The sequence below is a fragment of the Leucoraja erinacea genome, chromosome 2 (assembly GCF_028641065.1).
Source record: "Leucoraja erinacea ecotype New England chromosome 2, Leri_hhj_1, whole genome shotgun sequence".
In the NCBI taxonomy this organism is placed as follows: domain Eukaryota; kingdom Metazoa; phylum Chordata; class Chondrichthyes; order Rajiformes; family Rajidae; genus Leucoraja; species Leucoraja erinaceus.
The window spans coordinates 112,830,177-113,118,534 of NC_073378.1; the positions used below are offsets into that span (position 1 = coordinate 112,830,177).

The 288,358-nt window shown below is 44.9% G+C and overlaps 2 protein-coding genes and 1 long non-coding RNA gene across 6 annotated transcripts; 1 reads left to right on the top strand and 2 right to left on the bottom strand.

Moving 5' to 3' along the window:
- Positions 1 to 81,224: 81,224 nt before the first annotated feature.
- LOC129714320 (uncharacterized) lies at positions 81,225 to 84,888 on the bottom strand. Its single transcript, XR_008726334.1, has 2 exons — positions 82,327 to 84,888; positions 81,225 to 82,296 (listed from the first exon to the last, which is right to left on the bottom strand). It is a non-coding gene; the product is annotated as an uncharacterized LOC129714320 (long non-coding RNA).
- A 32-nt stretch (positions 84,889 to 84,920) lies between these two features.
- xylb (xylulokinase homolog (H. influenzae)) lies at positions 84,921 to 224,624 on the bottom strand. Of its 4 annotated transcripts, XM_055663846.1 has the most exons (18): positions 224,241 to 224,624; positions 222,116 to 222,185; positions 217,513 to 217,593; positions 217,328 to 217,414; positions 214,997 to 215,125; positions 213,342 to 213,407; positions 201,583 to 201,655; positions 199,936 to 200,054; positions 197,337 to 197,418; positions 194,745 to 194,785; positions 190,341 to 190,456; positions 189,490 to 189,605; positions 187,642 to 187,715; positions 179,258 to 179,354; positions 114,136 to 114,194; positions 108,769 to 108,856; positions 106,490 to 106,584; positions 84,921 to 85,278 (listed from the first exon to the last, which is right to left on the bottom strand). In XM_055663846.1, the coding sequence occupies exons 1-18, from the start codon at positions 224,321 to 224,323 to the stop codon at positions 85,216 to 85,218; spliced, it is 1,539 nt and encodes a 512-aa protein (XP_055519821.1). In that variant the 5' UTR covers positions 224,324 to 224,624; the 3' UTR covers positions 84,921 to 85,215. The 4 variants fall into 4 exon arrangements, with proteins under 4 accessions (XP_055519821.1, XP_055519830.1, XP_055519831.1 ...); XM_055663855.1 differs by lacking the exons at positions 84,921 to 85,278; positions 106,490 to 106,584; positions 108,769 to 108,856; positions 114,136 to 114,194 and adding an exon at positions 130,796 to 130,839; XM_055663856.1 differs by lacking the exons at positions 84,921 to 85,278; positions 106,490 to 106,584; positions 108,769 to 108,856; positions 114,136 to 114,194 and adding an exon at positions 139,498 to 141,906 and having other exon boundaries at positions 224,241 to 224,623.
- Positions 224,625 to 249,225: 24,601 nt separating this feature from the next.
- Positions 249,226 to 268,322, top strand: LOC129714327 (uncharacterized). Its single transcript, XM_055663870.1, has 2 exons — positions 249,226 to 249,565; positions 267,353 to 268,322. Exons 1-2 carry the CDS (start codon positions 249,328 to 249,330, stop codon positions 267,949 to 267,951), a joined length of 837 nt encoding a protein of 278 aa, XP_055519845.1. The 5' UTR covers positions 249,226 to 249,327; the 3' UTR covers positions 267,952 to 268,322.
- The last annotated feature ends 20,036 nt before the right edge of the window (positions 268,323 to 288,358 follow it).

Consider the following 288,358-nt stretch of genomic DNA (forward strand, 5'->3'; position numbering starts at 1 on the left):
TAGCCACTTTTTCTTCCATTACCAAATAATTCAAAGTAGGCCCCAATGAGTTGATATTAGGTAAACTTTAGCACTCCATCAAATGACCAATTGTGCTCATCTTTGTACAATCCAATATGATATGGAAATTCATGCAAGCCATAGACTTTGATCATTTTATTCATTCTCTGGTAGGGCTGGTGTTTTTAATCTGTCCCTAATTGCCCCTGGACTGAATAGTTTGTGGGGCTATTTCAGATGGCACAGAAGTGTCATCGTGCTATTGAGGGTGTGAGGAGGCACACACAGACTAGGTGCAGTGACGATTTGGGTCGGGACCCTTTAGTTTAGCACCGAGGAACAGTGAAAAACGTTTTTGTAGAGAAACGTACACATGATTACAATCAAAGTGTCTACAATGTACAGATACAGGATAAAGGAAACAACATTGAGTGCAAGATAAAGTCAAATAAAATATAGTTCAAATGTCTGGAGTAAGGTAGATGGGAGGTTGGGACTGCACTCTAGCTGGTGAGATGACAGTTCAGTTGCCCGATAACTGCTACTGAACCGTCCTCTCACCAGTCAGAGTGCTAGAGTCTGAAGAAATATCCCGTCCTAAAACGTCACCTATCCAGGGATGCTGTCTGACCCACTGAGTTATTCCAGCACTTTGTGTTCAGATGAATATCTTGGTCAGCATGGATGAGTCGGGCCGAAGGGCTTGTTTCCATGCTGTACAACTCTATGCCTTTCTGTGGTCTGAAATGATACAACATGCAGTGAGGTTGGATCCATTTACTGTGTGCATGCTCTCTCCATATCAGATTGCTTCAGTGAATCTTGAGTTACGACGTATTTACACCTGTGCCACGGTCAGCTGGCCTGTCATGTCATGCACAGCAAGATCCCATTAACTGTTGGAACAGTGGCGCAGTGGTAGAGCTGCTGCTGCCTTGCACTGGCAGAGAACTGGGTTCGTTCTTGACCTCGGAGATTGCACATTCTCCCTGCAACTGTGTGGATTTCCTCCAGGAGCTCCGGTTTCCCACAACTTCCCAAAGACGTGCAGGTTTGTACTTTTGTTTAGGTTAGAGACACAGTGGAAACAGCCCCTTCGGCCCACCGAGTCCGTGCCGACCAGCGATCCATTACACTATCCAACACACTAGGGACAATTTACAATCACTATCAGAGCCAATTAACCTACAAACCTGTACGACTTTGGAGTGTGGGAGGAAACCGGAGCACCCGGAGAAAAACCTACGCGGTCATAGAGAGAACGTACAAACTCCATACAGATAACATCGGTAGTCAGGATCCAACTACGCTGGCTCTGGCGCTGTAAAAAACAGCAACTCTACCGCTGCGCCACTGTGCCGTCCCTTGGAAAGAGATGGGTTATGTACAGGCAGATAAGTGATGGTCTGGCCATCATGTTCAGCACTGACATTGTGGGCTATACTGTCCTGTCCTGTCCTGTACTGTACTGTACTGTACTGTACTGTACTGACACTGTACTGACATTCCTGTGCTGTACTGCTCGCTGTTCTATGGAATAGCACATTGAGCTTGTACTATTGGTCCTGGGAGCTCTCTACAACCCACACGCCACTGAATGAATACGCAGTTCTCCAAGCACAGTTGCTATTCTTCCAGAAGGCAATGTATAGTTTTCTATTGTTGAAAAGGTATCTTGAAGAATCTGCATAATATTTTAATACCTTAGGTAAGTGCACCACAATTTGGTTTTGTTTATTGTGACATGTACCGAGGTACAGTGAAAAGCTTTTAGTTACGCGCTAACCAGTAAGTGGAAAGACTATACACGATTACAATCGAGCATTCCAAAATGTACAAAGATAGGATAAAGGGAATAATGTTTACCGCAAGATAAAATCCAGTAAAGATAATCCAATTAAAGATAATCCGAGGGTCTCCAATGAGGTAGATGGCAGGTCAGGGCCATTCTCCAGTTGGTGACAGGATGGTTCAGTTGTCCTTGATTATGCTGGTGGCCTTACTGAGGCAGCGGCGTGAAGTGTAGATGGAGTCAATGGAAGGGAGGTTCGTTTGTGTGATGGTCTGGGCTGCGTCAACAATTCCCTGCATTTTCTTGTGGTCTTGGATTGAGCTGTTCCCAAACCATGCTGTGATGTATCCAGATAAAATGCTTTCTACAGGAGGTGAGCTGCATTAAGGGTTACTGTCACACCTCGGCCTGAATCGTGAAGTCCAAGTACAGTAGCTCCACTATGAATTGCAGTAATGATGCAAGTTCTAGTAATCCATTGAGAAGCTCCAAAATAAGCCCAGTCTATCTGGAGAAGTCTGAAGAAGGATCCTGACCATAACATCGCAAATCTATGTCCTTCAGAGAGTCTGAGCTCCAGCACATCTCAATCCCTCACCCTTTAAAAACCACTCTTTCTATTTTTTCCACCAAACTGGATGACGACACGTTATATTCCATTGCCCATGAGATCACAATCGTTCTTCAATGATGAGGCTATAGATAGGATAAACAGCCAGAAGCTTTTTCCCAGGATGGATAAATCTAATATTAGAGGGCATAGCGTTAAATTGAGAGGGGCAACGTTTAATGGCGATATGTGGGGCAAGGTTTTTACACAGAGGGTGAACATGCTGCATGGGGGGGGGGGGGGGCTTCAAGCAGATACAATAGTGGCATTTGCAAGACTTTAGGGCATATGCATGGATATGCAGGGAATGAAGGGGTATGGATCATGTGCAGGCAGATAAGAGATGGTTTTGGCATTATGTTCATCATCGACATTGTGGTCTGAAGGGCATGTTCCTGTACTGTACTGATCCACTAGTTGGAAGCTCTACACTTGATTCAAAGGAATCACTTCAGGTTGAATATCAAAAATGCCTGACCTGCATTGATTTTCCAGCATTTTCTGTTCTTGCTTCATTACTTCAAGATGTCAAGTTTTGATAATTAATGGTTAAGAAGCATCTAGATAGTCACAGAATTATACATCAAGGAAACTTCCTGACTACCGGTGCTGTCTGTACGGAGTTTGTACGTTCTCCCTCTGACAGCGTGGGTTTTCTCCGTATGCTCCGGTTTGCTCCCACATTCCAAATACGCACAGGTTTTAGGTTTTTAAGCAAATTGGCTTTGGTAAAGATTGCAAATTGTCCCTAGTATGTAGGATGGTGCTAGTGTACGTGGTGATCGCTGGTTAGCATGGATTCAGTCGACCGAAGGGCCTGTTTATGCGCTGTACCTGCAATCGAACTAAACGAGTGTGAACAGGCGATTAATGGTCGAGACTCGATAGGCCAAAGGGCCTGTTTCCATGCTGTACCTGCAATCGATACAATTATATAAACTAGGACTGTGAAGGGAATGGGGTTTGAAGGCAAGCTGTCAGTATCTTGTTCATAGTACTCAGAAACTACTTTGAAACACAGTGGGGAGCAGTGATAGGGTTAGATCTTAAACCAGCGAGTAGAGTGATTTAACAGGAATATTAATGATGTAGTAAATTTATCTTCTAATGGAGCTTTGATAGCAGCAGACTACATGAAGAGGGACTAATTAAGATTTTCTAATGTAGCTGGCACGGAATCATTCCTTCTCACAGTCATGGATGATCTGACGGAAGTTTCTTATTAGTTAACACCTCACAAAATGGTGTAGTAAGATTTCTCCGTAGGTTCCAAATGAAGTCCAGGCCAGTGATGGCAGTAAGACACCGCCTTTCTTTTTGTTTAGAGATACAGCATGGACACAATCCCTTCAAGTCCACTGAAGCCCACAGAGTCCACATCGTCCATCTATAGTTCAATGGTTCTTTGTTATCACGTGTACCAAGGTACAGTGAGATTCCTTTTTTTACATACAGATCAGTGGGATTATTGGCGTACATGAATACGGTTAATTACAGAATGCCCCCACACACACACACGCTGCCCCCTCACACGCACACCGCCACACACACACACACACACACACACACACACACACACACACACACACACACACACACCCCCACACACACACACACACACACACACACACACACACACACACACACCCACACACACACACACACACACACACACACACACACACACACACACACACACACACACACACACACACACACCCACACACACATACACACACACACACACACACACACACACACTACACACACACACACACACACACACACACACACACACACATACACACACACACCCACACACACACACACACACACACCGCCCCCTCATCGCACACGCGCGCGCGCACACACTTACTTCCTGATTCTTATACTCAATACCCTTACCATTGTATTTCCCATATAACAAAACACTTTGCAGCCAGTGAATTATTTTTGTAATGTGTTGAGGAATATTAAAAGGCACTATGCAAGTGATTTAAAAAAAAAGTCAAACAGCAGTCAGGTATTGATTAGTTATATTAGAACCCTGAAAAGGGCGCAGAGAAGATTTGTGAGACAGTTGCCAGGACTCAAGGGCCTGAACTATAGGGAGAGGTTGAACAGGCTGGGACTCTATTCCTTGGAGTGCAGGAGGATGAGAGGTGATTTTATAGAGGTGTACAGGATCATGAGAGGAATAGATCGGGTAAACGCACAGTCTCTTGCCCAGAGTAGGGCAATCAAGAACCAGAGGACATAGGTATAAGGTGAAGGGAAAAAGATTTAATAGGAAACGAAGGGGTAACTTTTTCCACACAAAGGGTGGTGGGTGTATGGATTGAGCTGCTGGAGGAGGTAGTTGAGGCAGGTACTATCGCAATGTTTAAGAAACATTTAGACAGGTACATGGATTGGATAAGTGTAGAGGGATATGGGCCAAACACAGGCAGGTGGGCTTAGTGTAGATGGGACATGTTGGTCGGTTTGGGCAAGTTGGGCTGAAGTTCCTGTTTCCATGCTGTATGACTTAACCCCCCCCTCGCCCCACCCCTCCCCTTCTCCTTTAAGACCATGGCTGGCCTTCATTCTTGACTAGTAGAAATGTTAGGGGTTATGGGGATAAGGCAGGAAAATGGGGTCATGAGGGAGAGATAGATCAGCCATGATTGAATGATGAAGCAGACCTGATGGGCCAAATGGCCTAATTCTGCTTCTATCGTTCATGACTTTCATTCTGTTACTAGTAAGTAAATAATCCCTCTGTGTATTCATAAGATAAGACATAGGAGCAGAATTGAGCCCTAATTCTGCCCCTGTGCCTTATGATCTTATGATGTATGCACATGGATAATTTGTTTACTACCATTCGGCCCATCGAGGCTGCTCCAACATTCAATCACGGCTGATCATTGTGTACCTCTCAACCTCATTTTCCTGTTTTCTCCCAGTAACGTTTGACATCTTTCCTAATCAAGAACCTATCAATCTTCGCTTTAAAAACACCTAATGACTTGGTCTCCACCGCCATCTGTGGCAGTGAATTCCACAGATTCACCACCCCCTGGCTAAAGGCATTCCCCCTCATCTCCATTCTAATATCCCATAAAGTTTGACAAGTTGTGCTCAATATTGGTTAGACTGCATTTAGTGGAGTATGTGTAGTTCTGGTCCCTAAAACTAAAACTAAGCTAAACTAAAAGGTGGCATTAAATGCAGTGGCGCTGTTGTTGCTGGTGATACACCAATGCAGGTTGTGCCACTGTTGTGCAGCACTCTGCCCAGCTGCAGTCGAGCACACTCTCACAGCAGAGCTCTGGCACTCCTGATTTATGTCACGCCTGATGACAGACTATTAATGCCTTTTAATTTTGCTTTATTACCCCAGGCGACGGCAGCTTTGATGGAGGTACGTCTTGTAACTGGTACTTAAGAGCTCTAAAAGTTAATGTTGTGTTTGTTCTTTACAGCATGAGGAATTAAATACCATCATAAAAACGGAGGGGCTGAACCATGCCGGAGTGATTCAGTCCTGGTTTTGAGGTGGTGCTCAGTAGTAAAACCTCTCCCTACAGGGACTGGAACTTTATTCCCCAGAGCACAGGAGAATGAGGGGTGAGCTTATAGAGGGTGTACAAAATCGTGAGAGGAATAGATCGGGTAGATGCAGGGAGTCTCTTGTCCAGAGTAAGGGCATTGAGAACCAGAGGACATAGGTTTATGGTGAAGGGGGAAAGATTTTATAGGAACCTGAGGCAGTGTGCAAAATTAGAGCACGTGGTATTGGGGGTAGGGTATTGACATGGATAGAGAATTGGTTGGTAGACAGGAAGCAAAGAGGAGGAATTAACGGGTCCTTTTTAGAATGGCAAACAATGACTAGTGGGGTGCCACAGGGCTCAGTGCTGGAACCCCATATATGATTGAGACAAAGGAATTAAATGTAACCTCCAAGTTGGCCAAGTTGACACAAAGCTGGGTGGCAGTGTGAGCTGCGAGGAGGATGCTATGAGGCTGCAGGGTGACTTGGATAGAGTGGATAAGTGGGCAGATGCATGGCAGATGCAGTATAATGTAGATAAATGTGAGGCTATCTGCTTTGGTGGCAAGAACAAGAAGGCAAATTATTATCTAAATGGTGTCAGATTAGGAAAAGGGGAGGTGCAATGAGACCTGGGTGTCCTTGTACATCTCCCACTGAAAGTAGTCACCTAATGTGAGGAAGGACATTCTTGCTATTGAGGGAGTGCAGCGTTGGTTCACCAGGTTAATTCCCAGGATGGCGGGACTGACATATGATGAAAGAATGGGTCGACTGGGCTTGTATTCACTAGAATTTAGGATGAGAGGGGATCTTATAGAAACATATAAAATTCTTAAGGGATTGGACAGGCTAGATGCAGGAAAAATGTTCCCAATGTTGGGGGAGTCCAGAATTAGGGGTCACAGTTTAAAGAATAAGGGGTAGTCCATATAGGATTATGATGAGGAAAAACCTTTTCACCCAGAGAGTTGTGAATTTGTGGATTTCTCTGCCACAGAAGGCAATGGAGACCAATTAACTGGATGTATTCAAGAGAGAGTGTTATATAGCTCTTAGGGCTAACGGAATCAAGCGATATGGGAAGAAAGCAGGACCAGGGTACTGATTTTGGATGATCAGCCATGATCATATTGAATGGCACGAAGAGCCGAATAGCCTGCTCCTACACCTATTTTCTATGTTTATATGAGGAATAACATTTTTACATAAAGGGTGGTGGGTGTATGGAACGAGTTGCAGAAGAAGGGTCTCGACCCGAAACTTTGCCATTTCCTTCTCTCCATAGATGCTGCCTCACCCGCTGAGTTACTCCAGCATTTTGGGTCTAGCTGGCAGAAGAGGTAGTTGAGGCAGGTATTATCGCAATGTTTAAGAAACATTTAGACAGGTACATGGACAGGGTAGGTTTAGTGGGATTATGGGCCAAAAGTAGGCAAGTGGAACTAGTGTCGATGGGACATATTGGTCGGTGTGGGCAAGTTGGGCCTGAGGGCTTGTTTCCAGCCTCATCTCCAATTCTGAAGCTACGTCATTTTATTCGGAGGCTGTGCCCTCTGGTCCTTGACTTTCCCACTACTGCAAACATCCTCTCCACATCTACTCTCTCTAGGTCTTTTATTAACCGGTCGGTTTCAATGAGATCATCCCCCTCATCCTTCTAACCTTAAGGATCACCAAGGATCACCACTCCCTGGCAGTGTGTTCCAGGCACCCACCACACTGGTGGTAAAAATACACCTCCTTTAAACTTTGCCCCATCCCACCTTAAAGCTATGCACGCTAGTCTTTGATATTCCCACCCTTGGAAAACGATTGGGAAATAAACCGGGAGAAGAAAAGTGTCTGGAGTCCCAATGCAGATCAGGGCTACCTGCTTGTTCCAGTCTGTCCGGGTTGAGTCCTGCAGACTGAAGCACTTGGGCTACTCAGTGGGAAATGGCAGCATTATTCTTCAGGCAACCTCGCCCCCCCTTCTCCAACACACAACATCCAGCTGGAGCAGGAGAAAGAAACAAGAGATGTGACAGTAAACCCCGACAATGAAGCAGAATAACAGTTTGATTTCATTGCACAGCCTGTGGCTGCAATAAATTGTTCATTTGTTTTATGGTTTAAAATGCAGAGAGTGATCATTACCATCTCTTCTCCGGCTTCTTTGTAAACTATATTTTTAAGCAAAACTCTGAGCCTAGACCTGGCTATTTGGTAAATTGCTGGTATGTAAGCAAGGGTGTTGTACATTCTCTAACTTATTAGCTGCCTGATATATTTTGAAATTCATTTTTCACATTTTCTGTTGACATCCCAGAGTGAGGGGAGGAGGTGGGGAAAGGGAGAACTGTGGAAATGAGTGTGAGCAAGATGAGGTATCTGCATTCATGTTGAGTCAGAGTCAGAGCGCATCCACTTGTGCGTGCGTGTGTGTGTCTGAGTGTGTGTGTGCGTGTGTGCCTGAGTGTGTGTGTATTTGTCCGAGTGTGTGTGCGTGTGTCTGAGTGTGTGTGCGTGCATGTCTGAGTGTGTGTGCGTGCGTGTGTGGTTGTCTGAGTATGTGTGCTTGCGCGTTTGTCCTTGTGTGTGTGCGTGCGTGTGTATGTCTGATTGTGAGTGCGTGCGTGTGCGTGTACGATTGCATGTGTGTGAGTGTGTGTGTCTGAGTGTGTGTGCGTGCGTGTGTATGCCTGAGTGTGTGTGCGTGCGTGTGTATGTCTGAGTGTGTGTGCTTGCGTGTGTGTCTGAGTGTGTGCTTGCGCGTGTATGTCTGAGTGTGTGTGCGTGCGTGTGTATGTCTGAGTGTGTGTGCTTGCGCGTGTGTGTGTGTGTGCTTGCGCGTGTCTGACTGTGTGCCTGAATGTATCTGTCCGAGTGTGTGTGTGTGTATTTGTCCGTGTGTGTGTGTGTGCGTATGTGTCCGAGTGTGTGTGTGTGTGTGTGTGTGTGTGCGCGTGTGTGTGTGTGTGTCTGTGTGTGTGTGTGTGTGTGTGTGTGTCTGTGTGTGTGTGTGTGTGTGTGTGTGTGTGCCTGAGTGTATCTGTCCGAGTGTGTGTGTCTGAGTGTGTATTTGTCCGAGTGTGTGTGTGGTTGGGTGTGCGTGTGTGTACGTGTCTGAGTGTGTGGATGTATGTGTCCGGGTGTGTATGTGTGTATTTGTGTGTGTGTAAGAGTGTGTGTGAGACCACACTCACCATCGACCACCACAGGGCGGCACAGTGTTGCAGCTGGTAGAGCCACTGCCTCTCTGTGCCGTGGTTCGATCCCAACCTCGGGTGCTGTCTGTATGGAGTTTGCACGTTCTTCTTGTGACCGCGTGGGTTTTCTCCGGATGCTCCGGTTTCCTCCACTTCCCAAAGACGTGCGGGTTTGCAGGTTAATCGGCCTCTGCAAACAACCCTAGAGTGTAAGAGGTGGATGAGAAAGTGGGATAACATGGATCTAGTGTGGATGGGGATGACTGGTCAGCCTAGACTCGGTGGGCCAAAGGGCCTGCTTCCACGCTGTATCTCTAAACTAAAACATTAACCCAGTTTACAGACTCATCATCTACAGTTTCAATCACAGCTTACAGCTTGGTCATTAGTGATTAAATATAAAGGTTTTGTGGTGTGACTCAGTATCTTAATGCTGTCGAAACAATACAAAAGCATTGCGTTGAAAAAAGATCGATTTGGTAAGTGCTTTAACTATGCCAGAACTCACACCAGCTATTAATAGAACCTTGCTTTTGGAGTTAGCGGTAGTTTCCTGGAACTAACTATGAGCGTGAGAACTCAGAATCTATTGAAAGGTGTTGAATACCTTCTAGTTTTAACTTTCCTTTAAAGACATCTGGTGCATGAACACAGTGGCTTGATTGTCATATTTCACCCTGCCGGCAAAAGCACAATCCGCTCATGATTCACCCTCGCACATCGCACACAGTGAAAGACTCCAGGACCTTGAGTTGATCAATATCCCCACCCGTCGGCTTGACATCGGGCAGCACCGTGGTGCAGCAGTAGAGTTGCTGCCTCACAGTGCCAGAGACCCGGGTTCCATCCTATGGGCACTGTCTGTACGGATTTTCGTACCTTCTCCCTGTGACCGCGTGTGTTTTCTCCGGGTGCTCCGGTTTCCTCCCACATTCCAAAGACGGGCGGGCTTGCAGGTTTATTGGCTTGTGTAAATTGTTCCTGGTGTATAGGATACAACTAGTGTACGGGTGATTGCTGGTCGGCGAGGTGGGCCAAATTACCTGTTTCCACGCTGCATCTCTAAACTCAACAAAAACTAAACTAAAGATAGACACAAAAAGCTGGAGTAACTCAACGGGCAGGCAGCATCTCTGGAGAGAAGGAATGGGTGACGCTTTGGGTCGAGACCCTTAAGTAGGGTCTCTAGAAACACCTTTTGTTGCGTGCCAACCAGGGTCGTTTTCTCCAGAGATGCTTCCTGCCCCGCTGAGTTACTCCAGCTTTTTGTGTCTATCTTCGGTTTAAACCAGCATCTGCAGTTCCTTCCTACATAAAACTAAAGTAAATTGACCCTAGTGTGCAGGATGGAACCAATGCATGGGCAATTGCAAGTTTGCATGGACTGGGTGGGCCAAAGAGCCTGTTTTCATGCTGTATCTCTCAAAAGGCTCAGACGCCTTTGATTATTGTAACAAACACTCCTACTTCAGGTTTAGGTACGTGTGTGTAACGAGGTAAACAGGTAAAAAGCTTTGCTTGCATGCTATCCAAACAGATCAGATAATACTCTACACCAGTACAATCAAGTCAAACTCAAATACAATAGGTAGAGCAAAGGGGGAAGATACAGAGTACAGAATGTAGTTCTCAGAATTGTCACGCACTAGTTCCATAGACAAAGTCCAATGTCTGCATTGAGGTAGAGGTGAATCAGACAGTAACCTAGCTTATGGAAGGACCGTTCAGAATCCTGATAACAGAGGGGAAGAAGCTGTTCCCGAGTCTTCCGTACCTTGTGTCCAATTGGACGGGGACAGGACACGGCCTGCAAGAGCGGTGGAGGATGCTTACACCTTCGCTTGGACAGGCTGACCCTGCAACGCTGCCAGGCGACTCCCGTATAACTGAACCATCTAACCAACAACAAGAGCAGTCTTGAGCTACTACCTGTCTCATTGGAGACTCTCGGACAATCTTTAATCAAAATTTACTGGACTTTATCTTGCATTAAACGTTATTCCGTTTATCATGTATCTGTACACTGCGGACATGTCTATTTTAATCATGTATTGCCTTTCCGCTGACTGGTCGAAGGCTTTTCACTGTACCCGTGAGAATAAATTAAACTAAAATATTGTGAAGAAAGGAACTTCAGATGTTGTTATATACCGAAGATAGCCATGGTCTGAAATAGGACTCCGACCCAAAACGTCACTCACTCTTTTTCTCCAGAGATGCTGCCTGACCCACTGAGTTTCTCCAGCACTTTGTGTCCTCTTTCATGCCAATGAGTGATGGATCAGAACTCTGCAGCAGACCACAATATGGTTTTCTTCTGTTCATTCGAGGTTCAGTCTGGGTTCTCCGTGCGCTGGCCCAGCGTGCAATTGCCCATCGGCAGTTGTCCGTGTGAAGTGGGTACACCCACAATGCTGTCGGGTCCAGAGAACATGGAGGGTTTAGAGTTTAGAGACACAGCGTGTAAACAGGCTTTTACCGACCACCGTGTTGCCCAGCGATCACCCCGTGCACTAATCTATGTTATTTCAGTTTTGCATCCTACCTGCCCACTAGGGACAATTTACTAAACCCAATTAACCTACAAACCCGGAGCACCCGGAGAAAACCCAACGGTCACGGGAAGAACGTGCAAACTCAGCACAGGCAGCATCCAGAGTCAGGATCGAACCAGGGTCTCTGGCACTGTAAGGCTCCAACTCTACACGCTGGACCACTGAGCCGCCGAGTTAGGGTCACTGAGCATAGATAGACGTTCAGCCAAGAAATTTTCATTGAAGATTAAATTAGAGGGTAGCCATCTTGTCATCTATTGGGTGAAGGGATTTATTGATTTGCAAAATGTTTTCTGCACGAGAGAAGAGGTCGTGAGTCCTAGTTATCACCTCAGCAGCGACAGTTGGATGATCTACCAGGTAAAAGAATGAATGTTATAAGAGTTAGGGTCATACTGCGAGGACACAGGCACTTTGGCCTAACTTTCCCACATGTCCCATCTACATTAGGTCCACCTGCCTGCATTTGGCCCATATCCCTCCAAACCAGTCCTATCCATGTACCTGTCCAAATGTGTTTTAAACGTTGTGCCAGTATCTGCCTCAACTGCCTCCTGTTTCAGCATGCTCCAAAAACACGCCACTCTTTGAGTGAAGAAGTTAGCCCTATTATATTTGCCCTCACTTTAACCTATGCCCTCAGGTTCTGGGCAAGAGACTCGTTTACCCGATCTGTTCCCCTCAAGATTTTGTACACCTCAACAAGTTTACCCTTCATTCTCCTACGCTCCAAGGAATATAGATCCCAGCCTGCTCAACGTCTCCCTATAGCCCAGTCCTGGCAGCATCCTCGTAAATCTTCGCCGCATCCTTTCCAGCTTGACAACATCTTTATTACAAACACACGGCGCCCAGAACTGAACACAACACTCTAAATGTGGCCTCACCGTTAATTCTTTCAGAAATAAGTGTTCACTTATGTGAACACTTACGTAAAATAGCCACGGGCAGCAGGGTGGTTAGCGCGGAGTTAATCAGTAAAGCATCTGTTCTCTGAGGTGATACAGGTCCGTTGCTGTAGGAACAGGAAATGTTTAAGATTCATTGTGGAGACAGATATTCATGGTACAAAAAATATCTTCATCCTTCCCACGTGAAGCAATACAAGCTGTTCATCTGTTGGAGCAACTACTCTAAACATAAGGTTGAAGAGTTTGGAGCTCAACTTTGCATTGTGTGCGGAAGAGGTGAAGCCCATGTAAAAGAGACGTGGGCAAAAAGGAAAGCTGCAGATGCTAGAAATCTGAGGTTAACCCCCCCCCCCCCCCCCCCCCCCCCATATTTAAGACTCAGCAAGTCGGGCAGCAGCTGCGGAAATAAAAGCAAGAGTTCTAGTCTCAGGTCAATGACCTTAACATAGAACACAGAACAGTTACAGCACAGGAACAGGCCCTTCGGCCCACAATTTGCATGCTGAACATAATTCTGCTGCACATTTTGCTGAACATTTCTGCTGAACATTTTCAAACAAGGGGACATGACATGAGAATTAAGGGACTGAAGTTTCTCAGGGGTAAAACATGAGGGGGGTACTGATCTTTACTCAGAGAGTGGTAGCTGTGTGGTATGAGCTTCCAGTGAAGGTGGTGGAGGCAGGTTCGTTTTTATCATTTAAAATAAATTCTAGGGAGAAAACAATCTAAATCTATCCAACGGATACTTATAAACCCCCACAACCTTCCTGATGGGAAGGGATGGAGGGTTCCAAATGGTCTGAGCGCAGGCAGCATGGGACTAGGGGACTCTTACACTTCAGCCGGACTAGAAGGGTCGAGATGGCCTGTTTACCGTGCTGTAATGTTGTATTCAGTTTTGTTGGACTTAACCCCAAGACCAACCTGTACCTGCCTGTACGTGATCCATATCCCTTCCATTCTTTGCATATCCATATGCCTATCCTAAAGTGTTTTAGGTGGCACTGTTGTATCTGTTTCCAACATCACACCCACGTGCCATGCAATCTCCCTTAAACGTTGCCCCTCTCACCGTAAAACTATGCCTTCTGGTATCTGATATTTCCATCCTGGAAATAGGTTCTGGCTGGCTACCGTATCTATGCCTCTCATCATTTTATGAACTTCTGCATGTGCAACCACCAGTGTTAGAGAGAAAACAATCTAAATCTATCCAACGGATCTCGGCATCATTCCAGTAAAGCCCCCACAACCTTCTGTTAATATTCTTGCTGTAATGGGGCGACCAGACCTGCACGCAATACTCCAAATGTGGTCTAACATCAGTCCTTTCAAGCAGCATCATGACTTCCTGACTCTTACACTCAATGCCCCAACCAATGAAGGCCAGCATACCACAGGCTTTCTATACCACTCAATGTGTTGCCACCTTCAGGGAGTTGTGGACTTGGACCCCAAGGTCCCTCTGTACGTAAATCTCCCTTCACCGGAGCTGACCGGCTGAGAAACACTTCCAGGGAACGTTAAGAAACACTTCCAGGGACCATGATGTCTCCCGACCAAAGGGGAGTGCTACATTGTCAGAGGTGCCATCTACTGGTAGAAACACTAAGCTGAGGTCTGAAGAAGGGTCTCGTCCCGAAACGTCACCCATTCCTTCTATCCAGAGATGTTGCATGTCCCATTTAGTTTACTCCAGCATTTTGTGTCTATTTTCGATGTAAACCACCATCTGCAGTTCCTTCCTACACAAGCTGAGACCAATGCCTGTTCTCGACGTGACACAAAACTTTCCGACCTATTTTTTCTAAACAAAGACACCATTTCAGTATCTGCTTTAGCTGAGCTACAAAGCACCAGGACTCAAACCCAGCATCCAGGGCGATTAAAATATATGGTCATGGCTGTAGGTGACATTGAGATGAACAGAGCATGGGTACGACAGGCCACTCTTTGTCTCTTAATCTTTGTATTCACTGCAGTACCAAGTGACGGCACAATTGCCTCTCCTCCGGGAAGCTCGAGTGTGCTCTCCCCGGAGAAGAATTGGAAAGGACTTTGGGCACGTTCCACCAGATTCAGCTACAGCTACTTCCCATCCGTTATCAGACAACTGATAGTCGGGGAACGCCTTGTGAGCCACGGGAAGCAAAATATTGGGTTTTGCAGCACAGCTTGGGTTGAGAACCGAAGGACCACAAGAAATCATAAAGAGTTGTGGATGTAGCCCAAACCAACCTCCCTTCCATTGACTCCATCTACGCTTTACACTGCCTCGGCAAGGCCAGCAACATAATCAAGGACCAGTCTCACCCCAGTCATTCCCTCTTCTCCCCTCTCCCATAAGGCAAGAGGTACAGAAGTGTGAAACAGCATACCTTCGCTCCATAGATGCTGCCTCACCCGCTGACTTTCTCCAGCATTTTTGTCTACCACCAGATTCAGGGACTGTTTCTTCCCACCTGTTATCAGGTAACTGAACCATCCTCTCACCACATAGAGAGCAGTCCTGACGTAGCCTCAGACTATCTTTAATCAAACCTTACTGGACTTTATCTTGCATTAAACGTTATACCCCTTCTCCTGTATCTGTACACTGTGGACGGCTTGATTGTGACCATGTATAGTCTTTCCTCTGACTGGATACCACACTAAACAAAAATGATTCCACTCTACCTCGGTACACGTGACAATAAGCTAAACTAAACTGAACAGTTCTGCCCATGACCACAACAAAAGTTGCAGAGTTGTGGATGTCGCCCAGTCGCACGGACTAAACACGCTCTCCCCCATCAACTCATCTACACGCTGCATTGGGAAACCAGGCAACATAATCTGAGGACCTTTCCTACAACAACCATTCCCTCTGCACCCCTCTCGTGTCGGGTAGTAGACACTACGTGTGGAAAGCACAGATTTCAGGAATAGCTTCTCCCCCGCTGTTATCAGTCTGCTGAACGGTCCTCCCATAAACTAGGGTGTAGTCCCAATCTTCCAACCTACCCCATTTCAGACTTTGAACTTTTTCTCTGTGACTTTAATACTACAATACTGTAACACCACTCTAGTAATTTACTCTATGCACTACATGTGCAATGTGAATTGACTGCATAGCTTGCCAATGAAAGCGTTTCACTGTATCTTGGTCGGTACACGTGGCAATACTAACCCAATACCAATCCCAACAGGTAGCAGTGCAGCAAATGCAAAGACACAGCACATCGCTGCCTGATCACCGGCTGCATCAGGAAAAGGAAATCGACTGCATCTGTGCTCCAGAAACATAGAAACATAGAAAACACGTGCAGGAGTAGGTCATTTGGCCCTTCAAACCAGCACCGCCATTCAATATGTGCATGGCTGATCATCCACAATCAGTACCCCATTCCTGCTTTCTCTCCATATCCCTTGATTCCATTACCCCTAAGAGCTATATCCAACTCTCAATTGGATCCAGAGATTTATGGAAGTTATTTATCCGAGACTAGGAGATGGAGGAGGAATTTCCTCAGCCAGAGGGTGGTGAATCTGTGGAATTCATTGCCACAGACGGCTGTGGAGGAGGTAGTTGAGGCAGGTACCATCACACCATTTAGGAGACATTTTGGACAGGTACATGGATAAGATAGGTGTAGAGGGTCATGGGTCATGAGCAAGTAGGTGGGCATATTGGTTGGCATGGACAAGTTGGGCCGAAGGGCCTGTTTCCATGCTTTATGAATCTATGACTCCATCTTCTACCAGACTCTGTTATTTGATGAGTCAGCACTCCAGTAAAAATCTTCCTCTTATTGCAGGTTAACGTTGAATATTGAGTTGCAGCCTCTAGCCACTATCCAATGTAGCCACGGTTATAAACCTCATCCTCCATTACTGCTCTGGGAACCACGGGGTTAAAATGTACTGCCAATTCGGCAACAGTCTTCCTCATTATTCTATAACCCCAGCAGCCTCTTCCCGAGCACCATCAATAAAAACTCTCATCTAAAGGCAATGTCATCCCAGCTGCAATTAACACAGCTCTTCCTTCCTTTTTGCCTTTTCTTTTTCTATCTCTCTCTCCTACCATCCCCCCCTCTCTACATCCCCACATCTCTTTACCTCACCATTTCTCTCTCCACCTTCCAATATCTTCTCTTTTTGTTCTCTCTCTCTCTCCCCCTTCCTCTCCTCTTACTCTCTTCCCCCTCTCCTCCCACTTACCTCCTCTTCGCCTCTCTCTCTCTCTTTTCCCCTATTTCTCCCACTTCCTCTGTTCCTCTCTCTCTTTCACACCCCCCGTCTTCCACTCTCTTCTCTCACTCTCTCTCTCTCTCTCTCTCTCTCTCTCTCTCTCTCTCTCTCTCTCTCTCATATTTAGCATTTAATAGCCACGAATATTTCAGCCCCAGTCTCTAACTTGGCTGCAGTAATAACACTGTCAAGGATGGAAGAACATGTTCCTCCATTCTAATTAACAGCCTTATTTCTGATCTTTTATGTATTTGCAGAGAAACCCTGAACTATTGAAATTCCTCCGTGCCTTTTTACTTTCCATTTTAATTATCCTTCTCTTGGCTATCCTTCTTAACCTCGCTGCTGCCTCTTCTAAGAATCACCCTTCATGCTTCCAGGCGAGGCTGAGCCATTGTTATTGTTATTCCACGGGTGAATGCACCACACGGTTTCTCTGTGCCACACATCTGACCGTGCTCGTTTCAATGTGCCATCAGCCAATGTGCCATTCAGTGTGGCACCGGTGTCCCTGGTGCTGGCTCTCAACTTCCCTGTGGTCTCATCACCAATGAGAGACGCGAGGTGCTGGAGTACCTCAGCAGGTCAGGCAGAATCTCTGGAGAAAAGGGATGGGTGACGTTTTGGGTCAGGACCCTTCTTCGGACTGAAAGTTGGGGGGGGGGGGGGGGGGGGAAAAAGACAAGGATCAATCAGGGCTGGCACCAAATGATCTGAGGCAGGGAGGTGCCCTGGTAGACCCATTGTTGACTAGGGAAGATGTGACCTCAAGAGGGATACATTGTGGTGAACTGTGGAATTGGTTAATTGACTAAGGTGGAGGAAGGGGGCAAGGAGGGAGAGGATGGACACAAAGTGCTGGAGTAAGTCAGCGGGTCAGGCAGCAGCTCTCAGCCAGGGTGGCACGGTGGCGGAGCAGTTGCGCTGCTGCCTTACAGTTCTTGAGACACCGTTTCCATCCTGATTATGGGTGCTGTCTGTGAGGAGTTTGTATGTTCTTCCCATGACCTGGATTTTCTCCGGATGCTCCGGTTTCCTGCGACACTGCAAAGATTGTCCCTAGGGCGTGGGATCGCTGGTTGGCACGGACTCGGTGGGCTGAAGGGCTGGATCTCTGAACTAAACTATAAACTAAATCTCTGGAGAAAAAGGACGGGTGACGTTTTCGTTGCAGGACCCTTCTTTCTTCCGACTGAAGAAGGGTCTTGACCCAAAACATCACACATCCATTTTCTCCAGAGGAGCTGCCTGACCCGCTGAGTTATATGTTCTTCTAACACTTTGTTCATAAGTTGGTGAGTTCCAAGAGCAGAATTAGGCCATTCGGCTCGTCCAGTCCACTCTGCCATTCAATCATGGCTGATCCATCTTCCCCACTCAACCCCATTCATCTATCTTCTCCCGTTAACCCCTGACACCTGTACTAATCACGAATCTGTCATTAAACAGACACAAACTGCTGGAGTAACTCAGCGGGACAGGCAGCATCTCTGGAGAGAAGAAATGGGTGACGTTTCGGGTCGAGACCCTTCTTCACCGCCATTCACCGCCTTGAAAATATCTGTTGACTTGGCCTCCACAGCCGTCTGTGGCAAAGAATTCCACAGATTTACCACCCTCTAGTCAGAAGAAATTCCTCCTCCTCTCCTTTCTAAAGGTACGTCCTTTTATTCTGAGTCTATGGCCTCTTGCCTTAGTGGAAACATCCTCCCCACATCCATTCTATCCAGGCCTTTCACTATTCGGTAAATTTCAATAAGATCCCCCCCTTATCCTTCTAAAGTGAGTACTGGCCCAGTGACTTCAAATGCTCATCATATGTTAACACACTCATTCCTGGGATCATTCTCATAAACCTTGTGTCCTTCTCCTTATCCTATTTTGGAGTGGTAAGAAATAAAAGCAAGAACAAACCATTCAACATCATTGAAGATGAAGTCTAAAGAAGGGTTTCGACCCGAAACATCACCCATTCCTACTCTCCAGAGATGCTGCCGGTCCCGCTGAGTTAATCCAGCATTTTGTGTCTGTCTTCAATTTAAACCAGCATTTGCAGTTCTTTCCTACACCATTCAATATCATTACTGATCTCTTACCACATCCCTCTTAGAGTCGTAGAGTCTTAAGGGCCTGTCCCACAATCATGCGATTGCATGCGGCAAGTGCGACCTAACGTGGTCGCTTGAGCCGTACGGCCTTGCGGGGCCGGTCCCACTTCGATCGCCGGAGCCGTCTGGAGTTGTGGAGTTGGTCCCGACATCGCGCGGGGCTCCGAAAAACTGACCGTGTTCAAAAATTCCGCGCGGCAACGGCCTGCCGGCCCGCAGCCACCTCGGCGCCATGTCACTCACTCGACCTCCGCGCGGCTCCCGCTTCTGGTTTGGTCGCGCTTGCCGCATGCAGGCGCATGCTGGTGGGACCGGCCCTTTAGGTCGCGCTTGCCGCATGGAGTCGCATGCTCGTGGGACCTTTAGACTCACACAGCACGGAAACAGGCCCTTCGGCCCAACTAGTTCATGACAAGAAAGATGCCTCATCTAAGCTAGTCCCAAGGGCTATTTGTGGCACAGCTCGTAGTGCTGCTGCCTCACAGAGCCAGAGACATGGGTTCAATCTTGACCTTGGCGACTGTCTGTGTGGAATTTGCACCTTCTCCCTGTGAAGTGGTGAGTTTCCTCTGGGTGCTCTGGATTCCTCCCACATCCCAAAGACGTGCAGGCTTGTAGGGTAGTTGGCCTCCACAAAAATAAAATTGCCCAAATGTGAAGAGACATGACGAGAAAGTGAGATAAAAAAGGATACAAATGGTCAGCATGGTGGTCCAAAAGGCCAGTTTCTGTGCTGTTTGTCTAAGGCTCTAAGAGGGGATGAGGTAAGAGATCATTTCCATGTGGTATCTCTACATTAAATTTACCCATATTTCACCCATATCCCTCTAAATGTTTCCTATCGATGTACCTGTCCAAATGTTTCCTATCGATGTACCTGTCCAAATGCATTTCAAATCATGTTAAGGTACCTGCGTCAACTACATTATCTGGCAGTTCGTTCCATGTACCCACCACCCTCTGTGTGGAAGGGAGTCAGTTATGGGGAGAAGGCAGGAGAATGGGGTTGAGAAGGAAAGATAGTTCAGCCATGATTGAATGGCGGAGCAGACTTGATGGTCCGAATGGCCTAATTCTGCTCCTATGACACGAGAAGTTGCCCCACAGGTTCATAATAAATCTTCCCAGTTGCTATGGTTGGATTTGAACTTGTGTCTCTGAAACAATGGTCCCAGACTCAGGCTGTTGGTCCAGGAACTGGAACAATATGCAACCATATTCCAGTTGTAATTCAGCCCCTTGAGTGGGTGGGGAAGGGATTGCACGGTGGCAGGGGGAGAAGAGACATGAGCGTTAGGGGCGGCACAGTGGCGCAGAGGTTGAGTGGCTGCCTCATAGCGCCAGAGACCCTCATTGAAACATACAGTGAAAGGTTTGGATAGAGTGGATGTGGAGAGGATGTTTCCACCAGTGGGAGAGTCTGGGACTAGAGGTCATAGTCTCAGAATTAAAGGACGTTTTTTTCAGGAAGGAGATGAGGAAAAATTTATTTAGTCAGAGAGTGGTGAATCTGCGGAATTCTTTGCCACAGAAGGCTGTGGAGGCCAGGTCAGTGGATATTTTTAAGGCAGAGATAGATAGATTCCTGATTAGTACGGGTGTCAGAGGTTATGGGGGGAAGGCAGGAGAATGGGGTTAGGAGGGAGAGATAGATGAGCCATGATTGAATGGCGGAGTAGACTTGATAGGCCGAATGGCCTAATTCTGCTCCTATTATGACCTTATGAACCCGGGTTGAATCCTGACTACAGTTGCTGTATTTACGGAGTGTGCACATTCTCCCTGTGACCGCATGGGTTTCCTCCAGATGCTCCGGTTTCCCCCCACACTCCACAAAGACATACAGCTTTGTCGGTTAATTGGTTTAGGTAAAAATAAGAAATTGTCCTTAGTGTGTAGGATCGTGCTAGTGTACAAGGATCGCTGGTTGGCATGGACTTGGTGGGCCGAAGGGCTTGTTTCCGCGCTGCATCTTTGAACTAAACTAAACCCTCGGCTCACCTGTTCTATTTTACGCATAAGCCATTGAAAGCGCTAACCGAGGTAGAAATGAGGCATTTACTGCTGCTCCTGACACTGTGCCCTCTCTGATCAGCAGAGTTGAATGTGAGTTTGCGGACCTTTGTGCTTGGATTTTATTCGAAGGCAAAACGAACAGCAGTGCGCGGCCGCTAAACTGATGCGGGGAAATCACTGGGGTTTATTAGAAAGGAATGGAAGATAAATAGTCTGCGGTAATGGAAGTGGAAGCTGAGGAGATCGCCAGCTCGCAAATGCGAGGTCAGGGATGTCAGGAGTAACGGGTGGATTTATTGAAAGATGCAGAAGAGCAGAGGACTCTCTGGGGACTTGAGAGAGCGTTCTCCCCTCTTACGGCAGCGGCACACTGTAATAAAACATCACAATGACTCGCGTCTCATTTGGAATTCCACCCTGTCAAAATCTCACCACAAAGTACAGTGTGCTGATTCAAAGCCAGTGCATACAGCAAGGGCTGCCTCTCCTGATGTTCCCTTTGCCCCAAACGATGGAGCCCAGTGCCCATTCACTCACGGATGGACATAATAACACCCATTTCAATTTTGTTTAGAGATACAGGGGGGGCACGGTGTGCAGAATAGGATTGCTGACTTACAGCGCCAGAGACCCGGGTTCAATCCTAACTAAGGGTGCTGTCTCTAGGGAGTTTGCACATTATCCTTGTGACCGCATGGGTTTTCTCCGGGTGCTCCGGATTCCCTCCATATTCCAAAGACGTGCTGGTTTGTAGGTTAATTGGCTTCTGTAAAGTGTCCCTAGTGTGTAGAAAGTGTTAGTGTACGGGGTGGTCGCTGGTCGGCATGGACTCCGTTCCATAGACCGGGGACAGTGAAAGAGAAAGTCACATCATAATAGCTTTTAAGTCTGAAGAAGCGTCTTGACCCGAAACATCACCTATTCCTTTTCTCCAGAGATGCTGCCTGACCCGCTGAGTTACTCCATCATTTTATGCCTATCTTCGATGTAAATTAGCATCTACAGTTCCTTCCAATACATAATAGCCTTTGTCCTTTTAAAAAATATTCAAAGTGCTGCAATAACTCAGCATCTCTGGAGAACATGAAGAGGTGAATTCCTGAGTCTGAAGAAGGGTCCCGACCCAGAACGTCACTTGTACATGTTCTCCAGATATGCTGCCTGACCCACTGAGTTACTCCAGCACTTTGCGTCTTTTTTTCTGTACACCAGCATCTGCAGTTCCGTGCATCTCCTTTGTCCTTCTCAACTTGTGGCTGTGGAGAGTGTATCGAGCTGTGGAGAACTCAGTGGTCTGCCAGTGGATATGGGATGTATTTAGAGATATAAATTAAGAGGATCACACAAGACACTTAGAATGAAAAAGCATATTGTGGGGTATTAAGGTAAATTAGCTTAAGTGTGATTTATTTTTATTCCAATGGTGCATTTAGCAGGGAAGAGATTAATGGCCTAGCCCTTGTTTATACTGAGGTCTGAATAACAAATCGACTTGCAACTCTCAAGAGGTTCCAAGGCAGCTTGCAACCAATGTCGCATTTTTTGAGATGTGCTCACGGCTGCAATGCAGGGAATGAAGTAGACATTTTTTGCTCCCACAAGCAGAAAGACAATCTTGACCTGCCCAGTTAAACCCCTGTCCCACGGTACGAGTTCATTGCAAGAGTTCTCCCGAGTTTGCCCTGATTCGAACTCGGAGATTTACGGGAATGGCCACTCGTCGGTACTCGGGGCCCTCGTGGACATTTTTCATCATGTTGAAAAAGCTTCACGAGTCTTCCCGTGCTTACCTGCTGTTAGCAAGTCTTCCCGAGTACTTGCCGTTAGTGCTAAGGGACGTCCCCGAGCTCCGACGTACCCACTACGTTCATTCTCCGTGCTTACCACGAGTTTGATTTTTTTTAAACTCGGGAGAGCTCTTGGAATGAACTCGTACAGTGGGACAGGGTCTTATGTGGGCAGAACAGTGGCGCAGCTGATAGAGCCGATACATTACAGCGCCAGAGACATGGGTTCGATCCGGACCATGGATAGGTTTTGTGTGGAGTTTGCAGGTTCTCCCTGTGACCGCAGGGGGTTTCATCCAAATGCTCCGGTTTCAGATTCAGATTCAGATGCAATTTTAATTGTCATTGTCAGTGTACAGTACAGAGACAATGAAATGCATTTAGCATCTCCCTGGAAGAGCGACATAGCAAATGAGTTTCCTCACACATTCCAAAGTCGTGCCGGTTTGTAGGTTATTTGGCCTCTGTTAATTGCCCCTAGTGTGTAGGAGTGGTAGGGGCAGATACATGATAAAGGCAATAATGTTTAGTGTAAGATACAGTCCAATAAAGTTCAGTGAAAGATAGTCCAAGGCTTTCCAGTGAGGTAGATAGGAGCTTAGGACCAGTGGCGGACTGGGTCTAAAAATATTGGTTGCCACGAGACAAAGGAGGCCCACTTGATATAGGGGGCCCACTTCATCATGGGCCCACTTGCCATCGGGCAAGCTGACACCCTGGCCAGTCCGCCACTGCTCAGGACCGCTCTCTAGTTGTTGATAGGATTTGCCTGATAACAGCTGGTAAGAAATTGCCCCTGAATCTGGAGGTGTGACTATCACATATTCAGGGACAGTTTCATCCCACCTATTACCAGGCAACTGAATCAAGTAATAGGAAGAGATACATCAGCCATGATTGAATGGCGGAGTAGACTTGATGGGCCGAATGGCCTAATTATATTCCTATCACTCATGACCTTATCAGGGCTGCCAACATTGGGTGAGAGTTGGGAGTGAGAAATTGCAAGAGACCAAGCCCGAGGGAGCATAGCGACCGGGGGGGGGGGGGGGGGGGGGGGGGGGGGGGGGGGGGGGGGGGGGGGGGGGGGGGGGGGGGGGAGGGGGGGGGGGAAGGAGGTGGGGAGAGGAGGGTGTTGCCCTCCCATTGGAATTGTGCAATATGGTGCATACTGCAGCGAGTCTTTTAACTTACACTTGAATACAATATATATGCTTTAAATTGGATTGGAGCGTTTTTGAAAGGAGGGAGGCTGTGCGATCACTGACCACTGGTCTTGGGGGTACCCGGTGAGGGAGTGGCGCAACTGAGTGGGGAGAGGGTGTGGAAGAAGGGGGTCCCCCCTCCAAGGGTAGGAACATTTTGAAATTTGATGTATTAAAATCATGTTTTAGTGCACTGTAGAAGTATGATTTCAATGTTTTTTGTATTAAGTATTTTTAAGAGGTAGCTTTTTAAGGGGTAACTTTATCCACACAAAGGGTGATGGGTGTATGGAACAAGCTGCCAGAGGAGGTAGTTGAGGCAGAGACCATCCCAACATTTAAGAAAAAGTTAGACTGCTACATGGATAGGACAGGTTTGGAGGTATGGACCAAAAGCAGGTGGCGTAGCTGGGACATGTTGGCTGGTGTGGGCAAGTTGCGCCGAAGGGCCTGTTTTCACACTGTATCACTCTATGACTACATTATACCTCCATCATGCATGAATGCTTCAAAATCAAGTGATCTAGTTTTATTGCCATATACTCAAGCATAGAAACATAGAAAATAGGTGCAGGAATAGGCCACTCAGCCCTTTGAGCCAGCACAGCCATTCAATATGATCATGGCTATTCATCTAAAATCAGTACCTCTTTCCTGTTTTTTCCCCATATCCCTTGATGTTGTTAGCCCCAAGAATTAAATGTAACTCTCTCTTGAAAACGTCCAGTGAATTGGCCTGCACTGCCTTCTGTGGCAGAGAATTCCACAGATTCACAGTTGTGAAGAAAGTTTGTCCTCATCTCAGTCCCAACTGTCTCCCCCCTTTATTCTTAAACTGTGACCCCTGGTTCTGAACGCCCCCAACATCGGGAACATTTTTCCTGCAGTTACAGTAAGTTAAAATCTAGCAGTCAAGCAGGATGCTTTCTCCAACCACCCCCATTTGAAGTCCACAATCTTCCACCGTTTCTACCCAGTGCTTGGTACTTACTTCCAGCAGCCACTGGTTGTCCTCCAGGATGCACTCTCTCTCCTCTCAACCACCCTCTCTCTCTCCCCTCCATCCTCACTCTCCCCTCTCGTCCCTCTCACCCCCTCTCCTCACCCCTCTCTCCTCTCTCCTCCCTCCCCCCCCCCCTCTCTCCCTCTCTCTTTCCCCTCTCTCTCTTCCCCTCTCTCCCCTCTCCCCCCCCCTCTCTTTCTTCTCTCTCTCCATTCCCCCCCCCCCCTGCCTCTCCCTCTCTCTCTCCTCTCATTCTCCTCTCTCCCAACTGTCTCCCTGTCTCCTTCCCCCCTCTCTCTATCTCCACCTCCCTTTGAGAGTCTGCCCCTTCGGCACAGAGACACTCGCGGCAGCGGCGCTTCCGACGCCTCCGACGGCCCGGGACACTCGCACTGTCCGTAGTGCTCCTTGGCCGAAGCTGCAGCGAGCGACTCCTAGCTGCGCAAATACTCGTCAGCCCCGCAAACACTCACCAGCCCCGGCTCCCCGCATCTGTATCCGCCCGCTGCTTCCATCCCTCCCTCGGCCCCGGGCTCTCCAACACCCGCGGACCATGCAGTTTTTCCGAGTTTTGACATTTTTGTTGATCACAGAATTTCTCACCACAGAGCGTGAGAAATTTCTGATCAGCGTGAGGGCGTGAGAGTTTGCTTGAGGGCGTGATTCTCACGCTCAAAGCGTGAGAGTTGGCAGCCCTGTTCACTGTTCATACACACTAATAATAATACAAACATTTTATGCAAGTTCAAACTGCTTGGACAAAAATCACTTATTACTGCTTTATAACAGTTAAGTTACTTTAAGACCATTTCAGAAATTATGGCAGTCAACTAACAATCAACTAACAAATTAAAGCAAACTAACAAAAAACATGTTCCCTTTCCTGACTACCTCATAAGTACTTTAACGCTGTTAAATAACAGAGCATAGGGATATTGATCTCAAGATTCAAAATGTGGAAAGTGGGAGCAATTTGGCTTAAATGGTCATTTTAAGCCCATTCAGATCTGTATAGAGTCAGTTATGCAACATGTACATGGCTGGCACAATTTGTCCATGATGATCAAGTTGGCATTCTGCGTGTCTAGGGACTGGCTGCCGTTCCCAGATCAGCTCGCGTCCCAGGGACTGGCTGCAGTTCTCAGGTCGGCTCGCCTGCCTGCCCCGACCCCGCAAAAGCAAATTGAATTTTTCGGGTTACGGGCCGAAAACCCGTATATTGCATATTGGGAACAGTTTGCAAAAGATCTAAACACACTACTGAGGATTCCTCGTATTTATACTTAATTAATAATCCATGGCCATTCCGAAACACCTGTTTCACCTGGTTAGTTCCACCTCCGGCTGCTTCATGTTGTCGGCGGCTGCACATCCAACCAAGAATGAGAAGAGGCGCAACGTCACTAACAGCGGCCAACTGACGCGCTTCCCCGGACCGCACAGATCCCTGGCACGCGGCACTAAGGGACAAATTGCGCAGGGACTGAACTCAGCGTGAGAACTCGGTCGTGAGCGTGAGGACGTGAGAAATTGCTCCAGGGCGTGAGTCTCACGCCGAAAGCGTGAGAGTTGGCAGCCCTGCCTTATGAACTTCAGTTTTAAATGATCGGCCTTGTAGCTATGTTCCCTTTTTCTAAACTATCCCACTAGTGAAAGCTTCCCAACATCTACCCTGCAAATCCCCCTGTTTGTTTGAATATGATGACCCCTACATTCTTCTCAACTTCAAGGAACACAGACCCAAACTGCCCATCTTCTCATGATAGAACAACCCTCTCATCCCAGGAATTAACATGGTAAATCTTCATTGGAACTCCTTCAATTCTGCTCAATCATTTTTTTTTTAGATAAGGAGAATAAATCTGTGCACGGTACCATAACAACATTTAAAAGACACTTGGACAGGTACATGGATAGGACAGGTTTGGATGGATTTGGGCCAAACGCAGAGTGGTGGGACGAGTGTAGATGGGATCTCTTGGTGGGCATGAGGAAGTTGAGCTTGGCACAGGGCCTGTTTCTGTACGTATTATACGACACTATGACGTATTCCAGCTGCATCCAACACATTCAAAATAAACTGTGTAGGAAGGAACTGCAGATAACCAAAGAAATTGACAAAGTGCTGGAGTAACTCAGTGGGTCAGGCAGCATTTCTACAAAAATAGAATAGGTAACGTTTCGAGTTGGATGGTCTTGACCCGTAAAGTCACCTATTCACTTTCTCCAGTAAAAAGAACCTTCCTATTCTTAAACTCTGACTCTTTCACAAGGGTTAAAGGTCAACATGAGGTATGCCTTGGTTGGACTTGTGTACTATCTTTACACCAATGTTTTAAGAGCTTTGGAAATTCTCTATTTTTATTGGATGGCATGGTGAGACATCTGGTAGAGCTGCTCCCTCACTTCACTAGAGAGCCTTGTTCGTTTCTGACCTCAGGTGTTGTCTGTGTGGAGTTGGCACGTTCTACCTGCGACCAGGTTGTTTTCCTCTGGGTGTCCCGGCTCATAAGTTCTCGGAGCAGAATTAGGCCATTCGGCCCATCGAGTCTACTCCGCCATTCAATCAAGGCTGATCTATCTTCCCCTCTCAACCCCATTCTCCTGCCTTCTCCCCATGACCCCTGACACCCCGTACTAATCAAGAATGTGTCAATCGCCGCCTTTGAAATATCAATTGGCCTGGCCTCCGCAGCCGTCTGTGGCAATGAATTCCACAGATTCACCACCTTCTGACTAAAGAAATTCCACCTCATCTCCTTTCTAAAGGCACTTTCTTTTATTCTGAGGCTATGGTCCTAGATTCCCCAACTTTTGGAAACATCCTCACCACATCCACTCTGTCCAGGCCTTTCCCTATTCTGTAATTCGGTAATGAGGTTTCCTCCCACATCTCTGCGGTGTCCGGGTTTGTAGGCTAATTGGCCTCTGTAAATTTCCCCCTCGTGTGTAGGGAGTGGATGAGAAATGGAATAACACGGAACGTGTGTGAACATTCGATCAATGGTTGCAGTGGACTCAGTGGCCTATTTCCATGCTGTATCTTTCAGTCAATCAATCATTCAAGATCCTGGTGATAATTCCAATGGGAAACATCAGCATTTAGCTGCTGAAACATGAAGGATGACTTAGACCAGAGCAAACAACGTGACTTCGGCAAGTCCAAGGGCTACTGATCCAATGGGCTGAATCTGTTGTATATGGAACAAGCTGCCAGACGCAGTGATTGAGGCAGGATTAATTACGATATTTAAAAGACACCTGTACGGGTTCATGGAGAGGAAAGGTTTAGAGGGATACATGCCAATCAGTGCAAATAATATGACTTAGTCATTGAGTATTGGAGGCATAGAGTCAGAAAGCATTGAAACAGGCCCTTCAGCCCAACTTGTCCATGCCGACCAAGATTCAGTTTAGTTTATATAGTGTGGAAACAGGCCCTTCGGCTAATCGGGCCCACGATAACTAGCAATCCCTGTACACTAGCACTAACCTATACCCACCAGGGACCATTTGCTATTTTACCAAAGCCAACTAGCCTACAAACCTATACGTCTTTGGAGTGTGGGAGGAAACCAGAGCATCCGGAGAAAACCCACGCAGGTCCTAGGGAGAACGAACAAATTCCGTACAGACAGTTCCCATAGACAGGATCGAACCCGGGTCCCTGGCGATGTAAGGCAGCAACTCCAGTGCTGTGCCACCCTGCCACCTCACCTGCCCGCATTTGGCCGTATCTCTCTAAACATTTCCTATCCATGTACCTGACCAAATGTCTTTTGAATGTAATTGTTACCTACCTCAACTACCTGGTTAAGGATCTCCACTGTGCTATGCCAACATTATTCCCCTCAACCAATGAAGCTCACGACAGGTTCAGCATTGCCTTACCTTGCTGTTCAATCTTACGTTATAGACGATGGACAATAGACAATAGACAATAGGTGCTGGAGGAGGCCATTCGGCCCTTCGAGCCAGCACCATCATTCATTGTGATCATGGCTGATCATCCCCTATCAATAACCCGTGCCTGCCTTCTCCCCATATCCCTTGACTCCACTAGCCCCTAGAGCTCTATCTAGCTCTCTCCTAAATCCATCCAGTGATTTGGCCTCCACTGCCCTCTGTGGCAGGAAATTCCATAAATTCACAACTCTCTGGGTGAAAAAGTTTTTTCTCACCTCAGTCTTAAATGACCTCCCCTTTATTCCAAGACTGTGGAGCCTGGTTCTGGACTCGCCCAACATTGGGAACATTTTTCCTGCATTTAGCTTGTCCAGTCCTTTATTAATTTTATATGTTTCTATAAGATCCACCCTCATCCTTCTAAACTCCAGTGAATACAAGCCTAGTCTTTTCAATCTTTCCTCATATTACAGTCCCACCATCCCTGGGATCAATCTCGTGAACCTACGCTGCACTCCCTCAATCGCAAGGATGTCCTTCCTCAAATTAGGAGACCAAAATTGTACACAATACTCCAGATGTGGTCTCACCAGAGCCCCATACAACTGCAGATCATTTATTGTGATCATCCGCAATCAGTACCCCGTTCCTGCCTTTGCCCCATATCCCTTGACTCCACTATCTTTAAGAGCTCTATCTAGCTCTCTCTTGAAAGCATCCAGAGAATCGTCCTCCACTGCCTTCTGAGGCAGAGAATTCCACAGATTCACAACTCTCTGGGTGAAAATGTTTTCCTCATCTCCGTTCTAAATGGCCAACCCCTTATTCTTACTTATTCCTTAATCCTTATTGTGCAGTCCCGAAAGGTTACCGCACAATGACTGAAGAATTCATTGGCCTTTTTATTCATATTTATAAGATAGTGATCCCTCATTATAAGATTCCTCACTATAAAAAAACCTATCCAAGTCCTGCATACAAAACAGAGAAAATGGTTCTGATCTTCAAAGCAATTGGACACTGAAATGAAGTAGGATGAAAACGGCCGTCATGTGACATCCTTTAAACAACTAATTTCACTGATTTATTTTTCTTTTATGTTACACTATATCCCCTCATTAAAAGTTTCCAGGATTTACAATCAGCCCTGGAGAGGCTTGTTAAAGGTCACACAATATAAATGGTCTTTTTTTTTAATTTGAAAGATAATTCAGGGCACAACAAGCAATTAAACAGCGGATTCTTTCCTTGTTTTGTCTCATGACTGCTGCGAATGTTGTCTTATTTCTCTGTTCAATTTACATCCAACTTGGTGTCACTTCCCTGCTTTGGCAGTGTGCTCTCTGTGGACGGTACCTATGGAGTTAGCTTTAAACCGGGACCCAGAAGGTTAATTTGATCCATTAGTCCAAGCCACAAGAGAGAGTGCATTTGATTTAAGGTTATCAACATACAATAGAAATATTATAATCGATAGTAATTCTGAAAGAACTTATGATTGAATCTGTCCTATTGTAATGATTTTGAAAAACAGGAGGTTCAAAATATTACTGAAGAATACACCTGCAAAATGGGGAAGAAAAGCTCATCAAAATGACCTTTAAATCTTATTGCGTGTTGTCAAATCCCTATAGAATTTATTGTTTACTCCACTGGCCTCTGGGATACAAAGGTTCTTTGAGAATTGTCATATTTCAACATGGGAAGAAAGACTGTGAAATCACCTCTAATGTTTATTGTGTGCTGAGTGAAAAAACACATTTGAACGTTGTTCAGCTTCACAATAAAGCAGAGATTCGTGGAACCTTGGTATTAACAAGGCCAGGGTAGTCAAAGAGTCATAGACAGACACAAATGCTGGAGTATCTCAGTGGGACAGGCAGCGTCTCCGGAGAACTGCAATTGGTGATTTTTCAGGCCGAGACCCTTCTTCAGACCCTAGTCACAGAGTCTGTCAGCCACAGAGCTGCAGAGCACGCAAACGCACCCTTCGGCCAGACTCATCCATGTGACGCCTATCTACACTAATCCCAATTGTGTACATTACAGCCCACAGCCTTTTGTTGCAGAGATTTGCGGATGCCGCCTAGACCATCACATAAACCAACCTCCCTTCCATTGACTCCATCTCTACTTCACCCTGCCTGGACAAGGTAACCAGTATTATCAAGGACCAGCCTCACCCCGGTGACTCTCTCTTCTCCCCTCTCCCAGCAGGGCAAGAGGTACAGAAGTGTGAAAACGCACACCTCCAGATTCAGGGACAGTTTCTTCTCAGCTGTTATCAGGCAACTGAACCAACTAGAGAATGGTCCAGAGCTACTATCGACCTCTCTGGAGACCTTCAGGCTATCTTTAATCGGACTTTACTGGACTTGCACTGACGTTATTGCCTTTATCATGTATCTGTACACGGTGGACGGCTCGATTGTAATCGTGTGTAGTCTTTCCGCTGACTGGTTAGCACGCAACAAAAAGATTTTCACTGTACCTCAGTACACATGACAATGGACTAACTACTCTGACGAATCCATCCACAGATGCTGCCGGACCCACTGCTCCTCCAGCACTTAGTGTTTTGTTCAAGATTCCAGCATCTGCAGTTCCTGAATCCATTTTCGATCTCCTAGTCGATCTCCTAGTCGATCTCCTAGTCCACTCCTGATGCTTCAATCTCAGCCCCATTCATTGTAGGGTGGGGTCTACAGAATAAATTGACAGCAGTGGAACTACAATAATTCAAATGTAGGAAGAGAGAGGAAAAGATGGTATTGGATGAGTTAGTTTAGGTTTTTTTAAGTTTAGTTGAGATTATTATTGTCACGTGTGCCAAGGTACAGTGAAAAGCTTTTGATTGCGTGCTATCCAGTTAAAGAAGACTATACATGATTACAATCAAGTCCACAGTGCGCAGTACCTGAGTGTACACTATGGATGGCTCGATTGTAATCACCTATTTCACTGACTGGATAGCGCACAACAAAAGCTTTTCACAGTACCTCGATACACGTGACTATAAACTAAACTAAACTAAGTTAAACTAAATAAAGGATAAAGAGTACAACTTTACTGCAAGATAAAGTCAGATAAAGTCCGATTAAAGATAATTTGAAGGTCCCCAATGAGGTCGATGGGAGGTCAGCTTTCTAGTGGGTGAGAGGACGGTTCAGTTCCCTGATCAAAGCCGGGAAGAAACTGTCCCTGTGTCTGGAGGTGTGCGTTTTCACACTTCTGTTCCTGGTGCTTGATGAGAGAGGGGAGAAGAGGGCGAATGGCAGAGCAAGCTAGAAGGTCTATTTTTGTTATGTTCAGGCATCTCACTCAGCAAGGCTCAGGGACATCTCTTGGTGGAGAATGGGGATGGCTAATCATCATATGGCCAATGCACTCAAGTATGTTCTGAGGGAGGAGTGTACATCACCAGCATTTCCCTCAACACCCGGAAACCCATATCAAACCTGAATGTGCAGATTCATCTGCCCATTGTCCAAGATGCCAAATCAAACTTTGTGGCAAAAGGTCCAGGGACTAGGGGCTTACTGTATGCCGGGAGGCAGTGGAGGCCGACAACATTGTGGTTCCATTACCCACTTAGCAGGTTTAGCAACTAGAACATCCGGGAGGAAAGGAGAGATTACAGATAGTGGTGAACACTGCCCAGTCCATCACGGACACTCATCTCCCTATTCATCGAAAAGATCTACATGAGGCACTGCCTCAAAAAGGCAGCCAATATCATCAAAGCCCCACATCACCCAGGCCATGCTCCCATTTCACCCGGCTCTGAACCCATAAACTGGAGCTGAACAAATCTTCAGGAACAGACAAAAGTGAAAGAGAGCAGTGGGTAGGCACAGTGGCGCAGCAGTAGAGTTGCTGCCAGAGACCTGGGTTCGATCCCGATTACGGGTATGGAGTATGGAGTTAATACGTTCCCCGTGTGACCACGTGGGTTTTCTCCGGGCATGGGTGGAAATCCCGGGGGGGACCAGGGGGTCATGTCCCCCCATGTTTTGAGAGGTGGGGGACATTGACCCCATATTTTATAATCCGGATTTTTAAATTCGGTGAAAAAAACTTTTAAATCTCCATTTTCCGTGAAACAGTGGGGGTGGGACTGATGGTCCTGGGCACCGATTGGACGAGAGGGACGTTGGTCAGCAGGCGGTGGTGGGGGGGCGGGACATGATGATACAGCGTGTTGATTGAATGAGGAAGGTGTCGGACAGGGGCAGAAGTAGGGGGTGGGACAGAGGATAGAGCGCTGTGATTGGAGGAGGGAGGTGTTGGTCAGAGGCGGAAGTAGGGGGGGTGGGACAAAGGATAGAGCTCGGTGAATGGAGGAGGGAGACGTCCTGATGGAGCAAAGATCATAGAGCGGAGCTTGAATCAGCCTGTTCGCGGGGCTTTTCATCGCCCGGCGCAGTTTAAAATTGGCCGAGGGATCTTCCACCGCCCCGCGGTCAAATGGCTGCGTCGAATCGATCGAAGTTCCCGATGTTGAAACTCACACTGGGCGATGGAAGATCCCTCAAATGGGCCGATTCAAGTCCCTGCTAACAGGGCCCAGCCACAACAATCTCTCTATGCGCTCAAGCCCAAACTTTCCCACGAGACACTAACAGAATCAGTATTTCCAGCAGAACCACAACGGCGGCACCTGCAAGAAGACAGCCAAAACATACATTCTTGTACACCCGATTCACCGTCTACAAACAGCGATCCAATGACACACCCAGTATCAACAATACCAGAGTTGCTGCAAAGATAGATACCGGAGCAAGATGTAATGTTATCTCTCTATCAGACTTCCAAAGAATTCACATCAACGAAACTGTCATGAAAACAAACTCAAAGTTGCATCCATTTGGTGGGGGGGAGTTACAACCAGTTGGTACGGTCACATTTCAATGCCATCTAGCGTCTCAAGTTTACAATCTGGATATTTTCATTGTTAGAGGGGAAGTGCCCCTCCTTCTGGGCATTGATGCATGCCGCGATATGAAACTAGTCTTCTTCGGCAAAACTGTGTACCAGCTGTCGACCTCTCAAAAGTCCCACCGAACAACTACTCGATCAATACAAAGACCTTTTTGATAACCAGCTGGGCAAGCTTCCCACAGAATACAGCAATACACAAGGAAGTCATACCTGTCGTTCGTTCTCCGCATGCAATGAAGGACTACGTCAAAGCTGAACTAGACAGAATGGAAACACTGGGCGCAATAGCCCCTGTCAACGACCCCTCCTCCTGGGTCTCCACCCTGGTCGCAGCAGTCAAGAAAAACAAAGACAAAATAAGCATCAACCCGAAAGATTTAAACACTGCCATAAACGACCACACCACCTGATGCGGACGGTGGAAGAAGTCGCTGCCCACCTGGGTAAAGTCACAGTCTTCCCTGTCCTAGATGCAAAGAACTCATTTTGGCAAATACCGCTAGACCATGCATCCTCCATGTTAGCCACATTCGCGACACCATTTGGACGCTACCGATTCTTACCTATACAATTTGGCATCGATTTGGCATCAAGTTTTTCAACATACTATGGAACAACACTTTACTAGCGTCCAACTAATGGACGCTACCCATGCGACATAATCGTGGACAACATCATGGTCGCTGGGCGTAATGCACAACATGACTCAAACCTGAAGCAGGTCCTGGATCGTGCCAGGGAGGCAAATCTCAAACTCAACCCTCTCAAGTGCAGGTTTCGGGTCGACGAAGTGACTAATGTCGGCCATGTGTTCAACAACAACGGACTCAGGCCAGACCCATCTAAAACCATTGCCATCAATGAAATGTCAGCACCTACGGACGAGAAAGCTCTACAACGATTTCTAAGTATAGTAAACAACCTGGGAAAATTCATCCCAAACTTCAGCGAGCTGTCAGCCCCGCTGCGACAACTGACCCATAAGGATACCCACTGGTCCTGGCACCAGCACCAGCAGAGGGCATTTGAAACCCTTAAACAACTAATGTCTTGCGCTCCTGGTTCTAGTCGATTCCTACTCAGGATGGTTCGAAATCGACCTGCTCGGTAGCCGGACCTCAGCCATGGTCATTCAAAAACTCACTCACCACTTCTCTGTCCATGGAGCCCCCTAAAGCTACTCTCAGACAATGGACCTCAATTCTCCAGTCCGCTCTTCAGGAATTTCGCGAAACGCTGGGACTTTCACCACACCACCAGCAGTCCAGAGTACCCACAGTCCAACGGCCTGGCCAAGCACATGGTAAAAAGTGCAAAACAACTAATGGACGCTCACACAGGGCCGGCTCTGATGTTTATTTCGACTTACTCAACCTACGGAACATCGCCCGCGACCCTCTCCTGGGATCTTCGGACGAACGACTCATGTCACGGCGAACCCGCTCCACCCTGCCTATGGCCAAGCAACTGCTAGAACCACAAGTTCGAGCACCGTCGGCGATCCAATTCCAGTCCCAACACCACCGCAACATACAAAGACAATACTATGATAAAACCAGCTCTCTTGCTTCAACCGCTCAACAAGGGACAAGTTGACCGCTTACGGTCACTCCGAGGCTACGACCGGTGCTCATACCTGGTCAGTATTGACAATGGCATCTATCGGCGAACCCGCCTACACCTCCTCCCAGTTAATGAACCAGCACAACCCCCCCTAGCCCCCATCCCCCCAACCCCCCCCCCTACCCTCACCATCCCCCCTACCCCTCACCATCCCCCCTACCCCCACCATCCTACAGGACTGTTTGGAGCCTGTAGACTGGGCAATATTCAGGGACTCGGCAACGGACATGAATGAATACGCCACAGTCGTTACAGGCTTCATAAAGAAATGTGTGGAGGACTGCATCCCATCAAAAACCTTCCAAATGTTTCCCAATCAGAAGCCGTGGATGAGCTATGAGATCCGCACTCTTCTGAAGTCCGGACACCGGACATTCATGTCTGAAGATACTGAGGACTACACGAAAACCCCTAGTAAGGCCATCAAAAAGGCCAAAAGAGACTTCTGCTCCAAGCTGGAGGACGAGACAGATGTTCAGCAGCTGGGGCGGGAGTAGTGTGTGGTAGGGGGGAGGGGAGTGTGTGGTGGGGGGGGGGAGTGTGGCGGAGCGGGGAATGCAATCACCTCCTCCAAGGCGAAATCAGGCAGCACACGTCAGCGAAACATCACTCCCTGAAGAGCTCAATGCGTTTTACGCACGCTTTGATAGGGAGAATACTGATGTGCCTTCTCGAGCCCCCATTCGCTGTGATGGTATTTCGGTCACAGTCACGGAGGCCGACGTCAGAAAACCCTACAGAGGGGTGAACCCCCGAAAAGCACCTGGACCTGATGGTATACCCGGTCGTGTTCAAAAACTTAAAATTGCAAAAAATGTTGATACCCCTGACGTCGGCTATCACTTCATATGCTCATTCCATGGACAGGGTTGACATGCCAAATCACCCTGGCTCTACTGTGCAACACAGTACGTGATCAACAACCTCCGGAAGGAGGTCATAAGACCTGCCCTCAACCTCAAAAATTTGCAGGACTGTGTAGAACGCCGACCTCAGAACCACAGATCCTGCTATTAGGCAAAGAATTACCAAATCAAGCCTAAAATCTAGACAAAGAATCCAAGGCATTTGGCCTCATGAGGGCAGGACCTGGAACGAGCAAACCACGCAAACCCAGACGGCAGTACCTCTACGCATCAACCAGTAGGCGTCTACTTCATGGTACTGGTGAAAGCTCGGGGCCCGCATACCATCCCCGCAAGTCTTTCGGGACAGGGCCCAGAGCGGGCCCCATGGAAAATGCGCCACCCCCCAACAACACCACCCCGACAGACAAGGAACCAGAAACCGAAGAAATGAACACACCACCAAACAACAGTGGAGGTAGGTGGGTCTGGTTCCTACCATCACATAAAAGGTGAGGGGATTGTGCTAACAGGGGGGGAAACTACACCTGTTGTTGGAAGCATGAAGAACTATCACACTTGGTAGCTATATACCAAAAAGTATTCAAGGATAAAAATTGAATTCAAGAAAAACTTGCCACCAGTTCAGCATGCACCCCAAAGGGGTTTTACCCTCTCACTAAAAAGAAAACATGAGGGACAAGCTGAACTGGAGAAGTTACGTACAAAGGGGTCATAGAGAAGTCTAAATATGAACCTTTGGAATTCGTATTAAATTTACTAAAACCAAAAATGATGGTGAATGTCGCACCATCATTGACTTAACCACATTGAATACTTTCGTCAGGTATACACACTTTAATGGAAAACATTTGTAACTGCCAAACAATGGATTTCCTAAGGATACTTTATGGCAGGCATCGACTTAAAAGATGCATACTATTCAATACCCATTCATAAAGATCATCAGAGATACCTAAATATTTACCTGGATGGGGTAACTATGGCAGTACAAATTATTTACTAATGGGCTAATATGAGCCATAACTGTTTTTCAAGATATTGAAACCAGGCCTGACACCATTAAGGAAACATATTGTCATTGCATATCTCGTTGTCCTGACATACCTAAGGGATGGCCACCAGCCAGATCCCTTACTCTGAAAACAGCCACCCTGTATACGGCCATGCTGATGGCTTAGTCTCAGCATATGGTCCAGTCCTTTTACCTACTCAGACTGGACAATATGGTCGTAACATCAGACCAAATAACATTCACCATTCAGGAGCTGGTAAAACAGAGTAGACCAGGAACTTCAGGACTCATTATGGAATTCCGGGCGTACTCACCGGACCACCGTTATGTGTCATGACTCACCTTCTACAATATATCAACACAACCTACAATTCCCGAGGGAGACATAAAGCGACGATGGGTCGGCCACAAACAAGCCACTGGGTCAGGGTACCGAGTCAAACCATTTCTAATGGCTCAAACAGGTATTGGGAGCTGCTGGAGTGGATACCGATATTTACAAATCTCACTCCACCAGGGCAGCATCCACGTCGGCGGCTAACAGTATGGATGTGCCATTGGACCTACCCTGGTAACAGCGGGGTGGTCCATGGAAAGATCTTTTCAAACATTCTACAACAAGCCATTATAAAACCTGTTTCACTTGCAGAGAGAATTTTAGATGCTGCAAAAAATAAATAATTTAAGCCCGGGGGAGCATTAATTTCTTTGTTATTATTTTCAAATAATACCATTATTGTTTTACAAACAGATTCATGTTTGATTACGATAACATACTTCCTCCCTTGGATGACTTCAGCAGCGAGTGAAGTATGGACTGTTACACGGTTTGAAATCACAGAGCTTTAAAATCTTCATGTAGTCACTCACATGACTCTGAAGTAAAATAGTAAGATTAAACGAGAACTTACCAGTTTGAAGTTTGATCTGTATTTTATGAGGAGTTACGATGAGAGATTGCGTGCCCTCCGCTCCCACCCTCAATTATAGAGATCAACTGGGATCTTAGTTCTCCATATCTTTACTATGTTCATTTCAATTATTGTGTTTTTCTGTGATTCAACATCACTGCTTTGAAGAATGTCGCGCATGCGTGCTGGACGGGGTCTTCATGTAATCCCTCATCGTAACTCCTCATAAAATACAGATCAAACTTCAAACTGGTAAGTTCTCAGTTAATCTTACTATTACACTCAACTCAAACAAAACTTTGATTATTAATAGCCCATTGCACTTTATCTGTTTATTTATGTGTTTATATATATATTCATTGGTATATGGTATATGATCTGTTCTGTTCTGTTCTGTATTTATTTATGCCTACTATATTCTGTTGTGCTGAAGCAAAGCAAGAATTTCATTGTCCTATCTGGGACACATGACAGTAAACTTTCTTGAATCTTGAATCTTGAACATCTTCCCCCCCCCTCCCGACAGGCCCCACCTGAAGTCATCCCCCTCCCCTGGCTGCAGGATGCTCCCCTCCTGAAGCCGTCCCCTGTCCCCCCGCTACAGAATGCTCCCGCCATTGCGTTGGGGGAACAGGTGAATGGTGGAATATTGCATTGGGGGACCAGGCCTCCCGTGTGACTGGGACCCTAAGGGTCCCACTTAGTCTAGTATCCCTCTAAACCTCTCCCATCCACGTACCTATCTAAATGTTTCTTAAACGTTGCAATAGTAACTGCAAAGTACCTTAGCTGGTGCTAAGTTTCAGTTTTTAATGCTTGTGTGTCAAGGGTAGATGGGGAAGATGGGAATCTGTCAGATAGCTGGGATAGCATCTTCCCTCCTCTCATGATAACCTTCTTATTGATCTAACCACAGCATGGAGCTTCTGGCTGTCAATCCATACCTCTTTGTTGTTCTAACAACATATTTATTCCAACCTTTTGTACTGAAGTGCAACATCTCTGTCAAACCTTAAACCTCGATGATGCAGCTTGCAAAAGCTGTAACAAAGCATAATTTCTGTGCAAAGACACCGAGATTTGTTTTGATTGTTTTCTGGATATCTTTTCCTCTTGTTTTGATGGGACCTAGTGTCAAGAATCCAGAAAGTGTCATTGTCATATGTGCCGACAATGTGAACAATTGAATTCTGTCTTGCTGCAGCTTAACAGGCCCATAAATACAATAACACACAATTACACAATAACATAATAGTTCATAAGTTATAGGGGCAGAATTAGGCCATTCAGCCCATCAAGTTTAATCCGCTGTTCATTCTAGGCTGATCCATCTTTCCCTCTCAACCCCATTCTCCTGCATTCTCCCCATAATCCCTGACACCCTTATTAATCACCAATCTCGCAATCTCTGTAATGTTCAGTTTTGGTCACCCTGCCGTAGGAAAGATGTCGTTAAGCTGGAAGAAGAGCTGGAGCGGCATGGGAGGGTTGCTGCCTCATAGCACCAAAGACCCGGGTTCAATCCTGACTATGGATGCTGTCTGTATGGAGTTTGTGCATTCTCCCTGTTACTCCCAGTTACTCCCTAGGCTAATCAGTTTGATATCATTGTAAATTGTCCCTAGTGTGTGTAGGACAGTGTTAGTGTATGGGGATCGCTGGTCGGCGCGGACTCGGCAGGCCCAAGGGCCTGTTACTGAACTGTGTCTCTAAACTAAAGTAAACTAAGAAGATTTTACAAGGATGTTGCCAGAACTTGAGGACCATAGCTACATTAAAGGGTTGAGCAAGATAGAACTTCATTCTTTGGAGCACAGGAAGCTGAAGTCGTTATCTTACAGAGGTGTATAAAATCATAAGGGGAATAGATAAGGTGAATGCAATGTCTTTTACCCAGTATTAGGGGAATCAAAAGGCAGAGGACATAGATTCAACATGAACAAATGGGATTAGCTTAGTTGGGGATTTGAATTGGCATGGACGAATTGGGCTGAAGAGTCTGTTTCCGTGCTGTATGACACTATGACTCCACAATATATAACATTGAAAATACAATAAAATAATAACTGTACTACTACTGTACTACTAAAATAATAACTGTACTACTTTATGGACTGCATCTTTGGTTTCAGTAGAAACTCCTGTTCAGTAGAAACTTCAGTAGGAAGTTTCTACTGAAACCAAAGATGCAGTCCATAAAAGATCGTAGTTGTTAAGGTCCATAAGTGATAGGAACAGAATTAGGCCATTCAGCCCATCACTCATTCAATCATGGCTGATCTATCTTTCCCACTCAACCCCATTCTCCTGCCTCTCCCCATAACCCCTGACAACTGTCCTAATCAAGAATATGTCAACCGACTGTGGAGGCCAAAATATCCATTGACTTGGCCTCCACAGCTGTCTGTGGCAATAAATTCATACAAACATAGAAAATAGGTGCAGGAGGAGGCCATTTGGCCCTTCGAACCTGCACCGCCATTCATTGTGATCATGGCTGATTCCACATGTTAGTATTGCGTGGTAAATAAATAGCAGCAATTTTTGTTTGATAACCATTAGCAAGACAGCAGACCAGTAGTCCGTGGGCCAGAGGGGCCTACCATGCACTCCCCCTGTGATCCTACTTCTTAGGTGTCATTTTGTTCATTGGTATCTCTTCTGTCGGAAAATTCTGTTGGATGTTCCCAAGAAAAAAACTAATTTGGACTATGTTTTTTAACCCTTATTTCAATCTATGTCAAAATTGTGTTTTTTCACACTTTGCCCTCTTTCTTGGGGTCTGTGAATTGCAATTGAGTCAGTTTCTTAGTAAAGATACATAAATAATCCACTAAATTAGGACCATATCATCTTCAACTCTATGAAAATCACCAAGGTCTGCCAGAGGTTTCACAAATTTGTTACACTGTTGCATCAGTTTGATTGGCTTGACTTTGCTGATTCCTTTGAAGGTACTTGTTGAGTCACAGCCTGAGAACGCATGCAGTCCCAGTAATGCTGAGCAGTATTTTGAGGTGGACTGTTTTGCAAAATGGGTGACATCTATTAGCCTTTGCCTGTTGCCGCTCCCTGTGTCAAAGAACACTGTGGTGTCTTGAATGCTGTTTGCAAAGTGAAGCAATATGAAAAAGATATTGCTGTCTGGGCTTTTGTCTTGTACGTGGTCATATCCTTACTCTTTGCCATAGATGCAGTGTAGGATGGTTCGCGAGTCTGTTTCTTCTTTGTTCGACTTCAGAGATTGAATCTCAGACTATGGTGTCTCTTTCCCATTCTGAGAAGTAACAAGTGTGGCCTCTCCTTCCTTAATGAAGATCACCTTCCTTCCATGTAGTCTCTCTGCCATGTCTTGCTCACTCCACACATCAAGAAGAAGTTCAATGAGCTGTTTCTTGTTCCATCATCAAGAGCTGCTTCCGATCTCTTGGTATTTTAGTCTTTCCTCCTTTGATTATTCTCTTCTCCGCACACCCACGCCGTGTTTGTTCACTTGACTTCACTGAATCTGGTTTGTACATATCGGTACTGAAGACTACATCATTGGATGACAATGCATTGAAGATTTTGATGCCAATCTCATTGAAATTTGCAGGAATCTCGTTGAGATAGTAGAATGCAACATTGCCATCTTCCACTATCAATGTCTTGTTACTGGCAGGAGGTTGCGAGTTGTCTACATACTTCAACAGGTAGTGTAGGCCCTTGGATTTATCAGTCTTTGCAAATAAGTTGTCTGATGTACCAATGGAGTAGGGTACAGCGGTCAGATTGAGTTGACTGCCAGAACTTTGTGCTTTGACCAACAGTTGAAAAGCAATATATCCTTGTTGCTTGTACTCTATAACCTTTCGTTCAGATTTCAGCTTCACTCTTTTCTTTGTTTCGGCCATGGTTTTGAGCCAGTTTCTTGATGGGTTCAGAGAATGCTGTCTTTTTCTCAAGTCGTTCTCTGGTGAACTTCTCTTTCTGTTCTTTCCCTGTGGTAAGTACCTTTATGACATCTTTCTCAACTTCAGCCGGAACATGTGCACCAGAAGAGAGTACTTACAACCCAGTCTTGTCATCTATGTCAAAAGGATTCAGGAAGCTCCTTACAGCATCAACGGCTTTCTTTACACATGCCTCACTTTTCCTTGTCGCAGTTGGATGTTGATCTCTGTGTTTGCTTCCGCGATTGGTACCAGAAGTCATGTCTGCGAGGCTGAGAGTTGCAGAGAGAATGTGTGCCCTTTCTGTTGACGTTCGAACCCATCTCTGATAAGCACTGTGATTCTCCAAGATGCCAGAGAGCCCAACACCACTACCACCACCACCTGGAGGTTTGCCGTGCTTCACGATCGTCTCCTCAATCGGTTTGTCAACAGCACATCGGTTTCCTGGTATGAACGACCTAGTGACACTGATGGCACCTCGTTTGAGGAAAGCCAGGGCACCGGGATGTGATTCTTTGATGTTTGCCAAGAACACAGCAAGGTGGGACAGATAGCGGGAGTATGACCACCAATGGTGAAGAAGAGATCGGGCATAAGAAACAGACAGTGCTAGTACAACGGAAAGTTGTTCTCTTTCACAGACCCAATCAATGAGAGAGCAATCCACACAGATTCCATGTACGACAACCAAAATTGTGCCGTCTTCCCGAGAGATCCTTTTCGAACATCAGCTTTGAAGCTCTCATACGACTCCATCAATGTGTTGGGATCTGCATTGGCCATGACTTCAGCAAGTGCCTGCTTTGTTGGCGATCGGATGAGTTCTTGAAAGATGCCCTTTGATTCCACTGGTATAATGGACAGCACTGCATCTTTTCCAGCCATAGACAGGAATTCATCAAGAAGGAGCCTCTCCAAGCACTCCACCATCGTCTTGTGCCAGTGCAGACATCTGTCGTAGTTCTTTCCTGTCACAACACCTTTCATAGAACAAGTAGACATAAGTCCCGATTCCATGAGGACATCCTGAAGTCAAGATCCTTCCATTTTCGTTCCAAGCATTTTTGAAGTATGCACAAATGACATGAAATATGCCAATCAACACAATGTGCTTCTTGTACTTTGCAGGATGACTCCACATGAGAGGATATGCCTTCATGCAGACACCCAAGTCAAATGTTGTAATGACATATTCTTGGCCAACCTCATGACTTGCTTCATCAGAAGCTCGTAAACACTGTATTAAACTGTAAACAACTGTATTAAATTCCGTGATGGGATGATTGATCACAGGATAGTAGTCAATGGTGGTCACATTTGATGGCACCTCACCTGTTGCTGGGACAAATCCAGCCCAATCTGGAAGCTCTTGCCCTTTCTCACTACTCGCTTTCCGGGAAAGCATCCATGCCAGATCTTTTCTTGTACACTGTTTGAATGCTTCATCCCCATCATCACGCGTCCAGTGCTGCACACGAAAATCTGGTTTTGCTTTTCAGTTGATATAGGATGATGGAAGAGGGCCACAAGAAAGAGGGCAACGTGTGAAAAAAACACAATTTTGACATAGATTGAAATAAGGGGTTAAAAAACATAGTCCAAATGAGTTTTTTTCTTGGGAACATAATTTTTCCGTCAGAAGAGATGCCAATGAACAAAATGACACCCAAGAAGTAGGATGATAGGGGGGGGGGGGTGCACGGTAGCCCCCTCTGGCCCAAGGACTACAGCATCCAATAACCATCTCTAATCGCCCTTGAGAAAGTGGTGATTCGCTGCCTTCTTGAACCACTGGTGAAGGGGATTAGGGGAGTGAGTTCTAGGATTTAGACCCTGTGAAGATGAAGGAACGGGTGACATATTTCCAAGGATGGTGAACACTGGGAGGGGAACCTATTGGTGGTGGTGTTTGAAGCCCACTTGCTGCCCTCGATCTCCTTGGAGATAGACATTGCGGGGTTGGGAGATGCTGCCATTAGAGCCAGGGTGAGTAAATCTGGCATTTATAGATGGTACACACTGCCGCCTCTGTACGGCTGTAGTAGACATAGGAGATAGACACAAAATGTTGGAAAACAGCGGCTCAGGCAATATCTCTGGAGAATACAAGTAGGTGACGTTTTGAGTCAAAACCCTTCTTCAGACTGAGAGTCAGGGGAGATGGAAACTAGTAGTATGGAAGGGTACAGAACAAATCAGAGCCGGCACCGATTGCCAAGGTAAGGTGTAGTCCACAATGGTCCATTGTTAGCTGTGGAAGACAGGGTGGGTTTTCTCCAGATGCTCCGGCTTCCTCCCACACTCCAAAGGCAGGTTTGTAGAATAATTGGCATTAGTAATAATTAGAAATTGTCCTTAGAGTGTAGGATAGTGTTAGTGTGCTGGGATCACTGGCCGGTGTAAACTCGGTGGGCCGAAGGGCCTTTTATCGCGCTGATTCTCTAAACTAAAACTAAACTAAACTCTGGAGGCATCTGAGTTCCTCTCTCACACCTGATGCCTACATTGAATGGAAAGAGCACATGTCCTGTAAAATAAGATGAATGTACAGACATTGTCCTTGGTAAGCACTCGTCTAACGGGTGCCTGGGTTACAAATTATAGTTTAATTATCAGCCAAAGTGAGGAGAAAGGAAGCGAGCAAAGGATGAACATTGAATGGTAAATTATAGAAATAATTTCAAAAGTGCATCTACTTCCAGGGTCAACACTCCTTGCAACACAACAACTAATGCATAGTTCAGTCTATTGAATTGCTCTTTTAAAAATTCAAAATACACCTCATTCAAGAAATAAATACATCCAATACATTTGTTATTAAAGTTATTAAAGTTATTAAAGTTATTAAAGATGGAATAGCAGCACATTTGGTGAAATCATTGGACAAAGTCAGCATGGATTTATGAAAGGTAAATCATGTCCGACAAATCTTATAGAATTTTCCGAGGATGTAACTAGTAGAGTGCATAAGGGAGAACCAGTGGATGTGTTATATCTGGACTTTCAGAAGGTTTTCGACAAGGTCCCACGTAAGATATTAGTATACAAACTTAAAGCACACGGTATTGGGGGTTCAGTATTGATGTGGATAGAGAACTGGCTGGCAGACAGGAAGCAAAGAGTAGGAGTAAACGGGTCCTTTTCAGAATGGCAGGCAGTGACTAGTGGGGTACCGCAAGGCTCAGTGCTGGGACCCCAGCTATTTACAATATATATTAATGATCTGGACGAGGGAATTGAATGCAACATCTCTAAGTTTGCGGATGACACGAAGCTGGGGGGCAGTGTTAGCTGTGAGGAGGATGCTAGGAGGCTGCAACGTGACTTGGATAGGTTGGGTGAGTGGGCAAATGCATGGCAGATGCAGTATAATGTGGATAAATGTGAGGTTATCCACTTTGGTGGCAAAAACAGGAAAGTAGACTATTATCTGAATGGTGGACAATTAGGAAAAGGGAGATGCAACGAGACCTGGGTGTCATGGTACACCAGTCATTAAAAGTAGGCATGCAAGTGCAGCAGGCAGTGAAGAAAGCGAATGGCATGTTAAGCATTCAGAGCAAAAGGATTTGAGTATAGGAGCAGGGAGGTTCTGCTGCAGTTGTACAGGGTCTTGGTGAGACCACACCTGTAGTATTGCGTACAGTTTTGGTCTCCTAATCTGAGGAAAGACATTCTTGCCATAGAGGGAGTACAGAGAAAGTTCACCAGACTGATTCCTGGGATGTCAGGACTTTCATATGAAGAAAGACTGGATAGACTTGGCTTGTACTCGCTAGAATTTAGAAGATTGAGGGGGGATCTTATAGAAACGTACAAAATTCTTAAGGGGTTGGACAGGCTAGATGCAGGAAGATTGTTCCCGATGTTGGGGAAGTCCAGAACAAGGGGGTCACAGTTTAAGGATAAGGGGTAAGTCTTTTAGGACCGGGATGAGAAAAACATTTTTCACACAGAGAGTGGTGAATCTCTGGAATTCTCTGCCACAGAAGGTTGGTGAGGCCAGTTCATTGGCTATATTTAAGAGGGAGTTAGATGTGGTCCTTGTGGCTAAAGGGATCAGGGGGTATGGAGAGAAGGCAGGTACAGGATACTGAGTTGGATGATCAGCCATGATCATATTGAATGGCGGTGCAGGCTCGAAGGGCCGAAGGGCCTACTCATGCACCTATTTTCTATGTTTTTATTTTTCTACATGATGCTTACAAAACTCCATCCAACATTCTCGGAAGCTATACAAACATGCAATACTTTTTACACCAAATCACAATATTATCCCCCACCCTTGCCACTCATGTGGCCCACTGGCATGGAATCTCTTCTCTTATTTTTGAGGGGCGTCTCCACCACACCCTGCCCCCCATGTCCAGCAGCGGAAAAACCCTAGACTGTGGTCCTCCCCCACAGAGCCTTGGCGTTGGCTGCACCGAGCTTCAGTGCGTCCCTCAGCACGTACTCCTGCAGTCTGCAGCGGGCCAGTCGGCAACATTCCCTGACGGACATCTCGCTCCACTGGGTGGTCAACAACGCTCGGGCAGACCAAAGAATGTCTTTCACCGAGTTGATGACCTTCCAGCAGCACGATGTCAGTCTCGGAATGTGTCCCTGGGAACAGTCCGTAAATCACAGAGTCCTCTGTGACGGAAATGTTTGGAATAAATTGTGACAAGGACCCTTGCAGACTTCTCCAGACAGTCTTTGCGAATTCACACTCTGTAAAGAGGTGGGCAACCGTCTCCTCTCCATAGCAGCCGTCCCACGGGCAGCGTGCGCTGGTAGTGAGGTTCCGACGGTGCAGGAAGGATCTGACTGGGAGGGCTCCCCTCACCGCCTGCCAAGCCAGGTCTTGGTGCTTGTTGGTGAGTTCTGGCGATGAGGCATTTTGCCAGACTAGCTAGGCAGTCTGCTCTGGGAACCAAGCCACCGGATCCATCGAGTCATTTCCCCGCAGTGCCTGCAGGACTTTCCGTGCTGGCCACTGCCCGATGGACGTGGTCAAAGGTGTTGGTCCGGAAGAACCTTACCACGAGCGACAGATGGTGCGGCAATGTCCAGCTGACTGGCACGTTGCGTGGCATCTGCGCCAGGCCCATCCTTCGCAACACCGGGGACAGGTAGAACCTCAGCAGGTAGTGACACTTGGTGCCCACGTGCCTTGGCTCTACGCTCCGCCTGATGCAGCCACACGAAGGTGGCCATCAGGATGAGGGCGACGTTGGGCACGCTTTTACCCCCGTTGTCTGCCGTGCATTGTGGCCTGTCACACCCGGTCCATCCTCGACCCCCAGATGGACTGGAAGACGGCCAGGGTGATCCCTGTGGCGTAGGAGGGAGGGACAGGCCACACTTGCACCAAGTACAGCAGCCCCAAGAGCACCTCACACCTGATGACCAAATTGTTCCCCGTTATGGAGAGTTTCCCGGTTGCCTCCACAGCTCCAGCTCCTTCCCCACCTTGTTTATCCGCTCCAGCCAATTCTTGTTACTCGCCTCAGCCCCTCCGAACCAGATCCCCCGCACCTTCAAGAAGTCAGGCTTGATGGTGAAGGGGACGGAAGATCGGTCGGGCCAGTTGCCAAAGAGCATGTTCTCGCTCTTCCTGCGGTTCACCCTGGCTCCCGTGGCCGACTCAAACTGGTCGCAGATGCTGATCAATCTGCGGACCGACCTTGGATCCGAGCAGAAGACAGCGACATCGTCCATGTACAGGGAGGTCTTGACTTGAATGCCCCCACTGCCTGGCAATGTCGCTCCTCTTATGCTCGCATCCTTCCTGATGGACTCGGCAAAAGGTTCAATACAACAGATGAACAAGGCAGGGGAGAGAGGGGAACCCTGCCTGACTCCAGACCTTACAGGGAAACTGTCTGATTCCCACCCATTGATTTGGACTGCACTACGGATATCGGTGAAGAGCAGTTGGATCCAATTTCTGATTCCCTCCCCAAAGCCCATTTTGGAGAGCACGTCCCTCATGTACGGGATCGATATCCTGTCGAAGGTTTTCTCCTGGTCCAAGCTGACTAGGCATGCATCCACCCATCTGCCCTGTACGTAGGCAATGGTATCTCTCAGCAGCGTCAGGCTGTCTATTGTCTATTTTCCTGCCAGATACAGCTCAGGTTTGGTCCGGGTAGGTCACCTGTCCTAGAACAAACTTGTCCCGGTTGGCGATGGCCTTAGACAGGATCTTGTAATCAACATTCACCAATGTGATGGTACTCCAATTCCTTATGTCATTCATCTTCCCCCTTCTGCTTGTAGATTAGGATGATGCTACCCTTCCTCATGGAGTCTGACATGCTGCCAGCTAGAAGCATGTCATTGTACACTTCCAGCAGGTCTGGGCCCACCCAGTCCCGCAGAGCCGAATACAACTCGGCCGGTAAGCCATCGCTTCCAGGAGTTTTACTCGAGTCAAAGGAGCGGATGGAGCCAGTCAGCTCCTCTAGGGTCAATGGTTGGTCCAGATTCTCCCGCTTGCTGTCCTCCAAGACCTCCGTGATAGAGGACAGGAAGTTCTGGGAGGCGGTGCTGTCTGTGGCCTTTCTGTCATACAATTCTGTATAAAAGGATTTGCAGATCCTCAGCATTTCCGTCTGCGAGGATGTTACCGAGCCGTCCTCCTCCCTAAGGCTGTTCATCACAGAGCTCCCCCTGTGAACCTTATGGAAGAGGAAGCGTGAGCACGTCTCATCCTGCTCCATGTGGTGGACCCTGGATCAGAAGATGATCTTGGAGGATTCAGAGGTAAAGAGCCGAGCTTGCCGGCCCTTCAACTGTCTAAGTTCCTCCCTCACATCCACTCCTCTCGACTGCAGAAGGAGCAGTTGCTGCAAATCTGTCTGGAGTTGACACAATTCCCTCTGACTGACTTGCTCTCTGAACCCCTTTAAATATAAAGAACCTATTAATGTTCTCCTTGGTTGCTTCCCATCGTGTGCGGACATGGCACCGACGGACGAGAGGCCGAAGCAAAGAAGTCGAAGCCAAAGAACCGAATGGAAACGAGGCCGAAACGCCAAGGAACCGAAAGAGTCTGACGACGAAACGCCAACTAACCGACAGAGTCTGACGACGAAACGCCTACTAACCGAAAGGATGGGACGCCTAAATGCAAACTAAGCTAAAAGTCAACGAACTGAAAAGCTGTGTCGGCTAAACTTCCGAATGGCCGTTCTGTCGAAATGCCACCTACCCAAAAGGCGGCGTCGCCTACAGGCCAAAGGACCGACTGCCGCTCAACAGAAAAGTCTAATAACGGACATGACGTTGCCGGGGGACGGGACTTGTAAGCGATTGGTCCAGACCCCCGCGTCCATCACATCACTGTGAAGGCATGAACATTGTCCCAAACCTCCGCTCCACCCGGCCCACAGCCCGCGGAGGGTGGCCGTGGGAGAGTGGGGGCTGTCCCGAGGAATGCACACCTTAGGCCGCTTTCAACTTGGTGCTTGGTTCAGATTGCCCAGTCACCTATAGCTTGTGTGCGAAAATGAACCCCACGCTCCCGTCGCCCCCTTCTCTCTCCCCTCTTCTCTCTCTCCCCCTCTCTCTCCCTTCTTTCTCCTACTCTCTCTCTCCTCCTCTCTCTCCCCCTCTCTATCTCCCTTCTCTCTCCTCTCTCCTCCCCCTCTCTCTCTTATCTCTCTCCTCCTCTCTCTCTCTCTTCTCTCTCTCTTCTTCTCTCTCTACATTCTCCTCTCCCCTTCTCTCTCCCCTTCTCTCTCCCTTCTCTCTCCCTTCTCTCTCTCTATCCTTCTCTCCCCCTTCTCTCTCTCCTCCATCTCCACCCACGGGAGTGCCCCAGTCACTGAACGCGATGCACCGCCATCGGACCCCAACCCCCACACCAGGGTGATTCACCCCCACCGCGGGGGCAGACGTTTTATTTATTACCGTCTCGGTGTTTGCGCAATGCACCCAAGCTCCCACGCACAAAACAGGCAGTATCTCTGGAGAGAAGGAATGGGTGACATTTAGGTAATAAATAAAACGTCTGTCCCTGCGGTGGGAGTGAATCACCCGGTGTGGGGGTTGGGGTCCGATTGTAGGTTAGTTGGACGGTATAATGTGAAATTGTCCCTAGTGGGATAGTGTTAATGTGCGGGGGTCATTGATCAGTCTAAACTCAGTGAGTCGAAGGGCCTGTTTCCACGCTGCATCTCTATATTAAATTAAACCTACCAGGGCCTGACTGAAATTACACAGGATTCTCGCCCTATGTCGGCAGGAGCTTCCAAAACATGGTTTTATTTTGTGCTATGAACTCATCTATGGTGGGAGAGCAATGCTGGCATTGTTACGATCTCACGTCAACCCTGAGAGTGTGACGGGGGTGGGGGGGGGGGGGGGGGGATGGGAGAGGGGGGCCATTTCCCTAAGACTAATGCTGGCCCTTGCGTTACTCACTGAAGCCACATGGGGACAACCGGTGCAGGCAAATCTTTCACTGAATGGCAAAAACAACAGCACACGATGATGAAAATCCACATCAGGCCAATGTGTGACTTGGAGGGGAACCTGGGAGATGCGGCAGTCCCCACGTGTCCATTGCCTTTGTTCTTCACATAGGTGGAAGTCACTGGTTGCAGAGTTTAGTTTAGTTTAGAAATACAACATGGAAACGACCCCTTTGACCCACCGAAAGACTACACCTACTACGGGAGCTTGTATATTCTCCCAATGACAATGGAGGCTTTTGTCCATACAGACAGCACCTGGAGTCGGGGTCGAACCCGGGTCTCCGGCGCTGTAAGGCAGCAACTCTACCACTGCGCCCTGAGCTTCTATTCCCCTTCTCCCACTCACAGAAAATGGCGGATCTTTGATATTCTCCATCACCGGCAGTACGGTGGCGCAGCAGTAGAGTTGCTGTTTTACAGCGCCAGAGACCCGGGTTCCATCCCAGCTACGGGTGCTGTCTATACGGAGTTTGTACGTTCTCCCCGGGACCGCCTGGGTTTTCTCCAAGATCTTTGATTTCCTCGCACAGTCCAACAACGTACAGGTTTGTAGGTTAATTGGCTTGGTATAAGTGTAAATTGTCCCTTGTGTGTCAAATAGTGTTAATGGGTGCTGTCTGTATGGGGATCGCTGGTCGGTGCGGGGATCGCTGGTCGGTGTGGACACGGTGGGCTGAAGGGCCTGTTTCCACACTGTATCTGTAAACTAAGCTAAACATCAGCTGTGGAAGATGAATCCTTGAACAGACTCGGGGGCGAGATTTTGGACAAGGGGAGGCTCAGTGGTTAGGGAATACTGGCAGGAATGTGAAGCTGAGTCCATGATCAGAACTGCCAAGATCTCAATGCAATGTTTATCGCATAATGTCAGTCCTTTATGTTCCTTACGTCTTCATAGGATTTAATGTTCTGTCTACTTTAATGTGGAATTATTGGAAGTCTTTGTTTTCAGGAATCTTCCGTGAATTCCCTAAATGCTGCAGCAGCTGTTTGGGGAAAAAAAATCCATAAGTGCTGGAATGAATGTTGTTTCTGGTGATTTACAGCGGGACCCCGGTGCCAGCTGGTGAGTGACTGTGGAACTTGTTGTTCTGTGAAGTAGTCCCACTTGAATGATAGTTTTGGATTCAGATTCACTTCACAGGCGGCAGGGTGAGGAGGTTCCCCACACCCTGAGTATCCCGGGCGGCACAGCGGAGAGACGGGGAGATCATTCAAAGCACCGCAGTACTACCGGCATGGTGCTGGGAGGGGCTAGAACATGGCACAGCGGCACAGAGGTAGAGTTGCTGCTTTACAGCACCAGAGACCCGGGTTAGATCCTGGCTACGGGTGCTGTCTGTAGGGAGTTTGTACGTTCCCCCACCTACTCCTGGGCTATCTCCGGGTGCTCCGGTTTCCTCCCACACTCCAAAGACGCACAGGTTTGTAGGTTAATAAGCTTCTGTTAATTGTAAATTATCCCAAGTGTGTAGGATGGTGTTAGTGCACGGGGTTATCGCTGATCAGCACGGACTCAGTGGGCTGAAGGGCCCGTTTCCACGTTGTATCTAAAGTCTAAAGTAAAGATATAGTGTGGAAACAGGCCCTTCGGTCCACTGAGGCCCCACAGACCAGCGATCACCCAGGGACATGCAGGTTTTTAGGTTGATTGGTTTCTGTAAATTGCCCCCTGTGAGTAGGATAGAATAATACACAGGTGATCCTTTGTCAGCTCGGTTGCCTGTGTCCTTGCAATATCTATTAAAAAAATCAGTCGGGCGTGAGGAGAATTCCTTAATGCAGCTAAGGGACACACATCCCGGGACATTCAATAGTATGTTTCATGAGAAGAGCGAACAGCACAGCACTAGCAACTGGCCCACAATGTCCGTGCCGATCATGAGGCCAAGATACACTCATCCCCTTCGCCTGTACATGATCAATGTCACTCCATTGCCTGGCACCCTAGTGCCTATGAAACACTACTATCATATCTGCTTCCACCACCGTCTTCTGCCAGTGCGTTCCAGGCACTCAACACTTTCTGTCTTATGCCCCTGTCCCACTTAGTAAACCTGAACGGAAACCTCCGTGCGGTTCCCGGAGGTTGCAGGTGTTTGCCCCACCCAAGGTTTCCGTGCGGTTTCCGGAGGTTGCAGGTGGTTGCCGGAGGTTGCAGGTACTGGAAGCAGGTAGGGAGACTGACAAAAACCTCCGGGAACCGCACGGCTTTAGCGACCTGCCCCGCCCATCTCCTTTAAAATGTGCCCCACTCACCTTAAAGTATTAAGGGCCAGTCCCACTTAGGCGATTTTTCAGGCGACTGCCGGTGACTGTCAAGTTGCCGGCAGTCGCCTGAAAAACCGGCAAATGGAACAGCGACTGTCAGAGTGGAACACACACACACATCGCTTCCTTCACCAGCCCGTTATGCAGGTGGGGGACAGGGCAAGCGGAGGGAGCACTGTCTAAAAAATTAACACAGTGCAAAGCCAATGTGATACAGACATACATCGCGATGAACAGGAAGGTTGGCGCTGTAATTAAGAAGCGAAAAAGCACAGTGTACGGTAAGTCCTTTAAAAGAGGTGGGGAGAGGGGGGAGAGAGGGGGGAGAAGGAGTGAAGACAACTTTTAAGAAGCCAGAGATACACGGCTGTGAAGCTCGGCAGACATTAACATTACTGGTCGGTTATCCTTGGTTATGAAAACTACTGCTTATATATTTTTTCCCAATGAGCCAATGAAATTCACTGGTCAGCACCGGCTACAACCTACGAGAACCTTCGACCTCCTGGCGACCCACCTACAGCACGAGAATTCTCACTACTCTCCATGGCGGCTTCATTCTCTTCGCCGCTAATTTTTCAACATGTTGAAAGATTTGCAGCGACCATAATGAGGCCGTGACTAGTTCCCAGAATGAGGGAACTCCTCACAACCATGAAGGCGACTCCCCGGCAACCACCCGCGAACATGTGGCGACCATGTGGCAACTGCATAATCTCCTGAGTCGCCTAAAAAGTTGCCTAAGTGCGCCAGGTCCATTAGGCTCTAGTCTTTGCCGTTTCTACCGTGGGAAAAAGGGTCTGACTGTCTACCCCATCTCTGCCCATTGGCCCGCAATGTCCGTGTGGAACATGATACTGTGAACGACAAATGGCAATTGTAAAACAATAAAATGAGGTTGAAAAGGTAACAGGACATCTGTTTATCTGCAATGAGGTGGGATTGAGCTATGTTTGTTGATCTGTGCCTTTTTGAGGTGCATGACATAATTGTTATAAGGCTATTCTGAAGAAGGAAAAAAACTTAAATGCCTGCAACTGTAAATAACTCATCAAAGGGAGATTTTTGTGTATAATGTAGCAGATGAATCTTTGTTTGGTGAGCAATCACCAGATAGCTTGCAGCGATCGCTGTATTTGGTGCTCTTAAAATAAAGTCTTGATTGCCTTGCCCCATCATTGTGTTGTGTTTTAAAGTTTTCGTTAACAATACCAAGACCGACTGTCTGCATGTAGAATAGAATAGTAAGATTAAACGAGAACTTACCAGTTTGAAGTTTGATCTGTATTTTATGAGAAGTTACGATGAGGGATTACGTGAAGAACCCGTTCAGCACGCATGCGCGGCATACTTCAAAGCAGCGGTGTGGAATCACAGATAGACACAGTTATTGAAGTAAACATAGTAAAGATAAGGAGACATCAATTTATGAACTTGACCCATATTATTGAGGGTGGGGGCGGAGGGCACGTAATCCCTAATCGTAAATCCTCATAAAATACAGATCAAACTTCAAACTGGTAAGTTCTCGTTTAATCTTACTATTTTACTTCGGAGTCACGTGAGTGATTCCGTGAAGATTTCAAAGCTCTGTGATTTCAAACCGTGTAACAGTTATTACTACATCACTGCCGAAGTCTTTGAGGGAGGAAGTGTGTTATCGTAATCAACCAATGAATCTGTTTGTAGAAAAACACAATGGTATTTTTTAACAATAACAACAAAAAAATTAAATTGCTCCCCTGGGCTTAAATTAAATATTTGCAGTCTGTAAAATCTTTCCTGCAAATAAAACAGGTTTTGCCAACGGCTTATTATAAAATTTCTGAACGGTCTTTCCCCCCACCATCCTGCTGTAGCCAGGATGTGGTTTATAGGCACGTCTATTCTTTTAGCCGTCGACGTGGATGCTGCCCTGGTGGAATGAACTTTGTACATGTTAGTTTTTATCCCAGCAGCTTTTAGCACCTGCTTGAGCCATCTCGAAATGGCTCGTCACCCGACCATAAGGTTTTTTATGACTGACCCACAAGGCTTTTCATCTCCCTCGAATATTTTGGTTGTGTCTATGTAGGATAATAGGGTCATGGCACATAACCGTGTTTCTGGCAGGTAAGCCCGGAATTCCACGACTGGATTAGGTGTTCCTGGTCTGCTCTGTTTGATCATTCCCTGGATAACGACAGGACTGGTCTGGAGCTGTGAGCATGGTGTCCAGTCGCAATAGGTGTAGTGACTGGACCCTCTGTGCAGCTACAAGTGCCATCAACATGAGTGTTTTGAGCATAGATGGTTTCAGGTTGAGGGATCTGGCTGGTGGGTATCCCCTGAGGTATGTCAGGACCACACTGACATCCCATATATGGGTGTACCTTGGTCTAGGGGTTAGAGTTGTAAATACCCTTCATTAGTTTGACCACCAGCTGGTGGGACCCCATGGCCTGTTGTCCTGGAGCTGGTTTTAAATAGACAGGCAGGGCACTTCTAGCTGTGTTGATGGCTCTGTAGCTGAAGTCCTTCATCGTGGTGAAGGTTCGCCAGGAATTCCAGTACGTTGGTAACTGTAGCGGTTGAGTAGGTGGTCTCTGTATTCAAGCAGTACTTCTCCCATTTTTTGATGCTGGACAAGTGCTGTTTTTTAGTGGATGTTCGGAGGGATGCTGACATGGTGTTGAAGGTTTGTTATGATAATCCCAGTCCCAGAAGTGGTTTGTGCAGAATCTGCAACCCAGGAGTTTGATTTTTTCATGGCACGGGTGGCTTGTGCCCGACACTGGGTGTTAATAACTCTGGGTCACTGGGGAATACCATCGCAGTTTCAACAACCATGTCATGGAGTATTGGGAACATGGCTGTGTAGGCCAGTCGGGTACTATCAAATTACCTGAAGCAGAGTCCATTTGTACTGTACGTAGCCCCCGACTGATGAGGCAGAAGGGAGGAAATGAATAGAAGAAAAATGTCCCCAATCCAGCACGAATGCATCTAACGCTGCTGCCTCAGGGTCTGGTTCCCAAGCGACATACATAGGTACCTGGTGATTTAGTCTAGATGAAAATAAATCGATATCTAGCGTGCCATATTGCTTGATAACTTTTGTGAAAAATATATATTTTTGGGGTTTTAACATCCATTCGATGTTGTCATTAAATTTACGTGATGTGGTGCCAGCCACTGTATTTAGCTTACCTGGTAGGTAAGTTACTGATAGCCAAATATGTCTTTGGACACACCATTGCCAAATTGTGTTGACCAACTTGTCGCATGATATCGATTTTATGCCGCCCATATGGTTAATGTAGGCCACCACCGTAGTATTATCTATTTATAACCGTACATGCAAGTGATGCATATTTATGCATATGCTTTTAAACCATAAAATGTCACCCAAACATCTCTAGATAATTAATGCCCAGTGTGTGGTAACGATGATTCTGAGTTAGTCCATCTACTACTTGTGCTGGATATAGAGTTAGGTGCTCCCCAGTCTTGAGCACTGGCATCTGTTTGGATAACTGACGTAAGGTTAGTGATGATAATAGGCTGAAACTATGTCAAACGTTTTTTGCCCACCACTGTAGTTCTGATATTACTTCAGTGGGTAACTTCATGAAACGATCATAATGACCTGTATGTCGTTTTTGGTACAAAGGTCCGAATTATATAGCTGGAAATGCTGCTACCATTATCCCAATTACTCTGTTACTTGTCGAGTAGTTGGTAGTTTGTTGACCATTAAATTGTTGTACGATTGTGTATCTTGGCAATGTTACAGTCACGTAGACTGAATTAATTGTGAAGCCCAAGTAGTCCATGATTGTGGATGGCTTCAACTTAGATTTATCTGGATATAAGATAACCCCAGGGTTTCGATAACTGTTTGGTAGCTGAACAGCTAACATAGTCAAATTCATGGTCTTGCCTACCATTTAGGATATCATCAAGATATGCCATGACAATATGTTTTTGTCTTCTGAATATTGCCAGAGCTGGTTTTAGTGTCTGGGTGACACTCTTGGGCTGATGTGAGCCCATTGGGTAACGCTTTAAACTGCTATAGCTACCCCATCCAGTTAAATTTCAGGTATCTGCGATGATCCTTGTGAATGGTACTAAATGGTAAAAATCTTTAAGATCAATGCTTGTTATGAAGTATCCTTTGGAATTTAATTGTTTGGCAGTAACAACCGGTTCTATTTTGAAATGTATATACTTAACAAACATGTTTAGTAAAGTTAAGTCAATGATGATGGGACATCCGCCATCTTTTTAGGTTTAGTGAATATATTTGATACGAATTGCAAGGGTTCAGGTTTCCCCATGATACCCTTTGTAATTATTCTCACCAGTTCAGCTTGTCCCTCTCGTTTCTTTAACGTAGAGAGGAAAAAATACCCTCTGGGGTGAATGTTGACCTGGTGGCAATTTTTCTAGTATGAATTGTATTCACTAATGCCATTGAGTATATACTGATCACTCGTGATAGACTCCCATGTGTTAGTATTACTCTATATACTGGTAGGAACCAGACCCACCTACCTCCATGGTTATGGGTATTCTTCTGTTTCCTGCCGGTCCAACGAGTGTTGCACGTCGTCTGACGTGGCGGTGACGTTGGGGGGTGGCACATTTTCCATGGGGTCCGCTCTGGGCCCTGGTCTAAATAAAACTTTCGGTGATAGATGCGGACCCCAAGCTTTCATCAGTCCGATATGATAGACGTTGACTGATGGATGCGATGGGGTGCTGCTGCGTAGGAAATTACTGTTTTTGGTTACTCGTCCCGGCCCTGCCCTCATGAGCCGAAAGTTTTGTAAAACCTCTTGCATGTCCTTCATATGCTTTGTGAGGTTTTTGCCACAGAGCAGTGGGTCTGGCTCAGTGGCTGGGGTCTTATGACTTGTTTACGAAGGTTGTGGTCATCTCCGTATTTGTCCATGGACCGAGGAAAAAACGATGTGATGGCTGTCGTCAGGCTTTTAACGCCTCCTGCACGTGGGGTTTCCACGTAGCTGTCCACCACACCTAGCAGCTCTTCCTGTTCCTGCACCCCTTGCATACTCCCGAGATCTTCAGCCATTGCCCCTGTTCTTGACCAGCCCAGTCCTGGTCACCAAAGCTATCCTCTGGAAAGGAGGAAGCAATGGACAGTGCACAAGGCACTGTGGAGGGAGTGCCTGACCCCCCTCTGCGAGAGCGCCCCTCCTGGGGTGCACCTCGCTGGAGCTCCTGCTCCAAGAGCCGCTCCATGCGACTCAGGCGGCTGTCTCTCCCCAGCCTGGGTGGAGATATGTCCCTGTCCGATAAGTCGGAGCCACCGGCCGGACGCCTCTTCCTTGGCTTGTACATCCAGCCCGCTGCTCAGGCGCTAGCGGGCTGGGCTGGGCTCGGTCACGGTGTCGGGGTAGCGGACCGCCCGGTAAGCGGTCCTACCGCCTTTTTGCTGCCTCCGCGAGATGAAACGCTCCTCCGTGGAGTCAAACGGGGGCAGGTCTGTGCAGGCGGTTGTCTTTCCTCCCGGGCGGGTGGAAAGACGTCCCGTCCGATAAGTCGGAGCCACCGGCCGGATGCCTCCGTGACGTTACTTCCAGCCCGCTGCTTAGGCGCTAGCGGGGCTGGGCTCGGCGCAGTGTCAGGATAGCGGAGCGCCGGGTAAGTGGTCCTGCCGCCTTGTTGCTGCCCCCGCGATGGAAACGCTCCTCCGTAGAATCGAGCGGGGGACAGGTCTGTTGCAGAGCCTTTCTTCTCTGCCGGACAGCAGAAGGCTCCCTGTGAAGGAAACCGACGTCAGCTTACCCGACGGTCCGTTCTTTCACCTCCATAGCGGGAGAGCCCGACTCCCGCCTGCCGTTGTTGCTCTGCTGGACGTAATGCCGCACGTGCGTGCTGAACGGGTTCTTCACGGAATCACTCACGTGACTCCGAAGTAAAATAGAATAGAATAGAATAGAATAGAATAGAATAGAATAGAATAGAATCTTTATTTGCCACGCGACCAGGGTTGGTGGTGTTTGGGTTCGGTACATGATGGTACACTGCTTTAGTCACATTAACACTAATAACACAGATCACAGTAATAAAGTGCATCCATACCACATCACAAATCACAAATCTCACCAACAATACACAGTGTAAAAGAACAGACAAAGACCATAGACAAGACACTGGATACATCAAAAGTCCTTAGTATTGTCTGTTATTGGAGGGAATTGAGTGTTCTTATTGCTGAGGGGAAGAAACTGTTTTTAAAGCGGGTGGATTTTATAGCAAGTGACCTGAGGCGCCTCCCTGAAGGGAGAGACTGGATAAGGTGGTTTGCTGGGTGGGAGGGGTCCATATCCCTCCAGTCCCTGTATATCCACATGCCTATTGAAAAATCTCTTGAATGCCACTCTCATATCTGCCTCCACCACCATCCATGGCAGTGTGTTCCAGGCCTCATCATCCTCTGTGTAAAAACTTTGTCCCACTCATCACCTTTCTGCTTCTGTGAATTGCCCCTAGTGTATGGAAAGCGAAACTGGGATAACATCAAACTAGTGTGCAGGTGTTCAATGGTTGCCTTGAACTCGATGGGCAGAATAGCTGTATTGAATTGAATTGAATTGAATTGAATAAATTTTATTAGCCAAGTATGTATACATACAAGGAATGTGCCTTGGTGCTTTGCTCGCAAGTAACAACACGATATACCGTAGACAATCAAATATAAATCATTATAATTTAAACACGTGAAGAATTAAATAAAATACCAGATAATTAAATAAAATACCTGCATCTCGTAACTAAAGATAGTAGGTATGTTACAAAACCTACCTGAATCGTCATTGGGAATCTGCCCTCAGCCATGTCCGCGATTTTGGCGCTGTTTGGAGGCGGCGGGTTTAAAACGCGATTTTTACTAGGCTGTACTAATCGCACATGTTCAGCCTAGTAAATCATTAACGAAAAATCGCTGCAAGACCCAGTCGCAAAAGGTATTATTAGTTTTATAGGCCTCGATAATATAGTTCTAATAGTTTTAAAATTACTGTCTCATTCCGCAACCTCTCGCAGCCCCAGGGTTTTATAAAGCAAACAATTAAAGGTATGTACCTTATTTTTACATTAAATGGGGCATATATATAACCCTGTATATCAAGTTATCTATAGCGAGTAGTTCATTTTGGGCTTTTTATATCCCGCAGTATTTTTCTCGGCATTTGAGGCACTAATCCAGCGCGATGTCAACGTTCTAAACCAGCGCGTTCCACATGAACCCACTAGAAAGCCGATTTAAATGGGCATTTATTTACAGCAATTGAACGCTAAATTCCTTCCATTTGGCCTATAAATTAATGTAAATTAGATATAAAAATCATGTTATATTGTGAATTATTTGTGAATAATCTTTGGACACTTAGGCTATTTAAAAATGTTAATCTTTCCTTAAGAAATGGGCTTTTGACTATCCAAGATCACAGCTTTTTTGTAATGTCCATTGAAAATCAATAGGGAACAAGATGTTAATTTCCGAGTATGAAAATGGTCATAACTTTTTTAATACTTGAGACATGAAAGTGAATTTGGTGTCAAATTAAACTTATTGTTATGCTTTATCTGATGGGATAAATTGCAGACTTGATTTTTTAAATCTCAAAATTTTGTAACATTGCTAAAGATAGAGCAAAGGGGGAAATACAGAGTGCACAATTACAAGGGTGGTGTCATGAATTGTGCAATTTAATTTCTGGTATAATTCAGACTACACCACTACACAGTGTGCCTAGGATCCTGCTGTTCAAAGCTTTTTGCCACCAAAACGGCAGGAGTGACTTCAAAACCAACATCATCCACTGAGCAAAGTAGACAAAAAATGTTGGAGAAACTCAGCGAGTGAGGCAACATCTATGGAGAAAAGGAGCAGGCGACGTTTCGGGTCGAGACCGTTCTTCAGACTGATGTCGGGGGGGGGGGGGGGGGGGTGGGGGGGGGGGCAGGAAAAAAGAAAGGAAGTGGCAGAAACAGTAGGCCACGTGGGAGAGCTGGGAAGGGGGAGGCACTGAACAATTCTCCTGAGCTGAGACACAATTGCAGACATGGAAAACATGATGGCACAGTGGTAGAGTTGCTGCCTTACAGCGCCAAAAACCTGTGTTCCATACTGACTGCGGGTGCTGTCTGTACGGAGTTTGTACATTGTCCTTGTGACCGCAAGGGTTTTCCCCGCGTGCTGCGGTTTCCTCCCACACTGCAAAGATGTGAAAGTTAATTGGCTTTGGTAAAATTGTAAATTGTCCCTAAGGTGTAGGATAGTGCTAGTATAGGGAGTGATTGTTGGTTGGCACAGTGGGTCGAAGGGCCTGTTTCTGTGCTGTATCTATAAACTTCTGTTATGAAGTACCAGCTGCACAATTAACACCCAGGCATAAAACAGTGTATCGATCCTGGGAGATCACATTAATTACTGCCTCGCTTCATCAGTCCAGCCCAACTCTCAAATGACACTCGATGCAAATAACCTTCCCAGCCACAACAGGCTTTGCTGTAATAAGTGGTTCCATTAACCTTTTTATAGAACAAGTGAGCCAATCAAATGCAATAAACAAGAAACTGCAGATGCTAGTTTACAATAATAAAGGGCACAGAACGCTGGAGTAACTCAGTGGATACATGTGAGGGAGAGTCAGTTTCAAGGAAGTGGGTAGGTGACTGTGTCACAGTCGGAAGAAGGATCCTGGCCTGAAACGTCACCTTTCCATGTTCTCCAGGGATGCTGCCTGACCCTCTGTTACTTAAGCACTTTGTCCTTAGTTCAGCCTGCCCAGTTTAGCTTAGTTAGATATGCAGCATGGAAACAGGCCCTTCGGCCCACCAAGTCCGCGCCGACCAGCGATCCCCGCACACTAGCACTATCCTACATACTGGGGAAAATTTACAATTTTTACCAAAGGCAATTAGCCTACAAACCAGTATGTCTCTGGAGTGTGGGAGGAAACCGGAGATCCTGGAGAAACGCCATGCGGTCACGGGGAGAATGTACAAACTCCATACAGACAGCACCTGTAGTTAGTATTGAACCCGGGTCTCTGCCGCTGTGAGGCAGCTACTCTACCACTACGTCACCGCGCCGCCCCTGTTTGTCTTTATATTTAAACGCAGTGAGTGTTTGGACTCAGGAATCCACCATCAGGGATAGATTGGGATGGACAAGTTGGGCCGAAGAGCCTGTTTCCCTGCCGTGTAGCACCATATGACACCATTTTCATGCACAGCTGATCATCAGAGCTTTACCATATCAATGCAAGTTAATCGCACTTGCACAACCCTCGCAATAACAGACCTGCATAATAATGGATTTTGGTTATAGCGGACCGAGGCTTCCAGTTTCGGAGTGGAGAGAGGGAGCAGCATGAGGATGGCGTGAGTACCGGGCCCATCCCTGGTGCATCGACCGCATGTGGAGCCAGGGGCTCTGTGACTCACCGGGCCTGTGAATTCCCGGGTAGACACAAAATGCTGGTGTAACTCAGCAGGTCAGGCAGCATCTCCAGCATTTTGTGTCTACCTTCGATTTAAAGCAGCATCTGCAGTTCCTTCCTGCACACTGTGAATTCCCACTTGTTTACCACCCCCCCCCCCCCCCCCCCCAATGCTGTATTTCTTTCCTCCCGGCCTTGAGTTGAACTTTATCCCCACTCACTCGGTTATAGCGGACAATCGTCAAAAGCAGACACCATCCCCCCGGTCCTTTATTGGGCAAGTTTCCTGCATTTCAAATGATTCAGGTTTTTTTTGGGCGATTTTCTTCTTGTGTGTTGCTGGGCTTCAGGAGAGGAGAAGGGTTGGGACCAGCTGTATGGCTCTTAGTTTTTTTAAAGATACGGCTCAGAAGCAGGCCCTTCGGCCCACCGAGTCTACACTATTCTACACACTAAGGACAATTTACAATTTTTTACCAAAGCCAATTAACCTACAAACCTGTACATCCTTGGAACGTGGTAGGAAACCGGAGCATCCAGGGAAAACCCACATGGTCACAGGAAAAACGTACCAGACAGCTCTGGTAGTCAGGATCGAACCCGGGTCCCTGGTGCTCTAAGGCAGCAATTTTACCCTTGCTCCACTGTGCCGCCCCTGGACATAGATTCATTGCCCCAAACGGCTTCAGTCCGTGCTGGCACCACTCTGTGATTAACACACGGAATAAATGCCAGGCTCATGGGGATAGCTGAGGCAGAGAGAAAGTGGTGACAAGTGTCATCAAACAGCATGAGTGGTTCAATCTGTGCTGCTGTACAACAAGAGTGGTTCAATCTGTGCTGCTGTACAACAAGAGAACGATTTACCCAGGAGCGTGGCACTCAGCCATATTGTATCCCATCTAAGATTAATTTTTAAAGTGTTTATCGTCTTATTTTTATAGCTCTTGTGTTTGGTGAGTGCAGGGAATATGGAATTGTAAACATATTAAAAATAATTGCAGGAGTCTTTCATCATATTAGAGTTAATGGGATGAAGCAGGGCTGATCAAGGAATCATTGAGGTGAGATTAAATTAGTTACTTAAGCGGAGTTTCTTGTTAGTTGCCGTGATTATTAACACACATAAAAATTACAAAAAACAGTCATTTGAAAATGTGCAATTGCGAATAATTTGCACTTATATACGATAAAACTCTGATAATCGGTTGTCCAGGGAAATTGAGTCATAGGATCATAGAAACATAGAAACATAGAAATTAGGTGCAGGAGTAGGCCATTCGGCCCTTCGAGCCTGCACCGCCATTCAATATGATCATGGCTGATCATCCAACTCAGTATCCCGTACCTGCCTTCTCTCCATACCCTCTGATCCCTTTAGCCACAAGGGCCACATCTAACTCCCTCTTAAATATAGCCAATGAACTGGCCTCGACTACCCTCTGCGGCAGAGAGTTCCAGAGATTCACCACTCTCTGTGTGAAAAAAAGTTCTTCTCATCTCGGTTTTAAAGGATTTCCCCCTTATCCTTAAGCTGTGACCCCTTGTCCTGGGCTTCCCCAACATCGGCAGCAATCTTCCTGCATCTAGCCTGTCCAACCCCTTAAGAATTTTGTAAGTTTCTATAAGATCCCCTCTCAATCTCCTAAATTCTAGAGAGTATAAACCAAGTCTATCCAGTCTTTCTTCATAAGACAGTCCTGACATCCCAGGAATCAGTCTGGTGAAACTTCTCGGCACTCCCTCTATGGCAATAATGTCCTTCCTCAGATTTGGAGACCAAAACTGTACGCAATATTCCAGGTGTGGTCTCACCAAGACCCTGTACAACTGCAGTAGAACCTCCCTGCTCCTATACTCAAATCCTTTTGCTATGAATGCTAACATACCATTCGCTTTCTTTACTGCCTGCTGCATCTGCATGCCTACCTTCAATGACTCGTGTACCATGACACCCAGGTCTCGCTGCATCTCCCCCTTTCCCAATCGGCCACCATTTAGATAATAGTCTGCTTTTCCCGTTTTTGCCACCAAAATGGATAACCTCACATTTATCCACATTATACTGCATCTACCAAACATTTGCCCACTCACCCAGCCTATCCAAGTCACCTTGCAGTCTCCTAGCATCCTCCTCACACCTAACACTGCCCCCCAGCTTAGTGTCATCCGCAAACTTGGAGATATTGCCTTCAATTCCCTCATCCAGATCATTAATATATATTGTAAATAGCTGGGGTCCCAGCACTGAGCTTTGCGGTACCCTACTAGTCACTGCCTGCCATTTGAAAAGGACCCGTTTACTCCTACTCTTTGCTTCCTGTTTGCCAGCCAGTTCTCTATCCACATCAATACTGAACCCCCAATGCCGTGTGCTTTAAGCTTGTATACTAATCTCTTATGTGGGACCTTGTCGAAAGCCTTCTGAAAGTCCAGATACACCACATCCACTGGTTCTCCCCTATCCACGCTACTACGTAGTTACATCCTCGAAAAATTGTATAAGATTCGTCAGACATGATTTACCTTTCATAAATCCATGCTGACTTTGTCCAATGATTTCACCACTTTCCAAATGTGCTGCTATCCCATCTTTAATAACTGACTCTAGCAGTTTCCCCACTACCGATGTTAGACTAACTGGTCTGTAATTCCCCGTTTTCTCTCTCCCTCCCTTCTTAAAAAGTGGGGTTACGTTTGCTACCCGCCAATCCTCTGGAACTACTCCAGAATCTAAAGAGTTTTGAAAGATTATTACTAATGCATCCACTATTTCTGGAGCTACTTCCTTAAGTACTCTGGGATGCAGCCTATCTGGCCCTGAGGATTTATCGGCCTTTAATCCATTCAATTGACTCGCGGTCCCCTGCTATTTCCGACAGATTATTTATGTCTTCCTTTGTGAAGACGGAACCAAAGTAGTTATTCAATTGGTCCGCCATATCGTTGTTCCCCATGGGTCATAGAGTTATACAGCATGGAAATAGGTTCCTTCGAGCCAACTCGCCAATGCTGACCAAATTGCCAAGCCAAGCTGGTCCCATACCTGCACCTGGCCCACTACAAACCTTTCCTGTCCAAGTTTTTTTTTTAAATGTTGTAATTGTACCCACATCTGCCACATCCTCCAGCAGCTCGTTCCATCTACCCACCATCCTCTGTGTGAAAAAATATCCCATGTCTCTTTTAATCTTGCCCCTCTCACCTTAAACCCGCACCCTCTAGTTTGGGACTCTGTTGCCCTGAGGAAAAAAAATGCAACTCCTCACCTTATCTACGCCCCAACCCTGATGGCCCGGCATCTGGCTCATCAACTGATGTTTGCTGCATTCCATTGACACCCACTCGGCCTGCAGTTTACGCAATCCTTTTAAACCCATTCTAAAGTCATCACGTTTGTGAGACATGACCTCCCTCATACAAAACCATGCTGACTATCCCTAATCAGCCCTTGTCCATCGAAAAAAGATTCAATGGGAATCTGAAGGGTAACTTTTTTACACAAAGTGTGGCGGGTGTGTGAATCAAGCTGCCAAAAGTAATTGTGGCAGGTACTATTGCAAAGTTTAAGAAACATTTATATTGGACTGGTACTTGGATCGGACAGATTTAGAGGGATATGGGCCACATGCAGGCAGGTGCGACTAGTGTATGTTGTTCGGTGTGGTCAAGTTGGGCCAGAGGGCCTGTTTTCACACTGTATCACTCTATGACTATGATTGGGGGAGATATTTATACATGTGAGGGAGAGTTAGTTTCAAGGAAATAAAAAGGATAAATGGGATTGCTCTGTAAACTGACATCTGTGGACTAAAAGGCTGCAAAATAATATGAGAAATAATACTTTGTTTGAAAGGACCCTCCAGTGTAACACACTCTCAGCACGGATAAACTACACTACATAAGCTGTAGTGTGTGCTAATCTTATGGAGGCACAGAGAGATGACCTTCACAATATACAATTTGATCCGTCACATTACCTCTCTTTATATTTCCCTCATTTCATTTGTCCAGTCTTTTATTCTGTACACATTTTAAGATGTCAAAATTCAGCGGGGGGGGGGGGGGGGGGGGGCTGACTTGAGCTAATGTTAGGGGGCACGGTGGCACAGCGGTAGAGTTGTTGCCTTACAGCACCAGAGACCCGGGTTCGATCCTGACTACCGGTGCTGTCTGTATGGAGTTTGTATATTCTCCCTGTGACTGTGTGGGTTTTATCTGGGAGCTCAGGTCCCTCCCGCACTCCAAAGACGTAGGTTAATTGGTCGATAAAATTGTAAATTGTCCCCAGTGTGTTGGATGGTGCTAGTTTATAGGGATCGCTGGTCGGCACAGTCTCGTTGGGCTGAAGGGCCTGTTTTCACGCTGTATCTCTAAACTAATCTAATAAACTAAACTGGGTCATTCTTTTAGTTCTTCTGAGAAACAAATAATTTTTCTGCCGCTAATTTGCACTAAACGTTGCTCCCTCTATCCTGTGTCTGTACACTGTGATGGCTCGAGATACAGTGCGGGAAAAGGTCCTTCCAAGTCCATGCCAACCAGTGATCCCGGTACACTAGCATTATCCTACACACCAGGGACTATTTACCCGGGTTTCTGGCACTGTAAGGCAGCAACTGAGTTGTGAATTTATGGAATTCCCTGCCACAGAGGAGATGGAGGTCAAGTCACTGGATGGATTTAAGAGCGAGCTAGATAGAGCTCTAGGGGCTAGTGGAGTCAAGGGATATGGGGAGAAGGCAGGCACGGGTTATTGATAGGGGACGATCAGCCATGATCACAATGAGTGGCGGTGCTGGCTCAAAGGGCTGAATGGTCTCCACCTGCACCTATTTTCTATGTTTCTATGTTACTCTACCGCTGCACCATAGTCTTTCCGCTGACTGGTTAGCACGCACAAAAAGCTTTACACTGTACCTTGGTACACGTGAAAATAAATTAAACTAAACTAGAATAATTTGGGTCCTTATGATCTTAAATTGCCAACAATGTGAGGCATATACTCTCACAAAGATAAGCCAGGAAACAAAGCACAGGCACAGAGTCAATGTCCCACCAAAATAAAACTCTTCACCCCTTGGCATCTGTTGCTGGGAATTAGGAGTCACAAAGGTAATTATTTTTAATTGCTCTTTTATTTATTTTGAATTCTGTATCCAGGCATGGGTTGCCCAGCTGTTGGCAAATCAACAAAACCATCCAACCTTTTGCAACTCAGCCAGTTTCCAAGAGAGGGCTCCTTCCATCCCCTTAGCAGTTGAACCCCCTCATCCCAATAACCTGAGTTGACTTAGTTTGGTTCAGTTTATTGCCACGTGTACCGAGGTACAGTGAAAAGCTTTTGTTGCGTGCTAACCAATCAGCGGAAAGACAACGCACGATTACAATCGACCATCCACCATGTGTAGATACATGATAAAGGGAATAACGTGAATAATGTTTAGTGCATGATAAAGCCAGTACAGACCAATCAAAGATAGTCCAGTGGTCCCCAATGAGATAGATATTAGTTCAGGACTGCTCTCTAGTTAGTAGTAGGATGGTTCAATTGGCCGGCATGAAAGGAAGCTGACTTAGTAATGTTCGCTAGGATTCTCTATGAGTTTGATGGTTCTGATAAGTATTGCACCACAGCAATAGTGTTTAAAGAACTGGACTAGTAATCCAGAGGAGACACAAGAGACTGCAGATGCAGGAATGTGGAGCGGCAAACTGCATGCTGGAGGAACTCTGCAGGTCAGGCAGAAAAAAGACAGGTGACATTTCGGTGTCGAGACCCTTCTCCAGTCTGGAGAAGGTTTCCAATTTGAGACGTCACCTATCCTTTTTCTCCAGAGATTCTGCCTGATCCGCAGAGTTACTCCAGCACTTTGTGTTTGTCATCAGTATAAAACGGCACCTGCAGTTCTTTTCTCCTACACCTGTGAAACATGTATGGGTGACGTTGCGGGTCAGGATTCCTCTTCAGCACTGTGGCCATCACACTACTCCAACACTTAGAACGATGAGTGTACGATGAGTTGATGAATGGATGGTTGATGGCATGGCCTCAGTGGGCCGAAGGGCCTGTTTCCATGTTGTATGACCCTTAAAGCTGCACGTGTTATAAAGATGGAATAACAAGTAACTGCAGATTTACTGGTTTATTCCAAAGATAGTCACAAATTACCGGAGTAACTCAGCCGGCCAGGCAGCATGGATAGGTGACGTTTCGGGTCAGAACCCTTCTTCAGCCTGATTGTAGGGTTCCGAACCGAAACATCACCTGTCCATGTTCTCCAGAGATGCTGCTTGGCCCATTGAGTTATTCCAGTACTTTGTGTCTATCTTTGTTGTAAAGGTGGGTTGGTTCTCAGGGAATGTACCCACCACTGGAGTTCAGGCCGCACTGTTCTGTAGCCCAACCCCCGAGGAAAATGGGCAGGCAATTTAGCCTCTGCTTCAATTGCCCTTTTATTGCCCTGAGCTTGCTGGAGCCTGCATGGCAATCACGGTGCTGAAATGGATATTTATCACTGACAATGGAGAGGTGGCATTTATAGCCAGCTTCACTGCAGATAAATATTAATCACAATGAACATTATTGTAAAGGTTAAGTCTAAACCCACCCATCCTATTACTGCAGATAAGCTGAAAGGTCACATACGTTTATAAGTCAGCGAGTCGCACAGTATCAGAAGTTCCCAACGGATTAAGTTATTCATAGACAAGAGTAGCTTTACATTATTTTAGCAGGTATGCAAATACTTCAAAAAGATTGACATCTGCTTGTCCTCAAGTGAATGGCAAAAAGAACCATCAACTCCTGCAGTCAAAAAATGCTTCCCGACATTTTCAAGAATGCTAAGGAATTGAAGTGCTGACGTTTCATCTGGGAATCGTCCTACCAACAACTAGAGAGCAGTCCTGAGCTATTATCTACCTCATTGGAGACCATTGGACTATCTTTGATCGGTCTTTACTGGCTTTATCTTGCACTAAACGTTATCCCCTTTATCATGTACACTGTGGACACCTCGATTGTAATCATGTATTGTCTTTCCGCTGACTAGTTAGCACGCAACAAAAGCTTTTCACTGTACCTCTACCGTGACAATAAACTAAGCTCAAACTCATTATGGACGATTTAGCGACACCCCGTGTATATGAGTCAGCTCCCACCAGAAGTCCGACGTATGTACATGGTCACTCCTACAAACATCCCTACGTTTCCATTTACCTTGATCTAATAATAATTTATTCCACATTTTCCCTGAACTCCGTCCCCTTTGTCTCATTTTCACACCTCACACTTCCTTATCTCTGTATCTCTCTCCCCTGACTCAGTCTGAAGAAGGGTCTAGATCCCACACATCACCCATTTCTTCTATCCAGACATGCTGCTTGTCCCGCTGAGTTACTCCAGCATTTTGATGAATGCTAAGGAATTGAAGTGCTGACTTTATCTTCGGTTTAAACCAGCATCTGCAGTTCCTTTCTGCAACATCCCAATGTTTCCTCTCTGACCAGTTTTTGATGCCTTGCTTTAAAATACAGTGGCGGTATGGTTACCATTTTGAATAATGTTTGTTTATTTTCCGGCATGGATAAAATCGACTTAAGGACGTTTGTTAAGACAGAACCCACTACCTGAGGACAGTTCTTATGAGCAACTCCACAGACAATCCCTGCCCTCGCACACACATTACACAAACATCTGCTGCACAGCGATTAGAAGCAGAAAAGCCAGGCGATCTTTTGTCTTTTCCTGCTTGGTTTAGTTTAGTGTACAGATTGAGCATGGAGACAGGCACTTCGACCCACACAGTCTGCACTGACCCTCGATCACCTGTTCACACTAGTTCTATGTTAATCCACTCTCAAACTAGTAATATCCACTTCAATCCACTAGTGGCGATCTTTTTACAGAGGCCAATTGACCTACAAACCCGCACGTCTTTGGGATGTGGGAGAAAATCGAAGCACCCAGAGTAAACCCACTCCACACTGACAGTACCCCAGGTCAGCATTGAACCCGGGTCTCTGGAGCTTTGAGGCAGCAGCTCCATCGGCTGTGTCACTGTGCCGACCTGAAGCTTTCTAAAGTTGCTCCGATAACTGGGATAGGTCTTTCCATCTCTAATCTCCAATTAGATTATGTTAGTTATATAATGTCATTAATAAGACGTTAAAACATCGAACAGTACAGCTCTAGAACAGGCCATTCAGCCCACTATGTGAGTGCCGAACATGTTCATACGTCATAGCAGCAGAAGTAGGCCATTCAGCCTATCGAGTCTACTCTACCATTCAATCATGGTTGATCTTTATTTCCTTCTCCCCATAACCTTTGACACCCTCACAAGTCAAGTACCTGTCAATCTGTTCAATTAAAAATACCCAATATCGGCCTACGCATCAATGAATTCCACAGATTCACCACCCTCTGAACAAAGAAATTCATCTTCATCTACTTTTATGCTATGCTCACTAGTCCTAGACTCTCCCACTAGTGGAAACATCCTCTCCATATACACTCTATCCAAGCCTTTCACTATTCAGTAAGTATCAATGAGGTCCCCCCCCCCCCCCACCCCCCCCCATCCTTCTCTCCGTGCCTAATAACACAGTGCCTCAACGCATCTTTCAGTGATGGGGTTCCTTCTGGTGGTGATTAGTTCATGTTCCTAGATATAGGAGCAGAATTAGGCTATTCGACCCATCGAGTCTGCTCCACCATTCAATCATGGCTAATCCTCTCAGACCCATTCTCCTGCCTTCTCCCCGTAAACCTTTGACGCCCCTACTAATCAAGAACCTATCAATCTCCACTTTAAAATTACACAACAACTTGGCCTCCACTGCTGTCTGTGGCAAAGAATTCCACAGATTCACCATCCTCTGGCTAACGAAAGTCTTCCTCATCTCTATTCTAAAGGTACGTCCTTTTATTCTGATGACCTCTGGTCCTAGACTCTGCCATGACTGGAAACATCCTCTCCACATCCACTCTATCTAGGCCTTTCATTAGTTAATGTTTACAGAGTACTCCTGTGTGTTACCAAAGCACAGCCAAAATATTTTACTTCACTTTAATTGATATTGTCAAGCTCAAAAGGGTACAGAGAAGATTTACAAGGATGTAGCCAGGACTAGAGGATGTGAGCTGCAGGGAGAGGTTGAGTAGGGTGGGACTCTATTCCGTGGAGCACAGGAGGATGAGGGGTGATCTTATTGAGGTGTATAAAATCATGAGAGGAATATATCAGGTAGATGCACAGAGTCTCTTGCCCAGAGTAGGTGGATCAAGGACTAGAGGACATAGGTTTATGGTGAAGGGGAAAAGAGTTAATAGGAATCTGAGAGGTAACTTTTTCACACAAAGGGTATGGAACAAGCTGCAAGAGGAGATAGTTGAGGCAGGGACTATCCCAACATTTAGACAGGTACATGGATAGGACATGTTTGGAAGGATATGGACCAAATGCGGGCAGGTGGGATTAGTGTAGCTGGGACATGTTGGCCGGTGTGGGCAAGTTGGGTCGAAGGGCCTGTTTCCACACTGTATCACTCTATGATTCTTTGACACTCACAAGGCAAATATGAGTTGCCCATCCCAGGCTGTACATCAGAAGGGATTGGTGACCATCTTCTTAAGCCACACTGTAGCCGAGTAGTGAAGATGCCTTCATTGCAAGGTCAGGCAGCATCAGTGAGTAGAAAACCAGTCAACATTACAGAACTTGAATAGTAAGAATGTGTAGGAAAGAACTGCAGATGCTGGTTTACACCGACGATAGACACAAAAAACTGGAGTAACACAGAGGGTCAAACAGCATCTATGGGGAAAAGGAATAGGTGACGTTTCGGGTCAAGACCCTTCTTCAGACTGAGAGTCAAGTCAAGTCAATTTTATTTCTATAGCACATTTAAAAACAACTCACGTTGACCAAAGTGCTTTACATTGGTGCAGGTACTAACGTGCTACAAACAGTGGTACATAGATCAACAATACATACATAAACACATACATACAGCGCTCCCTCAGAGGACCTCAAGAAAGGCTTGAGAGTAGAAATAAGTTTTAATTTAAAAACAGTTGATGGAGGGGACAGTTGTGATGGGAAGAGGGATGCTGTCCATAGTCTAGGTGCTGCAACCGCAAAAGTGCGGTCGCCCCTGAGCTTATGCCTAGACCGCGGGATGGTCGGCTGATCTGAGGGGCCTGGAGGTGGTGTGGTGGGTAAGCAGATTTTTGATGTAGGTGGGGGAGAGCCCGTTAAGGGCTTTGTAAACATAAAGAAGGAGCTTGAAATTGATTTGGAACCGCACAGGGAGCCAGTGGAGAGAGGCCAGAATCGGGGTGATGTGGTCCCTTTTTCGGGTGCCCGTCAGGAGCCTCGCTGCGGCGTTTTTGACCAGTTGCCGGCAGGACAGGCTGATGCCAGTGTAAAGGGAGTTGCAATAATCGAGACGGGAGGAGACTAATGTGTGGATGATCTTTTCGAGGTCATCAAATTGGAGGAATTGTTTTATTATTTATTTATTGTTACATTAACCCCTGTTTGTCAACCATCCCCTTCATCCCTGTACCTTGTGAAAAAAAGTTTTTTGTATGTCAATTTGAACTGGTTCATATTTGGACATTGCTTTAACTCCACATTCAAACTGTTCCACAATCCTACTCCACAGACCGAAATACAAAAAGTTTTTCTGGTCGTGCGGACTCTTTGTACCTTAAAATTAAATATTCTTCTTAAATTATAACCCCCCACTCGTTAGAGAGATCAATAGTCATACAGCTGGGGTGTAAGCTGCGCAAACAAAATATGAGATGCTGTTCCTCCAATTTACATTTGGCCTCACTCTGACAATGGAGGAGGCCCAGGACAGAAAGGTCAGTGTGGGAATGGGAAGGGGAGTTAAAGTGTGTGGCAACCGGAAGAACACGTAGGCCGAGGCGGATAGAGCGGAGGTGTGCAGCGAAACCATCACCGAGTCTGCACTTGGTCTCGCCGATATATAGGAGTACACACCTGGAACAGCGGATACAGTAAATGAGGTTGGAGGGGGTGCAAGTGAACCTTTGCCTCACCTGAAAGAACTGTCAGGGTCCCTGGACAAAGTTGAGGTTGGAGGTATAGGGACAGGTGTTGCATCTCGTGAGGTTGTCGGGGAAGCTACCTCAGGAGGGGGTGGTTTGGGTGGGAAGGGATGAGTTAACCAGGGAGTTGCAAGTGGAACTGTTTCTGCGGAAAGCAGAAAGGGGTGGGGATGGGAAGGCGTGACTCGTGGTGGATTCCGTTGGAGATGTTGGAGGATTATGTGCTGCATGTGACGGCTGATTGGGTGAACATGAGGAGCAGGGGGGGGCCTCTGTATCTGTGACAACCGGGGCAAGGAGGAGCAAGGGCGGAGCTACAGGGCACCGCGGAGACACGTGTGGGGGCCTCATCTGTGATAGAAGAGGGGAACCCCCGTTCCCTAAAGAATGAGGACATCCCGGATGGCCTGGTGTGGAACACCTCATCTTGGGATGGAGGAATTGGGAGTAGGAGATGGAATCATTGCAGGAGGCAGGGATGGAAGAAGCGTAGTCTAGATAGTTGGAGTCGATGGTTTATAATAGACGTAAAAAGTCATGTACGTTTTAAGATGCAGAGACAAGGAAATGGAGAAGAGGGGTATTTCTGCTGGCCTTCATCAGTCAAGGCATTTAGTATAGACATTATGTTGCAACATGTTGGTGAGACCGCACTTGGAATATTGTGTTTATTTTTGGTCACCTTGCCGTAGGAAAGATGCCGTTAAGCTAGAAAGAGCACAGAGAAGATTTACGAGGATGTTGCCAGGACTCAAAAGCCTGAGTAATAAAGAGAGGTTGGGAAGCTCTGACTTTACACCTTGGAGTGTCAGAAACTGAGAGGTGACCTTCTAGAAGTGTATAAAAACCTGAGGAATATAGATGAGGTCAACTCACGTGGTCCTTTTCCCAGGGGATTTGAATCAAGTACTGGAGGGCATAGGTTTAAGATGAGAGGGAAAGATTTAATAGGAAAGAAACGAGCAACTTTTTCACACAAAGGGTGGTCCATGTACAGAAGATGCTGGCCCCCAAAGAGGCCAGAGGATTTGTGACTTAGATCAGGATTGAGAGTAACAGCAATATATTTACAATTATAGTCCTGCATATTACATACAAGCACCGAATCCATTGCAATCACAGAGGATCTAATGACCAAGTCTTCAGTTCTTACAGCAGTAATCGCCAACTCATAATAATACGTCAACACTGACATTAATATGCCTTTTAAAGGACATTGTTACAGAGATATAGATGCAATAATATTCCAAGTGCCTGTGGCCAAGTGGTAAGTATTTCTGTTTCTAATGTTTAAGACATAGAACTTGGAAAAGTACAGCACAGAAACATGCCCTGTGGCATACAATGTCTATGCCAAGTAAACTAATCTCATCTGCCTGCACGTGATCCTCCATTGTGTGTATATCCATGCGCTTATCAAAAGTCTCTTAAACATCAGTATCAATCGTATCTGTCTCCACCACCACCTCTGGCTGTGCGTTCCAGGCACCCACCACCCTCTGTGTAAAAAACTCACCCTACATATCTCCTTTAAACTTCACTTCATAGGCATTCATTATTGTCCATACATCTGGCATCTGGTCTTGACCCGAAACGTCACCTCTTCCATTGCTCCAGAGATGCTGCATGACCCGCTGAGTTACTCCAGCATTTTGTGTCTCTCGTCGGTCTTACATAGTTGGATGTCAAGTTTAGTTTGACAATGCCCCAGTGAAGCAATTGTGGATATATTATGGTTAGAAGCACTGTATCACTGGCTGTAGCTGATATTGAAACAGATTCTTGTACACTAACATCTGCTGATATCAGTAGCACACACAATATAGATCCAAAACAGCTAATATTCTGTTGGGCTAGGGTGCCAGGCAACATCGAACCAAAGTGAGTACACAATGGGTATATAGAGATGTCTTGACCCACAGATCTCATAGGCTGAACACTAGATATGGATGACAATGTAGATGGCGTGATTAGTAATTAGAATGTAAATGACATAATTAGTAAGTTTACCATGATACCAACATTGATGGTATAGTGGGCAGCAAATAATGTTACAACAGGTACTAGTTCAACTGGGAAAGTAGGAAGAGAATGGCAAATGAAATGTAATCTGGACAGGTAAAAAGTCAGGTATTTTGGGAATTTAAACTGGGCAGGACGTACACAGTGAAGGGCAGGGTGCTGGGCAGTGTTACTGAGCACAGGATTGCAGTACAAGTACATAATTGCCTGATAGGTAAGATGGGAAGGAAAGCGTGTGGCATGCTTGCTATCAACGGCCAAAGCATTGCGTATAAGAGCCGAGATGTCATGTTACAGTTGAACAAAACATGAATTCGACTGCACTTGGAGTATTGTGTACATTTCTGCTGTTGTCAGCCTAAAGGAATTACATGATTAGACTGGAGAGAGTGCAGAGGAGACTCACAAAGATATTAACTTTGATTGGAGGGCTCGAGTAATTAGGAGGGATTACCATGGGTTACTATTCCTAGTGTGTTTCATGGAGCAAAGGAGGCTGAGGTGACATGATAGGCATAGATGGGCTAAATAGCCAGTGACTGTTCCCATGAGTATCTAAATCTAGAGAGCATTGATTTTAGACTAAGTAACCAATACATGGCGTGGCTATTTAGAGGGTATTGTTTTAAGATGAGAGGTTGGGAGATTTAAAGGAGATATGAGAAGTAAATTTTTCACAGAGTAGTTGGTGTCTGGAATGAACTGCCAGAGGAGGTGGTGGAGGCAGGGACAGTAACAACATTTAAGAGGCATCCATACAGGTTCTTGAATGACCAGAGCACAGAGGGATATGGTATAAAAGCAGGCATGAGAGATTTGTGTTATTTTATTAAATGACGGCACAGGGTTGCTGCCTACCTACAGGTGTTGTTGGTATAGGTTTGTATGTTCTCTCTGTGACCTTGTGGGTTTTCACCGGGTGCTCCGGTTTCCTTCCACACTCCAAAGACGTATAGGTTTGTAGGTTAATTGGCTTTGGTAAATTGTAAATTGTCCCTAATGTGTAGGACAGAGCTAGTGTATGGGGTGAACGCTGGTCGACGCTGACTCAGTGGGCCAAAGGGCCTGTTTCCGTGCTGTGTCTCTAAAGATGAAAGACATGATATTCAGCACAGACGCTGTGGGCTGAAGGGCCAGTTCCTCAGCAATACAACTCTACAAATAAATGTGATCTCCCTATTTTCATGACCCTCACTCCATGCCCTCCCTCAGCAAGGTGGCTATGTAGAAACAGGTACCTTATTTTGCAAAGTTCTGAAACTGTGTTTACTGCAAGATGCAAGGAGTAGTGCTTGGACCAGTTATTTCCAGCGTATAAAACTGAAGTGGATGAAGATAAAGTGGCTAAATTTGCACATTGTCAATACATCATTCATAAGGAGATTACAAAGGATGCAGATAGTTTGAGTATAAACATTAACTAAATGGTGAGCAATTTAAATATTGAAGAGGGATCTGTTATGGATCACAATGGTTAATATTAAGGTAGAGCAAGCAAGTAGGAAGGCCAAGAGAACGTTCTTGTTTATAATAGACAATTAAATATAAAAGCTGGGAGATTATGCTCAAGTTATGTAAGGCACTGTTGAAACGAAATCTGGAGTACCATGTAAAATGCTGCCTTACCTGAGGAAGAATATTAACAGCTCAGACACAGTTTGGAGAATGCACACTAGACTGATAACTGGAATGGGGAGTTTGCCTTATGAGGAAAGGTTAGACTGGCCAAAAGTGGAATTCAAAAGGGTAAGAGGATAAGAGATAATTGAAACATAGAAACATAGAAAATAGGTGCAAAAGGAGGCTATTTGGCCCTTCGAGCCTGCACCGCCATTCATTGCGATCATGGCTGATCATCCACAATCAGTAACCCATGCCTGCCTTCTCCCCATATCCCTTGATTCCGCTAGCCCCCTAGAGCTCTATCTAACTCACTTTTAAATTCATCCAGTGAACTGGCCTCTACTGCCTTCTGTGGCAGAGAATTCCACAAATTCTCTAGGTGAAAAAGCTTTTTCTCATCTCAATTTTAAATGGCCTACCCTTTAATCTTAGACTGTGGCCCGTAGTTCTGGACTCCCCCAACATTGGTAACATTTTTCTTGCATCTAGCTTGTTCAGTCCTTTTATAATGTTATACATTTCTATAAGATATCCTCTCATCCTTCTAAATTCCAGTGAATACGAGCCCAGTCTTTCCAATCTTTCCTCATATGACAGTCCCACCATCCTAAGGATAACCTCGCGAATCTACGCTGCAATGCCTCAATAGCAAGGATGTCCTTCCTCAAATTAGGAGACCAAAACTGCACGCAATACTCCAGATGTGGTCTCACCAGGGCCCTGTATAACTGCAGAAGGACCTATTTATTCCTATACTCAAATCCCTTCATTATGGCCAACATGCCATTAGTTTTCTTCACTGCCTGCTACACCTGCATGTTTACTTCCAGTTGGTGTACAAGGACATCCAGGTCTGGCTGCACTTCCCCATTTCCTAATCTTACACCTTTGAGCTAATAATCTGCCTCATTGTTCTTGTCGCCAAAGTGGATAACCTCACATTTATCTACATTATTCTGCATCTGCCATGCATCTGCCCACTCACTCAACCTGTCCAGGTCACCCTGCAACCTCCTAGCGTCTTCTTCGCAGTTCACACTGCCACCCAGCTTTGTGTCATCAATTTGCTAGTGTTACTTTTAATCCCATCATCTAAATCATTCATGTATATTGTAAATAGTTGCGGCCCCAGTACCAAGCCTTGCGGCACTCCACTCGCCACTGCCTGCCATTCTGACAGGGACCTGTTTATTCCTACTCTTTGTTTCTTGTCTGCCAACCAATTCTCTTTCCATGTCAGCACTCTACCCCCAATACCATGTGCCCTAATTTTGCCCACTAATCTCCTGTGTGGGACCATATCAAAGGCTTTCTGAAAGTCCAGATACACTACATCCACTGGCTTTCCTTTATTCATTTTACTTGTCACTGTAAGGTCTTGATGTGGAAAGGAAATTTGTGGGAGAATCCAAAATCAGGGATCACTGTTTAACATGTAAGATGGAGATGAGGTGAAGTTTATTCGTTCAGAGGGTCATGAGTCATTGAAATGGTCTTCCTCACAAGGCGTAGATGGGACATGTTGGTTGGTGTGGGCAACTTGGGCCGGTTTCCACGCTGTATGACTCCATGAGGTGAAGTTGTACCAGTTTGAAGGCAGAAACAGAAAGCTTTCTGATAAGCAAGGGGGTGAAAGGTTACTGCGGGTAGACTGGGAATCAGCAGTAATCTTATTAAATGGCAATAGCATGCCTGAGGGATTCAATGCCCTATTCCTGCTCATTTGTATGCTCCATGAAGCTGCAGCATTTATCCAGGGGAATTCAGTGCAATCTCTTTACAGGCACGGATATATTTTGATTGGCAAAGTAATATGTCACAGGAACTCGTTTGTACTCAATGTACCCAAACGAGAAAAAAAATCACGAAGGGAAACAGCTTGATTTATCACGGTTCTGCTAAGTCTTTGAATGTCCATTTAACATCTCCTATACTCCAGCTCTTTACACGCAGCCCTGCACATTATTCCCTCATTTAACTAAGTATCCAGCTTCTTGCTGAAAGTAACTGGTTTAAGAATTATTACTAATACATTTGGTTCATTCCAGCGTTTAGGGAGTATTCCAATGAATTGTTGAAAACAACAATCAGAGTAGAGGAATCAAGAATCAGAGGACATAGGTTTAAGTTGAGAAGGGAAAGATATAATAGGAACCTGAAGGGCAACTATTTCACACAGAGGGTGGTGAGTATATGCAATGAGCGGCCAGAGAAGGGACTTGAGGTGAGTACTATGTTTTTTAGACATTTGGACAGGTATATGGAGAGGAAAGGTTATGGGCCAAACACATGCAGGTGGGACGAATGCAGATGAGGCATGTGGGCCAGCATGGTCAATTTGGGCCGAAGGGCCTGTTTCCATGCTGTATGGCTATTACTCTATGACTATCATCCCTGTCTCAAAGAAAAATAAAGTTGTGTGCCTTAATGACCCCTGTCCAATGACTGGCATCAAGAAGTACTTTGAGAGGCTGGTCAAAGAACACATCAGCTCCAGCCTCCAAGACAGCCTTGATCCATTGCAATTCACCTACCACCACATAGCAGATGCCATAGCAGATGCCATCTCCCTGGCCCTAAAGGGATAACAAGGACACACCTACATCAGTCTCTTTGGTGACCATCTTCAACACCATAATTCCAAATAAACTCATCTTCAAATTCCTGGACTAAGTAATGTAATGCACCTGCACCTCCTTTGCAACTGGATCCTTGAGTTCCCGACCCATTGACTGCAGTCAGTGAGGATAGGCGGGAAAAGATCCTCCACGAAGATTCGCAGCACTAATGGCCCACAAGGTTGTGTTCTCAGCCTCTTACTATACTCCCTATACGTTCACGACTGTGCAGCCAAATTGTGGAAGCAGATAGGGAACCTAGTAAGGTCAAGATAAGAACCTCTCCCTTAATGTCATCAAAAAGGAGCTGAAGTCTGGTGAAGACTTTAAGACTTTTGCCTCCATCACAGTGAGGAGGTGCCTGGTGAACTCACTGTGGTGGATGTTAATTTGTGTTGATTGTATGTTTTGTTATTTATTATTATATGTATGACTGTAGGCAACAAAATATCGTTCAGACCGAAAGGTCTGAATGACAATAAAGGAATCCAAACCAATCCAATCCAATACATGCCCCAGCCCGTATCAAAAGTGCTGAAGTGCAGATGGTCGAGAGATTCAAGTTGCCAGTGTAAATTTAATTAACAATTTGGCCTGGTCCATTCGCATTGACTCCACGGCCAATAAAACATACTGATGCCTCTACCTCCTCAGAAGGCTAAGGAAATTTGGCTAGTCGCCAGTGATTCTTAACAATTTCTAGAGATGCATCATGGAAAGCATTCTATCGGGAAACGGCTCAGCTTGCTACGGTTACTGATCTGTCCAAATGACCACTAAATATAGCAGAGAGTTATGAATGTATCCAGTCCATCACGCAAATCAACCTCCCACCCTCCCCCTCGACTCCAGCTATACTTCAAGTTGCCTCAGGAAAGCAGCCAACATAATCGAGGACTCCACACATCCAGGTCATCCTCTCTTCTCCCCTCTCTGTCAGGCAAAGGATACAAGAGCTTGAATGCACGATACCACCAGATTCAAGAACAGCTTCTTCCCCGTGGTTACCAGACTCTTGAACGGACCTCTCATGTGCCAAGGATAAATTATTGATCTTCAACTTTACCATATTGTGGCCCTTACACTAGATTTTTATCTGCACTTTTCACTGTTTCTCGGCACAGCTGACAATAAAAATCAATTTATTACAGCAGTCACATCATTTCAAAAGTGTTTCATGAGCTGCATGGTGCTTTTGGAAGTGTTGAACAGGGGATATAAAGATAAGATATGAAACATAATTTTTATGAACAGGAAATTAATTGGCCAGCTAGGTTCACCCTATTTTCAATGCATGAATATTTATGCATGACTGATATCCTTCTACTCACCCTCTCACAAGAGCTTCTGTGCTTGTACAAGGAGCATGTACAATGACTGATTTCACCACTGAGGAGAAGATCGTGTCTGTAGCCACCTCTGCCCTAACAGAACTCAAATGGACAGATACCTTCCTTGATCTCAAGGGCACCGACAAAAAGGCAGGAAGAAACATTGCTGAAAAAAAAGTCACAATATCAGTGTGTTAATGATTGAGGCAATTTTATTATAATTATTATTATAAACCATGACTTCATCCAACTCAAGTGCGTGATGATTCAATGTAATGACAACATATCAGTGCGTTAAATTGTGTGGCAATTCATTGTAAAATGCATTCAGCAGATTAATATAGATGACCTTTCGCTGCTGTGATATTGATTCCCGTGGCATATTAATACACATGGCAGTTCATTGCGGAGGTGCGTTTAGAATACGCACCACAAACCTTCACAGCAGATCTGCAACAGATTCGTATTGACTTTGAGGGCATTTGGTTTGGTTTGGAGATACAGCACAGAAACAGGCCCTTCAGCCCACTGAGTGCACGCTGACCATCGATCACCCTTTCACATTACTTTTATGTTATCTAACCTTCGCATCCCCTCCCTGCACACTTGGGCACAATCTACAGAAGCCAATCAACCCACCAACCTGCACGCCTTTGGGATGTGGGAAGAAACTGGAGCCCCCGGAGGAAACCCGTGCGGTCACAGGGAGGACATGTAAACTCAACACACAGTGCCCTAAGTCAGGATCAAACACGAGTGTTTTTAATGTTTCTCTGTGTGTCTTGTGTGGGGGATAAGGGGGGGAAACCGCTTCGGTCGCCTCCTCCACGGAGAGGCGACTTTTTCCATTTCGCCTGCCCCGTGGCCTAACGTCGAGGATCAGTGCGGCCTTTCCCGGAGACACGCCCGGGGCTTCAGCTGCGGGCGCGGCGTGGACTCTCGTCGCGGAGCGGGCGAGCCCTTGCCGGTGGGGAGCGCTCCGTTCGCTGGCCCGCGGCAGACTGAAGCCACGGTCTGCAGAGCTCCAGCCGGCGCGGCATCCTGGGCCTGGGATCCCTCATTGGGGACCCGGGATGAGAAGAGCTCCGACCGCCTGCCCGCGGCCAACTTCTTCCACGGGCGCGGCGGGAACTTACCATCGGAGCGGGGTCCCTCGCCGGGGACCCCTGGAGGGGAGCTCCGACCACCGGCCCTGCAGTATACGGTGCTTCCGGCTGCAGCGCGGCGGGGACTTTAGTTCTTCGACCGCCGGCCTGCGGCCTACACCAACCTGAAGCCGCGGTCTCCGGTGGGGAGGCACCGATTCAGGACTTACCTTGTCTACTCATCTGGACGCCCGCAGCGGCGGCTGCGGAGGGATGAGGTCCCGACCACGGGGGGAAATGGAGGAGGACTGGATAAAATTTTGTGCTGTATGCTGTGGTGGATGTTAGTGTTACATTTTAATTGTGTTTTTGTGTGTTCTTTTTCATTGTACCGCTGCTTGCAGATGTATTTCACTTGCACTTTATGTGCAAGTGACGAATAAAACTGATTGATTGATTGAAGGTACACAAAAATGCTGGAGAAACTCAGCGGGTGCAGCAGCATCTATGGAGCGAAGGAAATAGGCGACGTTTCGGGCCGAAACCCTGCTTCAGACTGATCGATTGATTGATTGATTGATTGATTGAGCCTCCGGTACAGTAAGGCAGCAGCTCTGTCAGCTGTGCCACTGTGCCCACCAAAACATATAGGTGGCACAGTCTTGACAACCTTCTGTGAAGAGTTATTTTATTGAACTAGGAAGCACTGCTTCCAAATCTCGTAGTTGATGTCAATGAATGTGGCAAGTAGTAACTTGCAACGAGAACTAGAAAAGACTGGCATGGGTGTAGAAATCCAACTGGTTCATTGATTAAATGTTATCAGAGATCCTCGCTTTCTCCCTTCCATACCTCCTTCAACCCGGTTACAACTTAAAACAAACTGGTTTTCTTTCTTTCCCAGTTGTAACGAAGGTGTTTGGCCTGAAATCTTTCACTCAGATTCAACTGTTTCCAAGACCTCAATTCTTGAAATGCTCACTTTGTTTCTGGCACTCCTCCAGTGTTCAAACCTCAACATCCACCGAGGCCCCAAAATGTCTCCAGAGTTTCCTCCCGCCTGTAGCCACACACTTCCTTGCTACTGATTCAAACTGCGGCCAGCATTCCCATGGGTGCGTGCTGGGGCGGGGAAGGTGATTAATTTTACGTGGAAACGATATGAATGAACGAGGACAAGAACAATTACACAGAATTAGATAGAAAAACACAAGAGTAAAACAGGCCATATGGCCTCTAATACACTCAATGAGTCATTCCTGGCAATGAGCTATGTGTTAATTAGTTACACCATTCTCAGCTGTATGTAACAGCTGGATATTTATGCCGTTTATTATAACATTATAATTCCATTGCATTTACATTTGGCACAGGGTACTCCAGGAATTTTATCGAGATAATTTAGGGAAAATACAAAGTTGCACGAAATTTCTGAAAATTTCCTTGTAACGCTAAATAATTTCAAAAACAACTTTAATTTCAATCAAACGGCTAGAAATAAATTGGCAGATCGGTTATAGGGAGAGCAATTGTGTGGTTAACACTTGGTATCTTAGTAACCACGGAACCAGCTAGTAGCAGATCAGGAGAATGTGAAGAGACAGGTGCGATGGGCAGGGATCGGGCAAAGGGGACTGTCGCAATTGGGAAGAAAACATGGGTAGGCACTACAAGTATTATTTTGATGAGGATGCAAACACAAAGGGATCCAGGGTGTAGACTGACCAGACTTAGTAGGTGGCAGTGCACAGTTTCTGCAGTTTAGAAAATATATCTTGAACCTTGTAAATGAGGACAGTAAAAATGATCTCATTCTGATAACAGTAAGGACTGGAGCCATTCGGTTCATTGGCTAATTCCAGATACCAGGGAAACAATTTCATTAGCTTAATTCCATTTATTCCACTTTGAGCTAGGAAACAAACTGCTGGTAGAACTCAGTAGGTCAGTCAGCATCTGTGGAGGGAAATGCGTATACAATGTTGCGGGTCATCTGTCCATTCCCTCTACAGATGCTGGAAGACTACTGAGTTCTTCCGGCACTTTGGTTTAAGGTTCGAGAATCCAGGGTCTGCAGTTTCTTGCGTTTCCATTTTACAACCCCACGCTGATTCAGTTTACAGTAACCCTCCACTAAGGCGTGGTTTACTGTGCCTCGACAACCTACCATCTCGTCTGTGGGATGCAGAAGGAAACTGGGGCATTTAAAGAAAACTCAGACAGCCACAGAAAACGTGCAAACCTCCTCACAGACAGCGTCCAAGATCAGGATCAAACCCGGTCGCTAGTATCGCGAGGTAGCCACTGCAGTGCCACCCTGCCACCCCTTTAAGGTAAGGGAGTTGGGTCAATTTAAAGATATTAATAGATATCGCTCCTTGGGGTTCAAAATAGAGGGTTGTGCAAGATTCTGGCCACTGCACTACAGTCAAGTCACATATTTAAAATAATTGGCCACATATTTAATATCATTGTCCCCTTTTCTACGGAAGAGAAATTTCTTCATGCAGAGTATCTGGAAAAGCAAAGAACTGCAGACCCTGGTTAATACACAAACGGACAAAATGCTGGAGTAACTCAGCAGGACTGGCAGCATCTCCAGAGAACATGGATAGCTGATGTTTCAGGCCGACACCCTTCTTCAGACTGATTGTAGGGGCTATCTCCAGTCTTTGTTCCAACCATTTGCCTGGCAAAAATGCCCCTCTCCTGTGTTGACCTAATACCTGCCATGCTTTGCCCTGCCTGTCCCATTTTCCAGCGTTCTTCTCACCCTCCCACCCTCCCCCCCCCTTCCACCATCCTACAATCAGTCTGAAGGAGGGTCCCGACCCAAAACAACACCTATCCATGTTCTCCAGAGATGCTGCCAGATCCACCGAGTTACTCCAGCACTTTTGGTCTTTTACCGTGTCCTTATAATCATATTGGAATGTACAAAAAGGTAACTCATTATGCACGGTGAACTAAATTTCCGGGTGAAAGGGGAAAAACTAGTATTAAGTCGTACAGCTCTTTGAAACAGTTGTGCAGGCATGACGAACTGAACGAATTCCTCTCCTGCTGGAAGATTCGAAGGTGCAAACAGACCAGTTCTTCATCACTCAGGAGCTACACAACACCAACTTTTCTAGCTCCTGATATCGGGCAAGGATTGGACAATATATCTGGAACAGAGGCAATTGAAACAGTGAAATCAAAATCTGCATATGATCTCCAGATCCTTTTCACATAATTTGCTGCACATTAAGATGGGTGTTATGTTTCACACAAAATCATGATCGGAACGCAATAGAGGCAATAGGACCAGCGGGCACAGCCTCAGAAAAGACGTACCGTTAGAATGGATACGAGATGGAATTTCTTTAGCCAGAGGGTGGTGAAACTGGAAGGCATTGCCACAGACGGCGGTGGAGATCAAATCATTGGGGATTTTTAAAGCAGAGACGACATGTTCTTGCTTAGTAAGAGTGTCAAAGGTTACGGGGAGAAGGCGGGAAAAAGGGGTTGAGAGGGAAGATAGATCAGCATGATAGAATGGAGGAGTGGACTTTATGGGCCGAATGGCCTAATTCTGCTCCTATGTCTTATGTACTCTTACAAACAGGAATCTGTAGGCGCAACTGCAATGTCTGAAGAAGGGTCCTGATCCGAAATGTCGCCTATCCATTTTCTCCAGAGATGCTTTGTGTCTTTTTCTGCATGAATCTGTTTCATTTGCCCATCACGTTCAATCTCATTACCCTTAAACTGGTCCTTAAACTGTTCAATCAAGTTACTGACATGAGAGGCATGGAGAAACTGCAGATGCTGGAATCTGGAGCAAACACAAAATGTCTTCTGACCATTGACTATCCGTCCCTCCATAGATGCTGCCTGACCTGCTGAGTTTCTCCAGCACTTTCTGTTTAGCTCACGCTTCCAGCATCTGCAGGCTCTTGTGCCTCCATTTGACTGCTCCAATGAAAAATGACCTCAGTGTACTGTATGCCTATTTTCAACAGGTTCTCTCTGTGTCAGGTGCTCTGTGAGATTCTTTCACAATGCCCCCCCCCCCCCCCCCACTCCCTCTGTGATTTCCGCTGTTCTGCTGTTCAACTATGTTCTGACCCAGACTCACTACTACGCCCATCTGTCTTTCCTCAGCACATCGCCGTTACTTTGTCCCATGTGGTTTCCAGCTCTGCTCCCAGACCTCCCCATTCTGCCCCGACCAGAATCTAAGGTGCCATCACTCCAACCACTGTGTCTCACAACAGTTCTCCTTCCGTGCGTCTGTAGAAGGATGCGGACACAAAGCGTCATCTGTCCATTCCTTCCTCGAATGCTGCGTAACCTGCTGGGTTCCTCCAGCACTTTGTGACATGGGTGGCATGTTTTACTTTAGACTCTAGAGATACAGCGCGGAAAAATGCCCTTCGGCCCACCAAGACCACTCCGACCAGCGATCACCCCGTACACACCACTACTATCCTACACACTAGGGCTAATTTACAATTTTTTACCGAAGCCAATTAATCTAGCAACCTGCATGTCTTTGGAGTGTGGGAGTATATCAGAGTACCCGGAGGAAACCCACGCGGTCATAGGGAGAACATAAAAACTCCACACTAATAACACCCATAGTCAGGATCCAGCCCAGGTCTCGGGCGCTGTAATGCCCCTGTCCCACTTAGGAAACCTGAACGGAAACCTCTGGAGACTTTGCGCCCCACCCAAGGTTTCCGTGCGGTTCACGGAGGTTGCAGGTGGTTGCCGGAGGTTGCAGGTAGTGGAAGCAGGTAGGGAGACTGACAAAAACCTCCGGGAACCACACGGAAACCTTGGGTGGGGCGTAAAGTCTCCAGAGGTTTCCGAAGTGGGACAGGGGCATAAGGCAGTAACTCTACCACTACGCCGTTGTGCAGCCCTTGTTTCAGTGCGTTTGTGACAGCTATTCATTGATTCATTGCAGTAACGTATTCAAGGATGTCAGAATGCATCTGCTCAGTGAACAGTCAGGAGGAGCTCCTTGTATTTTGGCAATATTGCAATAAATGCTTAGGAAGTTTAGCATGTCCCCAACAACTCTCACAAACTTCAACCGATGTGTCACAGAAAGCATTTTATTGGGCTGCATCACAGCATGGTTTGGAAACACCTCCATCCAAGAGCGCAAGAAATTGCAGAGAATTATGGACGTAGCCCAGACCATCACACAAACCCTTCCACTGACTCCATTTGCACTTCACACTGCCTCGGCAAGGCCACCAGCATAATCACCGACGAGTCTCACCCTCACTTCCTCTTCTTCCCTCTCCCATCAGGCAGGAGGTACAGAAGTGTGAACATGCACACCTCCAGATTCAGGGACAGGTTCTTCCCAACTATTATCAGGCAACTGAACCATCCTATCACTAACAAGAAAGTGGTCCTGAGCTACCATCTACCTCATTGGAGACCCTCAGACTATCTTTAATTGGACTTTATTGGACTTTATCTTGCAATATATGTTATTCCCTTTATCCTGTATCTGTTCATTGTCAACAGGCCGATTGTAATCATGTACAGTCTTTCCGCTGACTGGATAGCATGCAACAAAAAGCCTTTCACTGTACCTCAGTGCACGTGACAATAACTTAAAACTACACGCATCAGTTCTACCATCGCTTTTGTTCTGCTCCAGAGGGCCAATTAACTAATATTTAGCAGGAAGAAAGCACAGTAATCCATCATCAGAAAAGCAATTATTTTTTAACAAAACTACCATAACTGCACAAATCACATAGCTGGTCCTTTTCAAACATATATGTATATATCCGTCCAAGAAGTAAATGAACTGGTGAAGCATCACATCAAGAAGCAGCCCATAATTGCACAAAATAACGTTTCATCCATCAGCAAAAGTCACAAGCCAAATTAGCTAAAGAATGGAGTGATAATTATCAGCGTCCGAATCGCAGTGGCAGGTGTCCTCAATGCACAGCCTGTAGGAACAGGAATGATTAGACTGTGAGGATGTCACAGTGTGATGAGTGATTCATTCCCCGGCTAGTAAATCTGTAAGGTTCAAGATTAATCTCTAAAAATATATGATATATGGATTCATTTTTTCATCATGTCCAATAAGTGGAATAGGTATTAATGAAAGATTTAACAAAACCTATGGGAAAAATGAAATTGACTCTGAGCCAACTGCCTGGAAGGTAGTGCTGGCATTACAATAAACGGCAGTGTTAGCCTGCAGTCATGAGTGGAGCGGTGTGCTCTGACTTTGTGTTATCACGGTGGCAGGAAGAGGAGTTTATTGGCACTACCTGTCAATTTCATGGATTAGTTTGACTGGGGTTTTTAATGTCAACTGAATTGATCTTTAAACTTTATTTGTTCTGAGGATCTGTGCAACGCCTTGCCATATGTCTTGAGCAACAGAGAATACTCTGGTTCGATCCTGACTACGGGTATGAAGTTACGGTGTCTGTGTGGAGTTTATACGTTCTCCCTGTAACCGCGTGGGTTTTCTCCTGTTTCTCCGGTTTCCTCCCACATTCCAAAGATGTACTGGTTTGTAGGTTAATAGCATTGGGTAATATTGTAAATTATCCCTAGTGTGTAGGATAGTGCTAGTGCAGGGATGGTCATAAGGAATAGGAGTAGAATTAGGCCACTTAGCCCACTCCATCAATCAATCATGGCTGATCTATCTCTCCTAACCCCATTCTCCTGCCTTCTCCCCATAACCTCCGACACACGTCCTAATCAATAATCTATCTATCTCTGCCTTAAAAATATCCACTGACTTGGCCTCCACAGTCTTTGGAGGCAAAGAATTCCAAAGGTTCACCACCCACTGACGAAAGGTCGCTGGTCTGCGCGGACTTGGTGTGGCGTAGGACCTGTTTCCACTCTGTATCTTAAAGTCTAAAGTTCAGACCCGAAAAGGCAGACATTAAGGATCAGCTACTTTGTGTGAGGTGTGGATCATATGCGGGCACGACTGTGCCGTGGTGCCACGCTTCTTTCTGTGAAGTGCTGATCAGGTGAAGTGTTGACGGCAGGTACAATAACAACAGTAATAACACGGAAAGGACATTTGGAACACAAGGAACTGCAAAAGTGGGAATCTTGAGAAAAGGCAGAGTGCTGGAGTAGCTCGGCGGGGTCGGGCAGTGTCTGTGGAGGGAGTGGATGGGCAACGTTTCGAGTCTGAACTTCGGACTTTAGAGATACAGCACGGAAAAAGGCCCACCGAGTCCGGACCGGCCAGCGATCCCTTACACTAAGACTATCCTACACACTTGGGACAATTTACAATTTTACCAAGACTAATTAACCTACAAATCTGTATGTCTTCAGAGTATGGGAGGGAACCGGAGCACCCGGAGAAAACGCACACAGGTCACAGGGGGAACGTACAAAACTCCGTACAGACAGCACCCATTAGTCAAGATTGAACCCAGGTCTCTGATGCCGTAAGGCAGCAACTCTCCCGCTGTGCCACTGTGCTGCCCTAAAGAAGAAAGATCCTGACCTGGGGGTGTCACCTGTCCTTTCCTTTTGAGGGTGTGCCTAGGTTACTCCAGCACTTTGTGTTTTGTTTAAAAGACATTTGGACAGGTACATGGATAGGAAAGGAGAGAGATATGGGCCAGGGTTAGGCAAATGGGACTAGCTTGGATGGGGCATCTTGGTCAATGCAGAAGGGTCTGTTTCCAAGCTGTGCGACTCTATGAACTGAATATGTAATGGAAAGGAAGCTGCCATTCTTATCCATTCTGCTCTGTACTGAACTACAGACACACCCATCTGGTTGTCTCTTAACTATCACCTCAATTTGGAATGGGCAACAAATGCCAGCTTTACCAGCCATGTCCATGCCCATAATCCATGACTGCAGCACTGAATGCAACAAATATCTAACACTAGAGAGCATAGCTAGAAGGTGAAAGGGGGAAAGGTCAATGAAGGTGTGTGGGACAGGATTTTTATACAGAGAGTAATGAGGACCTGGAATGTGCTGCTAGGAGTGGTGGTGGAGGCAGATACGATAGTGACATTTAAGAGGGTTTTAGATAGGCACGTGGAAGTGCAAGGAAAAGACGGATACGGATCATGTCCAGGCAGATGGGATCTGTTTAACTTGGTATCATGTTCAGTTGTGGGCTGAAGGGCCCGTTTCTGTGCTACACTATTCTATTTTTTATGTTCTATGAAATAAAGTCTAAGCATCCACTTCATTGTCACCCCATTTCCACTGTAACTATCCAATTCTCCTATCCAACCCATATTGTGGCCGTGGTGAGCACCAGGAGACCGTTTTCTTTGACACCACCTCCCAAATCCAGAAAGGCAAGCTGAAAGGTGCATGAGAACACTATCAGGTCACTCAGTCCTACAGCGTGGAAGCAGGCCATTCAGCCCACCATGTCCACACTGAGCAGTGGCCACCCATCCGTATTGATCCCATCTTCCAGCCCTTGGCCAGGAGTCCAGCTACGCCACAGCGATTCAAACACTTGTGCAATCACTGCTTGAGTGCTGTCAGTGGCTCTGCTGCCAGCACTCTCTCACGTGTCCGCACCAAGCAATAGCCACTTTCTGGTCCCCCTCAGATTCCTTCAAAATCACTTACCGCTTACCCTAAATCTGTCCCCTATTCATGGCATTTATTCCTGGTAAACACTACCATTCATGGGGTACAACAGTACTCCCAAAATGTATCACCTCACATGAATCTGGATTAAACTGCATCTGCCATTTCTCAGCCCACTTCACAAAACACCAATATCATCCTATAGTCTGCCGACCCTCACTATTAACAACTCCGCCAATCTTCGTACCATCATATACTAAGTATGATTGTGATTAATTTATAATAGGATTGCTGCTGAACTGTATGCAGAAAGGTTTCAATGTAAAGGTCCACCACCAATTTTCCGGCAACTGCCCCCCCCCTGTAATCTGGAAAAAATCTCCCCCTGGAAGTCCCCCCAATCGTGTCTCCTAGGCCGGGTGAGGTGGCCGATTTTTACTTCATTGGGACCACTTCTTTTTGACTACATTGGGACCGGATCAGCGGGTCAAATTTGTTCCCCTGTGGCCAGGGCTCTGGAACTCCAGCCTGGCTGGAGCCAGCAGGTCTATTCCCATTGCTGACTTCCACGGTCGACTTTGCAGGCGGGTATCTCAGCCATGACCTCTGTTGGTCCGGCAAAATAGATAATCCAGAAGGGCTCCGGAAACAAGGGTGCCAAAAAATAGGTGGAGGACCTGTACTTAGGTACACATGACAATAAAATACCATTGCACCATTGAAACATTAATCATCCCTCTACGTCCACAATCAAATAATTCACATACAATACAAACAGCAAATGTCCCAGCAATAAACTCTGCGGAACAACACTAGTCACAAGCATCCAATCATAAACAGAACCTATTATCGTCACTCTCTGTCTCCAATTACTAAGCCAAGTTCTCCTGGAACTCACACCACGTCACCCTGACAAAACCTCTCCTTCATTGTCCTAAGAGCATCCTACCCAACGAGATTGCAACAACACCATCACCAAATGGACTGTACTCATCATACATGGTGGGAATTGACTGGAAAGTTTTTCACTTTATCTCGGTTCAGTGGTTTAAATAGTACTTTGTTGTCATATGTATCAAGGGAAAGTGAAATTCATTTTTATATTCAGTTCAGTGTAAGTATCACTATACATAAGCCCTTAGATGCAACTTAGATAAGTACCTGAGATACAGTACAAGTATATAGTAGTAGTATACAGGGCTCTCACTTAACTTTTTTTCTCTGATGCCAGCCGGGCAACCTAGGCAGCTTTTTAAGTTGCCAAATGACAGTTTAGGTTGTCATTTAAGACGGCTTGCATGACACGTGCGATAATGTGCTCGGACAAAGTGCGTTTACCAGTCGGAATTATACTCAATGAAGCATTCACATATTATTTCTGCTTCAAATAAAGTCACAAACTAAACATATTCACTAATCAAGACATGATATATACCACAATAACATGCAGCAAAATTATAATACAGTATCTCAACTCTTTTTACACATTGCAATGAATGCAATTTCTATTATTTCTTTCCACTTCCAAACAAACATGTGGTTATTCAGCGTATGATCAACTTGTGTCAATAAATCCTGGACCATGGCAAAATATATGCTTAATCATGCACACTACAGATTGATGCAAGCACTTTTTCTGTGAAGGACTGAAAATTATCATGACATGGTCATAGCATGGGTCGTTATTGCTATTGGCACAGAAACACTCTCGCTTCCCACATAATTTATCCACAACAAAATATACAGGTTGCAAGGAAATTTCTAAAGGCATTTAATGATAATGGCTGTTAAACCCGACTATACCCATCTGACAGGTTAAACATTACACTAACTGACAAGAGATGGCCAAAGGACATAACTGCAGCAAATGTTGTTTTGGTAATATGTTTAAAGGTGTCAAAACGCCACAAATTTCTTCTTGAATAGACATTCAGATTCGATGTATGTGTTGTGAACAGCAATGAAGATACCCAGTTTGTATGCACCAGATTAAAAAAAAATTAGTGATAAACGCTGTTGCTATCATTCCCACTTCAAAATTAACGTTAAAATTTCAACTGCAATATCTCCTGACCAAATTTGTGATGTATATGACTGACTATGGAAGTAAAACCTGGATAAATCCAACGTATACTTGTGAATGTTGCTCATTAAATAACTACAGTACTGATACTCCATATTAAGAGCATTGATTTGCCGTTAACATGAATTCTGTAATAACGTGTCAACGGTAGCAGTGACAATCGAACACTGCGGTTTTAATGTTTCGCATGTTCACAATTTCATTAATCCAGCGCAGTAGGGTCGGGGGGGGGGGGGTGAATCAGTGCGGGATGGATAGATGGGAGGGGGGGGGTGTTTGAGGAGGTAATGGGGGGGGGTCAATACAGGATGAATGGGGGGGGATCAGTGCAGGATGCATGGGGGGTTCAATACAGGATAAATGGGGAGAGCAGTGCAGGATGGATAGGAAGGGGGGTCAGTACAGGATGAATTGGAGGACCAGTGTAGGATGGATGGGGTGTGGAAGGAGAATCAATGTTGATAGGGAGATCAGTGCAGGATGAATAGATGGTGGGGGGAAGGGGGGGGGGGTAGATGGGGAGAGGAGCACAGGGGATGTCAATGAGGACTGAATAGAGGCGGGAATGGGGATCAGTGCTGGATGAAGAGGAAGTATACCAGGATAAGGGGGGTGGAGGGGGGGCGTACGAGAGAGAGAGAGAGAGAGAGAGAGAGGGTACAGAGGAGGTGAGGAGGAAGGAAGGTCAGCGCTCCTCGGACAACACCGGCATCATCGCCCCGCTGCCTTGGCCGGCCCTGTCCACCGCCAAGTGCCACCGCCGGAGTTGGGATCTCCTCGCCACCGTCTCCCTTCCTCCGCCAGCCAACATGAAGGTGCGGGGCCAAGCAGGTGCTTCAGACGGCGGAAGGGGGCCTCCCTCCTTCCTCCCGGCCTTGGCGTGCAGGAGGGTTTGTTTTGAAAGCGGTTATCTACGTTGGCGGAGTGGCAAGCAGCGGCCGCTATGAGGGCGTGCGGGGTGCCTGAGGAGGTGAAGGCGCCGTTGCCGCTGCTGTGTGGGGCCAGTCATTCGCTCTGATCCTCTGTCACCCCACACAACAGCCGTCGCCCCGGCAACCACGGCCTATGGCGAGCGCCAGCCCACAACCCTCCCCGCGCCCATGCGGAACGCCTTCCCCTCTTCACTGCAAGTTAGCAGCCCGTGTATCTGCTGTATCAAGCCGGGCAAAATGGCTCGGCTTTTTGGTTGCCCGGCGGGACTTTAGGTGGCCATTGGCAACCGGGCAACCATTAATTTCGAGCCCTGAGCAAATACTATATATACAGTATACAGTGTTGCTAGATTTGAAGTAATTTTCAAGTCCCAGTTGTTGTAGGTGCAGGGTTTAGTTTAGTTTAGTTAAGGGATACAGCGCGAAACAGGCCCTTCGGCCAACCGAGTCCACACCAACCAGCGATCCCCGCATTTTACCATTATTCTACACACTAGGGACAATTTACACTTATACCGAGCCAATTAACGTACAAACCTGTACGTCTTTGGAGTGTGGGAGGAAACCGAAGATCTCGGAGAAAACCCACGCAGTTGCAGGGAGCACGTACAGACTCCACTGCTGAAGGCCGCGTCCGGTACACCTGGTCATCCTTTTGGATCGGCGTATTCCACCATCCTGTTAATACCTAAAATTCTGATGCTTCCCATCTTGGGGGTGCACAGGAACTGGCTGACGGAAGCTCCGAGGCTCCATCCCCAATGCAGATGGCAGAGCGTAGCCCCATAATAAAACCCAAACCAATACTAAGAGGCAGCAAAATGACAGAATCTGTTTGAAAGCAGAATTTTAACCAGGAGGATTACATCCTAGTAGGAGGAAGAAACAAAAATGTTGCATCATAACGTGAAGTTCCCTCACAATATTGAAATTGCCTCTCATTACTTAGATAGTACATGGTAGTCACTGAAAGTTGGCTGGTTGCTGATCAAGAATAATCATGTAGTAATTACATTTTTAAATAATCAGCTTTGATATGAAGCCTGCAAATGTCATACTAAAGGTTCTTGTCACTTCAAATTAGTCAGCTTTGTCCTACTGTAGCTTTGGCCCACACGCGCAAGGAAAGTACTGTCACGGGATTAAGCTGTGTGCTCCATTTTATACAACTCACGCCCTCAAACAACCTCATCCACTGCGGTTAATTGCCCTAAAGCTGCCATTTAATTCTTCAACAGATGATTTCACCGTATAATGGGCAAGAAACAGGGAATGTGAGACACAGCTGCTCTCAAAAAGGTGCCACAGGATCAGCCACGTCTCTGTCACCCACCACAGCATCTGTGTCTAAAATTTAGTTTAGTTTAGAGATACTGCATGAAAATATGCAGCCCACCGAGCCCACGCTGACCATCGATCACCCGTTCAGTTTAGAGATACAGCATGGAAACAGGCCCTTCGGCCCACGCCTATCATGGGTCACCCGTTCACACTAGTTCTGTTTTATCCCACTTCTCATCCACACCCCACACACTAGAGGCAATTTTACAGAGGGCCAATTAACCTACAAACGGTCGGGCCGTGGTCGGTGTCAGGTCGTGGTGGACGGGCTGCGTCGCCGAGACAAAGGGGGACCCGGTGGGGGGAACAAAGAAGGGATGAGTACGTTTTGTAACTTTGTTGGTGTCTTTGTGATGACCCTTTTGTGTATTTTGTAAGCAAAAACAAGGATTCTCACTGCACCCAGCATAGGTACAATTGACAATAAAGTATCATCACCATCAGCATCATCATCATCATCATCAGCATGTCTTCGGGATGTGGGGGGAAACTTCCGCAGCATCTGGAGGAAACCAACACCCACGCGGTTATGGGGAGAATGTTCAAACTCCACCCAGACAGAACTGCGGTCAGGATCGAACCCAAGTCTCTAGCGCAGCGAGGCAGCAATTCTACCAACTGTGACACTGCCAGCCTGTGGCACTTTAAGTGAAGGGATGCAAGAACTATCATTTATTCCTCTGAATAGTCAAAACCGTGATAAAGAACACTAAGTGTTTCCCTGCAGCCCAGAAATTAAATGAGCTAATTAATGAGGGAAGAAAATAATTAAATACACTGTATAATACTTCATAACTTCCAAATTATGGGGCATTTATTTTTTTATAGTCAACCTCGTCTGCATTACCAGTGTTACATGCATAACCGCTGAACCATTACCTCTGTTTCATATAGAATGGTACAGCATAGGAACAGCCCTTCGGCCCACATTTTCCTGTGCCAAACATGGTGCCAGGACTGACTCTTATCTACCTGCACGTGATCCATATCTATCCATTCCCTGCATACCCATGTGCCTATCCAACAGTCTCTTAAATGCCACGATCATATTTGCCTCAACCACAACTCCCGGCAGCAAGTTTCAGGCACTCACTACCTTCTGTGTAAAATAACTTGCCCCGCACATCCTCTGTAAACATTGCTCATCTCGAGGCAGCACAGTGGTACAGCAGTAGAGTTGCTGAGTTGCTGCCTTACAGCGCCAGAGACCAGGGTCCGATCCCAACGACGGGTGCTGTCTATTCGAAGTTTGTACGTTCTTCTTGTGACTGCGTAGGTTTTCTCCAGGTGCTTCGGTTTCCCTCCACACTCCAAAGACGTGCAGGTTTGTAGGTTAATTGGCTTCAGTAAATATTGTAAATTGTTCCTAGTGTGTAGGACAGTGCTAGTATACGGGGATCGCTGGTCGCCGCGAACTCCGTGGGCCGAAGGGCCTGTTTCAGCAAACTAAACTAAACTAAACTCTCGCATTAAGGCTATGTCAAGTATTTGATATTTCCATCCTGAGAAAGAAGGTTCTGACTATCTACCATATCTAACCTCTCACAAATGTATATATTCCCATCAATCCTCTCCTCAACCCCTGACATTCCAGAGAAAACAATCCAATCTGTCCAATTTCTCTCTGTAGCTAATCCAGGCATTTTCTGGTAAACCTCCTCTGTGCCCTTTCCAAAGCCTCCACATCCTTCCTGCAATGTGGGTGACTAGAACGGCACTCAATACTTCAAATGTGGCCTAAAAACATCTTATAAAGCTGCATTGTGACTTTCAGACCGACTCAATGCCTCAGCCAATGAAGGCAAGCATACCAGATGAGACAAATGGAAAAAGGAGTTGCAGCTTAAATACTTGCTACTTGCTATATATTCAGAGGTGATAGTGATTCATTTGCAGGCTGAACATTTTCACTGTTCACATGCTGAGACTTTAAACTGGTAACTAACTGGGTGTTCCAGGCTGCCCACGACACTGATACACTGCTGCAGAGCATGGACAGCTCATGATGCTCATGTTTTATCAGGAGCACAGTGTATACACCCGTACAGATAAGGCAGAAAGTCAAATAAAAACCTTCAAATAAAACACCAGTTACTGCCTGAAAAGTTGAGAAAAAGTATTTTTTGTGGCTGATCAGATTTGTCTAAAATTGACTGAATAATTTTGTTCCCTTTACACAGAGAAAAATAGTTTTCCCATATTCCATTAAGGGTTTATGGAAACAGGTATCCCAGTTTTTTAACTATCTAATCTGTCTTTACTGGACTTTATCTTGCACTAACAGTTATAAACTTTGAACTTTATCTATAGACTGTGGACGGCTTGATTGTAATCCTGTATCATTTTTTCCCTGACTGGATAGCATGCACCAAAAAGCTTTTCACTGTACCTCAATACTCGTGACAATAATAATAAACTAAACTAAACCAACAAGGTTTTGTCACGGAAGGTCCAGTCACTAAAAAATATACAACGTGCTGCAGCAACTCAGGGGGTTAGGCAGCATCTCTGGAGAACATTTCAGGTTAGGACCCTTCTTAAGTCCGAAGTATGGCCCCCACCCTAATTGTCGCCTTATCCATGTTCTCCAGAGGTGCTGCTTGACATGCTGTGTTACTCCAGCACTTTGTGTCTTTTTTTTGTAAACCAGCATCTGTAGTTCCTTATCTACAAGAATCTACAATGAACCATTTCTACGAGGAACTGCAGATGCTGGCTTACAAACAGACACATAAAATGTTGAAGTAACTCTGCAGGTCAGGCAGCATATCTGGAGTCTGAAGAAGGGTCCAGACCCGAAATGTGACCTATCTCCGAGATGTTGCCCGAGAGGCTGAGTTTCTCCAGTAGCTTGTTTCTTTTTTCTGTAGTTCCTTGTGTCTAGGTTCAATCACTAACTGGCTAATTATCAACACGGAAAACTCTGATTTTTTTTTAAAACTTATCTGGATGCATCACAGCATGGTTTGGGAACAGCTCCATCCAAGACCGCAAGTCTGTGTTCACAATTGCAGAGAATTGTGAACGCAGCCCTGACCATGACACGAACAAACCTCCCTTCTATTGAAGGTTACACAAAAAAGCTGGAGAAACTCAGCAGCATCTATGGAGCGAAGGAAATAGGCAACGTTTCGGGCCGAAACCCTTCTTCAGACTACCTTCTATTGACTCCATTTACATCTCAAGCTGCCTCGGCAAGGCCAGCAGAATAATCAAGGGCCAGTCACACCCCGGCACTCCCCCTTCTTCCCTCTCTCATCAGGCAAAAGGTATAGAAGTGTGAAAATGCACACCTCCAGATTCAGGGACATTGAACCATCCTACCAACAACTAGAGAGCAGTCTATCTCATTGGACCCTTGAACTATCTTTGATTGGACTTTACTGGCTTTATCCTGCACTAAACATTATTCACGTTATTCCCTTTATCCTGTATCTGTAGGACAGTTCGATTGCAATCATGCATTGTCTCTCCACTAATTGGTTAGCGCGCAACAAACAATTTTCACCGTAGCCAAGTACACGTGACAATAAACTAAACTCAAAAGTCAACTCATCTCTAATGGTAAAACACCTTAAATCAGAAATGAGTTGGAATTATTCATGTTTAACACCTCAACGTGCAAACGAAGCACATTAGCAATGTTAATACATGGTAATTAACTTGCCCAAAACAGCCTTGATGCCTTGACTGCATTTACAGCATGGCAATAAGTCACTGTAAAAATGACCAATGACTAGGATATCTATCCCAGGGGCTCAATTTCTTCAGGTAAAATACATTGATTAGTGCACAGATGTAAAATCTGTTTGTGTTCTTTTAACAAAGTCATTAAGCCAATTAAAATAAACAGGGCAGCTTAAATGTTGTGTTGAAGGAACAAAGCGATTTTATGCAAACACTTTAACTGTTGCATTGCTAGAGAAAATTAAACCCTAGAGTGTTAAGTTACAGAAACCTATTTCCTAATTAATTAATTTGCATGCATTAATTAGGCATAATTGCTGTACTTCACTAATATGTCGTCTGCCGTGCGCTAGATTTACCCCTAAAGCTTTAGAAGAGAAGCGGATGGTGGATGACTTCCAGAATCAAAGCAACTGATGCAATGTCGAAATAAAATAGGGCCTTTAATGCTCAGTTCCCAGTCTGTAGTTTTTAGTTTGTTTTAGAGATACAAAATGGAAACACGCCTTTAAGCCCACCGAGTCCACGCCGACCAGCGATCCCCGCATTCTAACACTATCCTACACACACTAGCAACAATTTACATTTATACCAAGTCAACTAACCTACAAACCTGTACACCTTTGGAGTGTGGGAGGAAACCGAAGATCTTGGAGAAAACCCATGTGGTCACGGGGAGGACGTACAAACTCCGTACAGACAGCACTCGTAATCGGGATCAAACCCGGGTCTCTGGCGCTGAAAGCGCTGTAAGACAGCAACTCTACTGCAGCCCCACCCTGCCACATCTGCAGTTGCTTGTTTCAACAGTAAGCAGTGCTCTGGCCAGTAAGGAATCGGCTACATAATGGGCACAAAGTGCTGGAGTAACTCAGCAGGTCAGGCAGCATCTCTAGAAAACATAGATAGGTGACGATTCAGGTCAAGATCTTTCTTCAGACTCAGGAAACAGCTACGCTGGGTCTACGCCTTCCCGGAATGCCATAAGGTCACAATAAAGACGTCTAAAACTTCTACTCCTCCCTTCACAAGTTTTGGACCTCTTTACTGCCAGCAAGGATTGATAATGGGCCAATTGTAATTTAAAATCTGAAGATGACGGACATTTGTTAACTAAAGCCATAAATAAGGCAGATATATGGAGACACAAAGAACTGCAGATGCTGGTTTACAATAAAAGATACAATGTGCTAGAGTGATTCAATGGGTCAGGCAGCTTCTCTGGAGGACATGGATAGATGATGTTTCAGTTTGGGACCCTTCTTCAAATCCTTAATTAATTGTATAAACACAAAGTGCTGTTCAGGCAGCATCACTGGAGAAAAAAAGATAGGTGACGTTTTCAGTCGAGACCCTCCACCTGAAGAAGGGTCCTTACACAAAATATATTTTTCTCCAGAGATGCTGCCTGACCTGCTGAGTTACGCCAGCACTTTGTGTCTAACTTTGGTGTAAACCAGCATCTGCTTGTTTCTACAGTAAGCCAATTAACATCTTGGGCCGACAGGAACTTGGTTGCATCTACACCTTACTAAACTAATGGATTTAGCTCGGAGATACGATCTCAGTGAGTGGTAGACCAAGCCTAACATATTAATTGGCTTACTGTAGAAACAAAGGGACTGCAAATGTTGGTTTACAAAAAAGGAAATAAAGTGCTAGAATTATTTGACGGGTCACACAGCATCTCTGGAGAACATGGATAGGTGACGTTTCAGGTCGGCACTTTTCTTCAGACCAAAGATCCTATAGCGGAGCAAGATGGACCACTCCTGCTAAATGAAATGGGCTGACGTGTAGTACGCAACGGAACAGAACGTGGGCCTTTTTTTCATCCATTTCCGTAACCGGACCCGACCTGACCCGACTCGCAGTGTAATCAACGTTGCGGGGGGACAGTTTGTGTTAATAAATTAAAATTCTGAAAATGAGGAAAAGATATTTGCCAAATAACTTTTATTTTTACGCGGATGTTTCCGTAACCGGCTTCCGTCTCCGCATTAGTATCCTATGGGATCTTTGGTGCAGAGACGGAAGCCGGTTACGGAAATGGGGCCTATAATTACCCATGAATCTGCCCATGACCGTACTACGTTTTTTTCGTCGAGTGGACTATCTTGCTCACTATAGGATCTTTGCTTCAGACTGTGTGTGGTGGGAGGGAAGAGAGGCAGAATGGAGGGTGAGAAGTAGACCTAGGCAAGGACGGGTTTTGATAGGTAGATGGTTGGTGCAAAGGTCAGAGATTGAAACTCCTCTTCTCATTCTCTGATTCCTAAGGCAGCAATGTGTGAATATAGATTTTGTAGAAACTAGCACAGGAACTGCAGGATGTAAATAAATAGACAGAATGAAAAGATAACTACATTCTACAATGAGGAACTAAGAGGATAAACTAGACATTACTACTGGGGCTTATGCTCTTGACAAACAACAGAAAGTTGTTCAACAACAGAAAGTTCAACAACAACTCCGACCCCCGACGCATGTGGCAAGGCATCCAGGCCATCACGGACTACAGACCCTCCAACACCACCCCCACATCCAGCGACGCCTCCTTCCTTGAGGAGCTTAATCACTTCTATGGCCGCTTCGACAGGGACAATCTAGAGACAGCCATCAAGGCTGTGCTACCTGCCGATCACCAACCCCTCACACTCACCCCCTACGACGTATACGTGGCACTGAGTAGGACTAATGCACGTAAAGCTGCTGGCCCTGACGGCATCCCCGGGCGCGTGTTCAGGGCCTGTGCTGCGCAGCTGACAGACGTCTGGACTGACATCTTCAACCTGTCACTTGCCCAAGCAGTTGTCCCCACTTGCCTTAAAACCACCTCCATCGTGCCAGTGCCAAAACACTCCACTGCGGCAAGTCAACGACTTCCGCCCAGTTGCACTTACCCCCATCATCACCAAGTGCTTCGAGAGGCTGGTCCTGGCACACCTCAAAAGCTGCCTACCCTCCACACTGGATCCCTATCAGTTTGCCTACCGCAAGAACAGGAGTACGGAGGATGCCATCTCAACGGCACTTCACTCCGCCCTCTCCCACCTCGACAACAGAGACACTTACGTAAGAATGCTGTTCATCGATTACAGCTCAGCATTCAACACCATTATACCATCAAAACTGATCACCAAACTCGGTAACCTGGGCATCGACCCCTCCCTCTGCAACTGGATACTGGACTTTCTAACCAACAGACCCCAGTCTGTGAGGTTAGACAAGCACACATCTTCAACCCTCACCCTGAACACCGGCGTTCCACAGGGCTGTGTGCTGAGCCCCCTCCTCTACTCCCTCTTCTCCTATGACTGCACACCTGTACATGGTACTAACACCATCATCACGTATGCAGATGATACAACGGTGATTGGCCTCATCAGCAACAACGATGAGTTGGCCTACAGGGAGGAGGTCCAGCACTTAGCAGCATGGTGCGCTGACAACAACCTGGCCCTTAACTCCAAGAAGACCAAGGAGCTCATTGTAGACTTCAGGAAGTCCAGAGGCGGCACGCACACCCCCATCCACATTAACGGGACGGAGGTGGAACGTGTTTCTAGCTTCAGGTTCCTGGGAGTCAACATCTCCGATGACCTCTCTTGGACCCACAATACCTCAACTCTGATCAAGAAGGCTCACCAGCATCTCTTCTTCCTGAGGAGACTGAAGAAGGTCCATCTGTCTCCTCAGATCCTGGTGAACATCTACCGCTGCACCATCGAGAGCATCCTTACCAACTGCATCACAGTATGGTATGGCAACTGCTAAATGCATTTCGTTGTCTCTGTACTGTACACTGACAATGACAATTAAAATTGAATCTGAATCTGAATCTGAATCTGAAAGTTAACAGGAAGTCAAATACAAAAAGAGTGTGCAAAAATGAACTGCAAATGCTCGTTTATACGAAAGATAGACACAAGGAGCTGTTGCAACAGCAGGTCAGGCAGCTTCTCTGGAGAAAAAGGATGGGTGACGTTTTGGGTCGGAACCCTTCTTCAGAAACAACGTAGGTGGGGGAACTGGAGGTAAGAAAAGGCCAGAACAAATCAGGGCTGGCAACAGATGACCAAGGAGGGGTGGAGCCTATAATGATCCATTGTTGGCTGGGGAAGAGGTGATAATGAAGGGATACAAGGATGCCATCAGTGGTGTGAAAGAATGTGAAAATGATGGGCAGACACTATTTAAGGTGAACAAACACAACATCAAGAGATTCAGAAAGGATAGTGAACTGCAGTGGTTATTTCACAGGGTACAAAAGCTTTTCCTTGTTTCCCTGTACACATGACGATAAATGAAACTAAACTAAATTAAACTAAACTACCCACATGATGGATAGTGTGGCGCTCATCACAACATGGCCGTAAATAATTCAAACCGGTGGTGGCTACACAGCAATGAAAAGTCAAGTCATTTGCAGAAATACATTGAGATACAGGTACAATGAAAATCTTGCTTACAGCAACACCGCAGGCACATAGACTCAGACAACACACAAAACATAAATTAAATGTAAATTACACATACATTTTACAATACAGCGAAAAGAAAGATCGTGCAAAAACCAAGACAACAGGATCAAAATACACGATAAAAAAAACGTCTCTAAGGTGTAGCAAGAGGTGGTCGGTGGAGAAAGGATTAGGGTTGGATGAAAATCGTTCAAATTCGTTCAAATTCGTTCAGTGGTTAAACTGAGCGGTGTTTAAACTGTTTCAGGATGACTACGCATTATCATATGCTTTATTTAAAGTAGACATTGAAGAGGGGCGTGAAGAAGACAAACTAAATTCAGATGGAAGGAACTGCAGATGCTGGTTTACAAAAAAAAGTCACAAAGTGCTGGAGTAACTCAGCAGAACAGGCAGTATCTCTGGTGGACATGGATAGGTAAAGTTTCGGGTCGGATCCTCCTTCAGACAGGGTGTGCGATGATTCAGACAATCAGTCTAAAAAAAATGTTTCGACCAGAAACGTCACCTCTCTAAATTAAATCTATTGCTGGGATTTGGTGCTAAGGTTTTAGGAGCGGATGTGATAACTGAGATTTTCTGCACAAGAAAGGGAAAGGCTCAAGATGTGTACTTCAAGGAGCATTCAAGATCATAAAGAGCATTAAAAAAAGTCATACATCAGTGTGTTCATCACTGTCATAGATAACGAGATGAGGTTTGGCTCAGATTTAGAAAAGGTAAAAAGACATTTTGGATTTAATTACTTTAAGGAGAAATTAATGATTGTTGATGATGGATTGTCAAGGGAGACAATGGATATAAACTACATTCTTACCCCTCTGCTCTGCTTTCTGTTCAGAATGTAGTGTGCTATCCTACTGTTGCAGCTGTGGAGTTGCTGCTTTATAGTGCCAGAGACTCGGGTTCGATCCCGACTACTGGTGACTTTACGGAGTTTGCACGTTCTCGCTGTGACTGCGCGTGTTTTCTCTGGATGCTCTGGTTTCCTCCCTCATTCCAAAGACATGCAAGTTTGTAGGTTAATAGGCTTCCGTAAAATAAATTGGTCCTAGTGTGTAGGATAGAATTCGCATACGGGTGATTGCTGGTCGGCACAGACCTGGTGGACCGAAGGGTTTGTTTCCACACTGTATCTCTAAAATAAACGTCTCTAGCATCATTCTGCTGAGGATACAGAGGAGTGTGAGGTGTTGCGTTTTGGGACGTCGAACAAGGGCAGGACCTACACAGTAAATGGTAGGCCTCTGGGTAGTGTTGTGGAGTAGACGGATCTAGGAGTACAAATGCATAACAAAGGTGGTCAAAAAGGCTTTTGGCACTTTGGCCATCATCAGTCAGAGTATTGAGTATAGAAGTCGGGAGGTCATGTTGCATTTGTATAAGATGTTGGTGAGACTGCATTTAGAATATTGTGTTCAGTTCTGGGCACCATGTTATAGGAAAGATATTGTTAAGCTTGAAAGGGTTCAGAAAATAATTACGAGGATGTTGCCAAGACTAGAGGGTGTGAGCTATACGGAGAGGTTGAGTAGGTTGGGTCTCTACTCCGTGGAGTGCAGGAGGATGAGGGAAGATCTTATAGAGGTGTACAAAATCATGAGAGGAATAGATCAGGTAGAAGCACAGAGTCTCTTGCCCAGAGTAGGTGAATCAAGGACCAGAGGACATAGGTTTATGGTGAAGGGGAAAAGAGTTAATAGGAATCTGAGAGGTAACATTTTCACACAAAGGGTGGTTGGGTATATGGAACAAGCTGCCAGAGGAGGTAGTCGAGGCAGGGACTATCCCAACATTTATGAAACAGTTAGACAGGTACATGTTTGGAGGGATATGGACCAAACACAGGCAGGAGGGGCTAGTGTAGCTGGGACATGTTGGACGGTGTGGGCAAGTTGGATCGAAGGGCCCGTTTCCACACTGTATCACTCTATGATTCTGTGACACTCACAAGGCTAGCCCATCGTTTAAGAAACAGTTGAACAGGTACATGGATAGGACAAGTTTGAAGGGTTATGGACCAAGCGCAGACAAGTGGGACTAGGGTAGCTGGGACATTGTTGGGTCAAAAGCCTGTTTCCACACTATCACACTATGTATGACTCAATGACTCTATAACTATATCTAACACATTCAATTGCCCCGCATCTCCCATCTACCATCCCCTCACTTTGCCAAAGACCTTAATATCCTACGCCACAGTCAGACAAGTATTTTCCCTCTGCAAATTTCAAATATACATTCTTTATGTCAAAGCCCAAATTATTTGTGGGAGTCGACTAAGTTCTACCAGTTCCGTCGCACAAACCGTCAAGTTGTGGCAGGTGGCTGTTCTAAGTTTTGGATGGGACTTTATTCCTTGGAGCGCAGGAGGATGAGGGGTGATCTTATAGAGGTGGACAAGATCATGAGAAGAATAAGTCGGGTAAGTGAGTTTTTTGCCCAGAATAGGGGAATCAAGAACCAGGCAACATAGGATTAAGGTGAGGAGGGAAATATTTAACAGGAACCTGAAAGGCAATTTTTTTACACAAAGGGTGGTGGGTGTATGATACGAGTTGCCATACGAGAGGACGTAGTTAAAGCAGGTACTATCACAACATTTAAAAAACATTTGGACAGGTACATGGATAGGACGGGATTAGAGGGATAAGGGCCAAACACAGGCAGGTGGGACATGCAGATGGGACTCTATGACTCTTAAGTGCAGACATTTCAGTACATCTCCATATTTTGCAGCAAACATCTAATTTCAGGCTGGATATCAGACTGGAAGTTCAGCCGAGTTACATTGTAAGTAGATTTTGTAATGACAACCCAGGTAGGGAACTTTAACAGTTGTTTAGAGCATGGACAAAGTTGGAAAAACAAGGGTTCAAGGAAGTTTCAATCCCAGACTTGGATCAGATCTTCAGTCTGAGGAAGTGTCCCGACCCAAAACGTCACCTATTCCGTTTTCTCCAAAGATGCTGCCTGAGCCGCTGAGTTACTCCAGCACTTTGTGTCTATCTTCGGTATAAACCAACATCTGCAGTTCCTTCCACACACCTTGTACCCAACATTCTGCTGGAGAGCAGATACGTGAATGTACAGTGGAACTTGCTGCCAGGCCATGTAGAGTCCACCATCATTAAATATCTAATCAGGAATGGTAGTACTGCGTATGCTTGTGGGACCATGTTCAACGTCATGAGGAGAGAAGTGGTAGGGAATTATTAAAGCCAGTAAAGTAAACACATTCAGAGGATCTCTCCCTCCATCTCTTACTCTTGCTCTCACCTTTTCTGCTTCACAATTGGGTTTGACTGCCAACTTTGGTGATACAGCCATTTTCACTGAATTTGCAAATGACTGTCCCGATGCTGCTTCCAAACCTGTTGTGCAAATAAAACGTGTAAAAGTAAATATGAAATTAAAAGGTGAAAATACCTAGCAAGTCAGTCAAGATTTGAAAGAGAAAGGTTAAGTCTCACGCCGGTCACTCCCTCCTCTCCCCTCTCCCATCAGGCAAAAGGTATAGAAGTGTGAAAATGCCCACCTCCAGATTCAGGGACAATTTCTTCCCAGCTGTTATCAGGCAACTGAACCATCCTATCACTAGCTAGAGAGTAGTCCTGAGCTACCATCTATCTCATTAGAGAACCTTAGACTATGTGGCAGATTGTGCTTCCTCAGCTGCCGTAGGAAGTACATCCTCTGTTGTGCCTATTTGACACAAAAGTTTGCGTGTTTTTCTACTTGCGCAAAAACGGTACATGATAGCGCTACAATTTTTGCCCCACCTTACTCACCTTGTCCTGTGCTAGTGAAGCAAGTTTTGTTCAGATCGATGGTATATTTTAAAAGTTAGAGGCAACACCGATGATCCGGAGCCTGGGCGCTGAGGCTGGCAGCGGTAGCTGTGGCAACGGCCTGCTCCAGGGATGGGGAGAGGCCACGCAACGATCCGAGGCCTGGGCGCTGAGCCTGGCTCTGTAGCGGCAGCGTTGCTGCCTCCGGGGCACGCAAGGAGGGAAAGGAGCGGCACCCTCGAGATCCTGGGGAGGTGAGGAGGGAGATGGGGAGGATTGAGGGAGAGGAGGGGGTAGGGAGGGAGGGGAAAAGTTGGGGAGGTGAGGAGGGAGAGTGGGGGAGTAGGGGGAATAGAGGGAGAGGAGGTGGGAGTGGGTGAGGCAGGGAGTGGGGAATAGAGGGAGAGGAGGGCAGTGGGGGAGGTGAGGAGGGATAGTTGGGGGGAAGATAGAGGGAGGTGAGGAGTGGGGGAGGTGGAGAATAGAGGGATATGAGGTGGGTAGGGAGGGGAGAGGAGTTATGGAGGGAGGGAGGGAGGGAGGGAGTGATAGATGGTAGGGGAAAGGAGAGGGAGGGAGGGAGGGAGGGAGGGAGGGAGGGAGGGAGGGAGGGAGGGAGGGGAGGGAGGGAAGGATTGGGGGAGGGGAGGGGGAAAGAAGAGAGAGGGTGATGAGGAGGGGGAGGGAGTGCTGGGGGATGAGGGGAAATGAGCCGCGCCTGCGCAGTTGGGGGCTATGGGTGAGTGGTGGAATATTGCGTTGGGGGAGCAGACCCCAACGGGTCTGCACTTAGTGTTGTTGGAAATAAATGCGTTAATCAAAGAAATCACAGGTGAATTCACATTAGGTGAATAGTTGCAATCTTTTTCCCAGGGTAGATCAGACGAGACCAGAGGGCATATGTTTAATGTTAGAGGGGAAAGATTTAAAAGAGACCTGTAGGGCAACTTCTTCACACAGAGGTTGGTGTGTTTATGGATCGAGCTGCCAGAGGAAGCTGTAGTGGCAGGTACAATGACAATGTTTAAAAGATATTTGGACAGGTACACAAATAGGAAATGTTTAGAGGGATATGGGCAAAATGAAGGCAGATGGAATTCGCTTGGCAACAAAAATTGGTCAGCAAGGATGAGTTGGGCCGAAGGGCTTGTTTCCCTGATATATCATTCCACGACACTCTCACAGGGAAATTCTGGGGACAGCTCTTTATTTAAGAGTGACATGAATCTGGAGTCTACGAAAAAAAGAAAACAGTTTCTCATGGAACATAGCATCATAAGAAATGGCAGGAAGACCATTCGGCCCCTTGTTTCTAACTCACCACTTAATAATATCATGGCTGATCCTTTACAATCAGAACCTACACTAACTCCTTATCTTTTGGTTTCCATCTATTGATGCCTGAGAGAAATCTGGCCAAATGTGTGACAGAAATGAATATAACAATATTAATAGGGTCAGATGAAGTACGATGGAGGCGTTACCTCACACTAGTTGGACCATGAAGCCCATTCTATGCAATTGATATCCAGTCAAAAATACTGTACATGTATATAATCAAGTCGTCCACAGTACACATTTATAGGATAAAGTGTACAACATTCAGTGCAACGGTAGTTACATTATATTGAACATTTATAGCCGTTGAAATTAAAAGAGGCAAAAAGTGCTTATAATGCAATTATAAAATGTCTAATGTAACTAAATGAAAACCTTAGATATTTTATTATTTTAACAAATGTCTTGAGATTCATATCTTCCACATACCATGTTTTGCTCTGTAAGCAGATCCCAGGCAAGCTGAATTAGTTGTGTCTATTGTGTACACTGGGGCATTGAACACATCTGCCAAGACCTGCAGAAAAAGTCAACAAACAGGTGGTGACTATGCATTCTCCGTTATTGCTGTTTAATGGAGCAGTCCCGAAGAAGCTACTGGCGCCACATGCAGTCACACCAGAGACTGTGGCTGAGGAGGGCAAGAGACGCCTGGTGAAGTGGAATAAAATCAGGCAACCCGTTGAGAAATTAATCATAAGACTTCAGGAAACAAACACACACGCACACTCACACACACATCGTTTGTACCACACAAATCATTCATTAGAACAGAAAATATTCATTTTAATTGTATAGGAAAACACTACTCACAAATGTATGGCACCAACGTTGAAGTCAGTGAGAGGGTTGGAAACATTATAAAAATAATTGCAGAGCTCTTAAATGTTGAGAATCTGGGTGTTCAGATGCATGATACGGAAAAGCCTAGTGTATGGATACAGCAAGTAATTATTATAACTAACACAATTTAATTTATTTCTCAGGGAACGGAATGCCCAAATAGAGAATTTATGCATCAGGTTTGCAGGGCTTTCATTGAAGACTTCATCTGACAAGTATTGGTTTCCTTATTCAAAGAAGGATATTAAGGATGCTCAGAGTGTCAAAGAGTCATTGAGAAATACCTAGGGAAACAAGCCCTTCGGCCCAATTCGTCTATACCGCCCAACATGCCTCATCTATGCAAGTCCCATTTGCCTGTGTTTGATCCATAGCCCTCCAAACCTTTCCATTCTATGTAACTGTCCAAAGTGTCTTTTAAATGTTGTTTTTGTACCTGCCTTAACTACCTCCTCTGGCAGCTCCTTCCATGTACCCACCACCCACTGAATGAAAAAATTTCCCCTCAGATTCAAAGTCAAAGTTAAACTGATTCAAATTTATACAAAACGAAGGTGCAGTGAAATGAATTTGCCAGACAGCAATACACTTAAAAAAGAACACACAATACACAATAGAATTTAACACAAACATCCACCACAGCATTCTTCACTGTGGTGGAAGGCAACAAAGTTCAGTCAGTCCTCCTCCTTTGTTCATCCGTGGTCAGGGCCATGATTCCTCCATAGTTGCCGCTACGGCCGGCCGGATGTACAGGCCCTCTCATCGGGATGATCAAACCTCTGATGTCGGGACGGTCGATCACACTCCGCGGCTTGGAGCGCCCAAATCGGCACTTTGCTACCGGAGACCGCGGCTTCAGGATGTTATAGGCCGCAGGCCGGTGGTCGGAGCTCTTCTCCGGCGATCCCCGGCGAGGGATCCCAGACTCCGCGATGGAAGGTCCACGCCACGCCCACGGCTAGAAGCTCCGCAGACCAGGCCAGCGATCGGAGCACTCCTCTCTGGTGAGCCCCGGCAAGGATTCGCCCCGCTCCACGATGTAAAAGTCCATGCTGCGCCTGCTGCTGAAGCTCCAGGCCCGGCTCCGGGAAAGGCCGCTCCAATCCAAGCTGTTAGGCCGCGAGGGAGGAGACGTGGAAAAAGTCGCCTCTCCGTCGAGGAGGCGACTGAAAAGCGGTTTCCCCCTTTTTCCCCACACCACCCCCTACACGAGATATACTGACAGTCACCTAAACTAACATTTGGACACACTAAAAAAACCCACAAAAGTTGAAATAATGAACACGCTACTGGCAGGGCAGCCGACTCACAGCGCCCCCAACCGACCCCAAAATGCCTATTAAATTATTCCCATCTAACCTTATAACAATGATCTTGGTTCTTGATTCCCCCATTCTCCTTACCTATTCCAGACATTCCCCTCATGATTTTATACACCTCTGTAAGATCATTCCTCAGCCTCCTGTGCTCCAAGAAATAAAGCCCTAGACTACCCAACCTCTCCTTATAGCTCAAGCCCTCCAGACTTACCAGGCCTGGAGTTCAGGTTGTCCTAAGACAGATAGTTGGACAAACAAGGCATGCTTGTACTAGAAAGGACACATAGTGCTGGAGTAACTCACTGGGTCAGGCAGCATATCTAGAGAACATGAATGGTTGACGTTTCGAGTCGGGTCACTTCTTCAGACTGATTGCGAGGGGGGGGGGGCAGGGGGAAAGAAAGCTGGAAGAGAGGAGGGGCGGGATAGAGCGTGGTAGGTAATAGGTGGATAAACCTGACATGTCTCCAATGTTCTGCTTCTCTGGACTTTGTTCCAACCATCTGCCGATCAAAACCCCTCCTTGCCTGTGACCAGCTACTGGAGTTAGAAGAGTGACTTCATTGCAACGTGTAAAATCTTGAGGGGTATTGACAGTGTAAATGTGGAGAGAGCGTTTCCTCTTGTGGAAGAATTTACAGCCAAGGAAGACAAATCAGAAATATGATGTCATTCATTTAATACAGACTGAAGTGAGCTTTTGGAACTCTCCTCTTTTTTTTTTAAATTAGTTTATTGTCACGGATACAGAGAAAAGATTTTGTTGAGTGCTAGCCAATCTGCGGAAAGACAATACATGATTACAATCGAGCCATCCGCAGTGTACAGATACATGATCAAGTGAATAACATTTAGTGCAGGATAAAGTCCTGTAAAGTCCAATTAAAGATAGTCCCAAGGTCTCTGGTGAGGTAGATAGTAGCTCAGGACCACTCTCCAGTTGTTAGCAGGATGGTTTAGTTGCCTGATAACAGCTGAGAAGAAACTGCCTGAATCTGGAGGTGTGCGTTTTCACACTTCTATACATCTTGGCTGATGGGAGAAGGGAGAAGAGGGAGTGATCGGGGCGCGACTCATCCACGATCTTCTCTTTGTTCTATCCACTCCTCTGCCCATCTATCTGCAGGTGAAGGTTACATTATTTTTTATCAGCTTGTTCTAACAAAGGGGCTCAGATATGAAACAGTAACATCTGAGTATCTGGTTGCTCAGAGGCAGCGTTGTTCATTGCAGTTTGTTTGCTTTTGAGAATGTTAAGGGTGACTCCTTAAAGACTCCCTCTTCTCCCCTCCCCGATCAGGCAAGAGGTCCAGAAGTGTGAAAACACACACCTTAAGATTCAGAAGGTAGACAAAAATGCTGGAGAAACTCAGCGGGTGAGGCAGCATCTATGGAGCGAAGGAATAGGCGACTTCTCTGGTCGAGACCCTTATTCAGACTGATTTGGGGGCCGGGGGGGAAAAGAAAGGAAGAGGCGGAGACAGTAGGCTGTGGGAGAGCTGGGAAGGGGAGGGGAAGGAGGGAGAAAGCAAGCATTTCCTGAAGTTGGAGAAGTCAATGTTCATACCACTGGGGTGTAAACTACCCAAGCGAAATATGAGGTGCTGCTCCTCCAATTTACAGTGGGACTCACTCTGGCCATGGAGAAGGCCCAGGACGGAAAGGTTGGATCCGGAATGGGAGGGGCAGTTGAAGTGCTGAGCCACCGGGAGATCAGGTTGGTTATTGCGAGCTGAGCGGAGATGTTGGGCGAAGCCATCGCCAAGCCTGTGTTTGGTCTCACCGATGTAGAGCATTTGACACCTGGAACAGCGGATGCAATAAATGAGGTTGAAGAAGGTACAGGTGTCCTTCCCTCCTTCAGATTCAGGGACAGTTTCTTCCCAGTTATAACCAGGCAACTGAACCATACACTAGAGTCCTGACCTCACATCCATCTCATTGGAGACGTTTAGACTATCATTAAACAAGCTTTACTGGTCTTTATCTTCGACTAAACATCATGTATCTGTACGCTGTGGCCAGCTCGATTGTAATCATGTACAGTGTCTCCGCTAACTAGATAGCACACAACAAAACAGCTTTTCACTCCTCAGTACACATGACACGAAACTGACCTAAACTAAACTAAACTAAAGAAACGGTGTTTCCTTTCCAGAGTGTCAGTTGCCAAATATCTTCTTAACTGGATAGCCCAATGACTACATACTAGCCACAGGATGGAGACTAGCACCGATTCATCCTGATATGGTGGTTGATGACATACACAATACACAATACAATTTATTTGTCACTTGAACCTCATAGAGGCTCAAATGAAATGTTGTTTCTGCAGTCATACACACATGAAAAAAAGACCCAAGACACAACACAATTTACACAGACATCCATCACAGCGCATCTCCTCCTCGCTGTGATGGAAGGCAAAAAAAACGTATCTCTCCCCTGCACTCCCCATTCCCCTCCCGATGTCAGAGTCAAAGCCCCCGGCGGGCGATCCCAATTGTCCCGCGACCATTAACGCCACGCCGGGCGATGCAAGGCCACGCTCCGGGTCTTGTTGTTCGAGCCCCCGGCAGCCGGTGAAGCCACGCCGGGCGGTGATGTAAGGCCCCGCTCCAGGCACTCCTCGACCCCGTGACTCGGGCGGGTGAAGTCGCCGTTGCAGAAGCCTCGAAAAGCGGTCTCCCACCAGGGACCCGCGGGCTCCCGATATTACCGTCTGCCAGACCTGCGGTAAGCCTCTGAATCTCCGGGGGTCGGGTCACAGCAGCGCGCCATCACAGCTCCACCTGCTCCGGACACGGCCAGCTTCGTGATGGTGAGTAGGTCCCCAGCTCCGTGACTGGAGCCCCAGGACGTTCCTGCTGGAGGCCGCTCCACGGTGCAGCCCCAACGACAACGGAGACCCGACAGGGAAAAGGTCGGGTTCTCCGTGCAGGGGAAAGATTTTAAAAGTTTCCCCCCCCACACCACACACACACACATCGCCATCAAAAAAATAATAAAAACTACATTAAAACGGGACAAAAAATAACAAAAATACAAACGGACTGCAGAGGCCGCTGCGACGTGAGTCGCGCCCGCCCACATGGTTTAGAGGGATACACGGACACATTCACCTGACCCTCAGGTGTCAGAGTCAGCAGAATCCAGAAGTACTTACCTTAATCACATTAATTGTAAGGTGGAGCTGTGTGAAAGGGGGTGAAGTCATAATCATACAGAACGGAAACAGATCCTTCAGTTCATCCCTCCATGCAACCATGGTGTCCATCCGAGCTAGTCCCACTTCCGTGTATCCCTCTAAACCTTTCCTATGTTTCTCAAACCTTGAGATACTACCTGCCACAACCACTCTGTACCTCCTCCGGCAGCTCGTTCCATACATCCACCACCGTCTGTGAAAAGGTTACCCCTTAGGCTCCTCTTAAATCTTTCTTCCCTCACCTCCTCTGGTCTTGATTCACCTACTCTGGGCAAGAGACTCTCTGTGGCTGCCCGATCTATTCCTCTCATCCTGTACAACTGTAACGTAACATGCTAACTCCTATACTCAAAGCCCTGACTCATGAAGGCCAATGTGCCAAAAGCCTTCTATTTGATGCCACAAGGTGAATATCCTCCCTACCTGTAGTATATGCGAGTTCGAGGAAGCACCTCCAGTGGCCAGCACTCTGGTCTCTTTCACTGAAATAGAAATAAGAATTAGAGTAATTCAATGAAAAAAGGTAGAAAGCTGGTAATAAATAATACATCAAGTTCTATGAATGCTTTACCAGTATTATGATCAAATGTTCTTGCATGTGATAATCCCAAATGTAATTGTAGCTTTTAGTTTAATTTAGTTTAGTTTAGAGATACAGGCCCTTTAGCTCACAGGGTCCACACCGACCAGTAATCCCTGCACACACTTAACGCTATACTACACACGGGCTAATATACCAAAGCCAATTAACCTGCAAACCTGTATGTCTTTGGAGTGTGGGTGGAAACCGGAGTACCCGGAGAAAACCCACACAGCTCACAGAGAGAACCTACAAACTCTGTGCACACAGCACCCGTAGTCAGGATCGAACCCGGGTCTCTGGCGCTGTAAGGCAGCAACTCTATCGTTGCGTCAATGTGCTGCTTTTATAATGTTGCAACCCATCCTCGTTTAAGCTTACTACATTTGAATGAGATGTCTATTAATTTCCAAGGCATAGATGGCATACCAAAAAGTAAGGTTTTAAAAACTCAATTTTTCCTATTTAATTTCATTAAACTGGGCTGTGAACAGTTAAAGACAACTTCAAATTGGATGCTTCAAAAGTCACCCATACTAAAGGGCCTGTCCCAAATTGGATGACCTAATCCACGGGTTTAGATGACCTTAGACGAGTTGAAAAAAATGTCAAGGTGGTGTTAACTCGCCAAAGTAAAAGACCTCCTACGACCTCCTACGACTATGTCTACAACCTCCTACGACTATGTTTACGACCTCCTACGACCCCCCTCGACCTCAGTCTTCCACACCTCAGACCAACTACAACTAGCTACGAGTGGGAAATAATCACATGATAAAATGATGTCATGTTTGCTTTTTTTTTCTCGGGCCAGTTACCGACCTACAACTACCTATGACTATCTAAGACCACCTGCGACTACCATCACGAGTCAAGGGCAAACTCGGCAGAGGTCGCCAATTAGGTCGTGAAAGTGGGATCGAGGCTTTAGTCTGCCACATTCTATGTGGTATCTGACTTGGTAAGTGATGATGATCGAGAGGGGGGAAGTGGGGAGGGGGGAGGGGGCTTTAGGGGGGGGGGGGGGGGGGGGGATGAGTGAAAGCAGGAGAGGGAATGGGAAAAATAAACACATTCACGGACCTTTCACTACCCCAGTGTATTTCCTGATGCAATTTGGTAGCGTTTCTATTGTCAAAGAGACAAATGCTGTAGTCGGTTTTGCAGAAGACCAAGTCTCGTGGGCAGGAAAGCAATAAAGGGCCATTTAATCTGTTCTTTTAGGTTTGATTTAAAAATAAAAACTCAGTCAGGACACTGGAAGCACTAACCTGCTGTTTTCTCATTAGTGCCATGAAATTTCTTATTGCCTGCCGAGAGGGCGGAGAATGGAATGGCTGATCTGAATGTCAAGAGTTCCAACACTAAAGCACTCTCAACACTGCACGGATGGGTCAGCCTAAGTTACATTCATATTTCCACAGAGGGACTTGTAGCATGAGGAAAGTACTACAACTTAGTCAAGGTTGACACTAATGTTTTGTTGACCATTCTTTTCATGTGAGAGCAAATCTATTTGATTGCTCACCACTGCCTCATTCATCTCTTCATCCCTATTGCTGTGCAACTCTTTGCATTTACAATTACAACTCCCTATATTTTGCAACAGGCTTCGATGCTGCCGCAAAAAGATCGTACAGTTTGGTCTTTTTGTTACACGCTGGCGTATTTATTATTAAATGAATCTCAACAGCACCTACTGAAGGCCACAATACGTCACTGGCCCACAGTCTGAGCATCTCCTGTGGATTAAGAAATGAGTTTTGACATTAAGATAAACACCACCTTTGTGTTTCAGGTAGATTTAATTTGCACCACTATAAGCTTCACTATTCACACAAAAGCTTATTTTATGAACATAGTACTTTGGGGATTATCTGCAACAAATCTCATATTGTAGAAGGTAGACACAAAATGCTGGAGTAACTCAGCGGGACGGGCAGCATCTCTGGAGAGAAGGAATGGGTGACGTTTCGGGCCGAGACCCTTCTTCAGACCTCGTATCCCATATCCCAATATGAAGAAAGATCTCGACCCAAAACGTCACCCATTCTTTCTCTCCAGAGATGCTGCCTGTCCTGCTGAGTTACTCCAGCATTTTGTGTCTACCTTCGATTTAAGCCAGCATCTGCAGTTCTTTCCTGCTCATATTGTAGAAGATTTTGACTGTGACATCTTTCCTTCAGTCAAATCTCTACAAAACTGTTTGTGTAGAAAGGAATTGCAGCTACTGGTACAAACCGAAGTTAGACGCAAAGTGCTGGAGTAAATCTCTGGAGAAAAAGGATGGGTGATGTTTCAGGTCGGGCATTACCTGTCTGAAGAAGGGTCTCAACCCGAAATGTCACCCATCCTTTTTCTCCAGAGATGCTGCCTGACCCGTTGAGTTACTCCATCCAGCACATTGTGTCTATCTACAACACAGTTAGCGCCTGTCCAAACCTTTGGCTTGCTAGAAGTCAAGGAGTATATTTAGCGCTGCAAGCAAATTTAAGGAAAATCCTTCTGCCAAACTTTCACTGGTTTGTAATGAATGTAAGTAGAATTATCAGGATAATGACATTCTTGTAAAGGAAATTAATATGTTGGCCTTCACAGCAAGAAGAATTGAGTGTAGGAACAGGGACATCTTACTTCCATAGGACAGGACCTTTGTGAGACCACACATTTAGTATTGAGTGAATTATTGGTCTTATATAAGAACGTATACTCTTGCTATAGACAGAATACAATGAAAGTTCACCGGACTGATTCCTAGGATGTCACGACTGATGTATGACGAGGGATTGGAACGATTGAGTTTATGTCCCCAAAAATTAAGAGTGGATCTCATCGAAACTCATCAAATCTTGACAGGATTAAACAGACTAGATGCATTCCCAATGGTGAGGAAATCCAAGGGTCACATCCTTAGTACACAAGGTCGGCTACTGAGCACTGAGATGTGCAAAGATTTCATCACCCAAAGAGTGGTGAACCTTCTCTACCACAGAATAAAGTTGAGGCAAAATGATTAAATATCTCCATTAGGAATGTAGAAACAAAGAAGCACAGATTCTGGTTAATACACAGGACACAATGTGAATGAAAGTGCTGGTGTAACCCAGCTAGCCAGGCCAAGTTTTTCACAAGTTTGGCCCATATTCCTCTAAACTTTTCCTATCCATGTATCTGTGCAAGTGTCTTTTAAATGCTGCATTGGTACATGCCTCAACTATTTCCACTGGTTCCATACTCACCACCCTCCGAGTGAAAAAAATATTATTCACAACTCTGTAAATCTTCCACAACAAACTCAAATCTATGCCTCCTGGTTATTGACTTCTCTGCATTAAAACTGTGCACCTCAGTTAAATTTCCCCCCAGTTTTCCTTTGTTCCAAAGTCAACACACACAGCCTAGAACATAGAATATAGAACATAGAACAGTACAGCACAAGAACATGCCCTTCAGCCCACAATGTCTGTGCTGTACATGATGCCAAGACTATCTACCTTCACATAATCCATATCCCTCCATTCTCAGCATATTCCCATATGACTATCCAAAAGCTTCTTGAGTTTACAGATATAGCATGGAAACAGGCCCTTTGGTCCACTGTCCATGCCGACCATCAACCATCTATAAACCAGCTCTAAGCCCTATACATCAGGGGCAATTTACACTTGCCAATTAATCTATAGACCAGCACCTTTGGAATGTGGGAGGAAACCAGAGCACCCAGAGAAAACGCACAAGGTCACAGGGAGAACGTACAAACTCTGCACAGTCATCACCTGAGGTCTGGATCAAACCTGCGTCTCTGGCGCTATGAGGCAGCAGCTCTACCGCCTCGTCACTGCGCCACCCTTAAATGCCACTATTGTACCTGTCCCAACCACCAACCCTGGCAGCACGTTCCAGGCACTCAGAGACCCAGGTTCGATCCTGTACATTCTCCTTGGCACAGCGTACGTTTTCTCCAGGTGCTCCGGTTTCCTCCCACACTCCAAAAAAGTACAGGTTTGTAGGTTCATTGTCATCAGTTAATTGTAAAGTGTCCTTAGTGTGTGTAGGATAGTGCTCGTGTATGGGATGACTAATAGACAATAGATAATAGACAATAGGTGCAGGAGTAGGCCATTTGGGCCTTCGAGCCAGCACCGCCATTCAATGTGATCATGGCTGATCATCCCCAATCAGTACCCCATTCCTGCCATCTCCCCATATCCCCTGACGCCGCTATCTTTAAGAGCCCTATCTAGCTCTCTCTTGAAAGCATCTAGAGAACCTGCCTCCACCGCCCTCTGAGGCAGAGAATTCCACAGACATGATGGTCGGCGCGGACTCAGTAGTTCTACGCTGTATCTCTAAAGTCTAAATGCAGGGAATGGAAGGAATATGGATTATATGCAAGCAGATCGGAGTTGGTCTTGGCAACATGTTCAGCATGAACACTGTGAGACAAAGGGGCTGTTCCTATGTTGTATTGCACTATATTCTATGTGGGTTGGTAGGCTAACTGCGCACTGTAAATTACCACTAGTTGGGAAGTGAGTGGTTGAAATTGACTTGGCGGTAGGTTGGTGTGTGGGGGGGTTAGTTTTGATAGGAATGTGGGGAGAATGTAATAGAATTAGTGTAGAATTACAGTAAATGAACGGTTGATGGTCAACTCATACTCACAAGACCCCTCCCCCCCAAAGCTTCAGCAGACGTTCTCTCTCCCAACATCAAACTGAAATTGGCAGCTTTAGACAGGATATGTTGAACTATAAACTGGATTAGGAGCAAACCTGTTTAACCCATTAGACTGATTAATTTGAATAGAAGGCAAAGCAGGAATTAAAAAGCAGAACATAAATCTCTGTACAGAAAAATAAATATGCGTGGAATATACTGGCAAGATTAAGGAGGAAACATAAATAACAAAATTCTATGTTTAAGATTTTATTATTAAATCAGCAACATCTTTATTTCCTTCTAATGGAGTGAGCTGCACATTTGTAAAATTATATTTTATGAGCTTGGAAGATGTTCAGCAATAATTGAGCCTTAACGCACTATTAAAATCTCAATTACTACTGCTTGATCAAGACAAGTTTTTTTTAATTGGTCCTCAAGCAAGAGTCGTGTATAAATAGTTTGTTCACCTCAAAGGAGTGATTTCTATGTTAATTCTACTGGCAAATTCTGCAGCAGGCTACCACTGCCAATAACTTCTGGTTTGCCATATTAACAGTGTATGTATGGGCAGCGGAGGATACTGCCAGTTTTACCCACTAGTAAGGTTGGCACAGATAGTAAAAGCTGGCTGGATTTCATCGTCATAGAGTCAGAGCAAAGAAACAGGGCCTTCGACCCAACTTATTCATGCCGACTTAGATGCCCCATCTAAGCTAGTGTCATTTACCCGAGTTTATCCATGTACCCGTCCAAGCTGTGATAGTACCTGCCTCAACTACCTCCTCCAGTAGCTTGTTCCATAAATACACCACCCTCTGAAATGAAAAAAATCTTGTCAAATCTTGCCCCTCTCATCTTAAACCTATGTTCTGGATTCCCTTACCCTCAGTAAAAGATTCTATGTATTTACCTATCTATTCCTCTCATGATTTTACACACACATAGAAGATCAGCCCTCAGCCCCCTACGCTGCAAGGAATAAAGTCCTTGACTGTCCAACCTCTCCCTGTAGCTCAGGCCCTCTGAGCTAAGTTCTGGCAACACCCACATCAATCTTTTTTCTCTCCTCTTGCTCTGACCCCTGATCCCCAGCTACGTGGAGGCAGGGCCCTGCGACACTTTGTGGCCACCATAAACTTTGACAATTGCTCTTCTTCCAGGGCTCCTCCAGTAGTCTAGGTTGCTGAATGGGTGCATGGCAAAAGTCTGTCCAACTTAGTTTAGGTGGCAACAAATCTTTTGTGTACACTGTCTTCATGATGTCAAGGGTAATGGGGAGAAGGCAAGAGAATGGGGTGGTGAGAGAAAGATAGATCAGCCACGATCGAATCGTTGGATTAGACATAATGGGCTGAATGGCTTAATTCTGCTCCTATAACTTATGGACTTACAAACCCACATGAGTCCTGATAGGATAGATAATCAGCCACACGGGTAAACAGGATGGTGAAGGTGGTGTTTGGCCTTATTGCATTCATTGGTTGGGGTACTGAGTACAAGAGATGGGGTCTCATGCAACATCTGAGACCATATTTGGAATAGGGAGCGCAGTTCTGATCACCCTGGATGTCATTAAGACTACAGAAAAAAATCAGCAGTATGTTACCAGAATCAGGGGTTTGAGTTATATGGATAGGCTGGGACTGTTATCCCTGGAGGCCGAGGAATGACCTTGTAGAGAGGGCAGCACGGTGGCACAGCAGTAGATCTGCTGCCTCACAGTGCCAGAAACCTGGGTTCTATCATGGCTATGGGTGCTGGCTATACGGAGTTTGCTCATACTTCCCATGACCTGTGGAAGTTTTCTCCAGGATCTCCGGTTTCCTCACACACTCCAAAGACGTACAGGGTTGTAGGCTAATTGGCTTGGTAAAATTGTAAATAGTCCCTCGTGTGTAGAAGATGGTGCTAGTGAACTGGGATCATTGGTCAGCACTGACTCGCTGGGCCAAAGGGCCTGTTTCCCCGCATATATCTCTAAACTAAACTAAACTGAACTGAAAAGATAGACAAAATCATGAGAGGCATATGTAAGGTGAACAATCACAGTCTTTTTCCACTGTAGAGGATTTCAGAACAGCACGGCATAGGTTGAAGGTAGAGAAAGGAAGGATGCAAAAGAGACCTGAGGGGCAATTTTTTCATGCAGAAGGTGCTACCTGTATGGAACTGCCTTTAAAGGCGGGAACAGTGACAATATTGCACTGCGCAACCTGATTTTTAAGCCCCAATTAGTTCTTTCTTTCATTCCATCCCGTGCGATGGACCTAATATTAAGGGGCGGCACAATTGTGCAGCGATAGAAGTCCTGCCTTACAGCACCAGAGACCCGGGTTCGGTCCTGATGACGGGTGATGTCTGCATGGAGTTTTTATGTTCTCCCTGTGACCGCATGGGTAGGAGTGAACGGGTCCTTCTCAGAATGGCAGGCAGTGGCGAGTGGAGTGCTGCAAGGCTCAGTGTTAGGGCCCCAACTGTTTACCATATATATTAATGATTTGGAAGAGGGAATTAGGAGCAACACTAGCAAGTTTGCGGATGACACAAAGCTGGGTGGCAGTGTGAACTGTGAAGAGGTTGTTAGGAGGTTGCAGGGTGACCTGGACAGGTTGAGTGAGTGGGCAGATGCTTGGCAGATGCAGTATAATATAGATAAATGTGAGGTTACCCACTTTGGTGGCAAAAACAAGGGGGCAGATTATTATCTCAATGGGGTTAGGTTAGGTAAGGGGGAGGTACAGCGATACCTGGGTGTCCTTGTACACCGGTCACTGAAAGTTGGCGTGCAGGTACAGCAGGCAGTGAAGAAAGCTAATGGAATGTTGGCCTTCATAACAAGAGGATTTCGGTATAGTAGAGAGGTTCTTCTGCAGTTGTATAGGGCTCTGGTAAGACCACATCTGGAGTATTGCGTACAGTTTTGGTCTCCTAATTTGAGGAAGGACATCACTGTGATTGAGGCAGTGCAGCGTAGGTTCACGAGATTGATCCCTAGGATGGTGGGACTGTCATATGAGGAAAGATTGAAAAGACTAGGCTTGTAGTCACTGGAGTTTAGAAGGATGAGGGGGTATCTTATAGAAACATATAAAATTATAAAAGGACTGGACAAGCTAGATGCAGGAAAAATGTTCTCAATGTTGGGCGAGTCCAGAACCAGGGGCCACAGTCTTAGAATAAAGGGGAGGTCATTTAAGACTGAGGTGAGAAAAACAATTTTCACCCAGAGAGTTGTGAATTTGTGGAATTCCCTGCCACAGAGGGCAGTGGAGGCCAAATCACTAGATGGATTTAAGAGAGAGTTAGATAGAGCTCTAAGGGCTAGTGGAATCAAGGGATATGGGGAGAAAGCAGGCACGGTTTATTGATTGGGGGCGATCAGTCATGATCACAATGAATGGCGGTGTTGGCTCGAAGGGCCGAATGGCCTCCTCCTGCACCTATTTTCTATGTTTCTATGTTTCTGCGGGGGCTCTGGTTTCCTTCCACAATCCAACGATGTAGATAGAGGTTTGTAGGTTAATTGGCTCCGAGTAAAAAATTGTAAACTGTCCCTGGTGTGGGTAGGATAGTGTTAGTGTGCGGGGATCGTTTGTCGGTGAGGACTCAGTGGGCTGAAGGGCCTGTTTCCGCTCTGTATCTCTGAATGAAATTTAAAAAATTAAGTACACTTGCTGAGAAGCAATCAAAATCTTCTCTTTGAGACCACAAACATCGCACAAACTTATGGAAATTCATTTGTTTTGTAAGATATACAAAATGTTTTTTAATTTATTTGTTTATTCAACTTTTTCAATCTTTTTCTTATATTCTGTGCATTTTTCAGAGCTGAGTGAGTATCTAATTGAGACACAGATTAACAAAGAAGAAGGAATGATAAAGACCTCTAGGGTTACACAGAAAAGCTGGAGAAACTCAGCGGGTGCAGCAGCATCTATGGAGCGAAGGAAATAGGCAACGTTTCGGGCCGAAACCCTTCTTCAGACTGATCACGGGTGGGGGTGGGTGGGGACAAGAAAGGGAAAAGGAGGAGTAGCCGGAAGGCTGGAGGGTGGGAGGAGACAGCAGGGGAGCTGAGGAAGGGGAGGAGACAGCAAGGACTAACAGAATTGGGAGAAGTCGATGTTCATGCCCCCGGGGTGCAGACTCCCCAAACGGAATATGAGGTGCTGTTCCTCCAATTTCCGGTGCTGCTCGCTGTGGCCATGGAGGAGACCCAGGACAGAGAGGTCGGAGACGGAGTGGGAGGGGGAGTTGAAGTGCTGAGCCACCGGGAGGTCAGCTAGGTTATTGCGGACCGAGCGGAGGTGTTCGGCGAAACGATCGCCCAACCTCCGCTTGGTCTCACCGATATAGATCTGCTGACATCTAGACCTCTATGTGTGCAGTCAATTCCAACAGTGGAAAGAGTTAGGAACCACAGGTTCCTGTCAACATGGTACATGAAACATTCATCGTGCCTTTAATTGCTACTTACACACCACAGCTTCACGATATCCCCTGCAGAATGCTTTTGATACTAATACTAGTGGTACTTTCTAATTTCCTAATTTATGATTAAAGCCCAATGATGGATGGAAATAGGATTGATATATATGGGGCAAAGGTGTCCAACAAGTTTTAGGGCAGCAAACTTGAGGACATCTGAAAATCCTGTTGTGGAGAGTTAGTACACAACTAACATAAATTGATCCAAGGGACACACAAAACTGCAGATGCTGGAATCTTGAGCAATAAACACAAAGCTGGAGTAACTCAGCTTGTCAGGCAGCATCGTTTGTTCAAAGTGGCATCACGGGTAGATAGGGTGATCAAAAAGACTTTTGGCATATTGGCTTCCATCAGTCAGAGTATTAACATGAATTCAGAAGATTGAGGGGGGATCTTATAGAAACTTACAAAATTCTTAAGGGGTTGGACAGGCTAGATGCAGGAAGATTATTCCCGATGTTGGGGAAGTCCAGAACTAGGGGTCACAGTTTAAGGATAAGAGGGAAGTCTTTTAGGACCGAGATGAGAAAATCATTTTTTACACAGAGAGTGGTGAATCTGTGGAATTCTCTGTCACAGAAGGTAGTTGAGGCCAGTTCATTGGCTATATTTAAGAGGGAGTTAGATGTGGCCCTTATGGCTAAAGGGATCAGGGGGTATGGAGAGAAGGCAGGGATGGGATACTGAGTTGGATGATCAGCCATGATCATATCGAATGGCGGTGCAGGCAGGCTCGAAGGGCCGAATGGCCTACTCCTGCACCTATTTTCTATCTTTCTATGTTTCTATTGCGTTAATCTCCTCTCTAACCAGCAACGCTACCCCACCTCCTTTTCCTTTCTGTCAATCCCTCCTGAATATTGAATATCCCTGGATGTTCAGCTCCCAGCCTTGGTCACCCTGGAGCCATGTCTCCATGATTCCAACTATATCATATTCATGAATAACTATCTGCACATTCAACTCATTCCACCTTATTACGAATGCTCCTTGCATTGAGACTCAGAGCCTTCAGACTTGTTTTTACAATTATGTTGAAAAGTGGCCCTTTTTGATTTTTGCCCTGGATATGTCTGCCTGCCACTTTTATTTTTCATCTATTGCTTCTACACTCATTTTACACCCCTCTGTCTCTCTGCTCTTGCACCAATCCCTCTGCCACTTTAGTTTAAATCCTCCCCGACAGCACTAGCAAACACTCCCCCAAGGACATTGGTTCCATTCCAGCCCAGGTGCAGGCCGTCCTGTTTGTACTGGTCCCACCTCCCCCAGAACTGGTCCCACCTCCCCCAGAACTGGTTCCAATGCCCTAGAAATTTGAATCCCTCCCCCTTGCACCATTTTTCAAGCCACGTATTCATCTGCATATATTGAGAATAGAAGTTGGGAGATCATGATGCAGTGATACAAGACATTGAGTATTGTGTTCAGTTCTGAGCACCATGTATAGGAAAGATGTTGCCAAGCTGGAAAGAGTGCAGAGAAGATATGCCAGGGTGTTGCCAAACCCAAAGGCCTGAGCTATAGGGAGAGGCTGAGCAGTCTAGGACTCTATATCTTGGAGCGCAGATGAGGGGTGATCTTATAGAGATGTACAAGATCATGAAAGGAATAGATCAGGTAGACACACTGAATCTCTTGCCCAGTGTAGAGGAATCGAGAATCAGAGGACATAGATTTAAGGTGAAAGGGGAAAGATTTATAGTAACAAGAACTTTAGGGGTAATTTTGTCACACAAAGGGTTGTGGGTGCATGGAACATGCTGCCGGAGGTGAGAGTTGAGGCAGGGACTAACGCAATGTTTAATAAACATTTAGACAGGTACATGGATAGGACAGGTATAGAGGGATGTGGGCCAAACACCTGAAGTCATAGAATCATTTGGACATAGAGCATAGAAACAGGATATTCAGCAAACCATATCCACGCTGACCAGTGGGCACCCATTCACCCCAATCCCTTCTCCCAATTGTCTGTGCCTAAGTAATTCAAGTACACATCTAGAAACAATTTAAGCCAAATTCAAGCATTTTCATAGACAGTACCTTCCAGCAACTCACCATTGTCTGGGTAAAGAAGGATCCCCCTCATAGCACCTCTCAATCCCTTCCCCCTTATCCTAAACTTATGTCATCTTGTTCGGTCCATCTCTAATATGGGGAAAGGTTTCCTATCCTATCTATTCTCTTCCTTAATCTACTTTAACTCAATCATATTCCTTCTTAACCCCCAACACTCCAGGGAGAACAGACCTAGCTTCTCCAGTCTCTGCTCATAACTGAAACCCTGTATTCCAGGCAATGTCCTTGTGTGAATCTCCTCTGTAACCTTTCTAGCACTGTCACATCTGTCAGATCCTTGCCTGGATCTGAATGCAATAAACACACTTCAAGGACACTCAACATAAACGCTTCGGTTTATTCATCCGCCATTCCTTTACATCCTGGCAACACACGTCCTCTGACCATTCTGACTCATATTAAAACGTGATAAATTTAAATACGACGTCAGTTACCACAACATCCCTCCTTTATCAAGCAAAAAGGATTTCCACATCATCATATTGTAAACTGAACATTCCAACACCATTTAGAGCAGTCTCTCCATTTAGAGCAAGGCATTCATTATATTGATAATGCATCATTTTCACATATCAACACGTCTCATAGTCCTCATATCTCTTGAGTGGTCATCTCTGACACTTTGGTTTGGCCACTGCCTCTGTATTCTGATCTGTCATGTCCTGTTCCACCAGTTCATCATCTCGATTCTGGTTTTGCATCGTCTCCTCAGACTCGTACATTCTTGGCTCCTCAATTTGGTAATCTTGAGTCTGATCCCCCACACTCAACTTCAGTCTGCAGCATCCCTGGACTATCACAACAGTGACACTTTTTCACATACGATGCGTCTCTATCATTTGCGACTCCTTCTGTTGACTGGGCCGACACCTTATCTCCTTGTCTGTGCACCACTGTGTGTTCATTTTGCTTGGACTTTCTCCCCTCACTAGCACATCTCCTGGCATCATACCCGATGATTTGGCACCTCATCTCCTGTCGGCATAAAGCTTTGATGCCCCTTTCTTTTCTGCAACATGACCTCTCACTTCTTGGTCATTTACCATGTCACTAACCCGTGGTATCTTGTTCCGGGTTTTCCTTCCAAACAACAATTCTGTCAGACTCGTCCCTGTTGTGCTGTGGCTCTATGTTGCTTCATATGATAAAAGCATCTACTTCCAATCTTTGCCTTCTGCTTGGGCAATTCTCATTCTCTTCTCTGGAGACTTCACTGTTAGCTTGCGGCCACCTAGGTGTAACTTTGTCATGGTACACACCTGTGATCTTCATGGTGTCGGCAAATGTCTGAGAAATGAACTGAAGCCCATTGACTGAATATAGTGTCACTGTTAGACCGTGTTTAGTTTAGTTTAGAGATACAGTGCGGAAATAGGTACTTCGGCCGACCGGGTCCATGCCGACCAGCGATCTCCGCACATTAACACTACCCTACACCCACCAGACAAAATGTTTTCATTTATTAAGCCAATTAACCTACAAACACTTTGGAGTGCGGGAGGAAACCGAAGATCTCGGAGAAAACTCACGCAGATCATGGTGAGAACGTACAAACTCCGTACAGACAGCACCCGTAGCCAGGTTCGAACCCTGGTCTCCGGCGCTGCATTCGCTGTAAGGCAGCATTTCTACTGCTGCACCACCGTGACCGCCCTAAGATTTGTCTTCAAGATTTCCATCAAAACTGCTAGTCTTTTCTGATGTTGTAGACTTCATTATCGCATACTCATAATATCTGCTGACGTAGTCAATCACAACTAGTATTGACTCTCCTGATGGAAGTGAGCCTAGAAAATCTACCGCAACATCTTCCCATGGTCCTGTCGGTAACAACGTACTTTGTATTGGCTCAGGTGGATTGGGTTAGCTTACCATCCGACAACCATGGCATGACCTCACATGCCGTTCCACATCTTTCTCCATCATACTTTTGTACGAAGATTTTGTTTAGTTTCAACAATTGCTAAATGTCCTTTGTGAACCAACGGGATCACCCTTGATCTCATCTTTGTTGGCACTACGATCCCGTTTCCTCTCGGCACACATCTACCAATTGTGCATTTATGCGTATGTCCTGTCTGGACATTCCTCTCAATCACCTCCGGATCCGTTCTCTAACATCTTGTGGTTCCGGATCCTTGTCCGACTCTTCTTCTATTTCCCTTGGTCTTGTTGCTCTTGGTGTAGAGTGTACTGCGCCAAACCTTACAAATGATTCTGCTTCTGTCTCCAGTGTAGACCCTTGTCGACCTTCAGCAACCTGGATAATGAGTCGGCTATATTGTTCATCCCAGTGATGTAGATAACTCTGTAGTTGTACTATTAGAGTTTAAGCATCCAGATTTGAATTCGGGCACACAATTTGGATCGAGGGGAGTAGATTGTCTCTATCGGTTGTGATCTGCCCATAACTCAAACACAATGTCATACAGGTATGCATGAAAAGGTTCACATGACTATGTCAAAGTCAAAGTCTCCTTTCCTATCTGGAAGTATCTTTTTTCTACTTTTGTCAAATACCTGTGTGCATACTCTATGACTCTCGACTGTCCTGTATGCTTCTGTACAAGTAGCCCTCCCTGCCCTACTGGACTTGCATCTGCAATAGGTTGGGTTGGCGCTTTTGGATCATTGTATCCCAATGTATGGGCACTCATCAAACTCTGTTTCCACATCTGAAATACAGTTCTTTGTTCTGGACCAAACACAAAGCTTGCTTGTCATTCTTCCTTGTCAACCTGCTCAGTGGCTCTGCTACAGTAGCTAGGTTTGGAATAAATCTTGCACAGAAATTCCCCAAACACTTTGGTTTATTCATCTGCCATTCCTTTACATCCTACTTCCTCTGACTTTTCTGACTCATGGTAGCACGTGATACATTTAAGTAATGCGTCAGTTGCCATGACAACATCCTTCCTATGGTGTGGTGCCCAGTACTGTAGGTGAAACCAATGCCAAGGACATGAAACTGTGTCGAACCATCATCCAAGAAGGAACAGCGACCTTCGAGCCAAGAGATTCAAGTTCACGCAAGTTTATTGTCATGTGTCCCTGATAGGACAATGAAATTCTTGCTTTGCTACAGCACAACAGAACATAGTAGGCATTGACTACAAAACAGATCAGTGTGTCCATATACCATTATATAAATATATACACACATGAATAAATAAACTGATACAGAGCAAATAGCAGATAATGGGTTATTAATGTTCAGAGTTTTGTCCGAGCCTGATGGCTGTGGAGAAGTAGCTATTCCTGAACCTGGTCGTTGCAGTCTTCAGGCTCCTGTACCTTCTACCTGAATGTAGCAGGGAGATGAGTGAGTGGCCAGGATAGTGTGGGTCTTTGATGATACTGACAGCCTTTTTGAGGCAGCGACTGCAATAGATCCCCTCGATGGTAGGGAGGTCAGAGCCGATGATGGACTGGGAAGTGTTTACTACTTTTTGTAGTCTTTTTCTCTCCAGGGCGCTCAAGTTGCTGAACCAAGCCACGATGCAACTGGTCAGCAATCTCTCTACTGTGCACCTGTGGAAGTTATAGAGAGTCTTCCATGACAAACCGACTCTCCGTAATCTTCTCAGGAAGTAGAGGCGCTGATGTGCTTTCTTGATAATTGCATCAGTGTTCTCGGAGAATTAAAAGAAAAGAGAAAATGGAAAGAGAGGCAGCAACAACCAAAGCCCGATCTCTCATCTGGAATTACCTGTCCTGAATGCCAAAGAACTTTCAAACCCAGGATTGGACTCATAAGCCACGTGAGAGTCCATAAAAACAACAGAACGTAGACCATCATCCTCTGTAGGTGAAGCTAACTAAAGTTTTACATAACCTCTCTGCTTTTGTATTCAGTGCCCGACTAATGTAGGCTAGTTTGTTTCCCTAACAACATTATCTATCTGTGCTCCCAACTTCAAGGATCTCTGAACTTGCATTCAAAAGTGCCTCTTAAGACTCTACCATTCATGGTATAAGTGCATGAATTTGTTACCAATGGCTTTTAGCCTTCTAGAAACATCTTGGCCCTGAACTCATGCTTGAATGCCTCCCACTGTGTATATGTAGGCTTGCCTCCACATGGATAATCCCAGTCAACATTAGCCAGATCCTGACTTATTCTAAAGAAATTTGCTGCCTCTCTTTATCCACTCAAAATTGATTTATTTTTGATCCATTCCTATATTTTTCAGACTTTAGACATTAGAAATGCAGGACGGAAACAGGTCCGCGATCACTCTGTACACTAGGACTATCATACACATTATAGACAATTTACAATTTTGTTTGTATGTTCTCCCTGGGATTGTGTGGGTTTTCTCAGGGCACCCACACTCCAAAGACATACAGGTTTGCAGATTAATTGGCTTTGTAAAATTGTAAAGTGTCCCGTAGTGTGTAGGATGGTGTCAGTGTATGGGGTGATCGCTGGTCTGAGTGGACTCGGTGGGCCAAAGGGCCCATTTCTGCACTGTATCTCTAAACTAGTCCTCAGAAAGGCAAATGTACCAGATCGATATTAATGAGACCCTGTTGTTAAAACTCAACTGGGTGTCCAGCCATTTGTCTTTTCTGCAAGGTTTTCTAGCTTTTGGTTCCCCCTCTACAGCCATAAATATCAAAACCTCTGCAATTATGGATTGGTTTTGAATTTGATTCCTACAATCGCTGGTTGCACTCAACCCGGACAAAGTGCTATAATTTGTCAAAAATCAATATTATCCACTCACCCTATAATATTAAAAATAACAAATTGTATCAATAAGAACATCACCAATAACTGTCATTTATATAATGTACTTAACAGAGAGTGACATCTCATGGCTCCCTCAGAGTAGTGTAATCAAGTAAAAATTGGCTCTGAGCCATAGATGCCAATGTAAATGCAAGTGACCAAATAGGTGGGTTATAAAGGACATATTGGCCCCATAGCAGAAGCGTCCACGTCGCAGGGCTGGATACTGGAAGTATCCTGAGCTAATTCTGCTACCACCATCATCTCTTGCGACAAGTGATGGCCTCCGCTGATTGTCGCCGGAAGCTTGGGTCCTTTTCAGGATGGACGATGACAGCGAGGTCAACATTTGTAACAAGGTGAACACGTAAAGAAAAAGGAGGACATATTAAAGGAGGCAAATTAAAAATCTAGGTAAATTTAAAGAGTGAGTTATAGAAATTTGGACCTTAGCAGCAGTGGCCCAGACAAGGTGTCTGAAGATGGGTCCCAACCCGAACCGTCACTTCTCCATGTCCTCCAGAGATGCTGCCTGAACAGTTGAGTTACCCCAGCATTTTGTATCTTTCTTTGGCTGTAATTAACAAAGAGTAAGCTCAAGAGGCCAGCGTTATTTGAGATAACTGTGTTGCTAAACAGGGTAGACAGTCAGAACCTTTTTCCCAGGATGGCAAAATAAAACACTAGAGGGCTTAGCTTTAAGGTGAGGTGGGCAAAGTTCAAAGGCGATGTGCGGAGTAAGTTTATTTTACACGGAGGGCGGTGAGTGCCAGGAATGCGCTGCCGGGGATGGTGGTAGAAGCAGATACTGTAAGTAAGTGGCATTTAAACTACTTTTGGACAGGCATATGGATATGTAGGGAATGCAGGGATATGGGTTATGTGCAGGTAGATGTTATGGTCCTGGCATCATGGTTTGCACAGACATGTGGACTGAATGGCCTGTTCTTGTGCCATGAACAAACAGGGTAGAATTAAAACTTTGTTTGTCAACAACCACTGAAGTATCGGACTAACAAGATTAGGTGTAAAAGAAAGACATGGATGGGTATTTGCTGATACTCTGTTTTGAAGTGCCTGTTTCCATACTGTATCTCTCTCGGGCTCTTGAAAGCAAGCATTTAGATGGTTATTAAAGTTTACGGATAGTTATGCCAGCCAGACGTTCATCAGGATAGTTAAGTCTAGAGGTGATAACAGTATACGATGATTTCAGCAGCATAACAGCTGAGGTAGGAGGTGGAGTCGGCGACTTTATAAAGAGAGCAGAATTGGTGGTGAGATGGAGGTCGATGTAATCTATACAGGTATGGAAGCTGTCACCATGTGTTTGTTTGGCTTTGTTGAGGAGAAACACTAAGTTGTGAAATGAGAAGGTGCCAAAAACATATCCGTATCATACACTAGAGGTCACAACGGATGTCACTAATGCCATTTTGATACTCTGGCAAGGGTATAAATTTGAATGTAAAGGTTTTCAGTCGAGGCACTGCACTGGGCCAGGCCGATCCTTACTTCATTGATCTAGTACTGCCAGGTCACCGGGCCTTAAAGTGATTAAATGAGAAATTGTAAATCTCCTTGGGGTAAGCTCAGACTTTTCCGAGACTTGCAAGTTGCAAGATGGCACCAGAATATGGAGACTCTCTGCATGCTGTTCCAGAAGAGGATCTATTGGACTCATCCATAGTATTACAAGTGGATAGCATGCAGAACAAGCAATTCACTGTATCTCTGACAATGAATAAATTAAACTAAAAAGACGTTCCGGGTAGGAAAATAATCTCTTTTTAAAGACTTACTATCTTACTTTCAGAGAAAACAGACCCATTTCACACAAATGGTTTTATAAACATCACCTCAAATCATTCTTTTTGCTATTTTCAATGTCACTTGAGTAAGGAAAATGGCAGCATGGGGAAAATGTGGCGTGTATTTTTAAATAAGAGACAAAACTGGGAGCATAAGATGAGGCTTTGTTTGCATGAAGAAGGGTCCCAACCCAAAATGACACCTATCCATGTTCTTCAGGGATGCTGCTGACCCACTGAGTTACTCCAGCATTTTGTGTCTTTCTTGGGTAAGCCAGAATCTGTTGTTCCTTGTTATTACATTATGAGCAGGTTTTTCATGTCTACTTCACCCCAAGTCAATATTACTAAAATACATGGAGCTGCAGATGCTGATTTACAAAAAAACAAAGTTCTGGAGTAACTCAGCGGGTCAGGCAGCATCTTTGGAAGGCATGGATGGGCAATGTTTTGAGTTGAGACACTTCTTCAGACTTTTCTTCAGTCAGGACCCGAAACATCACCTATCCGTGTCTTCCAGAGATGCTGCCTGACCCACTGAGTTACTCCAGCATTTGTGCTTTTTTGTTAAACCATTAAAAGACAGGTACAGAAAAAGAGGCCAAAAGCAATACTTTACAACCGCAAAGTAACACTCAGTTTGTTAACATTTGTGACATTGTGCGATATGACATTATGTCAGTGATTTGAGACGTTTTGCGGCTTCTTACAGTGTATTTGATCAGTGCATTATAATCGGATACATGACTTAATCCTGAACTTCGCCCATGGAGAAACATTCCCCACCACTGGAAGCAGCAGAGCAGCAGGCAAGAATCCATGCCGGAATTTCATTAACTGCTTTCTGAAAATTGTCTCCAGTAAATTAGCAAAAAATCATGAGCTTTATTTCAAAATCTACATGGACACTCCTTATGCTATTTGTACTCTTTAGATAAGCACTGATGGCGTGCCTGTAATGCTCTTGAGTATTTTCCCCACTACAGATGTTAGGCTAATTGATCTATAATTGCCCGTCGTGGCTCATTCCTTCTTTTGAACACTGGGCCAACATATGCCATCCTCCAGTACTCAGATCCACTGCTTATGTGACTCTTCAAATATTTACAGCAATCACATTAATCAGAAACATGAAAATGTGGTAAAAAAAAAAAAAAGACCAATCAAACCTGGAGTCTACTCCACCATTCACCACGAGCTTGGCAGAATCTAAGGGAATGGATGGATAGGCAGGCAGAGTAGATTCGTTTAACTAGGCATCATGTTCGGCACAGACAATGTGGGCCGAAGGGCCTGTTCCTGTGCTGTATTTACTTTAGCGATACAGTTTAGAGACACAGTGCAGAGACTGGCCCTTCGGCCCACAGAGTCTGTACCGACCAGTGATCCCTGTGTGCTAGACACACCAGAGACAATTTACAGAAGCCAATTAGCCTACAAAGCTGCATATCTTTGGAATGTGGATAGGAACTTGAGCATCTGGGAAAAACCCATGTGGTCACTGGGAAAACGTATAAACTCTCTACAGACAGCACCTGTAGTCAGGATCAAACCCGGGCCTCTGGCGTTATAAGGCAGCAACACTGTGGCTGCGCCATTGTGCTGCCCCTGTATTGTACTATGTTCTAAACTGCCCACCATTCTGTTTGCTACATCTTATTCCCATTTTGTGTTTTTCCTTCTTGAATCAATGCTATCCCAAATCTCTTGTGTGAGCTACAATTTAGCCACGATATATTTTTGTGCTGGGCAGGAATGAACAATTGCTGTAATTCAATGGAATGACATCTGACGAGGTCTTAACTGGAAACATCACCTATCCATGACCTCAGAAATGCTGCCTGACCTGCTCAGTTCCCCAGGTTTTTGTCCAACCATTTACCAATCAGAACCCCCTCACCTGCCAGGCATTATCCTGCCCCACCTCTCATCCAAATGCATTTCGTTGTCTCTGTACTGTACACTGACAATGACAATTAAAATTGAATCTGAATCTGAAGAAGGCTCTCAACCTGAAACTTTGCTTATCCATGTTTACCAGAGATATTGCCTGACCTGCTGAGTTGCTCCAGCACTTTGTATTTATTTCTGTAAATCAGCATCTGCAGTTCCTTGCGTCTTTCTTGTAACTCACATGGTCTTTAAAGTTTATCATTGTTTATCCACTGTCAACCTATTAAACAATGCTCCCCAATTGATCATACTTGGTAGTTTCATACTTGGTAGTTTCATTTATTTAGCTTCAGAATCAACTCTCTCACTTTCTCATAATGAAAAAACCAATAATTTTCTGATCACTATTTCTCAAGGGAGTGTTTATTAATCATTTCTTATTGCACAATATCCAGAGGAGGATGGTTCTGTTTCTCTAGTTGATTTCTCAACATATTCGTCCAAAAGGTCACCACGAGTGTTTTCCAGAAATTCTTTCTCAACAATTTTATTGCTAATTTATTTTGCCCATTCTTAATGTCTGCTAATTACCCCAGAATTATAGTTTCACTGTAATCACTTGCATCTCTAATTTTCAAACCGATACCAAAAATAGGTCTGACTTTTGGGTGAACTGGAGATGGGGACTGGACATTATGCCTTCCCCCACAGTGGTAACCATTGTGGGGGGATGATTTTTTTGTGTGTAAGTAAATATGTTAGTCTGTGTCCAAGATGGCTGTCGGAAGGGAGAGTGTACGCTGGCGCGGTTTGGCTGCCACTGCTCTCTCTTCACATTGTGTTTTTGATTTTTTTGTCTTTGGATCGAATTCTGTTTTTAATTTGTGGATTGGTGATGTCTTTATTATTTATTTTATTCCCGATTATATGTTTTATTATTCTTGTTAATCTCTGTAAGGTGTCCTTGAGACTTTTGAAAGGCGCCCACAAATAAAATGCATTATTATTATTATTATTAAAACTACATTTTTTTTAAAGAGATTCAGCTTGAAAACAGGTACTTCGGCTCACTGAGTCTGCACCGACAAGTGATTACTGTACACGAGTTCTATCCTACACAATAGGGACAATTTAGAGAAGTCTATTAACCTACAAACCTGTAGGTCTTTGCAATATCCCATTTATCACAACAACAAGGCCACACAACGCATTCAAAAGTTAGATGAATATAAGCTCAGGCACATTTATTCCTCTTGGTTCACTAACTGGTTTACTTTAGAGATACAGCATAGGAACCGGCATTTTGGCATTTTATGTCCACGCCGATCTCCCGATCTCACTAGTTCAATGTATCCCAATTTCTCATACACTCCCTACACACAAGGGGTAATTTACAGAGGCCAATTCATCTATAAACCACATGGTTTTGTCAAATAGAAGGAAATCGGAAATACCTGCAGGCACAGGAAGAACGTGCAAACCCCGTACTGACAGCACTCGTAGTCAGGATCAAACTCAGGACTGTAAGGCAGCAAATCTACCGCTGCGCCACTGTATCGCCCTGGAGCATGGACTGCATCACAGCTAATGTTTGAGGGTCCATAAACAATCTTCACCAAAGTTTTCTGCCTCTTGTTTGCACCCATACAGATTCCACATCATGGTGCTCTGACCTAATATGCTTCCCCACTATTGCATTGATTTTATCTTTAACAGTGCCACTCCACCCCTATTCCCTTTCTGTCAATCCTGCATGAATGCCGAGCACCCTGCATGTTCAGTTTCCATCCCCGCCCCCGAGCACACGTCTCCATAATCGCCATCGCATTGTCCACCTTATTCTGAATACTGTGTATAAAGACATAACGCCCTGTCTTTCGAACATTTTTAGTCAACATAGCATTATTCTGCACTGTGACCCTGTTTGTTTCTCCAGAGATGCTGCCTGACCCACTGAGTTATTCCAGCATTTATCTGTGGCAATTGAAACACAGGAGGCGATTTAATGCAGTGTCTCCGTTATTTCTTTGAAAAAGCTGTTACATCAATTTCACTCAGCTGCATATATCTCCTTTGCAAGTAGCCCTTTTGAAAGTGAATTCTAAATTTGCTTCCACCATTCCACATTATCAAACGACAGGCCATGTTTAACTTACCTCCCCTCTGATTCTTTTGCCTGATTGTGTCACACGGTTTCACTGATGGATCTGTTAATCAAAAGCTGCTGCATTTTTGCGCGCACCAACATTTACCAGACTACAGCTGCAATACAAATCGCCAACAGCACTGCAGCCAGAAGTAGAGAAGGAGCAGGAGCCGTTTGGGGAAGCTTGAGAAAAACTTTGCACAACATAGCTTAGAACAACCCCAGGGCTTGTAAGAAGCAGATACCATAGCACCCTAACGTAGGATAGGCCCAAAGGCAAAATGTAACAGTCACTATGTTATCTGGGGCATAACAATTTTGCTAGTATGTGGAGTATTTTGGTCGCACACTTTTAATACCTTTAGGTTGCTAATACCTAAACTAAACCATAAACGTAAAACAAAGAAAAATTATGATTTCAGTATATTAAAAAAAAGTAAAAGATAGACAAAAAATGTCGTAGTTGCTATTTGCAACTTCATTATTATACATTTTTCACAAATTCTAGTTACAAATTTGAATTTATGCAATTAAAAAATCTAACTTTTTCTAAAGGAGGAACACGACCTGAAATGTCACCTATCCACTTTGTCTTCGAGTGACTCCACGTCTTTTCAAAACAAAATCAAACTTCTTCAAAATTAATTGAGTGCCAATTCTGCTTTTTCAAATAAACTCTTATACTCCTTCTGAATAAATCCAACTTTAAACAAGTTGTAAATATGACATGTTTCCATAATTCCATGGTTCAGGAATATAACAAAGCACACACTGGTAGATATTTTATTTAATATACTGGCAGATCTGAGCAGCATTATTCATGGTGACTCACATTATTCGTGGTGACTTGAAGGGGGAGGGGTAGAACAATGTAGGACCCAGCGTGGGGGGGGTGGACCGCTGTGAGGGAGGTGGGGGGGGGGGTTGCAATGGACAATGGGGAGGGTGGGAGAACAAAGGACAATGGGGGAACTGCTGTGTGGGGGGGGGGAACAAAAGGAGGAACCGGCGTGCTTTGTAATTTTGTCAGCGCCGTAGGTGGCCGCTATTTGTATACATTGGGTATGCAAGCAAAGAATCTCTCTGTGCCTAGTCACGTGACAATAAAGTATTCCATTCCATTCCATTGCCAGTATGTATGTTTCACTCTATGCAACATACATTGTAGTTTGAAGGCCACTGCCTTATATGGACTGGACATTTCAAACTGCTTTAATTCTGGAATACTTTGAGGGAGTGCTAGTCACGATTATGTATTTATACACTAGGAAATAATGATTATACAATGAAATTAAAAGTTTAAAGCTGTTCTGGTGTATTTTAGGAAACATTAAAGGAAAATAATAAATTCAAAGGAGATTATTTAAAAAATGACCTAGATTTTTAATATACTGCATAACGATTTAAATAAAAATAAATTATTGATGAAGAGAATTACAGTTGAAATAAATGAACGTAAAGTATGTGAAATATATTACTACATGTACGCAACATATTTGAGTACTATATTTACATTTGTTCAGGTCTGAAGAGGGATTCCGACCCAAAACATCACCTATTCCTTTTCCCCAGAAATGCTACCTGACTGATTTACTCCAGCATTTTGTGTCTATCCACTATGTTTAGGTATGTTGTACTGCCACAAATAAGAATTTCATTGATCCTATTCAGAATAAATGACAATAAAACACTCTTGACTCAAATGCTCATCTTGAAACTTCTGACGTCGACCCCAAAACATCCCCTATCCATTCCCTCCACAAATGTTGCCTGACCCACTGAGTTACGCAAGCAACTCTTGAATTTACACAATATTCCAGCATTTGCAGTTCCTTGTGTCTAAACTTCATGTTGACTCTGAATGGGGCCATGAAAAGCAATTATGAGAAGAATAGGCAAAATTATTTGTATAGTGTATCTAGAATTTGCGCAGCGTGTTTTCGATATAGCTTACTCAGAAATTAATATGGGGTGAAGTTTCTCTTAAGTGTGCAGTTAGGAATCCGAAAGCATATGGCAGTAGTTCTCTGAACTGATGTTATGGTTCAAGTTTACATTATAATTATGGAATAATTAAAAATAATAAATCTTGCACGAAACGAGGTACTCAAGTGGAGCATCAGAATGTAATTTCTTACTAAGAATTTTTCCTAAAATATTATAAGGGGTGGGGGAACATCTTGGTGTAGGTTTCTAATATAGCTTTAAACTTTAGAGATACAGAGTGGGGAAACGCCCTTCGTCCCACCGAGTCCGCGTTGACCAGCAATCACCCTGTACACTAGCACTATCCGACACATTAGGGACAATTTACAATTTACAGAAGCGAATTAACCTACAAATCTGCACGACTTTGGAGTGGGGGAGGAAACCGGAGCAAACCCATGCAGTTTCAGCGGGAACGTGCAGACTCCATACAGAGAGCACCCATAGTCAGGATGGAACCCGGGTCTCTAGTGCTGTAGGGCAGCAACTCTACCGCTGCGCCACTGTGCCGCCCACGGTGCCAGCTGGAAATGTTCTTTTCATCAAAACAACATTTTAATTAAGAGCATCCATTTACCACCTCTGAGGTCTTTACAAACTGCTCAAAACAATTTTGCTTCATTGACGTATGCTAGTTAGTTTTCTTAGTGAATTAAATTACGTAGCAAATTGAAAGGTGACTATTACTGCCCTAGCTCTGAAGAGGGAAAAAACAAATATTTAAAAATCTCTTTCAAAGCCGCAAATGAGCACATAACAAAACGTCGATACGATAATTAGATCAGAAATGCCTGAACAATGGAGTGGAAACTCTACCCTATAATCCTCAGCAAAAAACATCAAAGGACCAAAAATCCCACTCGCGTATGTTCACCTATAACCAGTCAGGCTTCATCCTGCCCCTCTTCTCTTTCAGCCTTCTTTCTCACCATCAGTCCCCCCTCCCACCCTTACAATCAGTCTGGAGAAGGGTCTCGACCCAAAATGTCATTTATCCATGTTCTGCAGAAACTCTGCCTGACCCGCTGAGTTACTCCTGCATTTTGTGTCTTTCAAGGGACCCATAGACAACGACAGGGGAAATGCAGAATAGCAAAGGTTGTTGCCAGGTGACCACTTTCAATTCATTCAGAAAAACAAAAGGGAAAATTGACAGGAGAAGCAAATTATAAATGGTCTAAGAGGATTACTGTGTTTATAAAGAGAAATTGTTCCTTAAATGCAAGGCTTTTGTAAGAGGTCTGATGTTGACTTTTCAGTGGCCTGCATTGTATTCTGAGATCTGAGCCATCTGGACGACTATATTGAAAAAGATTCAAGAGTCCACGAATGTCACACGTCAGTGGGCTTGTAACCACACTCATGGAGGAGGGACCTCATTAAAACTTGGGGAGATGAGGAGGAATTTCTTTAGTCAGAGGGTGGTGAATCTTTGGAATTTATTGCCACAGACGGCTGTGGAGGCTAAATCATTGGATAATTTAAAGGTGGAGATTGACATATTCTTGATTAGCAAGGGTGTCAAAAATATGGGTAGAATGCAGGAGAATGGGGAGGATAGGGCAAGATAGATCAACTATGATTGTGTGGAAGAGCACACTCGATGAGCTGAATGGCCTAATTATGTTCCTATGACATAAACTCCCAGCTCACCTACCAAACACTAAAGTATCGGTGTCCCAGCAACATGCCAACACATTCAGCCCAAGAAATTGACTCAAAGTTGGTTTCTTCAGGTTTGCTGGCAGAGTGGCTTAAAGTCTTCTATCCCAGAAAATCTTAGACAATCCAAGAGGCTATCCAACCTCATTTGGCTCCTTCCTCCCATCATATTTGCAAAGTTTTTAAATTATAGATCTCTCTACTCTGAGAAATAACATCATATTAAAACTACTTTAGGTTAGATCGCATGGGATTGGAAGGTTAGATCGCATTGGATCCAAGGAGAGACAGTTCAATGGATAGAAAATTGGCTTCATGGAAGGAAGCAGAGGGTGATGGTGGAAAGTTGCTTCTCGAACTGGAGGCCTGTGACTAGTGGTGTGCCACAGGGTTCGATGCTGGGCCCGTTACTGTTTGTCATCTATATCAATGATTTGGATGAGAACATACACGGCAAGATTAGCAACTTTGCAGATGATAGAAAAGTGGGTGGTTTTGCAGACAGTGAAGATGATTGTGAAAAATTGCAGCAGGATCTTGATCGATTGGCCAGATGGACTGAGGAATGGTTGCTGGCGTTTAATACAGAGAAATATGAAGTATTGCATTTTGGGATGTCTAAAATGTGCAGGACCTACACTGTGAATAGTAGGGCGGAGTTGAAGAGCAGAGGGATCTAGAAGTGCAGTTGCATGGTTCCTTGAAAGTGTAGTCGCAGGTAGATAGGGTGGTTAAAAATGGCGTTTGGCACATTGGCCTTCATCAGTCAGGGTTTTGAGTATAGAAGTTGGGAGGTCATGTTGCAGTTGTGTAAGACACAGGTGAGGCTGTATTTAGAGAATATTGTGGTCAGTTCTGGGCACCATGTATAGGAAAGCTGGAAAGAGTAGAGAAGATTTACAAGGATGTTGCCAGGGCTAGAGGGTCTGAGCTATAGGGAACGGTTAAGTAGGGTAGGCTGGGACCTATTCCTTGTAGCGCAGGAGGATGAAGGGTGATCTTATTGAGGTGTATAAAACCATGAGAGGAATAGATCGAGTAGATGTACAGAGTATCTTGCCCAGAGTAGGTGAATCGAAGACCAGAGGACACAGGTTTAAGGTGAAGGGGAAAAGATTGAATAGGATTCTAGGGGGTAACTTTTTCACACAAAGGGTGGTGGGTGTATGGAACAAGCTGCCAGAGTAGTCGAGGTAGGGATTATCCCAACATTTAAGCAACAGTTCGACAGGTACGTGGATAGGACAGGTTGGGAGGAATATGGACCAAACGTGGGCAGGTGGGACAAGTGAAGTTGGGACATGTTTCCACACTGTGAATCTATGACTATGACTAGGACTCTACTTGCTCTCGAATAATAATAATAATAATAATAATAATAATAATAACTTTATTTATAGAGCACTTTAAAACAACCACAGTTGCAACAAAGTGCTGTACATGACTGATCATGGACAAGAAATTATTACATGACAATAAAAACCTTAAACGAAGGACTAAAAACAATAAAAATGAAAAAAACATTAAAAGCACTAAAAACAGGAGCAAAGTCTCAAGCAGTGTCGAAAGCCAAGGAATAAAAATGTGTTTTAACACTGGTTTTGAAGATGGACAGTGAGGGGCCTGTCTGATGTGCAACGGCAAGGTGTTCCAGAGTGCCGGAGCAGCAACAGAGAAGGCTCTATCCCCTCTGAGCTTCCGCTTAGACCTCGGTACCTCCAGGAGCAGCTGATCAGCTGACCTGAGGCACCGGGCAGGAGCGTATGGGTGGAGCAGTTCAGAGAGGTAAGGCGGGGCGAGCCCATTTAGAGATTTAAAAACAAATAAAATAATTTTAAAATGAACTCGAAAGTACACCGGGAGCCAGTGGAGGGAGGCCAGAATTGGCGTTATGTGCTCCCTCTTTCGAGTTCCAGTTAAAAGGCGAGCAGCAGCATTTTGAACCAACTGGAGACGAGCCAGTGAAGATCGTGCAACTCCAAAATAGAGCGCGTTACAGTAATCCAGCCTTCCCCAGAATCTTTCCCACGCCTCAGCCATTATGAGGGACTCCCAGGAAAACCCCAGTTGCCAGCCTTCCAGTATTGTCCTGGAATCTCCAGAAATTATTCAGCAAAAACACAAAGTACTGCTGTGATAGCCTCTGACGGAAAAAACAAACTGTTAAAAGTTAATTTTTTTGTTCCAGTTGGGTATCAAAAAGTCTAACTGCATTTCAACTGGTATGAGAAGGTTATGGCAATTGGGTGACCAATCATACCAACATTGGGACAGGCCAACTGGACATTGGAGGTCATGTGATGACACCTCTTAAGCAACAATCGTTGAATCTCCTCTCTTTCCATCTATGGTAGTATTATAACAAACAGCAACAGTTAACCTTGCAATTATTATCTGGTGTCAAAAATTTCAACTTAGTAGACTATTTAGATTAGTTTCGTTTAGAGGTGCAGCATTGAAACAGGCCCTTCAGCACACCGTCCATGCTGACTATCAATCACCCGTTCACAATAGTTCTATGTTATCACACTCTCTCATCCACTCCCTACACACTAGGTGCAATTTACAGTGGCCGAATCCTTTCCGATCCATGTACCTGTCCAAATTGTTATTGCACCTGCCTCCACTACTTTCTCTGGCAACTTGTTCTATATTTCAGTCATTTCTACACTCAGTGTGTAAATGCCGAGGATAAAGGGGGACATGAGATGGCATGGACTCAGTGGGCCGAAGGGCCGGCTTCCATGCTGTATCTCTAAAACTCTAAACTCTACACAGGAGGAGCAATTTACAGGGCCAATTAATTTACAAACCTTTGGGATGTGGGAAGAAACTGGAGCACAGAGAGACTCACGCGGTCATAGCGAGAATATAGACTTCATTTGAGAAATAAATATATACAATGCATGATCCTTACAAAACTCCATCCGACATTCTCGGAGGCTATACATACATACAATCCAGTTTCTCCCTATACATACCTACAATCCAATCCCCCACCCTTGCCACTCATGTGGCCCACTGGCGTGGAATCCCTTCCCTTATTTTGAGGGGCATCTCCACCAGACCCTGCCCCCCATGTCCAGCAGCGGAAGGACCCTAGACTGTGGTCCTCCCCCACAGAGCCTTGGTGTTGGCTGCACCAAGCTTCAGTGCATCCCTCAGCACATACTCCTGCAGTCCAGAGCGGGCCAGTCGGCAACATTCCCCGACAGACATCTCGCCAGTCGGCAACATTCCCTGACGGACATCTCGCTCCACTGGGTGGTCAACAACGATCGGGCAGACCAAAGAGCGTCTTTCATCGAGTTGATGACCTTCCAGCAGAACAATGTCAGTCTAGGAATGTGTCCCTGGGAACAGTCCATAAATCACAGAGTCCTCTGTGACAGAACTATTTGGAATGAATTGTGACAAGGACCCTTGCAGACCTCTCCAGACAGTCTTTGCAAATTCACACTCTTCAAAGAGGTGGGCAACCGTCTCCTCTCCATAGCAGCCGTCCCAAGGGCAGCGTGAGCTGGTGGTGAGGTTCTGACGGTGCAGGAAGGATCTGACTGGGAGGGCTCCCCTCACCGCCAGCCAAGCCGATGGACTTGGAACAGATTTACACGATGCACATGAGAACAGATTTACTGGCCACAGATGCAGAATCACGGAGTCATACGGCACAAAAACAGGCCCTTTCCGCCCATCTATGATGATCAGGTTTTTAAACCAAGCTACTTCATTTGCCTACATTTGGCTGATTCTCCCGCTCAACCATTCTACCCATGTACATGTCTAAATGACCCTTAAAGTTCGCCATTGCACGCAGCTCTACAGCTTCCTCTGACAGTTCGTTACACAGGCACACCATCCAAAAAGCTAGGGTTTCCTCTCATATCCCAAAGACGTGCAGGTTTGTAAGATCATTGGCATCTGCAACATTGCCCCTGGTGTGTAGGGAGTGGATGAGAAAGTGGGATAACATAGAACTAGTGTGAATCAATGGTAGGCATGGACTGGGTGGGCCGAAGATATACCTTTCAATCAATCAATCAAAAATATGTATAATTTCCATATTTCCTCAAACAAATAGGCCTGATCAGCAAAGAAACAGTATCAGAACATGGCAGCAATGAACTCTAACTGTCTCATGCTATAATCCTGACAATAGGAGTTGTCCGTTTATATTTTCTCCCTGTGGTCGGGACCTTGAACCCTCTGCAGTTTGGCTTTCTCTGGATGCTCCAGTATCCTCACACATCCCAAAGACATGCAGGTTTGTAGATTAATCGGCTTCTGTAAATTGTCCCTCGTGTTTAAGATAGAACTAGTCTACAGGTGATCACTGGTCGGTGAGGTCTCAGTGTGCCGAGTGGCCTCTTTCTATGCTATATCTCTAAACTATCTAATCGAGTCACATTCAATCTCAAGGGTGCAAAGATTAATTATAGCACTCAGATAATGATTTTTATAAATTGATTTGGTGCTTTGCTTCTACTTTTTTTGCAAGTGATTAAAGTTTATATAAAGAGGAAAGAAAACAAATCAATGGAAGGTTAGCGGGGAGCTGGGATTTGATGATGCACCAATGACAAACACCAAGACCATGAAGCTGGGGGTGGGGAGGTGGGGGGTGATGTTATCGCTGGAGGCAAAGTCAACGTGAGCAACCAAAGAAGCTACTATTTTATTTTAAAAAGCACACTGTGCTCATTGATAAAAAAACAATACTAAATATTTTTCCGTTTCTGAACAAAAGCAAACAAAAGTTGAAATAATCCGCATAGCAAAGAGCGACTTTGCAAGAGTCAGTGGGGGTATGTGTGTTTGTGTTCAACAACCCTCATTCCCATGTAAAACATTTTGCCTAATTAAAGCCTCCTAATGGCTACAGCCCCAATGCTGAACTGATTTATGTAATAAAAACGTGTCTCCCAGCAAAGTCAATGACTAATTACCGTTGCTATCAAACAGCAGGAGGGCAGATCTGAGCTGATTTTGTATGAACGGTAATTGTATTTGACAGTTTAATTGTTCCCCTATTATTTTTACTATGACTGCTCTACAACCAGCTTTCTTTACTTTGCTGAAATGTAATCCATTTTCTTCCCAGAGATGCTTTCCAGCCACAATGCGGACAGCAGTTCACTTTATAAATCTTTGCCCCCTGTTTTCTCCAAAACAGCTGCAACATGAAAACTCATTCTCCCACCGCTTTGAACACTTGATCAATTGGATTCCACCAGCCACCACTCTGAGGTCAATAAATTCAATCGGGGTTCTCGACAGCCAAGAAGCTGGTGGATTCTTTGAAGCTCTACTATCCCTCACGTGGAACTCCTTGAGACCATTTTTTTGAAGAATGCTCTTCCTCCTTTCTCAAAGGAGCTCATTCAAGCTAGGGTAGAGTTTAAAAGAGCCGACATCGGCACGTCAATTGTAAATTGGTTTGCCAACTTCCCAAGTATGTCCCCGAGCCATCAGGAATTAAAGATCAATATCTAGTTTGAGAAGCCCAAGAGAAAAATAAAAGGAACATTAAGGAAATTGCACATTTTCTTTGAACTCTTGTTCCTTGGCTGTACATAAAGCAATAATAAACATGTTGATTGCAAAAGGCGTTTAGGAGCGAAGCATATTTTCTACAATATGTTCAGATAAAATTGGTAACAACTCAAGGGATCCAGACAAATTCCCACGAGTCTTTACTAATCTAACTCCCACATGTTTAACAGGAAATACAAGCATATATAACTTTTTTTAATTCTTTCGCAGATAAGGATGGCAAGCACAGCATGTATTTGACTTTAGACATACAGAGTGGAGACAGGCCTTTTGGCCGACCGAGTCCACACCAACCATCGATCACCCCATACATTAGCACTATCCTACACACTAGGAACAATTTACTATTGTCTTAATTACCTATGCACTGAGAGGCTCTCAAGGCTATTTTAGAAGGCAGTTAACACCGGGTGGCGCTGCGAGCGAGCGGCAGCCTCGCCAGCAGCTCGTGTGTTTTTTCAACATTTTTTGTTATTTTTAGTGTGTCTAAATATATGTTTTGATATCTCTCGAAATGTCTGATGTGGGGGTGGGGGGGATAGGGGGGGGATAGGGGGGAAACCGTTTTCAGCCACTTACCTCGACGGAGATGCAACTTTTTTCCCATGTCGCATCTTTTGCCTCCCTCACGGCCTAACAACTGGTTTAATGCGGCCTTTCCAGACCGGAGACCGGCCCAGAGCTTCAAGCAGCAGGCGCGGCGGAATTACCATCGCGGAGCCTGGGAACCTTTGCCGAGGATGCCTGTTGGTATGCCAACCGGGGGTGCCTGTTGACCTTAAGATCATGGTGCAGCTGCGGAGCTTCTAGCCGACCGTGGAGCCTGTGGACTTTAACATCGTGAAGTAGTGGTCTCCGGTAAGAAGCGGCCGATTCGGCAACTCCAGTGTGTTTCGATCCGTCCCGACGCCAGAGTTTCAATCATCCCGACGAGAGGGCCTGAACATCTGTAGCAGTGACTGCGGAGGGTTCAAGGTCCCGACCACGGGTGAACAAAGGAGGAAGATTGCCTTCCATCACAGTGAAGGTGGATTCCACTGTGGTGGATGTTTATTGTGTATTGTGTTCTTTTTACTTGTATGGCTGTATGGTTACTCAAATATCACTGTACCTTAATCGGTGCATGTGACAATAAATGTGAACTTCAACTTGAAGAGTCAACCTCATTGGCAGGTCAACGATATGCCTAACAGGGCAAGGGTGGCAATTTTCCTTCCACGATGGATACTTGTAAACCAAATCATCCAAATCAACATTTAGGGGAGGCACAGCGGTGCAGCATTAGAGTTGCTGCATTACAGGTCCGCAGACCCCAGTTCGATCCCAGCTATGGATGCCGTCTGTACAGAGATTGTAATCCCTGTAATACCGCATAACAAGCAGCATCTGTGAGGGAAAATTGTCGATGTTTTGGATCGAGACCTTGTATCAGGACATCATTACTAAATGCTTGGAAGTTAGGAGGTGATGATTTGATTGAAAAAAGAGTATTGGAGTAACTCAGCTGGTCAAGCAGCATACCTGGGAACGTGGATAGGTGATGTTTCAAGGTCGGCACCCTTCTTCAGACTGATCCCGACCTGAAACGTGGCCTTTCCATGTACATGATAGTAGTAGTAATTAGTCATTGACTTTGCTGGGAGACACATTTTTATTCCATAAAACCATTTCTGTTTTTGACCAAGGTCTTTCCGAGCATGATCTAAAACTAGACCCATCCTCGCAGTACATGCCTCTGCTGCAAATGTACCCACAAGTGACCCTTAAAGGAATCAATAACCTTTGCTCCACTGCTGTTTGTGGCAAAGCATTTCCTGCACGCACACTTTCCCTCTTGACCTATGAACTCCCTTCACTTTGGAATGATGACTTCACACAATGACAGCCTAATATGGAAAGAAAGACATTTCCAATGCACTCTCTAAGATATCTCTAATTTAAAATACCATAGTTAATATAGTTATAGTCATATAGCATGGAAACAGGCCCTTCGGCCAACTTGCCCAAGATGCCCCAGCTGTTAGTCACATTTGCTCACTTTTAGAACAGATCCTTCCAAACCTTTCCGATCCTTGTACACAGAATTAATAGACAATAGACAATGGGTGCAGGAGTAGGCCATTTGGCCCTTCGAGCCAGCACCGCCATCCAATGTGATCATGGCTGATCATCCCCAATCAGTACCCCGTTCCTGCCTTCTCCCCATATCCCCTGACTGCGCTATTTTTAAGAGCCCTATCTAGCTCTCTCTTGAAAGCATCCAGAGAACCTGCCTACACCGCCCTCTGAGGCAGAGAATTCCACAGACTCACCACTCTCTGCGTGAAAAATGCGTGTTGAAAACCTGTGCCTCTGGTCTGGAGTAACCATTGTGAGAAGTTAAGGGTTTCTGGATGACATTTTTAAACAATACCATAGCACAGGGATAAAGAACGGTGAGACGTGTAAATATCCATTGTGATGGAGGGCAGGGAGAAAGAAAGTGTGAGGTGACACATTTGCCAAACAGCAAGAAGAACTAAAGGCAGTTCAGGTCTGTAGCAGGGTCTCGACCCGAAACGTCACCCATTTCTTCTCTCCAGAGATGTTGCCTGACCCGCTGAGTCGCTCCAGCTTTTTGTGTCTATTTTCAGGTGAATGACTAATTAACGCGGCTTTGAGAGCGATGGAGCACAACAATAAGAATAGCCACTGGTGAAACCAGAGCAATATCGCCATTATGATTTATGTTCTTTAGAAACTATTCTTCCTTATGCTCAATGCAAAAGAAAAGTGTATTTTCTAAGAGAATGCAGTAGATGCTGTCTCCAAGAGCTTTTTCCATGATTAAGATGTACCTTAAATTAGTATCTTGATCATTTATCTCAAAAGATGAATCAACACCTATGTGACAGGCATTTAGCACAGATTGCAACTGCAAACGTGTGTACTAGTGAGATTATATAGAAGCAAATAGTAAACGACAAATAGTTTACATAGATCTAAGTATTTATTTATTTTAACCAAAACTCTCAAAAAGTAATTCTCCTCTCTCTTCTCATATAACTTACCACAATCTATCACTTTGCCCTTGTCTGACAAGTTTCACCTTACATTAGGGAATCTTAATTTCCTGATTGAAAAGCAGAAACTATCTGATTGCCGTACTTTGAAATTACCTCTTTGCTTCAAAATGCCACAGGAAGTCAACAGTTTTACCTTTAGATGGACACAAAATGCTAGACTAACTCAGCGGGTCAGACAGCATCTCTGAAGAAAAGGAATTGGTGACGTTTTGGGTTGCGACCCTTCTTCAGACTAAGATTCAGGGGAGAGGGAAACGAGAGATATGAAAAGGAACCAAAAACAAATGAATGAAAGATATGCAAAAGGACAAATCAAAGCCAGCAACAATGATCATGGAAAGGTGGAGCCCACAATGGTCCATTGTTGGCTGTGGAGAAGATGATAACAAGTGATACAAACAGTGCAACGAATCAGGATGACAGTGAAACTAGTACGATGACCAGGGTGTCCTCAGCACAGATTCAAACAGTTAATACCATGTGATGGAGGTGAAGTGAGATCAAAACTCCCCCTAAATAATTCTGCTGCAACAACTTCACACTCTCAAGCCTCAAAATTCAATGCGTTGCTGAGTTGGAACGATTTGTCTTTGCCTCAACACTCCCGACATGATTGGTCTTGACTAACAAACACCCTTTCGCAATTTATAATGAGAGTAGATAGTCAACACAATTGGAAAATTGTTGCTTTGTAAAATATTGAGCCTGGTTTGTATTGTAATACATTTCACAATATCTTTCTTTAACAACAAATCAATGGCACATCTATACACAACGCTAAGAGGAAGAAGACTGCAATCGACATCTGGTCAGTGTAATGTAGGACCAGGAATCAGCATCTGTCTAAAATATTCTCAAATAACAATAAGAGGAAGCCTATCAGTTAGCTTTAAACAAATACCCCTGAACAATTCATAGTAATGAAATAAAGCCATAACATTAGCAAAGAATTAACCTAGAAAACAAAAACTAGTATGACCAATGTGCACAACACAGGGAATGGAGGGATGAGGATTGTGTGCAGTCTGCACTCACAACTGGGACTTGAAAACAGCCTCAGTGTATTACTGCTACACACTTGTACTGTATCTGAGGTGTTTATCTAAGATGTATCTAAGTGCCTATGTATAGCGATACTCATACAGAACTGTATACAAAAATGAATTTGACTGTACCTCAGTATATATGACAGGCTAGATGCAGGAAGATGTTGGGGAATTCAAGAACAATGGGTCACAGTTTAAGGATAAAGGGGAAATCTTTTAGGACTGAGATGAGAAAAACATTTTTTACACAGAGAGTAGTGAATCTCTGGAATTCTCTGCCACAGAATGTAGTTGAGGCCAGTTAATTGGCTATATTTAAGAGGGAGTTAGATGTGGCCCTTGTGGCTAAAGGGATCAGGGGGTATGGAGAGAAGGCAGGTACAGGATATTGTACATACTGTACCCCGCATATACAGGATACTGAGTTGGATGATCAGCCATGATCATATTGAATGGCGGTGCAGGCTCGAAGGGCCGAATGGCCTACTCCTGCACCTATTTTCTATGTTTCTATGTAAATAAGTACCATTGAGATGAGAAGTGTTGGCATCAAGATCGGCACAGACATTGTGGACCGAAGGGCCTATTTCTGTGCTGTGCTGTACTGTTCTATGTTCTATGATATATTTACCAGCCGTGGATAACTTGTTCCAATATCTAGTCAAAGTAATTAAGATTCTGTGAAAAGGATGACAGGACAAAGGTAATCTCTCAAGGATATCAATATATGTTGTGCATCTCTAACCTCCAAAAATAATGTAGTTAAAGTCTGGGATATCAATACAACCATATAAATTGTAATTAATAAATCAATTGTCCCAACAGAAATAGAATCCTTGTGTTCATAATATTTTTCATCTTTTACGTCAATCCTTTTAGCTGTCATTTGTGTGTTTAGTTAGATGTTGATTCAGCCTACTGATCCAGCTACCTGCTTTATCTGAAGTCAATAATGTCGTGGGGAAAATAATTCATCTGGTCTCAGGTCTTGCTTAGGCACTTGATACCTGTATGTGTGCCCCTTTGCGTCCACAATCATGGTTTAAATTAATGAACAAGTTCTTATTCACATCATTAATGCCTTTAGACACAAAATGCTGGAGTAACTCAGCGGGACAGGCAGCATCTCTGGAGAGAAAGAATGGGTGGCGTTTCAGGTTGAGACCCTTCTTCAGACCGTTACTTCCACCTGAAACGTCACCCATTCCTTCTCTCCAGAGATGCTGCCTGTCCCGCTGAGTTACTCCAGAATTTTGTGTCCATCCTCGATTTAAACCAGCATCTTCAGTTCTTTCCTACTCATTAATGTCTTCAATCTTTTAAAGATTTGCATCACGGTCTTCTTCAATATTTTTTCCCAATTAAATAATTCCTCCAGTCATTCCTTGAGATTGATTTTTGTTTTTGTTTTTATTTTGTTTCAGAGGTACAGCACGGAAACAGGCCCTTTGGCCCATCGAGTCTGCACTGACCAGTGACCCCCGCACATTAGCACTATCCTACACACACTAGGATACAATTTATAAATTTGCCAAGCCAATTAACCTGCAAACCTGTACATCTTTGGAGTGTGGGAAGAAACTGCGGGGTTCTATGCAGGTAATGGTGAGAATGTACAAACTCCATGTAGACAAGCACCCTAGTCAGGATCGAACCTGGGTCTCTGGCACTGTAAGGCAGCAACTCTACTGCTGCACCACCGTGACATCTGGTGCTGCAACTTTCAATTAATTACTCAATCAATCTAATTCATACTGCGTAAGACCTACCTATAAAGGAACTAAATATTGGGCAGTCGATATATGCAAGATTTCAATTTTATGGGCGGCAGTGGCGCAGCTGGCAGAGCTGCTGCCTAACAGCACCAGAGACCCGGTTACGGTCCTGGCCTTGGGTGCTATTCCCACACTGACATTTCTGTCCTGGACCTCCTCCATTGCCAGAGTGTGGCCATATGCAAATTGGAGGAACAGCACCTTATATTTCACTCGGGCAGCTTACAATGCAGTGGTATGAACATTGATTTCCCCAATTTTAGATAACTTCTACTTACACCTCCACCCTACCCCACCCCACCCTCTCCCCACCAAACCACCCCATTCCTCCTCTAAAGGTCAGTTAGCCAGTTCCATAGTTGGCAATGATGTATCCCTCTTGGGGTCACACTGTCTCCAGCCAACAATCAGCCTTTCATGGAACCTCCTTGCCTGAGGTCATCTGTTGCAGGCCCACATTTGTTCTTGTTTTCTTTCTCGCTTCCATTTTCTTCCTCCCCGCCCCCCGAACTTCAATCAGTCTAAAGAAGGGTCCTAACCCGAAACATCACCTAACCATTATCTTCAAAGATGCTGCCTGATCCGTTGAGTCGCTCCAGCATATTGTGTCTATATCTGGGAGAGGGCAGTTCAGGATCATCGGTGAGACCAAGCGGAGGCTGGGCGATCGTTTCGCAGAACACCTCCGCTCGGTCCGCAATAACCAGCCTGACCTCCCGGTGGCTCAGCACTTCAACTCCCCCTCCCATTCCCCGTCCGACCTCTCTGTCCTGGGTCTCCTCCATGGCCAGAGCGAGCAACACTGGAAATTGGAGGAACAGCACCTCATATTCCGCTTGGGGAGCCTGCATCCAGCGGGCATGAACATTGAATTCTCCCAATTTTGTTAGTTTTTGCTGTCTCCTCCCCTTCCTCAGCACTCAGGCTGTCTCCTCTCATCCCTCAGCCTTCGGGCTCCTCCTCCTCCTTTTTCCTTTCTTCTCCCCGCCCCCCCCCCCTCCCCCCACCATCAGTCTGAAGAAGAGTTTTGGCCCGAAACGTTGCCTATTTCCTTCGCGCCATAGATGCTGCTGCACCCTCTGAGTTTCTCCAGCATTTTTGTGTACCTTCGATTTTCCAGCATCTGCAGTTCCTTCTTAAATAAAAACTCCAAATAATAACATTTGCTGTGGTAACTTTTAGAAACACTTTACACAATCAAGTTCCATTCTAAACTAATGTACACCTACTCAAACTATGCCATTTCTCCTTCTTTCAAAAGCCTCCCTTCAACCAAGTTTTCTTTACCATTCAGCTTAACGCTTGCCTTTCTTTTGATCATCTTTGGGTTTATTTCTCAATTAAATGGAGGTATAGAACTGTGACCTTAATAAGCCAACTTGTGAATATAATTCTTCTTTCAACGCCTTCGCTATTCTAATAACAATCTCTTCATATCTATAGCAAATCTTTCGCACATCATTTTAGTGAAACTTTTCCACGGTTCATGAAATCATTATTGCTGCAACTATGGGCGAAACGGTCTTACATAAATTCAATATATTGTAGTGCTTTTAATTAAAAAAATATCCCAAGGCCCCTGCAGAGTACACAAAAAGATATTCAGCTTTCTTTCCATTCGTCTACATGCAAACACTACAGTATATGCATAGAATCTCACGATTTTAATAGCTGATTTCAATCTCAGTTTTAACACTATATAGTATGTTTGGAACAAAGACCCATCATTTATTTATTTGCTTCTGCACTCCACAATTTGAGATTTGTAATAGAAAACAAAATCACATGTGGTCAAGCAATCATTGCATGCAAAGGATATGCAACAAAATACTAAACATGACTACTTTTATTTACATGACACTGCTGTGTCCCAAACATTATGGTGCCCTGAAATGGGGGGGGGGACTGTATTTCTGTTGTAATTTCTACATGATGAAAACAAGATGTATAAAAATGGCCTTCATTAAAATCTGACAATGTGCACTTTAACCACATGCAATTTTTTCTATTACAAACTTCAAATTGTAGAGCACAGAGGCAAATCAATAAATGATGGCTCTTTGTCCAAAACATTATGGTGGGAACTGTATGTATGGGTATCCTTTAATGGTCTGTGCTTCTTCAGTTGACTAAGAGCATTACCACGTAGTGTGTTCAACTTCACATTTCCCAGCATAGAGTATCGTAGAATCACACAGCATGAAAGCAGGCTCGTCGACCCAACTTCCCCACTGTGGAGGACATAAATAGGTGACGCTTTAGTGCCAGACCCATCTTCAGTGATTATAGCAGGAGGGATAAAGCTGTTAGAGAGGTGGAGACATGCATCTGCAGTTCCTTTGGTCTTGAAGCTATTTAAACAGGCAGCTGTGCATTGTCAGGACCCTTCTTTAGACTCGGGTTGAAAATGACTGTTTTCAGTAACCAATGAATCCAGAACATGAGAATTTGAATATTTAGACAGTACTACCAGAGATAATTTAGTTTAGTTTAGAGATACAGCGTTGAAACAGGCCCTTCGGCCCACACATTACCACTATCCTACACACATTAAGGACAATTTACACGTACACCAAGCAAATTAACTGACAGACCTGTACACCTTTGGAATGTGGGAGGAAACCGAAGATGTCGGAGAAAACACACGCGCTCACGGGGAGAACATACAAACTCCGTACAGACAGCACCCGTAGTCAGGTCTGCGGTGCTCCAAGTGCTGTAAGACCGCAACCCTACCGCTGCATCACCGTGGCCGCCCACTCAATGATTGAAGAAACAGCCATGTTAATGCATAGGAGTAGCTGATTCAAGAAAAGCCACTTACTGGGATACGGCAACATAGGATATATGCGGCAAAAATCTGCGGTTATTTGATCCAAACAGTCCGAGCTAGAGCTTCACACGCGACTCAAGCCTCTTTCAGTCTTTCCTGATCTAAATCTATTAGTGTAACTATCTAATTTCTTCTACCTCCATGCTTGTCCAGTCTCCTCTTCAATGCACCTCGATCATATCCTATGTTAGTCAGCTCCAACTTCTCAGCGCTCTTTGGGTAAAGACCCGGAGGATCAAGGCTACAGACGGAGCGGAGCCCACTGAGTCGGTCCTGTGGCAGAATGGAAAACCCAGCGGATCGCTGCCTGCAGGAGGAAGTCGCCGAGCCAGTGGATGGACCCGGTGGATGACCAGCCTGGGGGGAGGAGGAGGCCAGGCCCCTGCTCGTCCCCCGAAAATAAGTGACTGGGAGGATGGAGCCAGCGACGGCAGGCGAGGAGCAAGGCCGGTAGGAGAGGATAGATAACCGGGGTCTGGCCACCGCGCCTTCGTTGTCAGCTATGGAAGGCACTCCCGGGGACCTGGGGTGGAGAGTGTGGCCTGTAACAGGTACTTGAGCCCATTCACGGACTCGCCAGCAGCCTGTCACTTCTGCGGCGAGGAAGAGACCGTGTTCCACGTCTACATGGAGGTTGAGAGGTTGCAGCCCCTGTTCGACTATCTGCCGGGGCTGCTCCTCAAGTATTGGCTACATTTTAGCCCCACGTCCTGATATTTGGGCACCCGCTACAGAGGGGTGAGGGTCAGGAGGGAGGGGGGGGGGGGGTCTCCCTGTCGGTCTGCTCCTGGGCCTAGCCAAGATGACATTCGCGGGTCAAGACAGCGAGTAGTCGATGGCCGCAGCGTGGTTGGCTGCCTGCCCCTTTTCCGGGCCCACGTGCCGACGTCTGTGCCCACGCCTCCTTTTATTTTCTGAATAAATATTTGTATGATAAAAACATTTTTTTTCAAAGGGACAAAGATGGACGGGTGAGGAGAGGGATGTGGCATCCATGGAAGGAGATCCACAACAGCCTGGGACTTGCCTGAATCAGGCACCGTACATAGGAAACAGAGCCTGGACTTTGAAAGTGGTGCTAAAACATGGCGCCTCTTGCATGCGGGCTCAGTAGACCCTTTCTGTACACTGGCTAATCGGGGATCAATATTTTACTGGGCTGTTCGTAAGATATAAGAATTTGACCATGTTAGAACTTTGCACAAGTGACAATAAAAGCACCTTTGAACCATTGAAGAGTTTGGGGAATTCCTAACTGGATTTCTTGGAGATTACGTTACACTAAGTCTTCAGTCACATTGTTTCCCCCACAAGTGAAACATTCTGTCGGCACTCTGAAATATCATGTCAGTGTTCTAAAAACCTCTATGAAGTTATCCCTTCCTTTCCTCAAGCGAAAATACACCCAGTTCGGCTCATCCTTCTCCGATGTGTATTATTTCATGTTTCTGGTTATCATCCTTGTATGTCTTTATGCCTCTCTCTCTCTCTCTATTGCCTCTCTATCGTTTTCCTAATATGGACACCAGAATTCTATACAGCACTCAAAGGGCGGCCAGAATTAGACACTTGGGATTAACTATTGATTTACTATAAAAAAGACTTGCATTTCTATAGCATCTTTCTTGACTTCTAGGAATTGCAAACTACTTTAAAGTCAATAAAGTACTTTAGAAGCAGAGATTAACACCACTATGATCAGATAGACAGAGCAGCTCGTCCCTATACACCCTACCCTATGTAATGTGATACTAAGTCAACATTCACCTTTTTCTTTGATCTTATTTACATTCCTGCGTTCATATTATTGGATAATTCAGTGCAGAAAAGATGCTTTCATTTGTTATATTCATCGACTTGGAGGAGGTGGTGGGGAGATGAAGCGAACTGGGATAACTGCCTGACCCGCTGAGTTAGTCCAACTTTTTGTGTCTGTCTTTGAGGTAACAACATTTGACTAGTGAAGATTGAGGTAGATGAAAGAAATACGAGTCGGCACACTCCTTAAGCTAAAGCCAAACAATATACCCCTCTTTTGTCTGCACGCCAGTCCATCTAAATTGGTTGTGCCAATCAGCAATACACAGACTGTGTAAACAGAAGTCTTTTGATGGACTATTCAGTGTGCACAAGCAATAAAAGAAGATATTCATAAACACCGAGTGCATAGAAAACACTTTCTCTCCAATTTAGTACCTACATGTTTATCCCATTCCTTCTCCCGGTCAACATTTGTGTTTCTGGTAAAGATAGTCACAAAATGTTCGAGTATCTCAACGGGTCAAGCAGCATCTCTGGAGAAAAAGCATAGGTGGCGTTTCAGGTCTGAAGAAGGGTTCCGATCCGAAACATCACATATTCTTTTTCTCCAGAGATGCTGTTTAACCCACTGAGTTAACCCAGATTATTCTTCATTATAAACCAGCATATGCAGTTCCTTCTGACACATTCGTATTTCTGGTGCTTGGTTCAATGAACTGCATCTTAAAAAAAACATTTACATTACTGTGGGAACTGAGTTACAGAAAGATTCATATTAATTTTTTATAATTTCTCTTTTCAGGTATTGTCAGTAATGTCTGCACTTCCCCGGCATTGCAAAACATTTACCTTTTCAGGTTTTCCTTTCTTTTTCTCTGTGCAACTATAGCTCCAGTTGGAGAATTATGATTCCATTGTAACCTGGCTAATTCGTCCCACTACATTTTGAAGTTGAATAAAGCTTTCACATCCCTTGAATGCTTGCAGGAGGAATGGACATAGAGGTGGCCCTGTTTTCAATGGAGACATCTTTCCCAAGCAGCGATTGGAATAACCCAAAGGCTATTTTCCATTTGTTGGTCCGATTTGTCAAAGCTAATATCAAGCAGTGTACATACCACTGGTAAAAACATGAATTTCACTATAACCTTAGAAAAAAAAACACCAGGAGAAAGAATATGGCAACACTTGGAAGCGAGACATAAAGAGATAGTTGCCCCAATAGTTGTGGAACTCCTTGTTGAATTTCTTGGAGATTACGTTACACCAATAGCCTTGTCCTTTTTATCCCCGCATGATAAGTGTTTCTGGGATGAGTGGAGAAACAGCAAGGTTCAGCAAGATAATTCAATATATTTGCAATGGATGGCAGCTCACATTCAGACATCATATAGATTCCTTGGTACACAAAAATGCTGGAGAAACTCAGCGGGTGCAGCAGCATCTATGGAGCGAAGAAAAATAGACAACTCCCCCTCCCATTCCGAATTCGACCTCTCTGTCCTGGGCCTCCTCCATGGCCAGAGTGAGCACCACCGGAAATTGGTGGAGCAGCACCCCATATTCCGCTTGGGCAGTCTGCACCCTAGCGGCATAAACATTGAATTCTCCAATTTCCGGTAGCCCTTGCTGTCTCATCCTCTTCACAGCTCTCCCCCAGCCCTTGTGCTCCTCCTCTTCCTTTCTCCTTTCTTCTCCCTGCCCCCCCCACCCAGTCTGAAGAAGGGTCTTGGCCCGAAACGTTGCCTATCTCCTTCGCTCCATAGATGCTGCTGCACCCGCTGAGTTTCTCCAGCATTTTTGTGTACCATCGATTTTCCAGCATCTGCAGTTCCTTCTTAAACATATAGATTCCTTGAATGGTTCACAGTGGGATGTTTAAGGAGATGACTTTCCTCCATTGAAAATAAAATGTAAGTCTCCTAAGACTGAAGTCAATGAATTATACATGAATATTAAAAGCTGTGTTGATTCATTGGGTGAATTATCCAATTAATTCCCCCCCTGCTCTTTTCACCATCGTACTGCAATTCCTTCCTTCTCAACAAATAATGGAATACCACAGAGTCTGCAGATGCTGGAATCTTGAACAAAACACCAAAGCGCTGTTTTTGACTTTAAATTATTTTGTAATTTCTTCTGGTATTGCACTGGATCAAATGCACGGACAGCCTCTTCAAGATGAGTATGTTTACAATGCAGGGGGATAACTGACATGGGGTAATGCAGAACTACACACAATCGGCACAGTGGGACAGCTGGTGGAGCCAGCCGTTGCCTCACAGTGCTGGAGACCCGGGTTCAATCCTGACCTGTCTGAGTGGAGTTTGCACGTTCTCCCTGCGACTGCACGTTTCCACCGGGTGCTCCAGTTTCCTCCCACATTCCAAAGATGTGCAGGTTTGTTGGTTAATTGACCTGTAAATTGTCCCTAGTGTGTAGGGAGTGGATGAGAAAGTGGAGTAACTTCGAAATAGTGTGAACGGGTAATCAATCGATGTTCGGTATGATTTGATGGGGCGAAGGGCCTGTTTCCATGCTGTATCTAAACTAAACTCCAATGTGCCTAACCAAAGCCATAAACTGCTGCAACATGACTTCCCAACTTTTATACATAATACCCGAATAAGATTTTTTTAACTATGGAGATCTGAACAAATATGGTTATGGCTGTGGTTTGCTCCTTGAATGTCCACTGAAAAGCATTATTTAGCATTTATCGGGCACTTAAGAAAATAAAATGGCCCAAAGCACTTCACCAAATGTTTTACAAAAACATTAATACTAACACATAAATTGCTATGCTATAAAATCTTACACCGACCGAATCCGTGTTATTTGCTGCCTCAAACATTGTTGAATTAAATTTGACCTGTGGACAAAAGTCACTCTGTACACTTAGATGAAGTGGCCCTGTCACCCATTTAATTGTGCTAAGCTCCAACTCACAAAGTTCTACCATAGGTATGTCCTCTCTCTTTCTTGTGCCTCCTCCCTCCCAGCATTCCTCCCTCACCCCATGCACAGCCATTTCTCCTACTATTCCATTCCACTCCCACCGCCACCCCCCACCGCCCCACCCACTTCAACCTACATCCCTCCCTCTGGCTTTACCTTTCACTCCTCTTCTCTCCTTATCTGACATCCTTTTGTCTCCATTTCATCTCCAGCCTGTGTCACTTACTCCACCCGCCTGCCGAACAAACGCTCCCTCACCTGTATCCATCTATCGCTTACAATGCCTAGTTCTGCCCCCACCTCTCTCCCCCCCCCCCCCTTCCCCACTACAATCAGTATGAAGGAGGACCATGACCAAAACTTTACCTATCCATATCCTCCACAGATGCTGCCAGATCAATTAAGTTACTCCAGCACTTTGTGTTTGAATCAAGATTCAGAATACAAGCATCTGCAGTTCCTTATATCTCCAACAGTAGCAACGCATATCTTTACAACCCAAAAATGAAGACAAATCACATTAAATATATTTTAAAGCAGATGACCAAAACCTTGGTCAAAAAGGTGCAGTGGACCTTAAAAAAAGGAAAGTGAGGTTGAGAGTTTGAGGTTTTGTAGTAGGACTGCCGGACCATATAGCCTTGGCAGCTGCAAGCACAATCAACTGAGAAAATGGACAAAGGAATGGGGGATATTAGTTAACTCAGGCAACTGGGAAGTGATACATTTTGGGAATTTAAACCTTGTCAGGACATGCACAGTAAATGGCAGGGCTTTTGAGAGTGTTATAGGAAAAGAAACATTTTCAGGGAATTATGTACTTGAATCCAAGGGTACAAATATCATTCCCTGATAATGGTGGTGCAAGGTGGTGTAGAAGGCAAATGGTATCATCGGACAGAGCACCGAGTACAAGAGTTGGTTGTACACATCTGTATAGGATGTTGGTGTGACTCTACCTGTATTATTGTGTGCGGTCCTGGTCGCCTATATTAGCAAGGATGCAGAAACGATTTACAAGGATGTTACCTAGATTGGAGGGCTTGAGTTACAAGGAGAGATTTGATAGGCTGGGTCTGCTTGCAAAGACCAGGAAGTTAGGAGGTGTGTGATAAGTATATAAAATTACAAGAGGCATTGATAGAGTAGAGAGCCAGTCTCTATCTTTCATGGTAGGGCTTTCTACAACCAGAAGGCATAGGGTGAAGGTGAGTAGTAGGAGGTTTAAAGGGGACTTAAGGAGTACATTTTTCACACAATGCAATTGGTGTCTGAAATGAGCTGTCAAAGGAGGTGATGGAGGCAGAAACAGTAACAACATATAAGATGTATCTGGGCAATGACCTGAACGAGCAGGGCATAGAGGGATATGGAATTAATGCAGGCAAGTGGGATTGGTATCGATACGCATGATGGCCAGCAGAGATGTGATGGGCTGAAGGGCTTGCTTCTCTGCTGTGCAACTGCATGATTCAGGCAACCTCAGAGGCAGGAGGAGTGTAAAGGAATAGGACACAACAGGTTCATGAGATAATTTTAACAATATCATCAAACAGACCCAATCTTATCCCATTGTGCCAAAACTAAGAAAAAAATAAATGATATGTAAAATGTAAGGGCAAAAATAATTCAAATCTATTGGCACAATAAATGTCACTTCAAAACTTCCCCTGTCGATCCCTCCCCAAATGCTGCCTGATCCGCTGAGTTCCTTCAGCATTTTGTGTTTCGGCACGATAAATCAACACATTCAAGCCCAAAGATTTTGGAATATTCTCAAAATGATCAAAGACCAAGCACACTACCTAGTGGCCAATTCTGTAATGACAGGTCAGCATTAGAGATGTGTTGGAAGGAACTGCAGATGCTGGTTTAAACCGAAGATAGACACAAAAAGCTGGAGTTACACAACAGGACAGGCAGCATCTCTGGAGAGAAGGCATGGGTGAAGTTTCGGGTCGATGCCCTTCTTCAGACTGAAGCTCAGACTTGGTGTTAGAGATAATCTTCAAGATTCCGGCGCCATCTGTAGTTCCTTGCAACAACATTAAAGATAATAATAATAATAATAATAATAATAATAATAAACGTGGAAATGCTGGAAATAATGAACTCGAGGTCCAGACAAGGGGCAACATTATATTAAAAATGCATTGCATATCAAATATCGTAAATATATATAAAATCATGGTATATCACATAAAAACATCATAATTTATATTTAACAAAAACCCACAATACTTAAGTCAAAAATCCAGATTAAAAGACGATCAATGCCCTACAACGCGACAACGATACCAGTGTCTCCACAACTGGGATTCGTAGCGTGTAGTGCTAACTCTTATGTTTGACAAGGCCACAATAAGCACATTTTTAGTCATTTATCCTGCAAATTAATTTATACATGTGGTGTCTTAGGATAGCTTCTAAAGTACTGACTCCTGCAGCCACAAACATATTAATGGCACTACACCATCTAGGTTGCCTTAGCAGTGTTCTCATGGCATCGTTATATGCCACCTCTAGTCTCTGCATACTTGTCTTTAAATAGTTCGACCACAGGTGCACAGTGTAGAGTGGTGTGCAGTATGCTCTAAATAGCGACATCTTCACCACATCTGCACACGCACCAAATTTACGCAAGAGGATATTTGCCTGTACATACAGCATGCGTCGTTGCCTATAAATATCCTCATCATCTGTCATTTGTTCTGTAATAATATGCCCTAGATATTTTATCTTATTACAGACACTAAGATTGTTGTCAGACAATTTAAAAACAGGATATTTTAGGCATTTATCCTCTTTGGTTCTACAGACCATAACAGCACTCTTACTAGCATTATATTTAATATCATGTTCCACACCATACACGGAACATATAGTAAGGAGCTGCTGAAGACCAGCGCTAGATGGACTAAAGACCACAAGATTATCTGCATACATAATATGGTTCACTAAAATATTACCAATCACGCACCCAGTGTTAAAGGCTTTCAATTGTTTAGACAGGTCATCAGTATATAGATTAAAAAGGACTGGGGACAAAATTTCCCCTTGTCTAACACCATTGCTAACCCCAAATGGGGCTGAGACCCTATTGCCCCATTTTATTTGCATAGACTGGTGGGCATACCAGTAGGCCAGAATTCTAACAATGTATTCAGGCACCCCTCTTTGACTCATTTTACCAAACAGCTTTCTGTGATTAACACGGTCAAAGGCTTTGGAAGCATCAATAAAGCACATAAGGATTGAAGAGTTTTTGCCTCTATATTTGTTTACAATCTCCTTTAGGGCATATATGCAAAAGTCAGTGCCATGTTTAGCTTTAAAGCCAAACTGGTTATCTGTGGAGTTAACAAACTCATTTATTCTATCCAGCAGAACTCTTTCTAAGACTTTTGATATGTTGGCTAAAGCTATGGGCCTGTAATTATTTGGGCTGCCTACTTTACCAGCTGTGTCCTTAATGACCGGCACTAACAGAACAGACAACATTGAGTCTGGTAACAAGCCATGAATCATAAAGCCAGTAAAACAAATAGCTAGGAGAGGAGCGATCCTCATACTCGCATACTTAAGATGTTCAGTAGAGATATGATCCAAGCCACTTGCTTTGTTGTTGGACAGCTTGTTCATGGCATGATACACCTCATGTGACATAATCACCATCGAGTCATTACTCTCAATATTTTCCACTCTATACAAGTCACCTTGGACACAGTTGAATAAAGTGCTATAATGTTGTCGCCATAACTCCACGATATTAGCTGTTCCAGAGATTCCATCTACAGTACATGGTAGAGATGTTTTGCAACTGTTAAGAGCTCTCACTTCTTTCCAAAAATCAGTAGCATTGTTACTTAGCAGCTTCTTAGCCATGGAATCAGCCCTCATAGCTTGCTCATTTTTGCTCATGATGAAGCGAACAGCATACTTATACCTTGCATTAGTGAGCATCTTGTGCTCAAACACAGGCCCCTGTCTGGGTCTACCTGCCATAGCCCATGATTTGGTGGCTTCACGGGCTTCAGTATGATACTCAGCTACATACTTATTCCAGCCAGGTCTGATGTTATGTGTCTTATTTTTATGCTTGCAGTAGGGCTTACTGCCTACATATAAGGCGCTTACTATATCATTATACATCGAGCAGATATCTCTCCTATGCTTCATATCTTTACAATTAACATTGCTACATATTATTGCATCTTTAGGTAGATGAATGTTGCTTAAGGATTTATCTGTATGGGCATAATAGGCTAAGATGTCTTCCTTTGTAAGCGTTGACCAGTCCAGTTTTACTGCATTAAAGCTATTTCTATCTCTAGATACCACAGGTATGTGTTCAACATTTATTGGCATAGCAACAGGTATAATATGATCAGTCATTGCTGCCCCGTACAGAATGCTCATACACCCCAATGAGGCATGTGCATCAGCTGTACTAATACAGTGGTCCAGCCATGATGTGGTGTGCCAGGCCTCACTAATATAAGTATAGCTATCTGTAGGTAAAAGATAAGGGATATAGTGCATGGGAATGTGGGGAAAATAAAATGGGGATTGATGAAGATGGGTGCTGGATGGTCTGCAGGGTGGGCCAAAGGACCTTTCTACACTGTGCGAGTTTAATTGGCCATAATACTCCAATCAGCGTTAAAGTGGTGGTTCATACAGAAAGCTGGACATGGCTGCTTGGCTTTAGTACTCTGTGGCTCCTTTAGATTTGAAATAGAGATGTGAAATTCCCATATTAAATGCATATTTTCAAGACTCATTGCACTCCATTGTTTGCTCACTCACTCAAGTCAAAAAGCAGCTAAATTGTTCCTATTTGCCTCGCTATTTGCAGTGCTCTGCGGAATTCATGCAATAGCTGCTGGCAAACCACAGCGTGGCTTTTGTTTGCTAAATAAAGGTGCTTTATTTTACTCTGCTGAATTGCATCTATTTGAATTGTATTGCATTTAAAGAATGCCATCCATCTCACGACTAAAAAAAATAAAACCCAAACACCACTGGAAAATAATAACTGAAACTAGAAAAATGTCTCGGTGGAATCTGTGGTGAATGTTTCATTACATTGATAATCTGCACCTAAACTCTGCGAGGAGGAGGGTTTGATGTGAATGAAGTCCATTGCGCCTTGGGGCAGCTTGGGGGTAAAGAGGAGGGATGGCGATACGTGGGCAAAGGACGTAGGACATAATATTTCCACATGAACTTTCCCAATATTTCACCATAACTGCTGGAAGAGCCCAAGAACTCCCCATGAGCGGAATAGACAGAGTGAATGCACTGAACCTTTTATCCAGAATCATGAACCCGAGGACATAGGTTTAAAGTGAGAGGGACAAGATTTAAAATAGGAACCCAAAGGGCAACTTGTTCACTCAAAATAGGTAAATAGGACTAGTAACTTGGTCAGCATAGATGAGCTGGGGCGAAGGGCCTGTTTAAGTGTTCAATGATCTATGGATTAAAATGTTACATCTCTTTCGTAACTCTTCACAGCACCAGAGATCCGGGTTTGATCCTGACTATGGGTGCTGTCTGTACAGAATTTGCATGTTCTCCCAATGACCGCATTGGATTTCCCCGGGTGCTCCGGTTTCCTCCCACACTCCAAAGACGTACAGGTTTGTAGGTTAATAAGGCTTCGGTAAACATTGTAAATTGTCCCTAGTGTGTAGGATCGTTTTAATGTACGGGGTGATCGCTGATCGGTGAGGACTCGGTGAGCACAAGGGCCTGTTTCCACACTGTATCTGTAAGCTAAACTAGGAACTGCAGATCCTGATTTACAAGATACGATACAAAGTTCACTAATGAGAATCTGACAACTTAACATTGAAGGTTCATCCAAAGCAAAGTGCAACTAGCTCACAAAGTGATAAAGGTGCTGCATAAATACATACGATATGGAAACAAGGAATTGCAGATGCTGGTATACAAAAACAGATGCAAAGTGCTGGACTACTCAGTGGATCAGGCAGCATCCCTGGAGAACATAGATAAGTGACATTTCAGATCGGGACACTTCTTCAGACTGACTGTAGCAGGGGGGGGGATAAAGCCGGAAAAGAAGTGGGGACAGAAGAATACATGACCGCCAATGCATTTGCGCTCACTGGTAAAATTGCCATGAAAGCATTGAAGTCAAACAATGCTGACAACTAATTTCACCAGGGTACGGTGATAAAACTACTACTATTTTGAACTTCTTCACATTGGGTTTAAATTTAGACAAATGCCAATATAATATTTCAATATAGCCGTCAGAGTGCGCCAGGACCTCTGACTGTTGACAAGCCTTCATGGCTGGATAATCACAAAGGCCTCAACTGCATAGACACTTCAATTACTAGAGTATTACCAATGTGTGACTAACACTTCAGCTGACAGGCTGTAGAGAACCCTGCCAACCATCCACTGCTGGCCTGCAAATATTATTTGAAATCTGTAGGATGCCTTGGACTTTCCAATTGAAATAGTCATTTTGGAACAAACTGATCAACTGTGGAACCAGAAGTAGAAAAAGTCTCTGTTATCAGCTACTGACACAATGATATAGTGATGCCTTTCCCTAAAAATAGGAACGTTTATGTTAATCTTGACCGACGCTGAAGGTCACATATTCTTTGTAGTTCATTATCACAAAGAAACGGGTCGACTTTTCTCTGGTGACCAACTGTTTTGTGTTCACAATTCAATTCATTGGGATTTTATTTGAATTTCTGTGGCAGTGCTAAGTATTTTGTTCTGTTATTTAGATGTTCTTCACATGCATGGTAAAGGGCACAATATTTTAACTCCCCCTCTTTTATGATGATGGTTGTTGGTTTTAAGTATTGTTTGTAAAAACATGGACAAGAATGTAGGTCTATCATATAGTTAACATTGTATTATGATAATAATAATAGTTCATAACACTATTATGAACTAGTAATAGTTCATTATAGTATTATGAACTGTATACTAGTTCATAGTATTATAAACTACTAGACCAAGTGGGACCCGTTGGGTCCCGTCCACTCAACGCTCGGTTGCGAGGGGAGGGGGCGGTCTGCAGCGTCACACACACACTAACCAACCTCTCACACACACACACACTAACCACCCCCATTGATATTATGTTAATATTATTCATTCACTCCTTTCACCGCATGCCCCGCCCTATCCACTCACGCATAACCCCCAACTCGCGGGCGCAGCTAGAGAGGGAGGGGGATAGAGAGCGAGGGACACAGAGGCACAGAGAAGTGCACAGAGAGGGGCACAGAGAAAGGCACAGAGGCACAGAGAGGGACACAAAGTGGGACACGGAGACACAGAGAGTGACACAGAGAGTGACACAGAGAGTGACACAGAGGCATAGAGAGGGGCAGAGAGGGACACAAAGGCAGGGGAGCTTGCTGCCTTTTGGAGCTATGGTTTCCGAATTGCGGCATCTTATGAGCGGGCGGCCCTGCTGCTGCGAGCGGGTGGATGGTCAAAAGCAGCGTAGGGCCAGCCGATCGTGGCTTCCGTGAGGGAAAGCCCACCCACCCGTGTGACAGACTATCGTGTGGGGGAGACGGAGAGAAAGTCGCCCCCGTGATGGCCAGAGATCACCAGTGAGGAAAAGGCATCATGATTCCCCGAGTCCCTGTGATCGACGGAGGAATCGCAGGTCTCCATAGACGGCCTCTCCCAGAGGGAGTAATGGTCGCCACGGTCACCTTCCCAACGCGCTGCCCTGCACCCTCACCCGCGCCCACCGGAGCGCGCAGCACGACCTGAGCAGCAATTTAAAAACACCAAGTGACAAATTTAAAGAAGTAAAAGTTAAGAAGCCAATTAGTTCAGAAGACAGAACAGGGGTGACGTCACTCGCAACGCGAGCAGAGGCAGGCAGTCAGATCCATTGTGACGTCATCAGCTAGACCATCTAGTTTATTTTCTAAGTTACTTGAAATATTTGAACATTTTCATAAATAACTCAAGAAATAATGCATGAATATTTCAGATTTCATGGGATAAATCTTTTGAATTCATGGGATAAATCTCTACCGGAACATGTAAAAATGATACCGTTACCGCATCGTTTTTTCAAGTAGATGAGATTGCATGCAAACAAATAAATCACACACACACACACACACACGCACCCACACATCCAAGATCAGAGTTTTATAGTTATAAGGATGCACTATACAACATAATAATATTTTATATCTAGCTTTCAGCAATGTAAGAAACATTTGCTTAAATGTCACCTTTTGCTTTGTTCCAGCAAATTACTATGAAGATTAGAATCAGAACCACTTCTCATATCTTTTTCACCCCGTGAATATAAAATCTCATAACCTTCCATCGTAAGCCATTTCCCTGCTTTCAGTTCTAAATTACTTGGATTTCACTTTGTATGTATGCCTCAGTCTTGTCTAACTAGACCTGTTACATCTTCCCAAACTTCAAATACTAGAATTTTCATTTTTCAAATAAAAAAAAGGCATGATTTTTTAAAAGTCTCTTTTATTTGTATTTCCTGATACCAAAGTACATTCCTGTGTAGCAGCTTCTTAATAGCCCCAATATCATATTAATGCAATAGAGCATAACACTGCTTTGAGAAATATTTTAGGTTCATCATTACATATTCCCTTCATAGAATTCTGAGTTTGTACTCTAAAAGTATGTATGGCATCTCTGTGTGGTATCTCAGCTGCACAGAGGCCGAGAGGAGAGTTCTTCAGCGCGTCGTCCACAGAGCGCAATGGATCATTGGGACACAGCTACCAGCCTTGGAGGGCATCTACCACACACGGTGACTCAGGAAGGCCGTCAGCATCCATAAAGACTCATCACACCCCTGTAGCGGTCTGTTCGAACTACTTCCCTCCGGCAGACGTTACAAGGCCTTCTACGCCCGAACCTCCAGACTCAGAAACAGCTTTATTCCAAGAGCTACAGCGGCTCTGAACCAGCCCTGCTGAGTGCCCCCCACCCCCCCTGGACAGTCTTCCTCGGATGGTCACGACACACAGCTTATTTATTTATTTTACTTTTCTTTTTCATCGGTTGGAAGCTGCATACTAAATCTCGTTGCACTGACGTGCAATGACAATAAAATATATTATTATTATTATTGAAACTATACCCTTAAACCTCTTTTCCACTATACCGTTTCACATCCACAAAATATGTTTTGCTGTTATTCTATTACAAAAATGCATGTTCAAATTTGTTCCCTATTAGATTTTATTCCATTCACTCTCCTACCGCCCACATTTTCAATACTCTCTTTTATGTGTGTTTAACAGAGTAACTGGATGTGCCATTTTGTAAAAGGTATGAATTTTGACACAATTCCTTCCAGCCCCACTTATGAAAGACTGATGCACGATTGGAGCCACAAAAATCAATTCCATTAAATACGACCGTACACTACTTGGTATGTTATCAAAGGGTTTTGTAATGTTTATGTAACATTGAACCTGCTGCATCACCATGTCCGGTACCATCTCAAATAGTTCAATGTGATCATCCTTTTGGAATTCCTCTTATGTATCAAATATCTTCTCTTCATAATCATAATCATACTTTATTATTTTTGCAACATACGAGGAATTTGATTTGCCATACAGTCACACCAATAAAAACAAGACACACAAAATACATGGAATAACAAAATACATATAAATAAAGAACTGGAAACAGATGCTGGTTTATACCAAAGATAAACAGAAAGTGCCAGAGTTACTCAGCAGGCCAGGCAGCATCTCTGGAGTAAAGGGATAGGTAACGTTTCGGGTGAGGACTCTTCTTCAGACCGAAAGCAGGTGGTGGTGGGTTAGATATAGGTCATCCTCTTGGGTCAAACGTATTAGAAGATAATATTTTTTAAATGGCAGCATATTGACAAGTACAACTGAATTGGGTATCCTTGTACATGAATCAATGAAAATTACCACGCAGGGACAGCAAGAAACTGGGAGATGAACAATATTGCAGTACAAATGTAAGAGGTCCAACAGATCTTAAATAGGGAACTGATGCAAATGCACTTTCAATATTGTGTGCAGATTAAAAAACTTTTGGACAGGCACATGGACAGGAAAGGTTTAGAGGGATATGGACGAAACGCACGCTGCTGGGACTATTGTAGATGGGGCACGTTGATCGGCATGGTCAAATTGAGCCAAAGTGCCTGTTTTCACATTGTACGACACTATGACTATCTTCCAGATCCCACTCCAGAAAGAAAAAAATTGCCATGGAGGACAACAAAGAAGCACCTGATTGATACCTGGCATTGAGAATGTTGGTTGGGCGGTGGAGAGATTCGAATTATCCAAAAAGAGAGAATACACAGAAAGGGTGTATGCTCTCTAGAGTTTAGAAGAATAAGGTGAAACACACAAACATTCCAACATGCCAGATATAAGAATGACATTTCCTCTTCTCCACCCATTTGTTCTATCTTTAGTCATTTGCCACTTAACTGCCAATCAAACCCCCCTCCTGTATCCACCTATCACTTGCCAGGATTTGTCATCTCCCCAGCCCCCCTCCCCCCCAACCTATCTTCGAGCTTTCTCTCTCCGCACCAGTCCTACTATAATCAATCTTAAGAAAGCTCCTAAGTGGGAACCTATTTAGGCGCCGAGAACTTTAAGAGGCTCCCACCAACTAAGTAGGCTCCCACACGTATGGCGGGCACCTAAGTTGTGGAGCGCCTATCCACCCCACGACTTGGGTGTCCATCCATTCCTACCATGAATGCTGCCTGGCCCCCTGAATTACGCAACAATCTGAAGTTCCTTGTATCTGACATTTTCCCTTCCTGGGGTGTTTGGAATCAATTGCCACTGTTTTAAAATGAGGGATCAGCCATTGGCATGGATCCTGACTACAGGTGCTGTCTGTACAGAGTTTCTGCATTCCCACTGTGAATGCATTGGTCTTCTCCGGATGTTCCGGTTTCCTCCCGCACTCAAGCCGTACAGGTTTGTATGCTAATTGGCTTGGTAAATGTAAAAATTGTCCCTGATGGGTGTAGGATAGTGTTAATGTGCAGGGATCGCTGGTCGGCACGAACCCGGTGGGCCGAAGGGCCTGTTTCCGCACTGTTTCTCTAAAGTAAAGCAAACTAAAGTAAAGACAAAGAAGATCAGAAGTAGTCAAATTCAGATGATCTTCACCAAATGAATTTGTGAAATTCTCTATTCACAAAGGCTGCGGAGGTTCTGTGTGGATTACATTTAAGATTGATATTAACGGATTCCTGGTTTTTAAGGGTTGGTTGGGGTTAAGTGGCAGTCACATCTCACCAAATCATGCAGCAGACACAAGGGGCCAAATGATCTTAAGCTACATCTATTTCTTATTTTGTTTAGTAGGAATACAGCATGGAAACAGGCCCTTCAGTCTACCGTGTCCACTCCATCCATCGATCACCCCCTCACACTGGCTCGTTGTTATCCCACTTTCGTATCTGCTCCCTACACACTCAGGGCAATTTAAAGAGACCAATTAACCTACAAACCCACACGTCTTTGGGATGTGGGAGGAAACTAGAGCATCCACGCAGTCACAGGGAGAACGTGCAAGCTCCAACAAAACATAGAAAATAGGTGCAGGAGTTGGCCATTCAGCCCTTCAAGCCAGCACCGCCATTCAATATGATCATAGCTGATCATCCAAAATCAGTACCCCATTCCTGCTTTCTCTCCTCATTCCGTTAGCCCAAAGAGCTCTATCTAACTCCCTCTTGAAAACATCCAGTGAATTGGCATCCACTGCCTTCTGTGGCAGAGGATTCCACAGATTCACAACTCTCTGGGTGAAAAAGTTTTTCCTCATCTCAGACCTAAATGGCCTACCCCTTATTCTTAAACAGCACATGATATCAGGATTGAACATGATCTCTGGTGCTGTGAAGCAGTGGCTCTACCAGCCATGTCAGTGTGCCTCCCTTGAATGGTTTTAAGAAAGAAAAATCTACCATTCACATTTGTCATTGCAATTAATTCATAACCAAAAGACTCAGAAATAAACTACAAAAATGTCAGGCAATGAACTTGTTAAACAATGCGATGCAGTCAGCTTGCCTGCCACTGACTTACTGATCGCGACATAAAAGTGTGCAATTTAGCTTAATGTGCTGGGCAAAGGGATTGCAAAGTCCCAGTGTGATTAGTGGAGAACAAAGAGAAAGAATGTCTTTCAATGGATTGTAATTTATGGCTAGTGCTCTGGTTCTGTCAATGATTCTGTGTTTTGACAGCCACATACAAAGCGGCATCTCTGTGCAAAGGGGGCTAAAACCGACAACGTTGCTTTCCAGTCATCCATCACTGCAACAAAATATATTTATCTTTCTATTTAAAATTGTGAATGTTATTTACCCTGGATGGATTCAACAGAGTGAAGATGCACGGCAAGATAATTGGAATTAGCTCCAACTTACCTGCCCTGTAAATGTGTATTGAATTCAGATTACTCTCCACAAACAGCAATACTTTTTCATTTGGAATTAGTTTAAATGGAGCAATTCTGTATCACTGTCCAACACTTATTGAATCCAAATTAAAAGGAGTCAGTGTGATTTTTTTTCATAAAAAGGGCCTTTCTTTATAAATTGATAAACACATCCTTGCCTAATCTTGCACAGCCAAGCCTCTAATAAACCACCATAGATTTATTGGCTATATTTCAGGTACTTAATTAACCTTCATTACACTCCCAAATGAATGCGGGAGTAAACTATTTGGGTGTCAGAAAACAAATCAATTTGTTTTTAAAAGGCTCCACTTGACCCAGGTTCACCCTGCACAGAGTGGCGGGTGCCTGGAACATGCAGTGGAGGAGGCAGATGCAATCGTGGCATTTAAGAGGCTTCTAGATATACACAAAGTGCCGGAGTAACTCAGCGGGTCAGGTAGCATCTCTGGAGAAAACAATGTCCCTGCCTACCCCTCAGATCACCTTTAAACCTTCCCCCTCTCACATTAATTCTGTTCCCTTTAATTTTTAACAGAGGAAACAGACTGGCCATCTACCCAATCTAGCCTTCTCATAATAAATACAAGGAGGAATGGATGACGTTTCGGGTCGTGACCCTTCTCCAGTCTGAAGAAGGGTCTCGACCCGAAACGTCGCCCATTCCTTCTCTCCAGAGATGCTGCCTGTCCTGCTGAGTTACTCCATGTTTTTGTGTCTATGTCCAATTTAACCAGCATCTGCAGTTCCTTCTTACTCATAATATATCTCTACCATGTCACCACTCTGTCTCCTACTCTTCAGACATAGTCCATCAAAACTCTCTGTATAACTCAAGCCCTCCAATCTCTGTATTCACCATGTGAATCTTATCTGTTTCCTCTCTAGCTTAATCAGATCCTTCCTATAACCTGGTGACCTTGGTGACTCATAATACTCCGAGCGCAGCCTAACCAATGTTTTTATACAATTTTAACATGACATTTCAGTTCAGTTCAGTTAATTGTCACGTACCAAGGTACAGTGAAAAGCTTTTGGTGCCAGTCAGCAGAAAGACAATACATGATTACAATCGGGCCATTACAGTGTATAGATACATGATAAGGGAATAACGTTTAGTGCAAGGTTAAGCCAGCAAAGTCCGAGGGTCACCAATGAGGTAGACAGTAGTTCAGTACTGCTTTCTGGACGTGGTAGGATGATTCAGTTGCCTGATCCCAGACTCTGGGAAGAAACAATCCCCGAGTCTGGAACTTAATTCCTATACTCAGTGCCTTGACCAATAAAGGAAAACATTCCAAATGCCTTCCTCACCACTTTATGTACCCGTGTTCCAATTTTCAGGGAACTAAAGATTTGTAACCCAAGCTCCCTCTGTTCTACAACCCCTCCCCCACCATGGGCCCTGTCTTTCACTGCGTATGTCCTGCTTTGGCTTAACTTACCAAATGGCATCATGTTGTGTTTGTCCAAGTAGGAATGTTACAAAATTTTGAGATTTTAAAAATCAAGCCTGTAATTTATCCCATCAGATAAAGCATAAAAAGAACTTTAATTTGATACCTAATTCACTTTCATTTGTTCAGTATTAAAAAAGTTATGGCCATTTTCATACTCGGAAATTAGCATCTTGTTCCCTATTGCTTTTCCATTAACTTAACACAAAAGCTGTGATCGAGGACCAGCAATTGACATAAAAGCCCATAACTTTCTTAGAAAATAAGAGAACTGAATGAAATCTTCAGTTATTATAGATTGAAGCATTCTGAAACAAATATGATACATCTTACTTGGATGACCTGAAATTAAAGTATATAATTAGTTAGTTACCTAATTAAGTAGCTAATTACAAAATTAACCGTTGTGACGGAAATAGTAATAAACACCCAGACTGCCTTGAAAATTCAAAAATGTGATATTCTCAAGATCCGAACTTTAATATTATTATTCATCAGTATCATCAAATCAATTAATTTCTTCTAAATTCAATTACTAGATCTAAAATTATTAAATAATTACTAGATACTAAGATTATTGGTGTGTGTGACAATAAATGAACCTTTGAACCTTTAAACATCTATCCCATTCTTAAGAAAAGGTTAAACATAATTTTTTAAAGAGCAAAGTATCCAAATTACAAATTGATCCCATTCACACAAGAATTCACAATATAACATGATGTTTAAATCTCACTTTGCCATGAATTTCTATCCCATACATATTACTCTGTTGATTTATAACACTGCAGCAGGCAAGGGCCGTTTTGCGCAGACATGTGTTCAAAATCCTCAAGATAATCAAAATCATCATTTTTTGCGCAATCGTGTCTTAAGAACATCTAAATTATCTATATTTTGTGTGATTGGCTATCCATGATCAATCTTTTCATATTAAATATCTGTCTAAAAACTATGTTTTTAGCTAATGTAACCCCACTTTTTAAAGGGTAGCTAATGTAACCCCACTTTTTAAAAAGGCAGGGAGAGAGAAAACGGGGAATTACAGACGTTGTCTAACATCGGTAGTGTGGAATTCTCTGCCTCAGAGGGCAGTGGAGGCTGGTTCTCTGGATGCTTTCAAGAAAGAGTTAGATAAAGCTCTTAGTGATAGCGGAGTTAAGGGATATGGAGAGAAGTCAGGAATGGGGTACTGATTGTGGATGATCAGTCATGATCACACTCATTGGCGGTGCTGGCTCGAAGGGCCGAATGGCCTACTCCTGCACCTATAGTGCATTGTCCCAATGGCCCACTTCTGCTCTTATTTCTTATGATCTTGCAATGATCAATCCTCTTCAAAAACTCAATCAAATTGAGGAGACATGATTTCGCATGCACAAAGCTCTGCTGACTATACCAAATCAGAAGATAAACAGAAAATGCTGGAGTAACTCAGTGGGTCAGGCAATATCTCTGGAGAAAAAGAATAGGTGATGTTTTGGGTTGGAATCCTTCTTCAGAGCTTGCCTTTACAAATGCAAATACCCCTTGACTCGCAGAATCCCTTCCACTAACCGCCCCTCTGCTGATGTAAGGCTCACTGGCCTGTAGTTCCATGGGTTATCCCAGCTGCCCTTCTTCAATAAGGCACAACATCAACCACACTCCAGTCTTCTGATACCTCATGTGTGGCTAGCAAAAATACAATAATCTCAATCGGGGCCAAGAACAAGATTGCAGGCCACTGGTCCTTGAATACTCACAAGCATTTAATCCAGCTCTTGAAGCAAAACAATTTCAATGGCACAAAAGCTCTACACAGAAATTGCAGCAAGAAGAATTTCAATGTTCAGGAAAAACCTGCTTTGTGCACTGTGCTGTTCGATTGCAGCCGCTATTGAATGCAGCATTACAGGTATGGAAAACGTCATCTCTTTAAAAACTGCTAAAGTGAAGAACTCATTGACTGGCAAAAGGGAAAATATTATCCGTTATTATACTTCTGGATCTGCCAATATTATCTAACAGTTCAAAAATAATTAACTATCTCACGGGAGATATCTAGTGTCTATCTCACAAGCGAGAGTTCCCTCGATGACCAAAAAGATAGCATGGAGAAGAAATAAAGTGAACATCTGGCATTGAGCTCTGATTGAAATTTGCAAATCTTTGCCGGCCTCAAGTGAGGTACAGGTGACTGGAGGACAGCAAATGTGCTCCACCTTTAAGGAGGGCAGAAGAGAAAAGACTGATAATTAGAAACCTATGAGCCAAACATCAATGGTTGAGAAATTAAGTATCATAGAGTCATGCAGCACAGGAACAGGTCATTCAGCCCAAATTGTCCATGCCCAACTTTGGTCAGCCTAACTTGACCAAAATGCCCCATCTAACAGTCCCCTTAGCCCATATCTGTCCAAACCTTCCCTATGCATGTACCTGTCCAAATGTATTTTAAATGCTGGTGTAGAACCTGCATCAACTACTTCCTCTGTGGACGGCACAGTGGTACAGTTGCTGCCTTGCAGCACAAGAGACCCGGGTTTGATTTTAACTATGGTTGCTGTCTACACATTTTCCCTATGACCGCGTGGGTTTTCTCCGGTGCTCTGGTTTCCTCCCAGATTCCAAAGATGTGCAGGTTTGTAGGTTAATTAGCTTCTGTAAATTGTCCCTAGCGTGTAGGATAGAAGTAGTGTATGGGGAAATTATTGGTCGGTGCGGATTAGGTGGGCCGAAGTGTCTGTTTCCATGCTTTATTTCTAAACTAAACTGAGCTCTGGTGGCTCATTCCATTTACCCAACCACTCTGTGTGTGAAAAAGCTGCTCCACCTAGAAAATATTTCCCTTCTCACCTTAAACCAATACGCTCTAGTTCATGATTTCTCTACTCTGGGAAAATAATACTCTGTCATTCATCCCATCTGTTCTCCTCGTGATCTTATACACTTCTGCATATTATCCCTTAGCCTCCTGCACTCGAAGGAATAACGTCTTAGCCTGCCCAACTTCTCCCTATAGCTCAGCCCCTCAAATCTTGGCGACATCCTTGCAAATCCTCTCAGCAACCTTTCCATCTTAATCGAACCTTCCTGTAGCAGGGTGACCAAAACTGAAGCTACTGCAAATTATTCTGAGGCACAAAGTAAAACAACCCACAAAAGTGGAATCAAACAAAAATTGATTTCAAAACCAAATTAACACATGTGAAGGCTTGGACAAAGAGAGGTTTAAAAGAATGTAGTGGATGAGGAATGAGAAATGATCTGACAGTAGATTCTAGTAAGAAAATACGATGAGTGGAGGCACAGTTTTCTTTCCCCACCCCCTCCCCCCCCCCACAATCAATCTGAAGAAGGCTTCCGACTCGAAATGTCGCCTTTCTCCAGAGATGCTGCCTGTCCTGCTGAGTTACTCCAGTGCTTTGGGTCCTCACATTGTCAACGGCAGGGGATAGGGGATTGAAAAGCAGAGTTTGAGGTATGAAGATTTATCACAAGGTTTTAAAGCTTGCAGGAGAGACAATGAACAAGAGTCAAGAGTGTTTTATTGTAAAAGGTCCCAAACATATATATTTGAAATGTTGTACACCTCAACCAAATATGCCAGGTTATCAGAATCTTGTTCGAAGAAATCTATAAAGAAACTGAGCAGAATGGACAATAACTGCCCCCTAGTGGTGGATGGAAATGATTGCAATCTCTGTTACAAACAGTCCTTCTTTCCACGTGGCTTGTCCAGTAAAATGTTGACAAACTCCATTAATTTCATTAACAAATCTGAACAAAGCAAAATTTTAAAACATATTTTTGTCTCGGGAGATGCTCTTTGCAGTCATCAGTTGAAAGTTAATTTGAAAATTAGTGTTCTGTAACTTCAGTTATATTGAGATTAGCTGACTCTTAACACATAGAGAGTCATAGTCATACAGCGTGGAAACAGGCCATTCGGACAAACTTGACCAATTGACCCTCTAAACTTATCCTATCCATGTACCTGCCTCAGCAATAAGTAATAACATGCAAGTCATTACATTAATTGTACCACTTTGAGGCCTCAGTGGGGATCCATGTGACATCCTGCTATTTGTGTCATGCCAACCAGAGAAAAGTTCACTCATGCCTACGTGCTACTTCCTGTCAGCCATCAGTTTCCCCATTGGACTCAATGGTGGGTTCAGCAGTCGATAGAAGGTCAGATGCAAGAGATCAGATGTGCTGGCATCTGACCTCCGGGTCACCACATTCCGGGTCGCGCGAGTTAAAAACAGTCTGAGCCATGGATAGCTGACAGCTGGCACTTCCCTAGGGAATAACTATCAGTCGGAGCGACCTGGCATGACGTGGGGGCAAGGATAATAGGGCCTTCAGCCAAGCACACAACTATGGACTTCTCTAAACCACTGAGAAATTAAATTCTTGATATTGGAAAACGTGTTTCTTATTCCTTTCTTAATCCTCCAAGAAGCGTGGAAAATAAACGTAAATTTATAGGGAATTGTATTATTTCCTTCAATTGCTTTATTACAACTTCTAGCTATATGACTACATCAAATAAAAAGCATGAATGGAAAGACATAAATTATGAATTCAGGAATGACACAAAATAGAAACCTTTCAAAAGCATTGTCTTTTCCACTGATCTTTACATGATCTTCTGACCTTTAACAATGACTTATTTCAGTCAATATGAAAAGCTACAAAGTACTGGAGTAACTCAGCGGGTCAGGTAGCATTTCCGTTGAACATGGATAGGTGACGTTTTGGGTCAGGACCCTTCTTCAGACTGGGACTGAAGAAGGGCTCCGACCCGAAAGACACGTGGCCATGTTATCCAGGGATGCTGCCTGACCTGCTGAGTTACTGCAGCACTTTGTGCCCTTTTGCGTAAACCAGAGTCTGCAGTTCTTAGTTTTTTAAATAAGAAAAGCATAAGCATTTGTACTTTTGTTTAAGAAGGAACTGCAGATGCTGGAAAAATCGAAGATAGATAAAAATGCTGGAGAAACTAGCAATTGTTCTTTTCTCCCTGTCAATGTCAAATCTAACATTGGCTTTTATCACATCGCAAAAATTACAAAACGTAGTGAAATTACCCACATACGCTGGAGGTCAGAAGAATGAACACTCACAAGATGCTGAAATGCACTATGAATGTAGTTTCTGGTATACTACTTCCCTCTATTGAGTCTAGATGAAACTAATAAGTAATCAGCAAAAATATTTTGCAAATTAACTATAACACAAATTTACAGACATAGCATGAGTAAGGTCGAGGAAGATTAAAAAAGACAAACATACTAATTAAACATGCTGAAGCACACAATTCAAAATATTAAACAAGGCCATCTGAGTTTCTACCAGTCTGTGCTAGACCAATCCAATTCTCTACTCTCTCCCAGTCACCCTGCATCTATTTTCTATAAAAGACCTAACCAGTTCTCTTCTGAATGTCATGATTTAGATGCACCCCACTTATGGCCAGCCTAGCAGTGCAGCTGCTGCCTCACAGCTCCAGTGGCCTGGGTTCAATCCTGACCTTGGCTGCTGTCTGTACGGAGTTTGCATGTTCTCCCTGTGACGGTGTTGTCTCTGGATGCTCTGGTTTCCTCCCACATCCTAAAGATGTGCACGTTTGCAGGTTAATTGGCCTCTACAAAATTGCCCTTAGTGTGTAGGGAGTGCGTGAGAAAGTGGGATAACGTAGAACTAGTGTGAACGGGGGATCAATGGCCGGCGTGCTCGGTGGTCCGAATGGCCTGTTTCTAATGCTGTATCTCTGAAATAAAATAAACTGGTCCTGTTTTGAGAGGTTTTTCCTCGTTTTTCAGTTTTGGTTCCTTTAACATTAATTATATGTCCACATGCTCTTGATTGTTCAGCCAATTGGAATAGTTTCTCTCCAGCTGAACTGTGGATCTTCTTCTGAATCTTGAATGCCTCTGAAGGATTTCACAGATTAATGAGGCCTTTAAATAACATTGTTGGACAAACTTTAAAGTAAATGCTAAAAATTCTATTGCATGATTCACAGAAAAGGCAGGAAGCCTATTTGGTGTCTGAACCAATATTCTTTCTTCAAACAAACATCTTCGCCATTCCAAAATTCCAAATCTACCTTGTGTCAGATGAGTAGTAAAGCACTCTCTGAGTCGGAGTCATATGGCATGGAAACAGGCCTTTTGGCCAAACCTGCACACACTGACTAACATGTGCCATCTACACTAGTCCCACCTGCCTGCATGTGGCCTGTATCCCTCTAAACCCATCATATTTATGTACCTGTCTAAATGTTTCTTAAACGTTGCGATAGTACCCGCCTCAACTACCTCCACCGGCAGATCGTTCCCTACACTCACCACCCTTTGTGTAAAAAAAGTTACCTCTCAGTTTCCTATTAAATCTTTCCCCCCTCACCTTATACTATGTCCTCTGGTTCTCAATTCCACTCTTCCGGGCAAGAGATTCTGGGCGCTGTCCAATCTATTCCTCTCATAATTTTGTATACTCTGGTCACCATGCCGTTCTAAGACAATCCGAACACTATGCTGCAACAGGGAACTATTACTTACAGACTTTGTAGCCCAGCTTCTCAGCATATGATCTTTTAGCCAGCATCTGACCCTCAATAACAGCTCGAATTTCCGTCTCTTCTGAAAAGTTTGAGACCTGCATCAGGCAAACAGCCAAATAGAGATATTACATTTTAATTATCTGCATTTAGAAAAGGAAAAATATTGAAAGAGGTGTACAATAAAGAACGAGAAGCTGAAACCTACTCATTGTGTTAGGGAGGTTACAGTGCAGATAGTATTTAAGCGTGTATTCAGGCAATGCTACTATTCAGGGTTTGTCTTTTTAATACTACAGGGCATTTTTTTTAAATGGCAGATTATTGCTGGCATTAGATTTAATATCAATTCTTTGAACGACATTAGTAAATCCACTTGTAATTCCCAATGATTAGATGTCAGTTTTGCAGTTAGTATTTCAGTATTATATCCTAAACAATCAATAGGCAATAGACAATAGGTGCAGGAGTAGGCCATTCGGCCCTTCGAGCCAGCACCACCATTCAATGTGATCATGGCTGATCATCCCCAATCAGTACCCCGTTCCTGCCTTCTCCCCATATCCCCTGACTCCGCTATTTTTAAGAGCCCTATCTAGCTCTCTCTTGAAAGTATCCAGAGAACCGGCCTCCACCGCCCTCTGAGGCAGAGAATTCCACAGACATACCACTCTCTGTGAGAAAAAGTGTTTCCTCATCTCCGTCATAAATGGCTTACTCCTTATTCTTAAACTGTGGCCCCTGGTTCTGGACTCCCCCAACATCGGGAACATGTTTCCTGCCTCTAGCGTATCCAAGCCCTTAACAATCTTATATGTTTCAATGAGATCCCCTCTCATCCTCCTAAACTCCAGAGTGTACAAGCCCAGCTGCTCCATTCTCTCAGCATATGACAGTCCCGCCATCCCAGGAATTAACCTTGTAAACCTACGCTGCACTCCCTCAATAGCAAGAATGTCCTTCCTCAAATTAGGGGACCAAAACTTCACACAATACTCCAGGTGTAGTCTCACTGGAGCTCTTATACAACTGCAGAAGGACCTCTTTGCTCCTATATTCGATTCCTCTTGTTATAAAGGCCAACATACCATTCGCTTTCTTCACTGCCTGCTGTACCTGCATGTTTACTTTCATAGACTGATATACAAGGACCCCCAGATCCCGTTGTACTTCCCCTTTTCCCAATCAGTTAAACTTTCCTCAATTAAATCCCAGGATTGAACTCAGGCTGACAGCACAGACAGACACAATTCTGTGTTCTGTCTATATTCTGAAGTCATTTGCCAATTATTACTTTGGTACATGTAATAATAATAAATCTAAATATGCGGCACAGTGGCGCAACTGGTAGACCCGCTGCCTCACAGTGCCATAGAACCATGTTCAATCCTGACCCAAGGTCCTGTTTATGTGGAGTTTGCATGTTTTTTTTATTTTTAAAGGCCTAACCTGTTCTCTACCGAATGCCATGATTGAATCAGCCTCCTGTACCTTCCCTGACAATCCATTCTAGATTCTCACCATATGTGGGCGGCACAGTACTGCAGTTAATAAAGCTGCTGTCTTACAGCACCAGAGAGCACAGGTTCGATCCTGACCTCGGGTGCTGTCTGTGCGGAGTTTGCACATTCTCCCTGTGACGGCGCGAGTTTCCTCCAGGTGCTCAATTTCTTCCCACATTCCAAAGATGTGCAGCTTTGTAGGTTAATTGCCCTCTGTAAAATTGTCCCTTGTGTGCAGGGAGTGGATGAGAAAGTGGGATAACATATAGTGAGAACAGGTGATCAATCGTCAGTATGGAGTCGGTGGGCCAAATGGCCTGTTTCTAATATAACTAAATTAAATTATACCTGTTATGCACATTTTCCCTGTGACAGCGTGGGTTTCCTCCAGGTACTCAGGTTTCCTCCGACATCCCAAAGACGTGCAGTCTGTGGGTTCATTTGGTTTTGTAAATTGCCATTAATGTGCACAGGGAAAGTGGGATAACATAGAACTAGTGTGAACAGGTCACTGGTCGGCAGAGACTAGGAGGGCCAAAGGGCCTGTTTTAATGCTGTATCTTTAAACTGAACTGCGCTAAATCTAAACTTAATATGCTCAGCTGGAAGTGTCAGGAATCCCTGACCACATTTTTGGATCTGTCTTGTACAAGCGATTAGTCAGATCAAGGTCTTGGACAAGGGGCATTGCCTTTTGATTAGCAGTATAATCTGCAGTAAAAATGTCCTGTCTGGCACTTGGCCTCCTTTACTATTTTCCTCTTTTATTGTGTTCAGTTTTGGCCACCCTTCCATAGCGAAGATGTTGTTAAGATGTAAGTGAAGAGAAGATTTATGAGGATGTTGCCAGGAAGAGGGCCTGGACTATAGGGAAAGGTTGGACAGGCTCCTGGAACACAGGAGTCTGATGGGGTGATCTTAGAGAGGTCATAGAATGATGGAGTCACAGAGTAATACAGTGTGGAAACAGGCCCTTCGGCCCAACTCGCCCACACCGGCCAACAATGTCCCAATTACACTGGTCCCACTTGCCTGCGCTTGGGCCATATCCCTCCAAACCTGTCCTATCCATGTACCTGTCCAACTGTTTCTTAAACAATGGGATAGTCCCAGCCTCAACGACCTCCTCTGGCAGCTTGTTCCAGACACCCACCACCCTTTGTGTGAAAAAGTTACCCCTTGGATTCCTATTAAATCTTTTCCCCTTCACCTTGAACCTATGTTCTCTGGTCCTTGATTCCCCTATGCTGGGCAAAAGACTCTGTGCATCTACCCGATCTATTCCTCTCGTGATTTTGTACACCTCTATAAGATCTCCCCTCATCCTCCTGCACTCCATGGAATAGAGACCCAGCCTACTCAACCTCTCCCTACAGCTTGCACCCTCTAGTCCTGGCAACATCCTCGTAAATCTTGATGGGAGGTCATGTTATATGACCTCCCATCAAGACGAATCTTATAGAATTTTTTGAGGATGTAACTAGTAGCGTGGATAGGGGAGAACCAGTGGATGTGGTGTATCTGGACTTCCAGAAGGCTTTCGACAAGGTCCCACATAAGAGATTAGTATACAAACTTAAAGCACACGGCATTGGGGGTTCAGTATTGATGTGGATAGAGAACTGGCTGGCAAACAGGAAGCAAAGAGTAGGAGTAAACGGGTCCTTTTCACAATGGCAGGCAGTGACTAGTGGGGTACCGCAAGGCTCAGTGCTGGGACCCCAGCTATTTACAATATATATTAATGATCTGGATGAGGGAATTGAAGGCAATATCTCCAAGTTTGCGGATGACACTAAGCTGGGGGGCAGTGTTAGCTGTGAGGAGGATGCTAGGAGACTGCAAGGTGACTTGGATAGGCTGGGTGAGTGGGCAAATGTTTGGCAGATGCAGTATAATGTGGATAAATGTGAGGTTATCCATTTTGGTGGCAAAAACGGGAAAGCAGACTATTATCTAAATGGTGGCAGATTGGGAAAGGGGGAGATGCAGCGAGACCTGGGTGTCATGGTACACCAGTCATTGAAGGTAGGCATGCAGGTGCAGCAGGCAGTAAAGAAAGCAAATGGTATGTTAGCTTTCATTGCAAAAGGATTTGAGTATAGGAGCAGGGAGGTTCTACTGCAGTTGTACAGGGCCTTGGTGAGACCACACCTGGAGTATTGCGTACAGTTTGGTCTCCAAATCTGAGGAAGGGCATTATTGCCATAGAGGGAGTGCAGAGAAGGTTCACCAGATTGATTCCTGGGATGTCAGGACTGTCTTATGAAGAAAGACTGGATAGACTTGGTTTATACTCTCTAGAATTTAGGAGATTGAGAGGGGATCTTATAGAAACTTACAAAATTCTTAAGGGTTTGGACAGGCTAGATGCAGGAAGATTGTTCCTGATGTTAGGGAAGTCCAGGACAAGGGGTCACAGCTTAAGGATAAGGGGGAAATCCTTTAAAACCGAGATGAGAAGAACTTTTTTCACACAGAGAGTGGTGAATCTCTGGAACTCTCTGCCACAGAGGGTAGTTGAGGCCAGTTCATTGGCTATATTTAAGAGGGAGTTAGATGTGGCCCTTGTGGCTAAGGGGATCAGGGGGTATGGAGAGAAGGCAGGTACGGGATACTGAGTTGGATGATCAGCCATGATCATATTGAATGGCGGTGCAGTCTCGAAGGGCCGAATGGCCTACTCCAGCACCTAATTTCTATGTTTCTATGTTTCTATGTTGCAGTTGAATAAGACGTTGGTGAGACTGCATTTAGAATATTGTGTTCAATTCTGGGCAACATGTTACAGGAAAGATATTGTCAAGCTTGTAAGAGTTCAGAAAAGATCTACAAGGATGTTTTGCTTACATAAGATCATGAAGGGAATAGGTAGGGTAGATGCCAGGCACTGCCTACCCTGACTAAAATTATAAAATGGTAATAACTAAATATAAATAATAAAGGCAAGGGGGAGAATTATGCCTATCTAAGAGATCGATCTCCCTGTTTCCATGTCGTATGACTGTACAGCACTGTGTCTCTCTCTCTCTGAAGCCAATTTTTATGATATTAGCAGCTTACATAAAAGACTGCAGCAAATAAAATAAATAACTGCAGAAAATAATCAATACATTTGTCTAAAATAAATGTTAAGGGTCATAGTACACTATTCTGCAGTTTCTGTTCCGCCCAGCACAGCATGAAATTGCAACACTTCCAGTCCACCCCCATCCCCAACACTGACTCCCTCTATACTGCCTTGGGAAAACAGCCGACATAATCAAACACTACTTACACCCTGGTCATTCTCTCTTCTCCCCTCTCCTGGCAGGCAACAGATACAAAAGCTTGAAAGCATGCACCACCAGATTCCAGAACAACCTCTTCCCCACGGTTATCAGACTCTTGAAGAGACCGGTCATGTGCTAACAATGAATTCCCATTCTTCCAATCCACCTTATTGCAGCCATTGAACTTTTTTACCTGCACTTTCTCCGTAGTTCTAACGCTATATTCGGCATTTCGGCCTGGGAGCCAATGACAACTCAAAGTGTCGCCGAGCAACCTTAACGGCGAGTCATTTTGCCCGGCTTGGCAACTTGGTTTATATCGAAGATAGACACAAAAAACTGGAGTAACTCCGCGGGTCAGGCAGCATCTGGAGAAAAGGAACGTGACGTTTTGTGTCGACGACGGTTATGGGAAAGATGCTAAGTGTGGCGTGACGGAGGGTCGGAGCGAATGTCGGGCCCCGCACAGCAGTGACGGCGACGGCTCCATCTACTCCTCCTCCCGCACCCCGCCCCGCCTGTTAGCGGCAGCTGCTGCTACTCCACCAACGGCGCTTTCAAAACGGACCCTTGGAGGAGGGAGGTGTCGGTCAGAGGCGGAAGTAGAGTGGGGGGGTGGTGATTGGAGGAGGGAGATGTGCCAAAACACAGCTAGGACCGATCCCGGTCTCCAGCGCTGCAATCGCTGCCGAACCGCCACTGGACCATCCCCGTCCCTGCCCGAGAGCCCCCCCACCCCCCAGGGGTGGCCAGAGGCGTCGGGAGTCAGACGGGCACGGCGCCCCCAGGCCCTCAGCCAGGGCAAAACCCAGCTCACTCTGCCTGTCCCGCCAGGTTAACCAAAAGCCCTGTCTGGATTGAGACAGGGCTGTAGGCGAGACAGGCAGTTGAGCTGAAATTACCGTTCACAGAAGCCTCCGCAGCCTCGCCCGTGTGTGTGAGTGTGCGCAAGCGCGAGCAGCTGCCAAGATATTCTGGCCGCGGTCCCCTCCATATTTTGGTTGCGATTTCCGTGCCTGACAGGGACGCCCAAAGCAGCGATGATGCCGGTGTTGCCCGAGGAGCGCTGACCTTCCTTCCTACCTCCTCTGCCCCTTCCTATCTCTCTCTCTCTCTCTCTCTTACGCCCCCCTCCACTCCCCTTATCCTGAGACCCCTCCTCTCCATCCCGCACTGATCCCCATTCCTGCCTCTAGTCACTCCTCCGTGACATCCCCTGTCCCCCCCCCCCCCCCCCCCCCCATCTATTCATCCTGCACTGATCTCCCTAGCCACCTCGCATTGATTCTCCTGCCACTCCCCATCAATCCTACACTGGTCCCCCAATTCATCCTGTACAGACCCCTCTTCCCATCCATCCTGCACTGCTCCACCCCTTCATCTCGCACTGCTTCCCCCGTCCATCCTGCACAGATCCCCCCCCATTCAACCCCACCGACACCCCCCGCGCTCTCCCCCCATATTTTTACCTACTCCAACCAACACTCACTAATTCCCCTGCCTCAATCCATCCAATCCACACCGATTGCCTTCTCAAACCCCCCCCCCACCTATCCATCCTGCACTGATCCCCCCCCCCCCCCCCACCCCATTGTGTTGGTAACAGAATGCAATCAAATATGTTTTTAATTCCCAATGTTATTATTTGTTTTAATCCATAACGATGGATTCATTAAATGTTGAACACGTGAAACATTAAAAACTGCAGTGTTCGATTGTCACTGACACGTTATTACAGAATTCATTTTAATGGCAAATCAATGCTGTTAATATGGAGTATCAGTACTGTAGTTATTTAATGAGCAACATTCACAACTATACGTTGGATTTATCCAGGTTTTACTTCTACAGTCAGTCATATACATCACAAATTTGGTCAGGAGATATTTCAGTTGAACTTTTAACGTTAATTCTGAAGTGGGAATGATGGAAAAAGCATTTATCAACCATATATATATATTTTTTTTTAAATGGTGCTTACAAACTGGGTATCTTCATTGTCACATACATCTAATCTGAATGTCTGGTATTGTGGCATCTTGACACCTTTAAATATATTACCAAACATTTGCTGCATTTATGTCCTTTGGCCATCTCTTGTCAGTTAGTGTAATGTTTAACCTGTCAGATGGGTATAGTCAGTTTTGTCAGCTATTATCATGAAATGCCTTTAGAAAATTCCTTGCAACCTGTATATTTTGTTGTGGATAAATCATGTGGGAAGCGAGAGTGTTTCTGCACCAATAGCAATAACGACCCAATGTTATGGCCATGTCATGATAATTTTTGGTCCTTCACAGAAAACATGCTTGCATCAATCTGTAGTGTGCATGGTTAAGTATATATGTTATCAAGGTCCAGGATTTATTGACACAGGTTGATCATACGCTGAATAATCTAACCACGTTTTTGTTTGGAAGTGGAAAGAAATAATAAAAATTGCATTAATTGCAATGTGTAAAAAGAGTTGAGATACCGTATTATAATGTTGCTGCATGTCATTGTGGTATATATCATGTCTTCATTGGTGAATATGTTAGTTTGTGTCTATTTGAAACAGAAATAATATGTGTATGCTTCATTGAGCATAATTCCGACTGGTAACTACGCACTTCGTCCGAGCACGCGTCATGCAAGTCATCTTAAATGACCACCTAAAATGTCATTTGGCAACCTAAAAAGCTGCCAAGGTTGCCCAGCTGGCAACAGGGAAAAAAAGTTAAGCGAGAGCCCTGCTAATGTATTAGATTCAATTGTATTCTATTTTATATGTATATATGTATTAGATATATTCTGAATGTACTCAAGCATGGTATGATTTGCTTACTTAACATTTTTCACTGTATGTCAGTACACATGACAATAATAATAAACCGATATTGATATTTTCTTGACAACCATATAAATGGCATATCCCCAACGAATGGAATGTATCTACTTCTGCCACTTAAGTAAATGATAGGAATTTCTATTATAACATAAACTTGTACTACAATAGTGACTTGTGTCACAATATAAATCCTATCACCTCGGAGGGCAACTGAGCATGCAGTCTTATCAGGTCAAAGATGATATTCTGAAATAAAATGGGATTTACATACTTAATATGACACCGGAGGGAGGTGGCCATTTGGCCCTTCAGGCCCATGTCAGCTTCCAACAGTGTAATACCATCAATCCCAATCTGATGAGGACTGACCGTCAGTAAGGCATTTTCAAGGAAAGGACACGCACGATAATGAGAAACTACGTAAACAGTTTCCCCGAAGCTGCAAAATTGAATGCTCATTCCAGAAGGCTGCAAAATACCTGGACGATAGATATGATATTGGTCTTTCCACGGTTCTAAGGAAGGGCAACTGGGTAATTTTTTTTTGATACAAAGTGCTGGAGTAACTCAGCAGGTCAGGCAGCACCTCTGGAGGACATGGATAGGCGATGTTTGGGGTCGGGATTCTTCTTCAGACTAAAAGGTTAACTTAAGATAGATACAAAATGCTGGAGTAACTCAGCGAGTCAAGTAGCATCTCTGGAGAAAAGCAATAGTTGACATTTCAGGTCGCAATCCTTCTTCAGACCGTAACCTGCCAATCTATTTTTGTCATACTCACTTTTAAATTTCTGTCATTGAATCGATGAACACCAATGGCAGCAGGGGTGATCTCCATTACATCAAAATAAAAACCTTGAATCAAAATAGAAACACATAATATAAATAATAAAAATTATCTAAAATAACTTCATTTACCTCACTTAATGCTTTGCAAATAAATCTTACACCACCTTGTTCTGTTGTGCTATCTCTCTATCTAATGTCTCACCTTTTTGGCTCTATGACGTGTTAACCCAGATTACACTGGTATAAGCCTGATCCCCACACTGCCTGCAGTCAACCTTGCACTCTACATGAATGTGGAGAGCCCACCTTGTCCACTCAGTAAGAATGAGTGTGGTGGAATCTAGCTGTACTGAATCTTCAAACAGCCTCTTCTGTGATTGTAACCATGGGATCACAAAGTGCTGGAGTTATTCAGCGGGTCAGATAGAATCTGTAAAACATTAGAAACATAGAAAATAGGTGCAGGAGGAGGCCATTTGGCCCTTCGAGCCAGCACCGCCATTCATCGTGATCATGGCTGATCATCCCCTATCAATAACCCTTGCCTGCCTTCTCCCCATATCCATTGACTCCACTAGCCCCTAGAGCTCTATCTAACTCTCTCTTAAATCCATCCAGTGACTTGGCCTCCACTGCCCTCTGTGGCAGGATATTCCATAAATTCACAACTCTCTGGGTGAAAAAGTCTTAAATGACCTCCCCTTTATTCTAAGACTGTGGCCCCTGGTTCTGGACTCACCCAGCATTGGGAACATTTTTCCTGCATCTACCTTTTATAATTTTATATGCTTCTATAAGAACGCCCCTCATCCTTCTAATACAGTGAATACAAGCCTAGTCTTTTCGGTGAAAGGTGATGTTTCATATCAGGACCCTTCTTCAGTCTGTTACCCCAGCGTTACTCAAGCACTTTGTCTACTTTTGTAAACCAGCATCTGCAGGTCCTTGTTTCTACATCTGAATATTTTATTTTCCTGCATTTTTCAAGATCTCAGCAGTCTTACACTGTTTACCAAACTATCTTCTATCTTACCATCTTCGTTTGACAGTCCTCACAAGCCTCCATCCATAAATCCAAGTCTGAAGACCTCTGTCTGAAGAAGTGATCAGTCTTATGAAGTGTTGCAATCCTAAACGTCACCAATTCCTTTTCTCCAGAGATGTTGCCTGACCGCTGAGTTGCCCCAGTACTTTGTGCAATCTTCAGTACAAATCAGCACCTGCAGTTCCTTCTGACACAATCATGAATGACCTCCTCAACCCACACTATAACCTCTGGGCCCTCCTAAGATCATTGGCCATCTCTTATTCCTTTTGCCTCACAGCACCAGACACCCGGGTTCCATCCCGACTACAGGTGCTATCTGTATGGAGTTTGTATGTTCTCTCTGTGACTGCATGGGTTTGCTCCGGGTGCTTTGGTTTCCTCCCACATTCCAAAGAGGTACGGATTTGTAGGTAAATTGGCTATTGTAAATTGTCCCTAGTGTGTAAGATAGTTCTATTCTATGGGGTGATTGGTGGTGGACGCAGAGTTGGTGGGCCGAAGGGCTTGTTTCTGTGCTGTATCTCTAAAATCCAAAACTATCTTTTGCCTGATGAAACACCACTTCAGCAACTTCCACATACCTGGTGATGATACCCAATGCTACTTCCATCACCTTACTTTATCTTCCCTGGCGCCTCTGATGCTAAATATGTTCATACTTTAGAAGTTACAGTATCTTCCAGCTAAGCATTGGAAAGACTGAAGCTTCAATCAGTCCCTGCTTTGATCGTTCTGCTGGCAAAATTGATAACAAGTAGATCATGAAAGGCCAATGCACATTCTCCATTTTACCTATGTTTCCATTATTTCCAGGACTAGTGGCTTTCAAAGCTTTTGCAAATTCATCCCATGAACTAGACGCTCTTTCATCACGGATTCTCTCTCTTGTTAGGGAGCCATTCTTAAAACTAGGGAAAAGGCAGAGTTAGATAAGGATACAAGTACAGGTTTTATACAATGTAAAGCACTTCATTATAAATTCCTAGAATTCTCAACAGCCATTTATCAACATATGATAATCTATCCTTGCCATAATGGGATAATGTGAACGTTGAAATAAAACTTTGTGTATGTACACATTACACATGACTTATGATGGCAGGAGGTCTAAGAGAACGTCCACCGATGTAGGCTGAGCATTAAGCTGTTAATGAGTTATTTTAAAGCCTTCTAAGTTACAGCAGTTTCCAGCTTTGTTTTCCTTTAATAGTAAGAGGTTACAAATCATTCAAAACCAAGTCAATATCTCTTCAACATTAACGTGAGTGATAACAAATGGCAGTACAGACGCTGCCTGAGTTACGTTACCTGCGGACCCTGACTTAAGTCACATGTTATACAAATCGGAAGCAGAGGTGCCACCGTGTATGTGTTAATTCACTATTCGACTCAGAGACCACGGGGGGGGTGGGAGCTCCAACCTGAGACCACAAGGGGGAGCTCTGGCGTGGACACCATTAATGCCCAGACATTTTATTCACTGAAAGCTAAAGGTAAGGCATAGCAGTGTCACTTAGGTGCTCAAACAGTCAAGCTGAAGGGTAGAAGTAATGGGGCACTGGTGATGGGAAAGAAGGGGATGATATGAATTTATATTTAGCTTCATGCAGGCCTTTCTTTGAACACTAAAAACTATCCCTTACCAAATGAGTGCCACGTAGGCATCACTGTCCACTGGGTTGCAGAAGACATGTCCTTGCAGTGTAGGTTTTGGGTCCTGAATCCACAGAAAGACAGTGTCACTTGTTCCCAGACTTACCTGAAAAATACAATAAGGAAATGCATTTAATAAAATGCAAACCCAAGAAGCAGAAGATACATTAGAGTTTAGAGCTTAAAGATACAGCATGGAAACAGGCCCTTTAGCCCATCCAGTCCACATTGACCATTGATCACCAGTTCACATTATTTCTACATTATCCCACTTTCTCATCCACTCCTTACACACAAGGGGCAATTTACAGAGGTGAATTAACCTACAAACCTCCATGACTTTTGATTGTGGAAAGAAACCAGAGCACCTGGAGGAAATCCATATGGTCACAGGGAGAACGCACAAACTCCACACAGACAGCACCCGGATCAGGATTGAATCTGGGTCTCTGGTGCTGCGAGGCAGCGACTCTATCAGCTGTGCCACTATGCCACTCACTACATAGACATAAGCCGTCATGTGCAGAAGGCTGAGGAATCTAAGTGTTTGAAATTATATCAGAATTCATCCAAATAAATGTGGGAACTATTCACTCCAATACAGAGATATTTTTTTAGCTGGATAATCAGTTGCCATCTTCCAAAATTCCCTAGATTCTGGAAAGATTCCAGTGGATTGGAAAACAGCAAATGTAATAAAAGCACTAAATACAAGTTTACAATGCAAAGATAGATGGGGAAGTAATTTGTGCAGAGAGCACAAAGTAAAATACAAATTTTATAAAGTGAAATATGTAATTTACCAAGGAAGAGAAATTCACATCTTGCAGCAGAATTAGCTAATAAATCTCCAAACCTAGCGTCAGGTACAACAGTTTCCCTATTATGACGGAGGACAAGAAAAACTGCAGCATAAGATCTCCGATTACAACGATAGGGTTTCCACAATAAACTACAAATGCGCAAAAATCATAAAGGTTGTAGAGTTGAGTTTAGTTTGAGTTGTTGAGATTGAAGTCTATTTGAAGGAGTTGTTACAGTTACTACAGATGCACAACCTTTTATCCGAAAGCCTTGGGACCAGACACTTGTCGGATTTCGGACATTTTCGGATTTCCGAATGGAAGATTTTTAGCGTAGATTAGGTAGGTAGCGCGGGCGGCTTGAAAAGTCTGGAGCAGCTGCCTCCTCCCCGGAGACCGGGAGAATCATTGCATAAATGTTAGTCAGTTAGTTTGGAGGGATTTTATGTGGTGGTGGTGGAGTAGGGGTGAAGGGGGAAACTTGAATTTTAGTCCCCTACCTGGTCGGAGTATCGTTAGCTTTTAGAAATGTTTGAATGGTGCACTGAGCTGGCTGGGCTTTTTAAATTTCGTTGTGCATGGTTCAGCTGTTACAATGGACAATAAATCCAAAACTACAGCGCTCCGGAGCTTGCCGCACGGCGACGCCGCCGACTCCCGACATTCGCGGAGCTGGGGCGTCCGGCCGCGGGCGGCACTGGATTTGGGAGCGCCTCGCAGCCAAGGGTAGAGTTGCCGGGGTCGGAGCTACAACCGGCGCCGCCCGCAGCCCCACTGGCCACATCGCTGCGGAGCTTACTGCACGGCGACCCGGTAAGGCATTGACCGCTCCCCGCCTCTCCGACCAGGTATGGGACTAAGAATTAAAGTTTACCCCTTCACCCCCCCCCTTCACATAAAAGCCCTCCAAACTAACTGACTAACATTTAAGCAATGATTTACAGATGTTTAAGCGTCTCCCGGTCTCTGGGGAGGAGGCAGCCGCTACAGTAGTACAGACCTGGGTTGACCGTGGGTCGTTTCGGGTCAAGTTTGGCGCCAAACGCGAGCTTTGGTGCGCAGACGACATCTGGAAAAAATAGCCGGTTTTCGGAGTTTTTCGGTTTCCGGAACACCGGATAAAAGGTTGTGCACCTGTACTACAAAATCTAAGCCTACATTGGCACATTCTGTACCAAAAGAGAATGTCAAATCTTTATTTTTTAAAAGAGTGCAGAGAAGATTCACAAAGATGCAGCTAGGACTCGAGTGCCTGAGGTGTAGGGAAAGGTTGGTCAGGCTGGGACTTTATTCCTCGGAGTGCACTTTTTACTCTCCTGGACAAGATATGGGGTTTATAATGTTGTAGATTCTCTGTTCCCTAAAGTGGTAAAGAAGGTGTAAGTAAAGCACGCTTCGCTCCCCCAGTCAAGGCATTGAGTATGAAAGTTGGCCAATCATGTTGCAGCACTACAGGCAGCATCTGTAGTCAGGATGGAGCCCTGGTCTCTGGTGCTGCACGCCAGCAACTCCACCGATGCACACCGGGCCACCACACTGGTGTTCTGATGCAACTCATTGCCACAGAGGGCTGTGGAGGCCAAGTCAGTGGATATTTTTAAGGCTGAGATAGACAAATTCTTGATTAGAATGGGTGTCAAAGGTTTTGGGGAGAAGGCAGGAAAACAGGATTACGAGGCAGAGATCAGTCGTGATTCAATGGCTGAGAAAACTCGATGGGTCGAATGGCCTAATTCTACTCCTATAACTTGTGAACTTGATATAATGACCAGGCATAGATGGAGTAAATAGTTGAGGTGGAGATGCAAGAGTTTGCAGATGCTGGAATCTGAAACAACAAAACAAACTGCTGATGGAACTCAGTTATCCAGGCTGCCTCTGTGGAGGGTCGAGGGTCATTATCTGGACTGGTCAAATATAGTCAATAATCTTTTTTCGCAGCATTGTAATGTCACATATTCTGAGGCAGAGGTTTAAGGCGAGTAGGGGGAAAGCTTAAAGAAGATGTGCAAGATCATTTTTATTTACAGGTACTTGCTGGCAGGGTCAGTAGTAGAAGCAGATACAATATGAAGTTTAAGAGGCTTTTGAACAGACAGGGAACAAAGGCATACAGATCATGTGTATGCAGATGAGATCAGTTACATTGGCCTCATGATCATCTTAGACCCAGTGGGCCATAGGACCACTTCCGCATGGTACTGGTCTACGTAAAAGCAGCAAACATTTCAAATTTTCCTTTTGCAGTGTAAACACGCACAATTACAAACTCGTTCAACACAATTCAATCTTTCTATTTTCTTAAGCGTTCCTACGCTCAAAACTTGCAACTTCTCCGCGCGGCACTGCCCCCCATACCTTTACATAGCATTAGAAGCAGCATAAAGTAGTAGATTGACTATTAATGCATCCTATATCGGATCTGTCTTACTCACCACCACTAGGCTTCAATTTACTGTCTCAGATCACCTTCACTTTCCACGCACATTACTTTCATTTATATGACCACCTTTTTCTGGACTCCCCACATGCAGCTTTTCCTATTCAGTTTTATTGTCCACTAGTGACATAAGCATTGCACAATGTGAAAATGTAGCCACAGTGCTTGTGACTTTTTGTACTTTCACCATTTGTAAAGTTATTAAACGAACCAGTCCCAAAACAATCCCATGGAACCTCACTGGTAATAATTCTCAGAAGGATTATGACATCCCTGCTCTGCACCTCCATGTCTACATATTACCTGCCATCATTTGTCCTGCCTCTCCTCTTTTCCAGCTAACTTCCCCACCCCTATTCCCTTACAGGCAGTCCGAAGAAGGGTCCCGACATGAAATGTCACCTATCCATATTCTCCAGAGATGCTGCCTGACCTGTTGAGTTACTCCAGCACATTGTGTCCTTCTGTGTTCTGCAACCGGCAAGTTTTTACAGACCATGTTATCAGGCAACTGAACCATCCTTTCATCACCTTGTGAGAAGTCCTGAGCTATTACCCACCTCATTGGGGACCCTTGGACTATCTTTAATCGGACTTTACTGGATTTTATCTTGTGCTAAACGTTATTTCCTTTATCATATATCTGTGCATTGTGGACGGCTCAATTGTAATCATGTATAGTCTTTCTGCTGACTGATTAGCATGCAACAAAAACATTTTACTGTACATCGGTACATGTAACAATAAACTAAACAAAACATGTATTCATTGCAAATAATTCCTTTTTTACAATTATTAGACTTTTCAGAGACAGTGTATAAAATACATTACTGGATTTAATGAGCATTGCTTTTGCTCAAATCAAGCTTCTACTTTATCCTGATATTGCTGGCAGATGCTCAACAGATCACCCAAATCTCCACCTGACACCTATGCTATGGTGCAGTGCAAAACACTGAAGAACAGGAACCAATAAATAAATAGTTACCTTATTTATTACCTCCCTATTATTTACCATGAATTTTAGAAATATTCTGATTTAACATTACTTACTTTAATGCAAATCAAGAAGAATTGTTAAGACAATGGCAACATTCCCTTTATCGTTTTAACTCACTATCTGAAGCTCCAGAACAATACAAAGTACTCACTGCGATATCTCCCTGCTGAAGTCGCATTCCTGCCAGTGAAGCTGTAAGAGAGAACAGATGCAATTCATTGTAAATAATATTCAGTATTACATTTCAACTTTTAAATAAAATTATCATGTTAAATTAACAAAGGTGGATAGGGTGGTCAAAAAGGTTTTAGGCCTTCATCAGTCATTGAGTATTGAAGTTGGGAAGTCATGTTGCAGTTGTATAAGACGTTGGTGAGGCCGCAATTAGGGCATTGTGTTCAGTTTTGGATACAGCTATACGAAAGATGTTGTCAAGCTGGAAAGGGTGCAGAGAAGATTTACGAGGGTGTTGCCGGGACTCGAGGGCCTGAGTTATAGAGGTTGAGCGGGCTATTCCTTGATGCGCAGGAGGATGAGGGGTGATCTTATAGAGGTGCACAAAATCGTGAGAGGAATGGATCAGGTATGCACACAGAGTCTGTTGCCCAGTAGGGGAATCGAGAACCAGAGGACATTAGTTTTAGATGAGAGGGAAATGATTTAAAAGGATCCTGTGGGGTAACCTTTTCCACTAAAGGGTAGTGGGTGTACGGAATGAGCTGCAGATAGTTGAGGTAGGTTACTATTGCAACGCTTAAGAAACATTTAGACAGGTACATGAATAGGACAGGTTTAGAGGGATTTGGGCCAAACGCAGGCAAGTGGGACTTGTGTAGATGGGACATGATGCCAATGTGGGCGGGTTGGGCCGAAGGAGGGCCTGTGTCCATGCGGTATGACTATGTCTGGTTTCCAATCATTGCTATACCCTTAATTACACAGATGTTAAATCATTTCCACCACAAAGTGCACAAAAAATATTTCTAAAATAATAGTATTTTTTAGGTCGTTAATGCCTTTCCTATCTCTTACAGAACACCCCAAAGTGCTTTAAAGTTAATTACGTGCGTTGGCCATCATTTTAGTTTAGCAACAGAAGTGGTGCAGTGGTTAAATCTCTCGTCCATATCAAAGTGGATCATTCTTAAAATGTCCTCTTAAATGGCATTGGAGGATAAGTAATAAATTTGGGACTTGCCAGTAATGTCCACAAATACATAAACAAACACACACACACACACACACATCACTGTGCTACAGCAGAAAAACTAATCTCTTTCAGTTAGGTTTGTTGAGTGATAACCATCAGGGGGTCAAGGGCACAACAGATAACTAACTAGCTTCCCTTTGAATGAGGATTATGGGACCTTCCAAATCTACCTGTTGACCAGATGGTTTTCCAGTTAATGACCCAATCTGAAATTGTTCCCTCAGTATTGTATGTCTAAAATTTTGGTTTAAATGTATGCAGAAACCATATTCAGGCAAGAGGTACAGAAGTTTGAAAATGCATACCTCCAGATTCAGGGTCATCCCAGCTGTTATCAGACAACTGAAACATCCTCTCACTAGCTAGAGAGCGGTCCTGACCTCCCTCCTCACCCCACCCCCACCCTTCCCCCCCTCCCCCCCTTCCCCACCCTTCCCCACCCTCCCCCCCCCCCCCCCCTCCATCCCAGCTGTTGTCAGGCAACTGAACCATTCTATCAACAACTAGAGAGGGGTCCCGAGCTACTATCTACTTAATTGGAGAACCTCCCACCGTCTTAAATAGGACTTTACTGGACTCTATCTTGTACTAAATGTTATTCCGTTTATCTTGTGTCTGCACACTGTGGACACTCTGGACTGCTCACTGTGGACGGCACGATTATAATCGCCTATAGGTTTTCCACTAACTGGTTAGCACGCATTAAAGCTTTTCACTGTACCTCGGTACACGTGTCAGTAAACTAAACTAGGCATGGAAACAGCTATCCACATGATTCAGTAGCTGTGCAATGGAAACATATTGTGTAGCCATGTAATGTACCAGTATGGTTTCATCAGCAACTCCTAATTCTACGTAGCACAACAAATCCCAATTTACACACCATCCTTAAATGCATAGTTAACATTGCCTCTATCTAACATTGTGCATACATATCACCATCAGAGTAGTAGTTTAAAAGTCATTACTCTTCTGAGTCAATAAGGAATGAAAATAATTGTAGGCTTGCCGATATCATCCAATCCATAAAAAATGACCCAACGAATCACCCCAATTTGATGAGCAACCTCTCCGTGTTCTGCTGTTGATAATGTAAGAAATGCAAAATCGCAAAGAATGGGCAGAAGCCTGGGGAGTGTTCACATTTACATGATGATAATGCAAATATAAATGTTGTACCAATAAAAAGTCAGCTGTACCAAAGGTTTTATAATCTCTCGTCTTGTCCTCCCACATCCCAAAGATGTGCGAATTTGTAGATTAATTGGCCTCTATAAATTGTCTCTGTAAATTAAACCTAGTGGGTAGGTAGTGAATGTGAAAGTGGGATAACATAGAATTAGTGTGAACGGGTGATCGATGGTCAGCATGGACTTGGTGGGCCGAAAGGTCCGTTTCCATGCTGTACTTTCAAATCAATCAAACATCCTGCAAAGCTTGCTATACCACGGATATAACCAATCTGCGTAATCAGTTCACCTTTAGGAAGACAATGGCTGGCATTTTATCCGATATAAAGAACTATAATCTTACCTGGATTGTCTCCTGTGAAAGCAATGACTTTGCACTCGGGATTAAATCCAAACCGTTTCACAAAGTATGGTGATATCGACCCCTACATTAAAGCAGAGGAAGGAATCTTAGAATCGTAAACTGACATTCATGTACAGGCAGCAGGAACAAATAGCAGTTAGATAACATCGCTGTACTATAAGTTTTTATAGTTACTGAAGATACCCAAGGGAAGATTAGGTCAGATGGTTCTGGATCAACTATCCAAACCTGCACGACCTGCATTTAGGGGCAGGTCAACGGCAAGGTGGGAGGTCAAACAAAGCGACACTTGACCTCCAGCTTGTCTCTGGCGTCTGAGATTCAGAACAAATGTGTGGAAATCAGAGTGAACAACAAACAGGAATCCATGGGTAAAGAGTACTGCAGGGTATTGTGAGAGACAGGGTCTACCAGTACTTGGAGAGACAAGGACTGATTGGGGATACTCTGCATCACTGGTGCATGGGTAAACGGGTCTCAGAAATAGTCATAGAGACGTCCAGCATGGAAACAGGCCCTTCGGCCCAACATGCCATTCCCAAGATACCCCATCTATTCTAGTCCTACCTGCTCGCATTTGGCCCATATCCTTCTAAACCTTTCCTATCCAAGTACCTGTTCAAATGTATTTTAAATGTTATTATCTACCTGCCTCAAGTACCTGTTAAAATCTGCGAGAGTTTTTTGTAATGTTTATTATCGTCATGTTGACTAAGATAAAATTAAATTACAATACGAATACAATCCAGCCATACATAATCAGAGCTAGTAATGCAAAGTGAAAAATACTAGAGCGCAGAATATAGTGTTACAGCATTGTAATGTTACTGTTAAAGAGAAATATGTGCAAACAAAAAACTATGCATGGTTTGCTACACTCGTGACTTCATCTGATAACAGCAAGAAAAAAGCTGATCCTGATTCTGGTAGTACAGGTACATGCCTTCAAGTTTCTGCATCTTCTGCTCAATTGGAGGATAATCTGAAATGATACTGGGGAATATGTCCTTGATTCTCACGTACAATTGGGAAGGAACAGTAAATGCTGACTTTGTTAGCATTGCCAAGAGCCTGAAAAGAAAGCAGAATACAACATTCTGCACGAGTGACAGAATAACATAAGTGGATCTTTCCGATGGAGTATATGAATTGATTCTGCAAACACATATAGGCAATGGAGCCCCTTCAGTAAAACATGGAGATTGTTGAGCTGGCTCGGAGATTTGTCAGGTACTTTCAGCGTGGATTTGACAAATATTATCCTAGTAGGAATTTCCCTTAAACAACCTCCTGGAGATGTGTGTCTGCGGCATATGTATTTCTGTGTTCTGACCACTGAGCGGTGCTGCAGTGCAAACTATTATCTATTTATTCCTCCAGAGACGAAAAAAACAACTGGAGGGAATCAGTAGGTCAGGAGGATGAAAATGGACAGATAACGTTTCGGGTTGGAAGGCTTCTTCAATACTGGAGCGGAGATAGCTGTTGGAAAGGGGTTAGGGGGAGGGGTAGGGCAAGAGTTGTCAAGTGATGGCTGGAGACACAAGGAACTGCAGATGCTGGAAACCTGAGCAAAACACTGGACACGAGCAAAGTGCTGGAGGAACTCGGTGGGTCAGGCAGCATTCATGAAGAGAAAAGGCAGGTGCTGTTTCGGGCCAGCACCCTTCATCAGACTGATTGAAGTTGGAAAAGAGAATGGGGATGGCTCAAATACTCAAATACTCACTCACTCGTCCCCGGCCTATTGACAACCCCGATCCCGACAGTGAAGCCCAGACACAGGTGTGTGGCCGTGCCAGTGGCTTTGCGCAGGATGCGGTACAGCAAGAGCTCGGCGCCACTGCTCAGCACTCGCCACTGCTCGGCGGATCCACCATTGCAGCCGCTAGCACTGGCTTCCTTGCGTCACCGCGCCTGGACGCCGCGGCCTCGGGCCCGGGAGGTTCCAGAGATGACGGAAGTCTGCGGGCCGGACAATTAACGGAAGAAAAAGTCTGCAGGCCGGATGATTTTGGGTTACAGGCCGCATTCGGCCCGGGGGTCGTAGGTTGCCCACCCCTGCTCTAGAGATACAGTGTGGAAACAGGCCCTCCAGCCCACCGAGTCTGCGCCGACAAGTGATCACCCGTACACTAACACTTTCCAACACACTGGGAATCATTTACAATTTTAACGAAGCCAATAAACCTGTACATCTTTGGAGTGTGGGGAGAAACCAGAGCACCCAGAGAAAACCCATATGGTCACAGGGAGAATGTACAAACTCCATACAGACAGTACCCGTTGTCAGGATCGAACCTGGGTCTCTGGCACTGTAAGGCAGCAACTCTACCGCTCTGCCACCGTGTTGCCCAGATCCAAGCAACAGGCAAATCTACCCCATCCATCCCGCCGCTTTCCCATATGCTTGTTTGTGCTTATGGGGCATTCATAAGCCAGGGACGACCTCCAACAGGTGCCACTCTTATGATTCTAAGAGTTTCTAGGCACTTAACTACAGTTACTGCAGTTACCTTAAACAACTAATAAACAACTTCTGCTGTGATATACATTAGAAATGTCATTCATGTCATACCAGTATGGAGTGGGACGGCAGTGGGACGCCAAGCTTCCCCTTCAGATCAGGACCACAGGCATCTAGGCATTGCTGTGACCACTCATGTGCACGGATATCCATCAGGTTCATACCGGAACCTGCAGAAAGACAGCTAAGACTTGGTAAACCAGCAGTGACAGTGAACACGTAAGATGGAGAAATTATGTTCTTCATTCCAAAGGGAGGATAGATTTTTAAAACCAAAACTAAAATATTTCTTTAGTTCCCATTTCGGTCCCCAGTTTGTATTATATATATTGAATAATAATTTTCTAACTTCCAAATTATCCTCCCTCTCAGGCTTTTACGCATATTGACAAAAATAACAATGTGAATTATCTTGTTAACACAAAATGCTGGAGTAACTCAGTGGGTCAGACAGCATCTCTGGAGAAAAAGGATGGGTGACGTTTCCTGTTGGAACCCTTCTTGCTTCTTTTGTGTCTATCTTCGGTATAAACCAGCATCTGCAGTTCCTTTCTAATCTATTCCCCTGTTCTTGTATCTGACATTCACTTCCCACCAATAAATTCTAAACATGTTAAATTGACATTAATTTGCTTTTAAAAATTAGAACATTATCGGATCACAAGGGGATGCTGATCAATGCAAATTCCTATTTGTGACATAGTAAGTCTGAATTCTTCACAAATTCGTATAGAATAATTCAACATCCCTGTTATATGTCTTCCCTCGGTTATGAATGCCCCATTTATCAACACATATTTGTACATACAAACAAGCGTCTGGGAAACCAGTGGGGTGGATGTGGTTGGATTTGCCTGCTGTTGCAGTGCTGCAGGCATCTTCTGCTAGGTGCCTGCAGCACTGCCCACAACACACCCTCACCCAGGGCCACAGCAAATGGTGGCTAGGCCGAGTCAAGTAGACGTACGCACTCCCTTGCTTTCTCACAGTGAGGCTGGCTGGCAGCTGCTCTCCCTTTAGAGATGTTCCTGTGATTCTCTCCCGCGCAGCATTTTTGTTCATTTCCAACTTACGAACGGTACAGGTGACGAAGAGGAGTCAGGAATGGAACACTGCTGTGACCTGGGGACTTCCTGAGTCTGCAACTCAATAGCACTTTTGACTTGGCAATACACATAGGAGGAACTCAGCGATTCTTGCAAAAATTCAATAGGCGATGTTTCGGGTTAGGACTCTTAGAGTCATAGCGTGGAAGCAGACCCTTCGGCCCAACTCGTCCATGCCAACCAATATGCCACATCTACACAAGTCCCATCTGCCTGCTTTTGGCCCATATCCCTCTAAACCTATCCAATCCAATAACCTAACCAAATGTTCAAATCTCCTCCAAGCCCGAACCGGACAGAACCATCGCCTATCCAATCCCACCACAGATGCTGCCTGAGCCGCCGAGATCCACCAACAAATTGGGTTTTGCTCAAAATTCAGCATCTGCATTTCCTTGTGCCTGCATTTCTAACTTCTGACTTATAATTGACTGAGGCAGTATTCACAATGTAAATCAATAAATGACAGGCTCATCCTAAATCTTCGTCCAGATGAATTATTCTTGTTCTAAAAATGTTCAGGATTGTTATCATTTAAACTAATTTCAAGTGTCAGGAGTGTTAAACAATTAATGAAGGAGAATGCACTTACCATCACTATAATCAATTGCTGCATAGTTTCCAAGAAACAGGGAAGCAGTAAAGCTGCTGACCAGAGAGATTCTCTGAAAGAAAGATCAGTGTTCACAAACCATTTACGTACAATAAAATCAATTTCACAGCTTGCTTTCATTATGCGGATCAATGACTGATTGGAAATAACAGGATAAAACACCGCAAGGAATCTACATTAATTTGGAATGACGATGGATTTATGACTTTTTTTTACCTCAGACAAACCAAAGACAGAATTTCACTGAAAAAGACAAGGTGCTGGAGTAACTCAGCAAGTCAGGTAACATGCCTGGAGAACATGGATAGGTGATCGCAACCTGTCAGAATAATTTACTTGAGACAATGAGCGACCTTTAACATTTCTTTCTTTGCAATTTATGTGCAATGACTCGTCAGACAACGAGAACAATCAAGCAACTGCTCTGCAGACCAAAAGTATGCAGCCTTTTTATATCAAATTTGACAGGGACTTATGTGCAGTGGGTCACATACATTTGTTTGCACGATTGGGTATTGTGATCCTATATTCTACCCTTTTCCCCCCCAAGCAACATAGCCTTACCACTAATAAAAACAATTCATGCAGGTGTTCAAGTTGTCGACTTTGTGGGTCAGTATAATTAGATATCTTTAACTTAGTGCTGATGTGAATTTTAATGAATTAATGATCAGTTCCCAAAGTGTGAAGTGCTGCCCATGATCATGACTAGATGAACTACTCAGTCCCCCCAATCCCCACAGACCCTTCTTCCGAATTACACCGGTTGTAGGTTTTCTCAATCTCAAATTACCTTTCCTACCAGGGGCAGCACAGTGGCAGAGTGGTAGAGCTGCTGCCTCACAGCAACAGAGACCCAGGTTTGATCCTGACCGGGTGCTGTCAATGTGGAGTTTGCATGTTCTGTCTGTGATCTCGTGGGTTTCCACCGGGTGCTCCACTTTCATCCCACATTGCAAAGATATGCGGGTTTGTAGGTTAATTGGCCTCTGTAATTGCCCCGAGTGTGTAGTGGGAGAAGGAACGTGAACGGGTCGGTGTGGACTCGTGGGCTTGTTTCCATGCTGTATCTCTAAACTAAACTAAACCACTTGTGCTAAAGTAAAGCCGTTCATGCCTGGTGAAATATTATTTTTGTTTTTTACCTAACATGTGTCACCAATTCAAAACTAGGATCAAATCATCAGAGAATGCTGATCAATGCAATTTGCTCAGAATGGCCTGATGCATTCATTTAGGGGAAGGAGATGGGGTGAGATAAAATAGTGGGGATGGAGCACACAAGCAACATATATCAGTTTGGTCATCTGACTGCCTCCTTTGCCGTAAATTCTAAGTGCCAGAACAAACAAGGACACAGCCTGCTGATCACAACAATCTTAGCCTGCCAATGAACAGATGACTACTGTTAATGAGATGTCCAAGGTACCAACATTACAGTCTGTTCAATAAGATTTAACACTACAGAGAAGCAGCAATATTCTGAGCTCACTAAAGTACACGGTTATAATTCAAATAAAACATAGAACGATACAGCACACGAACAGGCCCTTCGGCCTATAATGTCTGTGCTGAACATGATGCCAAGACCAACTCTTATCTACCTGCGTATAATCCCCTTCCTTCCATTCCCTGCACAGCCATGTACCGTCCAAAAGCCTCTCATATACCATTATCGTATCTGCCTCAAACACCAACCCTGTTCCAGGCACTCACCACCTTTTGTGTAAAAAAGTTCCCCCTGCACATCTCCTTTAAACTTTGTCCATCTCATCTGAATGCCATGCCCTCTTGCCTTTGAATTTTCCATACTGGATAACAGGTTCTGACTATCTAGCCTATCTATGCCTCTCATAATGTTATATACTTCTAACAGGTCTCCCCACATAAATAGTAATAAAGTGCACAGAAGCACAAATTGATGTGCATTTGGACAACTTCGGTGTGGGAAAATTATCTCAGCATGCTTTGTAGGCATAATTTGAAAATCAGGCCACCGAGCAAACAAGCAGATATTTGGATGATTAAAACCTCTAGTTAAAACATTGTCAAAACACTCTAGTCAACTCCTATCCCCCCTGGTTAAATCCCTCCCTACCTATGTTCAAGACCTCAGACACTCTCCGTCGTCTCTGGGCATTACATTCTCTCGGCCCCCATCCCCTCACCTTCACTATGGACGTCCAGTCATTCTACACCTCCTACCCCACCAGGATGGTCTTAAAGCCCTCTGGTTCTTCCTCGACCGGAGAATCAACCTATACCCGTCCACTGATACTCTCCTCCGCCTAGCAGAGTTGGTCCTTACCCTCAATAACTTCCCGTTTGACTCTTCCCATTTCCTCCAAATACAAGGCGTAGCTATGGGCACACGCATGGGCCCCAGCTATGCCTGCCTCTTTGTTCGAGGCGTACCAGGGCCCCATCTCCGACCTCTAACTCCGCTACATCGACCATTGCTTTGGTGATACCTCCTGCACCCACACACAACTGACTGACTTCATTCACTTCACCATTAACTTCCATCCAGCACACAAATACACCTGGACCATTTCCAACACTTCCCGAGCATTTCTTGACCTCACTATCTCCATCGCAGGTGATAGACTACTGACCGACATCCACTATAAACCCACTGACTCCCATGGCTATCTGGACTACACTTCTTCCCACCCTGCTTCCTGTAAAGACTCCATCCCCTACTCCCAACTCCTCCGTCTACGCTGCATCTGCTCCCAGGATGAGGTGTTCCACACCAGGGCATCGGAAATGTCCTCATCCACCCCTACTATAGATGAGGCTCTCACCAGGGTCTCCCCCATACCCCGTAACACTGCTCTCTCTCCCCATCCCCGCACTCGCAACAAGGGCAGAGTCCCCCTAGTCCTCACCTTTCACCCCACTAGCCGTCACATACAACACAAAGCGTTCCGTCAGTTTTGCCACCTCCAACATGACCCCACCCCTCGCCACATCTTCCCATCTACCCCCCGTCTGCTTTCCGCAAAGACCACTCCCTCCGGAACTCCCTGGTCAATTCTTCCCTTCCCTCCCACACCACCTCCTCCCCGGGCACTTTCCCTTGTAACTGCAAGAGATGCTACACTTGTCGCTTTACCTCCCCCCTCGACTCCATTCAAGGACCCAAGCAGCCGTTCCTGGTGCGACAAAGGTTCACCTGCATCTCCTCCAACCTCATCTATTGCATCCGCTGCTCTAGATGTCAGCTGATCTACATCAGTGAGACCAAGCGGAGGCTTGGCGATCGTTTAGCCGAACACTACTCTGCTCGATCCACATCAACCAACCTAATCTCCCGGTGGCTCAGCACTTCAACTCCCCCTCCCATTCTGAATCCGACCTCTCTGTCCTGGGCCTCCTCCATGGCCAGAATGATCACCACCGAAAATTGGAGGAGCAGCACCTCATAGGGCAGTCTGCACCCTAGCGGCATAAACATTGAATTCTCCAATTTCCGGTAGCCCTTGGTGTCTCCTCCTCTTCTCAGCTCTCCCCCAGCCCTCGGGCTCCTCCTCTTCCTTTCTCCTTTCTTCTCATCGCCTCGCCCGCCCCCCAACCCAGTCTGAAGAAGGGTTTCGGCCTGAAACGTTGCCTATTTCCTTTGCTCCAAAGATGCTGCTGTACCCGCTGAGTTTCTCCAGCACTTTGTGTCTACCTTTGATTTTCCAGCACCTGCAGTTCCTTCGTAAACACTCTAGTCACATCACTGCTTTCAAGGAGGCAGGGGGGTGAGAAAGTTCCCTACATTACAATGACTCACTGTGGTGGATGTTAATATGTGTTTATTGTTGTTTTTATTGTATTATATGTATGACTGCTGCAATTTCGTTCAGACTTCGGTCTGAATGACAATAAAGGCTATCTATCTAACTATCTATGATCAGTTTTCCAAATCCACCCCTAACGTTGGCAAACGTTGAGGTTTTGTGTGACACTAAATAAATTAAAGCTCTTCATAACAAAATAACACTAAAGATTCTTGGTTACTTTCCATCTTAAGGATGTTTGATGCTTTGTCGTGGGTCAGTTGGCATTAAAGAAACTGGATTAAAAATAACCTCAGAAGCTTCTGTACTCATTTGATAAAAGTCACAGTGCATGGAGGTCAGTAATGAGAAAACAGTTTCTGAGCAAAGGTCACTGTTAATGTTTGATTGGTAGCCAACCTAGTGATGATTAACTGCAGATGTTGCCTTGATGAAAAGGTTCTGGCCTCCAAAACACAAAGTGTTCGCAAAACACAAAGTGCTGTCGGAACTCAGCGGGTCAGAGTGCAACAGCAGAGGGAAAGGACAGATGACCATTCGGGTCGGCAAGCGATAGGTGGATACAGGTGGGGGGGAGGGGATTGTTAGGCAGATGGGCGGAGAATGTGCTAGAGGTGGAACGGGGACAAAAGAGTGGCAGATAAAGAATGAAAAGGACACTGAAATGTAAAGCCGGAGGGAGGGATATATGTGAAAGAGGGTGTCCTCCACACATCTGGCAATCAACCTCCCCCCACCCACCCACCCGCCCTCCACTCACCTATATCCATCTGTCATCTCAATTGTTCAATGATACCATTATTTGGCCTGGGTACAGTGACATCCTTTTTTGCATACAGTTCAGTAAAAATCTGACTACACATGGCAGAAATCATAGGTACAAGAGTGTAAGAATAGTAGCTCACACTGCAGTACACAAGAGTCACCACGTTTCTGGTGCCAACTTGCACTCTTCAAGTTTCATAGTTCTCAAACATGTAGAGTCTTAACTTGGCCACAAAGGCCCATTGTCCACTTGCCAGGATTTGCTCCACCCTCGCCTCTCTTTACCCCGCTTCTCCAACGGGCTCCATCCATCTGAAATATATGTCCATTTCCTCCACAGATGCTGCCTGACCTGCAGCATTACTCCAACTGTGGAAACAAGGAACTGCAGATGCTGGTTTACACAAAAGGACGCAAAGGGCTGGAGTAATTCAACAGGTCAGGCAGCAACTCTGGAGTAACATGGACAGGTGACATAATGGGCCGGAATCCTTCAAGCTGATCAGTTTTGACCTGTTAACATCACCTATCCAGGTTACTCCAGAGTTACTTCAGCCATTTGTTTTTTGCTGAAGATTCCAGCATCTGCCCTCTCATGTCTCCAACTGATTGTTCTGTTGCTTCCACATGGAAGAACACAGGTTAGCTTTCTGGTTGTTCACTCAAGTATCTGAATGGCGTGGTGTGGGTGTGGTGTGGTGAGCCAGATCACAGCCTCAAGTATTTTCAAAAGGTGGCAAATTAAGAAATGTAGGTCTGTAAAGGAAGAGAGACACAAAATGCTGGAGTAACTCAGAGGGACAGGCAGCATCTCTGGAGGGAAGGAATAGGTGACGTTTCGGGTCAAGACCCCTGATGTCCTTTTAGTCAAGCTAAAATACACATAGAAACAAGGAAATGCAGAAGGTGGTTTACCAAGGAAAGACACAAAATGCTGGAGTAACTTAGCGGGTCAGGCAGCATCCCTGGAGAACATGGATAGGTGGTGTTTCTAAGGGTCCCGACCTGAAACGTCAACTATCCAGTCCGCACTGCCGTGGATGTTCTGTGGTTAAATCACTGCCTGTAAGCCACCGTGTAAATGCATGACTCCAAACTCGCCAAGGTGGGAACTGCTCAAGGGTTCTGTTGATGAGGAGGAATCTCTTTAGTCAGAAGGTGGGGAATCTGTGGAATTCATTGGCACAGACGGTTGTGAAGGCCAAGTCAATGGATATTTTTAAGGTGGAGATTGACAGATTGATTAGTGCGGGTGTCAGGGGTTATGGGGAGAAGGCAGGAGAATGGGGTGGAGAGGGGAGGATAGATCGGCCATGATTGAATGATGTAGACTCAATAGGCCAAATAGCCTAACTCTGCTCCTATAACTTATGACTTTATGAAGGCATCAATAGGTGAACAGAAGCATCCACAGTCACACTGATCATCTCCACCCACTGATGGGATGCTTAGGTGTACAATCACCCAAAAGGAGGTAGGAGCAGAAGGGAAAGGCTCGTCCATAACTGGAGCATTGCATGCATTAGAAGAAAAGCTTTGGAGAGGGTGCAGAGGAGGTTTATTAAAATGCAGCGTGGATTAGAGGGTTTCAGCTGCAGGAGAGGTTGGACAGCTTTGGATTGTTTTCTCTGGATCGTCGAAGGTTGAGGGAAGACTTGATAGAACTAAATAAAATTATAAGAGGCATAGATAGGGTAGACAGTCAGCACCTTTATCCCCAGGGTGGGAATGTCCAACAGTTATAAGGCGAGAGGGGGAAAGTTTAATTGAGATTTGCAGAGCAAGTTTTATTTTTTTTAACACAGATAGCGAGGGCCTGGAAGTATTGCCAGGGGTGGTGGTGGAAGCAGATACGATAGTGGCATTTAAGAGGCTTTTACATAAGGACATGGGAGTGCAAGAAAAAGAGGAATATGGATTAAGTACAGGCAGATTAATCAGTTTAACTTGGCATGATGTTCGGCACAAATATTGCGGCCCATTCCTGTGCTGTTCTGTTCCATGTTCCTTTAGGAGTGCAACAACATAAGCCAAAGGAGCAAACTGTTGCCTAACTATCATCCCAACAGCCCATTCCTGCACTTCCATCCCCACCTGTTGCACAGTCTGTGGTTCCCAGTCATTACTCATGAGCCATCTCATAACTCCCAGAACTGAAGCAGAAACAAATTATCCCCAAAGGATTGCATAAAAAGATGGCAACTTTACGCCATGGAAAATAATTGATATCTTTTAGTCCCCGTCAGCATCCTCAACCAAGGCAATGTCTAAGGCAATGAATCAAGTGCTGAACAATTTACAGCCCGTGGCATCTGACAGGACCATACTGTTCGTTTTGCACTTGAATGGTTTTTACAGAATATTGGTAAGTAGAAGATTCACTGGTGTCACATGAAGAGAAGGACGTACTTTCCAAATAATTACGGCAAACAGCACAAATCCTTTTAAAGCAGTGAAGTCGCTGCACGCTCAATGAGATCGCATGCAAATCAATAATTTTCACACATAACTAATAGTAGAAAGGAACATTTCCTCTTCTTCTTGCGTACGGCGTGCACACCCTAAAGTTGTAGGACAGCTTGTTCTATTTAATTGTGCACAACAGGTTGATTGCATTTATCGAAACAGGGCGGACCACGTGAAGGTTGCAATCTCCCACCCCAGAATTTCCTCTAAGCAACTGTGTTAAAGGGTTTAGTTTTAGTTTAGTTTAGAGATAATGCACAGAAACAGGCTTTATCCCACTTCCTCTGTTATCTACTCCTTACACCCTCAAAGCAATTTAGAGACCAATTAACCATGTCTTTGGGGTGTGGGACAAAACCAAAGCACCTGGAGGAAACACAAGTGATCACAGGGAGAACGTGCAAACTCTACGCAGACAGTTTCTGAGGTCAGGGTCAAACCTGGGAGGCGGCAGCTCCACTAGTGTATTATTCGACACAAAATTACAGATGTAGCCACAATTAACCGTTTTCTCATTCCCTTGCCTAAAAAAAAAACAAAAAACTTCCTTGCAAATGGTGGTTGAGATGATAGAAGAACAAGGTCATGTCTCCATGCTGTATCTCTGAATCAATCAAAGAAACACATGTTCCACATATCTGTCAAGATACTATGTGGCATAGAAAGATTGTGCTCATGGTTCAGAAAATATTGAATTTGTCTGGGAGTGAACTGTTGCTAGTTTAGAAATAATGTTTAGAAACTGTTTACAAATAATACATGGCCATCATAACCAAAAGTAAACTAAACTAGGGTTGCAGACAGTGAAGAAGGCTGTAAAAAGTCACAGCAGAATATAGATCAGTTGTAGATATGGGCAGAGAAATGGCAGGTGAAGTGTAATCTGGGCAAGTGTGAGATGTTGCACTTTGTGAAGTCAAGTGTCAGGAAACAGTAGAACGTTAATGGCAGATCCCTTGAAGGTATTGGCGTACCTTGGGATCTTGGCGGTCCAAGTCCGTAGCTCCCTTAAATTTGCAACACAAGTAGATAAGGTGATAAAGAAGTCGTACGACATACTTGCTTTCATGGTCAGGGCACTCAAGTCAAGTAACAGCTTTATAAAACTTTGGTTCCGCCACATTTAGTGTATTACGCCTAGTTCTGGTCACCTCATTACAGGAATGATGTGGCGGCTTTGGACAAGGTGCATAAGAGGCTCACCAGAATGCCAAGCAAATAACAAAGTGCTACAGGAACTAAGCAGGTCAGGCAGCATCTGTGGAGGGAACGGACAGATTCCATTTAAGGACAGGACATTTCTTCATTTTACCAGAGTGCTGCCTGGATCAGGGGGTAAAGGGGCAGCTGGATCACTCGGATCACTTTCTCTGGAGTGTCAGAAACTGAGGGAAGACTTGACAGAAGTTTATAAAATTATGGCAGGTATAAATAGGATAGGCAGTCAGAATCTTTTGGCCATTTTGGACACCTCAAATACAACAGAACATAGCTTTGAGGAGCAAGGATGAAAGTTTAAAGAAGATGTGCGTGTCAAGGTTTTTTTCACACGGAATGTGGTAGGTGCCTGGAATGCATTGCCTGGGATTGCGGTGGATGCAGATACAATAGTGGTGTTTAAAAGGCACATAGATATGCAAGGAATGGAGGAAAACAGTTCGCATTCAGGCAGAAGAAATTTCTTTAATTTGGCACCATGTTCGGAACAGACATCGTGGGCCAAAGGACGTGTTCCAGTGCCTTACTGCTCCATGTTCTGGAATTGGAGGAAGACATCTCTACTCAGGTCCTCTTGAAATAAAGACAGATTTCTAGACTTTTCAGGCTCAAGTCATACAGCACAGAGACAAGCGCTTCAGCCCAACTCATCCATACTGTCCAAGATGCCCTTGTAAGCCCGTGTTTGATCCACATCCCTCTAAACCTTACCTATCCAAGTGATCCTCACAGTACTGGTATGCGTACCATTTATGGGTGAATTATGATTTTCAAGGTTTATATACTCACCAATAACTAAAGCCAATAGTAATTTCTCAACAGATTTCCTATTGCAATTTAACCTTTGCCCCACAAAGTAGGCCACTGTTACAGGATCTAATGCAAAGTTGCATGCTATGCTGGCCAAAATAGTGACTATATTAGCTTGAATGTAAAGCACTCTGTCCTTGGATTGAGAACAGTCAGGTAAACCAAGCAACACAATGCTAATAATCTGTTTTGATCGGTGAGCCTGAAACGATGTGCTCCCTATTAAGGAGTGCCTTCACAACTGAGTAGTGGCTCCAGTACATGCATGCTCCAGGCCAGCAATACAACTTGCATTATGCACACTTTGAACAGTTCTTAGGCTATACTCAGGCCGTGGAACTTATAATACAAACTTAAGAGTTCTATTTGTGCAAGAGGATTCAGGAATTAGAATGTATCCAGGGCGGGCACGGTGGCACAGCGGTAGAGTTGCTGCCTTACGGGGCCAGAGACCCGGGTTCCATCATGACTACGGGTGCTGTCTGTACGCAGTTTGTACATTCTTCCCATGACCTTCTTGGGTTTTCTCTGGGATCTCCAGCTTCCTCCCACACTCCAAAGGTACAGGTTTGTAGGTTAATTGGCTTGGTAAAATTGTAAATTGTTCCAGTGTGTGTAGCATTGTGCTAGTGTACGGGGATCATCAGTCGGCGCAAACTTGGTGGGCCGAATTATTTGTTTCCACGCTGTATCTCTAAACTAAAATAGTTTTTGCCATAAGACTGAAAGAAAAGACATTTCTTTCAAAATCGCTGGACGTGTCAGTGTACTAATGAAATGACTATATCCATTATACAGTAACTAATGCTCATTATGGATGATGAAGTACTTTTGGAATGTAATATCTGTTGCAATAACAGGGAGCTTGGAATCCACATCCATAACTCCCTAAAAATTGCAACACAAGTAGACAGAGTGGTAAAGAAGGCATATGGTTTAATTGCCTACATAAGTCAAGAGCATTGAGTATAAGAGCTAGAAAGTCATGATGTAGCTCTGCAGGACTTTGGTCAGGCCACATATGGAGTATTACATGTAGTTCTGGTCACCCCATTACAGGAAGGATATGGAGGCTGTGTAAACTTGTGCAAAGGTGATTTACCAGAATAATGCCTGGATTAGGGGGTATTAACTACAGGGAGAAGTTAGACAGACTTGGATTGTTTTTTCGAGAATACCGGAGGTTGTAGGGAGACCCGATAGAAGCAGATAAAATTATGAGAGAGAGATGGATAGAATATTTTGGATGGAAAAACTAAATACTAAAGGCCATAGCCTTAAGGTGAGAGGGGCAAAGTGTAAAGGAGATGTGCACGGCGAGTTTTATTTCAAACAGACTGTGATGTGTGCCTGGAATGCGCTGCCAGGGATGGTGATTGAAGCAAATACATTAGTGGCATTTAAGAGACTTTTGGATAGGCATATGAATATGCTGGGAATGGAGGGAATGGGAGAGGGAGAGGTAGATAAGTGATGGTCTTGGCATCATGTTCAGCACAGATATTGTGGGCCAAAAGGAGTGCTATACTGTTTTATATCTTGCGCACTTCTACGACACCCAAACTGCACAAAGGAACCTCCCACAAATCGCGTCATAACAACCATATAATCTTTTATGGTTATGTTGTTTTGGTGATACATGTTCGACACCAAGCTGAATTATTTTTTTCTAGGGTGACATGGGGTCATTAATATCGGCCTCGTGGGGGAAGACAGCAATAACACCATCTGCAAGACGGCACCTCTGACATCAATCACTTCTGACTCGGGGGCAAGTCTATTGTTCACACTGCCAGTTATAGAATCATACAGCATGGAAACACTGGCCAAGATGCCCCATCTACGCTAGTCCCACCTGCCCGCTTTTAATCCACATCCCTCTAAATTGTTCCTATCCATGTACCTGTGCAAATGTCTTTAACATAGTAGGTTACACAAAAAAGCTGGAGAAACTCAGCGGGTGCAGCAGCAGCTATGGAGCGAAGGAAATAGGCAACGTTTCGGGCCGAAACCCTTCTTCAGACTGATCAGGGGCGGGGGTGGGCGGGGACAAGAAAGGGAAAAGGAGGAGGAGCCCGAAGGCTGGGGGATGGGAGGAGACAGCAGGGGGGCTGAGGAAGGGGAGGAGACAGCAAGGAATAACAAAATTGGGAGAATTCGATGTTCATGCCCCCGGGGTGCAGACTCCCCAAACGGAATGTGAGGTGCTGTTCCTCCAATTTCCGTTTCATGCACCTCATATTCCGTTTGGGGAGTCTGCATCCCGGGGGCATGAACATCGAATTCTCCCAATTTTGTTAGTCCTTGCTGTCTCCTCTTCCTCAGCCCCCCTGCTGTCTCCTCCCATCCCCCAGCCTTCGGGCTCCTCCTCCTTTTCCCTTTCTTGTCCCCGCCCACCCCCGCCCCCGATCAGTCTAAAGAAGGGTTTCGGCCCGAAACGTTGCCTATTTCCTTCGCTCCATAGATGCTGCTGCACCCGCTGAGTTTCTCCAGCTTTTTTGTGTAACCTTCGATTCTCCAGCATCTGCAGTTCCCTCTTAAAACTCTTTAACATAGTACTTGGCTCGACTACTGAAAGAATGGGTGACATTTGGGAGAGGGAGAGGGAGAGGGAGAGGGAGAGGGAGAGGGAGAGGGAGAGGGACTTAAATGGCACTTATTCCTTTTACGTCTATCTATCTGATGGTCTACCTCAGTTTTCTTGTATTCGTCAGGATTCTTCTTGGTGATCTTCGCAATTTGGTTCCCTGTGAATCGCTGTGTGAAGTAAAACACGTAAACATTTGAAAAGTGACCAAAAACAAACCTCAAATACTCATTAGCATTTCAGAAGAGTAAATATTAAGCGTGGGAGTGTGGGAGGAAACTGGAGCACCCAGAGAAAACCCACGTAGATCACGGGGATAACATACAAGCTCCGTACGGACCGCATCCATAGTCAGGATTAAACCCGGGTCTCTGGCGCTGTAAGGCACCAACTCTGCCTCTGCGCCACCATGCCCCCCTAATTGTCCTGCTATTTATACCAATGCACGCGGCATGGTCCCAAAGCATACTTGAGCTGACCTTTTAAGTATAATCCAAGCATTATTAACTCAACTGTTCAACTGTGATTGGATATCAATGGATTATTAAAATTAGTTTTATAAAGCCAATTTTCTGGGAAATAGGGAATGGACGGGCGATGTATCAGGTCAGGACCCTTCTTCAGACTGATTGTAGTAGCAGAGAGAAAGCTGGAAAAGATGCAAGGGCCCGACAAAGCCGGACAAGTGGTTGGTGGCGATAGACACAAAGAGCTGGAGTAACTCAATGGATCAGGCAGCATCTCTGGAGAGAAAGAATGGGTGAAGTTTCGGGTCAGACCCAAAATGTCACCCATGAAAAGGAGACAAAGGGTCAAAACATCTTTCTCTTTCTTAAGACATGAAAAGCCTCACACTCACATGTTCAGTTTGTTCATTTACTCAATGGGCCCTGAAATATCAAGGGGAGAAAAGACATCTCCCTCAATAGGTGTTAAAATGCAGCTAACTACTATTTACTCCATGGTTTGGGACTCACGACCACAATAGTGGATCATCTAGTATTTTCCATTTGTGGAGCGCATTGTCCAAAGATGTTTACATTGCTATTTACGCAAGGAAATAATATTTCAGACATTCTACTGAATTCAAGATCTTCTGACACCAAACAGTTTGTTCCTTGCTCACATTTTTCAATTGCAGCCTCGAAGGGATTACATTCAAATTCTTAGCAAGGAATACTGAAATTCAACTTTAAAAGTAGTTAATTTTAAACATTAGTAGGAAGTAATCCTGCACGATCTGCCAGGTTGAAGAATCATAATCCCTGTCTAAGGGCAGCATCATGGTGCAGCAGTATAGCTTCTGCCTTACAGCACCAGAGACATGGCTTCGATCCTGACTACAGGTACTGTCTGTACGGAGTTTGCACGTTCTCCCCATGACCGCATGGGTTTCCTACTACACTCCAAAGATCTACAGGTTTAATTGGTTTTGGTAAAAGTTGTAAATCGTCCCTAATGTTGTAGTGTATGGGGATCACTGGTCAGTGCAGACTCGATTGGCTGTTTCCGTGCTGTTTCTTTAAACTAAACTAACCTAAGATCATCTTAGGAAAACAGTCCTTTCAGCCCAACTTGCCCATGCTAACCAAGATGACCCATCTACACTAGACACACCCACCTGCATTGGGCCAATATTCCTCTAAACCTTTCCTATCCTATAGCTCTTCTATATGTTTCTTTAGTTGCAGGAGACAGTACCTCAGCTCAATGTTTGGCTGAGGTGTCCATTTTTACTCACAAGATATGGTGAACCAACCTCATAAGCACGTGATCCAGTGATGTCAGCCAGTTTCTGTGCTCCTCCAACACACTTTTCTAGTTGGCGGCATTCTTCGGTAGTGCTGGAGTCCATCCAGATGGGAGATTCCGTCACAGAGAAACTCGACTGGTAAGAAGAGAAAAGCGCAAATTCTTTAAAGAAAACCCAAGTTAAGTTAATAATGTTTTTTCATTTGCTGATTGATAATTTAAGTTTTCTTTCAATCAAGGCGCCTGTCTACTCTCCTGACCACAATTACTAAAAAGACTTCCACAACGTTTATAAATAAGACCAGGACACCGAGGCTGTTTCCGTCTCCACAGACACTGACAGATCCACCAAGCAGTTCCAACGTTGTCTATTTTCATTCCTTTAACTAGGCCTCCTAAACGGGAGTAAGTGACAAAGGCTAAAAGGGTCAAAACATCTTTCTCTTTCATTAGACATGAAAAACCTCACACTTATATGTTCAGTTTGTTCATTTACTCAATGGCTCCTTGAAATGTCAAATGGAGAAAAGATCTCCCACAATTAATATGCAGCTAACTATTCTTTACTCTGTGGTTTAGCTTTCTCCATGCTACTACAATCAGTCTGAAGAAGGGTCCTGACCTGAAACATCTGTACATTCTCTCTATAAATGGATCATTGGTTTAACCTCAAACCAATTGCAGAAAAACAGGCTATATAAAACTAACTTTAAAGATCCTTTGGTGAGCAATCGCAGTTTGGTTCCGATTGATCGTAACAGCAATTGTCAGAGACGTTCTGCAAAATTAAACTCAGAATACTTTATAATTTCAGAACTGTACATTTATTTTTTTAATCTCACTTCTTTATGTTATTATTATTTTTTTATTTTACTGGCACAAGTATTCTCAGCCTAGTTTTACAGACATTTTCTGACAATTGGTCATTGCCGGATGGATGTGGAGACTTTGGAGGATCAGAAGAGGCTTACCAAAATGCTGTGGATTTGAGGTTATTAGCTAAAAGGAGAGGTTAGACAGTTAGATTATTTTCTCTGGACTTTGGAAGCTGAGGGGAAATATAACATTATGAAAGGCATAGAAGGGTAGATTATGAAAATATTTCATGGAAAAGGTATCAAATGTGAAACATAGAAACATAGAAATTAGGTGCAGGAGTAGGCCATTCGGCCCTTTGAGCCTGCACCGCCATTCAATATGATCATGGCTGATCATCCAACTCAGTATCCCGTACCTGCCTTCTCTCCATACCCCCTAATCCCCTTAGCCACAAGGGCCACATCTAAATCCCTCTTAAATATAGCCAATGAACTGGCCTCAACTACCCTCTGTGACAGAGAGTTCCAGAGATTCACCACTCTCTGTGTGAAAAAAGTTCTTCTCATCTCGTGGTAGAGAAAGGTAGACTGTAAGCACCATTTCCCAGGGTGAAAATGTCAAAGATTACTGGGCATAGCCTTGAGGGCCTGTCCCACTTGGACGTCATTTGCGTGACATAATTGCATGTGATGCGCGCATGGCATGAATTACGCGCGCATGGCGTGTGGTGAGGCGTGGTGGCGGAGACATTGCGCATGGCGCCCCAGGATTTTGGAATTCACAAAATCTTCGCTCGCCACCAGCCTGAAGCGCAAATGAAGCCCAAGTGGGACAGGCCCTTTAAGGTGAGAGAGACAACGTTTAAAGAAGATATGTGGAGCACATTTCTTTTTTTTTTTTTAACACAGAGGGTGATGGATGCCTGGAATGCACAGTCAGGAGTGGAGGTGGAAGCAGATATGATAGTGGCATTACAAAAAGGCTTTTGGATAGGCACATGGTTATGCAGGGAATGGAGGGATATGGATAGCGTGCAAGAAGAGGAGATTCACTTAATTTGGCATCATACTCGGCACTGACATTTTGGGCTGACGGGGCTGGTTCATAATAAAAAACTCAATCTCATTGCTTCTGTGGAATTCTCTGCCTCAGAGGGCAGTGGAGGCGGATTCTCTGGATGCTTTCAAGAGAGAGCTAGATAGGCCTCTTAAAAATAGCGGAGTCAGGGGATATGGGGAGAAGGCAGGAACGGGGCACTGATTGGGGATGATCAGCCATGATCACATTGAATGGTGGTGCTGGCTTGAAGGGCCGAATGGCCTACTCCTGCACCTATTGTCTATTGTCAAGGCACAGCTACTACTGATAAAAATAAACATTCAACACACTGCTTTGATGCAGTAGAAGGCAAGGACATGGGTTCTGCCTTATGACCGTGCAGGATAAAACACAAAATCCAAAACAATATTCAGTTGGCTAAAGCTCTTGATTCCCATGCTAAGATTCCTCCAATCCTCACCTGCAATATCTGGTGAAGAGAATGGTCAGCAGGCATGTTTTTCAAGGTCTGACTGGCTCCCTCCTTCCAATAAACACTGCCGTGTTGCTGTGAAGAAACAACAAAAGATCTTAATAAGCATTCGCCAGATAACAACATTGAACCCATTTCCTCAGTTACCAATTAGACAAATTGCCATCACTTACTTGGCCAGAACCAGACAAAGATTTCAATTTTGAAAGATCAAGATTTGCAGCCTTTAACCTCTCCAAGAGTAAATCCATTGCCTGAAAATACAAAAAAATATTTATACTCAGCAGGATAACAGTCGGTATTTAATCCTTTACAATTTTAATGTTTGGTTTGATTACCCTAAACTATTTTTTTTTTAAATCCAATATCATTACCATTTTCACCAAAACAGTATGAATGAAATATCAGCAGCTTTTGTTACTTCAGGCATTGCATTTCCAGCCACATATATAGAAGAGGAAGGGAAAGATGGAAGCAGCATTAGTTTAGTTTAGTTTAGAGATACAGTGCAGAAATACGCCGGAAAAAACCCCACGCAGGTCACGGGGAGAACGTACAAACTCAGTACAGACAAGCACCCTTAGTCAGGATCGAACCCGGATCACTGGCGCCGTAATCTACCACTGAGACTCGACCACTGCGCCACTGTGCCGCCCTAATTCAGCATTATTTTCCAAACGCATCTTTCTTCAAAAGTCACTTTACTGAATCAGGCCTGATTAGCTACAAATCTTCTGGAAACTAAATCCAATGGGATTGTCATCCTTGTATTGGTCACTAATACAAAGGGAATGGAGGACAAAAGTGGGGAATTTTTTGCTATAACTGTGAAAATGTTGGCAAGGCACGTGGAATATGTCAAACAATTTTATATTCTTATATTTGGATCATTCAGAATAGGTTCAGTCAGTTGACTCCTAGGATAAAGGGATTGTCGTATGTAGAAAGTCTTCTTTACTCATTGGCATGTAGTAGAGTGAGGGGTGATATTCAACACATTTACATAGTTGCTGCTATGTGGCAACTGGACTACATAGTTGCTGAGAGGGTGCTTCTCATAATGGGGCAGTCTAGAACTGGAGCTCAGTTTTTGAGGGGTTAGCCTTGGGAATTTTATTTCACCTCAGAGGTTCATAAATCTTTGGAATTCACTTCCGCAGAGACATGAAGAGGAATTGAGTTGAGGTTTGAGTTAAGTGATACAGCATGGAAACAGGCCCATCATGTCACCAAGTCCAAAGCCAACCGTTGTTCACACTAGTTCTATGTTATCTCACTTTCGCATCCACTCCCTACACACTAGAGGCAATTTTATAGATGCCAATTAACCTACAAACCCACATGCTTTTGGGATGTGGGAGGAAACCAGAGCACCCGGAGGAAACCCATGGGGTCATAGGGAGAATGAGCAAACTGCAACCTGACAGCACCCAAGGTCAGGATTGAACCCAGATCTCTGTGCTGTGAGGCAACAGCTACACCACTGTGCCACCAGGATGAAATGAGGTAGATTTTTGAACGAAAGGGGATCAGAAAAAAGGATGTTCAAATTAATATCAGATCAGCCACTAAAATAAATGCGTTTGTTTTGCTAACTGGAATATTGAAGACCCTTTGTGGACTGAGAGTGGATAGGGAAGATAGCTGGGAGGAGAAATTGTAGGGGCAGGACAGGGGCCAATAGGTGATTGGTGAATCAAGGAGAGAAGGATAATGGGCAAATAGAAACATAGAAAATAGGGTGCAGGAGTAGGCCATTCGGCCATTCGAGCCTGCACCGCAATTCAATATGATCATGGCTGATCATCCAACTCAGTATCCTGTACCTGCCTTCTCTCCATACCCCCCTGATCCCTTTAGCCACAAGGGCCACATCTAACTCCCTCTTAAATATAGCCAATGAACTGGCCTCAACTACCTTCTGTGGCAGAGAGTTCCAGAGATTCACCACTCTCAGTGTGAAAAATGTTTTTCTCATCTCGGTCCTAAAGGATTTCCCCTTTATCCTTAAACTGTGACCCCTTGTCCTGGACTTCCCCAACATCGGGAACAATCTTCCTGCATCTAGCCTGTCCAACCCTTTAAGAATTTTGTAAGTTTCTATAAGATCCCCCCTCAATCTTCTAAATTCTAGCAAGTACAAGCCGAGTCTATCCAGTCTTTCTTCATATGAAAGTTCTGGCATCCCAGGAATCAGTCTGGTGAACCTTCTCTGTACTCCCTCTATGGCAAGAATGTCTTTCCTCAGATTTGGAGACCAAAACTGTACACAATACTCCAGGTGTGGTCTCACCAACATCAGTAGAACCTCACTGCTCCTATACTCAAATCCTTTTGCTATGAATGCTAACATACCATTCGCTTTACCATAAATGAAGCTAGGTGGTGGCAATTGGAGAGAGGGGTGGAGTTGAGAGGCAAAGCCAGGTGTGGTAGGTGGAAGCAAGCAATGAGAAAAAGGCAGAGGAGGCAGGCCCGGCGGTGGACAGATGGTAAAGGTGGGGACAGCTGCGAGAGGATAATAAGCAGCAACTGAATGAAAGGTTACCTGTGGCAGAATCTGATAAGGAAGGTGATAATGGAAGATAGATGAAGGGCAGCTGGAAGCAGATGAGGAAAGAGAGGAACTGGTGCGGGCAGTAGGTGGATGGAACCAGCAGGGGATGGGAGAAGAAAATGGGTTTTGTGGATTGAGGGGAGGATATGGGAATGGGCACAAAGATGAGAGGAGTGGAGGTAAATCAGGAGAGAGAGGAGGGAAACACAGGAAGTTGAGGCTACTGGAAATTAGAAAATTAAATGTTCATACTATTGGGTTGCAAACTACCCAGGCAGAATTTCAGGTTAGTTTATTGTCACGTGTCCCAAAGTTTTTGTTGCGTGCTATCCAGTCAGCAGAAAGACCTCCCCTTTTTCCTTCCTTCTCCCCTCCCACCCCCCATCAGTCTGAAGAAGGGTTTCGGCCCGAAACTCCGCCTATTTTCTTCGCTCCATAGATGCTGCTGAACCCGCTGAGTTTCTCCAGCAATTTTGTGTACCAGCAGAAAGACAATACACGATTACAATCAAGCCATTTACAATGTATAGATACATAACGGAATACGGTTTAGCGCAAGGTAAAGCCAACAAAGTCCGATCAAGGAGAGTCCGACAGTCACCAATGAGGTAGATAGTAATTTCAGGACTGCTCTCTGGTTGTGGTAGGATAAATCAATTGCCTGATATCCTCCTAGCTGAGCATGGGATGGCCATTGCGGACAGAGCAGGTGTTTTGCAAAGAGATTGCTCAGTCAGCGCTTGGGTCTCATCAATGTAGAGGAGGTCACATTCAAGATTCAAGATAGTTTATTGTCATGTGTCCCTGATAGGACAATGAAATTCTTGCTTTGCTTCAGCACAACAGAATATAGTAGGCATGAATACAGAACAGATTAGTATGTCCATATACCATTATATAAATATATACACACATGAATAAATAAACTGATAAAGTGCAAATAACAGATAATGGGCTATTAATGTTCAGAGTTTTGTCCGAGCCAAGTTTAATAGCCTGATGGCTGTGGGGAAGTAGCTGTTCCTGAACCTGGTCGTTGCAGTCTTCAGGCTCCTGTACCTTCTACCTGAAGGTAGGGGGGAGATGAGTGTGAGGCCAGGATGGTGTGGGTCCTTGATGATACTGCCTGCCTTTTTGAGGCAGCGACTGCGATAGATCCCCTCGATGGAAGGGAGGTCAGAGCCGATGATGGACTGGGCAGTGTTTACCACTTTTTGTAGTCTTTTCCTCTCCAGGGTGCTGAAGTTGCCAAAAAAAGCCACGATGCAACCGGTCAGCATGCTCTCTACTGTGCACCTGTAGAATTTAGAGAGAGTCCTCCTTGGTGGACTGAATTGCAATAAAGAAGGTTGGAGGGGGTGCACATGAATCTTCACCTCACCTGAGATGGCCAGTGGAGCTGTTTTATAAATTGCCCATTCTGCTTGTGTGTGAAAATACTCTAGAACTGAGAAACCTTTAAGCACTTTTATACAGCTGGAGCAGGAAGGAATTACTGGTGGAAACAAATTACATCGGGCAAACTAAATACTGATAAGAAATATACACATTGTTCTTCTATGAAAGTGCCTGTTAGGCTCCCCCCCTGGTGAATGTTATGTACTTACCTTTCTCTGTTTCTCTCCCGAGTACAGGCCTCGTGGCTGTGAATCTGGAATCAAGGGGTTAAAAGGCTCCTGTACCCGATTGGCCAAGCTGCGTCAGGTGACGGGTGACTCATCTGAAGCTTAAATACCAGAGTTTCCCAGGATTCTCTCTCTTCTTCGTCGACCCTGACTTGTGAGCAGCCTGCTGGTGTGAGCTGAGGGAGGCCTGGCCACATGGCATAGAACTTTGTGTACTTTCACCATTACTTGTTAACAAATATTGAATTGGGACGGATAAGGGCTGACCTTAGTGTTTTCGTGTATTTTGTTTCAGGGTTATATCTCTTTAGGCAGGTTTTAGAGTCTCTGGTTCGACGGTCCATCACGTGGCTGGCTGGAGCATTGTTTAATTGTTTGTCAGTCCATCCATATACCTGACTGGGTTGTTTAAATCAGGTTTGGGTTTTGTGTTCCATTGAATAATTAAAACATTTTTGAACTTGAACCTGGTTTTTGAATTATGTTACGCGGCTCTGAAGTACCTGCATTCGGTAGTCGTAACAGTGCCCAAATAAAAGTATCCAACAACATAACAGAGAAATTTAGTTCAAATCACTATAGCATAATTCATACCTTTACCCACAACAGGACTGGTGTTGTAACAGTTATCTTATCGCTTTGTACATGGACACCATTCTGGGTTCTGCACATAAAGAAAAGGTCAAAGAATTATCGAGCACAGAATCAGGCCTTCGGCCCAACCTGACCATACTAACCAATATGCCTATCTATGCCTTGTTCCTGAAATTGGCTCTCCATTCCTTTCCTATCCACGTGGTTATGTCCACAGGCATTCTAATTGCTCTGGTTGCATCTGCATCTACCTCTTTCTCTCTCTCCGTATACGTATCACCCTCTGAAAAACTTTCACCTCATGCCTTAGTTGTCTCCTTCAGTTTTAGAAAAAAAATGTGACTATCTATAAGCTCTCCATAATTTTACAAACCTCTATAAGGTCACCCATCTCTGTGCTCCAGTGAAAATACACCTAACCTCTCCTTGTAACTAAAGCCTCTAAATCTCTCAAAAATCCAGGACCGTCATCTGTAAACAGCTGGACTTTGGCCCTGAGACGTCTGTCTGCAGGTGGTGCCTGGACTTCCTGTCGAGCAGAATTGGTCATGACATTTCCTCTTTCCTACCCATAGCACTTGATCTCCTCAAAGATGTATGGCAGATTTTTACTGAACTTCATTGTACCAAGGATCATGTGACTAGCAAGTACTACTGAACCATTGTCAGCCCTTTGATCTGCTTCCTGTATCCCCATGACTCTGTGGCCAAATACAGCCCCGATTTGATCCTTAAGTTTGCGATTAAACCACTATTGTTGACCAGACCCGTCTCATCATTGTTATTGATCTGTACAGAGCAGAGATCAGGAACTATGTGCCAGGGTGTCAGGACAGTAACCTAGCCCTTAATGTCCATCATGTAATCACCAATGATTTGCCCTGGTCCAACCGCATTGACGGTACGGCTAGGATTGCAGATGAAAGCCCTACTTCCGCGGAAGGCTGAGGAAATTTTGCTTGTCCGCCAAAAGTCATACCAATTTCTACAGAAGCACTGTAGAAACCATCCTATCAGAATGCATCACAGCTGGGTACGACAATTATTCTACCCCAATAACACAAAAATTGTAGAGTTGTGGGCGCAGTCCAGTCCATCACACCTCCAGCCTCCCACCCACCAACTCCATCTAGGCTTCACACTCCCTCAGGAAAACTACCAATATAATCAAGGACACTCACACCCGGGTCATTCTCTCTTCTCCGCTCCCCCATCAGACAGAAGATACCAAAGCTTAAAATCAAGTCCTGTCAGATTCAAGGATAGCTTCTTCCCTGCTGTTATCAGGCTCTTGAATGGACTTCTCATATGCCAAGGTTGAGTTAATTAACCAACAAACCTGAATGTCTTTGGAGTATGGAAGGAAACCGGAGCACCCAGAGAAAACCCACACAGCCACAGGGAGAACGCACAAACTCCATACAGACAGCACCCATAGTCAGGATCGAACACGGGTCTTGGGCACTGCAAGGCAGCAACTCTACCACTGCGTCACCCATTTAGCTGTGGCAGGTACTATCACAACATTTAAAAAAAAAACATTCACCGGCACATGGATAGGATGGGTTTGTGATATGGGTGGCACTCATGTAGATGGGGCATGCTGTATGACACTGTATGATTACGATATGGAGAGCTGAAGCCAGGAAACCATCAAGTATTGCAATAAAAAGGCACGTTTTGAGATAACAAAGCCATGGAGGAAACTTTCAGCAGAAGATGGGCTAAAGCAGGCTACAGAATATATGACACATTTATGCAATCAGAAGCTCATTAAATACAATACTAAAGTAGTAAACCATCGAAGTCCGCTTCAGGCAGTTACCAAGGCGAGGGATAGATTTGGTAGTGATGAGTAGATGGAGAGAATATCAATTTGGAAAACAATATAGTGCACATGAAGTAATCCATTCTTAACGTAATAGTTTTGAGTTATTATTGTATTAAGACTTAGCTCCTAATAGAAATTGACCAATTTATTTAATAAGCAGTTGCCACTACATAAGTACTACAAACATCTTAGCCAATCTACCAGGATTATCTTCCTCTGTAAATGCGTCTGCCCTCCAGCTTCTCCACTCCTTTCCACCAAATGAAATAAGCAAATGATCATAAAACATCTTACCCAAACTCTGGCAAATCATCATCAAATTTCACATTAGTTTCGTGGATTACATTCAGATCATCATCAATAACCATTGCTTTCATCTAGAAAGGAGAAAACAGATTTGAGGATAGAAGTGTCACCAATAATTTGTATCCTGTAACTTGTCATAGTCTTAGAGGAATACAATACAGAAACAAGCCATTTGCCACTGAGTCCATACCGACAATCAGCCACCCACTGACACTAATACTACACTAGCCTTTATTATTCCCCACATATTCCCATCAACTGTTCCCGTATTTCACCTATATACTTGGGGCAACTTACAGTGGCCAAGTAGTTTACCAACCCCCACATCTTAATCTCGTAATTATAAATAACATCATGCACAGTAGTAATTCAATTATAATTATCAGATAGTACTCCAAAAAACTATAATATAGACATAGAAACATAGAAAATAGGTGCAGGAGGAGGCTATTCAGCCCTTCGAGCCATTCATTGCGATCATGGCTGATCGTCCCCAATCAATAAGCCATGCCTGCCTCAATAACTCGTGCCTGCCTCAATTACCCCTGCCTGCCGGGTTACAAAAGCCTGTAAGTTCCAAATGAAATGGAACAACCTAATGAGGTACAAGATATGTACCAATATTCAGACAAGTTTAGGGCCTGTCCCATTTAGGCTATTTTTAGGCGTAGCAGGTCGTCGAATAAACAGCGACTGGACCCTCATTCGACATAAAATTTGAAATAGAATCAATTACTTTAACAACAAAAAAAAAAAAGTCAGCACCGGCGACAAACTACGGCACCTGGCGACAACCTATGTTAACCTGGCGACATCTACGACAGCACCTACATCAGGAGAAGTCAAGCTAAGCTCATTGGCGTCAAATCCACTGTCACCCACTTTCAATATGTTGAAAATCCAGTGGCGACCAGAAAGACGTTATGACTCTTTGGGCGACTGAGGTGACTACTCACGACCATACAGGCATGAACAGTTCGCTGAGCGAGGTGGCCAAAAATGACGGCCGTAGGTGGCGGCGTTCTGTCAGAAATCGCAGCACAGTGGGCCAAAAGCGGTCAAGATCAGAGTTTTAGTAATATAGAAGATATGGCTGGGAGGGGCCTCAAGAGAGTGCAGATGCTGGAATCTTGAGTGAAAAACAAACTACTGGAGGAACTCAGCATGTCAGGCAACATGTGTGGAAGGAAATTGGCAGATAACATTTCAGCGCTAGACCCTGCTTTATGAATAACTGCAGTAGTGGGGAGTTAGCTTATCTGTCTATTTTCCTGCATAGGTGCTTTGCCTATTCAAGACCATTAATTGTAATAAACTCACAAGTCCTTTGCTCAAGATTGGGGAAAGATCTAATAGGAACCCGAGGGGAATCTTTTTTCCACAGAATATATATATAAATACATATATATATATATATTTATGGAACAAGCAGTCAGCAGCAGAAGTGGTTAAGGCAGGTTTAATAACAACATTTAAAAGACATTTGGACTGCTACATGGATAACCAAGGTTTTGAGGGATATGAGTCAATGGGGGGGGTGGGGATAATGGGATGAGTTTATCCTCCTTGATATGATAAGTATTATAAAATGAGTTTTACAAATACAAAGTTTTACATTTAATGTTACAATGAACTGAAACATCCATGTTGGAATGGAAAGTGTATTTCCTTCAAAATGGTGATCGGACCAGAGAACAAGCTCCCTTCTTCATACTGCTAGAAAGGTCCCAACCCGAAACGTCGCCTACAGATGCTGCCTGACCCACTGAGTTATTCCAACACTATGTTTTTCACTCAAGCTCCTGTGATTGATTGGTCACTAAAGATAATAAAGCAAGCTTTGTTCAATTCAATGATATTTGTTTACATTTTTTGTAAGTGGCCCCATCTTTTGTGGGTCTAGTGTGTGGACTTAAGGTGATAGATCAGCCATTATCTAAAAGAATCACAGTACAGGTTCATACGAGTATGGTCTACTCTTTCTCTTTTATGTTCTACGAGTCCTGAATCATTCTCTGTAATACTTTAGTTCACCACTTCAATTCCTTGACCAGGCCCTCAAACTCTGCTGGCAATCCCATTGACCACATAGAGCCTATGGTTCAGGAGTAAGAGTCACGGTGTAACTTCAATTATTTGACTTTACTATAATGTTTCCAAGTGTTTACAGCTTAAATTTTGTAATCATTTACGTCAACGTTGTTCTTTCGTGACCCTGGAAGGTCAGACCCATTTCAACATTGTTAAAATTAATCACAGGTTATTTTTCACGGCAAAGCCCTGCCCCAGAGAATGCCCCAGAGCCTTGCAGAGACTTAGCATTACACACAAGGCTTACTCATGGCAAAAACGTGCCACCCAACTCCAGCAGGTAGAAGGTGAATTAAAGTAGCCTTTCTAATCTTAAGGGTGTCACAAGGGTGCAACTGGTAGAGTTGCTTCCTCACAATGCTAGAAACCCAGCTTCCATCCTGACCTCGAGTGCTGTCTGTGTGGAGTTCGCCCATTCTCTCTGTGACAATTTCCTACAGATGCCCCGGTTTCCTCCCACATCCCAAAGAAACGCAAGTTTTTAGTTCAATTGGCTTCTCTAAAATAAATTGTCCCAAATGTGTCGGGGGGTATCCCACTTTCTCACCCACTCTTTACACACATAGGACAATTTTATAGAGGACAATTAACCTACAAGCCTGCACATCTTTGGGGATGTGCATGGAAACCGGAACACCCAGAGGAAATTCTTCACACTCATGGATGTAAACTATTTCCAACTTGCTCAAATGATAGGGTGGTTAAGGATGATGGTAGTTGCGCAGCAGTTTGACTAACTTAACAAACAATATGTGATAATGTCAGAGGTGTATGGGCAGCAAGGAGGTGCACCAGTAAAGTTGCTGCCTTACAATGCCAGAGACCTGGGTTCAATTCTGACTACAGGTGCTCTCTGTGCGGGTTAGCACGTTCTCCCTGTGACCGCGTGGGTTTTCTCCAGGTGTTTTGCTTTCTTCCCACACTCCAAAGAAGTACAGATTTGTAGATTATTTGGCTTCTGGAAATTGTGAATTGTTCCCAGTGTGTAGGTTAGTGCTAGGATTCAGGAGGATCGTTAGGCGGCACGGACTTGGTGGGCCAAAGGTTCTGTTTCCACACTGTATCTCTAAAGTAAAGTCTAAAATGTAAAACAGTTGGGCAAGGAAAGAGAATTTTACAAATTATTTCACTACCCCCCCCCCTCTCCCCACTGAAACAACCTGCACCTTCAATAGAAATATGCCAGACTCCCAATGTCAAAGATTGCACGCAACAGTTGGGATCAAAGTACAGTATCTGTCAGGGTCAGAATTAAAGATTTCAGAACATAGTTGTACATTTACTCTTTCATGAGTTTTTACTACTCAATAGCAATGTCAAACTTAAGCAAAAGTTGTGGTCAAAAATGTATTTCTCTGAAGACGATGAAGGATAAGAAATATAACTGTATAAATATCACCTTAAAGCCCTGTCCCACGGTACGAGTTCATTCCAAGAGCTCTCCCGAGTTTGCCCCGATTCAAACTTGCAGATTTACGGTAATGGCCACTCATCGGTACTCGGGGCTAGCGTGGACATTTTTCAATGTGTTGAAAAATCTTCACGAGTCTTCCCGTGCTTACCTGCCGTTAGCCAGTCTTCTCGAGTACCTGCCATTAGCGTTAAGAGATGTCCCCGAGCTCTGACGTACCCGCTACATTCATAATTGTTATATGTTATATGTTATATTCTCCGTGCTTACCACGAGTTTGATTTTTATTTTAAACTCGGGAGAGCTCTTGGAATGAACTCGTACTGAGGGACAGGGCTATTAGTTTAATATTAACAAGAATCACTGCGCAATTGTGGCCATCTTATTCTGCTCCTTCAACAGAGGAATAGCAAAACTACATAATTTAGTACACAAAAAAGCTGGAGAAACTCAGCGGGTGCAACAGCATCTATGGAGCGAAGGAAACAGGCAACGTTTCGGGCCGAAACCCTTCTTCAAACGTTGCCTATTTCCTTCGCTCCATAGATGCTGCTGCACCCGCTGAGTTTCTCCAGCTTTTTTGTGTACCTTCGATTCTCCAGCATCTGCAGTTCCTTTTTAAATACATAATTAGTTTATGTGTAGCTAAAGTAATTTCTCACATTTAGCTCAACATGTTCATAATTACAACCAACCCGGAGACAATGACAGCTTATGATTCGCCATCTCAGTTGACTGCATTTCAAAATTGCATGTCAATTGTTTTTTATTTAGTTATTTAACTTTTTTTGTGTTTAACATGAACTCAGTGGGTCAGGCCGCATCTCTGGAGAGCATGGATAGGTAACGTTTCGGGTCGGGACCCTTCTTCAGACTGATTGTAGTAGGGGGGGGGGGGGGAGAGAGATGGAAGATACCTTTCAACTTTCTTCCCCCCATAATAATATAATCTATCCATCCTCTCCAGAGATGCTGCCTGACCCGCTGAGTTACTCCACAAATTTTATTGTTTTGTTTTCGGTACTTATGACAATTAAACACTCTTGAATCTTAAAAAATTAAAAACTGCTTCAACTGCTTTTCACAATCATTACTATTTTTATGGCCAGAATTTGAAAAATCCCTTAAGCTTGACCGTGACCAATAAACCTGCGAATAAAGCCACAACTCACACTGACTACTTTACGTGATGGTCAGTTGGATACGCTGTGCCCATCATGCATAGACACAGAAAATCCTGTCAACTGTAATGTGGTGTGCGGAGCAGCAGGTACAGAGCATCAGTGACCCAAGTTCAACTTCATGAAGTCTGGTTTCAATTACCATCATGGGTGGGGTTCCACGAGGTCCTCAGGATTCCCACCACAAAGATATGCAAGATGGGAGATAAATTGGATGCTGTGAATTGCCCCTAGGGATAGAATCTGAGGGGAGAGGTTGGTTTACTTTTAGGTTAGAGTCATACAGCATAGAAATAGCCCCTTCAGCCCAACTTGTCCATGCTGACCAACATGTCCCATCTACACTAATCCCACCTGCCAGCACCTGGCCCATAGCCCTCGAAACCTATCCATGTACCTGTCCAAGTGTTTTTTAAACATTGTGATGGTACCTGCCTCAACTATCTCCTTCAGCAGCTTGTTCCATATGCCACCAGCCTTGGTGTAAAAACATTGCCCCTCGGGTTCCTGTTAAATCTATCTCCATTCAACTTTAATTTTATTATTGTCAAGTGTACAGTGAAAAGCGTTTTGCGTGCCATTCAAACAGATCTGATATACCACACATAGATCCAATCAGTTCAAACTCAAGTACAATAGAGCATAGGGGAAGATACAAAGTTCAGAATATAGTTCTCAGCATTGTAGCAAATCAGTTCCATAGACATCGTAGCACATCAGTTCTTTAGAGGTTGATGGGAACAGGGGGAGGATAGGTTATAGGGAAAATCAGTGGACGAATCGGATTGCTTCATGTACCACACTCAGGGCAAGTTTTTATTTTATACAGAGGGTGGCGAGTGCCTGGAATGCTTCTGAGTGTGGAGAGGGGAAGCAGATGCGATAGTGACATTTAAGAGATATTTTGATAGGCACATGAATGTAAAGGGAATGAAGGGATATGGAGCGGTTACAGGCAGATGAGATTAGTTCATGTTCGGCACAGACATTGTGGGCCGAAGGGCCTGCCCCAATGCTGTGCTGTTATATGTTTGATGTTTAGGTAAAATGAAGGTAGAAGCAATAGGTAGCAAGGTGAAAAGTAAAAGTGGCAGGCAGACAAAACCAGGGCAAAAAGGGCCACTTTTCAACATAATTGTATAGGGGGTAAGAGCGTTGTAAAAACAAGCCTGAAGGCTTTGTGTCTCAATGCAAGGAGTATTCGTAATAAGGTGGATGAGTTGAACGTGCAGATAGCCATTAATGATTATGATATAATTGGGATCACGGAGACATGGCTCCAGGGTGACCAAGGCTGGGAGCTGAACATCCCGGGATATTCAATATTCAGGAGGGATAGAGAGAAAGGAAAAGGAGGTGGGGTAGTGTTGCTGGTTAGAGAGGAGATTAACGCAATGGAAAGGAAGGACATTAGTTTGGAGGATGTGGAATCGGTATGGGTAGAGCTGCGAAACAATAAGGGGCAGAAAACGCTGGTGGGTGTTGTGTACAGGCCACCTAACAGTAGTAGTGAAGTTGGGGATGGCATCAAACAGGAAATTAGAAATGCTTGCGACAAAGGCAAAGCAGTTATAATGGGTGACTTCAATCTACATATAGATTGGGTGAATCAAACTGGCAGGGGTGCTGAGGAAGAGGATTTTCTTGGAATGTATACGGGATAGTTATCTAAACCAACATGTAGAGGAACCAACGAGAGAGCTGGCTATTTTAGACTGGGTATTGAGTAATGAGGAAGGGTTAGTTAGTAGTCTTGTTGTGCGTGGCCCCTTGGGCAAGAGTGACCATAATATGGTTGAGTTCTTCATTAGGATGGAGAGTGACATTGTTAATTCAGAAACAATGGTTTTGAACTTAAAGAAAGGTAACTTTGAGGGTATGAGACGTGAATTGGCCAAGATTGACTGGCAATTAATTCTAAAAGGGTTGACGGTGGATATGCAATGGAAGGCATTTAAAGACTGCATGGATGAACTACAAAAATTGTTCATCCCAGTTTGGCAAAAGAATAAACCAGGGAAGGTAGTGCATCCATGGATAACAAGGGAAATCAGGGATAGTATCAAAGCAAAGGATGATGCGTACAAACTAGCCAGAAAAAGCAGCATACCGGAGGACTGGGAGAAATTCAGAGACCAGCAGAGGAGGACGAAGGGCTTAATTAGAAAAGGAAAAATGGATTATGAAAGAAAACTGGCAGTGAACATAAAATCTGACTGCAAAAGTTTTTATAGATATGTGAAAAGAAAGAGATTAGTTAAAACAAATGTAGGTCCCTTGCAGTCAGAAACAGGTGAGTTGATCATGGGGAACCAGGATATGGCGGACCAATTGAATAACTACTTTGGTTCCGTCTTCACTAAGGAAGACATAAATGATCTGCCGGAAATAGCAGGGGCCCGCGGGTCAAAGGAGGTGGAGGAATTGAGTGAAATCCAGGTTAGTCGGGAAGTGGTGTTGGGTAAATTGAATGGATTAAAGGCCGATAAATCCCCAGGGCCAGGTAGGCTGCATCCCAGAGTACTTAAGGAAGTAGCTCCAGAAATAGTGGATGCATTAGTAATAATCTTTCAAAACTCCTTAGATTCTGGAGTAGTTCCAGAGGATTGGCGGGTAGCAAACGTAACCCCACTTTTTAAGAAAGGGAGGGAGAGAGAAAACGGGGAATTACAGACCAGTTAGCCTAACATCGGTAGTGGGGAAACTGCTAGAGTCAGTTATTAAAGATGGGATAGCAGCACATTTAGAAAGTGGTGAAATCATTGGACAAAGTCAGCATGGATTTACGAAAGGTAAATCATGTCTGACGAATCTTATAGAATTTTTCGAGGATGTAACTAGTAGCGTGGATAGGGGAGAACCAGTGGATGTGGTGTATCTGGACTTCCAGAAGGCTTTTCACAAGGTCCCACATAAGAGATTAGTATACAAACTTAAAGCACATGGCATTGGGGGTTCAGTATTGATGTGGATAGAGAACTGGCTGGCAAACAGGAAGCAAAGAGTAGGAGTAAACGGGTCCTTTTCACAATGGCAGGCAGTGACTAGTGGGGTACCGCAAGGCTCAGTACTGGGACCCCAGCTATTTACAATATATATTAATGATCTGGATGACGGAATTGAAGGCAATATCTCCAAGTTTGCGGATGACACTAAGCTGGGGGGGCAGTGTTAGGTGTGAGGAGGATGCTAGGAGACTGCAAGGTGACTTGGATAGGCTGGGTGAGTGGGCAAATGTTTGGCAGATGCAGTTTAATGTGGATAAATGTGAGGTTATCCATTTTGGTGGCAAAAACGGGAAAGCAGATTATTATCTAAACGGTGGCCGATTGGGAAAGGGGGAGATGCAGCGAGACCTGGGTGTCATGGTACACCAGTCATTGAAGGTAGGCACGCAGGTGCAGCAGGCAGTAAAGAAAGCGAATGGCATATTGGCTTTCATAGCAAGAGGATTTGAGTATAGGAGCAGGGAGGTTCTACTGCAGTTGTATAGGGTCTTGGTGAGACCACACCTGGAGTATTGCGTGCAGTTTTGGTCTCCAAATCTGAGCAAGGACATTATTGCCATAGAGGGAGTGCAGAGAAGGTTCACCAGACTGATTCCTGGGATGTCAGGACTGTCTTATGAAGAAAGACTGGATAGACTTGGTTTATACTCTCTAGAGTTTAGGAGATTGAGAGGGGATCTTATAGAAACTTACAAAATTCTTAAGGGGTTGGACAGGCTAGATGCAGGAAGATTGTTTCCGATGTTGGGGAAGTCCAGGACAAGGGGTCACAGCTTAAGGATAAAGGGGAAATCCTTTAAAACCGAGATGAGGAGAACTTTTTTCACACAGAGAGTGGTGAATCTCTGGAACTCTCTGCCACAGAGGGTAGTTGAGGCCAGTTCATTGGCTATATTTAAGAGGGAGTTAGATGTGGCCCTTGTGGCCAAGGGGATCAGAGGGTATGGAGAAAAGGCAGGTACGGGATACTGAGTTGGATGATCAGCCATGATCATATTAAATGGCGGTGCAGGCTCGAAGGGCCGAATGGCCTACTCCTGCACCTAATTTCTATGTTTCTATGTTTCTATGTTTGTTCTAAGACTCGATGAGCCAAATGGCACCGTTTCATACAGTTTAATTTAGTTAGAGATAAAGCACAGAAGCAGGTCTTTCGGCCCACCGAGTCTGCATCAACCAGCGACATTAGCACTATCATATACACTAGGAACAATTTACCATCTTTACTGAAGACGATTAACCTACAAACCTGTACGTCTTTGAAATGTGCAAGGAAACCGGAGCACCCGGGGAAAACCCACGGGGAGCATGTACAAAATCCACAGTCACAGCGCCCGCAGTCAGGATCGGGTCTCTGGGGCTGTAAGGCGGCAATCTTATCGTCCTGCCCCAATGTCATGAGAAAATATGGAATTAAGTGATTGTTATCAAAGTGCAAGGTTAGATCGAACAGTGAAAGGTGTAGATGGAAATTATAAAAACATCGAGCCAAACGAGATATGAATGAAACAAAGGAAGAGTGCAATGTGGAAAACTGTTATCTACTCACTTTGGCTCTGTAAAAGACATATTAAATCACCCTCTGCAATCGGTGCATGCAGCCAGAGGTCGTGGGTGACGTCTTAATTGAATACTTCTCATCGGTATTCACTCAGAAGAGCTTTGTTAAGGGAGGGGAATGATAATGCGCAATTATTACAAAGGTATTAAGTGTCTTAATGTGCTTAAAAGTGGATAAATCTCCAGGGCCTGATGATCTGCATCACTGGTTACTCGGGGAGTAAGGAAGTACATTGCCGCAGCCTGGGTGAAAATAAATCTTAGGTACCAGATGACTGGAGCAGAGTCAAAGAGGTCCTTTATTCAAGTAAGGCCAAGTTAGCGAATTACAAGCCCCAAGTCTAAACTAAGTTTAAAGCCAATGGCAGGCAAGTTATTGGAAACACATTATGAGGGACAGGATTAATTTACACAGCGACTACTCAGCATGGTTTTATTGGGGGAGATCTTGTCTCAACAAATGATCAAATATTTCAGAGTTAACAAAATGTGTTTTAGCTTAGCAATGTAGTGTGGAAACAGGCCCTTCGGCCCACCAAGTCTGTGCTGACCAATGATCACCCGTACACTAGTTCTCAGTTATCCCAGTTTCATATCCTACACACTAGGGGAAATTTACAGAAGCCATCTTGTGCAAGGAAACCGGAGCATCCAGAGAAACCCCACGCAGTCACAGGGAGAATGTACAAATCTACACAGATAGCACACGTAGTCAGGATCGAAACTGCGTCTCTGGCACTGTAAGGCAGCAACTCTACCGCACCACCTTGATGAGGAAAGAACAGTTGAGGTAGCCTATATGAACATCGGTAATTCCTTTGTCCAGATCCCATGTGGGAAACTAGTCTAAATGCAAATACATCCAAGGCAGTTGGCCAACTGAATGCAAAATAGGCTTGATAAGGTTGCACAAAATTATGGTGGGGAATTGTTTTTTGTTTGGAAACCTGTGGCCAGCAGTATAACACAGAGATCAGTGCTTGGACCCTTACCGTATGTTACATATATTTGATATTGGAACTTGGATATGTAGGACATATGATTATAAGTTTGCAGATGATACCAAACGTGGTGGTACTGTTGTTGAAGAGGAGGATATAGAATAATATGGCTCCGTTGATGAGATGCGCAGAGCAAGGGTTATTGGAATTGAGACGGAGTATAGGAAGGAAATCGAGAACCTCGTGTCCTGGTGTCGAGACAACAATCTCAATGTCAGCAAGACATAGTGATCGACTTCCAAAAGCGAAGTGGTACACATATCCCAGTTTGCATTGACAGTGCCAAACTAGAGATGGTTGAAAATATCAATATCACAACAACTTCTTCTGGGCCACACATATTGAAACAACGACCAAGAAAGCATATCAATACCTCTACTTCCTTAGAAGGCATATGCAGTTCAGCATTACCCTGCAACTCTCACCAACTTCTACAGAGGCACCATAGAAAGTATTTTATCAGGATGCATCACAGCTTGTTTTGGAAACAGCAAGACTGCAAGAAATTGCAGCGAAATGTGGATGCAGCCCAGGCAATCACACAAACCAACCTTCTTTTGACTCCATTTATATGTCACCTCGGCAAGGCCAGTAGCATAATTAACGATGTCGCACTCTGGCCACTCTCACCACTCCCCTCTTCCATCAGGCAAAAGTCATAGAAGTGTGTAAACGCACACTTCCAGATTCAGGGACAATTTCTTCCTAGCCGTCATCAGGCAACTGAATCATCCTACCACAACCAGAGAGCAGTGCTCAACTACTATCTACCTCTTTGGTGACCCTCGGACTATCCTTGATCGGACTTTGCTAGCCTTACCTTGCACTGAACATTATTCCCTTATCATGTATCTATACACTGTAAATTGCTCGATTGCAATCATGTATTGTCTTTCTGCTGGCTGGATAGCAGGCAACAAAGGCTTTTCACTGTGCCTCGGTACATGTGACAATAAACTAAACTAGAACAAACCCGGTTCTCTGATGCTGAGGCAGCAGCTCTACCAGCTGTGCCGCAAATGATGGACAATTGGAAACAGGTGGGAGAAGGAGGGTGGGTAGATGATGGAAGAGAAAAGAAAACTGGATGGATAGGTGGATGTTTGTGGGTGCTCACAGGAGTGCAGGTGACTTAATATTGCAATGTGGAATCTGAAATGTTATTCCTGAAAAGATGTTTGTAGCAAAAACTTGCACTACATTTAAGAAGTATCAAGTCAAGTACTTGAATTGTCAAAGCATAAAAGGCTGTGGGCCAAGTGCTTGTAAATGTGACTAGAACACATGGGTACCTCACAGTATGTGTAGGAAAGATCTGCGGATGCTGGTTTAAACCGAAGATAGGCACAAAATGCTGGCGAGAAGGAATATGTAACATTTTGGGTCTTCAGCCTACTCTTCAGTTGTAGTGGATTTTGTGGATGCTGCCTGTCCCACTGAGTTACTACAACTTTTTGTGTCTAACATAGGTACCTTAGATAGACACAAAATGCTGGAGTGAAGGACCTGCTACAGACTGAGAATCAGGGGAAAGGAATAAGAGAGATACAGACGGTGTTATAGAACAAATGAATGAAAGATATGCAAAAAAGTAACTGATGATAGAGGAAGCAGGCCATTGTTGGACTTGGTGAAGACAAGTTACAGAATGAGACTCAACTGGGGACAACTGAAGATAAACATCTTGTCAAGTCTCATTGACTGTATCACCACCACACGACCACCATCACCCTCCCCCTGCAGCAGTTATATCTACAAGCAACGACCATCACACAGCTGGCTGCCGGCCATGGACCAACGACTGCAGTTGCACAGGGCGCCTGCAGTCGGCGGGGTTGTCCGGGCTGCCCGCTGCCCGTCACGTCACGGCGCGCCTTGCCTGCTGTGTGCTGAGATCGACGCCGAGGTACCAGTCTCCGCCCGTCGCCGCCATACACCCTGCGGCTGCGGTGGTGCTGGTCTTCATCGCCGCCGCCGCCGCCGTCGCCATGCTCCTGTTGATGGGGAGGGCGGGGCGAAACATACACGGGGGCGGGGCTTCGGTATCCGTGTGGGGGCGGGGCTTCAGTGAGCTCCGGGGGCGTGGGCTAGTAGGGGGGGCGGGGCTTCGATTGCCATATGGGGGCGTGGCTTCTGCTCCGTGGTGTGGGGGCGTGGCTTCTGCCTCGGTGTGGGGGGGGGGGTGGGGGGAGGCGTTCTCCGTGTGTGGAATGGGGGCGTGGCTTCTGCCTCCGTGTGTGGAATGGGGGCGTGGCTTCTGCCTCCGTGTGTGGGATGGGGGCGGGGCTTCGTTCCCCGTGGGGGCGGGGCTGCAGGGTGCGCTCGCTCGGTGTGGGCGGGGCTCAGAGAGGCCGAGCGAGGAGGTGGGCGGGGGCCTCATGGAGAGAGAGATCCTTGCATTGCAGAGGGCGGGGCTGATTAGAGCGTGTCGAGGTGGGGGCGGGGCTACATGTGGGCGGGGTTTCAAGGAGATACAATGTGATCTCCAGAGCAAGACCCTTGCTCCAGAGGGATACAATGTGGTGAACTGTGGAATTGGTTAAATGACTAGTGTGGAGGAAGGGAAGTGGAAGTATAATTCACTTAAAATTAGAGATTTCAACATTTATACCACTGTGATGTAAGCTACTCAAGCGAAATCTCTTTCAATTTGACTCTGGCAATGGAGGAGGGCCAGGACAGAAAGGTCAGTATTAGAATGAGATGGGGAGTTGAAATTGTTAGCCAAGAGATCCCATAGGCCTTGGTGGGCCGCGCAGGTTTTCTCCAGGTGCACGCAATGTCTCCAAAATGCCCCTCGTGTGCAGGGAGTGGATGAGAACGTGGAATAACGTAGAACTAGTGTAAACGGAGGATTGATGGCCGTCGTCAATACAATACAATACAATTTATTTGTTATCATTTGAGCCTCTTGGTTTCTGCAGTCATACGCACAAGAAAAAGAACCAAGACACAACACAATTTACACAAACATCCATCACAGTGAATCTCCTCCTCACTGTGATGGATGGCAAAGTCTTATCTCTCCCCTGCACTCCTCCCGATGTCAGAGTCAAAGTCCCCGGGTCTTGGTGTTGGAGCCCCCGGCGGGCGCTAGCAAGTCTCACGGCCGTTAAAGCCGCACCGGGCGATGTAAGGCCCTGCTCCAGGTACTTTTCAACCCCGCAACTCGGGCGGGAAAAGTCGCCGTTACGGAAGCCCCGAAAAGCGGTCTCCCACCAAGGACCCGCGGGCTCCCAGTGTCACCGTCCACCGGGCCGGCGGCTGGAGCCACCGAATCTCCGGGGTCGGGCCGCAGCAGCGCTCCACCACAGCTCCTCCCGCTCCGAACTCGGCCAGCTCCGCGAATGGTGGGTCAGTCCGCAGGCTCCGCGACTGGAGCCCCAGGTTGTTCCGGTTGAAGGCCGCCCACGGTGCTAGGCCCCAACGCCAACAGAGACCCGACAAAGAAAAGTTCGGGTTCTCCGTACAGGGAAAAGATTTAAAAGTTTCCCCCACCCCCACACACATACTCAGTTTAAAAAAAACCACTATAACTACATTGAAAACGAGACAAAAAATAAAAAAAAGACAGACGGACTACAGAGGCCGCTGCGACGTGAGTCACGCCGCCCACCCAGGCAAAGCGGTGGCTTCACCTAACTAGGTAACTGTAGATGGTTTATGCATGCAACCAATAATGTAGCTACCTCAGTACCACTAACCACGCCTTAGTTATCAAGTATAATAACACTCTCTCTTCCTATCTCTCGCTCTCTCTCCAGCACGGTGACAGACTGCGTGCAGTTAGTGCTGGATCATGTTTAATCTGTGTGTTTATTAAAGAGTTAAGTAAAGTTACAAGTATGTGAGATTCACTTCTTTACCGTAACCTAAAGGGTCTGTTTGTCCAAAACTCTTTGCAACCATTTTTATGCCAGACATGCAGAGTGTAGTTTAGGTATTTATTTAATGAGATCAGTTCTAGTCTGGCAAGTTTGTGAATAATATTGCCTTGCTTGAATAAACTTCTGTGAAATTTGGTTTACCAAAGGAGGATTTTATAATAGGCTCACCCTTTTAAAAGTAATTCGGATCAAAGTTTATCTTGCATTTGTGCCAATGATCCTTCTTAAAAGGACAACATTTTCAATGATGAAGCTGATAGATCGCTTGCATGCTACTAACATTATGATCAGGATAAAGGGCCATGTGATCTTCATGACAACATGGCCCCTCAACATTGCCCTTCAATTTAATAAGACAATTCATGTACTGACTGCTGATTCATGAACTATGTCAGGCGGCGCAGCGGTAGAGTTGCTGCCTTGCAGCGCCAAAGTCCCGGTTTCGATCCTGACTAAGGGTGCTGTCTGTATGGAGTTTGTGCCTTTTTCCTGTGACCATGTGGATTTTCTCTGTGTGCTCCGGTTTCCTCCCACACTCGAAAGACATACAGATTTGTAAGTTGATTGACTTTGGTAAAATGTTTAGGAAATTGTGTACAGGGTGATCGCTGGTTGGCAAAGATTGAGGGGGGATCTTATAGAAACTTACAAAATTCTTAAGGGGTTGGACAGGCTAGATGCAGGAAGATTATTCCCGATGTTGGGGAAGTCCAGAACTAGGCGTCACGGTTTAAGGATAAGTGGGAAGTCTTTTAGGACCGAGATGAGAAAATCATTTTTCACATAGAGAGTGGTGAATCTGTGGAACTCTCTGCCACAGAAGGTAGTTGAGGCCAGTTCATTGGCTATATTTAAGAGGGAGTTAGATGTGGCCCTTGTGGCTAAAGGGGGTCAGGGGGTATGGAGAGGGCAGGGATGGGATACTGAGTTGGATGATCAGCCATGATCGTATTGAATGGCGGTGCAGGCTCGAAGAGCTGAATATCCTACTCCTGCACCTATTTTCTATGTTTCTATGTTTCTATGGCATGGATTCAGTGGGTCGAAGGGCGAGTTTCCGCTCTGTATCTCCTAAAATCTAAATAAAGTCTAAAGACTGCAATGGGCCTGTCCCACTTACGCGATTTTTTGCGTGACTACAGTCGACTACCACAAAAGTTTCAACATGTTGAACATTTTTCGGCTACAGTGGCGACAATTTTTGCTGTCGTAGGTTGACGTAGGTGTTGTCATATGTGCTGTCGTAGGTTGTTACCACGTGTCGTAGGTGAATTCCATTAAAACTAGTCCCTGGCAGTCACCTAAAGAGTTGCCTAAGTGGGATAGGCCCTGAACTTCAACTCTGCATTCTTGTCTACCCATGGTAACTGTTCACCACTTTGCTACCTTTAGCATTGTTACAAAATTTTGAGATTTAAAAAATCAAGTCTGCAATTTATCCCATCAGATGAAGCATAACAATAAGTTTAATTTGACACCTAATTCACTTTCATATCTCAAGTAATAAAAAAGTTATGGCCATTTTCATACTCGGAAATTAGCATCTTGTTCCCTATTGATTTTCTATGGACATAACAAAAAAGCTGTGATCGTCGACAGTCAAAAGCCCATAACCTTCTTAAAAATTAAGAGAACTGAATGAAATTTTCAGTTATCATAGATTGAAGCATTCTGAAACAAATATAAAATAATCTTACTTGGATGACCTGAAATTAAAGCATATAATTAGTTAGTTACCCAATTGTAGCTAATTTCAAACTTCAATTACTAGATCTAAACATCTATCCATTTCTTAATAAATGATTAACATTTTTAAATAGCCCAAGTGTCCAAATAATATTCACAAATAATTCACAATAAAACATGATTTTTAAATCTCATTTACATCAATTTATAGGCCAAATGGAAGGAATTTAGTGTTCAATTGCTGTAAATTAAAGTCAATTTAAAAAAGCTTTTTAGTGGGTTCCTGTGAACGCGCTGGTTTAGAACGTTCACATTGCGCTGGATTTGTGCCCTCAAATGCCCAGAAAAATACTGCGGGATATAAAGAGCCCAAAATGAGCTACTCGCTATAGAAAACTTTATATACAGGGTTTTTAAGAAGCCCCATTTAATGTAAAAATAAGGTACATACCTTTAATTGTTTGCTTTATAAAACCCTGGGGCTGCGAGAGGTTGCGAGTTTAGAGAGTGATTTTAAAACTACTATAACTATTATACAAGGCCATAAAAACTAATAATACCTTTTGCGACGGGGTCTTTCAGCGATTTTCCGTTAATGATTTACTAGGCTGAACATTTTCGATTGCAACAGCCTAGTAAAAATCGCGTTTTAAACCCGCCCCCTCAAAACAGCGCCAAAATCGCGCACACGGGGTAGGGCAGATGCTCAGCCACGATTCAGGTAGGTTTTGTAACATACCTACTACCTTGGCCTTAAAAATATTCAAAGTGCTTCCACCGCATGAGAAAGTGAATTCCTCAGACTCCTGACATTCTGAAAAAATAATATTTGCCTAATCACTGTCGTAAATATGTGGCTCCTTATTTTTAAACAGTGACCCATAGACCCAGTCTTGCTCATCCACCTGTCAAGACTCCTCAAGATGTCCTATCCTTCAATCAAATCACCTCTCACTCCACAAAAGACTGTTCCAATTACAGATACTAATCAACCTCTGGATTACTTCCAACTGATTTGCATTCATCTTTGAGGAGAATAATTTTGCACAGTACATCTTGATGTACTCACATCAATCTCTATGTAGCTGAAACAAAACTTCCCTCCTTTTGCCTTCGGTGATAAGTAAACAATGACATTTCCTTACCTTTCCCAATTGCTTGCCACACCTGCATGCTCGCCCTTTTCAAGTCATGCATTATTCTTTGCCCCCAGTTTCACAATTTGCAACTTTTCTATCCTCAAATTCCACAATTCACAACTCTTTATCCTTTTGGTTCACAGTTTAGACTTTAGAGATACAGCGTGGAAACAGCACCATTAGCCTACCGCAAACACCCTGTACACCAACCTATACACACTAGAGACAATTTTACAACTTACCAAAGCTAATTAATCTACTAATCTGTACATCTTTGGAGTTTGGGAGGAAATTTGAGCATCAGGGGAATACCCACACGGTCACAGGGAGAGCGTACAAACTCCGTACAGTCAGGATCGAATCTGGGTCTCTGGCACTGTCAGACAGCAACTCTACCACAATGCCACTCAACTTACCTATATCACTTTTTTAAGTGGGCGGCACAGTGCTGTAGTGGTAGAGTTGCTGCCTTACAATGCCAGAGACAGGTTCGATCCTGGCCGCAGGTACTGTCTGTACGGAGTATGCACGTTCTCCCTGTGACCGTGTGGGTTTGCTCTGGTGCTCCGGTTTCCTCCCACATTCCAAAGACATGCAGGTTTGTAGGATAATTGAATTCTGTAAATCTAAATCTAGAGTATAAGATAGAACTAGTGTACGGGGTGATTGGTGGTCGGCGTAGATTTGGTGGGTCGATGGACCTGGGTTCTATGCAGTATCTCAAACTAAACTCATTATGTCCACTTCACATCTTTCTTTCTACCTGCGAGATATAAAATTCTAAGTTTTCTTAAATAATGTCTTTGGTAATAATTTGTAACATTTTCCCTGCAGCTACTGTTGAACTAAGTGGTCCATGATTACATGCTTCCTCATCATGTGGCCCTTGTGGCTAAAGGGATCAGGGGGTATGGAGAGAAAGCAGGGATGGGATACTGAGTTGGATGATCAGCCATGATCATATCAAATGGCGGTGCAGGCTCGATGGGCCGAATGGCCTACTCGTGCACCTATTTTCTATGTTTCTACGTTTCTATCCCTCCATGTTAAAAAGTGAGTTATTTTTGGTCATTTTCCAATCTAATTACACCTTTTCAAAATCCAGGGTGTGTTGGAAAATTCACCATCCCATCAGCTATCTTTGTGTATATATATGTACTGATATTGTTTTGTTATCTGTTGTGCTGCTGCAAGTGAGAATTTCATTGATCCAGTTTGGAACATACGACAATTAACCATTCTCGACGCTCGACTCTGAAGAAAGGTCCTGGCCCGAAATGGTGTCTGCCCATTTTGTCTCCAGATGATCTGCTGAATTCCTCCAGAACTTTGTGTTTTGATCCCGATTGCAGCATTTGCAGTTTGTTGTGTCGACAATCTCACAAGCCCCATTTTAAGTCTCAAAGATGAGGTCTCTCAGGATCGGGAGATGTCAGCTACAAGCTCCTACAATTTTCTCAGCACCACTGCCCAGATGATTGCAGCTCTCCTAAGTTTGCCACTCTTTAGACTTTAGAGACTTTGGGCCCATTGAGTCCGTGTCGACCAGAGATCACCCCATACACAAGCGCTATCCTACACAGTAAGGACAATTTACAGCTTACAGATGCCAATTAACCTGCAAACCTGCAAGTCCTTTTGAGAAAAGAGTCATAGTAAGCTATTTCTATATTTGGGTAGCTTTATCTCATACTCAGTTTTTCATTCCTTGTCAATCATGTAGTCACTGTGGCATTTTCTACCCCAAAGGAGGGCGGAGGCAAGTGAAAAGTGGGGGGGGAGGGGTTATGAAGAGTAAATAGATTTTTTTTTTTTGAAAGATTAGGGAGCTGAGAGCTGTAGGGAATTCATGTGGAAGAGGAGATGAGGCCTGGGGCTGCCAACATAAAGACTTGTCCCACTCTGGTCATTTCTTTCTCTCCCCACTCCCATTAGGCAGAAGACACAGTAGCTGAAAAGCACACATCACCAGACTCAGGAACAGCTTCTTCCCCTCTGTTATCAGGCTCCTGAATGGTCGTTCCATAAACGAGGGTACTGTCTGATTCACCTCTACCCCATTGCGGACATTGGACTTTGTCTCTGGAACTATTGCACTACAATGCTGAGAACTATATTCTGCACCCTGTATCTTCCCCTTTGCTCTACCTATTGTACTTGAGTTTGACTTGATTGGGTTGATGTATAGTATTATCTGATCTGATTGTATAGCATGTGAAACAAAGCTTTTCACTGTACCCCAGTGCACATGACAGTAATAAACCCAATCTAATTCTTCTATAATAGAACGTCAGGGCAGGCTAGAGGGGTCAAGTGGCCTACTCTTGCTCCCATTTTCTTATGTTCTTCCAGAAGGAAGCAAAGGAGGAACAAGCTTCCTAAACAGATTTGCCTTGCAACCAAATGTAGGAGGGGCTCTCTGTAAACCTAGAGTTCCCATATTCATGCACTATGAATATGTCCTGTCTCCAGCATATCCAGATCTTATCCCTACTATGTTCGTAGCATCAATTCATTCAGAAGCATCATGCCCCATGTTGTTCGTACTCATGTATTGTGCCATTAGGACTAGCTGTTGGTGACCGTCATTTTCTTTGTAACCAAACCTGGTAGAGGCATGTCGAAGGTAGGCACAAAACGCTAGAGTAACTCAACAGGTCAGGCAGCATCTATGGAGAAAAGGAATAGGTGATGTTTCTGGTCGAGATTTCTTCAGACTCGTGCTGGGCATGTCCCACAGCCTAACCATTAGTAACACTATTAGAGTGCTCAGAAGGTTTACGAGGATTTGGCCAGGACGTGAGGGGCGCTCTCTCCCTGAGAGTGGACTTGATTTGTTGGAACGCAGGAGAATGAAGGGTGGTCTTATGGAGGTATATAAGATCATGAGGGGATTAGATAGGAATGCGCAGCCTTTTACCCAGACTCAGGTCACGAGGAGGACGAGCTCAGGTTGGAGCCTCAAATGGAATCGGAGCCTCGGGGTCGTGACAAACCGTGGACGTAGTCGGGCTGAGGTGGATGGGCCGCACTGTCGAGATCGAAGGGGGACCGAGTGTTGGGGGGCCACCAAGAACTAAAGGGAACCTGGTGGGGATGAGTAATTTTTCTAACTTTGTCGGCACCTTATTGGCAACTCTTTTGTGAATCTCGCTGCACAGAGCAAGGTACAAGTGACATTAAGTATCGTCATCATCAATCAAGGACCAGCGGGCATGGGTTAGATGAGAGGGGAGAATTGAATAGGAACCTGAAGGGCAACTTTTTCACACAGAGGGTGTCAATTTAGATGGCTGAAACAAATGAATCCTGTATTTTAAAATGTTATTCAGTCAGTTTAGTTTTGAGATACAGCATGGAAACAGGACATTCAGTCCACGCCAACCATTCACACGTACTATGTGTAGGAGGGAACTGCAGATGCTGGTTTACACTGAAGATAGACACAAAATGTTGGCATAACAGCAGGACAGGCGGCATCTCTGAATAACAGGAATGGGTGACGTTTCGGATCGAGACCCTTCTTCAGCCTGAGTCAAGGGGGAGGGAGAGTCAAGAGAGAGAGATATGGAAGGGTTAGGGTTGAAAATGAGAGATCAAAGGGGATGAAGCTCAAGGAAAATTTAGAATAGATCATTGTTCGCTAGGGGAAGTTGACAATGAGGCATATGGAAGATAACATTTAATCAGGAGGACAGTCACACTGGACAGAGAACTAGGATGGGGGAGGGATTGAGAGAGAGGGAAAGTATGGGTTGCTTGAAGTTAGAGAAATCAATAGTAATACCGATGGGTTGTAAGCTGCCCAAGCGAAATATGAGGCGCTGTTCCTCCAATTTGCATTGGGCTTCACTCTGACTGTGGAGGAGGCACATGTTCTCATCTACTCCCCACACACTAAGGACAATTTTACAGAGGCCTATTGACATACAAACCTGAACATCTTTGGGATGTGGAGAAGAAACCAGAGCACCCGGAGGAAACACACGGGGCCACAGGGAGAAGGAGCATACTCCACACAGACAGCACGCGAGGTCAGGATCAAACCCAGGTCTCTGGCGCTGTGAGGCAGTGGCTCTACCAGCTGCACCATTGTGCCACCCAAAAATTCTTCTGGAAATGTACACAGCTGGGCTGTGGGTCAAATTGAGATCTGGCTTGTCAATTATGATGCCAGTGTGAACTAGCCTGTTAACACTATGGCATCTGGACCAAACAGCAAATAACACTGGTTGGTATTGAGATGTAAAGGAAAATAGGGGATAGTGCAAGGAAATGGAACTGCATTAAAAGATCTGCCATGATCTTGATAAATCCGAATTTTGGTTAAAAATATAAGAAGATATTAAATTGGTTTCTGGGCTAGCTTACAGCTTATATTTAGTCTCAAATTAGGCTTGCCTCAGGTTGCGGTGTGTGAGATAATAAATACTATAACATTGTCTCCCAAGTGACGAGGTGACAGAGAGGAAGCAGAGAAGAAGCTAGCTAGATCTCTTTGATGTATTGGAAAAGTAAGATGACGTAAACCAAGTGTCCTATGTTTATGAGGGAGGAGGTGACAAGAGAGGAGAAGCTAAATTGATCTAAGGGATTGTGACAAAATGCCTTTGATGTGATGCATTCTGTAGAAACATATTTTTCTGTACCTCTGACCATGACTAATGTCTGTGGAATGTGCTAAGGTGACAAAAAAACACTATATAATGCAATGTAATTCTGTTGTTCAAAGAAGTGGATGAGGACGGTGAAGTGTCTGTAATTGCTCACTTGACTTAGAGTTCTTCCTCCCTTCCATCGGCCGATAATAAGTAAAGTTTTGAACTGGTCTGAGTTTGAGTGTTGTTTGAGTGTTGTCTGTTTATTAAGAAGCGAACCTGTTTAGTTGTTATAAAAGTAACTTTTTCAATCTTTCTGCAGGGCAGAGCCTGCATGTGGGGTGAACAACTTGCTCCTGCTATTTCTATGTCTTTACAATCTCAGAATGAATCAGAATCTCACTAAATTACTGAGTTGCACAAAAAACGACTGGGTGAAGCAGAGGGACAAGACAAGTAGAAGACACAGGAGACTGCAAACGCTGGATATTTGAGCAAAACACGAAGTGCTGGAGGAACTCAGCGGGTCAGGCAGCATCTGTGGAAAGAATGGACAGGTGACATTTTGGATAAAAGCCCTTCTTCAGCCTGAAGTGGGGTCCTGACCCAAAGCATAGTCTGTCCATTCTTAGGACAAATTAAACTTGGTTGTCATGCTCTCTTGAAAGTTTAAGCAGTGAATTGTTGATGTGATCCTCGAGGCACAATGCCAGGAAGATGAAAGCACATACAACTAAAACAAAAGAATGCAACAATGCTTCCTGCACTTCCATCCATCCAATGCCACCCCCTCAGCAAACACACCTGGCTTATTCAATGTTCCATTTCAAAGATTCAGAGATCAATAGGACTAAAGAACTAAAAGCCAAACACAGAAGAATGATCAATGATAATCGTTCAAGTGAACTCTCCCTTCAGAATATGCATGGAGTAAACAAGGATGTTGTGCACAAGGAGTTTTAGAGTCAATTGGCATAAAAACATGCTATGGCCCAACTTGCTGATGCTGACCAAGGTACCCATCCACACTACCCCTCCCTTCCCATGTTTGGCCCATATCCCTTAAACCTTTCCTATCCATGTTCCTGTCCAAATGTCTTTTAAATGTTGTTATAGTACTTGCCTCAACTACCTCCACTGGTAGCGTATTCCATATACCACCACCCTCTGTGTGGAAAAGCTGCCCCTCAGGTTCTTAATAAAACGTTCCCCTCTCACCTTAAACCTACGTCTTCTGATTCTTGATTCCCCTACTCTGGGTAAAAGACTCTGTGCATATACCCTCTCTATTCCCCTAATGATTTTATACACCTCGATAAAAATTTATCCCTCAGCCTCCTGCGCTCCAAGGAATAAAGCCCTAGACTGCCCAACCTCTCTCTATAGCCCAGCCCCTCGAATTCTGGTAGCATCCTCGTAAATCTTTTCTGCACTCTTTCCAGCTTAATGACATCCTTCCTATAGCAGGGTAAATGAAACATAACACAATACTCCAAATGCAGATGTACAACAGGCTTCCTTACAACCATCTGCTTGCTCTTCACTCTAACAGGAAAATGCATGCCCTGAACTCTCGTCATTACACCGTTAAAAGCATCCCACTTTCCAGATATCCCTTTACCCACAAACATTCTACTCCAATCAACTTTAACAGAGTCTTGTTTAATACCATCAAATTTGGCCTTGCCCCAATTCAGAATTTTTACTTAGAAATAGGCCCTTCAGTCCACGCTGACCAGCGATCACCTGTACACGAGCACTATCCTACACACTAGGGACCTTTGAACATTTTTTTTTTTACTGAAGCCAATTAACATCTTTGGAGTGTGGGAGGAGACCGGAGCACCCAAAGAAAACCCTCCTGCTCACAGAGTGTACAAACTCCACAGATAACACCCGTAGTCAGGTTCGAACCCGGGTCTCTGGCGCTGTATGGCAGTATCTCTACGCCACTGTGCGGCCCAAAACTTCCATGGACTGTCTTTGGCTGCACCAAGGACTATGGGTTTTATTTTTGTATGAGTATTGTGGTTATAAATCTATTGATGTTTTGTTGTTATCTGTGTTCACTGTGTTTGCAGGTGTATTATGCCGCTGCCTGCAAGTATTTCATCGTTCTGTTCTCGGTACATATGACACTTGAATCTTGATGTTGCTGCACAAATTTCATCGTAACTATCCATTACCGCACTTGTGCATTTGACGATAGACTCCACTTGATGTCCTCTTTCTGCAACGGACAATAGCAGTCATCGTAGAAACAAGGAACTGCAAACGCTGGTTGATACAGAGAAGGACACAAAGTGCTGAAGTAACTCAGCCGGTCAGGCAGTATAGAAACATAGAAACATAGAAATTAGGTGCAGGAGTAGGCCATTCGGCCCTTCGAGCCTGCACCGCCATTCAATATGATCATGGCTGATCATCCAACTCAGTATCCCGTACCTGCCTTCTCTCCATACCCCCTGATACCTTTAGCCACAAGGGCCACATCTAACTCCCTCTTAAATATAGCCAATGAACTGGCCTCAACTATCCTCTGTGGCAGAGAGTTCCAGAGTATCTCTGGAGAACATGGAAAGGAGAGATATTTTGGGTCAAGAACCTCCTTCATATCGATTGTGGGTCACGGGAGGGGGGTTAGTTGGAAGAAATCTGCAATTGGAGAATTCAATGTTCATACTGTTGGGTTGTAAACTTCTAACATCAGTCACTGTTTCCTTTGCCCCCCCCCCGGACCTGAACTGATTACTGAAGAAGGGTCTACACCCGAAACGTCTCCTATTCCTTTTCTCCAGAGATGCTGCCTGGCCCGTTGAGTTACTCCAGCGTTTTGTCTCTATCTTCGGTGTAAAACAGCATCTGCAGTTCCTTCCTACACCAAAGACATGCTCCTGATTTTAGTACGCACTTTGATTATGGTTCGCTGGAAACAAACCCTTGCTTACATACTCTGGTGTCACCAAAAAAAAAGGCACTGAGTGCTGGAGTAGAATCAATAAACTACAGGGGTTGGTTGACAGAAAAGTACACAAAGTAACTCAGCGGGTCGGGCATCATCTCTCGAGAACATGGACAGGTGAGGTTCCTGATCGGGACCTTGCTTCAGATTACACAAAGTGCTAGAATAACTCAGCGAGCCACCCGGCGTCTCAGGAGGTGCAAGCTTCGCTTTATAACATGTTGCATACACCACACACAGACACACATGAATCGAACCGAATGGATTAATTTCCTTCCTACCTCTCCCCCCCTCTCCCACCCCTCCTCTCTCCCCCCTCTCCCCCGTTCCCAGCTGATTTGGCATCGGTTCATCTTTTTTTTTTCAAAAGTAAACTATGTAACGTGTTCCCTGAGTACACAAGAAGGCACTGGCCGGGTTCGCGAGGCCGGTTTACATTCGGGTGAGGTGTATGAGAGCTCTCTCCATTCAGTCAAGGGGAGGGGAGCAGTGTGTGTGGACTCTCTCGATGTGGCCTCCGCGTGTTTTTTGTTAACTTCCAACTCCCCAGGATGTTCTTGTCTCACTGCTGCCCAAACTTAAAATGCATATGTTGGGAGCCGCAGACGGATCGCTCTGAAGTCTGTCTGACTCACGGATGTGACGGGCGTGGCCACGCCGCAGGTAAATATTGGAGGAGAAGCAGGTTGAGGGATAGCTCTGTGCTGATGGACATTAACCAGCTTGAAGAGCAGTATCACTCCATGAGGCAGAGACAGCGGCAACAGACCCAGGTTGTCTTCAGACCAGGTGAGCAGCGGACTTATGCGGACGTGTCCAACGTTTCTTAGGGTTTGTGTTCTGCTCAAGTTTCCAGCAATCCGCACACTCTTGTGTCCCAGAACAACATCCTGCCCAGGCGATGTGGCGTGGTTTTAACTCGCTGGCTCGTTGTAACTCGCTTTTTTTTAATTGTTAGACTGATAGATCCTTTCGCCTAAGTCAGGGCAGTCCGACCATATTGCACAGAAAGGTGATTTCCCCCATCGAAATGTTCTTTTCCACAACCAAAGTTTCTTTTTTTTTTCAAGACACAAGGAACTGTGCACAGAGTATTCTGGGCGGGTGTCTAAAATGCTAATGAATCCAACGTGGAGGATGAATTGTAGTTAATTGTGTCTTATGGTTCTATATTACAGTGGTGATGTTATAGTGATTTATAAGACAACGAGAGGAATAGATGGGGTAAATGCAGAGTCTTTTATTTTACCCAGAGTAGGAGAATCTAGAACCAGTGGACATAGGTTTAAGGTGAGGTGGGGGTAGGGTGGGAGGGACAGATAGGAACCCGAGGGGCAACTTTTTACACAAAGGGTGTATGAGGTAATTGAGGCAGGTATCATAACGTTTAACAAACATATTGACAGGTACATGGATAGGGTATACTAGAAAGGAACTGCAGATGCTGGTATATACTGAAGATAAACACAAAGTGCTGGAGTAACTCAGCGAGTCAGCGGTGTCTCTGAAGAACATGGATAGTCAATGTTTCAGGTCGGGACCATCCTTCAAGCTGATTATGATGGAGAGGGGGATGGAGAAAGCTGGGAGGGACAGGACAACGCCTGGCGAGTGATAGGTGGGTACAAGTGAGGGGAGGGGGCTGATAGGCACAACATGGTCAAAGAGCAGGAAAGCATCAGGAATCACAGAGCAGGGGTGGGGGGAGCAGTGCGAGAAGATCTCACAGAACATCCCTGGAGTCTGAAGAAGGGTCCCGACCTGAAATGTGACCTGTCCATGTTCTCCAGAGATGCCTTTCTTTGTTAACTGTTAATAAACTGTCAACCTTCACAGTCTGAAGAAGGGTTTTGGCCCGAAACGTTGCCTATTTCCTTCGCTCCATAGATGCTGCTGCACCCGCTGAGTTTCTCCAGCTTTTTTGTGTAACCTTCACAGTATTGGGGAGCATTTCTTCAGAGTTAAGGCTCACCCATTCAGTTCTCCTTGATAACTGAATCTTTGACATTCTCAATCCTTTTAACGTGTAGACAAGACCATTTAATATAACCAACGCCTACATTTCTCCTTTGGATCAAACTTGGCTTATCCTTGAAATATGGCCTTCTCGATCTGTCTGATGAAGAGTTTGACCCAAAATGTCACCTGTCCCTTTTCTTCGGAGATGCTACCTTACCCGCCGAGTTACTCCAGCATTTTGTATCTATCTCTATAGATGCTGCCTAACCCACTGAGTTACTCCAGCACTATGTGCTTTACTCCAGATTCCAGCATCTGCAGTTTCTTTGGCCTCAACCATGATATTATTGACAATCGAGACTGGTTTAAGGGTCAGAATGACCTATCCTTGCTCTTATATATCTTACTTATTCAATTCCAGATTTTATCTTATTGAATCTGATCCCCCACTCTTTCAGGAAATGCGCATCAGATTATAACATGCGCAAATAAAATATTCCTTTGTGGTCATTTGCCAGTTGGCTTATATCTTTATTCCTTGAGTTATGACACTGGTAATCTGACACTGGAAGAGTTTAAAGATACAGCGTGGAAACAGGCCCTTCGGCCCACCGAGCCCATGCCAGCCATGATCACCCGTAAACTAGTTCTATCCTACTAATTAATGACAATTACAATTTACCAAAGCCAATTAACCCACAAACCTGCACATCTTTGGGATGTGGGAGGAAACCGGAGCATCCAGGGAAAACCCACGGTGCGATAAAGAGAACGTACAGACTTTGTACAGACAGCACCCATAGTCAGGATCAAACACAGTTCCCGCCTATTTACTCTATCAAGGTGAGGGCAAGGTTGCTGAAGAGAATATAAATGAAATACAGAGCCACATCCCATCCTCAAGACAACAGGTGGAGAGAGGAGCAACAGTTTGTGAGCGGCAGAATTTAAAAAAAAAGTATCCTTGAGATGCTGATCAGGGCAGGGAACATCTCTGCCTGATCCAAAGGCTTGGGCTGAAGGAGGTTGAGGGATACACAACCTGATGGATATGTGGGAAATTATGAGATACATAGATTAAGTGGAGAGTAGAAATCTTTTCCCAGAGCAGAGATGTCTAAAATTAGACCTTACAGGTTTAGGGTGAGAGGTTCGGAGATCATTGATTGATTGATTGAAAGATACAGCGGGAAAACAGGCCATTAGGCCTATCGAGTCCATGCCTATCATCGATCACCAGTTCAAAACTATTTCTATGTTGTAACAAGGAACAGCAGACGCTGATTTATATCAATGATAAAGGCAAAGTGCTGGAGTAACTCAGCCAGTCAGGCAGCATCCCTGGAGAACATGGATAGGTGACATTTTGGGTCAGACTAATTGGGATAGTTCTATGCTATCTCACTTTTGCGTGCACCTGCTGCACATTAGGGGCAATTTACAGACATTCACGCACGTCTTTAGCACGTGGGAGGAAACTGAAACTGAGGAGGGCTTTTTATTTCCCAGAGGATGGTTATAATATGGAAGGCACTGCATGAAGGGGGTGTGGAGACAGAGACTCTCACTATATTTGAGAAGTATCCAGAATTCTCTGGATGAATCACGAAGAATTAGAAGGCTGTAGACCAAGTGCTGATAAATACAATCAGACCAAGTGCTGATAAATACGATCAGTGTAGATCAGTACCTGATGCTCCAAATGGCCTTTTCTGTGTTGTGTGACTCACTACCTCTATAATGGCACAATGTTTCTGGTACATGACCCTTCACTGAATAAAGTCGCTTAGCTTTTCAGCTGAAAGTAGAGAGAAACTATTTTCATGTTTAACAAGGCAAAAAAAATAGTGATATTCCAAAATATTCCGAATGTCTATAGTACTTGTGCCAATTACATTGTTAATGACAGGTACACCCGTCACAGGCCCAGCGGCTCTGGCATTACATTAATGACAGGTACACCCATCACAAACCTGGCGACTCTTGTCTCAGTGGACTATTTCTACGTACTTTGTACCAATTGGGAATTGAGCGTACGTATGGCAACACTTTATCGAAGTGTATGCAAAAAAAGAATTTCACTGTACTTCAAGCGATAATAAATAACCGTTGAACTATATCTGTCTGTTGTCCACTGGAAGGAAGTGCCTTTGAGGAACAATCGAGTCTCAACTGTGCCCTCTGTTTCTCTTCCCAAACAATGTAAAGGATTAGAGTCATACAGTCACAAATGCTCTTCGGCCCAACTCGTCCATGCCGACCAAGATGCCCCATCTCAGCTAGTCCCAGTTGCCTGGATTTGATCCATATCCGTCTAAACCATTCCTCCCCATGTATCTGTCCAAGTGTCTTTTAAATGCTTTTATAGTACCTGCCTCAACTACTTCCTCTGGCTGCGTGTTCCATATACCCATCACCCTCTGAGAGAAAAAAAAATCACCTCTTGGATTCCAATTAAATCTTTCCCCTCTCACCTTAAACCTATTCCCTCTAGTTCTTGATTCCCCAACCCTGGGTCAAACATTCTGTGCATTTATCCAGACAGAGATTGCATGATGCAGACAGAATGGTCTGTAAATGTCTGAATGTCTTGCAATGAATATAAGCTTGAAGAAAATTCGAGACATTCAGCAGTTTTGCTCCGCTATGACCCTGAAGATTGTGCTTCATGTTCAAGTAGAAATCCAAAAATAATAACAGTCTGGGAACAGTCCCGAATGTCAAGAGTCAAGTCAAGAATGTGAAGTTGTCATATGTACCGACAAAGGAACAATGAAATTCTTACTTGCTGCAGCTACACAAGTATATTGGACACAACAGCACAACAAATAAATAAAATTATAAAAAACATTCATAAACTAATAACCGTATTGCGATTGCAAAATAAAACAAAATTCACAGTGCAACCAGACTTTACACTTTAGAGATACAGTGCAGAACCAGGCCCTTCAGCCCACTGAGCTTGTGCTGACCAGCGAGAACCCGTACACTAACCTACACACACTAGGGACTATTTTACAACTTACCAAAGTCAAATAACTTACAAACCTGTACGTCTTTGGAATGTGAGAGGAAACAGCAGCACCCAGAGAAAACCCACACGTTCACAGGGAGAACATACAAACTCCGTACAGACAGCACCCACAGTCAGGAGCGAACCCAGGTCTCTGCCGCTGTAAGGCAGCAACTCTGCCATTGCACCACGGAGCCACTTTAAAACTCCATAGAAATTGGTAGTTGCTGGGGTTAATGTTGTGTCATATACAAGAACCTGGTGGTAAATTCAAAATGGGCTTATCATGCTAATTAACTTATGGGAAACGTTGGCGTCACAACCTCAGTCATCTCTGCATCCACACCCACCCAACAGAGTCAATGAGCATTGATTAGGTGTAAAAATTCACAGAGGTTTCCTCCTCTCTCTAACCTGGGAGTACCGAGACCAACTGTGGTACCCTGAGAGCTGCCCTGAGCTTAGCTGTTTCTGGGTAGATCAGACAGCAGTGCCAGGAACCTCCATGTACCTGCAGATGCTGGTTTACAAAAAAAAAGACACAAAGCGCTGGAGTACCTCAGCGGGTCAGGCAGCACCTCTGGAGAACATGGATAGGTGACGTTTCGGGTTGGGACCGTTCTTCAGACTGATTGCAGTGGGGGGGGGGTGGGGAGAGAGGTGGGGTGGGACAAAGTCGAGGTGGTCCCCTATTTTAGTTTGGTGCTGTGTTATACAACAGTAAGCCCTCCGGGTTCTCCACTTTCCTCCCACATCCCAAAGATCTACGACGCCTTTCACGCATCTACCAATCAAAAGCTTCCTCACCGGTATCCACCTATCTCTCACCAGATTTTGTCCTGCCCCATCTCTCTTCCAGCTTTCTACCCCGCCACAATCAGTCTGAAGAAGGATTCCAACCAAAAACATAACCTATCCATGTTCTCCAAAGATGCTGCCTGACCCACTGAGTAACCCCAGCATTTTGTACCTATCTAAACTTTCAAATTAGTTGGAATCTGTAAGGAGTGAAAATAGAGAGAAAATTGAGGAAAATTTTGTAAAAACAATGTACGATCATGAAAATGTTCCCTCTTGATCAAAAAGATACCTTAAGATTATTTCCGTTTCCTACACGGTTTATATTACCTCCAGTTCCACTGACTTCCAATTTTTTGTACAAAGGCCCTTTGTCTTTCATTTGGGTTTTCCAAGAAAAGCTCAGTACCTAAGGGCTGGATCTTAATCTAGAACAGGTGGAAAGCAGAACTATTGATTTACGTCAACTAACAAACGAGCTCCGTCAACCATGATGCATTCGTGAATCCATTCTCGACTATTTTGGTGTAGTCTTGGGTAGCACCCCAAACTCCATACACTTGAGGTCATTGACAATTCTATGGCCTGTGGCAAACCTCCCCCAGAGTATTGTTTAAGAAAGAACTGCAGTTGCTGGAAAAATCGAAGGTAGACTAAAATGCTCGAGAAACTCAGCGGGTGAAGCAGCATCTTGGTTCTAGGTTTCTTGGTCCTCCAAAATGTTCCAAATGGAATTTAAACTGGAGGTGGCATCTATGGAGAAAAGGAATAGGCAACGTTTCAGAAGAAGGGTCTCGACCCGAAACGTTGCCTATTCCTTTTCTCCATAGATGCTGCCTCACCCGCTGAGTTTCTCCCCCAAAATCTTACTCAGCCATTCTCCTGCATGCACTGAGGAAAGAAGTGGGTGGGTAACTCTAGCCACTGGGTAACTCTCCTACATTTGATCACCTTGGGATCAGATTAACATTTCACCGCAGTGATCATTCTTGCATTGAGGTTTTAAGCACTACTTTGGGGCAAGGTCACAATTTTTAAATTTTCACCTATTTCATTACTTTATTTCTCAAAAACCTCAAAAGTTCTGCAACGTTCCCAGGATTTCCTCCTACTGCGACCTCTTGCTTATCCCCAGCTTTCCTTACCTCACTATGGGTGAGTGTTGCAAGCTCGATAATGCCCTCTCTAATTCATTTGCTTGCTATATGCATGGAACATGTGCAACATTGGCAAAACCAGCAACAATTGCCCTTGAAAGGTTAGCGGTGAACCTCCTTCCTGAACTGCAGCAGTCCATGTGGTGAAGGTTCTACCAAAGAACATAGAGCATAGAACAGTACAGCACGGAATCAGGCCCTTCGGCCCACTGCAGATGCTGCATATTACCGACAATAGACACAAAATGCTGGAGTAACTGAGTGAATCAGGCAGCATCTCTGGAGATAAAGGATGGGTGACGTTTCGGATCGGGACCCTTCTTCAGACTGAAGCACTTTTAGTCTGAAGATGGGTCCTGACCCGAAACGCCTCCCATTCTTTTTATCCAGAGATGCTGCCTGACCCGCTGAGTTACTCCAGCACTTGAGTCCAACTCATACACCTGTACAAAATCCATAGTCCTCTATTCCCTGCATATCTTTAGACGAGAGATACAGTGCGGAAATAGGCCTTTCTGCATCTGCGTCGGCCAGCGATCAGTCTCTACGCTAACATTATCCTACACACTAGGGTCAATTTACAATTTTACCAAAAGCCAATTAACAAGCCTGTACATTTTTGGAGTGTGGGGGGGAACCAGAACACCTGGAGAAAACCCATGCAGCCACGGGGAGAACATACAAACTCCATACAGACAGCACCCGTGGTCAGGATAAAACAGGTAAGACATCAACTCTACCGTTGCACCACTGTACCGCTGTGTATCCACGTGCCTATTCAAATGCCTCCTAAATCCCCCTATCGTATCTGCCTCAACCACCACCCAAGCACTTACCACCCTCTGTGTAAAAAACTTGCCTCACACATCTCCGTTAAACATTGCCCCTATCACCTTAGTGCCCTCTAGCGTTTGATATTTCCATCCTGGGAAAAAGGTTCTGACTGTCTACCCTATCTACGCATTTCATAATTTTATGTTTATCTATCAGGTCTCCTCTCAACCCCTGTTGTTCCAGAGAAAACAATCCAAATATTTCCAACATCTCATTGTAGATAATATCCCCTAATCCGGGCAGCATCCTTGCAAATCCCCCTCTGCACCCTCTCCAAAGCCTCCCCATCCTTCCTGTAATGGGGCGACCAGAACTGCATGTAGTACTCCAAATAACCATTATAAAGGTTGTTGCAGACACAGACACGAGTCAGAATCCATCTTAATTCAGTGTCCAGACACTTGGCTGCCAGAAAGGTCTACTTTTACTAGTTGGCATGGAGACAGTTGGTAGGTTAGACAACTGATAGACAATATATCCCGAATAACAGCTGGTCTTCTGAGCTCTCAGGCTGTACAAACACATCAAAGATTAACTTGCTTACACTTTAGCTATCTTTACATTTGGAAATTCAGATGACTGGGAAAAGCCCTCTTAAACTGGTTTTCACAGTGTAAATCCCAAGCCCAAAATGTGTTTTCTATTCCACAAGGGAGGGTGGGGAGGCCAAAATCTCCATGCAAGGAGATTTGAAAGAAAAACATGAAAATGCAAATGAATGTTAATAAAACTCTTACAATTAGGTTGAGAGAGACACAGAGTGTTAGAGTAACTCAGTGGGTCAATCGACAATAGACAATAGGTGTAGGAGTAGGCCATTCGGCCCTTCGAGCCAACACTGCCATTCAATGTGATCATGGCTGATCATCCCCAATCAGTACCCCGTTCTTGCCTTCTCCCCATATCCCCTGACTCCGCTATTGTTAAGAGCCCTATCTAGCTCTCTCTTGAAAGCATCCAGAGAACCTGCCTCCACCGCCCTCTGAGGCAGAGAATTCCACAGACAAATTCCACAGACAATTCGGGGTCAGGCAGTATCCCTGGAGAACATGGATGGTGATGTTTCAGGTGGCGACCCTTCTTCATTGTGGGGGAGGGGGGAAAGGTGGAAGAGAGGGTAGGGTAGGACAAAGCCTGGCAGGCAATAGTCCCACACATGTTTTGTTTTGTTTAGTTTAGTTTAGAGATACAGCATGGAAACACGCCTTTCTGCCCACCAAGCCCACGCTGACCAACAACCATCCATGCACATCCTATCCTACACACTAGGGCCAATTTTTACAGAAGCCAAATAACCTACAAAGCTCTTTGGAATGTGAGAGGAAACCAGAGCACCTAGAGAAATCCCATGGGGTCACATGGAGAATGTACAAACTCCATACAGAAAGCACCCGTAGTCAGGATCAAACTCGGGTCTCTGGCGCTGTAAGGCAGCCACTCCACCGCTGCGCCACTGTGCCACATCAAGATGAAGAGGGTTATTTGATAGGCAAATGGCTGGACAAAGGTCCGAGATGAAAAGACAGAAAGTGTCAAACAGGATTGAAGAATTGTGAACTGTGAAGCGAGAGGAATGAATGTAAGTAGAAGGGGAGAAAGAGAGAAATAAGAGAAACAAGTCAATAGTGCCAATTTATTTCCGTTTCTTGACATCTTGCAACATCCATTCAAGAATTGCTTGGAAATGCCATTCCATGTTGTTTCCATGTCGTGCTTGCACAGAGGGTTTTTTTATGCATTTCTCAACCTTTTTACCCTTGAAATATGTCTTAGGGAACCCTTACATAAACACTATTATATATCTTTATTAATCTCTTTCTTTCTCTTTCATAAACTTAAAGTTCATAAGGCAAACATAATATATTTTTCTAATAACTGGTTTAAGCAAAAAATAACACGTTTTTCTCAGGTTTACTGACACTGCAAAAAAAAACTGAAATCAAACTGCTTGTTCCAGGGACCTCATAAGGAGGTTTTCATTCACACAAAAAATCAACCATATCTGTAAACGCAAAAATAAACATAATAAATAACCAACATCATAAATAACACATATAAACAGACACAAACAGGCAATAACTATACTCGAGTGAGTCACTTGATGATACACAAATCCGTCACATACAGCTCCTGTCCACTGACCACTAAAGGCCGTCTCACACTGGCGTTGTATAGACGTCACTAAAATATCCCCTGTGATTATTATACTTTTAAATGACATAACAGGTTGAAGACTTTATTATAATACCCAAGAATTTTCCAAGAATATGCCGTACATAGAAACATAGAAATTAGGTGCAGGAGTAGGCCATTCGGCCCTTTGAGCCTGCACCGCCATTCAATATGATCATGGCTGATCATCCAACTCAGTATCCCGTACCTGCCTTCTCTCCATACCCTCTGATCCCCTTGGCCACAAGGGCCACATCTAACTCCCTCTTAAATATAGCCAATGAACTGGCCTCGACGACCCTCTGTGGCAGAGAGTTCCAGAGATTCACCACTCTCTGTGTGAAAAAAGTTCTTCTCATCTCGGTTTTAAAGGATTTCCCCCTTATCCTTAAGCTGTGACCCCTTGTCCTGGACAATAATAATACATGTATAATAAAATTATGAATATGAAATCAAACACAAAAATGACTCACAAATGCATTTACATATGATTAGCCTATTCATCACTGTTTCTCTCGGAATCCCTAGCGACCTCTCGCGGAGCCTCAGCGTTCCGTGGAAACCCCGGTTAAGAAACGCGGGCACCCGGGGCAGGAGAATCAGGAACCAGAGAACATAACTTTAAGATGAGAGGGGAGAGATATAATACGAAGGAACAGCAGATGCTGGTTTATGCCAAAGATAGACACAAAATGCTGGAGGAACTCAGTGGGACAGGCAGCATCTCTAGAGAAAAGGATGGGTGATGTTTCTGGTCTTCTTCGTCTGAAGAAGGGTCTCGACCTGAAAAGTCACCCATTCCTTCTCTCCAGAAATCCTGCCTGTCCCGCTGAATTACTCCAACATTTTGTGTCTATCTCAGATATAGGAGGAACCTGAGGGGCAACGTTTTCACTCAGAGTGTTGTGGCTGTATGGAACAAGCTGCTGGAGGAAGTAGTTGAGGCAGATACTACACAGTATTTAAAAGACTCTTCGACAGGAACATGGTTAGGAATGGTTTCGAGGGATATAGATCAAACGCAGGCAAACAGGACTAGCTCAGATGGGACATCTTGGTCGAACTTGACGGATTGGGCCTAAGGGTCTGTTTCCATGCCATCTTCTATATTACTAAAACTCTGTTCTTGACCGGTTTCGGCTTTCTGTGCTGCGGTTTCCCAGAGTACGCCGCCACCTACGGCCGTCATTTTTGGCCACCTCGCTCAGAGCCCCCCTCCGCCGCGTGTGTGCCGAGGATTTTTCCCGTCGATGAAAATTGACAGAGATATTAATGTTTTTACAACATTCCCCATTCTCTCTGCTGCCCCTGCTGGAGGGAGGGGGAGCGACTATAAAACCAGGAAGTGGTGTGCCTCAATCAGTCTCTGCAAGTGGTGTGCCTCAATCAGTCTCTGCAAGTGGTGTGCCTCAATCAGAGCTTTGAATGACACTGACAAATGTCTACAGCACTGTGAGTACCCTTAATTTGGTTTGAAAAAGAAAATATGTTTAGAGGTAAAAAAGCACTGCCTGCAAATAGTTGTTTGGGTTTGGGTTGAAGTAAAAAGGCACTCACCCCCCCCTCCTCTCCCCCCTCTCCCTCTCTCTCCCCCCTCTCTCCATCCTCTCTCCCCCCCTCTCTCCCCCCCCCTCCCCCCCCCCCCCCCCCCCCCCCCCCCCCCCCCCCCCCCCTCCCCCCCCCCCCTCCCCCCCCCCTCTCTCCCCCCCCCCCCCCCCCCCCCCCCCTCCCCCCCCCCCCTCTCTCCCCCCCCCTCTCTCCTCCCTCTCTCTCTCTCTCTCTCTCTCCCCCTCCTCCCCTCCATTACCATGAGTGGGGGGGTAGTATGTGTGTGACGCTGCATGCCGCCTCCCCCCCCCACAACCACACGTTGGGGGAACAGACCCAACGGGTCTGCACTTGGTCTAGTTTAACACTATGACTTTAGGTTGTTTTTTCAGTTCACTTTGGAGTGAACATAAAACACTCAATAGACACAAAAAGCTGGAGTAACTCAGTGGGCCAGGCAGCATCATCTGCAGTTCCTTCCTTCACAATTACCTTATGTAGAAGAGTGATGTAGTAAAGCAGTTTAAAACTAAAACTCTCACTTTAAAACTATGCACTCTCGTCTTTTACATTTCCAACCGGGGTAAAAGAGGTTCTGACTGTCCACTCTATTTATGCCACTAATATTTCCTTCAGGCACTGTAGCGCAGCGGTAGAGTTACTGCCTTACAGACCTGGATTCAATCCTGACCACGGGTGCTGTCTGTACAGAGTTTGTACGTTCTCCCGGTGACCTGCGTGGGTTTTCTCTGGGTGCTCTGGTTTCCTCCCACACTCCAAAGACGTACAGGTTTCTAGGTTAGACACAAAAAGCTGGAGTAACTGAGCAGGTCAGACAGCTTCTCTGCAGAAAAGGAATAGGTGACATCATCTATTCTTACTCCAACTTTTTGTGTCTATCTTCGGTTTCCAGCAGGTTTCTAGGTTAATTGGATTTGGTAAAAATAGTTAATTGTCACTAGTGTGTACGATAGTGTTAGTGTGTGAGATGATAGCTGGTCGGACCCAGTGGCCGAATGGCCTGTTTCTGCGTTGTATCCCTAAAGTCTAAAGTGGAAAAGTTTAAAAGTCACCATCAACTTTCAGCATTCAAAACAATCTCCGTTTGCCCAACTTCCTGTGGCTAATATCACCTAATCCAGGCAGCATTGCGGTAAGCATCTTGCGCACCCCCTCCAAAGCCTCCACAAACGTCCTGGTGCTGGGGCAAGCAGAACTGCAGCGCAAGCAAGGTCTTATAGAGCTGCATATGGATCTCCTGACTCTTATATTCAATGTCCTGACCAATAAAGGCGAACATATCAATTGGTTGCTAACATTCTGAAAATTCCCAGCATTTTCAGTTTGCACTGTTAAAATAAAACAGTGATGGGATTTTCTGGGTTATTAAACTACAGAACTAGGTCTACATTCCCAGCGAATGCAGTGTTTCATATTTGAAGTATCTTTGGAGCATACGGATCAAATGCTTGCTAACTCTCCGAGTATTCACAAAAATTTTCAGGCTTTACTTTAAAAATAACCACATCAGCCAGAAAGTGCCTGGGGACATTTTGAGGTCAGTAAAAAGAACGATAGAACGAAATCTATATTCCCCGTAACTATAATGTTTCACCTTTGAGATACTTTTTAAGCATCGTCACTGTTGGTTATTTCCTGGTTCCAATGTCCTTCACTTAGATGAGCACAACTGTGTTTTTGTAAAGTTAATCTTTTTTTAAAAGTGCTTGACATTGAAAAAAATTACTGATGGTGTAATTATTTCTTCAGAGCAGAATCAATATTAAACACCCAGATTAAAGCCATTGTTTTGGTGTCTCCTTGTGATGGTGTAACAATGAAAGAGAAGTGCTGGCTGGATTTGACCTCTAGGATTTGCAAATGGGCTCTAACTTGAAGTCACAAGTTTAATTCAGAGGGTGTGGTTATTCATCAATGTTTAATGTTACTGGGAAGGGTTTTGCATAGCACTCCAACTGATGGTGCATGCAATTTGATTATATTTCAAGATCTGTAATCGTATACTTGTGCTCCTTGACTCTCCTCCACGTCCTGGGAATCTTGAAGGGATTGCCCAGGCACATGTAACACACATGGAATTGACATGTAACACACATGGTATTGACATAGAGTCATGGAGAGTCATACAGTGAGGAAACAGGCCCTTTGGGCCAATTTGCCCACACCTACCAACATGCACCATCTACACTAGTCCCACCTGCCTGCGTTTGCCAAATATCCTCTAAACCGGTCCTATCCATGTAGCTGTTCAAATGTTTATTAAATGTTGAGATAGTGAGCATACTATGTAGCGCACATTAAATTAGCAAGTAACATGCATGTAATTAACGTGTTCTATACAAGGACAACACACAATGCACATGGTATTAACATGTAATGTACATGGAATTGACATGTAATGTACATGGAATTAACGTGTAATGCACATGCAATTAACAATCCAGGACGTTAATCCAGGACGTCACCCAAAAAAACCCCCAAAACGTCACCCATCCACGTTCCCCAGCGATGTTGCCGGGACCTGCTGTGTTACTCCGGCACTCTGTATCTTCAGAATCTGCAGTTCCTTGTGTCTATATTGCTGCATAATTCTCAGCTGGTCGGGAAATCGAGATCAAAAGCACACAGCACACATATAAAAGGCCTCCTCCATTGCCAGAGTGAGGCCACATGCAAGATGGAGGAACAGCACCTCATATTCCGCGTGGGCAGCTTGCAAACCAGCTGTACGAGCATTGAATTCTCCAATTTTAGGTAACCTCTAACACCTCCCCATTTCCTCACCACATCTACCATTATTCCTCCCCCCCCACCCTCTTCTGTGCCCCACTTGGACTCGCATTTATCTCTCCCCTCCACCTCCCTCTTCATCCATTCCTGACTTTACATTTGCAATTCGTCAATCCTTTTGCCTCATACCATTTTTTCTCATGTCCAACCATTTGCCAACCTCCCCCCACCCCACCTGTGTTCGCCTATTACCTGCCACACTTTGTCCCGTCCCTCCTCTCTTCGAGTTTCCTTCCTCCTCCCCACCGCTCCCTCCCCCGCTACAATCAGTCTGAAGAAGGGTCCCGATGCGAAATAGCACCCATCTCTGTTCTCCAGAGAGGTTGCCTGATCCATTGAGCTACTCCTGCACTTTGTATCTAAAAGTTAAAATTAAATACTAGCTCCCTCTCAGTCCCAAGTGGTTGAGAGGGTGGACCGTATGGAGTGGTGACTTACTCCAAAGGTAGAAATGATGGTCTGTGTTGTAGTCTGTTATTGAAATGGCCCATTTCACTGTACAAAATGTTCCTCTCTGATCAAGTGCAGTGCTCTGGTGTTATTGGAACATGGCATGGCCAGATATGCCAAGAGAATGATGTGTGACTCGTGTGGTCATTGTAAAAAGGCACATTCAATAGTTTTTTTTGCAGGGTAAAGGAACACACTCACACACACTGTGGACTTTTGAACGAGATGAATAGATTGACTAGCATTGTACTCAAGAAACAGACATGTTGTCCTTGCTCTTAGAATATTGTGGTCTGTTCTAGGTTCCAAAATACAAAAGATAGTAAAGGCACTGGAGAAGGTACAAAAATATATTTTCAAGAACAGTGCTGGAATTTTAATTACCAGGATGTAATCGACAGGCTGCGACCATTTTCCATGGAATAAAATCACAATTGCAGCACGGAGAGGCCATTTAGCCCATCGAGTCAATGGTGGCTCCCTGAAGAACTATCCTTTCAATCCCATTCTTTTCTCTTAACCCTGTATGTTATTAATCCTCAAAGTCATACATGTGTCCGATTTTGTCAAGAGTCAAGTCAAGAGTGTTTAATTGTCATATATGTTGATATTCACTCAAAGTGTGGTAGGGAAATGGAATGAGCTGCCAAGGGAAGTAGTTGAGGCAGGTACTATAACAATATTTAAATGGCATTTGGACAAGTACATGGATAGCAAAGATTTAGAAGGACATGGGCCACACCTGGGCAGGTGGGACTTATGCAGATGGGGCATCTTGGTCAGCATGGGCAAGTTGGACCAAAGGGCCTGTTTGCGTGTTGTATGACTCTATGTACTGACAACAGAACAATAAATTTCTTACTTGCAGAGGCATAACAATGCACAGAGAAGATTCAAGATTCAAGAGAGTTTAATGTCATGTGTCCCTGATAGGACTATGAAATTCTTGCTTTGCTTCAGCACAACAGAACATAGTAGGCAGAACAAAACAGATCAGTGTGTCCATATACCATTATATAAATATATACACACATGAATAAATAAACTGATAAAGTGCAAATAACAGATAATGGGCTATTGATATTCGGTGTTTTGTCTGAGCCAAGTTTAATAGCCCGATGGCTGTGGGGAAGTAGCTATTCCTGAACCTGGTTGTTGCAGTCTTCAGGCTCCTGTACCTTCTACCTGAAGGTAGCAGGGAGATGAGTGTGTGGCCAGGATGGTGTGGGTCCTTGATGATACTGCCAGCCTTTTTGAGGCAGCAACTGTGATAGATCCCCTCGATGAAAGGGAGGTCAGAGCCGATGATGGACTGGGCAGTGTTTACTACTTTTTGTAGTCTTTTCCTCTCAAGTTGCCGAACCAAGCCACGATGCAACCGATATTATATAATAAACAAAAATTCGATACTCAACTTAATAACCTCAGTAAATAAATAACCTCAATACTACTGTCAAAAAAAGTCCTTAGTGCATGCAAAGACTATCCCACAGTTAACAGTTGGTATAATTGTGGTGTGTTCAAGAGCCTGATGGTTGTTTGGCAGAAGCTTATTCCTGAACCTGGAGCTCACGAATTTCAGTCTCCCGAGGTCATAAGTGATGGGAGCAGAATTAGGCCATTCAGCCCATCAAGTCTACTCTGTCATTCAATCATGGTTGATCTATCTCCCCACCTATTTTTCTATGTTTTTGTTCTATGTTTCTAATCAAAGGTAGGAGTGAAATGAGCATGTGGCCAGGGTGGTGTGGGTCCTTGATGATGCTGGCTGACCTTTTAAGACAGTGTCTCCTATAGATCTTCGTTTAAAAAATTCATATCGCCACTGCATTAAAAAAAAAAATTCTCATACTTATTACCTTTCACCTTAAACCTGTGAACGTCCTCTATCGACAACAGCTACCTTCCCACCCCCCACCCCCTCACCTCCATACTGATCTTGTGGGCCTTGTGGGCCTTCCTTGATTCAAAAATAATCCCAGCTTCTTCACTGTGACACAGCAGAAACCTCTCTTTATGATAAATCACCTGCACCCTATCCAGTCATCTCCCTTCTTAAAGTGTTACGACTGAAGAGCGACAAGCACAACCTTCAACCCGTCAAATTATTATTTTAATTTTTTTGCGCAGTTCAGTTAATTATCACTGTGCCCAGGGAAAGGGGGGTGGGGGGGAGGGGCTGTTGGGGGAGAAAGTGGAAGAGCGGGCTGTTAGAGGTTACCTAATATTAGAGAATGCAATGTTTCATACCATTGGGTTGCAAGCTGCCCAAACGGAATATGAGGTACACTTAAATACAAAAGACATTCAAAGATGTGGGCCTAATGTGGGCATGTGGGAGGAGTGTAGATGGGCAAAAGCCATTTATTTGCTTTATGATACTATGGCTCTAGAACGATTTCCAGCCGAATTAGCAAATGTTTTAATTATGTGGGGTTTTTTTCCATTGTGTTTATCACTGAACATCCTCTTCCCCTCTGTTATCAAACTTCTGAATGGTTCTCCAATAAGCTGGAGCGTAGACCAATTCTTCCAAACTACCTCATTGCAGACATTGTACTTTTTCTCTGGAACTGCAATGCTACAGTGCTGAGAACTATATCCTCTACTCTGGTGGACCTTTGGCCCACTCTGGCGGATACTTTTATCATGCATCTGTACACTGTGGATGGCTCGATTGTAATCATATATTGTCTTTCCGCTGACTGGTTAGCACGCAACAAAAGCTTTTCACTACACCTCAGTGTAATGTGACAACTTAAACAAAAATAACTTAAACTAAACTGGTATTTTTCTCCTTGTCCGACCTGTTGTACTGGTGTGTGGTCTGATTGCGCTCAGTGTAGTATTATCTAATTTAATCGGATAGCATGCAAACAAAGGCTTTTCACTGGATCTTGATACACTTGGCAATAATAACCCAAAACAAACTAAACTGATGAGACTGTGACTGCTGTGAGATAGGAAGTCTTACTGTTGGCTGTATTCGTGCCAGCATCGACGGGACCAGTGCTGCCATGAGCAAGGAGGGACCCGCTAGTGCGGTGGACCGTCGAGAGCGCAGGGGGACAGTTGAGAGCGAGGAAGACCCTCTGCTGAGCTACTTGGCGTTTGGCCGCCGAGAATGGCGGGTGCGGGGGGAGGGGAAGGAGGACAGCACCGAGAACGAAGGGGGCGATTAGTTTAACCCAGCATTACGTTTTAGAATGGTAATTGTGGGCTGAAGGGCCCGTTCCTGTGCTGTTTACCTGGTCCCTGTGCTGATGCAGGTGTGTATCATTGGTATTTGGTGCTTTAGTCTGTAGAAAAAAAATATTTATGCTATTCTCATACAAACATCTACCGAGCAACATAAGGAACTGCAGATGCTGGTTTATATATCTTTTTAATACACAAAGTGCTGGAATAACTCAGCGGGTCAGGCACATCTCTAGAGGATATGGAGAGTTGACTTTTCGGGTTGGGACCCTTCTTCAGACTCATCCTACTAATAAACGACACCAAGTGCTGGAGTAACTCAGCAGGTCAGACAGAACCTCTGTGGAACACGGATAGGTGACTGTTTTGGTGGAGACCCTTCTACAGACTGCAGAAGATTCTTGACCCGAGAAGGTCTCGATCCAAAACGTCACCAGCCCATGTTCTCCAGAGATGCTGCATGGCCCGCTGAGTTACTCCACCATTTTGTGTCCTTTTGTGTGTTATCCATCATCTGCAGTTCTTAGTCTCACCATCCTGCTGATATATTTTTTCTTGTTTCTAACGCCTAATTGGTTTTGCATAAAGATAAAACCAGAGCATGAAAATGTGGCTCAAATGTTCTTTAAATTACAGATGAGAATAAACGAGCAAGAGGAGAATTCTTCGACCTGCCGATCAAAACTGTGTCAGTCAACTGCACAGTGGGAAAAGCACTGACGTTTGAAGAAGACCTTCCCGTCAACAGCATTGTGCTTGACTTTCCAAACAAGGAGCACATCCAGGGTGGTGAAACTCCATGGCGCACTCACCTCGATATTCACCGCGTGATGCTGGCTCAGAACCCAGGTGCCATGGGTCTGGTGCAGAAAGGCAAGGGGTCGGATAACCAAACACCCCAAGACTTTTTGATGAGCAAAAGCATTCTGCCAAGCAAGGGTGGAACCTCTCATAGCCACAACAAACCCAATGGGGAGACAAGCACCCATTTGGCCTGGAAAACTGATGGCCTGGAGAAGAGGTTCCACTCATTCAACGTTCATAATCACTGCATCCCTCAGATCAACAAAAGATTTTCATTCCCAAATGAGAGATCAAACATATGGGCGAGCAAAATTGGCCATGTGACCAGAGTAGCTCCAATTGCAACCAAAGCAGACTATTACCCATTCCCACACATGAAAACTCCAAGGAAATCTGCCACTGCCAAGAGTCTTGGTTTATACAAGTGTTGAGGCATCCCCAGCATCAACAGTCCACAATTCCAATTCTGGCTCCACAGAAACACAAATGTGTCTGGTCCACTCTGAGAATTTTATTTTTTTCTTTAAGAACCTCATGGAAGAAACTTAAAAAAAAAAACAAAAAAAAAACTGCTCCTTATATAGACTGGCAAGTAAACCAAATCCAAGTTGGTGTTACAGTGGTACTAGGTTAGATGGCACATTGCCAGTTCGCTTCCCTTGATCTTAAATCGTTATAAATCAGATGTTTGTGTTAGCTAGGTTGAAAACCCTCAAATGTTGACAGTAGATTTTATTTTAAAGTCAATATAATTTATGTAAATGATGTAATAAAGTAATCATATCAATTGTTGTGCTGTTCAAAAATTAACTCTATCATTCGCGGTTATGTTTTCTACCACTTTTAGTGAGACACACGTTCTAGGATTTAAGAGGAGGAAGTTTAAAGGAGATGTGTGGGGCAAGCTTTTTTTTCACAGAGGGTGATGGGTGTCTGGAAGACGCCAGGGGTGGTGGCGGAAACAGATATGATAGTGGTATTTAAGAGATTTTTTTATTAAGGCACATGGATATGCAGGGAGTGGAGGGATATGGATCAGGTAGTGCAGGCAGAAGAGATTAACTTGGCATCATGTTCGGCACACACATTGGGTCAAAGGACTATTACTGTGCTGTACTGTTCTACATTCTGTTAATTAAGGTGCTTATCTTCCTTCCTATTGATGTGAACCACACGGCTACCGTGAAGATGTTCAAATGAAATGTTCAAGTAATGCAATTTTAAGGTCATGGGGAAAGATTTAATAGCCTGAGGGGCAATGTTTTCACACAGAGGGTGGTGGGTATACGGTCAAGTGAAGTCAGTTGTCACACACATACGAGATGTGCAGTGAAATGAGCCAGGTACTCGCGGACTTTTGTGCAAAAGACAAACATTATAAAAATAACACACATTTCTTTTACAGGTATGGAAGGAAAAACGTTCTGTAGATAGGTTGAATAGGTTTCCAGGGATGCCTGGGCCAAAACTGCCTCTCCGGGCAGGTGGGCACTACTCTGTAGAGCCTTCTTGGGGCAAGGTGTTGGTCAAATGTGGGCAGGTGGGACGGTGTAGATGGGGCATGTTAGGCTGATGGGCCTGCTTCCATGCTATATGACTCCATGACTAATCATTGGAGATACAATAGTGGTGTTTAAGAGCTTTTAGGTAGAGATAATATACAGGGAATTGAGCATCATGGATCACTAGCTGGCAGAGGAAATGTGTTTGACTTGGGATCATGTTCGGCACTGACATTGTGGGCTGAAGGGTCTGTACCTGTGCAGTACAGTTCCATGTTCTATGGAAGATTGGATTAAAACCTGCAGGCCCAATAAATTGTGCCACAGGATCTCATCATGTCAATTTAGTTTAGTTTAGTTTAGAGATACAGCATGAAAACAGGCCTTTCGGCCCATCGCGTGCACGCTGACCACGATCACCCCATACACCCTACATATTAGAGACAATTTACTTTTATTTTTAACTGAAGGCAATTAACCTGCAAACCTGTACATCTTTGGAATGTGGAAGGAAAATGAAGCTCCTGGAGAAAACCCACACGGTCACGAGGAAAATGTACAATCTCTGTACAGACTGCATCTGTAGTCAGGATCGATCCAAGGTTCCTTGCGCTGTAAGGGAGCAACTCTACCACTGCACCATCATGCCACCCCTTTCCAAAGGATGTTCAAATAGTCCCAAATGATTTTCAAATATTAACTTTATAGTTAATAACTGGGCTCTTAACAGCTTGATGTTCAGAATGATTGAACCATTCTTCCTACACAGGGATCTACGGGTCAAAGTCTATAGCTCCTTTTGGAAACAGCAACATAATGGTGATGAAGGCGTATGGTATGCTTGCCTTTATCGATCGGGTCATTGAGTACAAGAGTCAGAAAGTCATAGGTAGACTCAAAATGCTGGGGTAACTCAGCGGGTGAGGCAGTATCTCTGGAGAGAAGGAATGGGAGACGTTTCAGGTCGAGACCCTTCTTCAGACTGATATCAGGGTAGGGGGCGGGACAAATATAGAATGTAGTCGGAGACAGTAAAGCCTAGTGGGAGAACTGGGAAGGGGGAGGGGATGGAGAGAGAAAGCAAGGGCTATCTGAAGTTAGAGAAGTCAATGTTCATACCGCTGGGGTATAAACTGCCCTAGCGAAAGATGAGGTGCTGTTCCTCCAACTTGCATTGGGCCTCACTCTGACAATGGAGGAGGCCCAGGACAGAAAGGTCAGATTGGTAATGGGAGGGCAAGTTAAAGTGCTGAGCCACCGGGAGATCAGGTAGGTTAGACGGACTGAGCAGAGGTGTTCAGCGAAACAGTCAGAAAGTCATGTTGCAGTATTGTGGGCAAGTAGTAGGAAGGAACTGCAGATGCTGGTTTAAACCAAAGGTGGACACAAAGTGCTAGCGTAACTCAGTGGATCAGGCAGCATCTCGGGAGAAAAAGAATAGGTGACATTTTGGGTCGGAACCCTTCTTCAGAGCCTTCTTTAGAGTCGGAAGAAGGCTTCCAACCTGAAACGTCCAAGTGATTTTGCACATATGACTGTTTTTGTATAATATTGTTATTATTATTCCAGTGTTGCTCAGTTTCTTAAAATAATGCTCATTGCTTATTCTACAGGCGAATCATTAAAATGGTGGCTCAGGACAGCGTATTGTGCAGTACACTATATTTCACAATGTAAAACCAAGTGGTTATCACTTAAAACGGGGATAGCAATGTAAATTATGTTAAATCAATACGTGTCAAGTCTCCCCTCAACTTCTGACGTTTCAGCGAAAACAATCCAAGTTTATCCAATCTCTACCTGTAGCTGAAACCCTCTAATCCAGGCATAATTCTGGTAAATTTCTGGAGTAATTCTATGTCACAGTGCGCGGCACAGTGGTGCAGCGGTAGAGTTGCTGCCTTACAGCACCAGGGACCTGGGTTTGATCCTGACTACGGGTGCTGTCTATGTGGAGTTTGTATGTTCCCCCCGTGGCCTGCATGGTTTTTCTCCGGGAGCTCTGGTTTCCTCCCACACTCCAAAGATATAGAGGTGTAGGTTAATTGGCTTTGTAAAATTGTAAATTGTCCCTAGTATGTGTAGGGGATAGTGTTAGTGTGCGGGGATCATTGGTTGGCGTCGACTCGGAGGGCCTGTTTCGGCACTGCATCTCTGAACTAAACTGAACAAAACGCCTCAAGTCACGAGTCCAGGACAAGGGGGTCACAGCTTTAATTGTTAATTGTTAATGTTTCCCTCCTCCCATAAGATTCTCCCCGCTCATGCAAACCCGTTGGGGAAACAATGGATCAGTTCTTATGAGCCATACAGATATATACTGAAACGGAACAATTAGATTCTAAATTAAATCCCAATGGAATATTACTGAGAAACTCTAATAGATATGTTTGCTCACATCGGATTTAACTTTGGGTAGATTGGTACATAAAAGCTAGCCAACGGGAATACACAGCTGAGAGCATGTTTATAATGCATAATTATAAGGGTGATATGAACATTTGCAAGGACAGGAATAGTCCTTTATATAACTATAAAACTGTGTGTGTGTGTTTCGTCACATCTTCTCAAAAAAACGGCGCTGTAACGGTAACATTTTCACATATTCGAATAGAAATTTATTCCCTGGAGTCCAAAATCGCCTTACCTGAAAATGGTGTCCTTTATTTCTCGAGTTATTTATGAAAATGTTCACAAATCCGATTAAACTTAGAAAATAAACCGGCGCATTTGCTGATGACGTCACAATGGATCTGCCTGCCTGCTGTCTGCTTGCGCTGCGATTGTCCTGCTCACGCTGCAAGTGATGTCACCCCCCACCTTTCCCATCTCCGCCGTATTCAAAAGATGCTCGGGCATCGCTTTCTCTTGGGGTTTTCTCTCGGCTCCTCAGTCTCTCATTATTCCTGCACTGCACCCTTCTCACCAGTTTGTAATTGGTGGTAAATGTGCAGTCATACAGTGTGGGCCCTTTGGCCCAACTTGCCCACAGCGACCAACATATCCCATCTACACTAGTCCCACCTGCCTGCTTTTGGCCCATATCCCTCTAAACCTGTCCTATACAGGTACCTGTCTAAATGTGTCACAACATTTATTGTGTCAAACTTGGAATCATACATTCAGGTCACCTCTCATTCTTCTGAGTATAGGTTATTTGTTTCCAGTCGGGCTGCACAGTGGTAGAGTTACTACCTTACAGCGCCTGAGATCTGGGTTCAAATCTGACCACAGGTGGTGTCTGTGCAGTTTGTACGTTCTTCCTGTGTTTTCTCCCAGTGCTCCGGTTTCCTCCCACACTCCAAAGACGTACAGGTTTATTAAATTAATTGGCTTCTGTAAATTGTCTCAAGTGTGTAGGACAGAACTTTTGTATGGGATCATCGTTGGTCGGCGCAGACTCTATGTGCCGAAGGGCCTGTTTTGACACTGTATCTCTAAAGAATGGAGCCTAAAGTCATTCTTCGTAATACTAGAGTCAAGAGTCAAAGTAAGTGAGGTGGTGGGTGGTGGGGAAGATGCTGGAGTCAATTATAAAAGATGAAATAACGGCACATTTGTATAGCAGTAACAGGATCGGTCCGAGTCGGCAAGGATTCACGAAATCATGCTCGACTAATCTTCTGGAATTTTTTGATGATGTAACTCGGAAAATGGACAAGGGAGAGCCAGTGGATGTAGTGTATCTGGACTTTCAGAAAGCATTTGATAAGGTCCCACATAGGAGATTAGTGGGCAAAATTAGGGCACATGGTGAGACCACACCTGCAGTATTGTGTGCAGTATTGGTCCCCTAATTTGATGAAGGACATTCTTGCTATTGAGGGAGTGCAGCGTAGGTTTACAATGTTAATTCCCGGGATGGTGGGACTGTCATATGCTGAGAGAATGGAGCAGCTGGGCTTGTACATTCTGGAGTTTAGAAGGATGAGAGGGGATCTCTTGAAACATATAAGATTGTTAAGGGCTTGGACACGCTAGAGGCAGGAAACATATTCCCGATGTTGGGGGAGTCCAGAACCAGTTTACAGAAAGAATAAGGAGTATGCCATTTAGAACGGAGACGAGGAAATACATTTTCTCACAGAGAGTGGTGAGTCTGTGGAATTTTCTGCCTCAGAGGGCGGTGGAGGCAGGTTGGCTGGATGCTTTCAAGAGAGAGCTAGATAGAGCTCTTAAAAATAGTGGAGTCAGGGGATATGGGGAGAAGGCAGGAACGGGGTACTGATTGGGGATGATCAGCTATGATCACATTGAATGACTGTGTTGGCTCGAAGGGCCAAATGGCCTATTCCTGCACCTAAAGTCTATTGTCTATAAGTGAATAATCGCCGTATGTACCCACAACGGAGGGCCGCGACGCTCCCAGCAAACTGGCCCAACGCGCCCACCAGGGACTGATCTCGGATGATCCGCCCGTTACGCACAGCTCGCCCAACACAGTCTACACTGCGAACGGGAGCCTACCCGAAGGCTTGGGATCTGCGGGACCTCGCACCAAGGTTCGTCGGTCAGCCGGAACCTGCCCAAAGGTTTGGCAGACGGCATAAGCGGGAGGGAACTGGAGAAGTCTGACGCAAGGAGCAAAGTAAAAAGGTGAACCAGGGTAATGCCTCCAGTGCCTTCAAGTAGGCAGCAGGAGATTCCTCAGCGGCACAAAGATGGTCAGACGAGGAGAGGAGAGGAGAGGGACATTGGTTCACAGGAACTGCTCCAGTACACCGAGCATGCGAGCTGGCCGGACTTTGGATAATGGTGCCAATAATGGCGGTGCCCGCACGAGTAATATGAAAATAATTTCACTGTACAGTGACAAGTAAATAACTATTGTCTATTGACTGTTGATATTCTTACATAGACTATAAGACCATAAGACATGGAGCAGAATAAGGCCATTGGTCTGCTCTGCCATTCAATCACTGCTGATCTATTTTTCCCTCTGGACCCAATTCTCGTGTCTTCTCCCCGTAACCATTGACACCTATATTAATCAAGTTTCAGTTTAGTTTATTGTCACGTGTACCAAGGCACAGTGAAAAACGTTTTGTCGCGTGCTAACCAGTCAGCACAAAAACAATACATGATTACAATCAATCCATTTCCATTGTATAGATCCATGAGAATTGAATAACGTTTAGTGCAAGATAAAGCCAGCAAAGTCCAGTCAAGGATAGTCCGAGGGAAATCAGAGATAGATAGTAGTTCAGCACTACTCTCTGGTTGTGGTAGGATGATTCAGTTGCCTGATAACAGCTGGGAACAGCCAACCATGTCATCTCTGAGTGCCCGCTCTACCACCCACCAAAAGGAGCTCAGGGCCTGGCAGACATTGACGCAGAGACAACAACCTGGCTGCTCAACACCCGGCTTGAGATCTAACTATTCCTTTGGTTTATGTTTCATTCGCAAGAAGAATAAGAAGCTGGGAAGAAACTGTCCCTGAATCTGGTGCTGTGCGTCAGCAATCTCTTGCAGCAGCATTACAGGTCTCAAACAAAACACACGTAGAGAGCATAGAATAAACACAATTCAATGAATAAATAAACAACAATCTGCAATCTCTTTAATAGAAGAATCCAGTCTAAAGCAACTTTATCTTCCTTTAAATAAACAGACCAAGGTGAGATATATGTATAGACTCAACATAGTCCTCACCATGCAGCCCCACTTCCTTGTTCTTGTACTCAGACAGCAACATATGTTTCCCGTCCCTGTGGATTATTGCATGTTAATTTCTGTTACTTGTACAAGGACAGCCAAATCAACTTGAATATCAGCCTTGCTGGAGAAACGGAATAAATGAAGAAACACAAAATGCTGGAGTAACTCAGCGGAACAGGCAGCATCTCTGGAGAAAAGGAATGGGTGACGATACAGGTCGAGCTCGACCCGACAACTACACCCATTCCTTCTCTCCAGAGATGCTGCCTGTCCCGCTGAGTTACTCCAGCATTTTGTGTCTCCCTTCGATTTAAACCAGCATCTGCAGTTCTTTTGAACACATGGGTGAAGAAACGTCTGACCCGCTGAGTTACAGTGCATTCTGAAAAAAATTATTCAGACCCCTTCACTTTTTCCACATTTTATTACGTTACAGCCTTATTCTAAAATGGATTAAATTTTTTTTTTTTTATAATCAATCTACACACAATACCCCATAATTAAAAAGCGAAAACAAGTGTTTAGGAAGTTGTGCAAAGTAATTAAAAAGAAATAACTGAAATATCACATTTACATAAGTATTCAGACCCTTTACTCAGTACTTTGAGGCACCTTTGGCAGCAATTACAGCTTCAAGACTTCTTGGGTATGGCACAACAAGCTTGACACGCCTGTACTTGTGTAATTTCTTCCATTCTTCTCTGCAGATCCTATCAAGCTCTGTCAGGTAGGATGGGGAGCGTCGATGCACAGCTATTTTCAGGTCCCTCCAGAGATGTTCGATCGGGTTCAAGTCCGGGCTCTGGCTGGGCCACTCAAAGACATTCACAGACTTGTCACGAAGCCACTCCAGCGTTTTCTTGGCTGTGTGTTTAGGGTCATTGTCCTGTTGGAAGGTGAACCTCCGCCCCAGTCTGAGGTCCAGAACGCTCTGGAGCAGGTTCTCATCAAGGCTCTCTCTCTGTACTTTGCTCCGCTCATCTTTCCCTCAATCCTGACTAGTCTCCCAGTTCTTGCCGCTTAAAAACATCAAGTGAAGTTAAGTCAAGTTTATTCGTCACATACACATACGAGATGTGCAGTGAAATGAAAAGTGGCAATGCTTGCGGACTTTGTGCAAAAAGACAAACAAACAACCAAACAAACTACAAACAGAATGTAACTGAATCACATATTCTTTTCCATATTAAATATTGTGGGCAGAAGGAAAAAGGGGAAAAAAACAGCAATTAAAAAAAAAATTACTGGCAGAATTCAACGCACCGTTCACCAAACTGGAAATGAAGCTGGACAATATCCAGACCACTATTTCAGATCACCAACACCATCTTTCATCATTAGAGTCTTTTGCTGATACCACCAGCCAAGACATACGAGCTATAGCGACAATGCTAACTACGGTGACCAAAGAGAACGCGAAGCTAAAGTCTAAGCTTATCGGCCTGGAAGGCAGGAGTCGCCGAAATAACATAAGGATAGTCGGTCTCCCCGAGAACATCGAAGGCCCCCAAACAACAGCTTTTTTCTCTCAACTCCTGCTCGAGACTCTTGGCGAACACACACTGGAATCAGCCCCGGAGCTAGACTGAGCCCACCGTACGCTAACAGCCAAGCCAAGCCCTGGTGAGAAACTCAGAGCAGTTGTGATCTGCTTCCATAGATACCAGACCCGCGAGTTGGTGGTGCGCGAGGCTCGGAGGCAGAGGGGTAAGCTGAAGTACAAGGATATCCCGATCCACATTTTCGAAGACTACTGTCCTGAGATAGTTGAACAACGCTCCGCGTACCGAGACGTTATGAAGGAGCTGTACAACCTGGGTCTCAAACCCTCCCTTCATTATCCAGCCAAGCTGTTCATCATGGCCAGGGAAGGCGTAAGAGGCGTCGGCTAACAACTCCTGAGGCCGCTCAGGATTTCATCTCATCTTACCATCGACGCAGACCGGGACCCACAGACGACTGACTTCGCTTGGTATGTCTATATCCAAGTGGTACAGGGGCCCAGTTAATATATGGTTACATTATGGACTAACTTTAGCTTGACTGCTCTTAGCAACTAGCCATTGCTAGCGCTCGGCCTTGCTGATTATACTAGACCCGTCTTGAAATGTATGAGGCTGGTAAGAATTCACCACGATTCGTGACTATCTTATACCAACTTTTCCTTATAATGTTTATGTGTAATCATACTTGAAAGGTTCTTCACTTGCACATGCTATAAAATTGGGCTTAAGGGACCCACTTTGTGGTTCGTGATCTGGTCTCTGCCTTCTTGTTTTTAGCAGCTGGCTGCTAACGCTGCCAGCATTCGGCTAGTTTCTTTACACTAGTCTTCCTAGCGGACTGTCTGGGGCTGATAAGAGCTCATTACAGCCAAGGCTGTGTTATACCAATCTGCTCCTACAGCGTTTTTGTTTAACAATACTTAATTGATGTTCTTTTGCCCTGCGCTTTAATCCAAGAGCCCAGTTTGCAACTCGCTAACTTCTCTAACACTAACTCTTTCTTTATACCTTGTCGATTTTAAGATATACTATGTAATACCAAAGGAAGCTATTCTTGCTCCACTTATACGTTGGCTTGCTTATTCAGTATCACCATTTTGTTCATTTGCTTTGTCTTATTATTACTATCATCATTACAACCATTACCATTAGTGTTAGCAATGACATTGGCAGTGCAACTATTATGGCAATTATTTCAACTTTGTATTTATTTATTTATGTTTATTTTACTTTATTTCTACTTTCTATTTTTCAAATTATTATTATCATTGTTATTATTATTATTACTACACTCATTTCATTTTATGTTACTTTACTGACATTGAGCGATTTTGTTGCTTTGGGAGGTGGAAATATTGGGAGTTAAGATCGGATATCTCCATGCGGATGCGAGGACAACGCACCTTGGTGCAATGGGCACTCAAGGTTCAGTTGGGACATGGGGGATCTCAGGTCCGGGGACTCAGGTTTGAAAGATGGTTAAGTGATATGTGTCCCACTTGTTTGTTGTGTGTATACGTGTGTATGTATCTTTTTTTTTTTTTTTTATCACTCCTTCTCCCCCCCCCCACATCCCCACTCTCGGCAGCTGGTTTCGATGCGCTCTTCCGTTTCGACTTGCAGTACTACAGCGCTCTGCCCACTCGCTTGGATATAGCTAAGTATGGCCAACACAAACGACACTCTTAGATTTGTCTCGTGGAACGTGAGGGGGGTGGGAAGTCCTACTAAGACTGACAGGATCTTGGCCCACTTGCAACAGCTCAAAGGCGATATATTTTTTATTCAAGATACCCATATACCCACCTTCGTAACCCACCATAATATACCCACCTTCGTAACAGAGAGGTAACACGGCAAGAGAGGCTGGATTAGCCACTTATTTCACTCGAAATTTAATAATCTTCCTGCATCTAGCCTGTCCAACCCCTTAAGAATTTTGTATAGAAACTTACAAAATTCTTAAGGGGTTGGACAGGCTAGATGCAGGAAGATTGTTCCCGATGTTGGGGAAGTCCAGGACAAGGGGTCACAGCTTAAGGATAAGGGGGAAATCCTTTAAAACCGAGATGAGGAGAACTTTTTTCACACAGAGAGTGGTGAATCTCTGGAACTCTCTGCCACAGAGGGTAGTTGAGGCCAGTTCATTGGCTATATTTAAGAGGGAGTTAGATGTGGCCCTTGTGGACAAGGGGATCAGAGGGTATGGAGAGAAGGCAGGTACGGGATACTGAGTTGGATGATCAGCCATGATCATATTGAATGGCGGTGCAGGCTCGAAGGGCCGAATGGCCTACTCCTGCACCTAATTTCTATGTTTCTATGAAATTTAATGATAGGGCTAGGGGTACTGCTATCCTGATTCGTAAGAACGTTATGTTCGAACCACAGAAAACTGTGGAGGATCCTGCTGGCCGCTTTGTCATGGTGTCTGGCAAACTGCAAGGCACGCCTGTCATATTGGCCAGCATTTACGGTCCCAACTGGGATGACAGCTCATTTGTAACCAGATTTTTTACATCTCTCCCAAATATTGAAAATCACCACATCATTGTGGGTGGAGATTTTAATCTGGTCCAAGACCCTATACTGGACAGATCTTCGAACAAAGCCTCTACTTTAACTAAATCAGGTAAGACTCTGCATGCTTTCGCCAAACAACTTGGGCTCACATATCCATGGAGATTTACATTCCCCACGACTAAATCATTTTCATTTTTTTCCCCACGTGCACCGTACCTATACCCGTATAGACTTCTTTCTCTTAGATAACAGACTGCTCTCCAAAATCAAATCCAGCGAGTATCATAGTATCGTGATATCAGATCACGCTGCAATCTCCACTTTCGTAAACAAACTAACCCCTTTAAACAGTGGAGGTTCAACTCCTCATTATTAGCAGAGGCTCACTACATGCAATTCTTGCACTCCCAAATCACCTTATATTTTGAGCTGAATGACTCGCCGGACATAGAAAGAGGTATACTCTGGGAAGCTTCAAAAGCCTATATTAGGGGCCAACTTATCTCTTTTGTCTCCAACCTGAAAAGAACCGAGACGTCCCAAACGGCAGACCTGTTACAAAAAATAAAGGACATTGATGACAAATATGCATCTGACCCAGACCCTAACCTTTATAGAGAACGCCTTAGGTTACAAACAGACTTTGACCTCACGTCTACTAATAAAGCTAAGCTACGACTGCTTAAATCTAGGCAACACTTTTTTGAATCTGGGGATAAAGCTGGGAAGCTTTTGGCCCATCAGGCCAGAACCGAGGCGACTTCACGGCTAATTCCAGCCATTAGATCCAGCTTAGGGGAGATTCATACTGATCCTCTTAGAATTAATGAAGCATTTGCTAAATTCTACGCTGAACTATACGTTTCCGATTGTCCTCCCACTGCAGGTGACATGCTCAGTAGTATGACGTTTCCCCGAATTGACGATGAAGCCACGAGAGACTTGGGTGGTCCCATAACTGTTGCTGAGGTCCAAGCAGCCATCACATCGCTGCAAAGCGGAAAGTCACCCGGCCCTGAAGGCTTCACTGTAGAATATTACAAAGCTTTCTCTGCTCTCCTCGCACCAGTCCTCAGAGATATGTACAATGAGGCGTTTTTACATCGTCGCCTACCACCCACCTTGTCATGGGCTACTATCTCCCTAATTCTTAAAAAGGAGAAAGATCCCCTGCTTTGTAGTAGCTATAGACCAATTTCACTCCTGAATGTGGACCTCAAAATCCTCTCTAACGTTCTTGCGCTCCGTCTTCAACGAGTGATGCCCTCTATTATCTCGTTAGACCAAACAGGGTTCATACCAAGCCGACAGTCTTCCCACAATACCAGGCGTCTCCTTAACATCATCCATTCACCGAGTAGTGAGACCCCGGAGAAAGTGGTCTCCCTCGACGCCGAAAAAGCTTTCGACAGGGTCGAGTGGAGGTACCTATATGAGGCGATGGACAGGTTTGGCCTCGGTAACAGTTTTATTCTTTGGGTCAGTCTATTATACTCGTCCCCGGTGGCCTCAGTACAAACAAACGGCACACTGTCGCCCCACTTCCCCCTTCAGAGAGGTACCAGACAGGGTTGTCCGTTATCACCACTTCTGTTTGCTGTCGCGATAGAGCCCTTGGCGGTCTGGTTACGCTCAGAGAAGGGCTTTAAAGGTATTACACGGTTCGACACAACTCATAAAGTCTCATTGTATGTGGATGATCTGCTCCTGTACATCTCGAACCCAGTCAGCTCTCTCCCTGTGATTACGAATATTTTAGAACGGTTTGGCGCGTATTCTGGTTATAAACTTAATTACCAAAAGAGTGAGCTATTACCGATTGACTCATTGGCTAAGCAGCTCCCTCGCTCTTTAACCTCATTCAAATGGGCAGAGGACGGGTTTCGCTACCTCGGCGTCTTTATCACAACACCCTTATCTGATATGTTTCGCACAAACTTTCTGCCTCTGGTTGAGAAAGTTGAAAGAGATTTTGACCGCTGGTCAGTTTTACTGCTATCCCTCATGGTCCGGATAAATCTGGTCAAGATGGTCATCCCACCCAAATTCCTGTATCTTTTCCAGCACGTCCATATACTTATCACTAAATCTTTTTTTGATAAATTAGAAAGGACAATTTTTATGGGGTAGCAAACCGGCTAGAATCCGAAAGGCCATACTGCAGTCTCCTAAGAGTGACGGCGGTTTGGCACTTCCTGACTTTAGGCGATACTATTGGGCAGCTAACTTGCAAAAACTCCTGTATTGGATGAATGATGATTGCGACCACCTACCGACCTGGGTACACATGGAAAAGGCGAGTTCACATCTCCCGTTGCGGTCTGTCCTATGCTCCCAACTCCCCCTTCCTATAACATCAGTGGGTGCAGGCCCAATTGCGTCCCTCTCACTCAAGATATGGAGTCAACTCAGGAAAAACATCGGTTTACAAGGCCCTTCCATCTTGACCCCACTGCTTAAAAACCACATCTTTAAACCTTCAAGTACAGACCACACATTCAAAACCTGGCATAGCAACGGTATCAGTAGTGTCAAAAACCTATACAAGGATCGTCTTTTGCGGAGCTCTCGTCCAACTATAGCCTCCCAAACTCCCAACTTTTTCGTTTTTTCCAGATTAGAGATTTTGTGAAGAAGACATTCCCCCATTTCCCAAATCGCCCCCCTGAAACCCTGACCGATACCATCTTAGCTCTAGATCCCAACCGGAAGAAATGCATCTCTGTTTTCTATAACTTGTTAGGGTCGGTTATATTGAAACCTCATACCTCATTAAAAGCTGCGTGGGAGGGTGAGCTGAATACGAAACTAACAGACCAGCAATGGGACTCTGCCTTGGACTTGACCCATTCTTCCTCCATATGTGCCCGTCATGGCCTAATCCAATGTAAAGTCCTTCACAAAGTCCACTACACAAATGCAAGATTATCTAGAATTTACCCCGCTGTTAGGGACACCTGCAACAGATGTAATCAATCTCCTGCCAACCATAGTCATATGTTTTGGTCTTGCCCTAAGCTAGCAGCCTTTTGGAGGAGTGCTTTCGACTTGATAAGCAGAGCTTACGGCCAGACTGTACCTCCAAATCCACTGTCAGCCATTTTCGGTACCCCTCCCAACACCAACCTCTCTGTTGCGGTGAAACGGGTTCTAGCTTTTACAACCTTGTTAGCCCGGAGACTGATCTTGCTTAACTGGAGGCTCACCTGTCCCCCGACACACACCCACTGGATTAAGGAGGTGCTTTACAATTTAAAGCTTGAAAAACTTAGGTTCTCTCTCAAAGGCTCTACCAAGACATTCCTAGATACATGGAACCCTTTCTTGGAACTTGTTAACTCTCTCAACTTGTCCCCGGACTCGGAAGAGGACTGAGTGCTCTCCACCATTGTTCTGCTCTACTGCAGCTGCTGTCCCCTTACCCCCCCCCCCCCCCCACCCCACACTTATTTATTTAATTATTTACTTATTTACTGTTATTAGTGACCCCTTTTTTTCCACTTTTTTTTTAGTACTTTTTGTTTTGTTTATCTTACCATTTTTGTGTGGATGTGTATGTATGTGAGTGTTGTTTGTCCCCGTTTGGTTCTGACCTGATTCGGGTGGGTTGAAGGTGGGTAAGGGTATGGGCTTTGAGGGTCACTTACATACTGTTGCACAATTATGCCTTGACTGTCACTGTCTGTTATCATTGTATGTATGCAAATTGCTGTGAAATTCAAATAAAAAGATTTAAATTTTAAAAAAAAGCAGTAGAGTGGTACAATAAAGTTAGTCCCTGGTGAGATAGGAGTTTACAGTCCTAATGGCCTCTGGGAAGAAGCTTCTTCTCAACCTCTCCGTTCTCACAGCATGGCAACGGAGGCGTTTGCTTGACCGTAACAGCTGGAACAGTCCGTTGCAGGGGTGGAAGGGGTCTCCAATAATTTTATTGGCTGTGGAGTTGCACCTCCTGATGTATAGTTCCTGCAGGGGGGCAAGTGAAGTTCCCATAGTGCATTCGGCCGAACGCACTACTCTCTGCAGAGCCTTCTTGACCTGGGCAGAGCAATTCCCAAACCAGGTTGTAATATTTCCGGACAAGATGCTTTCCACAGCCACTGAGTAGAAGCACTGGAGGATCCTCGGAAACACTCTGAATTACCTCAATTGCCTGAGGTGGTAAAGGCGCTGCCTTGCCTTACTCACGAGTGCTGCGGCGCGTGATGTCCATGTCATATCCTCAGAGATGTGGACTCCAAGGTATTTAAAGCAGCTCACCCTATCCACAGTATCCCATTTATCCTCAATGGTGTGTACGTCCTCGGATGATGTGCCCTCCTAAAATCCACGATCAGCTCCTTAGTTTTTTTGATGTTCAAGAGGAGGCTGTTGGCCTGACACCAGAGTGCCATCGGGTTCTTGGTCACTTCCCAAAGGCCGATGCCAGTATGTCAGATTACCGCAATGCTATTACGGGCCTTAAGATGGCAGAGGTATGTTGTGGCGCGGCAGGCGTGAAGGTCCTTTGTGATGTTTCCACGTAGAGCCCGTCCGATCATCCCGGTTAGTTGGAGACAACGGGTTTTTAACACCATTCACGGTTTGGCCCACTCGTCCATTCGTGCCACTTCTGCCCTGGTGGTGTCCAAATTCGTCTGGTACGGGTTACGGAAGTAGGTGGCAGCCTGGGCCTGTGCTTGTATCCCGTGTCAGACCTCCAAGGTCCAGCGACATGTGCTGCCGCCCATGCAAGATTTCACTGTGCCTGATGGCAGGTTTCTGCACATTCATGCAAACCTTGTCAGACCCTTGCCATGTTCGCGTGGTGCCACGCACCTGCTTATGTTAGTGGGTAAGTTCACCAGGTGGGCAGAGGCAATCCCGTTGACGGATACCTCCGCGGAGGCGTGCGTTCGAGCCATCGTTTCGCGTGCGTTCGAGCCATCGTTTCGCTCATTTCGGTGTCCCGTCTGACATAACCACTGACCGTGGGGCACAGTTCACCTCGTCTCTGTGGTGCGGTTTGGCGCAGCTATATGGCGCCCGCCTAAATTAGACGACCGCATATCGCCCGGAGGCAAATGTGTTGGTCGAGCGTTTCCACAGACACCTCAAGTCGTCGTTGAAGGCCCGGCTTACCGGCCTCGATTAGGTTGACCAGTTGCCATGGGTCCTTCTGGGCATCAGAACTACGCCTTTCGGTCTGAACAAAATGTTGTTGCCTGCAGTCATACATAATAATAATAAATAACAAAACATACAATAAACACAAATTAACATCCACCACTGAATTCACCAGGCACCTCCTCACTGTGATGGAGGTAAAAGTCTTAAAGTCTCTGTCTCTTCCCTCCTTGTTCTCCCTCTGCGCTGAGGCGATCCAGGCCGAAGATGCCCCCCTCCAGTCCAGCGGACGCAGCTGTAGTTGCGGGAGCTCCGGAAACAGGTCACCAACCTGTGACCTGCGATCTCCCGGTCGTCCACTGGGCCAGCGGCCGAACCTCCGAAGTGATGTCGCCGCCGCCTCAGCTCCGAGTCGGGCCGCTACTGAAAGCCAGAACGCCGCCTCAGCTCCGAGTCGGGCCGCCGTCGCCTCAGCCCCGAGTCGGGCCATCGCCGCCTCAGCCCCGAGTCAGGCCACCGCCGAACGCCGCCTCAGCCCCGAGTCGGGCCACTGCCGCCTCAGCCCCGAAGTCAGCCAGACTAGTCCTGGCTGGCTCTGCCTCCGGAGCCTCGAGGTTGGTCGCAGTTCGAGGCCGCCAGCTCTGCAATTAGGCCTCAGCGCAGACGGAGACAGAGAAGGGGGATACAACACGAAAAAGTAGCATTCCCCCAAAGGAAGAGACAGAAAACATGTTTCACCCTCCTCACACACACATACACAACCTAATAAACTAAAATGTTACTAAAAAAGGACAAAGAAAACATCAAAAAAAGTAAAAACAGACGAACTGCAGGCGAGCCACAGTTGTCAACAGCGCCGCCACTTCCGGAACATCGGTGCATGTACCGGTGTCATTACAGAATTGTGCTTATGTTTTCCTTCATAGGGACGTTCACCGCTCGCCGCTGCAGCGGTTTTACGAGGGGCCGTACAGAGTGCTGAGGACTTGAGTCTCCATGTTCACACTGGACGTGGGCAGTCGGGAGGAGTTCGTCTCCGTCAGCCGATTAAAGCCCGCGCATGTGGACGAGGACAGCCCTGTGATAGTGGCCACACCACGGCGTAGGGGTCGTCCGGCAGTCTTTTTATCGTCTCCCGCCCGTTGTTCCTGGTTTTGATCCTCGTTCAACAACCGATCGCCTTTTATTCTATTCGTTAAACTATCTTCGGTTTAAATCAGCATCTGCAGTTCATTCCTACACATGAATATCAGCCTTTATATGCTTCCTGACACTCACATGGCACCTCAGTCATAGCAGGCAGCTGGGAACGGGCAGTATCTCAGAAATAGGCTCTTCAGCCCAACTCATCCATGCCAACCAAGGTGCCACATCCAAGTGTCCCACTTACCTGGATTTGCCCCATATCCCTCTGCCTCAGAGGTGGGTACAGTTTTTGTAAAGACCTTTAGAGCTGGCACTTGAGAATGAGGTGGGTACAGGTTTGGCAAAAGGGGTCAGGGCTGGGCACCTGTAAACGAGATGGGTACGGGATTGGCAGGGGTAGGTGGTGGTACAGACACCTGCAAATGAGGTAGGTACCGGTTTAGCACCGGGGAGTGGGGCAGACACCTGCAAATGAGGTGGGTACAGAGGGGAAGGCCATGACAAGCAGAGGGCAGGGGCCTGGGAATGAATGTGTGGGTGGGTGCAGGGTGTGGCAGAGAGGGAGGGCCGTGACCAGCAGGCAGGCAGGCAGCTGGGAACGGGCAGCGTCAGTTTGAGTGAAGATACTAGAGGATGCTGCTCTTGGGCCTGGGGACGTGGGGGGAGGGGCGGCGCCGTCACCGGGCTTGCGTCACGACGCCACCCCCTCGTGACCAAAGATCTCGGGCCCTGCTCTAAGGTCGTTGCTCGTGACGCGGCCTTCGCCGCGGGGTTGCGTCGTCTGCAGCTTCCGGCCACGCAGGGGACGCCGTGACGTCACGGCACGGCACGTCCATTGGCCTCGGCACTCGGGTCACGTGGGCAGTCAGACCAACGGCGCGGACGGACAGAGGGAGGGGGGGAGTGAGTAGTGAGTGAGTGAGGGGAGGGAGTGAGGGGAGGGGAGGGGAGGGAGGGTGAGTAGTGAGTGAGGGAAGGGAGAGGGGAGGGGAGTGAGGGGAGGGGAGTGAGGGCAGAGGGAGGGGGTGAGGGAGTGAGGGGAGGGGAGTGAGGGGGTGAGGGGAGGGGGTGACAGAGGGAGAGAGGCAGGCAGGTGAGGGGAGAGGGGAGTGAGGGAGGCAAACCTGGGGGCAGAGGGAGTGGTTGGTGGGGGGGCGGAGGGGGGCGAACCAGGGGCAGAGGGTGGGAGGGAGTGAGGGAGGGGAGGGGGGGGGGGAGGGGGGCGATGGGAGAGAGGAGGGGGAGGCAGGCAGGTGCTGAGGGAGGCGAACCTGGGGCAGAGGGAGAGACAGAACCAGACAGGGAGGGAGGGGGTAGGTAGTGGGGGACAGAGGGAGGGGGCAAAGGTAGGGGTTGAGGGAAGGGAGAGGGGAGGAAGGGGGGACAGGGGCAGAAGGAGGGAGGGTGCGGAGGGGGGCGAACCAGGGGCAGCTGAGTGGGGGAGGGGGCAGAGGGGCGATGGAGAGAGGCAGGCAGGCAGGTGCTGAGGGAGGCGAACCTGGGGCAGAGGGAGAGACAGACAGGGAGGGAGGGAGGGGGTAGGTAGTGGGGCAAAGGTAGGGGTTGAGGGAAAGAGGTGAGGAAGGGGGACAGGGGCAGAAGGAGAGGGAGCAGGAGCTGAGGGCAGTGAGAAGGGCACGGACTGTGGGGAGAGGAGGGGAGCAAGGAGTGAGGGAATAGCATGGGGTGAATGAGGGATGTAGGTAGGTAGGTGGGAGTGCGGACGGACGGGGACTGAGGAAGGGTGGGAGACAGGCTGAGAGAGAGGGGAGCAGGGGCCAAGGGAGGGTGGAGTAGGGATTGAGGGAGCAAAGGGCAGAGGGATTCTTCATAATCTTATACCAGGAACTTTTCAGTTTTGAACTTCACTTTCAGTTTTGAACTTCACTTTCAGTTTTGAAAATTGATTGTTCAAACATTTTATTGCATTTAGATGTCAACCTCTGTCAACTGAATCTGCACCATCAAATATCCATCTGCACTACTTCACACCACTCCCCACCCCCTTCTGCAGGCAGAGGGTGACAGAAGTTCAGAACTTGATACTTAAATGACAATCAATGCTCTTTCGGTTATGAATTTTAAAATCTTGAGATTGGATTGTTGTTAATCCATGGTACTAATGGGTGGCACAGTGGCGCAGCAGTAGAGTTGCTGCTTTACAGTGCCAGAGACTCGGGTTCGATCCTGACTACGGATGCTGACTGTACGGAGTTTGCACATTCACCCTGTGACAGTGTGGGTTTTCTCTGGATGCTCCAGATTCCACAGCACTCCAAAGATGTACAGGTTTGTAAGTTAATTGGCTTCGGTAAAATTGTAAATTGTCCCTAGAGTGTAGGATAGTTTTAGTATACGGGGTGATCATGGTCTGTGTGGACTCGGTGAGCTAAGGGCCTGCTTCTATATAAAGTTTAATGGATGGAAACACTTGGAACTGCAAATACTGGAATCTTGAGTAAAACACATCGCGCTGAAGTAATTCAGTGATGTCAGGCAGCATGTACGGAGATAATGTATAGGCGGCACTTCAGGTCGGGACCCCTGGAGTGGGGGGCAGTTACAGTATAACAATAATCCACTGCCCAGCTATTCACAAATCAATGATTTGCTACATGGATAACAGGTGGCTGTATTTTGCTCTGCTCCCTTCCGATTCATTGACATAGTAAGTTTAGTTTAATTTCATTTATTATCATGTGAACAAAGATACATTGAAAGCTTTTTTTGCGTACTATCCAGTCAGCAGGAAGACTACATGATTACAATCAAGCTGTCAATAATGTACATATACAGGATAAAAGGAATAACAAGTAGGAAAGAACTGGCTTAAACCAAAGATAGACACAAAATGTTCAGCAGGACAGAGAGCATCTCTGGAGATATGGAATGGGTGACTTTTGGGTTGAGACCCTTCTTCAGACTAAAAGGAATAATGTTTAATGCAAGATAAAATCTGATTAAAGATAGTCTGGAGGTCTCCAATGAGGTAGATGGTTGATCAGGACCGCTCTCTAGTTGGTTATTGGATGGTGCAATTGCCTGATATCAGCTGGGAAGAAACTGGAATCTGGAGGTGTGCTTTTTCACATTTCTGTACCTCGTGTCTGATGGGGAGGGGAGGGGAGGGGAGAAGGGGGAGTGACCAGGGTAAAACTCATCCTTGATTATGCTGGTGGCCTTGCGGAGGCAGCATGAAGTGTAGATGGAGTCAATGGAAGGGAGGTTGGCTTGCATGATGGTCTGGGATGCATCCACAGCCCAGGTATGACTGTTTTAAAATGTACAATTGAAAGTTAGCCATCTTCTTCTTGCGTATGGCGTGCACAGCCTAAAGTTGTAGAACAATTTGTTCTATTTGATCTGATTTGATTGTGCACGCCGGGTTGATTGCA

Excerpts from the sequence above, each read along its gene's own strand:
- LOC129714327 (XM_055663870.1), top strand. The coding sequence starts at position 249,328 with ATGTTCTTGTCTCACTGCTGCCCAAACTTAAAATGCATATGTTGGGAG. Across the intron at positions 249,566-267,352 it reads CCAGGTTGTCTTCAGACCAG|ATGAGAATAAACGAGCAAGA; the intron begins GTGAGCAGCGGA and ends TTTAAATTACAG.
- xylb (XM_055663846.1), bottom strand. The coding sequence starts at position 224,323 with ATGAAAGCAATGGTTATTGATGATGATCTGAATGTAATCCACGAAACT. Across the intron at positions 222,186-224,240 it reads GATGATTTGCCAGAGTTTGG|AACCCAGAATGGTGTCCATG; the intron begins GTAAGATGTTTT and ends CTTTATGTGCAG. Across the intron at positions 201,656-213,341 it reads ACGAATACAAGAAAACTGAG|AGAATCTCTCTGGTCAGCAG; the intron begins GTAGACCATCAG and ends TCTTTCTTTCAG.